Here is a 288358-nt window from a genome sequence, read left to right as displayed (position 1 = left end):
CACTGTCGTCCCCCAAGGAGGTTGCCATTCCGGCTCGTCTCCGGTTGGTACAGCTCAAGATTCTCCACCGGGTGTATGTGACGGGTCCGCGCTTGGTCTCGATGGGATTTTCCGACGACGGGCTCTGTAAGCGAGGCTGTGGGCTCAGCGCCACCTTTCTTCATATCCTTTGGGAGTGCCGCGAGGTGGCGGATTACTGGCGCCGGGTCCACACGGTTATGGGACAGGTCACTGGGGTTGTGCTGCTGCCGGAGGTGCGTCGCTGTGTCCTGAACGTGTGGGAGCCCAATGACTACAGCGCGGCTCAGACTCGGTGGGCGGCCCTAGGGAACATGATTGCCAAGAGGGATATAGCGCAACTTTGGGGCGCTCAACGGCCGCCCACCGTGTCAGTATGGAAGGAGAATATGGACTGGTGTATGTTTAGGGAGAAGACAGTGTATGTGGCCCGTGGCAAGCCGGGGGCATGGGGTAGAATTTGGGGGCAATGGAACGCATATCGCGGAGGCATCTGTACGCCCCCCCTGGTAGACACTGATATCGCCATGTCCCCCTGACCCTTGATGGCTCCTGGCGCTTTTTGTAACAACTACATTTGGACGTTCATCTCCCTTGACCCCCTGCCCCCCCCCCTCCGTCCCCGGCCTCCCGGTACTCCTCTCTTTAGCGGATTGCTCAATTGTCCTGACTGGAGTCTCCCGGGGGGAGCCTGACCCGCACTGGTTTCCCTCATAACTCGCCTTTTGTTTTTATTGTCTTTCCCTTTGTTTTTGTTATTGTTGGACTGACGCTTGCTGTTCTTCGAGAACTATCTTGAGCCACTGCGGGGCAGTGCCCTGGGAACTGATTGTAGCCTTGATATGTGTGTATTTCCTTATGTACCTAGCGGCCGGCCCGGGTGGTTGTAGGCCCATACTTGTAACCGAATTATTGTTCAATAAAAACTTTTTCAAAAAAAAAAAAAAAAAAAAAAACAAGTCAACATAATACGTATTGAAACATTTTAGTTCAGTCAACAAACGCAACAAAACGCGACTGAATGCGTGATGCTGTGCAGTGGGAGCGTATAGATAAGGAAGGGGGGGGGTTTCTTTTCGCCAAAGTCCGTCTCTGCAGTTTGTACTCAAGTGAGACGTAAAGAACCGGTGACTTATCATCGCTCAATTTGCAACCAATCCTATCCGCTGCTGTGCCGGTCAGTCACCCCACGTCATTCTGTTGAGTTAGTTGTGCATTATTACTGAAGGTTATAAGTGCTGTGCTGAATTTATTTTTGTTACATTTTTTAGTTCATTGATTCATTGTGATCATCCTCTTCTCTATGATATTGAGTTTGGTAAGTAACGTAAACGTTATGATGCATGCTATTTGTTTGTATTTGTACGTTAAGCCGGGGGTGACAAGAAATTTTCCGCACCGGGTACCACCTGACCTTGCTACGCCACTGGTACCTTGCAGCACATTATTAAATCAGCAATATGTGGGAAACATAACCAAACGTAGGACACATGTTGTTGTTATTATAATGCATGGGATATTTTGTAATTCTACCAATGACAGTGGTTTGCTAAAACAAGCACATCTTATAAGTAGAGTCATTTAAATTATGCAGCAAAGGAGAACCAAATTATGTGGCAACATTTACTAAATTATGTGCCCAGAGAGTAAAATGATATAGTATATTCTCTGACAGTATACGTTCCTGATTTTGACATTGTAACAAACCCTAACACAAATAGGAACCCAATCCCATGTAAAATAGAAACGTTTCTCATCTAAGAAACTCATAGAAGCAGATTCTACTAAAATGTTAGTTACAAACTGATAAAAATATTGATTATGTTGATGGGAATAACAATAGCACCATTTTATCAACACTGCCCCTTCAAACTTCCAGAGTATAACAGATTACATTGTACATACAATACTTCACTGACCAGAAAACAAGCCTACATGTACACACTCCTTCTGTTATCAAGTGCACCACCTTTTTGTGTTTTCATGTTATAATTTAGAATGTATATTGAATTTCCACACTATAGGCCTCTGTAAGAACCTATTTCCTTTAAGAAACAGCCTGCAAAACCGTATTGTACATTAGATGTGAATGATGTGAGTGTTTAGCATGGAAACATTGTAAGATTCTTTTTTTTTTAAATTGTTATAATTGGTTTTCCACAAGTTCTGCATAGTAAAATTTTTGCCAGCTTTAGTATACAAAACAAGGCAGTGACTTTTACGAACTCGACACTTGGTGGGGTACCAAGCAGCATTGGGTACAGGTGACAGGAAACATGACCCCCATTTTGTATATGTCATTATATGCTAGCAAGATTGTAATCAACAAATAGAGCTATGGTCTTTCCTTGCCTCTGTATTTTCCACCAAACAGACAAAGGGTAACTGCTTATGTGTGCACGCTTAAGGACGGTGAGAAGGGCAGGGGGATTGTTGCGCGTACCACTCCACCGCACACACGCGAAAGCCTGAGCTTTTGGCCAGTTGGGCATACCTGAGAAGGAGGCTAACATGCTCGCGCCTATATGGCAGCTTATTTTTATCTTTTTTTTTTTTTTTTTAATATATTTATATTGTTTCCAAACAATCGTATCCAAACTTATTCAGGATACAAAGGCTGACAGGAGCCCATTAGTCAATAACAGTCTCTGATCGCAACCAAATGCTAGTTACATATTCGCAGTTAAGAGATTTGTGTGCCAATCCCAAGCTAATAGCTCCAGGTGGCAACCACATAAATGAGGAAAGATCATCACGGCAACAATCAAGGAGCAATGAGCGACATAAGAGCAATGCGTAGCAACAGGGCTAAAAAAAACAGAAAACAAAACAGTCCTAAACCCCCCACCCTCATATCCCTCCCCCCTCCCCGGCATGCCACATTAAGCAAACAGTGCAAAAGCTTCAAGATAGGGCACAATGTTCGCAAATCAGGTAACATGGGAAACATAGTAAGGAACACTGCAACTACAAAGGTAAGTACAAGTGGAGATATGAGAGGTACAGACAGCCAAGCATGGATTTCACATTGGTCAGAACGAAAGAGCCGGGTCACCAGCCGCAGAATCCACATCTAGATCAGCATCCAGGGCTTTTAGTAAGATCACCAGTGCTTCCCAGGCCCTTGCGGCTTCCAAAGCTTTGTCGCTTTTCGCTCAACTAGCTAGTTGCAATCTAACTGTGCCCTCGCACTCCGCGCATTTAAGGTCAGCCTTCCATCTCCGGACGCTGGGGCCCTGCTTAGACTTCCAGTGTGCTGTGATATCTTTTTTGGCCAGGAGAAGACCCAGATCCAAAAATTCATACTAGTGATCTTGGTCTTGGATGTGTGGGGAAACTAGTGCAGGAAGCAAGGGCCTATAGCGGGTTCTATCTCTCGTTCAGTTATAGCACACAATAGCAAAACCACTTCCTCCCAACCTTGCGAAGGATATCAGCGGTAGCCTCAGAATTTTCGTGTGTGTTTTCTTGAAGATGACAGGGAAATTGCTTTCAGGCAGTGCTCGGTACAAAGCCCCACCCGCCTCATAGCCCCGCGTCCTGAGAGGCATCATTTATAGAAGGCCACACTGTAACACGATCAAGGGACCTTCTCCCTCTTCCTCTCACACTGTCAGAATCCTGAGAGGCATCATTTATCAGTGGTCACACTGGAACATGCTCAAAGCCCTGACCCTTACTGGGCCCTGCCCCCTTAAGGTCCCTTTTCCACCTCCTCTCCCATAGTAAGATAGTTTTCAAAGCTGGCAGTAAATCCCTAAAACATTAACCAATGAAATATATGCATCACAGATGCAACAGAACATATTAGACATAATATTTGCATTGGCGGATTTTGTTTAAGGGTGTTGGGGCTGATGAAGCAGATAAACTGCTGATTCCTTTAGCTGACACATATAATGATGTGTGTGAAGTATTTAATGAATCTTAACATGTTTTAGAGATTTACGTGTAATGTTGAAAGGGTTCATGTGCAAACTCCATATTTGCCTATGTTAAAATGTACACCATGTGAGAATAGAGAAAAGAGTGCTGCATGTTTATAAGACTAAATGCTTTGAAACTTTTAGGGTATGATTCTCATATTGGTTATAATGAGAATTACTAGAAACAATATTAATTTTTTATGTTTTGAAATTATTTTACACGTGGGGCACGTTGTAAAATGCAGTAAAATATCGCACTTACACATGCTAATTACAATGAAACTAAAATGCTTTCTAAGTGCAAATAAGTTTAAGAGAAAGATATAAGGTATAAGAAGATTCTAAGTGAAATGCATATTTCCAATATTTTATGTTCTATGTTTTATGACCCAATTCAATTTAGGCCTGCCTTTTACTTTACTTTGCTTGAATCTGTTCTCATGGAAAGGCTTCACAAACTTACAATGTGAAATGAAACTATGTCTCATAGGGAGAGTTCCCATGCACATACTAGGACTGTTGCAAGATTCGCATTACTTTGAGAACAAATGCCATGAGAAACTGTCTTTTTGAACTCACTCATGTGCCTTTGTTAAAATACTATTGTTTAGAAGTTATACATACTGGATGGTTCGAGAGCTTACATGATGATCATCACCTTTTTGCTATAATATGTGTTTTCTTGATACGGCATGACAATCACCCTATACGAACTGACCAATGGACTGAGTTGTGTGACCAGATGAGGTGGCCCAGGAGGTGTCACCCCGGAACTTGAGAAATTGCATGACACGTTGAAGTGACGAAAATGACACGAAGAGAGCCATAGGAGATCATGGTCTTTTGCAGACTGAGACACATCATTTGCTTCTTTGCGGACTCTATTGGCTTTCCTTGGCTGGCGCATACACTGTGTGTGCTAATCCAGGACTGCTTTCCCTCTTAGGAGAGAACCTTTGAGCTGATATGGTTCATGCCGTTCCTGAACTCTTCTAGAGATTTGGTAATTGATGGCTCGCAAGAGATTAACTTGATAATTCTGCACTACTAAATGTAATGCCTGATATTAATTTACTTACACAAATCTAACTTTAAATAAACCCCGTTTCCATCTCTCCTTGCCTTGTCTCCAATAATTGATTGTGCATTCCAATTGAGTATTAATGAGGGATGGGAATTCTAATTCAGAGATCTCTGGTCAGCTGATACTAATGTTACTATTCTGCACTGCTCTAACTGAAGTTTTGATTTGCATGATTCTAGTCCGACTGAATTTCTTCAGGAGATTTGATCTAGCAGTGATAATCCTGTACTTGTATATTTTAGTCTTGAGCGATGCCTCAAGGCTAGGGCGGTCAATCTCTAATTTGGGGAACTGTGTTCGAGTCTTGGAAATGAAGCTCAACATCCTGTGATTCTGGGCAAATCACTTAATCTGCCTGTGCCTACAAAAAACAAGCATTGGCCGTGCGCGTGGCCGCGAGACGCAATATGTGGTGGGGGAGGGGGAGAAACGGGAGTTGTGTGTGCGCGCGGCCAATGCTACGAAAGTCATCGCGATCACGATCGCTGTGAAAGCGAAAGTCATCACGATGACGTGCTAAAGGCGTTACTGAGTGCTGCTGGCTGGCCTGGAGCATGACGGCTGCGCGCGTGCACGCTCACGTGCACGCAAGCACTAGGCCAGCCAGCAGAACTTTTATAACTCACATACAAAATGTCTCTCCGAGCCAGCATGCGCTGGGCTCAGCGAGACCTAAAAATGAATGTGCCCTTGTGTAAGGCAACTGGTGCTCATGTAAAGCACTTTGATACCTTCGGGTCAAGTTTGCGCTATTTAAAACTACGAAAACAAAATATGAATGAATTACAAGTTTGTAGGTCAGTTACCCAATTCCTGGTCCTCATTGGATAACTGGATTGGATCCCTGTATCCGACCCCTCTCGGCACGATTCAAGATCCATCGTAGGACCAAGTAAATGAACCTGAGGTATAGTGTCAGGAAATAAAGTGAGACAAAGTGAATGGGCCCAGTAGCCCCACGTCCCTAGCTCTTTGTGGCCTTATTCACTTAATTAAAGTCAGATTAGAAGAAGCGCACGTTGCCTGACCTTCGCTCTGATACTTTCTCATACCGCGCCTGTCTAAGAGAGACGCTTGAGCATTGATAGCACTTGGATTTCTAATGAATGTAGTGACGTCCCTTGCCAATCTCCTCCTACTTCCTGGTGCTCTGATAATGAACAGCATCAGGCATTTTATTTTTGAGTCTGTGTTAGAAAAATCTGCATGTCACTCAGCCTACATGTGGCACTCTTTTTAACAACACCCTTTCCCATCTTTCACAGGATGGGGTAGGATCGCAATATTATTTAAAGCATCCCACTCTCTAATAAAATGAAAAAATGAAAAATCTGGTGTTAAGGTCACGTTTATAGTTTCTTTAGTGCGTGCAACATATGAGGAGGAACCCATTCACAGTTTTAGTTGGGGAGAGGATGTGGTCCGTCGGTTTAAACTGCCGACTTTGGTGCAGGAAACCAGGGTTCGAGCCTCAAGGTCGCGTCCACATCCTGTGATTCTGGGCAAATCACTTAATCTCCCCGTGCCTGAATGTGTAATGTAAATACGGTGCTCATGTAAAGCGCTCCAATACCTTCGGGTCGAGTTCGCGCTATATAAATATGCAAAAAAAAAATATTAATAATAGTACACCGTGCAGTGCATGGTCTGAAAATCCCATGTAAGTTGGAACCTTTCACTGGTTATGTGTAGAGAAAAAAAGGTATAAATCTGTTCTCTGTTCTCTCCCATTTCCCCATCTAATTGCTGTTTTCTCTCCAACCTCAATAGGGTTGGTATTAATTGTACAATAGTTATGACTGCTGATGCTTGTTTTTTTCCTGTTTATATTTTAGCTGACTAATGCGAAGGTGGAACATCTGCATATTTCACTGTGACATTAAACAAATGTACTCTGGACGGGAAATAAAACCAGCATTAAAAAAGCCACTAGGAGTAGTTTTAGTTTCGATGAGGAAATGGTGTGATTGTGTACATGGGCGAGTCACTTATTGCCAATTTTGGACTAGCCTGTCAAGTAAGCTGCCAATGCCAGATGGGCAGGTTTGAAAGGGCCACTATATGGTCCTTTCAAGTGTGCTCATATTTTAGTATCAGAGTGCCTGACAGCCCTGTCCAATAGTGCTGTTTGGAGACGGTTCCTAAGTGGGTGGATAACTATGGGTAACTGGGTATTTGAGATGGGTGAGATGCAGTGGGAAGTGTATTGTGGGTGTGTGAACGTGAGTCGATATGTAAAGGAAGAAATATGCGGCACGGTGAGAGAATTGTTGAATGTGGGTAAGTGAGTGTGCATCAATAATGTGTATAGGTTAAAGAAATTGTGTTAGTGGGCCAAAGCTTGTTAATATTGGTCAATGTTTGAAGAATCTAGCCAGATCTGAAAGATAGACTGATGCAGTAGTTCTAATTTTAAGCTCCAAAGAATAAAAGGCAAAAGTGCACTGTAGGAAACGGGACTTCTCTTTGGCGATGTCCCCCCACTTTTTCCCTCTTTTTCAACAACTAGAAGCTGGTTTTCGACTCTGCCAGGGAATGAAACCTGCTAATCAAGCACCAGTGCCAGTGTTCCTTGGCTAAAAATATACACATTTTAATTGTAACCCAATTGGCGAGGACTTTAGCATCCCTGGAAGTCCCTGCTAAATGGTACCCATGGTACCCCTGGTATCTAGGGCATGGGCACAGGTACTAAAGAGGGTCTCTAATGGCTGCAGCAGGTATTATGCCACCCTAAGGGACCCACACACAAACTGCATGCAGACTGCCATTGCAGGATATGTTAAATGGTGCAAGCCATTCCAAAAACATGACATCGCCCAACCCCTGTGTGCAACGCCCAAGTACACTGCATGTACTATATGTAATTTACCCCTACAGCAGGCCTCTGAGCCCTAGGGCAGGGTGCATTATAATACATGTGATGGTGCATCTGCACAAGTACATATGCCCCTGTGATGTCTGGTTCAATTGCTACACATTGCAAGTCATCAGGAAGCCATGTTTAAGGTATGTACTGGTCACTGGTCATACGAGATACCCAGCTACATAATGCTTCACTGACACAGATGATGTTTGGTATCAAACATATTGTCTTAATAAATCTGTACTGATGCCAGTGCCGAAATAATAAAGACATTCACCCACAGGGCACATTAGAGGTGACCCCTGTACCTCTACTAGTCTCTAAGTATGCTGGTTGACTGACATTGACCAACCTGCCACCAGAGATGAGTTTCTGACCCCTTGCAGGTGAGAGCCTGCACTCTCAGAGGCAAGGAACAATGCCTGTCTGAAGGAAGGTGGTCACAAATCCTCCAGCAGGATGGCTAGTGAATTTAGCATATCAAGGTGAGAAGGTTCAAAGCCTCTGCCACCTTTCATATGCACCCTGGTTTCCCCCAGTCCTGGGGAATGCCACCCCATGCCCTGAGGCCCATTTGGCCCCAGAGCAGGTGGGAGATTAGATAATCAGAAGGCGTGTCACACTTACAGGTTAGGCATACCCCTAAGGTGGACCACCTGAAGTGGACAGTGGAAGAAGGGTTTCACCAACTGTGTTTTGGGTGAAACTACGAACTCTGGGTCAGGATTATTCCTGCTCCTCACAGGAAGTGGTAATATAGGAGGTGTAGACACCCCGGGGGTAGGTAGCCCATTGGCTACTGCCCTAGCCTCCCCTAAATGCTCCTAACTTCAGTATTTAGGTGTCCTCTGACACCAAAGTGACAAATTCGTCTAACTGGGAATAGAAAAAGTAAAAGACATGACACTGCAAGAACAGAGGACCTTCCTCGAAATCGACGCCAATCACTGCCTGGCTGCTGGTAACCTCGACAATTTCAAGATAGACTCATCCAGAAGCTGCACATCATCCTCAAACTGTTGGAGGACTGTCCAGTGCTTCAACAACCTCACAGCATCTCCTTTGGGGTGGAGAAGCCATCCCCCTTCATCTGCAGACACTGTCTGCACTTGTCCGATACTCTTTTTGCTGCCCATCGGGCCTGCAAAGGGAGCATCTTGTCTGGAGGCCACCATGGTTTCAGGAGGCCAGCTGCAACTCTCCACTGAGTTTCGAGATGCCAGACCCTCCAGAAGTTCCCCAGCACCAATACCCAATGTACCGGAGCATTTATCGCAACCAAGGCTTGTTAAGTGTCCACAACCGCAAAAATTGACCTGCTGATGAAGGGCTTCAGGACCGATGAGGCCCACAGCAAGACTGACCCTGCTGACCTGTTTTATTCCCCTTTCCAGGTCACCCAGAAACGATGAGAGCCTCTAACTCAAGCAACCCGCTGGACAAAACGCCTCTGCACCCGAGCCCCCCAGCCAGGATCCACAGAAACCGATGTGTCCCCTTGCCCTAGAGACCCTCAGGAGCCGAATCCCCTTTGGGTTCTGTCGGACTTGTCACCAAAGCCTCACTTCGAGACTTTTTGTTACAGGTATCCTTCCATTGACTTTAACGTGTCGCACCGAGGCTACCAACGCAACCAGCACCCCTGCACCCAGACACTCCAGAGCAGGTAAAACTGAACTACTGGTGAACTACCTTGGCCCCTAAGTACTTTAAATCCTGGAAGACACCCTCAACAACCATTCGCAAGTATATGAATGTAGTGTATGTTTCTCCAATCGGATAACATTACCGCGTTCAAGGCTCATACCTCCAAATCTGTTATTGGAGCATTTAACGGTTTTACTGTAAAATCCATATCTCTGAAAGTACTTGCCTGATTCTGATGATCTTGGTGTCTAAAATTATATAAAAATCTGTACAATCGTTCTAAATTGGTCATGAATTGCTTCTTGACTGTATGCCTCATTTATTGACTTTGTGTGTGCAAAAAACACACCTTTCTGATAAGCCTAAGCTGCTCGACCACACTACCACAAATAAAGCACTTGTGATTATTAAATTAAGCCCATTAAACCATTATGGATCGTATGGAATTTTCACATGGTGTGCCCCCACATTGAACCACTACATAAAAACCCAACTTCCTACATGCACCTGCTGTGATTTAAATATGTGACTAAGGGGACAAAAACAGCCACCTCTGAAAAGATTGGTCCCACTTACTAAACTTGCTAGAAGAGTGCAATCTTGTGTATGAACTTATGCCCCACCAGTTTTTGCAGTCACAAAGCACCACTGTATACAGCCAGCACTAACATAACTCAGACATGCCACAGGCAGCACGACCACTCACAACCTGACATTAACTTCCAGGCTTCTCGTTGACCTAAGAGATTCGTAATCAAAGGGTGGAATCTCACTGGTCACGCCTCTTCCACTGTAAAACCAAACACAAACACTCACTTCAATTAATACAATCATGGTGCCCTCACCACCATTTCTCTGTAGGTGTCCATCTTTCTTGGTCGTTTCTACAGCACATCTTTGCTGGTTGAAAGAAATTGTGTTTTTTAAACTGTTTATTCCGTAGGTTTTTAATTTCGCACTATTTAAAAAGGCATGATTTTTCTGATCGCCCCTCTGCACAAGAAGAGCCATCAATGGATTTCCGATCATCCATTGGCACAGGAAGTGACATCTCGAGTTACCGTCCAAAACCCTCTTTAAAGAAGAAGCCAAGCAAGAAGACTTTATTTTCCATTACCCATCTGCATAGGAAGTGACACCTGAACAGCAAGTGATATCACTGGTTTCCCGCCACGGCACCCTGCACTCCTCCCCTCTCCCAAGACAAAATTATTGGTGCCAGCAGCATGGATGCACTATGGATGCACACAGCAAGCACACTCAAGGCAAGGAACCCTAGTTTTCCCCCTTCCCACCGCTCCCCTGCCATGCTCCTCTGTGCTCTTAACCCCAGCCACTTCTCACTGCACTGCTGCCACACTGCACCACACAACACAGAAGGAGCATTCACATATGTCTTCTGTAAGTTCTCATGCACTCTCCCAAACCCTACACCCACCACAGACACCCCAATAGCACCCAACACCACACTTGCTAACACAAACCATCCACCCGCTCACACTCAGCACAAGCCCGGAGGTGAAGTCACCAACATATTCAAAGATACCATCAGCTGCATCAGCTACAAGGACACCGCCACCAGCCACATGGAATATCTCACGTTCACAGATAAGAATCACAGTCAACTTTTCCTTGGGTAGAACCCTCATATACAGACCACCAGTTTTGTCAGGGACATCATGGACTTTGTCTCACCCTCATCAGCAACGCCAGCACCTTCATCCTCCTCGGAGACCTTAAGTTTCACCTAGAAGACTGCACCGACTCAAACTCTACGGCCCTCTATAAAACCTCCAAAACCTTGGCCTTTCCCAGCACGTTATCAAACCTGCCTACACCACCTATTGGACCAGATTATCTGATAAATCAGCAACATGACAGTCGACAAGTCAGAAACTATAACGTAGCCTTGAGTTCATTTTTAACCCCTTCAGTGCCCATGACGAGCTGGACTCGTCATGGGCCGCGGTGGCGCTGTGCCCATGACGAGTCCAGCTCGTCATAGACCCCGCCCGCTAATGCAACGGCCGGCACTGGGCGGGGAAAGGGGCGGGCACTGAAGGGGTTAACTAAGAACTGTAGTAAAAAAGTGTTGCATTTTCCTTTTAAAGTTAAGGAAAGGCTTTGTTTAGTTTACATTATTACCAGAATGCAAGTTGCAGAGCCTGATAATGTGCAGTGCTCCACTCAGATTTATGAACCATATGGGTCACAGAAGTTCCGAATGGAAGCACTGAGGAATATAACTCAAATAAATGTCGATCTCAACTCAATATTGGAGCATGAAGACAAAATTATATTTCTGAATGCTTCTAACTGAGACAAAATTAAAATTAAGTGTTAACTTAATGATTAAGTAAACTCTTCATTTTAATTTTCTCCCTTTTGTAAATTGTCACATTTACAAAAAGCAGGCATATTGCTCCCAGTGGCTGGTAGACACAGTGACATATTTATTACTGAAAAATACAGTAATTTTCTTTTAAATGGGAGAAATTTGAAGTGGAGAAAAATAATTCTATAACACATTGTCTTAATGTTTTTCTCTACTTTAGATTAAGCCAATTAAGTCATATCTTTCATGAAGTATGTTTCTTCAGTTTGATTTCCTCACATTTAGACAAATGACTGTATTTTCCTGTAATAAATATGGCACCACGTCTACAGGCCACTGGGAGTCAGAGGCCTTCTGTGTGTAAAGACACATTGTCATGGGAAAAATTAAAATTATGAGTTTTATTTAATGCATATAATATAAACATAAAGTGAACTCTTCAGTTGAACTTCCTCTCTTTTCAAAGTGTCACATTTACACTCAGCTGGCATCTTTCTCCCAGTGGCTGGTAGGCACAGTACCACAGTTATAACGGATAAAAACATCAATTTTTTCAAATGGGAGACTTTTAAAGTACTGAAAATGTTCCATTAAGTGCAGACAAATGTTCCTTATTCTTGAACAGTTTTGCAGAGCATTTTTGTGCAATTTAAATTTCTACCATTTAAAAAAAATAATTATATGTTTGTATTGTACATGTAACGGTGCCCCATATGGTGAACAGTATGTCCTGTGCCACAAGTACACATGACACAGGCTCTCAGTTATCCATACACATATACCCCATTCATTCACACACATGTTCATACACTCCTACAGACCATGCACTCACTAACGCACCTGGCAGCCTTATCATAGTACCCCTAGTCACAGTATTTTATTCAAACCACAGTATTGGGCTCCATGGACATTAGGTTTGAAGTCAATGAAGCTGGGCGAGGGGGTGTCTGGTAACAATGCGCGAGTTACTTGGCCTTCTGTAGCTCACAACGCTTTTCACTGATGAGAAGTAGTTCTCATTGCAAAAAAGGTTAGTGACCCCTGACCAAGACAGACCACACCCTTATCAGTTTTAGCATATACATCCTGCATCACCACAAACCTACCACCACCGGAACTGTGCTGCGCATCTGGAAAAGCATTAAGAAGAGTAGTGGGGCTCTGTCCTTTCTCTTCACCAGCCCGAGCACACCAGCAACTTGCGAAAGCCATCAAGAACCTCAGCACCTCGATTACCACATGTGCCAACACCCTGACTCCATTCAAGTGCAACCTAATGTCAAGAGTCCAACCACAGGCCAGCTGGTACACAGAGTAACTAATGATAACGAAAGCCACTACAAGAAACTGGAGCATAAATGGAGAACAAGTCAAAACACTACAGAAAAAGGAATCTGAAATCAGCCCTAAGACGCTATCACCAATAAATACGGAACACCAATTGCACAGATCTTGCAGATCGCATCGACTTTAGCACCAACAGCAGCAAGTAAATCTTCGCCATCATCAACGATTTCCCCATGCCTCCTTCCACCTTCAGCAACATCAGACAAGTCACAAGACCTTGGCAACAAGCTCTCTGAATTGTTCTATAACAAAATCACCTCCCATACAGCAACTTCGACACTCAAGCAGACCTCGTTATCGTCACAACTCCACTTCCCATCAGGGTTGAAGAATCTACCCTGACCTCGTGGCACACTGTCACCACCGTCAAAATCACTACTATGAAGACCTTCAACTCGGGGCTCCATGTGACCCTTGTCCCCATCATTCTTTCTCCAAAGGACTCCCACTGATCAGCAGAGCACTAATACCCATTGTCAATACCTTCATTGACTCAGCCACATTCCAGCACATCTGGAAATATGCCACCATCATGCCCCTACTCAAGAAACCATCCGCTGATGCAGTCAGGCTTTCCATCTCCCTCTGCCCATACCTGGCCAAAATCTCAACTGATGCCTCACCAACAAAGTCAACAACCACCAGCTCCTCGAAGTAACACAGTCTGGATTCAGGCCCAACCACAGTACAGAAATAGCACTCATCGCAGCCACACAGGACATCTGCATGATCCTTGACCAAGGGGACACAACAGCCCTCATTCTCATGGACCTCTGCAGCATTTGATACTGTCTCACACCCCATCCTCATCAGGCTCCTCCAAGAGATTGAAATGCATCCAAGAACCCGTTCTTAGGTGGATCTACTCCTTCTTAATGGATAGAACACAAGCTGTCAGCCTGGCACCTTACTCTTTGAAAGTCCGAAAACTCACGGGCAGAATGCCCCAAGGTTCATCACTCAGCTCTACCCTCGTCAACATATACATGATCCCTCCGGCTAAGGTCACCCCCCAGACGTCAAGAACATCCTCTCCGGGGGCATGGCCAACCGCCAGGAGAAATGGCCGCTTCTTGAGGCGGCTCTGTCTGAGCGCGCCCATTTGTGTAATTATCCGTTTTAAATACATCCGGCAGCTGGTGCATTTCTCCACCGGAATGCAGCAGAAAGTACGGGGGATTGAATGAGACTACCCCCACAAAATTCAGCTCGGCAATACCGGAGAACCTGCCGCTGACGCATTTGGCCTGGAGAAGAGCAGCCTCCCCTGCAGTACAACCTCCGCTGCACCGCGGCCTGCAGCTTCAATTAGGCGGACCTGTGGTGCTCCGACATCCGCATGGCAATCCAGGGGGCCGGATTAAACAGCCGCAGCGACCACTGTGGAGTCGGCGCCCGCAGAAGAGGCGACGTATTGCAAGGCACTGTGACGGGGAGATCCTGGCGTTATCCCGACTGCCTGTTTGCCGCCGGCTATATGGAGACTTGACTGCCCTAACCATCGGTGCCTGTGATTGACGTCCGCAATATCCCTCGACCTGCCCGGGGTGGTAACCGGATGCCGCCCACTGTATTTGGAAGTGGTGCGGCTTCAACCAGGCCTGGGCGCAGCTCGCCACCACCGGAGGGACTTGGCCGGAATAACATGGTTCCACCTCTGGGCCCCCCGCCTCCCTGAACCCCACAATATATCCCTCGAACTGGCTCCAGCCATCATCAGCGCCGGCACATAGGCTTCGCGCAGCCCACAGACACGCGTGGGGAGCTGGGACTGATCTGACTCTCCTCGTGGAGGCCGTAGGGGAGGCTAAACACGCGGCAGCCATCTTGGGCCGGTGGACGCTACCGGGGGTGCTGGGCCCTATTGTCATCGGGGGCCTCGTGTGACTGCCTGGCCCGGCGGATACTGGGCCCGGATTGCTGTGTGGCCTTGCGATGGACGCTGATCCTGATACCCTGCTGAGGGTTGTTTGTTTTGCTGGCTGAGCCTGGATATCTGTACCCCTTACCTCGTGCTATTACATCAGGCCTGGCCTGCCGCAGTCGAGAGACGATTCAGGCAGCCCACCAAATTGCGCGAGACAGTCTTGTACGTCTATATTTAGGAATCCACGCCGGCGGAGCCAGTTGTGCCATGGCAGGGGGTCGTAGCACTAAAGCAGCGGTGCAAGCTAAATTTACTAAATATGCGTGGGATAGTGGCCCCGGCATTAGCCCGAAGGAGGGACCCACCGCACAAGAGAAGCCGGAATCAGGTGGAAAAAAGAAAGAACCGACGATACAGGATGATATGGAAGCCATCACAACCGTGCGTATGTTGCTGGAATCACGCATCAACGCTGTGTCCTCGGAGGTGTCCCATATTCAGGCAGACATGCGCTCGATGAACTCACGTCTGAAAGACGTTGAGATCAAAACAAGTTCCCTGGTCGAGGACGCCTCTGACATGCAGTGCAAGATGGAGGCCATGCAGACCCACGCCCTGCAAAATTGGAGGCGCAGCTGGACGACTACGAAGGGCGCTCCCGGCGCAACAACGTCTGTATATTGGGAGTGCCGGAGCGGGCACAGGGACCATCTGCAGACCTCTTTGTGGAGGAATTGATCACCACCTACCTGAAGCCGACTACGGTCTCTAAAACTTATTTTCTGTCGAAAAGGCGCATCGAGTGCCGGGCGGCCGGCCGAATCCCGGGGCCCCCCCCCCGCGGCCCTTGCTGGCTAGGATCTTCAATTTCCGGGACAGGGATGTCATCCTGCAGTATGCCCAGTCTGCGGCACCGGTGGCATTCCAGAACAGTCGCATCACCTTCTTCCCGGACTTCACCCTCAAGGTGCAACGTCAGCGACGCAGATTCCTGGATGTGAAAAAGGCGCTTCGGGAGCAGGAACTGAAATATGCCATGCTCTTCCTTGCCAAGCTGAGGGTGGAATCGGAGGGGAAGGCCTGGTTTTTCACCATCTCTGAGGAGGCCTGGGACTGGCTCGGCGATGGCCAGAGAGTGCGACTGGAAGAGGGCATTGGCTTTTCCGGCAGGAACATCCCGCCTGAAGAGCATAAGGCAGCGGCTGGAGGGCCAGAATGACTGGTCTGTATGTTAGTTCCTTAAGTGTGGTGGGCTTCTTCTTCACCTGGAGGCAGATCGGAGCATTGCCCCCCCCCGGTACTGTTGACCATGTAACCGAACTGAGATGAGGTTTCACTGGGGACTCTTCCACAACAAACTTACTGTGACTTTCCATTGGTCCAGGGCCCTTCTGTAGTGTCCCAAAACGTTTTTGGGGGGTTGGATGGCTGCTTTCAGTCTATCTCAGCTTGTGAAATGTGGTTACCAGGTGCTCATTTTCATGACGGGTGCTCGGTTGGTTACACGCACCCACAAGTTTGGTAAGGGTGGGCGATAGGCACTCTGCTAGTTTGGGTGGGTGGGAGGTTCCGACACCGCCAAGCAGGGAGGCAGGGATGGAGGATTTGGGGGTTGTTCCTTGGGTTGGGGGGCGTTATGTTTATGTATGTTGTATTTCTTTTGTTGCATAGGCGTGACACATCTGGCAGGTCTCGCATATGGGCATATGCAGGTTCTTCTTTTTTGGGGTGTGTTTTTTTGTTGTTTAATCATGGCATATTTGATTGGTCTCGGGCAAAGGCAGATGCTGGTTCAGTATTTTTGATGTACTCATTGATGCAAACATTATGGGGTACGCAAACGGGTAGTCTTCCCTGAACCTACATATATCTTTACAATCGTGTAATGGGCACGACGACTAGACAGGAGCTTAAGTTTTTGTCCTGGAATGTTCATGGGTTGGGTGATTAGATTAAGAGAGGTGTAGTTCTCCAATTCCTAAAGCGACATTCACCTGATATTGTTTTCCTAGAAGAGACCCACCTGCTTGGGAATGCATGTAAGGCCCTGTCACGGTGGGGCTTCCAACTAGTGGCCCACTCAGCTTTCGGCTCTGGTTCCCGGGGGATGGACATATTAATCCTGAAATCATTCCCCCTAACTGTTGATTTGGTCCGCACTGACCCCCTGGGTAGATTTGTTGCCATCTCTGGGATCTGAGAGGAGAGCACTCTCAATCTCGTTTCGGTGTATATACCACCAGGCTTACATACCCAGGCCTTCATTGATCTCGTTGATCTCCTTCTCGGCTTACCGGACGGAAGGTTGTTGATTGGGGGCAATTTTAATTCCATTGTTTCTGACTCCCTGGACCGCTGGCCCCAGAGGGAATTGCCACCCTCTCGCAAGCGGATCCACAGTTTCCTGGGCACGATGGGCCTCGTGGACGTTTGGAGGCACCTGCATCCCGGTGAGCTCCAATACACTTATTTTTCTGGATCTCACCATAGTATGTTTTGAGGCTTATGCACCAACTTCACACCGTCAAGGTCATACAACATTTGGCTAGGGGGATCTCTGACCATTCACCCGTTCATTGTAGTTTAGAAGTGGGCGAGCCCACGATCGGCCGGGTGGCGCTGAATAATTCCTGGTATCTCATGACTCTCACTATCAGAGATAAGGTCTTGAGCGAGTCGGATCTTTATTTTCAGGAAAACTCGGGATCGGTCAGTTCGTCAAATGTACTCTGGGAGGCTTATAAGGCTGTTATTCGGGGGGTTGTGTTGGGCCAAATTGCAGGACAGCGTAGAGAGAGGGAAGCAGATATGGTGCGCTTAGAGGGAGAAATTCTGGATTTAGAAAACGCAGTTCGCATACAAGAATCGGAGGAGATGCGCCAGAAGCTCCGTATTAAAACTAAGGAGTTCTCCGACTTAGCTACGGAAGCGGCCAAGGCACATTACAGGGCCACGCTCAGCAGAATCTACGATGTGGGCGATAAGGCAGGCAAGTTACTGGCCTGGTTGGATCGCAGGGACAGGGCACAGCGTGTCGTGGTAGAGATTGCAACTGACTTACAACCTCGCATTACCACACCACAGGACATCGCAGAGGCATTTGGCCGCTACTACCAATCGCTCTATATGTCCCACATGACACACGGAGGAGGAGGCTTCCTCTCTCCTACGCGATATCAAGTTGCCATTCCTCACTAAGGAAGAGTGCTCCAACCTTGATCTCGATATCACAGTGGCGGAAGTTGAAAAATCCATATACGATTTGCGCGGGGTGAAGGCGACGGGCCCCAATGGGATCCCTATAGAATTATTCAAGCTTACGGCAAACACGACTGCACCCTTTCTCACTGAAATGTACAGAGAAAGTAAAAAAGTAGGCATCCTTCCTGAGGATCAAAGACTGGCCAACATTGTTGTCATTCATAAAGCGGGCAAGCCAGCTAACCAGTGTTCGTCCTATAGGCCCATTTCCCTGCTCAATTGTGAAGCCAAAATCCTTGCGAAGGTCCTTGCCACTCGTTTGCTCCAGGTTCTCACCCGCCTGGTTCACCAGGACCAGTCAGGGTTTATGCCTGCGAGAAATACCTCCCTCAACCTGTGCAGGCTCCACAGAGTGCTGTGTCGGGTGGATGCAATCAGAGAGGACGCTGTGGTGGTGTCCCTGGATGCTGCATCAGCATTCAACACCATCGAGTGGCCCTATATGTTCGCTGTGCTCTGCAAATTGGGTTTTGGACCCGAGTTTATCAACTGGGTGCGACTTTTGTACCACCACCACTTGCACAAGTAATTATCAATAATAGGAAATCCCCCGTCTTTCTTCTCGGTAGGGGTACCAGACAGGGTTGCCCTTTGTCGCCGCTTCTCTTCGCCTTGGCTCTGGAGCCTTTGGCGATGTGGATCCGACACGACCCCGCAATCAGGGGCCTTAGATGGACATCAGGCTGGGAGGACCGCATGTCATTATATGCGGACGACATTTTGCTTTACTTGGCCTCCGCAGCAGCATCCCTCAAGGTGGTCCTGGACATATTCCGAGTATTTGGTAGGTTTGCAGGATACACAATCAATTGGTCTAAATCAGTGCTCTATGTCCTCTACGGACAGCGGCCTTTGCTCCCTTGGGGCTGCCAATTAGCGGAGACTGCTGTAGGCTTCAAATACCTGGGGATCTGGATTTCTAAAGATCTATCTAGATTTCATGATAATAATCTCCTGCCGCCGCTATTGCGTTTTAAATCTGATGTCCAACACTGAAAGTCACTCCCGTTGACTCTATTGGGACGCGCGACCCTATTTACGATGATGTCCCTTCCCAGACTTTTATATGCACTGCAAAACACCCCTCTCCCAGTCGCCACTTCGTACTTCAAAGAACTTGATGGCATTGTTCAAGACCTGCTGTGGGAGGGAAAGCCACCCCGTATTGCTACACACAAACTTACGTTAGGATGGTTTGACGGGGACATCGGGCTCCCGGATATTAAAAGGTATTATTGGGCCTCGCACCTCGCAGCAATTAACCAATGCGTTTACAGCCTGCAAGATGACCGGGCCTTTCGGATCGACAGGTGGCTCCTCCCGGGGGGGCGGTTTCGAGGGCGCGCTCTACACACGATCTTTGAAGCCTGCCTTAACCGGCCCGACAGGTCATGCCGTGCAAGTGTGGAAAGAGGCGAATTGGAGCCTGGGATGGGAGGGTAGGCTCACACAAGCCATGCCACTCTGGCACTGTGAACAGTTGGGTAGGCTGATTCGCTCGAAGGGCTTCCATAAATGGGACCTCATAGGTATCTCGAAGGTGGGGGACCTATGGAAATCGGGTGAGGTAGTTCCCTTTTCCCGACTGCAGCAGGAATATGATCTAGCCAAGTCCGAATATTTCCGATATCTTTAAATTAGACATGCCCTGCTCGCAGTTCTCGCCACGGGCAGCACCCTCCCTCAATCCTCCCCACTCGAAGATACGATCCTAGACGGCGACCTACTCGAAAAAGCCATATCCTTTATCTACAAAAAGCGTATCAACAATATGGCAGATCCCTTGACCCGTTTGAAAAGCAAATGGGATCCCGGTGTCGTGAGTTTAGATGACGAGGAGTGGCAGGCGGTGGTGGCATCCCCTCGTGAAGTGGCAATTTCTCTCGACTCCGATTGGTCCAGCTAAAGCTTCTCCATAGATCGTACTTGTCAGGGTCCTTGATGGTCCGTATGGGTTATACTCATGATAGTGGCTGTGTGAGACAATGTGGGCAAGAGGGCACCTTTATTCACATTCTCTGGGAGTGCGCAGCGATCCAGGGATATTGGGAAAGGGTGGTGCGCAAGATGGAAGAGACACTGGGGCAACAGATCCAATGTAACATTAAACTGGCATTGTTGAACATTTGGGACCCTACAGACTTGAACTCCTGGGAGAGACTACGGGCCACACTGGATCTTATGGTTGCTAAAAGGAATATTGCAAGGTTGTGGAGAGCTCAGAGCCCACCGAAGATTGCTGATTGGGCCAATGATATGAACTGGTGTATGGTGACGGAAAAATCCATTTTTGAATCCAGGGGGTGGCAGAAAAAATGGATGCAAATATGGGGGTAGTGGAACGTTTACAGGGGGAGATTTGTGAACCACCAAGAGTCGGAGACGATATCACTGCTGGGATTTGAAAGTGCGTATTGGATGTTATCAACCTTATGTTATGCAATGTACTCTCTGAGGAACCGTTAATTGAATGACCAAAAATGGCACTCTGCTTGCTACTGCCTTATATATGTAACATGTCTTATTTATTAATAAAAATAGTTTAAAAAAATAAAACAAAAGATAAAAAACAACATCCTCTCCTGTGCCTACAACATACAAATCATACTCTCGCTCTTCGACAAGACCCCCAGCAAAAGAAACAACTTCACCGCTGGCATGACTGAAGTCGCTAACTGAATGAAAGCCAACTGTCTCATGCTCAACACTGACAAGACAGAAGTAGTGATCTTCAGCAAGATCACCTCACCATGGGCCTCCAACTGGTGGCTGGGAGAACTCGTACCCACACCCAGCACCCTTGCCAGAAACCTCAGTATAATCATTAACTGCAAACTGGACATGACTGCACAAGTCAACGCCATCACTGCATCCTGCTTCCCCATCCTGAAGGTGTTGAGGAGAAGCTTCCAATAGCTCCCAAGCAGCACTTGAAAAACCTCCACTCACACTCTAGTCACCAACAAGTTGGTCCTTGGGAATACCCTCTACACTGGCATCACCAAGCAAAACAACAGCATACTACAAACGTTCCAAAATTCGACTGAGAGACTCACTAATAACCTCTCACAGATAACTCACATCACACTACACCTCAGGCAGCGCCACTGGCTCCCAATACACAAATGCACTCATTTCAAACCCCTCACACACGCTTTCAAGGCTACACAACTTAGCTCACACCTACCTGGGCAGTCGTATCTCCTTCCATCAACCACGCAGACACCTCCACTCTGCAGGACTCGTACTCATACACATCGCACGCAGACACTGAACCAGATAAGGAGGACAGCCATATGCTTACATCACTCCTAAAGCATGGAACGGCCTCCCACTCCACAACAGGGGCCCCTTCTCTCTTCTTGAATTCCGCAATAATCTGAAGATCTAGTTTTTCAATTAACCAACCAACCATAGGTGGGGCTAGGAATACACACCTGCTCAGCACGAGGATACCCTCTGGACTGGTAATGTGTTGTACAAATACACATAACATAACAACATGCACTGAAAGCATTAATAAAGAATCAAACCAAATTTGATAACACTCCAAGTTGCCCTGCTCATGGTACCTGCATTGGGAAAAGATCATATCTCCCTACATTGCATCTTTCCTCTAATGGCCTTTAGGCAATAGGCATACTAGCTACAACATGAGCCGTAGATCTGGTCTTCAGTTTCATCTTCAGTACACACTGGGCACTGAGAATGGCTTTAGCCCGTTGCAGGCAGTACCTGTACTCTCAGTACCCAAATGGCATGGTTCACGGACACTGATGGCATACCCTGTGCACAGCATGTATCTTTTTTGGGGCTTTTTTAAAGGTCCACTAAGCAAATCTCTTTTTGTAACTCCCAAATATTTTATTTTACTGCAAACTTTACAAAATGATCCTATAAAAACTGCCCTGGATCAAAGACATTCCAGGCTCATATGTAGGCACGTGCATACGTTTATTTGCAGTTTGATGCAAATTAATCTAGCTAGCAAAAAGTTAATAGTGATAAATCAAAGTTCTTCAGCTGGAAAGTGCAACCTAACCAACATTAGAGTTGTCTTCACTGTAATGTAATGTGTAGTACCTAGGCCCTGGGTACCAAAGAAGTGTGATAGCATATTTTAGTACAGTGTTCTGTACCTCAATCATATTAATTGTATCACGTTTAAAAGGATGCAAACCTGAGTTCGGTTATCCATAATTTCAACCTGTATCAGTCGTTAATTTGTGCTGGTGTTTACCAGAGTTGAGCAAGGGCATTTATTTCTAAAAACCCCCACTTACTTATCACAGTCTACCACAAGGTGGTGCTGCCTGTCTATTTTTTAACAGAACAAAGCAGCAGAGCATTCAACACGTTAAACGTTCTTTAAAAAACAGAAAGTCAGTTCCATTATTACAACGTAAGGTAATCTTAAATTGTACACAATGCCCCACCTGTAGGGTAGGACGTGTAGAGCTGGCACTGGCATTCAGGCAGCTCTGGCTTGGTCAATCGGTGGTGCCAGCCGCTGTGGTTCATGAAGCCTTTTCTTGGACTCTGGCACTGCAGGTTACTTACAGATCTTTGCAGTGCGTGCATTGAAGCCAGTCATCCGTGTTGCCAGTTTTGACGTGAGGTGTCCGACGCTAAACAAACAGCGTTTCCATTCATTTTTGCGTGACAGCACTTAAGTCTGTTGGCTCTGGGAAGTTTCCGAGAGAATTGAGGGAGGAGCGCGTGCCTCGGGCAGGCAATGACACACGGAAATTGGGATTTGACAAGGGGCACAGGAGAGTGATGGACGAGCTTTGGAGAAAATTGTGCTTTTCTTGCAGTAATGGCACTGAAGCAGTGCTGAAAACCACACGGGTGACAGTGAATGGATCATTGCGCCATGCTGAATCATTACTCATCCATGTAATGTCCGTTTCCATCGGTGACAGGCGTTAGTATAGGCATGTCTGCTTTTGAACGACAAAAGCAAAAATCGCCCGCGGTAACGCGTGATATTTTGGGCTGTAAATGTAATGCGCGTGAAAGATTCGTGGGTGCGCGCGCGCGTAGCAGAGAGAGCTTCTCACACTGGCCGCAGGCACAAATTTAACTTCAACAGAGTCATTCATAGTCGTTCACTCTCCTTGGACTGATGATGCTGAGGGTGGATTTTTATTAAATCGACCCATGGCAAACTGACTCGACACTTCAACTGCGAACCCTTTAACTATCGAGCTAACTCCCATATACGTGGTTGATTTTATTTAATTTTTGCAGCTTTCTATAGGACAAACTTGGCCCAACTGCACTGGAGCGTTTTACACCAGAACAAATTACTTATACATTTCTAAGCACGGGAATGTGAAGTGCGTTGCCCGCAACCGTAAGGTGCTGAGCCGCGGCCAGGTTCGAGCCTCATTCCTCAGTTCCAAAGTCGGCAGCTCTGGTCATCAGCCACATTTCCTCCAAAGCTGCAATTTTCACATACGCTATCCAAAACAGCGTTAGTCCAGCATCTCTTATCACAGTGTCAGTGACTGTCGCACAAAGTACCCAACCACCAACTTTGAAGTGGTCTAGTAAATAAACAGCCATAAATACACGTTTGACAATAGGCATCGAACAAACTCTTTAGACCAGATCCTCCTCTCGTCTATAGAATAACTACCTGTCCTATATTTTCTATGTGGGCAAAGCACTAGACGCATTTCTTTTATGTAAGGTGTAGAGCAACCCACCCATACCAACAACTTCGTTAATGCTAATGTTAATGAATTTTTGTATAGTGCCCACATCTCATGCATAGGTTCTCACAGCGCTAGACCTAAGAAGCAGTTACTTAATCAACAAGTTTTGGGAACAGTAAGCTTTTGAGGGCCGTTCTAAAGGAGAGGAAGTAAAGGGTAGCACGAAGTCGGGCGACAAGAAATTGCCGCATTTAGGATGCAAATTCTGAAAAAGAGGGTCAGCCCATTCTTACTTTCCTACATCAAGGACGGGCTATCAGGTTACTTAAGACTGAATGAAGGACTCTCCTGGAGGGGTGCTGCAATAGCCGAAGTTGAAGAAAGAAGGGGGCCTTGCACCGAAGTGCTTCATGCACTATGCAAAGGACTTTGAATCTGATTTGTTCAGGAGCAAGTGTAGCTTATACAACAGAGGTTCTGGGTGGATCTAGGTGGCAAGAAGCTGGCCTGGCAGCTTTGGTTTGGACCACTTGCAGCTTCGCCAGGAGAAGGACAGGAATTGCAGTAATCTGATCTGGAACCTACCAAGGCCAGAATAGCCATGTGCACACTTCAGGGGAAAATGAAGGAAAGAAGCATGGCATGTTGTCTAAGTTGAAGGTACAAGCTGAGATTACTGCATCTACTTGGGGGACCAGCTTGAGCTGGTCATCCGTTTTAACACCCATGCTTTTTACTGATGGAACTAGGACAGGACACTGGCTTATTTCACTTGCAAGTAAAGTATAAATCCCTAGGCAATATAATTGAAAAGTATTTAATCTGTCGATATATTTGCGTCCCTCTGGTGCACTTTTATTTCCAAAATTCAGAGTGTAACAAAACCTAAACAACACTTACTAAATTTAAAAACAATAATTTAATGACATGTTAAAAAACATTCCAAAATACACTTTTAAAAAAATTTGTCAATGTTAAAACAAATTTTTAACTCTTTTTCGTCCATAAACACAATTACATAAGTAACAATTCTTGGTGGCAGACAAGTTGAATCTTTTCACTTGACCAGAAAGCACTGGTTTACAGCTCAACGCAAACAATTAGAACCTCAATATTTTCTGAATTGAACTGCAGCCAATTGGTGTGCGTCCAGCCTCTAGCTTCAATGAGACACGATTGGAGGGAAAATGCAGAAGGACCACTTTAACAAATTTTCAAGAGGATCTGGGTATCATCAACATAAGTTGAATGCCGCGAGATTTGATCAAAGCTGCCCAGATTAGCATCAGAGACATTGAAAAGGCTTGGAGATGAGGCTGAATCTTAAGAACTCCAAAGCCACACACTTTTGCCTTCCACATGAAAGGAAGGATGAAAAGTTTTTGCCAGCAGCCTGATAGGAAGAAATGAATCAAATTCTAAGCTACGCCTTGAAGACCAATATGAGGTAGCCATTCAAAAAAGATAGCATGGTCAGCAGTGTCACACACCGCTGATAGACCAGAGAGAATCAGGGCACTGACATTATTGACACTGACCACAAGGCACAGGTCATTCAATAAAAATACAAAGATCATTTTAGTAATTCTATTGTGCCCAGAGCCTGCCTAAACCTCCTCCAGAATAGAATTGTCTTCATAAATAACATCCGAAGAAGGCCCTGGCTAAGTGTTGCTCCTGGATTGACACAAACTGGAGCTTGTGGGGAGAAGTTGTGCATGTGGGAGAAGCACTGAAGAAGTGAAAGAGATGGATTCTATTTTAATTAGAATGGCATTTTGAACAGAAATGGGTCAAACTAAAAAATGATTAAAAACGTACTTGTACAGATCACAGCAAATTTGTTTAAAAAGCAATCGTGCTAAGTGAGTCTACAGATATGAAATGGTGTGTGTAAATGCATACTGCACATTCTTAAAAATGCACAAAAAGTATAAATCCTTAACATTCTTCTACAAATACCACTCTGATTATTCTATAATCACACAAAAAAGCAAATAATATATTAGTCAGGGAATTATAGCACAGTCATCATCACTTTCAGTTTTTTTCTAGTACTCTCGTCTATCAATTTCAGTTGGTTGTAAACACGATCTTTAACATTGTCCATCTCAAATTCTTGTTCATGTTTCCCTTTTCATTTTATCAATCATCTTCTTCCCTGACTCCAGACATTTTTAAACAGACACCCGGAAAACTTTAATAAAAGGAGCACAACAGTTGCACAAATCATTATGATAATCAAAGAAGTTAAGATTAATCTTAAAGTTTCCCCTCCATATTATCAATCCTTTCACAGACCTTGCTAAAACCCTTGCCTATCTCACTAACTCGAGAATCTGCAATCTCCCACAGGCCATGCTCTTCTAAAGCTTGAGGTTCACAAGAGACTTTAATTATATAGTTTATATGAGCATTAACAACCCTGCTATTATCAGGCGTGAAGGTGCAACATCTTTTAATCTTCAGTACCTTGCAAACACCGCCTTCCTTGGCAAAAAGGATATAAGACATTGGTTTACTGTTTGAGAGTGGTGAAAACGTACTCGAGCATTAACCACAAACCTTGTCAGGGTGAAGTCACAAGCAAACCCCATATTAACCTGTTCTCAACCCTCTGGTAGCTTTGCACAGAGCAGTCATGCTTCACTTAGAGGCAATCCATAAAGTATTTATGCAGCACTTCAAACAGTAATAAAGTGAATACACAACACAAGAAAAATCCCATACCAATTTAGAAAAATAGAGTAGAATTTATTAAATAAAACTAGACCAAAATAACAAAATTCACTCAGTAGAACCAGAGAAATGCAGTTTTAAAGATTTAGGTGAAAATAGCTCCTAGAAGCACAGAGCACCACTTGTGGCTATCTGGTCATGCAAGACCGAGAGAAAGTCACAAGTTCAAGCTGACTGGGATAGAGCATAGGTCGGATACAGGGACCAGGTTAGTATTGCTGAAAAAGGTACCTTCTCAGTTCCCTTCATGGTGGATGGGGCCTTGAGGAGCAGGGAGAGTGTCAGGGGTATCTGTCCGCGTAGCGCATAGCTCTGGCTGGGCATCACAGACGGTCATTGCTGTAGCATGAAGATCCTGTTGGCATCGCTAATGGTTGTGGCTGGAGCATCACATTGGCTGTCACTGCGGCAGTCAATGCTGTGGCGTGAAGAGTTGGTTCACAGGAACTTTGCGTTACTGATAACCGATGTCAGCGCAGTTTTGGGACAAATGGTCCCATTCGCAAAGAGTCCAACAACTTCAGGGGAGCTTAACTGAGCCACACCAAGGATCCAGGATAGAGGGGCACCATTTGGGGGCAGGAACTCATTCCAGCAGAGGCCAGCAGGGCTCAGACAAGTCCAGTAGCAGGCCCAGGCAGCAAGTTAGCTGAGCAGTTGCAGGGAGCCTCTGGAGCTTGATATGTCCATGTAGTTCAGATCAGGAGGCCAGCTGGCTGACCCTTGGAGTCACTCCTTCCTGGGAAGGAGGATGTAGGTCCATTCTTCTTTCTCGGCAAGTAGGGAAGCAGGCAGCAGAGCAGCAGTGCAGCAGAGTGGTAGTCCTTCTAACAGCAAAGCAGCACAGCAGTCCTTCTTCTGTAGTATACACAAGTCCAGGAGTGTACTGAAGAGTTGGTGTTTGAGTACCAATATTTATACCTTTTGCCTCCTTTGAAGTGTGAAGCTTCTAGAGATTTCTCTTTTGAGTGCATAGGTTTCATGCCCCCCCCTGCCCTGGCTCCAGACTAACTACAGGGGGTATGCAAGACTTTGTGTTAAGGCAGGACACAGCTTATTCAGGTGTAAGTGAGGCTGTGCCTAGCTCAGCCCTCCTATCCAGCCAGTGATGGCGCATCCAGGCACACTTAAGTTCTCTATTGTGTGAGACTGTCTTGGAGGAATACACAAAGTCCAGCTGCCAACTACCCCCTGTCTTGTAACTCAGAAACAGGCTGCAGGCACTAAATTGCTAAGGCAGGACAATACCAACTTTCTAACAGTGCCATTTTCATAATTGGAATAAAAAATCTGACTTCACCATGAAGGAGGGATTTCATTACAATTCCAAAGACACCAAAAATGGTAACAGGTAAACATGAGCTGTTTACCTGTTACCATTTGGAAACTACAGCTTATTACATGTAATAAGGTAACTCCAATGTTACCCTATGGGAGAGGTAGGCCATGCAATAGTGAAAAACAAGTGTAAGAGTTTTTCACTATCAGGACATGTAAAAGTTATAAGTACATATCCTACTTTCTATATGCACTGCACCCTGCCTCTGGGCTGTCCAATGTCTACCCTAGGGTGACTTGTATGTATAAAAAAGGAAGGGTTGGGCCTGCAAAAGGTTTATTTTGCGAGGTTGAAAATGCAGTTTAAAACTGCACACACAGGCTGCAATGGCAGGCCTGAGACAGGTTTGCAAGGGTACTTACGTAGGTGGCACAACAAGTGCTGCAGGCCCACTAGTAGCATTTAATGTACAGGGCCTTGGTACATGTAGTACGACTTTACTACGGACCTATAAGTACATTAATTATTCTAATTGGGGACAAGCCCATGTTACCATGTTTTAAGGAGTGAGCACATGCTCTTTAGCACTGGCTAGCAGTGATAAAATGCATGTAGTCCAAAGGCCAGCAAAAACAAGATCGGCAAGAATAGAGGAGGAAGGCAAAATGTTTGGGGGAAAACCATCCTAAGATTGACAGGTCTAAAAACAGGATATCTAGGGCTAGGCGATTTTCATCAGCATTGCACGTATAACAACTACTACAGAATTAATTTAGGTTAGAACACCAGCTGTACTTAAAGCACGCCTTCCACCAGTTTAGACAAACAATTAATTTTCACACCAGTCAGAGCCACACCTATAGGGGGAATATTAGCACCTAATATATCTAATAATAACTGTCAAAATGTACTCTCTTCAAAGCAACCACATCATCTATTTCACTCATATGATAGACTTTAGGAAACACCAAAGCAAGATAACATGATCCCACTCATTTAGGCAGCAAATAAAAATACATAGTCTTACTACACACATAATAAATTCCTCTCAGAATCAGCTGTTCAGAAAATTGCCAAAACACAATTTCTTTCACACTCACTTTCTCCCACATATTCAATATTCCCAGTTTTCACAATAACTACAATAACTAAGACTATTATTATTAAAAAACCTAAGACTAAGCCTTTTATTATACTTTTTAAATCAATCAACCTAATCATTTTACAGCATATGCTGTATTTCATTTTCAATAGAGACTAAAAACAAACAATCATTGTGGAGCTACACAAAGTTAAGAAAAATGTTTTAAAAACAATAATAGTTATTTCTTTAAAAACAAACATCAAAACTTTAAAAAATGTTTAAATGTTAATTTCAATTCATGTTCTCAAATGATTCTTTTCTATTTTAGGTTTGGAATTTGTTTCTCACTTAGTTTTGTCTTTAACAGTCACTTTCAAAAAACATTTTTAGGTGGTTTTTCTCCCTCTTCTCATTCACTTTCTAGTTCACTTTCGAAGGTGTATTGACAACGGATAATCGGACTGTAGATCTTTCCTCCTGACTTTTCCTCTTCTTCATATACTGTTGCTAGATATACCCATTCAGTTGGTGCATACTTTCTATTTGGAGTTCTCTTACTTGTTGGTCTTTTATCAAGTAGGGATTCACTTTAACTTAACTGTTTTCTGAATCTAATTTAATTACTTAAGACTCTTCATTGATTAACTTAAATTTTTCTTGTTGACAGTGCTTTCTTTTGCCTATCCTTTTCAGTGACATGTTTTCTTCAGCTCTTTTCACCTGAAATTACTGTTGAAGTGTCTCCATTCATTGATGAACTTGAACTCTGAATAATTTTAATTGCACTATTCACTGGGACTGTTTTCTTGCTCATGGGGTTTTAATGACTCAGATTTTCATCCAGAGTCTTTCGTTATTTGGATCACGGACTAATTCTCTTGCTGGCATTCATGCCTTTGACTTTGGCTCCATTGCAACAGCACTTCACTCTGATCCGGACCTTGCAACTGGACAGCACTACCTTTACCTTCACCAGGATTTTCACTTTCACCAACCTGGACTTCTACGACCTTCTTGTTGTCCTCACTAATTTCATCAACTTCATTCTCAGACTTTTCACCAACATTTTCATTAGCCCCCTCTGAATTTAAACTGCCAACATGAGCTAGACTTTGTGAATCAGTGGCTGTTTTCACCTCTTCCTCATCCACCACCTTTACTCTCTTTGTCTGAGCAGCGTGGATCCACTGTGGCATTCGGGCACACTTAGCAGCAGTGTTCATCATCAAGATCACTTGGTATGGGCCCTTCCAGTGCCCCACCAGACAACTCTTCCTCATATGTCTTCTGACAACTATCCAGTCACCAGGGCTCAGATCATGGCACTGTATTTCTTTCATTGCTACGGTTGCCAAGTTTACTTGGTGAGAAATAGTTGTCACTATATCAGCCAGACCTTTGCAGTAATCTACAATTATGTCATCAGTAATTGAGACTCTTAAGTTACTGTTTCATCTTCAAGTGCATGGTATCTAGCCACCTCATCAGCATACTTGTTTCCAAGTATGACCATATCCTTTCCAGCCTCATAAACAGTGCACGTGACTACAGCAGTTTCCTTTGGCTGCTGTCTTGCTTTCAAAATATCATGTATGTAGAGGCTATTTTTGATGGGAGCCCCAGAAGATGTAATAAAATCTCTCTTTACCACAGTTGACCGAAATCATGTCCCACTCCAAAACCATACTGGCTGTATGTATAAATCATCACTTTTCCATTTTCAATGCAACCAACTCTGCCACTTGTGCTGAAGTTACATTCAGCAGATATGATGCTTCAAGATTCTCAGAAATGGAACATTCAACATATGCAGCCTTCAGTGCCATCAACACACAAAGTCAGATCAGCTATTTCAAGAGGAATCTATTTGATATCTCCAGCTCTTGTTCTGTAACTTAAATCAGGGATCTCACTTTTTTTGTTGGATGCTACACTATGCTATGTTTGACACCGAAGGCGGGGCTGGAATCTGCTATTCTGATTGCCATGTGGAGCGGCTGTATTCATCCCTTACCCATGGCCGCACCTGCATACCTCGTCTGCCCCATCTGAGCCACAGCCGCTCAGCGGTTTTGTCGGTCTGGTGGGTTTAGTGAGGCAGATCGTGTTAACAGGTGGCATCTGGTGGTTGGCTGAGGCAGAGGCCTCAAAGGCACACTGCTTTGTAAGGCTAGCTGGTCTATATGGGTTGACACTGCAGTCTCAGTGCCCCTCCCCCACTTCTCACTTTTCACACAGACTACGGTGGGGGAAAATGCTGTGTTACTTGCCACTTGCTGCGTTCTTTGATCCCCAGTAACAACCTGGTGACCTCTCTACCTTGCGCAAGGATTCAGCCAGTATTCATCTTTACAATCAGCCAGCCGTGAGCCTTATGTCACTCTGCCCCCTGATTGCTAGATCTAAGGCTAGGGAGCAGCACAACTCAGCCAAAACTAGCGTACTCATATTCCCCCCTCTAGCACTCTGCGGTCAGTGTTCCTCATGGGGGTGCAGTGCCTAATTCTTTTTATTGGGTTTTTATAGATCAAAACAAAAATGGCACTGGTCGGTACCCCAATCAAATGAAGAAGCATAGTGGAAGGACAATATTACATCAGATATTTCACTAGAGTAAATGTGGACAATGGGAAAAAAGCATCAATACATTTGCAAATTGACGGGTATGACAGGTCAAAGTATTCTCCTCAATGATTTTGCAAAGTAAGCACAACAGCAATGTATTCGCTCCCATCTAATTTATAATATGTAATCAAACTACCCCACACTTTGCGAAACTTATGCGGACACCCCTACTCTTATATGACACTCTATACGCTGCCATATAGAGGTTCATTCCCTTTCTCCATTCAGCCATGATAGGTGTATCATTGGCTCCCCAATGCCTGGCCAGATCTCGTTTAGCTACCACTAAACCCAAGTTGCACAATATTAGTTTCATCCGTGGGAGGTCTATCTCATTGGGTACTCCTAAAAGCACATATTTAAGGTCCTCAGGCAATGTCGTCCCTAGTATTGTGCTGAGTTCTATAAGCACTTTCCGCCAGAATGAATGTATGACTGGGCATTTCCATAGTGTGTGTAGGAAGTCCCCTCGACTACCCCCACTGCACAGGCATTCTGGAAAGACTGCTCTACCCATTCTATGAAGGCAGACCCCATCATAGTAAGTCCTGTGCAGGATCTTGAACTGAATGAGTTGCAGTCTAGTGCTAATCGCAACCTCTCGTGGGAAAATTAAAGCTGCCTCTCAATCCAGGTCCTCCAATTCGCCAACATCAGTTTCCCATGTGGACCGTAGTATCAGTAGGGTGTGGGGCATATTATTATTATTAATAATAGTTTTGTAAATGTAAGAGACTGCTTTCCCCTGTACTTCACTCATTAAGAGCCTACCCTCTAGGGGTGCATATTCCAGGAGATATGAGGGGATATCTTCTGCTTTCCAGGCATGGGCGAGCTGTATGTATTTATAGTGCTGTTTGTCAGGGAGTTGGAATTCCCTCTGGAGGGAGAAGAAGGGCATCAAGTCACCCCCTTAGATCAGACCACCGATACCAATATGATCCCAAGCTGCAAATTATTTAACTTTCCTATATCCTTCAAGCATCCTGCCACCTACAATGGGGTCTCCTGGGTATACATTGCTTAGATCCCAGGCAGTTGCTAGCCCTGCTCCACGTTTCAAGAGTCACTTAGGTAGCTGGTAATAGGCCTTGTGCTCCTTTTCCCCCACACAGATAATGATGGTATGGGCGCTCTTGAAATTGTTTCCTTTCTAAAGAATAGGTAGGGTGGTTATTGCTACTAAATGGAATGCCCAGTAGTAAGCCTGGATGTCTGGAAGAGCTAACCACTGTTGTATGAATTATGTTGGAGCTTTCAGAGGGCTCTTTCTAGGATGTCTGTAGTTCCACAACAGTTTTCTAAGTTCGCAATCAATTTTGGTGAAGATATAATCTGGGAGTCTGTAATATGTGTTTTGTAGGGCTTATAAGAACTTTGGGAGAGTGATCATTTTGAACATCGCTTCTCTTCCTAATATTGTTAGCGGGAGTTTCTTCCATCGGCCCGCGTCCACATGAAAGTCAGTTAGTACCGTCTTAACATTTTGCCCCATGCACTGCTCTTGGTCCGTTGTGGCATAGATCTTTAAGTATCGGAATCTCTCCCTGGCCACTCTAAGCCTCCCAGGATGGTCTGTCAGGTCTGAATGTTCTCCGACTTGGAAAATAAATATTTGTCCCAATTGAGCGTATACCCATACTGCTCATAGCTGTGGAGGACTGCGGTGATTGAGTACGTTGGCCGGGATATATATAACAGGATGTGGTCTGCGTATAAAGAGATCTTTTCTTCTGGGATTGGGGAACCAGTCACATGCAAACCCCTGACTTGTGGGTGTGCACGGATCAAACACATGCCAGTGCTCCAGGGTGAAGGCAAAAAGGAGGGGTGGACAGGGGGCAGCTATGACGAGTCCCTCTCCTTATAGCAAACCTGATGACAACACTTAGTTAACTTTTATGGCAGCTATGGGCTCCATAGGCCACCCCATTCCATGAACTGTGGTCCCAAACCCCATTTATTTTCCTCAGAGTTAGTATAATGAAAGGCCAGTGTACCACATCCAATGCCATTTTGGTGTCCAATGAGACAAACATATGTGGGCCCTGTCTCGCCCGGACTTCCATCATCCAGTTATGGAGTTCACGGAGATTACCTCTGGTGATTTCTTTTGGCAAAAAGCCATATTGGTCACTGTGGATCAATGGAGTGATTACCCTCAGAAGCCTAGAAGCCAGGACGTTGGCTAGGACCTTTTTTTCTATGTTGATCAATGAAATCAGCCCCTAAGAACTGCAGGCGGTTGGGGGTTTCCCGGCCTTATGTATGACCATGATCGTGGCTCCACACAACTCGGGTGGGAGGATGCCATCTCTCCGCACCGTTAGATATAGCTGGAGCAAATGGGGAGCAGGTAGGTCGACCTGATTCTTGAAAAACTCAACAAGGAGGCCATTAGGTCCTCGAGGTTTGCCTGAGTTTACTTGTCATATGGCAGTCTGAACTTCAGTAAGGGTGATGTCTGCTTTCAGGGCCTTGCTGTTCCTCACTGGGAACAGTTGGTAAGTTAATATCAGTAAGGTAGTCATCTATCTGGGTGGTGTCTGCCAGGGCATGTCTTTATAAAGGATGTATGATATTACGACGCGGGTTTTTACCACGCGTGCAGTTACATCGCATGCGTTACAAAGCATGCGATGTTACAACGCTATGCCATTAGAACGCAAGTCTTTACATCGACTTGCGCTAGATGGCGTGCTGACATTAAAAAAGTGTAATTTACTATTCCAACTCCAGTCCACTTAACAGTAGGGAAGGTGTTGGGATAGTAAACTACACTATTTGTAATGTTAGCACGCCATCTAGCGCAAGTCGATGTACAGACTTGCGTTCTAATGGCATAGCGTTGTAACATCGCATGCGTTGTAACGCATGCGATGTAACTGCACAGTGTGGTAATAACCGCGTTGTAATGGCTGTTCCCCCTTTATAAAGGGTTTCATAAGACTCCTCAAATTCTTTTGTTATTTCCCTATCCGTGTTGCGGAGGTTATCCTCTGCCCCTATCTGGTGAACCCATCGAATCTCCATTTCCCTGTGGCTCAACCAGGTCAACAATTTCCCAGCTTTATCATCAACATCCTATAGACAATGTTGCGTGGCCAGCATTTGGCTATGCACCTCATCAGTAGCCAGAGATACAGTTTCAGTTTGCAGGGCATCGATTCCTCTTACCAGCAGGGGACTCGGTGGGAGGACATTGCTTGCCTTAGACTTTAGGAGACGCTTTTACAGATCCTCAACCTCCCTAACAGCCTTCTTTTTCTTGAAAGCAATAATATTCTGTATCCTATCCTGCATCACTGCTTTGTAAGCCTCCCAGAGTGTAACGTAGACTCAACAGAGTCCTTATTTTCCAGGAAATAGAGTTCCAATTCTGTATGGATCTCATGTAGGGTAGTGTCATCCCTCAGCGCCCACGCATTTAGTTTCCAGACTCTATTGGTGTCGCAGAGTCTCTGCCCTACCATTATCCAGAGTGGAGAATGAACAGATAAGCCCCTAACTAGGTAGTCAGCTCAGTGTAATGGAAAGATTAACTGACTCTCTTAATGGAGAGGGATGGAGAAGAACACATTGCATACGTCAATGACTGCTCACCATCCTGTATCTGATGGCATTTGCAACATAATTACTGCTGGAATCGGTATTCCTAAACAGGAAATTATTTTTTTGTTAATTTTTCCAAGATCCTACAATATTCTCCATTTGCCACTCATTTTCTTTATCCCCATCACAGGAGAATTACAAGGGCTACAAAGTGCTTCCTGAAAAATTCCATGCTCAATCACTTTTTGAATATCAGGCTTCATTCCTTCTTACACCTCTTTCGAAAGTTTATATTGTTTAATTCTGGTGGAAACAGCATTGGGTTTCACTCTAATTTTAACTGGTTATGCACTTTTTATTAGTCCTATATCTTACAATAGAAATCCTACACCTCTCCGTTGACAGCATGTCTTAAATCTAGCTGTAGGTCATCTTTAGTCAGAACTGGGAACAATTGAACTCTTGAATCTTGGGATTTAACCTTAAAGACTGAGTTCTTATCTTGTGTTTTAATTGCTAGACCCTTCGATATGCAATAATAGCACAATTCATCTTGCATAACAAGTCTCTGCCCAATAAATTCACAGGACTTTAATTGCATGAAATTAACTTATATTTATTTTCCATTGGCCCTATTTCCATTGGCCATCTGCTGTGTCCTGATTAACAATGTGTTTATTATTAATCCCTACAACTTAGACTTCTCTTCCCAAGAGGGGTACGTTTGGGATTTTCACAGAACGTACTGTAGAACAGGTAGCTCCCGTACTTAAAAAAAGGAAATGGAGTGGCCATTGACTTTATCGTCAATGCATGGGCAACTTTGGTCTACATCCAGGACTGCTCCAAGCAGGAAATCCTCCCCTCTCAGGCAGGGTAATTGTGAACTATTTCCTGAAGAAAACTGAGGAAAATGATTACTCAGACTCAATGAGTTCCATTGGTACCCCGGACTATATAGTATTTTGTTCTTACATTTTTGTTGCAACACTGGGGCTGTAGACATTGTCATGCAAAATTGTTTCTGGTCATTCACACTCAGCATGTAAGCTGGTTGTTGGGGGACTATTGACAATGCGTCTCTTTGCATCTGAGGGAAAAAACTGTCTGTATTTTTCTGGATTCAGTCAACATTCCTGTTTGCAGAGTTGGGTTCTGCCACAGAAATGACTAGAAGTATTCTTCTTCAACATCTCATTTTTTTTAATTCATTCCAATATTATTCACCATCCCTCTTCCACAGCTTTGTTTCTTCATCACTCCATTTCTCATTCTCACACCTTGCCTTAAGATTGAACATATCCCAAGTCTGAACCCATCAACTGATTTCAGGCGGTCCTCTCAAATTACTTAGACTGGGCAACTTGATTTTCTTTTGCTTTGCGTCTAGTCATTCACTACTATATTTTGCCATCTTCAAAATCTCATCTATACTCTTTATCTGCCAAGACATTTCACTTTTCTGTATGTGATTATTATGCCCTGACATAGACCCATAACAAAAATAGAAATGAAAATAGAGATGAAACCACTTACACCATCTTTCTCGAGAGCTTCGATAATACTATGGTTCTTAAATATCTGCATAAGCCTCTCAAAATCTATGCCCTATTAATATCCTTTTCAGGCACCTTCTTTTTCAAATGAATGTTCAATTACCTGTCTATATTTATTATCTACCTCATCAGAAGGAGGGAGCATTATTAGGTGCAGCTCTAGCTGGTTTTTCAGTTGGTCAAGCAACATCAACTTTACATTCAGACCACAAATCATTAGAAACCCAAATTTCAAATAACAAATTCAAATCAGTCCACAGTATTTGCGAAAATGTAGTCAATCTATGAACTTTCTTGGACCATCCTTCAGGTTCTCCTCTCAATTTTCTCCAAGGCACATGCACTTAATTCCCTCCATGTACTTCTTTTAATGGAAACTCTAAAATTGTCCCTCCTTTTAATCCACAGACTGACACAGACACATTCCTTCCTGCCTCATTTGCCTTCTTTTTACTTTTTGTTCCTTTCCTTCATCTTTCTCTATACTTCTTCAAGTCACTCCACTTGCTCGCTTTCTCAATTAAATCATCAATGATAGCTTTTAAAGTCATTAATCAAATTCCTAAATTTCATCATTAGTCAAATCTATTCTGCAATTCTTTTTCACATTTTTGCTTTCTGAGTAAGCCAACCTTGCATTCATTAGGCATTTCTTCCAACCTACTGTGTCCTTCATTTACACATCTGGCTGCTTTTTTTATCAAGTACCTCATTTCTTCAACACTGTATGTCAGTAATATGTTTACATCAATCATCCCACTTACAATTTCTCCTAATTCAATTTTGAAAAGACCAACATCAATGGCTCTCTTTGAAGGAATCTCTTCAACCACAACTGTAGTAACAGATGAATCAGTCTGAATTTGAGGAACAGCTGAGGCATATATGCACATACTCGACAATGTTATAATTGCAGGCTAAGGTGGGGCACTCGTTATTGAACTCACAACAACAGATTTGACTGGTATCTGAGTTGACATACTCTTACTGTCTCTTGCTGCACCCATGTCTGGTTCTTCACTAGGATCAGGACTCGTTCCCTGACCCTGTATCCCATCAGTATACGGAGGAGGTCTGGAATTTAAAAGTTCATCATTTAGAAAAGGATCCTCCTCATCTGAATCATGATTCTGTTTTTCTCCCTCATCAGGTTTCTTTTTGTCGTTTGTCTCTTTGACTATTGCACGAAAAACTCTCACTTCATCCATCGCATCCTCCCTCCAGCACCTTTCCTCTCCATCCATTTGTTTTCTAACCATCATCTAAATGAGTCTTTCAGTTGCTTTGTCATGTCTTACTTTCCTTCTCAGTGGCCATTTAATCTCATTTTTTCAATGCCTTGAACTGTGTGGGTCTAGGTAACAGCTTTCTGTCATTCATAGTTTGCTTCAGGATATCTAGCTTTCTAATGTTTAAGGTACAATCTAAAAGAAACTGTAAGTCTTTATCAGAAGCGATATTTGTGCCATTCAGAAATCCAGGTATATGTATAAAACACAATGTTTGTCATTATTTAGTATACAAGTGTTCCCTCAGCACGTAATTAATGACCCTCAATAGAAGGTACAACAGAGACTTTAGATTTTTCCACACAACAGGCATTATTTTCACCCAAAACGATCTAAAAATCATGAAAAATAAACGAGTGAAAAACAATTAATCACAGCAAGGCTCTTCCATAGGTGATATTATCACAGTGCGGATCTGTTGGCAACCAACCAATGACAGTGCAGCTTTGTGGTGACATCTTACCAATCCCAGAGCGGCTCTCAGCCTGACTAACTGATCACAGCACGACTTCTCCATGAATGAGGAAAACACATGCAAAGCCTGTTTCTCAATGAACTTGCACGAAATAAACAAATTGATCCTTATCTGCTCAACTTAAAATAGGACAAAATAAGCAAATTAAAATACAATAAATTTCACAAGCAGGAGAAAATGAGAGCAGCACCCTTCGGGTATTATTTCAACTCAATTCACTCTAGGCAGACTGCCGTCCAGTGGCAGTCTAGCCTGGCTAATGCATTTACTCCTGTGCACCTAGGAGCAAAAGACCTCAACCTAGATTAGACAAATAATCTCCTGAAAAGGAAAACTGGGCAATTCAGGAATTCTACCATATACAGACAAATAAACCACAATATCTTGAGATCTTGGATTTAGACGAATTTGATAATCAAACCAATCAATAATAAAACAAATCTGCACAAGAGAAACTCCAATACTTTTATAGTCCTGGGTAAAAGAGGAAAAGAGGGATTTCCTATAGCAAAATATGCAACCATCATCTGCTGCCAAAGCTTTGTGGTAGCAAAACACTGTACTTTAAAATCAAGACACCCCAAAATTTACATAAATCAGATCTTTCACATTAAACTGGTTCAGAGATGGTATTAATCCTCAATTTCATAAGGCAATCTTCCCCAGCATCAAAGCACCTTCCAGACCTTCAAAATTAATGAAATATAGTTTAATTTAATAATTCCCTCTTCAGAAAATGTGGACCCACTCAATAACTGAGTTCTAGGTCAATGGAAAGTTAAAGTGTTTTATTTCAAAAATTCAAAACAAGCACTACAAAGCCAATAGGATGAAGACTCTTAAATGGAGAGTCATACAGAGTATGTAAAATCAGAAAACATTCTAAGTCCCCATGGAGTGCAAAATCAGACAGGAAACCGGCCACATCCCCAATAGAACAGGAAAGTCTTTTGGCTCACCCCCTATACCAAAGGGGTCTCATACACACTTCTTGCATAGAAAAAAATAACTTTTGCAGTATCATCGTGGGGTGAACAAATGTATAGTTTCTTCAGCAAATCGGAGCAAAAAGAAAATAAACGTTATTACTTTAGCAACTAAGCACTAATCAATTTTCTTAAATAACAAATCAGCACCATCTATGCTAATTTCATCGGGAGATATTCGAATTCATTTACAATGGCACACTATTTGGATGAATAGATTTCATTGAAGCTGCTGGAAATGTGGTTGCATGTTGCCAATTACACCTGAGCTAGAGAAGTTCTCCATGAGCAGAACAATAACAACAATGAAAAGTATTCTAGTGCATTGTAGCTTGACAGTGTTCTGCAGAGCTTGTCGAGAGAGGATGTGCGCCAGGGGGAAGCACTGAATGAGTGACAGAAATGGCTTCTTAATTACAATTCCGTTATGTACAGATACGTGGTCTAACTAAAACACATTGGGGCAGATTTATGAGCCCCTTGCGCCAATTTTGCGTCACTTTTCCCATGTTAAAAGTGACGCAAAAGTGGCGCAAGGGGCTCATAAATCCGCCCCATAGAAAATATAGAGAAATGTGGCCTAACTAAAACAGATAGAAAATATACGTCTACGCATCATTGGAAATTCGCTCCAAAAGCAACTGTATTAAATCAGTCTACAGATGTGAAATTGTGTGTGTAAATGCATACTGCACATTATTAAAAATGCACAAAAATATAAATCCATAAAATTCCCTTACATCTTAATGGCTACAGGACATATCTTTAGAACATCTTTGGGAAGACGGTAAACCAATAGGCAAACATCCGTTAGTTTCCAAACTCCTCAAAAGAGTCAGATTCAGCAATCCTCCAAAGGCTAAGTATTCTTTCTTGGGACACATTTCTATTGCCATAGAGTTTTTTATTTCCATGCTTGCTAGCTCACTTCTTTTCTTTTCTTAAAAATGATACCTGAAAACTTACCAAAATTCCATGCTTAATATTGTTAATGAGGGTTCTAATGTTAATGAACTTTACTTTAATGCCTGACAATTATTACTTTGTGGTGAGTATTTTTAGGTGAGTAGGCATACTAAAGTTGATAACTTAAGTATGTTTTATCCTTTCTTCCCTAACCAATCACTACGTTGTGTTGCTTTAAGTTTAAAGGAATATGAAACTAGAATTGCTGTTCTCAAATCTCCTTTATCATCACAAGTCCTCATTTGATCCCACAAAACCTACACATCCATTCTCTCCCCGCGCTGGCCAGATGGGTGAGGTGGACCATGGACCTAGCTAGGACTGACATTTCCTCGTTTGGGGCTCATTCTACTGCAGGATCCATGACATCTCATGCTTTTTTCTCCAGTACCAAGTTAGATTAAATTCTTAAAGCAGGTGATTGGTCCATAGATTCAAATTGGTGTGCCTTTTATTGCAAGCCAGTGGCTCATCCTTCCATGATTATGATGGACATGCATTAAAAAACCATAATAGGAACCTCCGGTTTTGCCATGACATGAAATTGGATTAACATCAGTGTCAGGAAAGACCTGTTTCTATTAAAGACCCAGAGACAAGTGTTGTCCCTCGACGTTTCCTCTTGAAGAAGTTCTCCTCCCTCAAATACAATGTTTTCTTTTCCAGAGCCTATACTTCCACTCTGATCCCTCGTAGGAGAAAAAAGTCACCTGTCTTCTTTTATGTTATTTCTTCTTTTTGTTCTGCCAGTTCTGCAATCTTAGCTATCTTGTTTCAAGAAAAGAAGACTTACTGCTCATTGCTTGAGTGTATGTGGGACATGTTAAATTTATTTGCATTGTTTAATATAGTATTGTAACTGATTGGCTCACTAAGGCCTAAGCTTTTGTGTTTCTTCTATGTTTATATATATATGTTGTTGGCTGCTATTTTAGTCAAGGCAAGACTAGAGGACTACATTTTGCTGTTGAGTCTTTAACATTAGGAAAATCAACATTTCCTACTGCTGGTATCCTGACATCACGAGCAGTAGAGGTGGCCAGGCCACTAAAGGCTGAAGCCAGATGGCTGGCTGTGGCTCACTGCAATGTCAACTTGGACCATCAAGGCTAAAACAAGCCTAGCCTTCTTGTGGCTTCTGCCTGCCACCCACGCTCTAACCTCAAGTACCAAGAATGCGAGATAGAGCATTAACATTTGATGTTAATGAGATAGACAGACACCCATCTAGTAGCTGAATTGCACAATGCTCACCTTATGTTCCAGAATACTTACTACTCACATCCAAACTCGTCAATGCTTCATCAAGGGTAGTAGGCGCTGTACTAATTAAAGTACAATACCATATGAAACCAGAAAAACTGGGATCAATCCCAGCTACCCCACTTCATCAAACTGTGTGATCCTAGCCAATTAAAGTATTACACCGTGCCTTGTTTTTCTTCATTATAATATAACAGAGTACCGTAAAATACATGAGTACAGGACATGCGCTGGAGAACAATCTCTCTTGTCTTTGGCAAAATTGACCTTAATGTTACTGCATGCATAATAACTACTTAGGTCTCATATAGGGTGCACATGGCAACTCACGAGACTTTTGGTTCACTAATGGCATTGTCGTCAAAATGTGGGCGGGTTTCAATGTATCTGCTTCCCTGCTTAAGTAATGATGTAGTAAGCAGGGTGAAAACCTTTCACATGTTAACGAAATTGACTTTTTTTTAATATTGAATGACTTAAAACTCAGAGACGTTTTAAGGCATGGGCAAAGTGGGCTCTGGCCCAGGGCCCCATCTTTTCAGGGGACCTCTAATAGAGCCAGCTCTGTTTTGCAGAGAATCCTGCCTGGATGATCTTGAATCATACTTGAACATATTGTTTTAAATACCATTTTCCTTTAATGTGGTTGATGGGTGAGAGATTATTACATACATTTTGTGGAGACATGGTTTGTTTATGATGATTCATACAACATCGGTTTTAATAAAGTTCTTTTAAATCAAAATAGGACCTCACATACTAGGTGTCATAGAGATTATTTGCAGGAATATTAGTGCACTCCTACCGTGCTACAATATTGAAAACGTAAGTCAATTCCCCTGAATATTAGACGTAAACACATTTAGAATTTGGACAAGTGTGCCAGTGCACTGTCAGCGGCCTGGCCAAAGACAGCATGAAAGAGCTGAAACTGGCTCATAAATTCAAAGCTGTTCCGAACAAGGGCCCCTAAAATATGTTTGGCCCAGAGCCCCCCAAATCCTTAAAATGTCCCTGTTAAATCTGTAGTAACAGGTGAATCCGTTTGAATTTGCTGCACGATCTATATGCCAGACATGTTGGAGGCTGGGCTCTTCCACGAGGTACGAGAGAAGCCGAGCCGTGAACATTTTTGTTCTCGCCCACCTCTAATTAGCAGTGTCTCACCGTGAGACTCTTCATAACCTGTCCTTCCTCAGACTAATGTGCTCAGCAGGAGTGCAGCAGGCATGTTAACACTTCAGAGAATAGGTTTGTATTACTAGAGATGTAACCGAAGAGTCACTCACCTGAACTCGTTGTTCATGATCTGTTACCAGCGTGTGAAAAGAGCACCACCATGTGGTCAGAGTGAGATTGTGTTAATGCTATTCTGTTGAGCGCCCTCAACACACACGTTTTGAGTATATTTTCTTTTCTTCCAAAAGGCCCAGCACGCGACAGTCAGTGGTCGAAGTGCATTAAAGATAAGTATGGGAACTGTGATGCTGTGCGCAATGGGGGCAGGTGAGTGTGGGGGCGGGGGTCACTTTTTCAGTTTTTCATCTTGTAGGTAACTACATATAAAATAAGGCATTTTTTGAAATAAAAAATAAATGCAGCTTATGTTAATCAGTGGGAAATGCACAATCGTACATTATCAAACCTCTGTCAGTTAATACACTGCAGCGGTATGTGACCGTAACCACAGAGCCACTGAATTGAATCTGGGTTGGTGCAATGGAAAATAGGGACCTATTTATGTTTAGTGCTACGAGATTCCAGTCTGTGAAATGAAATGAAATGAGGTAATTATAAAGCGCTGACTGCCACTCTGAGGAGCATCCTGGCGCTGGATTGGAGGTGAGAGAGAGCTCGGGCGATCATAGATGAGAGAGAGAGAGTGGGAGTTCATCTGTGGCTAAGAAAATCCAAGTTTTCAATGCTTTCTTATATTGGGTTTCAGTTTTTAACTCTCTCAGATGCATTGGCAATAGGTTCCAGGCTTTGGTACCCAGGACGCCCAATGCTTTCCCTCCCTTTGTTTTGCATCTGAAACTGGGGGGTTTGAGGAGGTTGGCTGATGAGGACCTGAGGGTTCTGGTTGTAATGTAGGGGGTGAACTTTTTTGAGAGGTACTTTGGTCCTTGTTTAAGTGAGGCTCTAAAGGTGATTAACAGAATTTTAACGAGTATTCTTTTATGAAGTGGGAGCCAGTGAAGGGTTTTTAAGGCTGCAGATGCTGAGGCTCTTCATGGTAGTTTTAGGACCAGACGGGCAGCCGCATGTTGGACCACTTGGAGTCTTTTTCATGTTTGTTTATTGGCTCCTGCCAAGAGGCTCTTGCAGTAGTCCAAACGCGAGAGGATCAAGGCGACTGCTACTGATTTCCTTGCGGTGAGTAGAATTAAACACACATTTTTTTTCAAGGATCTTATGATGCTGAAGCAGGTCCCTGCTACAGTCATTGCGTGTGGCTGGAAGGTGAGCGCAGAATCAAACTATACTCCTAGGTTTCTGGCTACCTTCACCGTATTGGGCGGAGGTGTTGTGCCTTCCAGCCACCATTCACCAGGCACAAACGAGACCTCTTTCCCTATTGGTAGGATCTCGGTTTTGTCAGTGTTGCACCTGAGGTGGTTGTCCTTCATCCACTGGATGACCTCGGTTAGGCATTTCTTGAAGTTAAATTCAGCGTCCGTGGAGTCGTTGTCTAACGATGGGATCATTTGGGTATCGTCTGTGTAGGATGTAACTTTGATCCCAAATGATGCTATCAGGGAGAAGAGTGGGGTCATGTAAATATTAAACAACAGCGGGCTTAACAATGATCCTTGTGGCACTCCTGCATTCGACCGAGAGGAAAGTTCCAAGGGACACAGCTTGTCTGCGATTAGAGAGAAAGGATTTTAGCCAATCCAATGCGGTATTGGATATACCGATGGCTTTCCAGGAGGATACTATGTGAAATAGTATCAAATGCGGCCGACAGTTCGAGTAGAATCAGCACAGCCTTCCTGCCTCTGTCAGCTATCATTTTTAGAGAGTCCGTGATTTCCAGGAGTGTGGACTCTGTAGAGTGCTTGGGTCGGAAACCTGATTGCTGAGGGTGGAGGATATTGGCGTCCTCGAGGAATTTGTTTAACTCTTTGTGAACAAATGTTTCTGTAATTTTTCCCAGTAAAGGAAGTATTGATATTGAACGGAGGTTGGAAAGGACAGAAGGGTCGATATTTTGCTTCTTTTTCAGTGGTTTAACTATTGCTAGCTTCCATTCATCTGGCACTGTGCCTGAACCTAGTGAGGAATTGACAATTTGATTTATTGTAGGGTTCACATTGTCTAAGATCTGGTGGAGAATCGTGGGTGGACAGGCATCTAAAGGGGAACCTGATTTGCATGCTACCATTGCATCACGAGTTTGCTCCAGCAACACTGGTTCAAATGATCTGATGGAATGAGTAATAGTAGCAGGATCGTGCTTCGGGGCAGCGTTCTGGTAAGGGATAGAATCCGCTATAAAATCCTTTTGGATATTTTGGATTTTTTCTTCAAAGTAGGTAGAAATTTGATCACTGGGAAGGAGGTTGTTCTTTCTGTAATGCTTTGGGGTTGGTAAAGGACCTTACAACTGAAAAAATAACTTTTTTTTGGTCTAGGTTTGCCTAGTTTTGCCTCCTGTATTTTGTTAGAGTAATACTCTTTTTTGGCTAGTTTGATCTGTGTGTGGTAAAGCTTCCTACTTATTTTGAATGCTTTATTCTCTTCTGCATCATAACATCTTTTCCACTTACGCTCTTGTTGCTTGCATTGGCGATGTATTTGTGCAAGAGTGGGTGTAAACCAAGGGGCTTTGTGGGTTTTTTGTTTCACATTCTTATGTGGCTTCTCTGGTGGGCTGAGATTGTTGCTAATAGCAGTTAACCAGGAGTGGAAAAGACGTAAGTCTATTGCGGTAGTCCCTGTTAAGGCAGGGACCAAGGCCTGGGCAGTGGTGTCCAATTTGGGATTACGGGCGAGTTGTGTCCGTTTACGCCTGGAGTAGAGGACGGTAGATTGCTTGTCTGGACGATTCATCAATAGAGTCTTAAGTGCGAGGGGAATAAAATTGTGATCTGACCATATCTTGGGATAGGGGAATCTGTAGAGAGCAAGGTAAAATTAGAGCAGACCCTGTCCAGTGTGTGGTCAGCTCAGTGTGTGGGGGCATCAGCCACCTGGCCCAGACCGAGTATTTCTGTTATTTGAAGGAAGCTGTCCACACCTGTCTCTTTCCTGTCTTCCAGGTGCAGATTAAAATCACCTAATAAGGTGAAGTTGGCATATCTCAGTAGGAAATGGCTCAGAGTGTCTCCCAGTGAGTCGGTGAAAGTGGTGCTGTGACCCGGTGAGCATGTAGATCAGGGCTCCTGAAAAGGATAGAAGCACTGTGAATATGTGAGCCATTATTTTAAACTTGCATTGCACACAGTATAAGATAGGCTGCTACAAAATGCTCAAAATGTTTAAGATGAAAAACGTGTCTCCAAAAATAGGTTTTTAGTAATATCCAGAATGTATATAGGGAAATTATTTTTATAACAGCATACATGGCAATAAACCAGATTCAGATGGGAGACTCCTTATTTTTTAAGCAAACAATTGTGTAATTTTTCTGTCTCCAACCTGAAAGTGCCTCTGCTTCAATAGAAATCAATAGGGGAAATACATTCTACAGATATTTTTTTTTTAATCTCCCACTTTCCTCTTCTAAAGCATTGGCATGTACATACATGCTTACCATCAATAGCACCATAAAAGTGGTAGATTTTTTGTTTTGATTATTTGATTCGTTGAAATCCAAGGTCTCAAGATATTGTGGTTTGCTTGAAGAACTTATAGTTCCCTGAGCACACTCAATACATATTAACTTCAGTTTATAGTTCATGAAAGTTAATTTTTAAGTCACAAGTTTGTGTGTTTACAGATGAGAACCATATCCGATCTTCATCTTCCGTTGTAGATTCTGGTTATAACTTTGATATTGTCCTGCGGAGACTTGTTTAAATAAAAGACGCCGTGTTACCCGGACATAGAGTAGTCCAAATCCATTCCAAACTTTGTTCGAAATAAAAAGGTTTATTTCATTCCGGCATAGAGAGAACAGCCAACACGTGTTTCGTCTATGGTTAATAATCCAAAAGACTTCCTCAGGGCTGTAATAAATAGATATACAGCAAAATTACAAATTCTATCTCTCCTAAATTAGACGAGTTACAGACCTCCACCTAGGAGAGAGAACCTGTGTTTGTGAAAAAGAGTCAAGAAAACCAAGAAAGTAAAAAAGTGAAAAACCAAGGTGTGGCAACAAATGAATTCAAGTCATCCAAGTGACACTCAATTAACACAGAAAAAAGAACAGAAAGGAAAACACCAGAAATAGTCACTGTGAGCTGACAAAATATAAATCCAGAACCATAGAGCCGCCAAATAGTCAAACTAAAAAAACGCCATGTGTCAAGAGCAGCCAAACGATGATTCCAAATAAACCGTGACTCAGGCAACGGTGACACCATACATAAATTGAATGGATTTGGACTACTCTATGTCCGGGTAACACGGCGTCTTTTATTTAAACAAGTCTCTGCAGGACAATATCAAAGTTATAACCAGAATCTACAACGGAAGATGAAGATAGGATATGGTTCTCATCTGTAAACACACAAACTTGTGACTTAAAAATGAACTTTCATGAACTATAAACTGAAGTTAATATGTATTGAGTGTGCTCAGGGAACTATAATTTCTTCAAACTTTTACAATTATTCTTAATTGTAGTAAACAGTGTTGGTTGGTGGCTGTCTTGTTCCCTTGGATGCAACTCTGTGATATTCTTGTTTCCTCTTATTGTTTCAACCATTATATGTGTGCGCGGGATATACCTCACCGCCTATCGTTAAGTTGTATTGTGGTTTGCTTGTCTGTATAAGGTAGAATTCCTTCGGTCCTTTAGAAAGCACGTGCTTCACAGCTTAGATGGTAACTCCCCTGCCTCACCATTCAAAAAGAAGCTTCAAGTGATTCCACCAATTAAAGCCAATACTGGCTTCCAAGCACCCTTTACATTTGCGGATTGACCTGTTGCGCACTTTTACATTTCTTTCAGGCTAGCAGGCACCCTGACAAGAAGGCTTTTTTAGCTGCCTGCTTTTTCAGCTGCCTGCGGCTGCCTTACCACAAAAAGTAGGGGAACTGTTTTTTTTAATTAAAAAAAGTATGGATACGTCGTGTCCCTCACATCCTGCCCACTTTGACCACTGATGACACTCTTTGTTCCACCTATTTGCTGACCCAGAAGGACTGGAATCTTGCACTGGCCACATGTTTTAGGTTGAAATGTAAATAAAGCAAACATATTTTTGGGAGGTAGACGAGCCAAACGCCTGGCTCTGACTAAGCTCGATGTCCTCTTGGACGTTCGAGTCGAAAAACAAACCAAACTTTTATGTGGCTTCTGCCTGCCTGCTCCACTCTAAACTCATGTACTAAGAATTAAAGACAAACATTTGATGTGAAACAGGATTGAAAAAGAGATACTCATTTAGTGGCTGCATTGCGGTATTTGGAAGCAGAAAACACGGAAACGATCCTCTCTTCCATGCTTGATCAAATTTTGTGATCCTAGTCAAATACCTCTTTTTTCTTCATTATTGCATATAAGAGCATCTTGAAATACGTGAGTTCAGGATGTGCACTGCACAAAAACATATGTTGTGTTTGATTTAATAGGCTACAATGCAGCTGCATGTATAATAAGAATGCAGGGTGCACATGACAACTGACTTACGTCGTAGTAAACTAATGACATTGTCATCAGGGAGTGAGGCAGGAATGTTTCTAAATTCACTTTTAAAAGCTATTTCTTTTAATGAAGGCAGCTTAATGCCATAATATAACTCGATTTACTAAGGTGAAATGCTCCCACATGTTAAACGAAATAGACTTTAAAAAAAAAATTCTGAGTCATATTTATACTTGTAGGCTTTTCGCATGATTTACATGCCAAACCTTTTCATGTCTCGACTCATGCATAGGCGCTTACCCTTGTCTCGGCCCTCGCTTAGCTATTCCTGGTAATTTGTTGGCTCACCATCCTCTAAGCTTTTTGTTTCATTGTGTGTGCAGGCTCTGAGATTGCGGAATTTCATAGCAACATCTCTCCGCTTGCATTCCTCAGCTTACCATGCAAAACATGACAAGTAAATAGACACCAGTAACACTTCCATTGTACCTCATTATTTACATTTTTATTGTAATTTTTACATTTATACCACACCTTTCATCAGTAACTAGGTGTTTGGCAATACAAAAAACTGATACAAATCTTGAGAAGCGCATTAACATGGACAAAAGATAGATCATTTTCAAGTTATTTTTCAGAGTTACTTAAAAAGCCACATACCCAAATCCTAGAGGAGCGCGGGTGTCGGTCAACAAGACTTGTGAAATGGGAGGAGCTAGTGTGAGCTGGTGCAAGGCGCGAAGGTGGAATTGTTCTGTGCTCCAGGATCCATGACAGAAAATGTTCAAGTTCATATTGTGGGGATGGCTTTTTGTAGAGGTGTATCATGGTTTTTTACCTTATAAAAGTTTTGTGAAATCCCAAATTTTACCTTTCATGAAGCCTGTAAACTTTCCTAGTTTACCTCTATCTATGCATGTGCAAAGTTTTTCTGCATATTTGGAGATACATTTTGCTCAAAATTAAATCCAAGCAATCTAGAAAATGTATGCAGAGTTTTGTTCAGTAAATTTACCTTTTACAGATCTTTTCCAAGCATAATGACTTTGTACAGCAGAAGAACAGTGTTTTCAGTTAAACACGACTCAATTTAGCCCTTATGCCCTTATATTTGTAATAAGGGCATACGTGTGCCCACTGTTTGAGTAATTTCTTATTTAATAAGTGGCATTCACCGTAATACTGAAATAAGTACAATTCAGTCTGGTTTTTAGATACGCCACCAAATATGCCAAAGCTTTCCACAGAAATTCCTTATCATTCATTCGTATTAATTACACATATCAAGAAAACCATGGTGGATTTACTATTCGATGTTTTAATGAGCCCAGTCCTGCAATTCCCAAGCTTTATCTCAGAGGTGGTTCACCACAAGATTTGAGATCACATCCAGTTGAACTACCTAAAACAAAAACACACAGCAAATCAAATGAGAATGTGGTACCCCACCTCTAATGGCATTAGAATCAGGAAAGAAAAAAAAACCTAAACTGTGCACTTGAACCACCAGCAATCACTGAATGTCCTCCGGTATCTTCCTGGTCTAGACTGGCTCACACCTTCATTACTACTTGTGCAGCGTACTAACCCGGGCGTAGTTCGTGAAGTAGCGCTACGCGTAGCTACGCAAAGTGCACTTCGCACTACGCGAGCTACTCGTAGCACTTCGCGAACTGCGTAGTACCCTGTTCGCGTTGTGCAAGATGCCGTTTTCAATGATTGCACAGTGCGGACAAGCATCCGGCACTATGTACTCATTGAAAACGGCATCTTGCACAGTGCAAGCTGTAGTTTTCTGCCGCTCGAGTAGATTTTTACTCGAGCGGCAGTTTTCTCAACGCGGACTGGTGGTTTCTCATCGCGAGCGGTCGCGAGCATACGCGACCACTCGCAATGAGAAACCTGACCTCCCCGCGTTGAGAATCTCGCCGGGTGGTTTACTTTCCACGCTTGCGATCAGCAACTTGATGTTGCTGATCGCGAACGAGGAAAAAGTCTCGCCGGGATATCATTTTGCTTGCTCGCGGTCGCCAACTTGACATTGAGGACCGCGAGCAAGCAAAAAATGACCGCTGCACTACGCTACATGTGTTTGCACTGTGCTACATGCAATTCGAAGTAGCGCAAACTACGCGAGCGTAGCGTGGTGCTTTGCCCAGGGTTAGTACTAATTTTAAATGCTTGCTATGGAATCGACACCCCGCACGATTACAAGTTTTACCACATGCAGATTCACTCCAGATACCTTCACCTGATTTTCCCTCTAAATTTTCCACTTGCTAAAAAAAGGTGGAAAATGTGAGTGGAAAGAGGGACTGGAATTTGGGAAAAACTGGCTGTGAGCATCTTAGTAATTTTGGGATCCCCAAGATATTTCCATTCCGGACCTCAAACGTGTAATGACTGATACATGGAGTGGTAATACCAGTGAAAATCAGTAGCCCCCCGGACCAGCATTACCATCCCGTTTTCTGGTTCAACTCGTAATAAGGGCCACAGTAGTTAAATAATACATAAGAATTGGATTTTAGAAAATGTAATCCAGTTCTTCTCATTAACAAACATTACAGTAGAAGTGTGAGTAAGGACTGAACTTCTGTCCCAGGCAGAAGATGGCAACTGTTAGTGCAACCAATTCAAACTTCAAAGCCAGAGCAGCTATGCCGCTCAATGTTAAGTGTGAGATGTTGCACCAACCTTAGAGCACACTTTTGCTCTTAGTTGATAATTTGTTATTACAAATGCAGTAGAAAATATGTCAGAATGCAACCCAAAGTGTGGCAAAAAGCAATGACTACCTGTGCATCTCACACCTTAAACAGTACAATTTCAGATATTTGTAAAATGCAATAGAAAAGAGGTATTCTGCTAGAAGAGGAGTATTAAAAAAATGCAGTGACATAAGGACGCGAAAAAAAAATGGCTGACTGTCACAACATCGAGTGTTTGTGGCTGTTACTACGCAGAGAAACCCACAGGCACAACCGTCATGCCTGCACCATGTCGAATCACTCCCATTGCACAGAACTTTTAGGTGACTAAAATGGGTTCTTCTTGTTTTAGTGCTTGATTCCAGATCCCAGAGCCTCCCCAACCTCGTCCCCGCTGGTCATCAAAGACCTGTAACAGAACGTCCTACAAAATTAAAGTTCAGCCTTCTCCGTCTATTGGTGCACGTCAGCGCCAAGGTGATCAGAGGGAAAGCGAAAAGTGATTCAAGAAGTCAGCGTGAATCTTGGAATAATCAGATAAAAGGCTCCTGGGCCAGCCAGCAGCCTGGAGTGCTTGTGGTTCTTCACTTGCAGTATTCTTTCCGGAATTCTAGGCACAAACAAAAACAGGTTAAAGTTGTGGTTGCTGCACAAGAACTGAGGTAGCAGGTAAATTGACAGAGATTGAAGGTGGTCACAGAGAGCTCCAGCCATCATTTAGTCTCTGAGAGATCGTCACGGAGACCCCGTTTTGTAGCCAAGTTGGCTTTGCATTCTGGTACTTGTAATTTTACTTTTCCCTTTAGAAATGTGGGTGCTCAAGTCTGGCAATTACAACTACAGTAACCTAAAAAGCCAGGAAAGACTGTGCATAGCCCACCTGTTGAGGGACATTATCACAGCTAATTTTCTGTATTTTCTGCCTTATGCCGACAACTATGACATTCTTGTAGTGGTCATCTTACATAGAAATACTACTTGACAGGACCACCCAAGCCAATTTGCCTGCTTAAATTCTGCCAGCATAGGGTGGATAAATGTTGAAAAACAAAAAATAGGATGTAACATCATACAACCTCTTTCATTGCTCCATGGAGCTGATATTTATAGTTACATTGAGATTACAGTGAGAGGCTTATAGGAATAATCTGAAAGGCTTTGAAAATATAGGAAAGTCTCAAATACATTGGCAGGATCCAGCATTATTGGTGGGGACTACTTTCCCATCAGCACAAGCTAATCACTCACAATCGGATGTGCTCAAATACATTGGCTGGCTCCGACCACTTTGGTAGGAACTATGGGGCTCATTTATGAGCCCCTGCGTCACTTTTGCGCCACCGGTGCGTCACTTTTTGTGACGCACCAGTGGCGTAAAACATGCGCCATGTTGCGCCATATTTACAAAGTGACGCATCTACCTAGATGCGTCACTTTGTAAACCCCTGCGCTACATTATACCTGCGTCAGGTATAATGTATGCAGGGTGGGCGTTCCCACGTAAGTATGCATCGTAGAAGTGACGCAGTGAAATCTACAAGATTTCACTGCGCCACTTCTAGGGTGCAAATGCGTCAATATCTTGCGCCTGCCTCACAGCAGGCGTAAGACTGACGCAGGCCCTTTCACATGGGGCTTGCCCCATGTGAAAGGACACATTGCTGGAGTTGCGTCACTTTTGTGACACACTCCAGCAATGCGTCACTTTTGCGCCTACAGATACGTCAGAAATACTGACGTATCTGTGACTCCTTGCGACATGATGCGTCATACTGTAAAAATGACGCATCATTGGAGTCGCAGGGAGGGCGCAGGGAAAAGTGACGCATCACTGTTTTCACGCAGTGATGCGTCACTTTTCATAAATGAGGCCCTATGTCTCCCATCAACATAACGTAACCAGACACGTCATCACAATTTGCTGCGATAAACAAAGTCTCTCCTGCTGCACTGCACTCTGTCTCCTTTTGCAGATTAGACGCACAGACAAGACATAAGGGGGCATATGTACAAGCCCCTATCGCCACGGTAAAGTAATCTTTTGTGACATTTCTGTGGTGATAGGGGCTTTGCCCTATTTACAAGGCAGCATAAAGCCACTTAATGTGGCTTAACGCTGCCTTGTAAATAAGGCCCTCTTTCACGCTATGCTTAGCGTGAAAGGGGTGGGCAGTGGGTGTGGTGGAGGACGTTCCACCGCAACACCCATTGATTTTGATGCTGCCCCCTATGAACAAGGGCAGCGTAAATAGGATGCAGCGCCAAAATGAAGACCAGGGAAAACCTGGTTTTAACTTGGCGAACGAGGAGAAATGCTTTATTTCTCCTAGTTTTTTCTTTTTCCACGAGTGCTGCCTTGTGCAGGACACAAGAAAAAAGAAAAATGCCTTGGAGTGTTTATGTGTAGGAAGGTGACCCTTCCTGCACATATATAAGCCTTAAAAAAAATCAAATTTTTTAACTTCCATGTGTGCTGCATTAAGCAGTACACATAGAAGTGACAAAATGGCATTTCAGGATTATGTATGTGCAGGAAGGGACACCTTCCTGCACATAAACAATCCTTCCTGAACACAGACACCCTTGCACTACTGTGCAAGGGTGCCAGCGTTGGCGCTGCACTGCTAAGTGTTGCACCAGCACAAGGGGAAACACAAGGCTGCATCATATCCTTGTAAATATGGTTCAGCCTTGCGTTTCTGAAGTGGCGGAGTGAGGCGTTAAACCATGACGGCTAACGCCTCACTCATCCACTTCCTCGTACATATGCATCAAGGTATTTAACCACCCTATCTGTTTCACAAAGTCACTTTTTAACCATTGAGGCATACTATGGTAAAATATTATGTACTGGAGTACCAGCGGCACGTTTTTTATATTTTCAAAGAGTATGCGTCAGGCATGCACAATGATTAATGTTCATTGGTTAATGCACAAGATGTACATTTTAGGCCTCTATATATGGGATCCTTTTGAATACATTTACCTTTTGGAGAGATCTGCCCTTTTGTAGGTTCTTTCCCCCTTATCTGACATGCAAGAGTTGAGGCATTGATAACCCCACCATGGGGTAAGGAATGTAATAGAAGCCTAGGGCCGACACTCACTGGCGAGGGCTGTGTACAGTGTGCGTTTACAATACACCAAGTTCACGAGTGTGTGTTCAGAGACACTGCATTCAGGTCACAATATAATCAACAAATGTTATGTTATGTTGTGCATCATTTACTCTTGTTGCCTCATCATCTTATCTTTCTCTATTATGTCCTTAAAGGATGGAGCAATTTACCCCACTCTAAGATTGTTCAGTTTTGTATAAATGTCTAATTACACTTATCTGATATTTAGTATCAAATATTTGAGCAAATATTTCAGAGATGGTGTGGTCATGAAGAAAGCCCAATGCACCTATTTAGGGGGATTACTTGGGCAGAAAAGCATGAGTATGGACATCATCTACTATTTTTAAGAAGACTTTCTATTACACATTTTGAGCTTCTTTTCTCTGTAGCCTGCATTCCTCTCATATTCATGTATTGTTTGGGAGGGTGTGCACGTGGCTTCGTTAATCCTCCATCCTCCACCTAGTTTATCGATGACCTTTTCAGAAAACAATACCATCTGATAAATATACTGTGGATATACGATTTCAACTAGAGCTATGCACACGGATCACAATTGATGAATGCTTCAAAAATCCCTAATTCTCTGGTGTATAACATGACATAACACCATCTCGAGGGTTTGGGTATTTAAAAGTCCATCTGCAGCTTCCCTTGTAATACCCACATATTATGAAGTAAAACTGGCATGAGTGGCTTCAGTTGACTCGAAATGGTACACTTTTTGTTTGGCGTGGCCGCAGTAGAATTAAAGCACCACTAAGAGATTATTATTATGTTATTGCATTAGTAGGATAAAAATGTACAATATGTTTTACAGCCTGATTTCCTGTTACTTCATCCATGCAATACTCAGTGGATATATTTGGGAACACGAATCGACACACAGGTGCTACCTGTTGAAGATTTTGTTTGCTCCCTCTGTGATTGGATGATTTTAGGGGGATGGTGAGAGCATTAATTGTATCACACACTCCCTTCTTCCCGAATCATGACTTTACTAGCCAAATGGATGACAAAATGTTCAGCACAGGGTCTTGCCTTTTTATGGTCTCTTCACTGGATGCTGCACATTTTGTATTGATTTTGCTGCTGTGTTTTAAGGTATATTATTATTTCTGTCCTTTAAACATCCATCCTAAAATAGGGCAGTACTGCGTCTAGTATGTAATAAGAATGTCGCCCTGAATGGTTATTAACTGCTACCCCGCCATACCTTATAAGGATGAACATGAGAGGTCAAGCTAGCTATGTCTTGAGGAAGAGTTAAGGTTGACTGAGGTCGGAGTAGCCAGGAGCTAAGGGTAATGTCTCACCATAGGTCCCTCCCACCATCACTCGAGGAAGGTGGAGATGAGATGTGAATAAGAGAGTAAGGGAGAAGGAGGAACACCTTAAACTGGCCGAACGTGGCCAACCTGCAGTTCTATTACCAAAATGTGCTCCCCGTAAAGCAATACCTTGCGATTAGCAGGTATTCTCAATGTACTTTTAGTTCCAAGCGGAATTTCAGTACATACATGTAGTACACTTGCACGCCTGTGTTTAGTAAAAACACATTATTTCATTTATTAAAAACTTTTCACGAATTTTATTTTGTTCTACCATGAATCTCAATATTTATCAAAGTTTTAGCATGGGATTTCTAACAACAGTTCAGGTGTTAAGGTACACCCCTCTCCCCCCCTCCCAATGTTGTTAAATTAACCCTGTCCTCTTCGGCTGTTTGAAAGGTTACTCTCCAAATTTGTTCACAACCTGCTGTTTTACCACCCTCTGTTTAGAGTTGGGGAAACCTCTGAGTACCATCGTTGTGGCCTTTGGTGGCTCTGCTGGCAGTAAGTACTAGCCCGGAGGCCTGTCTGCCACAGGATTGCTGGGTCACAATGATAGTAGTCCTGCCCTATTAAGTTCAAGAGTACTATGACTCATTTTCCCTGCCAGTGGTCACCATCCAGGGAAAGGGAAAATATTAAATAGTCCCGCAAGCAGGGAAAAAGCTACCTGCTGGTTGGGCCATATTCTTTTTGGTTTTCTTCTCTTCTCACTGCATGTTCACTCATTAAAACTTTGGCTGAATACCGCTGCAAAGGTTTTTGGTTCCTGTGGAAAGCAACCACGGCATAAATCTATTTTAAAAGGAAACTGTGTCATAAAAAGTTTTTGCTGAAAATGACTTCGGCAAAAACAATCTTTTGCAGGAATTATTAACCATAATTGAAGATTTGTTTCATGAAATTACCATGTTTGTCTCCTTTGCAATGCTTTATTGGGGAAATTATAATTTTGTCAGGACATGTGCACATTAATACAGAAGCACAGAGTTCAAATCAAGGAGCATATATATAGCTCCCAGAAATATCCCCAAAGCAACTGTTATAAAACCCTTGAATGTAAAAGGTTCCCCTGGATCTTTTCTTCTGACTTTTTGAGGAGGGGGAGAGACAATAATCTCACAAGTTGTTGGCAAACACAGACGTGCTGCTAGCTGTAAGCCACAGGCTATCCATGTCTACTGGACAAGGCCACTTGGACCTAATTCCCTCACACTAAAGGTATGCTATAGAGGTGGTGGTTAGGGGGCACAAAGAAACGGGGCAAAAAGGTGTTGTAGACATTGCCATAAACTATACTGAGTGTTTTTAACTTCTTGGTATTAAGGGAGGTACTCAGCTCTAACTTTTGATTTCGTTTAAAATTAAATACTCTAGTTGATTAGTTCCCAACAAACCTTACATTTATTACTCCAGTAAGATTGCATTTAATAAAAACTTTTTGTCTCAATTGACATACTTTCGTAAATACAAAAACACTTCTTTCAATTAAGATTACTAAATGAAGGTGGTTTTGGTGGTCTGTGCACATACCTAAATATGTGTAGAACTATAGGCAGACCAGTTATGGCACCATACATGCCAATACTGCCAAACTTGCAAGTGGGAGAGTTTGAAAAAAAATCAGGAGAATGTATTCGCCCCATTGGCTTACATAGAGGAAGAGGCAATTTTAGGTGGAGACAGCTAAAATAAAGTAATTTAGCTTAAAAAATCAGGAGTCTCCAGCCTGAACCACATATATTAGTATGTATATGGCACAAACACCAAACAATTCAGAATTTCAAAGCTTTGGTGCCCTGTAGTAGTGAACTGGTGCTTGCAGAGAAATTGTCTATAGTTTGTCTCTTTATAGTTTGTTTGATATCATAATTTACATTAATGAGGATGTTACAACCTACTCAAAGGAAATACTGTTTCTTTCTGTGGAAGTATAGCGATTAAGAACTATAAGATTTTCCCTATTAAACATGTATTTATTTAATAGAGGGGTCAATGTTTGTGATGTAGAATATATGTAAATTTGGTGTTTGCTTGGATTTAACAGGAGTCTTTACTTCACGGTTTAGCCCATGCAGTGCTAGTGCATTCTTGCCAGTACCAGCATGTGGAATAGGCTTTGTGAAGCAACATTTTGTAGAGTAACTTACTAAGGATCATTCATCCATCAGTGCTGCAATCTGATCTCAACCATATCTCACATTTAGAGGAAAGATAATTTTCTTGGAAGCGGTTGCCTCTAGTTGCCTCTTTTACCTGCTCACATGCATTGCCAGAGATGGGTGAACCACTGAAGTCTCAAGCCCGGCTCGGACTCAGCTCAAGGTACTCTTGGACTCTGAAGCCCAAACGAGCTGAGTTTTCATTTGGCTTCTGCCTAGCACCCACGTTCTCACCTCATGCAACAAGAAGTTAATAAACAGCATTAACATTTGAATGAAAACAAAAGAGCAAAAGAGATACTCGCCCGGTGACAAAATTGCATAATAGGATAGCAGAAAACGTGATCAAAACCAGGTTCATCACTTGAACAAATTGTTTGATCCTAGTCTTATAATTTATGTCACTGTACCTCCTTTTCTTTCAAATTTCACATGGAGGAGCACCAAAAAATATGTGAATGAGGACATGTGCTGTACAAAAAACTCTCTTGTCTATAATTTAGTAGACTTTGTGTGTGATTTAGGGTTTGACAGGCAGAGGTAAGTCTGGTGGCTTAGCAGAGTACTTTACTACCACTATAGCAAGGGTCCTCCACCCTACACATTTAGAGTTGTCCCCCAGCCCTGTGGACAAGTCTAAACATTGGCAGGAACCACTGTGTTTGCCATGCAAAGCGGTTACTATAAAGTTTGATGGATGGTACTGTCACATGATGGTACCATCCATTAAACTTTTAACATATTTTTGATTTTTCAAAAATAAAAATCCCAACGGGTAGTTTTTTTTTTTTGAAAAAATCTCAAAGCAGGGTTTTGTTTTGGAAAAACAAAAACAAATGACCCCCACACGTGGGAGTTTTCTGCCCTGGTGTGAGGGTCATTCAAACGTGTTCACTGTTTCCTATCACTACGTTTTTCATGGCGGTAAGGGAGAGTGAAAACTGGTCATACGATCACACCCTCTAATCAGACGGCAACCGAATGGCCAAGCCTCTGTCCGCCCTTACTCCGTGAGGCCATCCAGGAGTATGTCAGTAATGGAGACAGAGTAGTTCTCCGTCACTGCCATACTTAAGGTCCACCCATCTGTAAATCAGGAGACCGACCTTCAGTTTGGTGGAGATGGTACTCCGTTTCGATGGGAGTGCTTTCTCCACTGAACTCAAAATCAGCTCCGTAATCTTGTTTCATGCATAATAAGAATGCAGGCCAAATACAGGGTGTAAATGACAGCTTACTTGCCTCTTAGTTCACATATAAAATTAGTGAGGTTTGGAGGCCTGAATGTTTCTAAGTTAATGTTTAAAAATCTTTCACTTTAAAAAAAAATGCCTCAACGCAGTGATATCTGACGCATTAGGGTGAAATGCTTCCAATTGCTTTTTGGAGTTTTGAAGAGACGTTCATTGTTTAACACAATGTTGCATGATTTACATCAGTGCTTAATTTGGCCATGTTTTGCCAGTACTTGGCACTGTCACGTATTTTTTAACACTTTCACATAATTATCACAATTCACCACATGGAGGTGCTGTCTGCCTTCTTTCAACAAAGCACATCAGCAGGGTGTTTAACGTGTTTAACAATGTAAGTATACTTTAAAAATAATAATACCAGACCACCCAGGCCCTTGTGACATCCATAGGAGTATGATGGTTTATGGGTAGCATTGGTACAGGCATTTGGCACTGCTGGCAGGAGCAGCGAGTGATGAAGCTGCGGTGGCCTGTTGAGAATTATGTTGGGCCCTGGCACTTATGTTTACACAAGTTAAACACTGATTTACATGGCAAGCATTTTCATGAATAAGCTAGTGCAAGTCTCTAATAGCCAGGACAGACCCTGTGCTCGGCTCTGCCTCAGCTCACCCTATTTTATTTGTTGGCTCTCACACATCCAACCCAACCCTTGTCAACTCTTCATGTCCAAGCTATTCACTTCCTTTCAGTAACAGTATTCATTAAAGGGCAAGGAAAGAACTGGACACCAGTTTACGGAGCATCATCAAAGAATCTTTATAAGAGGAAACGACACACATGCTGCACCTTCTCGAATAAAAGTCTGCCCTAGGTTCGGTAGGGTCGTATCCTCTGCTGAACTCTAGGATGTGGCTTCCATCCCTTTTTATGCCGCTCAAGCCTCCTAAGTGGAATGGTTTGTTTGAGCTGCGCCAAATCACATTGCAGTAATATTTTGTCACAATTTGGAAATGTTTAAATTTTATATATATATATATATATATATATATATATATATATATATATATATATATATATATATATATATATATATATATATATATATATATAATCTACTGGCGGTCGCCAGTAGATAGTTATAGTTATAGTTATAGTTAGGACCGAGTTCCCATAGGAAATCTGAAAATTCTATTTTGAATAACTTTGGCGCCGGTTGACTTATCTTCGTGAAATTTTCAAAACTAATGGGGCGCTCCGCTCAGCTCCTACCCTGAAAGTCTCGGGGTGATTCGTCAAGCGGGGGCTGAGAAAAAAGGGGGGTCCCAAAACGCGTTTTCCTCATGCATTTTCCCATAGGACCTTTAGTCGAAGGTACAGCCCGAACGGCTGAACAGAATTACTTGAAATTTGGCAAAAGAGGTAGTCCTGAGGTCAGGCATGTGCCTTTTGCATATATCGTGTCAATCTGTTCAGTAGTTCCTGAGAAAATTGCAGTTAAAAGTACATAAATATCTATATGGGTAGTTATAGTTAGGACCTAGTTTCCATAGGAAAAGCGTTTTTTGTTTTCCCAATTACTTTGGCGCCGGATGACGAACCATCTCGAAATTTTCAAAACTAGTTGGGCGCTCCGTTCAGCTCCTGTCTTGAAAGTTTTGGGATGATTCGGCAAGCGGGGGCCGAGAAAAAAGGGGGGTCCCAAAACATGTTTGTTCAGTAAGCGCCCTTTGTTAGGTCTCGCCAGTCCCAGCGCATGCGCTGGTCTGGCAAGACTTTTTGTGAGGGCTCAAAAAATGCTACCATGGCCAGCCTATAGCTACAGTGCATAGGAGCAGAGGCTGGCAAACCTCGTCATGCTCATTAAGCACCTGCGATCACTTTCACTTTCGCCTGCGATCACTTTCGCAGCACCCTTTTGATGTTCTCGTTCAAAGAACATCAAACATCAAAGAACATGTTGTGTTAATGCTTTGCTGCACCCGTTTGACTTACAATGTGCTTTCTCTTTCCACAAACTCGATGTTTGTGTTCCTTTATTTTGAGATGCTTTTAGTATTACTGTTTTGTGACTTAAAGAACATTAAGGAAATGTTACTGTGAAACTGGACAACGTTCACAGTGTTTATTTCTGATCGCAGCGGCTGCTTCATGTCTGTTGCACCATTCAGGGAGTCCTTTCATTGGCACTTTCATGAGGACATGATGAGGAAGCTGGAATCTGTTGTCACATTCTCATTAAAAGCACAGCATGTTGGCGACTGGTTAATCGATTAGACTTATGTAGCGCTTTAGATCTCAAAGCGCTATGGTGGGTGCAGCAGTTGCAACTGATGAAATATGGGGTGCAACTCACAAGATGGTGGAGGGTTTGAGTCCACATTGGCTGCAATCGAACTCTTAAGATGATGGGCTGTGTGTATCCATTATCAGCACTCAGTCTTCGCTAAGTGATCTTGTTTGTTTTGTTGTTGTGTTGAGGCTTTGCTGCGCCCGTTTGCCTTACAACGTGCTTTCTCTTTCCACAAACTCGATGTTTGTGATCCTTTATTTTGAGATGCTTTTAGTATTACTTTCACACACAACCCCAACCACACACACAACCACAACCACACTCACAACCACACACACAAAAACATAACCACACACACACAACCACAACCACACACACACAACCACACACACAACCACACATACAACCACACACACACACAACCACACACACACAACCACACACATACAAACAACCCCCCCCACACACACAACCACACCCACAACCACACACACACAACAACCACACACACAACCACACACACAACCACACACAACCCCACACACAACCACACACAACCACACACACACACAACCACAACCACACACACAACCACACAACCACACACACAACCACAACCACACACACAACCACATGTACAACCACACAACCACAACCACACACACAACCACACACACATAACCACACACACACAACCACACACAACCACACACACAGCCACACACACACACACACACACACACACACACACACACACAACCACACACACAACCACACACACACAACCACACACAACCACAAACACAAACACAAACACACACACAATCACACACACACAACCACACACACAACCACACACACAACCACACACACACACAACCACACACACAACCACACACACACACAACCACAACCACACACACAACCACACATATGACCACACATACAACAACACACACTCAACCACACATACAACCACACACACAACCACACACACAACCACACACACACACCCACACAACCACACAACCAACCACACAACCACACACACACAACCACACACACACAACCACACACAACCACACACACAACCACACACACACAACCACACACACACAACCACACACCCAACCACACCCAACCACACACCCAACCACACACCCACAACCACACCCACACCCGCACCCACACCCGCACCCACACCCACAACCACACACACAACCACACACACACACAACCACACACAACCACACACAGACACACAACCACACACACAAACACACACACACACAACCACACACACACAACCGCACACACACAACCACACACACACACACAACCACACACAACCAAACACACAACCACACCAAGCATTGGCATAGCCAATAGATCTCACCTATGGGACCTTATAAGTGTTTAGCCATGCAACAGTTGATGTGGTTGCACCAAGGATATTGTGCTGCATAACTAAATACTTAGAAGGTCCCAAAAGCGAGACCTATTGGCTATGCCAATGCTTGTTTTAAATGGTGTAAATCCGTTCAGTAGTTGCTGAGAAAATCAAAAAATAAAAGTTTCGATATATAGAGGCGCGGCACAAGAAGCCAGGGAATCAAACGCGTAAAACAAGAAAAGGGGGCAGGGTAGAAATACCCTGACCCCCCTAGGCCTGCTCCAGTGGCAAGAAACGGATTAAAAAAAAAAAAATTGCCGAGAAGCAGACGATCCGTGGATCCGGCGACGAAAATAAAAAAAACATAGCGCGGATTTCCGTGCTTCGTTATTAATTAACCCCGGGTGGGCCAAGTCCCGGGGGCATGTAAAAAAATGTGTGGGGGGCCTAATCCCCCCACACTGCCCCGGGGACCTCCACCCCTGGGGCTTTGCACAAATGTTTGCGGGGGGCCCACGGCCCCCCCGCAGCCCTGGGGACCGCCACCCCCCAGGGTTTTGTTTTTTTATGTGTGGGGGGCCTCCAAGTCCCAGGGACCGCCACCCCCTGGAGCTTTCATTAATAAATTTGTGGGGGGATACACATCCCCCCGCTGCCCCGGGGACTGCCACCCCCCGGGGCTCTTACTTTTTTAATAATACCTATGATGAAGTCCCCGGGGCTAGAAGTGGCCCAGGAGGGGGGCCACACGGTCCCCCTCCCCCCAAAAGAAGAAAACGAGACAGAGCCCTGGGGGATGGGGTCCCCGGGGCTAAAAGGAGCCTCAGGATGGGGGCCACGCAGCCCCCCTCCTTGTTAAATATAATTTAAAAAATGTAAAGTGGGTATGTCCCGGGGGACGGGGTCCCCAGGGCCAAAAATGGCCTTGGGAGGGGCGCCCACGCGGCCCCCTTCCCGATTTAAAAATCAAAAAAACAAAATTAGGGGTCAGGCCCTGGGGGATGGAGTCCCCTGGGCCCAAAAAACCAGGAAAGGAAGGGAGGCCATACAGCCCCCCTTCTATAAAAGAAAAAGAAAAATAAGGAGGCCCCCCCTCCCACCAACACTATGCAAACGCACCCTGTGGTGCGTTTTAAGCTGAGGAATTAATTCCCCTACAATCCTGAGGGTGCCTGGGGGCTAACTAGCCAACCAGGTATCTCCAGTTAGCGCCACAGGGCTGCAGTGCAGACAGGTGGTCTGAGGACACGCCCCTTTTTACACCTCTCTGCAACGCAGCTCTGTGGCGCATAATGGAGGTACCTGGTGGGCTAGTGGGTCCCCAGGGACCCTTAGTATTCAAGGGGAATTAATCCCCCAACTTAAAACGCGCCATGGGGTGAGTTTGCACAGTGGTGAAGGGAGGGGGCAGAGCCTGAGGTGACATGTGTGCAAACACGCCCTGTGGCACGTTTTAAGTTGGGGAATTAATTCCTCTTCAATCCTGAGGGTCCCTGGGGGCCAACTAGCTCACCAGGTACCTCCAGTAAGCGCCACAGAGCTGCGTTGCAGAGAGGAGGCCCAGGCCATGCCCCTTTTTACACCTCTCTGCAATGGAGCTCTGTGACGCTTATTGGACGTACCTGGTTGGCTAGTTGGACCCCAGGGACCCTGAAGATTCACGGGGTCTTAATCCCCCAACTTAAAACGCGCCACGGGGCGCGTTTGCACAGTGGTGAAGGAAGGGGCAAGGCCTGAAGTGACATGTGTGCAAACACGCCCTGTGGCGTGTTTTAAGTTGGGGAATTAATTCCCCTTCAATCCTGAAGGCCCCTGGGAGGCAACTAGCCCACCAGGTACCTCCAGTAAGCGCCAGAGGCCTGCGTTGCAGAGAGGTGGTCCAGGCCACGTCCCTTTTTGCACCTCTCTGCAACGCAGCTTTGTGGCGCTTACTGGAGGTACCTGGTGGGCTAGTTGGACCCCAGGGACCCTCAAGATTCAAGGGGACTTAAACCCTCAACTTAAAACGTGCTATGGGGCTTGTTTCCACAGTGGTGAAGGGAGAGGGGGACCTGAGGTGATGTGTGCAAACAAGCCCTGTGGCATGTTTTAAGTTGGGGAATTCATTCCCCTTCAATCCTGAGGGCCCCTGGGGGCCAACTAGCCCACCAGGTACCTCCAGTAAGTGCCAGAGGCCTGCATTGCAGAGAGGTGGTCCAGACCACGCCCCTTTTTACACCTCTCTGCAATGCAGCTCTGTGGCGCTTATGGAGGTACCTGGTTGGCTAGTTGGACCCCAGGGACTGTCAGGATTCAAGGGGACTTAATCTCCCAACTTAAAACGGCCACAGGGCGTGTTTGAACACGTCACCTCAGTCCCCCCTCCCTTCACCACTGTGCAAACGCGCCCCGTAGCGCGTTTTAAGAGGTAGTTTTAATCCCCCTGCCCTATTATGTACTAGGGCCTTACAGAGGAGGTCATGCTAATCACAGGGGCATCCCAAAGCATAGTGTTCCCTAGTGTATGTAGGTGTTTTCACTGTATTCTAAGTGTCTTTTAGCATACCAATGGCTCTAGGCCTGGTTAGTCAGAGTCAGTTACTACCAGTACACATCTGAAAAAGTTGTGGGCACAGGATGATTTTGTAACAAGGCCTCTTTCTGCTCTGCTGTTGGTTCTTTCTGCACATGTCTTGCTTCTTACTGCACTTTTCTTCGTCTTTGTGGACGTCTGTTGCTTCTTTCTGCATTTCTTTTGCTTTTTTTCTGTGCGTTTTTTTCTTCTTTCTTCACATGTCCTACTTCTGTAGGCATAGTTAAAAACTAGCATTTGAAAAACCTTTGAAATTCACTGAAAAAAACATAGGTTTCAGGCACATTATAGTTAGAAATTAGCATTTAAATCACCTTAGAAATTCACTGAAAAAAACATAGGTTTTAGGGAAAGTTATAGTTAGTTGGACATTGCACTCGTACAACACCTGTGAAATTCCCCCGTTATACTTAGTTCAGCTAACTATAACTCGCACCCCCGCAATGACATCATCCATGTGATAATTTCATGCATCTTCTCACACCTTAATATATCTTTAGATACACCCACTCTAAATTACAGACTGCCATTCTCAAAACCTTAGACACTCCAACACCAATAAGAGCCACTCACTGATTCTTAGGTCTACACATACATCCACTCACTCACCTGTTTAGTCACTCATACTTATGGTCACTCAGTACAGGACAATCATATGCACTCATACACCTATATAGACATTCACACACCACCACTCATCCATAGAGGTACTCACACACCTAGCCAGTCATGCAAATAATTAATCACACTCCCATTTCCTCACCTATACAGCTATACACACACCAGCTCACTTACTCATACAAATACTAGCACATTCTTACGTTCTTATACAATCACTGATACAAGCAAACACTCGTCCATGCAGCCACTCTCACAATAACACACGCTCACTTATAGCCATTTATATACTCTAACACACATATATACTGCCTTTCATATATGTAGTTACTCACACATGTACCAATGAGATATACATTCACTCACTAACACACCCACACACACTCACCCACCCATACAGTCCATCACAGATGCACACTTCCAACTATGCACCCAGTGAATCACCCACTCACACATCTATGCAGAGTCACACACACCCCACCCACACAAACACTGAGGCACCTATACAGATACTCAGACAAGCAATCAATAACTCATATAGACCCTTATGTAGTTATTCACAAACCCATGCAGTCGCTTACACACCAACAGACAGACGGATACAGAGATTCACACAGTTTAGTCACTAACCCATGCATTCCGTAAGATATGTATAAGCACTCACTTATAGAGTCAGTCACGCACCTAGTAAAACATCCATTCAGACACTTATACACCCACTCATTCTTCAATATGCCTTTCCCTATATATTATAACAAATTTAAACTTTACAGAAACACACAGTCACTGGATGATGTCATCAGTGATGTCATTTGAGATGTCATCAGTGATGTCACTGACCATGTCATTAGTGATGTAATATGTGACGTCATCAGCAGTGCATTGCGGGGGCGCGAGTTATAGTTAGCTGAACTAACTATAATGGGGGAATATCACGGGTTTTGTACAAGTGCAATGTCCAACTAACTATAACTTTCCCTAAAACCTATGGTTTTTTCAGTGAATTTCTATGGTTTTTTAAATGCTAATTTCTAACTATAACGTGCCTGAAACCTATGGTTTTTTCAGTGAATGTATATATATTCTAATTTCAATTAATCTGAGATATTACATTGAAGGAGCTTTGGATGGCAGACTTTGCCCAGATTTTGAAGACCACTGCCCTAGGCCACTGCCTACAACTGCCTATGGGGACAAGTTGGCTTTAAGACCATTTCTCTCAACTCTGTGCCTCACAAGAGGAGAATCACACTTTTATCCCGCTACCCCCACTCACATAGCTCTAGAAGAGGGAGAGATGCCATATACATATAAGAAGAACTTTCCTAAGAGAACATACTTTCCATCTGCTGCCCACCCACCTCCATTTTCTAATACTCACTAGAAGTCAAGGTGGTGAGAATAAATTCAGAACAATTCAGTGCTGGAGTCAGATATCCGTGGCTGGCTTTAAAGCACTACCTCTCCCCCCTCGACCACAAACCAAGCATCACATGTTCCCATCCTCTGGGGTGAATTATGCTGACATGCCAGTGTGCCCCTAAAAATAGCAGAGCTGGCGAGAGCTGCCACTTAGTGGGGAGAGAAAGTGCTGCGTCAGCAGTTCCCTTACCTTTGTTTAAGTCGACGCTCTTTGCTGGCGGCAGCTTATCCAGCTCGGCCTTCTCCTTCAGAATGTTGTTCTTGTAATCTGTACAAGGAAAGCGAGTTTATATGGTCAGCTTTGTCGTCACATCGAAAAGAAACATAGAAGGAGGACTGCAAACCGAAAGGTGACGCCATCATTACTGTCACTGACATGGGCAGTATAATCACAGCACAGACATTGACTAAACATTTAGGCAGTAAATCAATTAATATTATTTTTAAGGAGTTAGCCACTGAAAAAAGGCTGCCAGTCTCAATGTGACACACAGCGGTCATGTTACGAAGGATTATGCTATTAACTAATCGGGAAGAAACATGAACCACGTTACGATCTGTGCTAATGGTTTGGGCAGGACCCTTAGCCTTAATCTGATGCCCTCAGGCCCTCCCCATAACCATTTATACAAATGATTCGAACCATTTGTCAACAAATTGGGACAAACATGGAAATAATACTCCTAGCCATACCAGACCTCCTATAAAGTTAATACTAATGCCTTGATCAATAACATATTGTATCGAGAGGAAATGTGGAAACAGGACTCGTCGGTGAATTGTGCCTTCATTACTATTAATAACCCATACACCAGTCCCCCAACTTTACTATTAATACTACATTTGGCCAGTTGGAAGTATCCAAAAAGGTACCCTGGCCATAATGTTACTACCAGTACAATATTTTGGGTTAATAATAATGGTTTGGGCAATAGATCGTCATATCAGGAATAAAGGTGCAGGTAGGACTCGTATCTGTAATCTTATCCCAAACATTATAATTAATAATGGTATGGACAGCAAATGATCAAATTAGGAGTAAAAGGGAAAGCTGGACTCGGGTGTAATTATGAGGTACAATCCCCCCCCCCCCCTAACCCCTCCCGCCCTCCCCCTCGGATAACAAGAATTGCATAGTTACAACAGATCTGGTGTGTTTCACACAGGGACACCAGGCAGAAAAATGTCTGGGACTAAACTCTGTGGGGAATGAAGACCATAGTTGTAATATGACTTAGACATTTTTTATTTATTTATTTATAATTTGGTTCTATGTACAATTACATTTGGAACAGTCCTGGTACCTTGGCAGGAGCCGAGAGTGTCTACAACGGAAGCTGAGAAATGGGAAAACTCGAGTGCACCAAAGGATTAGAAGGGTGCATCACATCAGAGCTGGTCCAATTTATTTGAACAATAAATGTTAAGTTTTATGTTTCAAGTCGTTCTCTTCGTTCTCAGGAATATTTCCTCCTTTGTACTCCCAGAGTTAAACGAGTTTGCTCGGATGGGAGGGGCTTTTCTCTAGCTGCCGCTAAATTGTGGACCTCTGTGCCTCGCTCTCTGCCTAGGACGTCAGTCCTGATCAAGTTTAGAAAAGCCTTAAAGACCTGGTCTACGCCCACTGACTGGGCTTTACTTGTTTTTCTTTTTGATTGCTCCTTCTGCTTGGGAGTAGGATCTTTGTACTCTGTTCTCTAGCGGCAGGACACCTTTCCGCTATTTGCGCACTCCAGAACACCACATAACATCAGTGTTTACCCACGTAATCAGACCAGTATACCCTCTTAGACTCATTTCATAGCAGCCTACACACAAAATCAGAGAGGGGGAATTTACAGTGGTTTTCATATTGTTGCCTGACAGGTGTCCAGCATGTTTCAGAGGCGAGGCCTCAGAAAAACAATTACATTTGTCGCATGCAAAACATGAACATCTTGTTCATCCTTTGAAAACATCATTAACACCTTAGGCATCCAACAGACAAACAAACATGGCAACTTTAAGTTAAGCCACATCAATGTTTGGAGCATCATTAAATGCTATGATCTCCTACCTGGAGATGTAATGGGAAAAGCTGTCTTTAGCATAGAACTCATTTTGACCATGATGCTGCTATAGTATAACATTTAACTATACCTAGGAGATAGGTACTGTGGTCTTGTAAACCAATGAGTGGATTGCAATCACCAGAAATCTTTGTATTTTTTGGAGTCTAGAACCTGCCCTACAGGAAGTGTGTGCTCTATCTGGACACAGCCCTTACAATCGGATCTTTAATTGTTGCAGTCTCTTCAACCTATTTCACCAGTTTGAGCTTTTGCAGAAAATGTTAATTTGCCTCACTCATACTTTTCAATGACCACTAAATAGATAGGTCCATGCTTATACTACAAGATGTTCCTCTATTTGACCATATCTAAGCATCTCTTGTCACATCTGCAAATTGTCTCCACTAATTAGTAATTCAGGTCACTTTAGTGAGAATTTTGCCCCCTTCTCTTCAGTCCTAGAAAGAAGGCTACACTAATTGTAATTGTACTTTACTAGTGTGAACTACTCATCTGGCGAGGGATGCAGTGCCAAGTTTACATAAACAACTGCGGGTTTTCCAGGCCTTATCCTACTTAGCTACAGATATGAAGCACTTATTGAGTCGAACACTGGAGAAGATTGACATACCAAGCCGGATCTCCTCACTTTTGCATGGGGTCAGCTCCGATTCATCAGCAGCAGACATGTTAAGATGGAATTCTCTTCTGAAAGGACAGAAAAACAGATTTAGGGCAGCAAATGAAATCAATTTTCAATTCCTTTTGGCACCCTTTCCCTGCCCTCCCAAGAAAGCATGCTGTTTCATTCTGTACAGTGAAGATCTTTCCTATCAAAGTAATCCTACTGCTGGCCAAGGGTGATGCAGTATCTTCCTACGGATAAACAACACGTTTATCTCCTTATTGAAGCTAGAGTGATTATGTGTACTGTAAATATTGGTTTATTTCAGTTTTTCTGCCATGTGATATAGAATCTAAGGGGCAGATGAGTATACTCTGGGTATGGTAACATTAGGGCTTAGAATCAGAACATGAGAGCCCCTTGGTGTGGAAATCTTCAAGCTTGGAATTAAAAAATGGAAGGGCCTATGTCAGCATATGAGAGCCCCTTGGTATGAGGATATTCAAGCCTGGGATCAGAAAAATGCAAGGGCCTAAGTGTGGAAACACTGACACTTGGAAGCAAGAGTTCTTAGGTATGCAAAGACTAAGGACTGGGGCCAAAAACTCTGGGCTGCACGGTTTTGCAAAACTGAGGCTCGGGATCAAACATTTGGTATTTTTAGGCATTGACAATGCCTTCCTTTTCTGGAGCTATGGTCTTTAGAATGTCCCTTTGACAGCCTGCCTACTGCTATATTAGACCATCTTGCAGAACTAGAAGCTCTAGGAAAGCTATTAACACATTCGAGTGCACATATTAATCCCCTAGTACAACCTCCTGTAGTGTCAATAGAATGTCAGTCTTGGCCAGTACTCTTGGCTACTAAATCACCCTTACTACACAGCCTCCCTCCTAAATCATTGGTCAGACAGTTTTGATATTCACTCCACAGCAATGAGTTTTCATTTGTAACATGGTTTATGATGGAATGTAGACTGGATTCCCTGTGGGTTATTTTAGAAGAAAGATTCCAGATTGGGGGTCAGTTTTCTTATGGCATGCTTGGACTTTCTAGGCCTCTGCTATACCATTTTTGCCATGCATCTTTAATTTTATTTACCTGTCCTTGTTTTGTGCTCATTGTTGAGAAGGGGTGTATATTGTGCTAACTGTGATCATTTGCAGGGGATATGTAGTTTCAGGTGAATGATTGGTGTGATAGATAGTCTGGTGGAGATTAGGTAATGTTAGGTTACAGGGCTTTAAAGAGGAGAAGTTGTGATCCATGAAATGAAGTATCAGCCACTTGCAGAATTACAATAAGAGAGATTAAGGCAGACAGGCGTGAGACTGGGAGGAGGCTATGGTCAGAAATAGAAGGTATGCACAGGATGGAAAGTAAGAAGAGGGTCACTCTGGAAAGAGAAAGGATGGGAATCAAGACCTAAGTAGGGTAAGGCTAATTTTTTCATGCAGGATTTTTATGGAGGATATTTGGAGAAGGCTTTCTGAGATAGCAAGCAATCAGGTATGTAAGTTGTAGAAAGAAACAACATTATACATAGTGCACCATATCCAAATCAGTTAGTTTAAACATTAATAGCTCAGGTCTGCTGTTTGCCTAGCCTAGGGCAGCCCTTTTAAACTATATCACATACCTTACTTATGTTACCTATGTAATTTCAGACAGATCACTCTTTTGGAATACTCTAAAATTGTACTGATGCACAACTATTCCTAAATAGGGTGAATTGCCTGGTTACTTTCCAAATGAACAATATTTCCGTGATCACCAGTTATAAGACACTGCTTCCCAGTTCTTAAAGATACAAGTGACGTTCAACCTCGCAAGATCGAGCAGTGAAAGTCAGGGAAGATGTGCGCTCTTGAGACAGCAGCTGTGCTACATGGATACGAGTGCACCTGCTCTTTGCAGGTAGGTGTGGGTAGTCCACCGACCTCATATGTGATGCAGAGTGCTTTACTGAATGTGAATACTAGCAAGCATTACCCAGACTGCATTTCAATTAATGGTAGTGAACACTGGAACAGGTGCCGACAGAAGACTGAGATCACTTTCAGTGAACATATTAGGTTTACAAACAGGGGCTGATGATGAATATATTTTTGTATACACAGTGAATGCCCCCCTAGATATCAGACTGAAGACTTATGCGACTGAAACAGGAAATTCATACTGAATCAGGTTTTATCCAAGGAAGTGGAAATACAATAGACTTATTAAAACCTTTATACTTATCAGTGGTCCCAAAACCAACGAACAGAAAACTATCTATATTAAGAAGGAAACCTTGGAGAAGGTACCTATATTTACATATCCTGATTTACCGTTCAATAATACCAATAGATTGTAATCCCGGAAATCCACATATATCACATCTTTGGGGCTGCTTTCAGCTTTGCCTCTCCTTGGTCAATAAGCCAATTAAACAGATGATTATGGTTTACTATAGTAAATATATACAGGGCCGGACTGGCCGTAGTGGGCACGGGCGTTTTCCCGCTGGGCTGCCAGGGTGGGGGCCGTTTTTGTTACCAGGGGCCAGCAATATTGCCCCCCTGTAACAAAATCGCCCGAAATCCGCCCTAGCAAACAGCTCTGCCGCACCCCCCTCTTACCACTCCCCAGGGGCCAGCCGAGCAGTTTGCCAGGGCCGGTTTAAGTTCCCAGTCTGGCCCTGAATATATACATGGGTTAACCTATAGTGCAAGAGTTTAGGGTTTTTCGTCATACGACTCTAGTTTACAAATTGAAGGAAATAGATTCTGAAGGCATTTGTTGGATTTGTCTCACAGTACACCCCACCGAATCTGCCATGAAGAACTGGATCACGAGTAGCTAGAAAATTTGATGAAATTGGCACCAATGTTGTTATGGATTTATTTGATCCAATCCCATGGCTTGTTTGAATAGGGAAATCAACCTGGAGTCTTTAAAACTGGATGCCCTACATAGGATTTTAACACTAGGCTGCTGTGTGTTGTACCGTAAACTATGGAACATTCAGAAAATACATGTTTCGCTTAAAGGTTTATGGAGAGAAAAGGTCTGTGTTGGGAGACTGAAGAGGTCATTAAACTTTTGGTGAGATATACATTTTATATAAAGGCACCGGTTCACTGAAATTCCTTGTTTCAACTTTATATTGAAATATATTTTGAATGCATATCCCAAATTTCATCGGTGTATCAAAAGGAATCTCGAAGTTATAAAAGCTGAACAGCCAATACATGTTTCGTGACTATAAGTTGCTTCCTCAGGGCAAGAGTGTTATGTTATGTTATATGACTTTTGTATAGCGCAAATCACCTACAGGTCTCTAAGCGCTTCTAGAGAAAAGTGAGCCAGTCACTGGTGCAGAAGTAGAATAGCAGCGGCGGAGGCAGATGATTAAGTGGTGGTTGACGCCTCTTTAAATAGGAAAGTTTTTAAGTGCTTCCTAAAGGTGAGTAGAGCCGGTTCCCTGCGAAGATGTTCCAGCAGATCATTCCAGATCTGCGGGAGAAGAACAGAGAATGCTCTACCCCTCTTGGATTTAGAGATGTACCTGAGGGGAACTAACCTGCATGCCTCAGAAGATCGTAGAGTCCAGCCGGGTACGTATTTCTTCAAGCGATCTTTTATATACTTGGGTGCCTGGCCGTAGATTGCTTTGTGGGCAATGCATAGACCCATGAACTGCACTCTCTGTTTGATAGGGAGCCAATGTAGTTTATGTAGCAGAGGAGTAGCATGTGTCTTTCTAGGAAGTCCAAAAATAAGCCTGGCCGCATTGTTCTGTACCACCTGCAGTCTCCCAATGAGCATCTGAGGGAAGCCAATGTAAAGGGCATTCCCGTAATCCAACCTGGAGATGACAGTGGCGGAGACAATTGATTGTAGTGACGATGTTGACAGGAGAGGAGCAAGTTTCCACAGTTGCCTGAGTAGGCCAGTGCAGGTTCCCACAACCGTGGTGACCTGGCAAGACATGGATAGTTCAGAGTCAATTTTCAGGCCGAGGCTCTTTACGACCGGGACTGGTACCCGGCTACACCTAGTTCCGGAGGCCAGAAAAGATCACACCAGGGGCTGTTCCTTGTTGGAATGATAAGCACTTCGGTCTTATCCAGATTTAATTTTAAAGAATTGGCCGTCATCCAGTTTAGAGTAAACCTGAGCAACTTTTTGGCCGACTCCTGAGCCTGGCGGGAATTGTTAAGCCGGATAAGAAGTTGAGTGTCATCGGCGTAATTAAAAACCTGACAGTCCATATGAGTCAGGGTCTCCACCAGGGGTTGCAGATAGATATTAAAAAGAAGTGGAGATAATGCAGAGCCCTGGGGTACCCCACAGGTCAGAGAGCCCAGTGCAGATAACTGTTCACCCAGCTGGACTCTCTGGGTGCGGTCAGCAAGAAATGACTTTAGCCATTGATATGCTTGCCCGCTGATACCCAGATTGGTGAGACGGTTCAGCAGTATGTTATGGCTGACCGTATCGAATGCCGCTGACAGATTTAATAAAATCAGGGCACTCGGTTGTTTATCATCTGCCAAAACTCTGAGCTTGTCCAGAACAGCCATCATCACTAGCTCTGTGCTATGATGGGCTCTGAAACCCGCCTGTCTAGCTTGGAGTAGCTGGTGGTCCTCCAAATACTTAGAAAGTATCTTTAGAACATGCTGTTCCACCATCTTGGCTAGAAAGGGGAGCTGGGAGATGGGTCTGTAATTTTTAGGGTCAGGGTATCTGCACCAGGTTTTTTCAGCAGGGGCATGACCCTGGGTACTTTAAAAGTTTGTCGGTAGATGACCCATAACTAAAGTGTTGTTAAGTAAATCCAGGATCTGTTTCTATAGCCCTGGCAGGGCCATTTGAAAGATCCTTGGAGGACACGGGTCGACCCGGGAGCCTGATTTGGTGCAGTTTGCTAATGATGCTAAGGTGATTGAGTCAATCTTGGGGAGATTAGAAAGCTGACTGATGGAGCAAGGAGAGGGGTAGATCTTCTGGAGGGAGCTAGGATCGGTTGGTGTTCTAGCAATTTCCGAGATGATGTCTTTGACTTTCTGAAGGAAGAAATCCTTAAAGGCATTGCAGTCCAAAGATGTGATTGCGGATTTCTTCTCTGTTTTCTGACTGGGTTCTTTAAGAATAGTGAAAGTCTCTTTCTGTTTGTTTTCTGCCAGAGCAATCCTTCCCTCGTAATACTCCGCTTTCCTTGCCAAGATGTCTGATTTGTAGACGGAAAGAAGGATTTTATAGGCATTTAGCTCTGCAGGCGCATAGCTTTTTCGCCACCGTCTTTCAGCTTGGCAGAGATGCTGTTTTTCTCCCTTATTGGTTAATTGAACCATGGGGCCCCCTTTCCTTTATCTCTGACTTTTTCTTTCCGTATTGGTGCCACTATATCTATAGTTTGCTGTAGATGGGTCAGTAAGGCTTCACTTTCCTGGTCCAGATTGTTTATTTCTGTTCTAGGGGGCGGAATGGAGTGTAGGGTAGCTGTTAAGTGACCTGCCTCAATATTTTTCCAGATTCTGACCCTTCTCCATAGAGGTGGGGGCTGTGATAATTGGCTATCGCTTGGGACCCAGCATCTGAGCAGCGAGTGGTCAGACTAGGCGCAGGGGCTGATATCTGTAATCACTGCCCAAGGCTGCGAGGTCCAGATAAGATCAAGCGTGCGGCCTGGACATGGGTGGGACTGTTGACCAATTGCTGAAGGTCCATTGAGAGCATGGCGGTCTCAAATCGACCCGCTGCTGACTCTCTCTGTGTCTTATCCCAATGGTAGTTGAAATCCCCCACTACTAGAAGACGCTTGTATCTGGAACATAAATCAGTGATAAGTTCCAGAAAAAGCTCATTAAAGCTAGGGGTGGTCCTCGGGGGCCGAAAGACTACCATAAGTACAATGCAGGAAGATTTGAAGGAGATTTTTACCCCCAAGATGTCTGCATTATCGCAATGTTCTGCTGTTATTTTAGTGACCATTAGGCTCTTTTTAAAAAGAAACACCACCCCCCCTCCTCTAGTGTCCCCAGGTCTGTTTTGCCAGAAGGCATCAAACTCTATTGGGAGTGCTGCGATGAGGTCTGGGGCTGACCTGTCCCCTAACCACGTTTCTGTAAGTGCTAATATCACCATCTTGTAACAGAGAGAAGACCTCAATATGGTGCTTTTGTAGAGAGCGTGTGTTTAAAACCGCTACATTTAGACCCCCTGCTCTAGGGACACTGACATTACCCTGTGACATTGAATGAAATGGCATGGGCATGACATCAGTCCTCAATAAATGTTTGGCCCGCAGCATCGTGTGAGCATTTCCCTCTAAGGCGAGCTTGCTCGTGGCAAGGGTCCGAAGCATCTCTGCACTATAGACCAGCGGGGGGACAGGGGTACTGGCCCCTGGTCCCGGCCAGGCTCGGTCGGGCGCAGACGGGCTTGCCTTTGGCGCACCACCGCCGCGCCACTGGCGCGTCATCTGCGCGTCGGCCCCATCAGCTGGTTTTGAAGCTGCGGTGGGCGAATCAGTGAGGACGACTAGAGCGCGTCTAAAAATGGCGGCGTAAAATGTGCAGCCGGAAGTGAGTAAAACTCGAGAAAGCCGTAGCCATCAACCCGTGCTCCCTCCACTCAATCAGCACACTATAGCTGCGGTGGACCGGGGAGAGGTGATCGGCATGCGGCAAGTAGGTACAACAATTTAATTATGCCCCCAGACGTTTAAAACATGTTAACACAACAATGCAAATAGAATCAAGAAATGCTTTTTTAAAAATGGGCAAGTTAGTTCAAGTTAGTTCAAACGAGGATACCAAGAATCCCCCAAGCGCAGGGCCGTCAGCGCAACCTGCTTCCCGGCACTACCTGTGCTTCTCTAGCCTAAATGTAGGGCTCCCTCATCTTTACTGAGATGCTCTGACATACTTGAGTTTGCCATACTTGAATGGGGTGCGCTTTCCCTACAGGCCGCTCTGTTTATCCAGTGTGTTTAACTGTAATTTTACAACTGATCAGCTAGAGACTGTGAACAGTGTTTTGGGTGCTACTATTTTGTGGCAAGGACTGCGGCCCTCTGTATTCTAAGTTTAGTAGTGAACAGCAGCACATTCGCGGTCAGCTAGAGCGGCTCCCACTATGTGTGTAACATGGGTGCTCAATGTTGCAGATGCCTTTTTTGTGCAATGCTTTGTTTCTTTATTGATGATGATTAACATTGTTACATCTTTGAACATGTGCATGCATTTCAATATCATGCACCGCGCTCATTCGGAAGCCCCTGCACAGTTCAGCAGAAACCCTCAAACTCTTTCTTCTGTCAGTTTTCCCTCTCAACATATGTTGTCAACGTCGGTCTGTCCTCACGTTATTTTTGGTACCCTTTTTTACTCTCATTTTCCAGCAATTAGGCAAATGAGCCTTGTAAACTGAACAAAATAAAACTGAAAAACAAACAATAGTTTTTAAAAACTGTCTTCATAACCTGACTGTGTGACTGCTAATGTTAGAAACCACAGTCTTCTGCTCTGAAGCAACCACAAGCTGACGTTCAGCTTTACAAACAACTTAATAAATACTGAATAAATGATTATTAGAGTGCAACATCTTAATGTCTTTCCAATAATTGTTTTCATTGACTCTTTCTTATGTGGACATTCTATGGAATTTACTATTGTCATTGTACTGTATCATTTTGAATGCATTTATAAAATAAAAATTACTTGAAATCAAAACGAAATAATGAACAAACGAAAGGCAATAACTTTTACTTACTCATCTGCTTTCTTCACACTATAGCCAACACCTATATGAGGAAATAAAAGGATTATAATTAGTCAAAGCGATTCCCCTCTACGAAAGGTTTTCTTCGTCCTTTGTTGTCCCTTCCTCCTGTGTGTTCAGCTGTGGGGATCGAACTCAGGGGAGTGTTCTGGGTGCAGTAGGCTGGCAAGACAGAACCGCGTCTCCGGGACCCCACGGGTTCCCCCCATGAGCAGCTCAATCGGACAACCCAGTTGGATTGGCTCCATCATAAACCAAGACTGCCATTTCCAGATTGCAGTAGTTTGCTTAATAAACATGGTGTCCTGGTGACAGGAAGGCATGTGGCCACCCCACTGTATCCGGGACATGCCTCGTTGGTATATCCCCTAAGCTTTTTTTGACTTGTCCATATTGCACTGGCTCTGATACCCTGAACCTCAGCCACTTCCAGGCTCAAGATATCTCCTTTCGAAATCTGCCCGAGCATCAGGGGTCCTTATTCAGTGCCCTTTGGACCCAAAGCTGGGCTACCCAATGGCCATGTGGAGACCTCTATGTGGTAACCTATGGAAGCATGAGCATTACAGTCACCTTGTGCCCAGGCAGTAGTGTAGTAAAGGTGCAGCAGGCCCTCATGCGAACAAGTACATGCTCCCTCACAGCCCGATTACCATAGTAAAAAACAGTCATGGTTGGGGTACAGTACTGCCTTCAAATCCCTGACCCCTGGTGCCACTGCACTTGCTCCACTATTGGTAACTATGTCCCTTGTCAGAGACTACTAGCTTTTTTCCATATGGATTACTACTTAATCAGCCCATTAACCTTCACTGCTTCCAAGTTGTGTTATCCCATGTCCCACTGCTGCTGCTCCTCCAAATAGCCGGTACCCCGAAACTGCCCTTCTTTGTTGTCCTCTAGCTCGATCAAATAATTAGTACAGAGCCTAAGTATGTGAGTAGAGCTAATGTAGTGATAATCAGAAGAGAGATGGAAGACAAGGCACAACAAGTAAGATAAATGGGAGGCAGAATGTGTGAGAGTAACCTATCTGGAGGAGAAAAAGCTACACAGTGATTGAGATGGTAAACGGTCATAGACACACAGGCATGCTAACGACTGAAGGTCCGACAGGTGTTCGTATCACGAGACAGTCCAGCGGCACGTTCTGCAGAACGAGGAAGTCAAGAATGAGAGAATGAACGCAACATGAAGACATATGAAAAGTGACAGAGGTGGTTCTTGGACACAGATAGTTGACTGATAGGAAGTGCCAGGCTAGGAAAGCCCCAGCGGAGAGTGACACATTACAGGCGCCACAGATGAGAGGGTCACACCACAGAAGTCTCAGCAGAGAGCGCAACACTACAGAAGTCCCAGGGAGAGTGTCACACTACACAGGTCCTAGCTGGGGGTGCCACTGTGTAGAAATCCCTGAAGAGGAGAGACAGCCACATTACAGGAGACCATCAAATGAGTGGCACATTACATAGGTGCTAGCTGGGAGTGCCACTCTGTAGAAAGCCCTGAAGAGAAGAGACAACCACAGTACAGGCGACCTTGAAGTGAGTGCCACACTACATAGGTGCTAGCTAGGAGTGCCACTCTGTAGAAAACCCTGAAGAGAAGAGACAGCCACAGTACAGGTGACCTTGAAGGGAGTGCCACACTACATAGGTGCCAGCTGGAGTGCCACTCTACAGGTAGCCAAGTTGAGTCTGCCCTCGCCACAACTGCCACAGCCTGGAGGGCCACAACACAGAAGCCCCAGCCGTCTGTGACCACTATAGGATGCCCAGCAGGGTGTGCCACTCTATAGAAACCTCAGCAGAGAGTGCCCCTCTACAGAAGCTCCAGGGTAGACCGTGGTACTATTGCCCTCACACTGCCCCAAGCCAGAGCGAGCTGTTGAAAGTCGATTTTGGTGATGGCCAGCATCAGTGCCAGCCGATGATGACAGGCCTTTCCAGGTGAGGCCAGCATGCGCATGTTTTCTCACCTCTCTTCTGCCGCTTCCGGGTGACGAGGACCACGATGGTGAGGAGGAGGATGAAGAGGAGAAGCGTTGCCAGGATGTAGCCCAGCTGTTGGAAAAAGTGGCTGCGGTGCTCCGGAATGATGACGTTGATCACTTTATGCTCGTTTCCCACACTCGAATCTGGAGAAAGACAAGTAAGAGAGAACTCAGGTGTGTTCATTGTAGAGCAGTGTGACTTTACGCATAAGGTGTTCAAGCTATACATTGTACGGCACTGAGAAGAAACAGGATCGAGAAAGAGGGAAAAAGAGACACATGGAATGGATGGGATATAAGGAAGGGAGGATCGGGCGGGATGGGAAAGTGCATGCAGAGGGACAGAAATAGCGAACGAAATGTTATGATGTTGGCCTCCATAGCACTTATGATGTCTCAAAGCTGTTTTCTAAGCGCTGCAGGAAACAGAAGGGGGAAGGATGGAATAGGAGAAAGAGACAGAGGAAACATTGTGTTCTGTCATGTTATCTGCTCTAAAAACACCACGACGAACAAGAATATGAGTGGGAGAATAAAGTGGAAGAGGGAAAGAAAACGTGTGGGAGAGGGAGGAAGGAAACAGTAGATAATAAATCGTGTTGCTGCTTGTTAAGAGCTTTGCACAACTAAGAATTATAGATTGTAGTTTGTCTCTACTTCTCTGGCCATTGATTTAGCTTCAGATTGCGCAATGCGAAACTTCCTTATTTTTAATGTACAGACTAGTATAGCAGAAAGCTTTATATATTTTTTTCGGAATTTTATATAGCACGAACTTGACCGGATTAAGTGATTTGCCCACAATCACAGGATGTTGAGCGTCCCTGCCGCAACTCGAGTCGAAGCCGGTTCCCCCGCTTGGAGGGCGACTGCTCTAGCCGTCAGGCTAGATCCTCTCCCCCAGTATACATGTTTCCCAGATCCATGTACGATGAGCTGCCCCAGTCTACGTTTTTTTCTAGGAATTCTGGGATGCGTAGGCTTTGTTTTATAATGGAATAAACAAGACTGCATGTCTCAGAATTCAAAGGATAAAAAACCCGGACTAGAGTAGTTAGTCACACATGGACCTGAAAACCTTTGCAGGGCTGCTGTCTCCTTAAGCGTTACTGCACAAGTAGTGTACTTAAATTGCATCACAAGCGTGCTATTGCCACAAGAAAGGATAATTGTATATGCGTTGGACCAGATGTACAAAGTAATTTAGTGGGTACAAACCCTGAGATTCAGTAAATCACAGGGTTTGCAACCCCTACATGTCTTTTAGCATGTTCTAAACCCATTTTGTGATACGGTAAATGCTAACTGAATCCCAATATGGGTATAGAAATAGATCGCAATTTGTAAAGAGCATGTTTAGGGCATCAAGTGTGATTCAGAATGCTGCGTATCAATGATTTGTGATCAGAATTTGTTTCAAACCATTGATAGGTTACTGACTCTTCAAAGGAGGTGGTAACCAGTTAAATACAAGGAAGGAACCACCGTGGAACTCGTTTGCTTTTGCGAATGTAAAAACCACTTTAAATCTTAAGCTTAAAAAAATTAAAAAATTGAATACAGTATTTTCTATTAAGTAAAACCTGTTGCATGTAAAAAACAGCATTTGCAATGCAATAGGTCTCGCATTCAGGAGAGTTTGAGCCATTAGCATTGTAAATGACAATGCTAATTATTTATGGTTTGTTTTGAAAACAGATACATAAAAGGCATTGTCATTTATAATTCCAATATATTAAACACTCGCAAAAACGAGACCTATTGCATTGCCCGTGCTATAAAGATTTTTTTTTAAAGCGTTAGGAGAGAGCGTGTTCTGCCTGCAACAGCAGGCAGGACAAAGGTATTTGAGAAAATAGAGCTCGGAGGCTGTAACTAAAGGCTACGGTTTAACAACACACGTAACACGGGTGTCCTCATGGGAGGTTACAAAATTAGACAAAACGGTACTAAGGAAGGACTACTAAGCCTATTAACCAATGAAAAGCCACCGTTTACAGTGGACAATGACACAAGCCAAGGAAAAATATGGGCAGAGAGTGGGCGGAGCTTCAAGTCCATACCTGAATACAGCATGCCTCGCAAAGCAGCGCATGCGCTGCCTAGGCTGTGCCTAAAAAAGGCTTAATTTAAATATAATCACAGCCATGGTAGTCTGCTGACCATTCATGTGATGGCATCCAAACCAAGAGGGTCACTTTTTGTGACCTACCTCATGAATAGTAATTAGGCAGGTCCAATTATGCTCCACTTTGAATGGTGATTTTGCAAACTGACTTAATAGCACATAGATCAGGTCACAATATCAAAATCAATTTCCAAATTCTCAAAACATTGGTGTACAATTTGCAACTACTATTTGCTAATCAACTCTTTTTACATCTGGCATATAATTCCTTTTTTTTCCAGAGGAAAGCTAAATTAGAGGGAAATGTACCCATTACCACTGGATTTATTATTGTAGCCTACATGAGGACCTTAGTCTGAAGTGAAATAAAAACTTTAAAAAACATGGGCGTATTTTATTATCTCAAACTTCTGTTGAATGTCTGATAAAGAAGATAGAATGTAATGACAAATTGAGGAAGAAATCTTTTTTTGTTCAGAGCTTGATTCCTGCAGCTCCAGTGAACTTGTAATCTATATTTTTTTCTAACCCCATGACCACAAAAAGCAAAGTAAATGTGTCATTGCACTCTTTGCTGGAAGCTAACATCCTAGAAGAGGATACTTCCGGTTTTGGGCGGCAGGTTTTCCTGTTGTGACATTGCAATGCAATATCATAGGGAAGCAAACCACTCCCAGTAATGGTCGCAAGTAGACTCTCGGGAAACATGCAGTAAGACATTAAAACACATAATAACTGCTAGGAGCCTTCCAGTGAGGTAACAAAAACAAAGGGAGACCTCTTGCACAGCACTGAGGAGGCCACAAACGAACAATTACTCTGCCACTCGCTGCTTTCAACCACCTCATCTTTGCAACCTACTCCCAAAATATCAGCAGGTTTTCCAGTGATACAATTAGGTTAAAATAAATCAACAGATTCTGCACTTAGAGAGAGATCAGGGCACTTCAAACATAGTTTTGCTGTTATTTACAAGATGGAGGGTGAGGCTAGTGGCTCAAAAAGTACAAATTCTCTGTGACGTGGACAACCCTAGGGCACAGACATAGTGATAGGAGCCTATTAAAAATGACAGTGATCAAAACTGCTAACTTTGCCTATAACAAAATCAATTTGAAATGCAACAATTGACCTAAGCTCTCATTCCTCCATTATGTTTACCCTTTACCAATGTATCAAACCCCTTTCTCACCTGCACCTCTGTCATTCTCACTTCTATATTTCCCAGTTTTACTTCCTCCCCATCCTAATCTCATCCCTCTCCCAGTTTCCTTCTTAACTCCATGTCTATACTCCTATTACATACATTTCTTCCTGCTTTCCCTTCACATCCAAATCAATGTCTCTTATTATCATGCCTCTACCATGTTCCCTCACACCTCCACTTCCTGTTCTCTATCTATGAAAGACAGCTTTGCCCACTCCTCTATTTCTCTCAATTACTTTGTACCTCCATCTCTCAATAGTTCACTCTGTCTGTGCCAATTTGCTGCTTACCTCCAACTCTATAGCTTTAATTCTCCAAAGTTTATTGCTGCCTATCCCACACTCACCTCAATCTCTCCCAGGTTCACTTGACCCCAACTCTTGTTCTCCACTCCATCCTTCCATTTGCCTTCCCCCTTTACACTATATGATCTCTAATTTCTATACCATTCATTCTCCCTTTCACATTCAATCCTATCTTTGACCATTAAATACCTCTATCCGTTCAGTTCATCTCTTACTTCCAGCCCCATTCCTCTCATTCCCTCACTATCATCACTCAGTGGTACTTCACCACCACCTCTACCTCGGAAATGTTCTCTCTTCTGTAATCCCAGTTTTCCAACTACTCCTCCCTTAACTTTTACTTCTTTTATTTCCTCACATGCATTTTCTAGCTTCCTGATTTCCTCTTACTTTTATCCTCTCTTCTTGAATTCCACAATAAGCTAAAGACCAGACTTTTGGAGTAGTCCAACTTGGTACTTGGCATAACTAGACTCACACCTACTCAGCACCAGGATACAATTCCCAATTTTTCTTTCAGCTCAAGCTACTATTTCTTCTCTCACTTCTCTCTATTGTAAGTTCTATGTTTTTCACCTTTCCCTTTCCATTGCACCACTGATCGAGTTACATCGATGACCATCCAGTTTGAACTCGTTATCCACTTTGCAATGGAAATCTCTCTCTCTCTTTTTTGCCACCCACTCTAGCACTGTCTCTCGGCCATGGTTTCCTACTCTTGCTCCATTTGCCATTCCTCATCCTTATAGCTTACTCTTTCTATCCTTCTATCTCTCACTTCCTTCTTTCAACTCATGTGTTCTCTTCCTGTGACTTTATTTCTGTGTATGCGTTTTCCTGACTGATTCATTTCTTGTTATTTCTTCCCAGTCTTGAATTCTTGGTTATTTTTTTCTACTTTTTCATTCTATCACCCTCTTTCATTCTCATTCTAGTTTTTTCCGCCATTTACATTTTCTCATTGTTCGATATATTCCATTCCCTTTTTTTCCTTCACCTCTCTCTTTTTTTCCTTTTTCTTATACCCTACCTTTCCATGCCCTCCATTGTTCCTTGTCCTTCACTGTTCCTTTGCTTTACTGTCCTTTCTTTTTCACTCATATTTTTTTAGGCTGTCTTTTTCACCATGCCCAGTCCTACCTCCACTTCAGCCCCACTCCCTTGGTTCTGTCAGGTCTGCCTCTTCAGTACGACACTTAAGACTGTTTGCCTAAGTGCTGAGATCACAGGTAGGGAGAATAGGGTTCACTACAGTTCTTGCACTGGAATGCAATAGCAACGGGAGCAACAGAGCAAGAGTCTTTCTCAAAAAACGCATACAGCACAGGCAGGAGAAGTTAAAGAATACTCACACTTACAGGAAGTAACTCATAAATAGAGGCAGTGCAACCTTTATTCACTCACCCACAACAGGTACCAGTGAGGCATCAGCACTGTAATGACACAACTATGAGTACCACAATGCACATTGATGTTGGCTAAACATTTATGGCTAGCTGGAGGTTTCCCATTTGACACGGTGCTGTGTGGATGTGTATACATTGTTATGTACATGTGTATTTGTACTTGTGGTATACTGTTCTATTAAACATGCCAGGAACTATTCCTATAATGTGACAGCCATAGCAAGCAGTAAATCTCCGAGTGTCATCAGATGCTGTTCACTTATGCATTTTAGGTTGCTTCTGTTCAATCAGGCACCATGCTCTGGAAGCTGCAATATACAGATTTCTGTGATACCTACAGTGTCAGATATGCTTTTCCAAGTTCATATATTTTGTTTTACTGATGGGTGTAATTCACGTTATGGTGAGTGCCAGGGCTCCCTTTAAATAAGATGTTATAAGTACTCGTCTATTGTCTGTCATTCAGGGGGCTCCCTCAGCACAGTACCCTGGCGTGACAGCGCCTGACTGAGTCCGAAGGGGGGCCTTGATATAGTTTGCAGAGGGGAGCCCTCAAGTTTTGTTACGCTAGTGTCCAGTGGTTAGGTCAGAGGCTCAGCACATGGGCACTGGAGTAGCAGCGTCAAGAAAATGGAACTAGCTTCTAGTATGCACAGCACACTCTTGCTGGAGATGGGCTATTAGTTGAATTGGTAGAGCCCATCTCTCCTCATTATATTACGGTGCATCAGTCGGTAGTTTGTAGAGGCTGGTAGTTTATTATGTGGGCAATTTTTATCTTATATGTATAAGGCAATTTTATTGTTTGTTTGCATTTTTGTGGTATACAAACCAGGGCTTAATTTGTAAAAAAATTAAGTGCCAGGGCTCTGACCGGGAGTCCACTGCAGCTTGCACTACCCATCGTCACCAAAACCACTACTAACCATCTCTCTCGAATGTAAATGCGACAGTTCAGATTATTCCAGGTCCCCAAAGCTAAAGGAATGGCTGGGGAGGCAGGTATGAGTAATTTTTTCATGTCTATTGTTTTCCTAAACAACTGTTATACTGCTCATCTCTAAATTAGATGAGCAGCGGCACCTTGTGGCAGACTGCCCTAAGTGTGGTGTTGAAAATTAGGTGCCGGTGCCGAGCACGGGAAACCAATTAAGTGCCGGTGCTCAGCACCGGAAATCTCCGGCTCAAATTAAGCACTGATACAAACTATTCTTCTCTATATATATATTTTCCAACCCCTTACACTTTATATGTTGCTCTGCATAACATGCTGCTGTTTGTTGGGATCCTATTAAATGAACGCCTTTTGAACCTTGGATATTGTTTATGACTGTCTGCTCTCATGATGGGGTAGAACATTGTATTATGTGTAATCAATTGCAAATTAGAACAGCATCTTATTCTCATGCATGTCATTTTATGATTTTATGGGGACCTCTATGGAGTTCCATAATCATAAATAAAAATAAACTTGAAACTTTAAACTCCTTAGAGACCCCAGCTCCTTCCCCTGATTGGGAAACAGGGAAGGGGTCAATCCAGTTCAGCCTCTTTCAACCTCCTCAGCTGAACAGCTCGAGTCTTCATATGTTTTGTGCATTTTTATTTTTGTTCAAATATCTTTGTGCATTTTAAGTTTAGTCTGCTAGATTAGCATAAAGGGCCCATGGAAGCACCTCCATGATGCATTGCTGCTGGTATTCTTTTCCATCCATACAGCAAATAGGTCTCTCTCTCTCTCTCTCTCTCTCTCTCTCTCTCTCTCTCTCTCTCTCTCTCTCTCTCTCTCTCTCTCTCTCTCTCTCTCTCTCTCTCTCTCTCTCTCTCTCTCTCTCTCTCTCTCTCTCTCTCTCTCTCTCTCTCTCTCTCTCTCTCTCTCTCTCTCTCTCTCTCTCTCTCTCTCTCTCTCTCTCTCTCTCTCTCTCTCTCTCTCTCTCTCTCTCTCTCTCTCTCTCTCTCTCTCTCTCTCTCTCTCCCAACCCCTCTCTCTCTCTCTCTCTCTCTCTCTGTCCATGCAAGCTTGAAGTTGCTTTTTAAATATTCCTTTGCAGCATGCCTGCAGCCCTCCTCTGACATGTTAGGCGTGCGTCCCCCCACAATGCAGGCCTTCCGTTGCTCCCCTGGAACTCCCTCTACAAAACCTGAAGTCCGCCTTATAACGTGGTAGCATCCAGCAAAGACTGCAGAACTTGATGAACAAACCAGCTGGGTCTCGGGAAGTCAGGACATGCAGGGTGCAAGAAATGAAAATAACTTATTGACTTGAGTCTGCCTCCAGCAGGAAACAGTATTTTGAGATCATAAATAATATACCAATTTAACCCTCTCAGGAGTACACAAAATGGGCTCGTTGATACAACTACAACCATGAAAAATTTCGGACGGATATCACCAAAAACCTTTTAAAACCCCTCCGAAAAAATCCACAAGCCTGCCCAAACAAACAAGTACCTAACATGGTTAACCAGCAACACGTCTATCTCTTATTCGTTTTCTAAAATTGTACTTAGTCATTCTTTAGATGTTTGCCAATCGTGTTTTCTTTCGAAAGGCATGTATATTTGGAAATAGGATATACTATCCCAGTCTTTTCATATCCCCTGGCCGCCCTCGAAAAACATTCCCAAAACTCAGAGGGGTTAATTTTTTCTTTGGACTCGCACAACTGTATGGCTGTTACAAATATAAGAACCTTCAAGTCCACTCAGGCCTCTTTAATGAAGATGGAGGACAGCCCCTCCCCCCTCCGAGGGCCCTGAATCCAGCACAGGCCTTTTAAAATGTGCATATTCTTTGCCTTACTCCAATAAAAGGTATTACACCTCCATAAAATCTATTTCATCCAAAATTCCAACAAAGAATTGCAGTCATTTGCTGCAGATGTTAATTGTATGTTTTACTTTAACTGTTTCAGGCTGATGAAAAGGTGGCTGAAATTGAAAACAAATGGACACAGATTATGTTTTTTTTAAAATCAGGCCACCAGATGTCTAACCTGTGTTACAGAGTTTTACGAAAAAATTGTGAGTAAATCAGATTGACTCTGCGAGAAACAGTCAGTCCTGCTCCAGTTCCTGGGCCATAATACAGTTTAGGATTTGTTTTTTGAGTCCCTTTTTTGTTTTTCGCTTTAGACTAGTGAAACTGGAATTTTCCACAGTAGACGCATGTTAAAAACTGTTTCCTTCTTTTAATTGCTCGTTTCGTACATGTTGTTGGTTTAGGCAGACGTCTGGCAGGATTGTGGGTTCCCGACTCGTTTGGGGGCCAAGGCCGGAGTCCTGACGGGCGCGCCACCTCAGTGGGGCAGGTGCCGTGTCTGGGCGCTATCTAGCCTCAGCTGCTCGGCTTTTTCCACTGCTTCGTGGCCGGCTCTGCAAACCTCTGCTCAGCAGCGCACCAGGCATCTCTCGCTGCACACATGGGAGGCCGGCTCTTGGCTAATGGAGGATAACATAAAGTGTGTATTTGTAAAGCGCACGGTCACCTTGCAGGCATCTTGGCGCTGAATAACAGATGTTTGTTGTACTCATTGTTACTCATTTTATTGACCCCAGATGGATGATAGGCTGAGTGGACCCGCTGGGATTTGAACCTGTGACCATGAGGCAGGGCGGCTCTTCCGCAATGGCAGAGGAGTGTCACCACATTGACGCAGAGCCAGCAGCAAAAAACAAAAAACAATATTTCATGTTCGTTTTATTTTTAAGACGTTGGCTCAGCCAGCGTGTACACGGAGGGGCGGGGCCGAGGCATGGGAGGGGGAGGAGGAGTGCTATGTGCACTCCCTTAGTGCTCATGTGTGTGTGGCCGGCAGTCTCAGGCTGACCAAAACACACATGTATTGAATAGCCGGGTTAGAGAAACCCCACAGACTCCCTGACCTGAGCGGAGCGTCTTTCCAGCCCGCTCAGTCCAAACCCCGCTCTGATTGGATAGGGAGTCTGTGACATAGTCACAGTGTTTGCTGGGACAAGAAAGTCCCAGCACCGAGACACGACGAGGGAGGTTGCCGGCAGCAGGCAAGTTTAACTTTTTTATTTAGTTGTATTATTATTACAGATAGTCCCTCGTTCCCCTCCCCCGTGCTCCCCCACATGTCCCCTCCCCCTGCCTAACACTTTTTGTATGTGGCAGCCGCCACTGCCATGAGGTCAAACACAGGCCCCGAAAGTGGGCGCATTTTAGTCCACTCTTAAGCCATCAGACCGGGTTGAGATGTATATAATAAATTGGAATGAAGAGAGATACTGTGCCTTCAAAGACACTTAAAGTCAATCTCTCTCTCTCTCCACCCGACAAAGGGTCCCTCTCTCCTTTCTTTTTCTCTCTGCCTCCATCAGAAATTCTCAGTCTCTCTTCAGCCACTGCAATATGTGCAAAACGCAGCCTTAATTTGTTAAGAAAACAACGTAAGTACCAGAGCCCTAAGTATATTCATGGGAGGAGAGTGCAGCTTGCTCACACTGTATGGTTGCCAAACGCAGTGTCACCATTAACTACTAACCAATACACTAAAGCAAATGTGGCAATCTGAATTTCTCCATATTGCAGTGTCATGCTGGACACGTTCTAGTGTATCAGCAGGAACTTAGTTTGCCAGCCACGCACTCGAGGGCTGCACACACTAGCACCCCACACCCATCTACCACAGGCGTCACAAGTGATGTGAGCCTGCTAATAAAAGGGCCCGGATGCCCGTGCTCTTGGCCAGTTAACCAGTATACCCACGGTGTTGGTGTCTATCATTTAGTAGCATGTGGGCCTAGGGCCCACAACACTGCATTGGCGACGATGGGTTCTGACCCCATGCCGTGCAGCCCAAGAGGTCACCCTGTGATTGAGGATATCGGGATCCGTACTGCTTCCTGCTTGTGGAAGTGGGCCCAAGTAGCGCTATGAGCGCAACGCCGATGTCGGAGGCATCCGGACCCTCAAGGTGAGGCTTGCAGCGCTGCCCATCTACCAGTGCAATCTTCAAGAAGAGACGTGGGACGGAAAGAAAAGGCCCTGCGGAGCTCTCTGCAGCACCCGCCAGCCGTCCCTCTGCTCCGGGTGCCAAGGCCATCATCTGCACGAGCCTTGCTGCTGTACAAGCCTAAAGTGGTCACTGCCACAAATAAGGAGTGCCACCACTACCCTTGCACAGAGCGGCAAAAGAGTCAGTGGCCCTGCTCCCAGGGTCGAGAGGAGCCTGCAGTGCCCCTGCGACCTCGCCCAAGCAGCGGCACCAAGGAAAAGAGAAAAGAGCCCGCTGCGCTTTTATGCTTGCATGCGTACACCTCGCCGTTGTCAGCCGCTGTGAAAGTGTGGCACCTCACTTGCGTGCTGTCCACTGCACGGTGCATGAAGGAGGTACAGCAGTCCAGCATGAAGTGCTCCTGCCGGTATCCGTCTGCTGCACCTCACCAGCAGTAGAAAGGAGCACAGCGTGGCCCCAGCATCAGGGAGGCTGCCGTGGTGGAAGTACCCAGGCTTTGATGGGAGTACCCGTCTGCAGGGGTGAGGAGCGTAGATTGGCCTGCATCCGATTCTACACCCAGGAGCGTCACCTCACACACACTGAGTGTCCCTCCCCCACACGGGCACCTCCAGCAATCAGGAAAAGCTGCCATGGCTTCCCTGTAATCGCCTGCAGCGCCACCTAGTTGCTATTGGGAGGTACTGTACAGAAATAAAAAGACAGTAATTTTGCAAGGAAACAGCCAGCATCACTGTTAAGGCTGCAATGGCCTAAAGTGAAAGTAAAGACAGCACTGCGAGGGCACTCCAACTAAGCCCCGCGGCAACACCAAACATGAGAAAAGAAACAGGCAGGCCGTGCACAAAGTGCAGCACGCACTAGAGACAAATCACCAAGGAAAGTAGAGATTGCCCTGCCCCTGTGGGCTGCTTATCATTTTGAAGGGGGAGACTGTGAACACCAGCCTGGCGAGAGCCCCAGGAAGCGCAAAGCTACCCCAGCTACGAGAAGCGTCAAGTGGCCAAGCAAGGTCCAGCAAACGTAATGGGACCGAAGTATCCAACAATGCCCCCACAAAAGGCTGCACCATTCTCCCCCACCAGACCCAGATACCTGCTGCACTGAAAGAAGTTTCCCAGCAGTGTACGGAAAGTTCATGAAGGGTGAGAAGAGTGTCATGCACACCCCGAAGCAGCTCTCTGCTGCCTCTGGCAGGAAAGCAGAACAATCATACAGAGAGCCTGGTTGCCTTCTAGGCACCCAACATTCCCCCAGAGAAGAGAGAGGAGGAAATGTCTAGCGTGGCTCGAATGTAGGAGGGAGAGCCTCCATCTCCATACCACTAGCACAAGCCCGCAGTTGGCCAAAAACTGCCAAGAGTGCCCCACCACTGCCGTAAGACTGCATCGTACATCGGCCCATTACCAGCAGGAGGAAAGCTCCACATCCCCAAGTGGCAAGCTGCCCCCACTGCAAAAGGAAGAGAACATGGCACAACGCCACATCATGAAGGAAGAGAAGAGTAATAATCCTGTCACCCTTCAGAACCAGACGAACACAAGTGTGCTGGAGGGCTCACCAAGGGGAGAAGAATGAGGACTCGTACCACTACTAGACAAGAGTGCAAAGGCAGACACAAGACAGCCACCGACGTGGAGCGACATCCCTGGAGACAGTTCAATGGGAGAACCAAAAGTAAGCCACAGGAAGCGCGAACCACGTCTCTCCCCAACACGTTCTAGTGTGACCGTCAATTCCCGAGCATCGGACAGCATCCCTGATTGTGACCGCAGAAGCCATGGGAGAAGAACAGCCAGCAAAGATACTGAGCTAAGTGGCTGCGAAGTCCCTCCAGTCCAGTCATCCTCACTCCAGGCGATTCATCACCATCTGTCGTCCAGGTCTAATGGCAACCCCAACATCATTACCATGTGCATCACCCAATCCAGGGGAGGAGCAGTTCATCACCAAGAGGGAGCCTTGCACCTGCAAAGCACCAAGAAACTTAGGCACTCCTATCGAAGTGAGAGACCAAGTGTCCAGGGGCTATCTGACATCCCATCTGCCCCTGTGTTCTGTTGGAAAGTACACAACCATTAAATCACCTACCCTGGCAGTTGCACGAACAACATCATTGGATCCCGTCAGTGATCCTGCAGAGGCCCCTAGGTGGCCCACAAGCAGAACTGCACAGTCCATGGGGTATCATGGCAGCCACGCATAAGGGCCTCAAGGACATTCCTGCACCCAGGGATCCTGGTGCGAGACAGGTTCTGGAAGCAGCTCCACCGACAAGGTACTGGGGCTTCAAAGGATAATGTCCTAAGCATCATTCACGCCATCACAGTCCTGGCAGATTGGTCATCCTAGTGCCATCAAGAGAAGACTCTGTAGCAGAACTCCACCAACACTCCTAATGCACCATGTTTGAGTTGTCTGACACTAACAGCGTCACCACAAGAGCACACAGGTCCATCCAATAGTATTTTTTTATTATTTTTATTTATAGAGTTTTATATAGCGTGGACTAGACCCGATAAGGTCATCAGAGCGCTTTACAAAAGTTACATCATAAGAAAAGTTGCACGCTAGTCACATATAAATGAGTATCTAAGAAGAGATCGTATATGTTTGATAGTTCTTGTTGAAGGTCATGATTGTGTTAGTCATTCTCTATTAGAGATCAGCACGGCTCTTGGTTGATGAGTAGCTTCTGGTTGGTATCAACCATCAGGGCTGGGATCAGGAGAGTTTTATTCATCAGAAGTAGTTTGACTTCATTTTTGAATGAGGCTGTGGAGGTGTTCATTCTGATTGCTTGGGGCAGGGCGTTCCATATCCTCATAGCGGCCAAGGTTTCAGATTGCTATGTGTGACAATTTCATAATTTCAGTGTAATTAAGAGTGACATTTCATTGGCTATGAGTGACACTTTCTCAGTTGCAAAATCAAGCAATGAAGACAAGGGAAACATATAAATACCGGAAATTACACCCATTTGAGCAACGAGAAATTATAAGAAAATCTTAAAACTGCAGCAAAGCACCAGAAATGCAAGGGGACTGTGGGACCTGACTGTACCAAACAGGATGTAAGAGGCCATACTGCCAGTAAATGAGCCTCAACTTCTATAATGCTACCCCCCCACACACACAAAAGCAGAATAGATCTCCCATGGGTGGACTTAAGCAGAACCACATGCCTCATCCTCCCTCTTTATGAACTGATCAAACTGTGCTGGGAAGCCCCAGCACGAACCAACACAAACAGTGTATCCACCTCCTGTACCAAGTGACACTCAAAGAAAGCCATCTTCTGACACAAATGTCACCTCATTAGGAGGGTTTGTGTACTGTGTATTTGTTATGACAGAAGAGACAGCCTTACCTTTCCTGTACCTCTGCAGAGCTACCCCTACAGTGGAAGCAGAGTGCAGTTGTAGGGAGCCAAAGTAAAAAACAACTATTACAAATTATATATCAAAAGCGTTAAGACTGAAAGATATTACCTTGAAATAAATGCTTTTAAATATTTATTTTTTCCGAAAATAATGCATTTTTTAAACAAATAGTTAAAAACAACGATAATTCTAAATATGTTTTGCCGTATTGTCAGTTGAATTTACCTTGCTTTTCATCCTGGAAACATGTCACTTTCTTTGTATTTTGTTTCAATTATAAAAATTAATCGTTTTTTATGTTTACAGACAAGTTGAGAACAGAGAAAGTGAAATGATGAGTTTCCTTTTTTAATTGGATATTCATGAATGCATGTATGGGAACACATTCCAAAAGACGATAAATGGAAGGTCACATAATCCTCTCTACTGGAGCCTCATTTTCTGACTGTTTTACGTGAAGACAGTGTACTGTCAAGTCAATGTATGCGCACGCGCTGCATTCAAATGCCCTAGCATCTACGACATGGGCACATTAGCAAGCAAGTTCACGTGCTACTTGCTTCTTACAAATAATCTTTACAGTCTTTGCGAACACGTACAACCATAGCCGTCTCTGCCCTAGCCGTTTTTTAAGCATAAATGTAAAAAAGTGCACATGCAAATGTCAGTACACATTGTGTACTCATTTCTATAAGCAAAGGCACGTGCTGTATGTCAAAGCCCTTGCACATACTACTCACATGCCTGCACATAGATGGAAATGCTACGGCGGAATGCTCTCGCTCATTGTAAGCACATACACATGTAAATAGGTGCACATCCTGTAACAACTTAATTCTAAACGTCCTGTGTGTACTCTGGTTCAGAAGACTGCCCTTGCACATTCCAGACAGATACTGTGTAAGAAACATCACATGGTGTATACAAACATTCTTGTAAGTGCATGCATGTGCTGCATCATCCCAACTCCCATCACACGTGGATATTGTGTACATGATGGTGTAGCGTGAACTGTGAGACTCAGTGCAATCGAGTGTTCCACAAATTAGCTTTTTAGTGTATTGCTGAAGCGGCTCAACAGAGTAGGTGACGCGGGCCTTGGGAGTGCAGCCTGTGAACTGAAATAGGTGAGGCCGCCTCCGGAGGCGGGTGCATGGGAGGTCCTGTGCACCAGTAGCCCCCTGGGCCCAGATCACAAGAGGGCTGATGAGGGGGGCTCAGCTGGTTGCCACACCAAGGCAGGACTAGAGAGAGACCTGGGGACTAGGATTTCACGCCCTCGCCGCAACTGATTGGGCTTCCTGTGCCCCCGCACTGACACTATGGGCCAATATGCCGATGACCCTGAGGGGGTCATCTGACCTACATACAGCAAATTAGCTTTTTAGTGGCAGCGCGATCAGCTAGCAGGTCGGTGTCTGGACTGGAGTCTCATGTTCTGTTTTACATGAACCATGTACAAAAGAAATTACACTCCATTCCAGACACCGACGACCTGCAGGCAGCTGATGGCGCTAAAAAGCGAATTTGTGGACTGGATTAGCACTCGGCTGCACTGTCTCACAGTGACACTGTCACTTACTTGTGAGGTGACGAGACAGAACAGCCCTGCAGCCTGCAGATTACTGTGAATTCAAATGAAATCTGTTGTGCTCTGTACATGAAGACACTGGTAGCCATGTTGTAAGTTTCTAAGTCTTCTTTATTGGTTCCAGTTCCAGGAAATATCAGTCTTAGTTCAGCCATGTACCAGCTCCTACACCAGCCCCACCAGGAGCAGCCTGCCTAGCTGCTCAGCCCATCTCCAACTGTCACCACTCATCCACACAGGCACCCAGGCATTCCATTCATCACAGTCACACCAACATTCCGTTACCATCTCTCACTCTGGCTGAGCAGCTAGGAAGACCTAGGCTGATTACAATTAAATGTAATACTCAGGATATAACATTATCTCTTTCCTTTTAAAATGAAAACAAAGATTACAATACTAAAGCAGAGAACTATACACAAAAGAAGAAGTAATGTTCATAACTCAAGGATGCAACTAAAAGTAAAGCATCGCAAAAGAGAGAACAATGCAAATAAAGGAAAAGATGGGCAAAATACGACATATAGAAACATGCATAAAAATCCCCCATCCTCCCTCATGAAGATTAAGTCATATCAAAGCGTGAAATAAGTTATCAAATCAGAAACGATGTTAAAATGCAGAGAAGCAGATTAACACTGCGTACTTTTGGGAAGAAATAAAAATTGTCAAGCAATTAAATTACAAACTAGCCATAACCCCATCCTTCCCCATGAACATTTCAAAATAATGTAGTGAAGGGTGCACTCACCCCACGACAAACACCCGAGGCCAGAAACAGACAACAAGGGTGAACCATCACTACAGATACACGTGTACCACAATATGGACCACATAGGGGGTACACACAGTGAGGCGCAGGGTGACTTACACACGACCACATCTGAAGCGCGGGGCGACTTACACAGGACAACACGTGATGCGCTGGGTGACTTACACACAACAACATCTGAAGCGCAGGGCGACTTACACAGGACAACATGTGAGGCGCAGGGCGACTTATACACATACAAACAGACAAGACGTGCAGCGCAAGACGACTTACCAACACAACACAAAGAATTGGGAAACCACCCACCAAGACCAGAACCACCCTCATGTAAGGGATAACCTGTGATGTCCACCCACCATGAGACTAGGACGTCCCAACCATAAACAGCGTAAAAACTGTGGCATCACGAAATACTAATGAAACTGTACCATAGATAATAGATATACAAAATGATTAAGTGTAGAACACTGGTGAACTGTGCCCCACGCCGGTGAGCGACAACTCTCCCGAATATTCACACTAAACTGCCATACATTGTGGTATCTTTGCTGTATTGTAATGTGTGCACATCCAGTAAAAACATTTGCATTAGGTGCAAATAAGATACAGCGATAGTGTCACCTTGAAGAACTCTGTGGCTGCTCCACTACTGTGCACTGAGTACCTTCATGGGTGAAAAGCACAACTCCACATAAAGTTCGATGTAGAAGAGATTCCATTTGTATGGCACCAAATATCTCCAAGATGAATGAGATGACTGCCTCACGACTGTGAAGAAGTTAACCCTGAGCTGGAAGAAGCAGGAGGAAAAGCAAAATCGTCGATTCCAGCTCTTATTGAGGTCGCATAAACACTGCATTATCGCCGGAGATCATGTTAAAACTTTCTTTAAGGATGAAAAGAAACAGCACGGTTGGCAGCAAATAGTGCGGTTGGCAATAACGAAGGCAAACACGATAGATCGCCTCCAAACGCAAAATGGCGGCACGTTTTGTTACGTGTGCCGGGTGGCTCACGGCGCGTGCATGCGCCAAAAACAATCATATAGCAAAAGTGACGTCAGAAGAGTTGGAACGACATCCAAAGACCCATCGGAGATTCTCGTGAAGGTAAGAGCGCACTAAACACGACACGTGCCTCACTTTTTCAAACCGCGAAGAGTGCGGTTAAACTGCCCAATGTAAAAGACTGCCAAGAACAATTTAAAAAAATGAGAATTGGCACTACAAACAATTCCTCAATAGCCGTTTCCCAGAGCGTATTCCATGCGTGTGCACAGCAGGAGCACATCTGACAGCACAAACATCGCATGCCACAAAGCAAAGAAAACACAACCTTCAAGCTGCAAACCCAATGTTGTCGTGCAGAGGAATAGGAGTATCAGGACACAATACGAAGTCCCTACGTGTATTGATTTCAGCTCCCACTGAATTAAATTTCCAAAAACGTGTAAATGTTCTTTCCGTGTGTCCACAGCAAAAATATTGGCGAAATAACACTGCCCCTGTGTGGCGCTAGTGAAAACCGAAGAGTGTACAAAAGTGGGTGGAAACACAGGCAGTGAAAACGCACATACTCTGTACAGCATGAATGTAGTGAAAACCTGTTCCAACGCCGGCAGTAATAATGGACACAGCGGGCAGCGTCATAGTGGTGAATGGGAATTCAAACGCAGGCATTAATCAGGCATCTTCCATGTGCATCATCAATGTAGAGAGGAAATAAGCATACTGTACATGAAGCCTCAGTCTGTGCCACATCACTGTATTTCACTATAGTAGAAAGCTCTTGAGACCATGTACAGCACGTTTGTGAGGCGGCTTCCAGTCATACACATTGTAAAATGTCCTTACTTGTGCTCTACTTGAGATCAGAGCACAAGACTTAGCAACACCACACCACTCCTGTGTTGCACTTGTGAATAAAGTTCACAGAGTTAGGTTGTACCTCTAATTTTGTACAGCCACAGTTCCTTTATGTAGTGGATACATCCATACGGCAGATTCAAAAGGAAGTGGTAGGGTGAAAGTCAGTCCATTCATACCCTAACATACAGACCATACCTGTGGTCAAGTTCATGGAGCAAGATCAGGCAGGACACAGGTTGGGGCCGTCCGATGACAGGACACTGGTGGGGCTGGCTTGCCTTTTACTCCATTCTGCTTCATGTATTTTTCTTTCTTTTTTCTTTGTAGTTGTGCTGGTTACAATGGTTTCTTTGTAGTCTCTGGGTTTCTGATAATCCATAAGTACGCTTGGGTCCAGGTCGGCTCGTCGCCAAAATTATGTTATGCTCTGTACATGAAGACACTGGTAGCCATGTTGTAAGTTTCTAAGTCTTCTTTATTGGTTCCAGTTCCAGGTAATATCAGTCTTAGTTCAGCCATGTACTAGCTCCTACACCAGCCTCACCAGGAGTAGCCTGCCTAGCTGCTCAGCCCATCTCCAACTGTCACCACTCATCCACACAGGCACCCAGGCATTCCATTCATCACAGTCACACCAACATTCCGTTACCATCTCTCACTCTGGCTGAGCAGCTAGGAAGACCTTGGCTGATTACAATTAAATGTAATACACCTGCAGATTACTGTGAATTCAAATGAAATCAGATCTTGCAGATGAACGGGGCTCAGAAGGATAACGAGACAGAGCAGCCCTCTGTGCACATTTTAACTATGTGTGTTGAAATAACCTGTGCGTGCGCTCGCAGCCCTGTATGACAACAAACAACTACCGCATTTACACTAAGTCAGTGGCAGCAGGCTGCCTGGCCTCAGCGTGGCCGGCCAAAGTAAAGTACTTACTTGAACTTCACAGTACTTCAGACTGTTGTGTCTCTGTCTGCGTCCCGGTCGCCCAGCGCCCGCGGCGGTGAGCCGCACGGAGACCCGCGGCTGCACAGCACACACTGACACACTGCATGCAGTGTCTGTCTCGGACCCAGGCCAGACTGACAGATGATCACTCGACTCCCCGGGGCCCAGCCACAGCGCTGCCCGCGCCCGCTATCATGCTACCGCGGCCATCAAGTGAGTGAGTCTGTCACTGCCTGGTCCATCGATGATGGTGGCCAGCTAGGCCTCCAGCTGGGTATTTTTGCAGGCAGACAGCATCGCACCAGGACTCGACTCTCTCAGATTGAGTCCCCCGCCACTTCTGTCCAACCGTCACTTCCTCTTGCGGACGTGACGACTCGGCAGGGGTCACAATATCTGGATAAACCCCCCTCCCCATCACGGTGCCACAGCCAGCAGTAGCCACCACTGCTGTGGTCAGGCCCTGCCTGCGGGTCTGGATCGGCAGTATCAGTCAGTAACTGACAGCCGCGACTTGGGCAGGATCAATATGCAGCGACAGCAGGGCGGCAGATTTATAACATTGTAGCAGTCTCAGCCAGAGCTGAGCATACGAACATCTTTAACAGTTAACTGTTTGTTAACTGAGCCAGAGCTGCTGGCAAGTTAGCAGGGAGCAGGAGAGCCGGCGCACAGGTGCACAGAGGCCCCGGCAGCGCGCGCTTCATAGGGGCATTAAAATGCGTGACAATGCATTTCAGTGCGGTGATGCGGAACACCACACTGAAATGCGTTAGAGTCACACCTGATGCGTGATACTTGGCAGGTATGTATCCTGAGTGCTAGGCCAGAGAAGGTGCGTGTGTAGGTTTTCTTTTTCTGAAAGTTTTGTGGTTTCAATAGCAGGGAGTTGGGGCTTCTCAGAGTTCTGCTATTGCCTGCTAATTCGGGTTTATTGGCTAGATACTTTGGTGTATTGAGGTGCAGGGCTTTGTGCATCATGCATGCAATCTTTAGCTGTCTCTTGCCTCATAAGGAAGCCAATTCAGCTCCTTTAGATCCAGGGTGATGTGGTTGTTCTTTCTGGAGCCAGTGACGAGTCTTGCAACCGCGTTTAGTGAGGCTCTTAAGGAGCCAGACTGGATCTCGGCAAGCCACATAAGGTTGTATTCCCATAGTCTATTCTGGGTAGAACTAGAGATTGAACGGCTGTTTTTAGGTTGTTGTCGTTGAGGATGGGTTTTAGTTTTCTGAGAATGCTCATATGAAAGTTGGCTCATCTGGTGGCTGTGCTGATATGTTCCCTCATGTTGAGATTCTTGTCTAGTATTATTCCCAGTGATCTTGTGGAATTGATAATGTGAGGTTTGCAATTGAGGATTGTTAGGTGTTTCATCCACTTTACTATGTCACCTTGTCCTTGTGGTGGGGAGATTAGGAGAAAGTCAGTTTTGAGCGCATTAAGTTTGAGGTGGTTTTTTGTTAGCCAGATGTGGGTTTTTTGTAAAGTTGTGTTGAGTAGTTGGATGTTATCCGGCGATTATATTTTTAGGTACAGTTGTGTATCATCCGCGTACATATGGTAATGGGTATTGGAGAGTTTCAGAATTTCGGTTAAGGGTTCCATGGATAGATTAAAGAGGGTAGGAGATAAGCTGGAACCTTGAGGGACTCCCAGGGTGACCGGTGTGGTCGAGGATAGCGATTGGTTAATCTTGATTCTTTGAGTTCGGTTGTCTAAGAAGAAGGTGAACCACTTTAGGACAGCTCCAGATAAGCTCATTCTGTGTTCAAGTAGGTCGAGGAGACTGATATGTTTGACCGTATCGAAGGCTGATGAAAGGTCTAGGAGGATTAGGAGGCAGGATTCGTTTTGATCTAGTATTCTGAGTGCGTCATCGTCGATGTGGGTCATGGCCGTTTCCGTGCTGTGATTCTGCCTGAAGCCTGATTGGAACTGGTCAATGAGTTGGAATTGGGCTATATGGTTGCATAGTTGGGAGAGGACGCACTTCTCCATTAGATTTGCTAGAGTAGGAATAGTGGATATTGGGTGGTAGTTATCCGGATTTGTGTGGTTGGCCGTATTTGTTTTTAGTATGAAAGTGGAGATTGATACAAGGGATAGGCTGCGAAAGAATCCAGACTCCTTCGATGCATCGTTTGTGCCCATAGTATCTGGTTAAATTATGAACTTGTGCCGAGATGCTTGAGTGCTCCCAGCTGCACCTTTCCAATGTTGTCCCGCGGACTTCCTCTCAAGACAGAGAGACTGAGTGGTGTGCCATGCTCATAGTTTATGTCCATAGTTGTACGTTGTTTTGATTTAAGAATGTTTCGAAGGAATGTAGAGTTGTGTTGGACACGTTCTAGTGTCTCAGCAGGCACTTATTTTGCCAGCCACTCCCTCTAGGGCTGGACACACTTGCACCGCACACCCATCCACCACAGTCATCATGAGTGACGTGAGCCTGCAAATAAAAGAGCCCAGGTGCACGTACTCTTGTCCAGTTAACCAGTATACCCACTGTGTTTGTGTCTATCATTTAATAGCATGTGGGCCGAGGGCCCACACTACACAAATCACCAAAGCTGTAAGAATGGTTTGGAAGAGGTTTTGTTATTTTTGTGGATGTTGAATTTTGAAATGTTCTGCTGATGTGCTTTTCCCAAAACGATAGGCTGCGCCACCATGTTGCTAACTGTCAAAAATAAGTGCTCATGTTGATAAATAAGCACTGGTTCAGAGCACTGGCAAACACAGGCACAAATTAAGCACTGGTAAAGCTTCACCTCAAGTTGGAACCACAAATTGTCCTCTAACCCACAGACGCCCTTCTCCTACCATTCATCAATGAGCCTCTATTTCCTCTTTTATTAAAGGTCCTGTCCCACTCTTCTTTTGTTACTGGTCATATCCCTCTTCACCCATTCATGAAAAAATAAAAAAAATCTAGGCCTTAAACGTTTGGTGGCTACCGCTTATTTCCTTTTAAATGGCTCTCTCATTCCTTTCCATTCTCTGCATGCCTATTCTCTCTGAAAACAACCTCCTCTAAGTCAAATAATTGTTTGCATTAATATAAACTAATGTATATCTGCTATTTACCCCCAACTCATTTCAAATATCACAACCTCTCTATTGTTGGAAGGTGATACCCCTGAAACCTATCACTACCTAATCTTCTCTAGTTCATATGTTAACCCCACCAAACATCTGCATGAATTCCCATATTACCCTTTTCCTACTAAAGATCACATGTAACTCCTATTGCTTCATTCTACCGCAAATAAATTGGAGTGAATGCATGTAATGGTTTGCTTGATCGCACTAGATTAATCCCATACTCATTTTCCAAACATTCCTAACATAAAACATTAAATTAGTCTCCAACTTTAACCTAGCTGACGACAAACATGCATTATCTTTTCTGGACCTTAGGCTTTAAAAAGAAATCCTAGCAGGGTATCCAGTACAAAATTGTTTCTTTTCCACGCAATGTTCACAATCTCCGGCCAGGACCATGCTCTCTTCCTTTGTCTTTCATTTTCCTTGAATCCGCTATCAACAAAATGGTGCCCATTTTATATTACTCCCAGTGGGTGAATTTAAACGTTTCTAGTCATTGGCATTAAGAATGCTCCGTATTGTAGCTTTGGCTACATCAGAACGGTGAAAAGGAACTTCTTGAACAGCTCAGTAGCCCCAAATATGTCAAGGTCTTGAAAGGGGGAGTAACGCGTAGGGACTGTTGCTCTATTTCATTCTATTCTGTTATTTATAAAAACGCAATAGTGTCAAACTGAGATAGAGCTTGACAGCGCCTCTAGATAGCAGAACAGGACCATAACATTTCTACACATTAATTTGATGTTAAAACTGTACAAATATAAAAAAAAACACAATACCCAGAAGCTTCCTAGGAGAAACGCTGTATTTCACTCTATAAAACTAAAAACTAATCAGAGTGTTTAACAAAATATCAGTAGGGAATAAAATTAATAGAGTTAAAGTGCAGCATGATAGAATTTTTTTTAAATCAGAAGTCTTGCTATAACCCATTGGAAAACGCACTCTTCAAACCTTTTTCTGGTAATCGGAAAAGTAGCAATGTATAAATCCCAGCAAATAATTTCAAATCAAAACAGATAATTTTAATTTAAACCTGCCAAATAATTTTAAACCAGCCTAAATTCACTTTTTATGCAGTGCTTAACTTGTTGAGAAAGTGCAGGAGCTTTAAGTTTTTCTGAAGAGTCTGCATCGGGGAGGCCAAATGCCAGGGTTGCTAAATACAAGGCTATCTGGTCTTGATTCCACTTCATGCATCTTTCATCCACTCCTTACTCACTCATCTCTATTTCGTACGTTATTTTTCAATCCAACTTTCTCCGTTTGTCACAGTTTTCCTATTGTTCTCACCCACTTTCTTCGTACCTTTTCTGACTTTCTCACTCTTGCTGTGAGTGAAAGTCTGATTATGAAAAATTAGTCCCAGCCCCCATAAATAAATGCCAGCCTCCAACTTCTACAACCACCAGCATAAATTAAATGCCGTTCTTACCTCTGTAGCATATATGAATGGTTATAAGACAGCTGTGCTCCTAATGGCCTAATTCTATCCTGATTGTTTCTTACCAACCAATTTTTGGGAATCCCCATAAATATGGTCGTACAATATTGAAACTGGGATAAATATACCTCTTGCACAAATGGACAACAGTTGCTGAGCTAATCAGGAGGGTGACCTTTGAGAGTATGTATAGATGTAAATTAAGTCAATTTGGTCACTGCTATGCCCTGAGAGTGGAAGGGCAGGCCAGAGTTGAATATCAGCCCCAGCATCTCACCCAGTGTTACTGGAGCCGGGATAAGGATAAAGGGCAAGAGCCATTGCAGTGGTAGAGCCTCTGATTCTCAGCAGCCAAGGAGAAGGATATTGTTTTTAATTTCTGAGCTGATTCATATGTTCCACAGCTGCACTGAAGCCAGGTAGTCACCACCTCTGGCCACTCCCTTGAATTCCTGCAGAGATCAGTGATGATTTGGATGTCATAAGTCAATCAGTAGATTTCAATCAGTAGATGTGTAGAGAACTTCTTTTCACCAGTGAGAGTTTCCAGGCACTGGCAGGGTCCAGTTGATTAGCTGAATAGCCAGGTCTTCAAGGGACTTTCAGAACTCTGAAAGAGATGAGGAGGTTTGTAGATGAAAGGGTAGCTCGTTCCATGTCTTCGCTGCTAGGTAGGAGAAGGAGTGACCTCCGCATCTGCGATGTCGGATGCGGTGGTGAGGGTTAGAGTAAGGGACGTGAAGCAGAGGTGTCGTGTGGGCTGATGGAAGTTTAAGGGGTGGTTCAATTAGGAGGGTCCCCAGTTCTGTAGGGTCTTGTAGGCATGGGTCAGGAGCTTGATCTGGCAATTTTTCTGTTCAGGGAGTCAGTGAAATTCCTGTGGATTTGCCCAGGGACATCCAGGTTGAGTCTGGCTGCGGCATTCTGTATGGTCTATAGTTGTTGGAGGAGGTGAGCTGCGAACCTTGCATAGAAAGCATTGGTGTAGTCCAGTTGGCTGCAGATAAGGGCCTGGGTGATGGTGCATCTTGAGGTTTGGGGTAGCCATTTGAATATCTTACAAAGCATGTGGAGGATGAAGAAGCAGGAGGAGGAGACGGATTTGATCTTAGTCATCATGGTTAGCTTGTTGTCCAAAAAGATGTCTACATTTCTTGTGTGGTCAGTAAGGGTAGGACTAGGTCCGAGTTCTGAGGGCCACGAGGATGCATCCCATGGGGAGCATTTTTTTAACGAAAATCAATACCTCTGTCTTGTCTGAGTTGAGCTTCAGGCAGTTGTCCTTCATCCAGTTGGTGACGCATGTCATGCAGTTATGGAAGCTGGTCTTGGAGGTGTCTTTGGGGAGGGAGCGGCTGAGTTGTGTGCCGTCAGGGTAGGATATGATGTTTAGTCCATGGGTTTGGGTAATGCTTGCCAGAGGTGTCGTATAAGTGTTGTAGAGGGTGGGGATGAGCGAGGATTTTTGGGGTACTCCACAGATGATTTCCTTGAGTTCAGAGGTGAAGGGGAAAAGCCAGACTTTTTGTGTTCCCCCGGTAACGAAAGAGGCGATCCATCTGAGAGCCCCTGCTTGGATGCCTATAGTCTGCAGCCTTGTGATGAGTGTGTGGTGGGAGACTGTATCAAAGGCTGCTGAGAGGTCTAGGACAATCGGAGCGGCATTCTCACCTCGGTCATGTAGGGCTTGGATGTCATCGGTAGCCACAATGAGGGCTGTCTCCCTGCTGTGGTTGATGCAGAATCTGCATTGGGCAGAGTGGAGTATGAGGATCCATTCCAGATGTGAGGAGAGTTGTTGGTTGATTGCTTTTTCTAATACCTTGGCTGGGAACCGGAGCAGGGAGATCGGTTGGTAGATGTTGAGTTCGCTGGGGTCTGCCAATGGTTTATTTAGTAGGACATTGACTTCTGCATGTTTCTAGTCCTCAGGGAAGGTGGTCGGAGCAATTGAGGTGTTAAAGAAGTTAGTGAGTGCGTGGCTGATTCTTGGGTTCACTTAGGTGGAAGGTGTGGTGAGGGCATGGTTCAGTTGGGGCCCCTGAGTGAACTGAGTTCATGATGGAGGTGGTGTCCTATGGCGCGAGCTGGATCCATTCAGTTTGTTGGATGCCAGTGGTGGTAGCGAGGCTGTTGTGTTGCTGGAAGGAGCTGATGGCCTTGGGCTGGGGTTTGAAGTTTCTGTAGATGTTGGCAATCTTGTTGTGGAAGAGGTTTGCAAGGTTGTCACAGAGTTCCTGTGAGGGGCTAATGTTGGTTGTTGCAGCTGAGGGCTTGGAGTATTCTTTGATGATGTTGAAGAGTAGTTCTTTGCTGTTATTGGAGCTTGATTTAATGCATGAGGCTAAGACCTGCTTTCTTTAATTCTCTCAACTGTCGGTGGTAGAGGTTGAGGGCTGTCTTGAAAGTGGTCTTGTCGGTCGTGTCCTTGCTGGTGCACCATCTCCTTTCCAGTTGTTTCCAGTGTCATTTAGTGGTTCTGAGGTCTCCAGTGTACCAGCTAACCTTCTTTTAGAGACTTCTGTGGGTGTTGCTGCCTACAGGAGTGACGCTGTTGGTGCAGCTGGTGATCCAGTATTTGAAGTTTCTGACGTTCTGGTCAAGGTTGTTGGAGGAAATGGGGTGGGTGGTGTTGAGGGCGTTGATCCATGTTCCCTTTGAGGCTTTACTCCAGCTGCGAAGGAGGACATTAGGCAGACTGGGGACGGGGATCCGTGAGCTGGTGATGTTGAAGTGAATAATGGAGTGGTTGGTCCAGGTGAGTTCCATGGTGTGGCTGTACCTTATGAGGTCACTGGAGGTGAAGATGGGGTCTAACGTGTGGCCTGCGGTGTGTGTGGGGTTGTGGACGAGTTGGGTGAGTCCAATGTTGTTCATGCCGTCGAGGAGGTTAGTAGTATTGATGTCATTGTGGTTGTCAAGAGGGAAGTTGAGGTCGCAGAGGAAAATGTAGTTAATGTCTATGGCGAGAAGGGGGAGAAGTTGCAGAAGGCTGGGTGTGGTCCTGAAGAATGGTAGGATTGGGTGCCCCTGGTGGTGGTTTTGCTGTCTGTTTGGAGTTGGAAGTTGAGGTGTTTCATGACTGGGGTGATGTTGTCATTTGTGGTGGTGTGATTGGATGGATTCATGCAGTTGGAGTACATCTAAAATGGCAGGCATTGTCTATTATCATCCGGGCTACGGGGAGCACTTAGACGTTGAAAAATTGGGGTGAATTTGTAGAACCCTGGGAAATTCCACGGAGAAGAAGCAGCAAAACATGAAGTGCATTTGTTTCTCATGGACCTATTTGCTTGGGTCTCACTCTAGGCAACCCATGCTGAGAAGGATGTGTAATACGCTTTTAAAAACACAGTTATATAATAAAGATACTTAAGGGTTCAAGTAACGATCGGCAGATAAAGAGACTTAATCAGTTTCACACAAAGATGGGCAGAAATTGTGGTTGGAAATTTTTTATTTTTGTCAAATGCAGAATCCGAAATCAGGGGCAAATACCGTGCTCATTTCGAATAAAATACTGCTTTCTGAATAAGGCTATAATAGGCCAATGACAACGCTTAGCCTTCTACCCTGAACCTCTCACTGCATTGTTCTCACTTAATTAATAAGACAGTGCATTTGACTGGGGTAGAATGTCTGCATTGTCAGCATTCCGTCCATCATTTGTTTGTTGTAACGCTTTTTCGCCCTAAGTGGGATGGGTATTCCCAGACGTGGGACCCGTGCTCACTACGCCACTGGAGTCAAGCTATCCTGGCTGATGACGGCTGATAGCCAGAAACCGGTCCTAGGATGCTTGATTCTGGTCCAGGGAAGACATGGCTTGGCAGTTCGGGCTGGACTGTTCCCATGAGGCACATGGTCAAGACTGATTTGCATATGGCCATGTCTGAAATGGGGTGGCGTAGTGGGCAAAAGAACGATGGATTTAACCCAAATCTCTTGACTGGGGTAGAATGTCTGCATTGTCAGCATTCCGTCCATCATTTGTTTGTTGTAACGCTTTTTCGCCCTAAGTGGGATGGGTATTCCCAGACGTGGGACCCGTGCTCACTACGCCACTGGAGTCAAGCTATCCTGGCTGATGACGGCTGATAGCCAGAAACCGGTTCTAGGATGCTTGATTCTGGTCCAGGGAAGACATGGCTTGGCAGTTCGGGCTGGACTGTTCCCATGAGGCACAGGGTCAAGACTGATTTGCATATGGCCATGTCTGAACTGGGGTGGCGTAGTGGGCAAAAGAACGATGGATTTAACCCAAATCTCTTGACTGGGGTAGAATGTCTGCATTGTCAGCATTCCGTCCATCATTTGTTTGTTGTAACGCTTTTTCGCCCTAAGTGGGATGGGTATTCCCAGTCGTGGGACCCGTGCTCACTACGCCACTGGAGTCAAGCTATCCTGGCTGATGACGGCTGATAGCCAGAAACCGGTCCTAGGATGCTTGATTCTGGTCCAGGGAAGACATGGCATGGCAGTTCGGGCTGGACTGTTCCCATGAGGCACAGGGTCAAGACTGATTTGCATATCGCCATGTCTGAACTGGGGTGGCGTAGTGGGCAAAAGAACGATGGATTTAACCCAAATCTCTTGACTGGGGTAGAATGTCTGCATTGTCAGCATTCCGTCCATCATTTGTTTGTTGTAACGCTTTTTCGCCCTAAGTGGGATGGGTATTCCCAGACGTGGGACCCGTGCTCACTACGCCACTGGAGTCAAGCTATCCTGGCTGATGACGGCTGATAGCCAGAAACCGGTCCTAGGATGCTTGATTCTGGTCCAGGGAAGACATGGCTTGGCAGTTCGGGCTGGACTGTTCCCATGAGGCACAGGGTCAAGACTGATTTGCATATGGCCATGTCTGAACTGGGGTGGCGTAGTGGGCAAAAGAACGATGGATTTAACCCAAATCTCTTGACTGGGGTAGAATGTCTGCATTGTCAGCATTCCGTCCATCATTTGTTTGTTGTAGTGCATTGGGTAGAGTCATCTACACAAATAATATCTCTGTAACTTGTAGATCACAGGTGTAATATCAGATAGGGCCGTGCCATATGTTTATCATTCTAGTGTCAATAAATGAATATTCTTTTAACCGGTTAATAAATACCAGCAACTGCCATGGCACAATGCAGATTGTATGTCATGATACATGATACATTCCTTTACCACAATATTGAGGAGGGAGCTTCCAGGGGCTGAGAGCTGAGAGTTTCTTAAGAGGTACCTGGGGGTCAAAGGTTATTCAGGGGTCTTTGAAGCTCGCCATCAAGAAGAAGTGGAGGACGGAGAGATCCTTCTGAAGAGAATAATTCAGACACTATTTTGTGAGAAGTCTTTTAGTTTTCTACCTCAAAGATATATTTTAGCCTTGGGATGGGATTCTTTAAGTATCGTCCTACGAGGGACCAAAATAAATGATGGGTGGAAGATGTGAATGAATCCCAGCCACCGGCAATTGCTAGGGCAGCTTTCCATCTATCTCCTTTTGGCTCAGTGCACTACTCCAGACACGAATTAGCCTAGATCCTAATCCAATAGCATCATCCCAGCCTGAAGTGCCATGTGGCATGCTGTTTATAGAACAACCGAAGGAATCCCAGACCTGTTTTATTCTGTTTTGGGTCTCTTCAGTGAGATGCGGCTTGAGTCCATGGCTCAGTAACCATGCGGTCCATTTCTGGGCACCTCAAGCATTGTCTCCGAGGGACCTCTGAGTCTCTGAACTCACTATTAAATTTGATCCCTGAGATGGGCAGATTTTGGATAATATTTTGAGACACCTTTCAGTCTCTCGGTTCAGTTCACCAGAGGACCAGCTAGTCTTCAAGGAGTTCCTTGACTGGGTGGCATACACTCTGAATATACCATGGTTCATTACATGGGTACAGGCACTGGCAGCATTTTGTGAGAAGTCTTCACCACTCCAGACCTGCTCGTCCTGTGTTGGGTCTCATCAGTGAGCTACAGTTTTAGTCCCTCGTTTGGTGAGCGACAGGGGTGTAACAAAGGCCCCCGCAGCCCCCGTGTTGTGGAGGGCCACCAGGCTTACCCATATTGTAGAGGGTCCCATCAGCCCATACTGATGTGAGTGTGAGGGGGCCCTTCAGCATATTTTGCAGGGGGAGCAGCTCATGATTTGTTACACCACTGGTGAACACGGGGCACATTTCTGGGCACCTCTTGCATTGTCTCTGAGGAACCTTTGAGTATCTAAACTCACTGTTAATTTGATCCCTCACAAAGGGATATTTTGGACACCATCTTTGAAACACCTTTCAGTCTCTCATCTCAGTGTCCCAGAGGACCAGTTAGCCTTGCAGAAGTTCCTGGGTTGGTTGGCATACACTTTGGATGTGCCATGGTCCATTGCATGGGTACTGGCACAGGCAGCATTTTGTGACAATTCTCCTCCAGAGCTGTTGAATGAGGAACAGAAGCGGAACTATAATGATCCAAAAGGACGCATTCAGTTTATTCTCTTCCAACCCTGACCCCATGTGGCACTGCTGGCAGAGATCCTGCACAGTTCTTTTTTTATAACAAATTGGAACCAACCCCAATTTTTCTGACACACACCCCACTCTTTCCAGCACTCTGTAGGTTGGGTCCACATCACGAAACACATGACTCAGTTGTTCCAAAACGACTTCAACAAAGCACTTATCAGAATCGAGAATAAGTATTGTTTGCTAGTTCTGTTTCTCGTCTTAACTTGTCTGTAATCTGTTAAATAGTAGGTAGATTTAGGTCCGCCTGGAAAAACCCATCAATTTTACTGATTGCACATTCGTTTTGTGGTAGGCAATGCTTTCTCTAATCACAGTCTGCATTTTATTTTTCTAACTTCAAGAATTGCTCTGTCTGACCACACCTCTCAACATGAAAGAGACATAATCTGTAAATGTCATGATCGAGCAAAAATAGCAAGCTCTAAATTACCAATTAAAGACACCAATGAGAATGAATTAGGAACAGGGGGAAAGGAAAAAACATCTTATTAACTCAATTATAATTCGAGGTCTCTTCTTCAGGACCATTCTTAGATTTAATGATGAAGAAAGATGAGTTGGGCTCTGATTGGCTAGCCGGCGCAGTGTTCTGAGAGGGCTGTGAAATTATGTATGCACTTCTTTTGTTGGTCTCAGAACCTAAAGTCTAAGGCCAGACAGACTTGGCTATGTGCAAGTGGACCTTCTATAGAGACAATTTATATTCTCTCACCTATGGCATGTTTCAATTTTGGAGGGTGATGAGAGGGTGTACGTTGCGGCGCGGATGATCACATCTTTTTTTTCCAATGTCACATTATATTGATCTTTACGTCACATATTTCAAACCAATATTATAAATATTATGTGATCACTCAATAAAACCTTGGCATTTGTGGTTGGTGTTAGACAAATATTAATAGTATGAATTAACATGTGTGGAGCTTTGCTGCAGCAGCGTGTGAGTGTGTGTGAGTGAGTGTGTGAGTGAGTGAGTGTGTGCGTGTGTCTGTGTGCTTTCAATGTACCAGGATCCTACTTCAGAGAAAACCCCAATAATGGTGAACATTTGTACCTCTAGAGGGGATGATGGGCTGGGACGTCTTGTTCAGAGATTCCTTCTCCTTTACTGGTTCCACCACGGACAGCCTGAAGATCCTCCTCTCATCTAGCCCGCAGTAGTGGTGATGAAGGTGGCAGGAATATGTCCCTTCATCTCCACGCCCCAGCTCTGATATGGTCAGAGAGAAGTCTCCTTCTGTGAAGGCCAGGTCGCTGATGTCCATTTTCCTCCTAATGAAAAGGGGGCCATAGGACCGGCGCTCACCAGAGGCGTAGAGGTCAATAAGGCGGTCTGCACGGTCGTGGGGGACACCAGGAGGCTGTCGGTCCCAGTGCACCACTTGCTGGTCCTCCTCCCGGTGCCTCTCCGTCCAGAGGTGGTCTGGGTTTTCACAGGGCAGTGTCACGGTGGTACCAATGAGGCCAATTATTACAACTTTCACTCCATCCCAGTATATCTTCGCTTTTCTCTCTGTAAAGTAAAGCCAAAACACAAAACGAAAATGATTTGTTTGTACATACTTTGTAGGGTGATTATAAATGATCAACACTGGCAGAAAACTGTTGCTTAAGCTGAATTAGACCAGCCATATAGTTATATCCTGCCTGCTAGTACCTAAAAGATGGATGCTTAGAAACTCTATCAAACTAGACCCTAACAAGATGTAAGTTCATTGTTGTGGGCATATCCAGTAGTTTAAGCCTCAACATTGTTAAAGAGGTTTTTATTAAAAAAAGTCCTCCTTCAGTAAGATCTGAGTCACCCCGATACCATGCAAATAATACGAGCCATACTGATAAGATGACACAAAGGGCCTTATTTATAAAGGCCTTGCGACACTTTTGCACCACCATGGCGTCACTTTTCAGGATGCAGCGGTAGCGTGAACAATGCTCCACGTTGCACCATATTTACAAGGTGACTCATCTAGGCAGATACATCACCTTGTAAAGCCCTGCGCCACATTATACCTGCGTCGGGTATAATGAATGCAGGGTGGACGTTCCCACGCAACAAAGCCTCGTAGGAGTGGTGCAGTGAAATCTATCAGATTTTACTGCGCCACTCCTTGGACACCACTGCGTCAAAACCTTACGCCTGCCTCATAGCAGGCATAAGGTGACGCAGTGCTATGTTTATAGGCCTTCCTCATGCATTGCTGGAGTTGCGTAATGCTTGGGACTCAACTCCAGCAATGCGTAACGTTTGCGCTGATGTATCTGTGATTCCTTGCGATATGGAGCGCTGTACATTAAACATGGCGCATCCATCGCGTCGCAAAGAGGGAGCAGAGAAAACAGTTGCATTACTGTTTTGTCGCAGCGATGCAACAGGTTTCATGAATGAGGCCCTGAATTGTTTGTTTCATCTCAGAAGGCAAAAAGAGAAATGTATGTCCCTTGAAAATGCCGGCAAGCAATGCTAAGAGGTGGTAAAAGGAAAGCTCAATGTGTTTAAAATGCTGCAGCATGCATTCTGGGGGTTTTCACTTAGGAACAGAACAGCAGACCACGACGAGGACTCTATGTTGTCTGCCCTCTGTTAGAAGTATCAAGTTAAAAGCAGTATTGAGGTACGTTGAGGTGCATTCTGCCATCCAAAGATTTGGTGGTACCATCTGGGTCAACAACCGATCCATACTGTGAGTTTACACAGACCCCTATTACTGTGAAAATAGGTGAGTTTCTCATTTTCAATATGACACAATGATGTACAGTTACTTCATATACATAGATTGGTAGTAGAGCAGCTCATATGTGGTACCTTCCCCTCTTCTATTGCCGAGTCTTGTCCTCTGACGGATGATTAGCTCAGGGGCACACGTTTTCCCAAATATTCTGAAAGTTGGGCCATTTTTCATAGTTTCCTACCACATAAAGTGTGCTGTCCTCTCATATTTAAGCTGTCAACGGTCAACAAGTTTTGACCACAGAAATGGAAACAACAGTTTAATAAGACCTTCTTCGTGATATCGATCCCTCTGATTGGGTCATTTTGCACCGATCTTCTCTCATTGTCGAATTAATTAAGGACAGATCCGACTCAGGTGTGCAGGAGTTTCAGAGGGTGTTCAAGGGTATTTTCTCGAGTATCCAATTATTCTAAATTAAATTCACTTTTGCAAGATCCCTTGATGTGATGATTTTGTAAGTATTTTTACTGCAGTAACTTGCCTTGGTGATTGTTCTTCTGGTTATTAACCAGCAGGCATGAGTCTGTGTGCCATACTTCATCAAAATGACTATTTGGGAACACGAATCCAGTGCGGCTCAGTTGAGAGCGGTGATTTCTAAAGCTGACTGAGCCCGCCTCTCTTTCTTCTTGCTGTCTCTGCCATGGTCGGTTTGCAGGATATGCTTGCCTAACCCATGGACAGGATAATTACAGGCCAAGAAAAAGAAGTGTAGAGTTTCATCTGGTGTGGTTAGAAGGATGGAAGCAATATGCCATAGAAGGAAGGAGCAAGGGTACAGTAGAGAGGTTTCACCCCTCAACTAAAGGGATCATCAAACATTCAACTCCTCCAACCAGCAGGGACAGCAGAGGGATCAAAGGATGCCAGTACCCGTGCTACCATATACGACAATCTTCAATACCGCCCCTCACAACCTAAGTCATTCAAAATAAGAGACTGGGGTACGAGAAGAGCTGTATATGTCTTATTGTGATATATTTTAGTAAGAGTCTTGTATTGTCCAGTAGAGATCCTAAGCACTGGTGTAAAACATTCAGGGGCATATGTGTAAGGAAATGGCGCAGCGCTGCACCATTTCCAAAATGTATGGATGTGCCGTATTTACAAGAATACGGTGCACCCCTGTGTTTGCCCTAGCGCTGACGCTAAAAAAAAGCTGCCCTCGCGCCAACACAGATACTCTTGCGCCAGGGTGTCTGTGTTGCTGCGATGATTGTTTATGTACAGGAAGGTGTCTATTCCTGCACATCAACAACCAATAATAGAAGTAGAAAATCCCCATTATTTAATGATAGTTTTTGAGCATGAAGGGACACCTTCATGCATAAAAACAATCATTAATGGTGTGTTGCTCTCTCTGTGTGTTCTGCAGAGTGCAGCACACATAGAAAAGGCGAAACCAAGGAGAAATAAAAGCAGTTCTCCTCGTTGCGCCAATCTATCTCCTGCTTTTGCATGGCATTCGTTTTGGGCGCAGCTGCAGAGTTGCAGATATTTGTAAATAAACAACCACTTTGTAAATATGGTGCAGGGCATTGCGCCACCAGAACGTCAAAAAAAGTGATGCTCTGGTGCCACAATCCCCTTGTACATATGCCCCTTAATTGGCAAGATAACGTCCTACTCTCTGGCAGGGGCGGCTGGTCCATAGGGGGCAGCGGGGCAGCGCCCCACTAGGCAGAATCACCAAGAAAAACACAAAAACTGCTCACGGGCAGCAAGAAATGTAAGCAGACGCAATTCGTCTGTTTACATTTCCGGCCTGTGCTTCACAGCCTCAAGTGCGCATGAGACTCATGCGCACTTGAGGCTGTGAAGCCATAGTCAACAAACGAACAGCGCAGGCACGCAGGTGAGAGCAGCAGGAGTCCAGCAGACTCCGACTGCGCATCCGCGAACAGAGCAGTTTTTATTTCAGCATGGCCACTCCATTGACATTACATTAGGTATGCTGCGCATGCCTAGTGTAATGCAGGAGTCTAAAGATAGAATCCTGTCGGGCGGTGACGTACAGTCGCCCGATGCCCTGTCAAGTGGCAGGAAACAGTCGAGTCGTCGCCCCCAGTCGCATCCAGTCTTATGATTTGCCAACGTCTGTGAAAGAACTTGGAGACGTGATGCTACGCGGGACCGGCGGAGGAGATGCCTCATACTGGTAAGTTTATTTGTTTTAATTTATATAATTAAACGCCTCAATTTAATTAGAAGATTTTGCCCACAGATCCAGGATTTGACTTTCCCTGACAGCGTTTCCATTAGCGTACTGTGGGGGAATTCTGTGTGCCTGGGGCCTATCTCGCATTTACTGCAGGATGCTGAAAAACCTGCCTGTATGGCTCGATGTTGCTGCCTGCTCCCAATTTCACAGAAGTCATTTCAGCACCAAGTGGTAATTAGCACAAGGCTGGGCCTCCTCTGACATAAGTGCGATTTATTGTTCTTCGCAAGGCACTAAGCTGCGCAAACAAAGGGCTCAGTCTTGGTGTCTGGCATTATATGATCTTATTGTGCGCGGAGCTTACTGACAGGAGAGGTTCAAACGGCGACTTTGCTGTAATGTGAAAAATATTAATTTCAGTTTAATTAGGCAAGTTTTGTGGTAACTTACACAAGAAAGGCTCGCTGGGAATTATCTGCTAGATAAACTTTGTCTCAGCGCTTGTCTTTAATTTTGGCAAATCGCGCGGTATTGCTAATTAATCGCTCATTATTGTGTGGATGAATAGCTGATGAATCATTAATACAGAGCTGGCTGGCTAATATGAGGGTATGGTAATTGGAGATACCGCTGATTGCAGATGTCAGTGCCACAACAATCCGGGAAAAAGGCGCGGTACGACATAAAATACAAAATATGTTTTCTTTTCCTCAATCCTTAGAGAATTTAGTAGCAAAGGCAAATGTACTATTCAGTATGTTGAAGAAGGAAAGGGTGTGGATGATTAGATAACATGCAATACCCTTCCCTCTGACTCTTCCCCCCACTGGGTTGTCACATCTCGGCAGCCCTGTAATGCAAGCACTGTGAGTCATGACACCGAAATGGAAAGTGTTTAAAAAGGTGTGCAGTTTAAGAACAAATACTGGAGTCAAAGTGCGGTGTTTTTATATGTATTGGTTATAATTTGCACATCAATGCATACAGGCCTCTGGCGGTGCTAAGGCTGCACCACAATACAGTAGCTGCCTCTCCTTCCCTCTCAAACCAATGAATACACTGGTTCAGTACTCACAATTGAGGTCAGGAAAACGACCTTGCAATGACTTCTGTGTGCTTTATTCCATTCAGGTTGTCCCTTGCCTGAGCGGGACCCCTAGTGAGTGCTGCGAGCAGGTCAATTCTGGGGCTGCTGGGTAGAGGCTACAAATGTTCTCCCCTTGCGTTTCCTTTGCCAGCGTGGTGCAGGTGCACTAGAGTCTTTCATTTATTTTTTTCTGTGCCTCACGTTTTGAGGTGGGGCTGCTAACCCATTGTCACTTGCATTGTCATGCAGAAAAAGAACCGCACCCTCTAACGGTTGACTATGAGCATCGCACTGGCTCTGTGAATGAGAGCGGTCGGCTCGGAGAAGTCCTGTAAGGTAGCCCCCTTAGGTTGTTCGGGCTCGCTCGCTACGGTGCAGTATGACTAAAATGTTACGTCTCACCCCTTGCAAATGTCACCAGCCGCCACTGCTCTCTGGTGCTAAACAGCTTACATTAAGGAGCAAGCAACTCCTATACTGCATGTACTTGTGTATTTATGAGTGTTTTATTTGTTGGGCTTGTAGGTCATTCTGCTGACTGATCAGCAACCTTGCTTGGAGATGTGTGACCTTCAGCAGCCCTTCAACTTCCCCATGGTGAAGGTAACCGTAATAATGTCTCTGATGGGCTGCGGTCTTTTCTGTGTTATTATGACTCGGATTCTTCAGGAAAACTATCCACGTCAGCTACAACATTCGCAGAATTCATCAAACATACATTTGTTTCTAATTTAAGCAGATATAAGGTTACTCGAGCGTTGCATGCGAGTGTCACTGTGTTGATGCCCATTCAAGGGTACATCCTTGTGTCTAAAGCAGCCTGCTTCAATCACCTACCGGTCATTGCATCACTCCGAGTCCTCTTCCCTCGGTTTGTCTGGTGATGCGGGAATGCCTCAATGAAGGGAGGCGAGGGAGGGGGCGGTGAGGTGATATCTTTTACCAGGGCGCTGGGAGCCTAGACACTGTGCATCTTTAAGGTCTGGAATCTTTAAGCGTCCGAGGTGACAGGACTATATAGTAAGTGTATAATTCACAAATGTTCTATGCAGGGCTTTTTCCCGCTTATTAGGGGTGCTTCCGGGAGCCCCCACTCTGTACTCATAGGAATAAAGTCCAGTCACAGGTGGACTGTGCAGAATAAAAGATGTGCACTTTTTAGTTTATAAGTGTTTACATCTATGTCAGAGCCCTGTTGGGGGAAATATTTCCAATGTTTTATACAAACAATTTTACTATGGGAGGTAAAAGACTATATTAAAATAGTACATGAAAGACAAAAGCATTAATTTCTGGAAAATGCGATTTTAAATAGCATCTTCGGAAAGGGTTTAGGTTTTTTTCTTAGACAAGCATGGGCAAAGACAAGAGGTCTGGTGATGATGAATTGCATTGGTAAAAGCGCAATGCTTTTTGGCAGTGCAATTTATCATCAGGGGAAAAAAGGCGCAATGATGCAGCCACTGTTGGCATTCACACCGTTCCATAGACACACGCATGTGACATCATGCGTACAAAAATACGTGAGCATCATTTTCTTTTATGTTTAGTTGCCTTGCCTAAGATTACGTGCACCATTTCGATTGCTCAATAAAAAAATAAATGTTAAATTTGTGAAAATGCTTTTCAGCAACTTACCCTCTTCCCCTAGAATTTTTTGTTTTTTTTAAAGATGAGGAGGGTCAGCGGAGGTGGGGATTGGTGGAGAAGATGGGGCGGAAGCAACGGGGAGTATGCAGGGAGAGTTTTAAATAAAAAATAAAGCTAGGGAGGTGAGGGACAAGCAGTACACGATGGAGATAGCAACACGGGGTATAGGAAGAAGCACACAGACAAGCCAAATGGAGCCCGCGGGGGGGGGGGAGGAGAGGGGGGAGTGACAGCAAGATGAAAGCGCATGAGGATACAGGATAAGAGTATACAGGGGTGTTGGGACAGAATTTAGAGAGGGGAACAGGGCACAAGGGAGAAACATTTAGAAAACATATGTACTCTCATGGAGTGCTCAACCAAAAAGAAAAGCTAGTTCCCTAAAAGTGAAAATTGAAAAAGTACAAGTTAGCCAAGCAAAACAAATGATAAAGAGACTATGCTCCAAGGGAGAAACAAACACAAGATAGACAAGGAAAGTCATCGAATAAGAAGCAAGCAATTAAGAGTGACGATAAAGCCAACCAATGAGAAGTAATAGTCTTCAGTTTCCCAGCTGCCTAATTCACTCAGTCTTGTCTCACGATTGTCCTGCTTTGCCACATGATGACTCATCGTGACAAACACTAAGGGGCAGATTGACAAGCCCCTTGCGCCACTTTTGCGTCATTTTTAACATGGCAAAGGTGATGCAAAAGTGGTGCAAGGGGCTTGTAAATATGCCCCTTAGTGAGGATCACATCTAAGGGGCAGATTTATGAGCCCCTTGCGCCAATTTTGCGCCACTTTGCGCCACTTTTGCGTCACAAAAGTGGCGCAAGGGGCTCATAAATCTGCCCCTAAGTTCTTCTTCTTTTGTGGAAAAACACTTTGGTTGGTCTTATTTCAGTAATTCATGGCAAACGTCCCATGGAAGTTTTCACCAGTTGCACAGATTACATATTAACAGGAGTTGCCCTGAATTATGATATCTGGAAATTTTCTTTCTCTTGAACCAAAACCGTTATTGTTTAGGATAGCCTTTGAAAGATGGGCCAGATGGTCTCACACCTAAACGGCAGAATAACATATATGTTGTGTTTTTTGTTTTTAAACACCTTTACGCCATCCTGCGCACACTTCCAGGCTCTGTAAGGGACAAAAGTGGTGTAGAGGAAGACCAAAAGGGAGAAAGTGTTGAAGTAGCAGGAAGTAAGAGGTGACAAAAAGGAAAGAGGGCAAGAAAGCACAGAGGAAACAAAAGAGAATGTGATGCTACATCGGTTGCATGCATGGTACCTACACCATCCACCCGGGGACTGCTTCAAGGCACTATACGAACGGAGAAAAGGAAGAGGGGGTGGACAGGAGGTAACAAGGGAGGTGAGGAAAGAAGGGATGAGGGAAAAGAAAAGACGCATAAATGACAATGAGGAGGACATGTGATGCTACATCATGACGATTTTTAGCACGACACTTACACTGCCACATAGCAGCTTATGCGCAGTACAGTGAAAGGGAACACAGGGAAGGAAGGGAGGGAGTAAATGAGTGAAGGGAAAAATCTCAAAAAGGCATAAGTGAAAAGTAGAAGGATATCTGATCACTATTGTTACTTGGGTGATACTTATGCCACTCTGTGGCCTCTTCAAAGCACTGAAGGTGGATCCAAGGAGACGGACAAGCAGTAAAGATTGCCTTCTGTGCAATTTAGATGACAATAATCTATCGATAATGTATGGATGATCCAATCGACCTGAGTGGGTTTAGAATAATAAGCAAGTTGCGTTTCTTTGGAAGCACTTGGATGGGCCTCAGAAGATCGTTTTCCCCAGTAGCTTGAGGGTGCGTACTCATAAGGTGTTTTTAGAGTTTCCATTTTTTCAGTTTTGAAATCATATTTTTGGCCATGGTAAAAAGCCGGAAGACAAGGTAGCCTTATCGCGCCGACATCACCTGAGTTAAGATGGCTGTCATTCTTTGGATACCAGAAGCACAACAGACACCTGCCCTTTCATGTCTCAACTACATAAAACTTTATAAATAAATAAACTGTGGATTTCCTGCAACACTCAAGGTAAGCCTTGCCCACCACACCAACTCTGACCGTGAATACATCTCCCCTCCCCACTGAGTCATGGACCCTTGAGTGCTCACTTACCAGACTTAGTGACGTTGAGCTGAACAATCACTGTTTCATACACGTGGCAGTAGTGGTGGTGTAGGCTGCAGTGGTAGTACCCTTGATCACTCTGGGCAACATCTTAAAAAAAAGCAAAATAAGGCGTTGGGTGTGTACTGAATTTAGACCTTATGGGTGGAAAACAAGATTTCTTAGCCAATTATGTTAATTATTTGGGTCCAAACTCACAGCCATCAAAAGCCTATAAGTAGTTTGACAGCTTTAAGAATTGAACTTTAAAGAAACAGCCACACCTCTTTCCACATCATGGCCAAACTGCACCTATTTTCATAAGACTGCCATACCACACATCTGTACACAAGAATGTCACACCACACCTCTTTTCACATGACCACCACCACACCTCTGTACACAAGACTGCCACACCACACAGCTCTTTCCACAAGAATGTCACACCACACCTCTTTCAACATGACCACCACCACACCTCTGTACACAAGACTGCCACAGCAAACCCCTTTCCACAAGACTGCCACACCACACACCTCTTCCCACAAGAATGTCACACCACACCTATTTCCATAAGACTGTCACAACACACCGCTTTCCACAGACAGCCACAGCACACATCTTTACTCAAATATGCCACACCACTCATCTTTTCACAAGAATGCCACAACACACATCTTTCCACAAACCTGACATACCATTCCTCTTTCCACAAGAATGCCACGCCAGCATAGTCTTCAACAACTCGTTCCAGTGAACTCCGACAAACCCTCCTTCCACAAAACTGCCACAACGCACCTCTTTACAAGACTGTCGAACAGTACGCCTTTTTTCCATGAATGTCACACAGGACCTCTTTCCACCAGACTGCATCACCACACCTGCATAGATGGTTGCAAGACTCTGTTCCACAAAACTACCACAAAACCTCATTCCACACCACATCTTATTCCGTAAGCATGCTAGATACACCACCGTTCTTTCTACAGGGATTATACAGCATACCTATTTCCACAAGGCCCCATTTATTCTCATTATAATTCACCTTTTTCACAACATATCACCTTTCCACTCAGTCCCATAATTATTGCTTGACAGCATCCCTTCTAGCTCTACCCCTTCACATAGTAACCCATGGCTCTTTCTGCAAAAGTTCAGCAGTACCAGAGACAAGTCATTGCTAGACCACAACCTCCTTCGCTCCAACACATTTCTTCATGTGAAAACGTACCTTCTGCTTAGTTTACAACATCACTTCCTATTAATCCACTGACAATTCCTCACCAAAGATGACTCCCATGTGATTGTATGTCCTTCCTGAAATCTGAAATCGTATCATTAGACTGTATTTCCTCTTACTCGTCATTGTCTGTTTTCCCGAACCACCACCTTTTCAGTCAGCCTCCTCATTCTTAGCCATTCAGAAGGTTACATCCCTCTCTAAACCACATGTTCTTTGGCTTGAGCACACCTCCATATAGGGTCCACGCAGGTGAGTTAGCATGTGCTATACTTCTGCCTCTTGGGTCATTGGTGGGTTGTCAAGACATCGCTTGGTGACTGCAGCGCCGAGCACATGTTAACAATTCAAGGAAAAGAGGAAAGAAAGCAAACTTGTTTCTCTGCCTCTTTAGCACTACAGCTTCCGCCTTGACCAGTGGTTAATTTGTACAGGTGGTTTCCGATGCTCAGCACCGGCATTTAATTGTCAACACCGGCACTTGTGACTGTCTGCCACAAGGTGGCGGTGTCTGGCTGATTTAGAGGCGATCACAACAACAATTAATTATTAATTCAATATACATTTGAAATGACTATTGCCTGCTGTCCAAGCAATTCTTAAAGCTTTGTGGACCAGAAATAGTCTGAATTGTTACACTTGTAGGAGTGGCATGGTTAATAGTTGTTTTTGTTACTCTCCTTGGCAGCATCGCTGGGGCATTATGTGATGCAAGCTGCAGTGGCCTCCTGACGAGAGTTCTGGCACTTATTCTTTGACAAATTAAGCACTGCCCTTGACTCGAGTCATGGTGTGCAGTCAGCTGCAGGGAGCAGCATCCCCTTCTGTTGTACGTTTGTTATCAGAAACCTACAAAATCCTGTGTGTTGCCAGATCCAGGGTGCAGGCTATATTGTGGCTTGGCTGTAGAGCGGTAAAATTATGTTTTTTCAAAACTTGGGAACATGTTAATTTATCATACATTCCCATTACCTGTATGAATTGGATTTGTGACAGCTTGTGCCTCTCGGAAGCTGATAGTTTGACACTGAGTACATCACAATAAATTTGTTTAGGCACAATAGGTGGAGAACATGGACAGGAGACGTATAACAATGACGTATCTCTAGGACAACAATGTACAAAGGGCAAATCGTTTTTTTATTTTTTGCTCTGAAAAATGACCTTTAGAGAAAGTTATCAGGATTTAGTAGTTTGCAACACTGCAGACCGGAGGACATGATGGTCCTTGGTTTCTTGTAAGGTCTGTGTTAATGTCTGCTACCCTTCTCACTCAGACATGTGCTCTAGCTTCCAGCGCCTCTCTACCTGTGTCAAGATGCTGCTATTATGCGCTGCATGCTTCCAACCAGCATTGTGCGCTCAGCGTTTGCTGGAACCCAAAGCCCAGTGGGTTATCAAAGAGGCCAATGTTATTTACACCAGGAACCTTGGAACAGGCTTTGTAATGGTTAGAGCACACACTGAGAACAGGTAGGTTAAAAAGACAAGCCTTAGAGAGAGCAGAACCAAATACTCTGGGTAACAAGTTCCAAAGCTCTAGCTATTTGCAAGCAGTCTGGTACAAGAATGAGGAATCCCTGTGCATTTGCACATTAGGGAATGTACTAGTAGATCACAAATATACATGAATCCCCGGCACCCTCTTCCTTTGTGAGCAGGTCTGATGTTTGGTATCGGGAAGAAAGCATCATGTATGCATGTAAGGTGTATTGGAAAATGTAGGGCAGACAGCCAGTGTGGTTTGGAGAAGGTTATCGCATGAATCCATGTCGCTGGAACACCAGACCCAGTGCAGAGTTTCCATCTACAACTTACTGAAATGTAGAACTTTAAGTCTGTCCCATTCAGGTGAACCATGCAGACCACTTTCATAATCTATAGGCTGTAGAAGCCCAATGCATGGTGTTCCTGAAGCATACAGTCATCTATCAACCTTAGTTCCACAGCGACCTTCTTGGGCCCTGTTTCAGCATCTCAAGCGCCTAGATACTCATATTTGGGCATGCTAGTTTACTCTGACTCAGAGTTAAGGTTCATTCCTCCTATCACATGCTTAAGAAATCATAATCCACGTGGAGCCTCTAACCTCAGGATACAAAATAATAATAGGGCAAGTGCCAGTCTCAGGGAACATGGCGTTCAGAGAAGGGCTTTCCTGCTATGTAAAAAAACAAGAAATACTACAACATGATGGACGCTTGGTGGAGGCGCCCGCCTTTAGGGCAGCGGTGTTACTTCAGATATTCCCACTCAGCCTACCTCTTATTATTAGAGAGAAGTTTCCGTCTGAGAAAGCCGCTTCAGACATGAAGATCCTCTCTTGGTTGTAGGGACTGTAGATCCTCTGCTCTCCAGCTGAGTACATGTCCACCAGCCGCTCAGCCTTGTAGATCCCGCCCATGCTGTAGAGGTCCCAGTGCACCACCCGCTGGCGGTCCTTCAGGCTGTCCTGTGTCCACACCATCCGGTGGCTCTGGCACTGCAGCCGAGTCTTGGAGCCCACGGGCGCGGTGATGTCAGACACCTCTACCACTGGGTTCACCTCATCTGCAACAACTGTGGAGAATGGGAGAAAATGGAGATATTAACGGTTATGTGAATAAGTGAGGTTATGCATTCACTTTTCATGTCATCCCAAATAGTTTTAAGTAAACAGAAATGCTCCATTGAAGAACACTGCACTGGGACAGAGTTAGGACAGTTCAAAGGGGCTGGAACCCTGCACCAATACAAAGCTAGATGGAATACACACAGATCCACTCAATGCCACAGCATGTATTGGTATAAATGCAGTAAGTTAATTTTGTCTGACACTGTCTGGTTCAATCTTTTGATGATAAAAATGAAAGGAACAACCTGTCACAGTAACTAAAGCTGGGACTGAGGCTTTCAAATTTTAATCCCGATTTACAAGCAGGGATATTAAAAAAAGTGAAATTTCCTACCGAAGATTTGCTTTTACATTTAGAGTAGATTGAGCTTTTGAAGATTCAACAAAAAAAAAATCCCCCAAAATATCCTAGAAATGTATGGAAACACTTACTCATTCAGCGTTTTCACTAGGTGGAAAATCTACCGGAGTAAATCTTGCAGAAATGTGTATTCACACCTTTAATGTTTTTATTGTTTTTCTCTACAGGGAAAACGTTTGCCATTTGCAGCATCCCATTCTCCTGCTGGACGAAGGACTATAGGGATCCTGTCTTCTCTTTCCATACTGGAAAGAAACCTCCTCCTGGCATTAGCACGATTCCCTGCTTTAAGTGCATTTCGGAATTTATCTCCAAATTGACAAATTATGAGTTTTCACGGCATTTTCCATCTGGACCACCTGTAATGCCCCCTGCCCCAAAGCTAAATTTAAGATGAAATAAACATTCCCGTGGTGGCATATTTTTCACCAGAGCAAAAGCATTTTTACTTTTTTTTTTAAATCCTCTATTCCAGATTCCGTGAATCCGGATGTGTACTTTCAATGGGGAAATGTATTTTTCGTACACTTAAGTTAGATGCGTAAAAACATTTCAGATCGGATCCTCAAACTCTTAATTGCTGAAATTTCAAAGCAGAGAAGAGGAGGCAAGGCTGCAGGGCTTGGGAAAAATCCGAATGTTTTCTGGAGTCTGTTTCCAAATCAGTGAGCCCAGATCACCCATGTTTATGAAAGAGACCACAGGCCAGACGTCGCAAACCTTTTCTGTAATAAGAGCTACTTATGTTCAATAAAAAAACATCCTCAACTCCTAATGTTCTTACTGTTGTTTTTTTAAAAAAAAAATATTATTATTTTTATATACAGTATACAATCACAAGTACAGTTGCATGGTTAGCCACGAATGGCAGAAATCGTTCGGTACAATGACCCCTTACTGCTTATAGTTTGACAGTGAAAGAGATGTAAGGAGGAAAGGACAGAAAAATTAGAGGTGAAACAAAAGGGAGGATAGGACAGGCAAGTAGAGAGATACAGTCGCTTGGCATTACATTGGTGACATCTTTACAAACTGCATTACGTCTTTCAGACATTCAGGGTTCATGAGTCCGCCTACGATATCACCCGGGCTCTGTTGTGCTCTGCACTTTTGGTTCGAGGGTTGGTACACTAAATGTGGAGACCAAACCCACGGTCGACACCAGAAAAGGTTTTCTTACCCGTCACAGACTTAGGAGTAAAAATATTAAATTCTCGTTTGTGGCCCCCACAAAATTCAAGATAATAGATAAAGGCAAACAACACTTTTTCACCGACCCAAGAGACCTGGCTAACTTCCTAGACGCACCAGCAGCTCTGAACATGGACACCTCACAACCCGGATCTGCAAAGAATGTTCTGACTGTTGTAATGGTGATGGCATTAGGGTAAGATTATATTCGTGGCCACCATATATATGCAAGATTACGAGCAGTGATCCCTTCAGTTCATCAGGCAGGGTTGCCAGAAATAATGTAAAAAAAGCTTTGCCAATGTGGAATGGGAAATACATAACAGCTCACAGGTAGTTGGCGAGCTACCAGCAGCTCATGAGCTACTCGGAGAAGCCTTCCATAGGCAAATCCTGGAGTCCCTGGGAGGAAAAGTCCCAGGCGTGTAAGTATTTTTTAAAGAGCATACCTAAGTGCAAGACAAAGTGTATCAGTGACTGGAACCCCTGTTCCGAAGGAATTCTCTGCAACTCTAAGGATGCTCTCATGTTAGATTAGAAGGGCAGTAGATTGTCTCCTTCCAAGCTCCGGGAAACATGGCGGAGACTTACTGCTAGCCTGTGAACTGACCTTGTGATTCTCACATTGTGTGTCCTGTGCTGGTGGACTGTAGTTATGGCTAGGTCTGAGTTTGAGGCACTGTCCTTAGTCTGTAATGCCTTCACAATCTTACAGGATATCGTGGCAACCATATATTGCCAATATATTTATTTATTTATGAGTTTTATATAGTGCTGGCTAGACCCTAAGGTATCATATATAATAACTGCACGAGTACCACATGAACAACACATACAGGTCAACATGCCCTCAAACATGCATGTTCTATGATACACACTTATACTAACACTGACTCTAAAATCTTTTATGTTCTTTGAATCTTTTGTATAAGATAGTCAGGTCTGAAACACAAGCCCTTCAGGAGGATGGCGGGTTTCCATCACTACCCGCGTTCGCTTTTAGGACCCGTTTCCACTTAGCGGAAAATACGAGAAGCTCATACATTTTCCATCCAAGTAAGTAAGCTCTTCAAAAAGGATGGATGCTTCACTAGTGCCCAGTGATGTGGGCACTGAGTCAGAAACTATTTAGTATATTGTTGGTGATTTATATAGCATATTGTTAGCGTGTGATGTCAGCAAGCACATACAGGGGCATACATAAACAAAAATAAGGGTGTTGATTTGCCGATTGAGTGCAATGTAGATGTGGATCAAGGATGTGCTGTGGTGGTGGCGCAGTGGTCCAGAAGCAGCATAAGGTGGCAGGAATGGTTGAGAAGAGGCGTTGAAAGGAACAGTAATGATCTGTAAGAAGTGCACGATGAAGGCTAGTATCTCTTAAGTGCAAAAAGGCCAAGCACGTGTGAGTGTGTGAGTAGGTTTGTATGTAAGGGCAAGAGATGGGCTCTCAATTGTTGTACAGTGTGAAAGACACAGCGTTATGGTGGGAAAGGAGTGATATGTGCCAGTACTGGAGTATAAATAAAAGTATCACGTATTGTCCATTACAGTGGATGTATATGTAAAGCACAATGTAATAGTAATTTAACAGACAACGGCTCATTTTGATTCGACTTTGGACTTCTGTGCTAGTTTTTAGAAAGGAAGGTTAATCTGGAAGAGTGTGCCAAGCCATGGTAAGTGACACAGCTCAGGGCACTGTTGGCAGAGCTCTATGGCTATGTGGGTTGCAGACTGGCAGAGGGTTCAGCTTTTTTGTGCTTCTTGGCGTATGGAGGTGCATCAGAAATTGGATCAGATGCAAGGGTGCAGCTGGCAGTGCTTCTGAGACCAGTGAGATGTCCGTCCATAGCGGAATCTTTAACCAGTGACTGAGGATTGATGTTGTGTCATGTTGTAGTCTTTCTTTGAGAGGTGACAATTTTAAAATTAGGTATAGGGGAACAGCCAGGTCTTGATTGCCAACAGCAAGGTAGACTAACTCTGAATATTGCTAAGAGGCAGAAGAGAGTGCCGAGTTTGGCTGGTTATGTGGAAAAAGTGAAGCCGCCAAGTCATGATTTGATGAGATTTCAATTCGGAGTAATGGCTACGCCTGGTTAGCCGAGCCAATAATCTTTTTTGTTGGAATGTAGGTTCAAAACCGTGTAGGGCCCAAAGGACAATACAGAATGCCTTAAAGCAAACTCTCCTGTTGAAAGAAAGCGAGAGGAGTGCATGCAGGGGTGTGGTACAATGATTCCAGGACCACAGATGGAGTATGAGTCTTGCCCTAAAGTTCTGTCCCATTTGAGACTTCATAGCAGGTACTCTGGAGTACACAAAGAGTTTTTGATGGGTGTGATAGGGGCATGAGAGCACAAGGGCAACAGTGACTTGAACCAAGTGAGAAAAACCAAGAAAGGGATAAATACAACTGAGCAGTCTTACATGAAGTGAGCAAGTCTTGATAATTTAGCTGACTTGACATCATGTCAAAGAGTAAAAGCATCATCAAAGATGACTCCAAAGGGGACATTTATCAAAATATCATGCAGTGCAGCTAGCCACCTTGCTACATTGCATGATAGGGAAAGGGTGGAAATGTGCCGTGTTTAACATTATACAGGGATTCCTTTCTTTTTCTTGTGCTAGAGAACTCGTGGCTGCCAAAAGCCAACACAGGCATCCTTGCACTTTGGTGCAAGGGTGCCTGTGTTATATGCAGGAATATTTTTGTACAGGAAGGGGCTCCTTCCTGCAAAAAACCAATCCTCTGATGCATTTTGCTGTTTCTATGTGTGCTGCATTTTGCAGCAAACATAGAAAGAAGAAAAAAGGAAAAACTAGGAAAAATAAAGATATTTCTTCTTGTTACGCCTCATCAGGAGAGGTGTAGCATTTTGACGCATTCCCAGCTCTACCAGTGTTGGTAAATCTTGGAATGCACCAAAATCCATGGGTGGATGCATGGGAACTGCCACACTCCACCTATGGCAAGCCTTCCTGGGGCAGAGTAACACAATGCGGTGATCTGTGCTGTGTTGTGTTACTCTAGATTTATTAAGCCAAGCAGGAGCATGTTAGGAGGCCTTGCGTGGCTTGATAAATCTAACTTAGTAGTTCCATCGCCCTTGCGCCCCATTGTGTGGTGCAAGGTCAACACAAGTCTTTGATAAATATGCCCTCAAGTCTTTTTAATGAGACACAGGGAGTTGGCTGGGTTTCAAGTGCAGGTGGACACCAAGAGGAAGGCAGCAATTCTGAGGAAGATTTATTAGTCAACATTTCCATCTTGTGGACATCCAGCTTGAGTTGGCTTCGGGCCAGCTAATCATTGATCATAACGAGATATGATCTCGGGGAAGAAGAGCCATGTTGTACAAGTTTCAGCATAACCTGGGTGTCATCTGTATAGCTGTAACAATTCAAATAATTTAGTAAGGAAGTGACCAGAGCTAGAGATTGAATGAGAAAAAAGCACGCATACAGACGTGTGGTGCACTCAGAGTCAAAGGGCACCGCAAAAGACATGAAGGTGAAGTGAAGATGATCTGGGGTCAGGTTCAAAAGATCTGATTTTCTTGAATGCCAATGTTGCAAAAGCCAAAGAAGAGGGTGGGGTGTTGAAAGTGTCAGCACTGATGACAGATTGAGTAGAATGAGGGCAGCAGTCAAATTTCTGTTGAATTGTATATTTGTATATCAATCAGTCAATCAATTTAATCTTCATTTAGGTTCAAAAGTATCCATAAACGCCTATTAAAACACTATATAAATCACATGTAATTACAATAAAACATATAAATAATTAAAGCATTCAATTTATAAAAAATACATATTTGAGAACAGGCCATGACAGCCATAGCATGATAGTCATACATGGGACAGAGCTGATTAGGTATAAATACAGATCTGAACGGTGTTCATCGAGAGGCGAGCTCGGACAGCAGTTTTTAAGAAGGCACCTATATGGAAAATAGAGTCATCATCATCATTACGTTGGAGCAGTGTATTGTATGCTACCCTAAAGTCAGTGATATGCTTCTTGATAAAGAGGAGCAACATATGCTTTGTATAGGAAGGATAAAAAACACAGAAAAATAAAAATTGCAGCATAGATTGACCAGAACTCCCATTGCACAGGCAAGGTGAGGAATCAAGAATTATCTGGAAGCCTAGAGAGAAGCATAACAGATATTTAACTATGCCAGCCCTATAGCGAAACGGTAGGCTGCACTCCCAGTGGCCCAATGGTTAAGTCAAGTAACCTTGCAATCAATCTATCCGGTCCAATATTCCTAAAAGCCTCCACACTCAGCTTCTTAATCTCAAGAGTCAATCTTTCGTCCGGAGAAAGTTTAAGTAATGCAAGCTAAAACAGTGTTTTACTGGTTATTTGGGTGCTCCCCGGGTTCTCAAACAAATGCTGGTTGCCAACCTTATGCAAGCGCGATTCCACCGCTGCCAACCAAGAAATCCTCTTGCTTTTATCGTAGATAAGGTAATTTGTAATAATATCTCTTGTAAGCTTTGCTTCCTTGTTTGTCCAAACTGCTAACCATAATAAGGAAGGGCGGACACTGATGTAATCTTCAATACAAGGTATATTCAATTCACTGTGACAAATAAAGTTAGAGGTTGAACTAGGAGCCCCCAGGACTCTTTGGCAAAATCTGTTTTCTTCACCTGAAGAATGCCCTAGGCCTCAGCCCCATATCTAGCCATCAGGAGACATTGCATTTTGAAAATCTGCAGAAGTGGCAAGAGAGCACCACCCCTTCTGGGGTGTGGTAAACTAAACAACCTGTCATTGTCAGGAGATGATTTCTTGAGTAGTTTGATAGAAGACGTTTCAAGTCACTGGGGGCGGCATCATGCTGAAATAAGGAATTTAAACTAGTAAACACCCCCAGGGAAGTAGGCGCGGCGGAGGAGAGACGTTCCTTTAGGACCACAGCAGCGCAGGGGTTAGCTATGATAGCTGAGAGAAGCAGTGAAATGAAGCTCAAGGAGCTGAACGTGGCAGAGAGGAAAAGTGATGCTTTGTCTTGTCAAAGTAAGCAATTAGAAGGCCAATGATGCCGCTGATCTATGAGAAGGCGTAGAAATGCTCTTAGCGAGTGATGGGGAAAATGAATTTGCAGCTATGCTCATTATATGAATTCACGTGGGGGGGGGAGTTGATTCGATGAGGGGTAGTTTTATGTACAAATAGCATCCTTATGTTGCAAGTGTAATTATTGCCATCAATATATAAAGTAATGGGGTGCCTATGTATGTGGATAGCAAGGAACATAGAGAGAGAGTGAGTGTGAGTGAGTGTGAGTGAGTGAGTGAGTGACTGAGTGAGTGAGTGAGTGAGTGAGTGAGTGTGTGTGTGTGTGTGTGTGTGTGTGTGTGTGTGTGTATGTGTGTGAAAAGGCCTTTTTGTGGAAACCACACAGTGCTCTGTGAAAGTCTCATGAGGAAGAGCCAAGTCCACGACAGTACAATTATAGAGTCTCTCGTCCCTCCTCTACCACCTTACATGAGACCTGGCTGTATGCCAGCTCAACAAAGGCCCTTCTTACAATTCTGCCCCTCCTCGCAGTTGAGTCAGACTTGGGCACGCTAATGATCCTTGTAGCGGCACAACATGAACCCCACCCACGTGTACTGTTCTTTCCAAATACACACAGCAGCTTCGATTCATCTATACATTCAGAGGCGAGAGCACCACAAAGGGTACCAGTGGCAAAGCAATGGCCATCGCGCCCTATAGTCTGCCCAAACCGCCCACTCCTGAACTCAGAATGGACCTCCATTCATGTAACTGACCAGAGTAGTTTCACTCATTCTGCCAAGAGTGATATATAAACCAATTGAAAAAAGTGCTAAACTTAGTAATTTCCTGTTGATAAAGAAATGCAGGAAATTGATAGCTGCCAGCATTATAAACAGCCGCCTGCTGCTCGCACCATCTAATATCATCTCTCGTAAAGTCCTTTGTGTGTTTGCACAGACTGCAAATCCTGGGTGTGTCCACTTTGGAATGTTAAATCAAGCAACCTCAGCAGCTCACAGGTCTCTCCAACATCTTCAAGGCAGGGACATCTGTAGTGCTTAATTTGTAAAAAATAAATGCCAGGGCCATTGTCACGAGGCCACTGCCGCTTGCACCACACATTGCCCATGCCAGTGTTGCCAATGAAAAAACTAACACAGATACTAACCATCACACTCCTGTAAGTGTGACAGCACAGATCATTCCAGGCCCCTAAATCTATATGAATGGCTTGGGCAGCAGCTATTAGTCATTTTACTGTATATTTAACTAATAATCAACTGTTGTTATGCTAATTCCTAAATTAGATAAATAGCGCCACCAGGTAGCAAACTGTAATAAGTGCCAGTGTTAACAATCACATACCGGTGCCGAGCACCGGAAACCACCGGCTCAAATTAAGCACTGGACATGTGGGACTTCTGCAGCCCTACAGTGCAAATGGCGACCGCTAGGAAAGTGACCCTTGAATCCGTAAGGAGGAGATGCAGAGACAGTGCTCACGGATAACACTACTGGCCCCAACAAAGGTCTTAGTGTTGAACCAGCCCCAGCTAGTGGATGGGGTCTCCTGAAGGCAGCCAATCATATACCATCAGCCCCTCAGAATATACCTTTCACAAAGGGAATGCTTGCCGTCTACATCAGGATTTCTGTCATAGAGCACACCACGTGTACCACTTCAAGAGACCCCTACCTGACAATGCACACAATAAATTCGGGTTGAATGGGATTTAGTCCTTCCAAGTGGAAAAGTATCACATGCTAGTAAACTGCTACTAAAGGAACGCAAATGGTGGCAGTGCCTTCAGGGGCCAGTTGGCCAATGAAAAGCCAAACCCCTTTTTTGTTCCTGTGTGATGGGATGGACCTGGGCAGTTTAAGGCATATTGAGTATGTCTGTTCTAGAGTTAAGTCTCAGTAAAATCATCATGGCAATATTTTTTTGATCGAACACATCATCTGACTGGGTGAACAGACAATAAGCTGATTGGGTCCTGGACGAATGTATGATGTTACAATGCAAACATTTACAACTCATGCCTTTACAACGCAGTTTTTACATCGCAACATCCATTACAACGCATGATTTAACATCGCATACCATCACAACGCATTTTTAGAAACTACATTTACAACACATTCCAATACATCCCATTATACCATTACAACGCATACCATTACAACACATACCATTACATTGCATTTAAGGTGTTGGATAGTGTAGGGGTCAAAATTACTATTCCCACTCCAGTGAGTGCAACAGTAGGGTAAGTGTTGTATAGTGTAAGGGTAAAAACTATGTGTTGTTTTAGTATGCGTTGTAATGGTATGCGTTGTAATGACATGTGTTGTAGTGACTTGCGATGTAATGCCTGCGTTGTAATGGCATGCGATGTAAAGGATGTTGCGTTGTAATGACTGCGTTGCAATTAAGGTAATGCGATGTAATGACTGCGTTGTAAAGTTGTTTCCCCTCCTGGACTGTGTTGCAGGACATGTGAAGGGTGCTAGCCCCAGCAACACAAAAGGCTTTACAATAAGTCACTCTCTTGCTCTCTCCCAGACAGCCAGTAGCTGCTGACACTCTCGTGCTGAGGAGCACAACCCAGAGACCAAAGAGAACAGCCCCAGCCGGCTTGGCCTTGTCTCCCATTTGCGCTGCAGGTTGGTCTTGGGCAGAGGGGATGCTTGATTGAGTTCAGTATTCAGGTTCCTTAGGGCTCACTCCAGACCTCAATGTCTGTCATCACACGTGCTTGTGAAAACTGGAAGCCCCTCGGCCCAGCTTGTAAACATTGAGAGCATCCGTCACCGGACAGTGGAGCTGAACAGTGTTTGTTACTGGCCCCAGCCAAGGCCGGTGATGCTCAGAATACCAGCTACTGGGCATGTGCTCATTGGGAATGGCTGTTACCTGGCCTGTAGAAACTTTGAAGGCCTCTTTCTGGGCATGGTGAAACTTTAAATATCCGTCCCTGTGTACATGGAAGCAGACAGTATATTGTTCTGGCACTGTCAAGAGTGCAATGCATGGTTTACTGGGGAAATGGAAATGTGCAATATCTACTTCCCTGGGGTATTATGGAGAAGCTGCAGTCATGCATGCAACGTTTTTTAAAATCCTTTCCCTTTTTTCACTAATGTTCCTGCCCTTGTGTACTATGTAATAAAATATTTGCGAAGAAAATCCTTTGTAGAACCTCAATTTCTATTTGGAACAATTTTCTTTTCAATCTATCAGTTTAGCTTGCCAAATGGGTTATAATATTTGTCATTTGCAGGAGAAATGACACTTCCTCTCATCAGGTAAAGTAATTGTTGCATCCTGCCAGATGTTGCCTAATGTTTTTTTTCTAAACACCAGTTGGGGGATGCTAGCGTGTGTACCCTAGGATCAGGAAAGTTTCCTCGTGAAGTTGCAGGTTCTCTTTAGCAAGCCCTGTCCTATGAAGTGGACCTTTTCTGCTCACCAGCCTCTGTCACAAATATATTAACTTTAAACAGCCGATAGATTTGGATTCTGTAGAGTGAAACGGATTTCTGAAGCTTCACTAACACACCCAGAAGAATTACCGCACGGGTGGCATTGAAAGTGCCCTGCATTCAGGGAGGGCCGAGACACTGCCACCAGTGTAATCTCAAGGATGTTGGGGGCCCTGGGCAAAAAATATTTTGGCGGCCCCTGTACAGAACAACTTTGAATTTTATTATCCATTTCCTGCTAATTCAAGCCCACATGGTGCCAAAGAATACCAAATTATGATCATCTTTAACAGGGTCACACATAAATAGGTGAAATATGTTTTGCCCGTGACACTAAAAATCCTTAAGTTGACGCTGCCTAGACAGACAGAGTCAGAGATAGCAGAACGCGAGAGAGGTTTAGATAGAAAAAAACAGAATAGACATAGGTCAAATAGAGAGAAGGTTCATGCCTGTCAACTAAGAGCAGGCAGTTCCAGGGTAGCTTGGGTGTTAGCCGGGTCATCACAAGGGGGAGGTAGCCAAGGATTTTTTAGCCTCCCTAATTCTGTCTCAACATGTCTTTGCGTAATAAAAAGGCAGGCCTGACATATTACTTGGTGTTGCAACTAACATGAAAACTCCACTAGGGGGAGCCAAACACTATGTTTACCCTTTGCCAAAGCTACGTTTTCTTAATTATACAGATGCTCCTTGTAAACAAAAGAAGGGCCATGCAGAGGTTTTTGCCGGCACCACAAAAGTGTATGACATGCCCGGTGGTGAGTTCAATAATTCCAGTGTTCAGCAAAGCAGACCTTAGCCTGTCTGTCTGGATGGCAGAAGAAGTGCCTGGCTGGCAGACACTAACCTGACCCACTGTTCTGCATGCCCAGGCCCGTGAAATAAGCACACTAGGCTGCAGTACACACCCTCTGTTGACCTGGCAGACAGCAGAGACTTCTGCCTGCTCTGAAGTTCATTTTTGTGGCATGTGCCCATGCGAGAAGGAGACAGAATGCATTTGAAGCTCTCCCCGAAACCTACTGCTCCCAGCCTTCCCCTGAAGCCCTCGTCCTAAGCCCCTGTCCATTTCACCCAATAACAAGGGCTTAATTTCTCACTCCCACAAAAAAGAATCCGTGTGTCATACTATTCACTGTAGCAGGTACCACTTTAGAATGTGTAAAGAGGTTGTCATACATATTGCCCCAAACCAACCTGTAATGCCAAATATATAGTGTGCCCTATTGGCTCAGTTTAGTAACACACTCATCCCATTAAATATAAATGCGATGTTTTGTTTGCATTGAAAGCAGTCTAGCAGTCAGTGCCTGGAGGATTCTTCATTTGCAAAGGACATAAAGGTTTTCAAATAAAAATAATAACAGATATTAAACTCCGGGTTTATACATCAAAGCAAAGTATCCTATTGATAACATTCTGAATGTTGAATCTGGCTGGTGGCTGATTGTGGAAGAGCTTGTAAGTTGCGACTATGGTCTCCTGAGGAGACACTCACATTTTACAGACTTCTGTAAATGAAAGTTCCCACTGTCAGCTTCTGCATGAGAAGAATTTGACATTTTACACACTTAGGGCCGGATTATGAGTTTGGCAGACGGGTTACTCCATCACAAACGTGATGGATATCCCATCTGCCGTATTATGAGTTCCATTGAATCCAATGGAACATAATGGAACTCATTAAATCCAATAGGCCGCACCCTGCTCGTCACACCAGCAAGTTGCCCCAAGGAACTGTGGTCAATGTAGTGGCGACGGCGAGTACGCCTGTGCCACAGTGTTTACAAAAAAGTATGTGTCGCATTAGCCATCCCTGGACACGTGTTTCGAGGTAGTTGCCTCTCGTCAGCAGGGAGCAGGTAAGTGTATAGGGGTGCCGCGTGGAATGGAACTCATAATACGGCAGGCGGAAGATCTGTCACATTTGTCGTAATCAGGCCCTTGATGTGTGAAGGTGTCGGCAGGTGGTGGGCACTTGACACTGGTGTTTGGAGTCCGGGACTTATTCTTCAACGTTAGACTTTAACCCAGAGCAAGAGAGAAAATGGCAGAAAACAGAAAAATAGGAAATGTGTAACCAAAGAAGCAAGCAAGGATACAAAGGATGCAAAAAGAATCTGCAAGAGTGAGCTAAAGAGACATGAAGGGCCCAATTACAAGCTTCGGCGGTGCGAGGGCGGATGGTACTCCACCGTCGCGCCCTCACTCCGCCGAGAGTCGCTGCAGCCCGCCCGCCAGATTACATTGTAGTCTGACTGGCGGCGTGGCATTCACAGGGAGATGCCTCTTTAAAAGACCACGGTGCCTTTGATAAAGGCACCGCAATGGGAATGCACTTAAAAGTCCATGCTGTGCAGGAACTCTTGTGCATGCACACATGGGGGGGCACATGTTATGCTTCCCTAGTGCATGCACAAGTGGAGGAGGCATAAGAGGCCTTGACATGGAGAAGGAACCAATATGTAACCGCCAGCGGAGAGAAAACTATTAATATGCTTGGCGGGACAGCCGCGGTCCCACCAAGCATATTGCGGTCTCTGACCCCTGCGCCATCGCCAGGGAACAGCGGTTCCCTGGCGGCGACAGCAGTCCCAGGGCAGTCCAACTGCCCAACTCGGTATGGTGCGGTCGGACCGCTGGTGCGGCGATGGCTGGACTGCCACTGCTACACAACTACGAGTCTGGTGGTTCTCGGACCACCAGACTCTTAATCAGGTCCGAAGTGTAGAATAGTGGAAGAAAGAGGCAAGTGGTGGAATCCAGACTATGCATTCCTGGCATGTGGCAAGCCCTGGCTTTGTGCACCACCAGCGATGAGCTCTTAAGACAAACGCTGGGTCTCTGTATTTATTTATTTTTACAAATTAAGTATTTCTCATACTTTCGACTCAACCTTGCCATAATAATCTCGTTGGGCTGAGATAGAGGCACAAACCCTCTGCAAACTCCCACCTGAGCAGCCAGGGATCTTAAGGCACCCAACAAAGACTGCACCAGTGATTTCGAATGTTCATCCGGGCACCAGCTTTCATGCTTTAATGTCCAATAGTTTGACATTTGGTCACTTGGATAGCAGCCTCTTTTCCTATTTGTGGGAACCAAAAGCTGTGCTGGCAGAAAATGCTCAAATCAGCCCTGCTCCCTTCACTCCCTCAGGCTCTCCCTCTCTTCGATCTGTTTTTTCTCTACCTTTCCTCTCTCTCTCTGTCTTGCTCTCCTTCTTGGTTTCTCTCTGCCTTCCTCCCCCTATCCCTCACTCTCTTGAAGTCTCCCCATTGAGGCACCAGGAGGGCCCTGGGGTCTCATAACCGGCCTCGGGGGGGGGGGGGGGGGGGTGCCACCGGGAAAGGCCCGGTGGGATAAAAGGCCTGTCCGACGACGCAGCCCACCTCAGAGTTTTGAACTTTTCACCAGTGTGTTTACACATGATTTCACAATTAAGCCTCAAAAACAGACCAGCGCTGAAAAGTCTAGAGGAGTAATTCATGCATGACTCATGCTGGCCCTGTGTGTCTGGGCTGCTGTTATGAAGCCCAGTGCAGACCTGCATAATCCCCTCCAAGACAAAAACAACTTTCCCTTTTTTAGCCAGGTGCGATTAGAATTCCCCTCCAAAAAGCTGCCTTTGAGTGAGTCACAGACAGAAGTTGAGTTTACGTCCCATCTGCTCTATATTTACACGCTGGCTGCTGGCACGCGGCCTTCACATGTAGCCGACAGCAACAAGCAGGCCCTCGCACGCTCTGGTGATGTGGCACCGGAAGCACTTCTAGGAGAGGAAATTGAACCACTCCAAAGCAACATTCATCAGTTACAATGACAGTTCTGCTATTTTTAACATTTCCCCATTCTAACTCTGTTGGCAATTGTATCAAACACGTTTCCTCCCACAAGTACACAATCTTTACAAAAATCAAAGACCATCAACAAACTTTCCGGACATCAGACTCAGAATTGATCCAAAAAATAAGACCACCACGTACTGGTACATCACACGGGGCACTCTCCAAATATTCCATTTGGTTGATATCACCATATACATCAGCTCTCTTCAATCAGTTCCTCCAAGGTTCGTACCCTTACATTAGCCATAGTAAAATCCCTTTACCCAGTGACTCTCACTCCACTCCTCGACGTCATCCATAAGTCCCTCTCACACACCAAGAAGTAGTCAAGACCCCACTCTTCTCCTCTTAAAGGTCGCTAACCAAGGCCTTGAAGAATTAAGCAATGAATGGTCCACGGCATACCTCCCATTCAGTGTCAAAATATTATAACCAGTTCTTGCAAATAAAACCCTGCGTCACACAGGTAAATATTACCTCCACCATATGGTTTCAGAATTCACTGCAGCACTGAAACAGTTTCATCAAGTGGACGGCTACAACGCCCTGCTATACGAGGAATGACTTGGCGTAGGCATGGTGGGGGAAGACTGAATGCAGACTGCCTTTTTCCTCTGCATTTGCCATCTAATTGTAATCAACAAAATTCCTTCTCCTACATGTTAATTAGTGGTTATTGTATTCTTCTATGCTATGATCCCCTGGTCATCCCTTTTGCTAGTCAGTGAGATCTAGCTACATGCTGATGTCACCTAACTCTAGCTCAAGGTGCTCTCAATATCTGAACTACTTAAACATTGAGACTTACACGTCACCAGACTCTCTAAAACGAAACCCAACGTTGAAAGAGAAATCATACTCCTCACAAGTAGCGAAAAAACCAACCTTGATCTCTGTCTTGACAACATAGCACTAGATGACGTCTTGCTAACCATAACTACTATGTAAAGTCTATTGGCTACCACAACAGCACACAGCTATCATTCAAATCACACAATGCCAACAAAAAAGCTCAGACCGCTCAGAACCAATTATGCCTCATCTTCAAAATCAAAACCTATGTACAACTGGCCACTCACCAAGCCACAGGACAATAATGTGTCCTCTCCGATATAAAAGAAAGGAAACTTCTCTCACTGGCCAATGTTGAGCAATCACCATAACTGATAAGCGAAAGTTGAAACGCATCACCCAATCATCATCTCCCTAAAATGGATGCGAGTTCAAGCCTTCATTAACACCAACACATCCTGCCTTGTCTAAACTACTCTGGTCTTAAGACAAAATAGCATTTCTGGCAGAGAAGCATTATCTTGAGAGCTGCAGAAGATCGAAGCCAGGACCTCTCCCACTCGAGGCTAGTAGGTATAGAATCAGAAAGAAGTGTTCCCTGCCCGTTTCAGGACATCTGAATTCTCACCACTCCCTGGCTGCTTAGCGCCTATGCTGCTGGTCTTCATGGGACACCAAAATGCTTCCCACTTCCGACAGCGTCTTTTAATTTAACCCTTTCCGCGCTCATGACGGAACCACTAAGTCATGAGCCACGGGTGCGCTGTGCTCATGACGGAGTGGTTCCGTCATGCTGCGGCCGTTGGCGGCCGCTCCGCCCACGCGGCGCTAATTCCCCGCCTGTGCGGGCGATTAGCGCAGTGGGCGGAGATGTGACGGAACCACTCCGTCATGAGCACAGCTCACCCGTGGCTCGTGACGGAGTGGTTCCGTCACGAGCACAGCGGACCCGCAACTGCCCCCAAACCCCCCCAGCACCGCGGCGGAATTCCTGCCGCGGCGAAGGGGTTAATCAAACTGGAGTAAATTTACCGACACAAATGCTTGTAACCTATGCATGCAGTCAATCAATCAATCAATCAATCAATCAATCAATCACCCAACTCTATCGAAACACTTAGAAAAAATAATATTATAATATCCCAACCACCTCTAGGTCATGTTCCGCTATTCGGTCGTCTGTGAAGCACCCAGAGGTTTTGCAAAGCAAGGTCAGGGCTCAACAATGGCGAGAAATAAAAGAGGTATTAAGCGGACTGATCATTCTGTCTGTAGAGAGTGGGCTAGTGCTGCACATTAGCAGTGATCCATGTGAGAGTACATCTTTGCTCCAAACATAGGCTGATATTCTCTCACTTTTCTACATGTGCTGATCTTGTCACCTGGTTACTTGCTTGTGGTAAGCACAGTGCCATCTTTGAGGCTTTTGTTGCCATAGGGCACCGTTGTGTGGCCGCTTGTGGCATAAGACAACTGCTTACAGTTGCCCTCAGGTAGCACCCACCAGCAAAGAAGTAGCATGGTACAGTCCAAGCTGTAAAGCCAGTCTTTCATTGCATGTGAGACATGTGCAGGTGGTCCGTCAGTAACAGTACATGACCATGGACCTTGCACACAGAGTATATACTACAATCCGTAGTGTGAGCACTGGAAGCACTCGCAGCATGGTGCCTCCTTCATGCATTGTCCAGGACAGACCACAGCACCTTGAACTCCAGTCTCCCTGATCCTGCTATCAACCCCAGAACACAAAGCTCCTCATAGTTGCTTGAAATTGACAGAAATGCAGAGAAAAGAGAGCATGCACTTCCACGATGTTGCTTCTGGAAATATCAACGCCACGTCTGTTAAGTAAGCCCTAACTCCCAGGTTCACCTGCTTCTAAACACTTGTACTTTTGTCAGACTAGGGAACAGCACAGAGATGACTAGATGTGGTCAAGAGTACACCAGTCAATAATTTGTGAAGCCAGGATTAGAACGCAGGGCTAATTAGCTAAGTGATATAACCACATCCCCTCCACTGTCCCTGATTGTGGTGGTCAAATTATCCCACTTAGGGTTTTTTAATAATTTTGTATTTTCCTCACACTGTTTGTCCACTGGCCTGATAGCTTCTCACAATATTGGTCCATATACCCCAAATATGCCACACTGTCTGCTCAAGAGCCACAAAGCTTCTTACAATATTTGTCTGGGTGCCATAGATATACCCCACAGCCGGTCCATGTTCCCCAAAGCTTTCCACAGCGTGTATCCTTTTCTCCCATATATAACACACTGTCTGCTGATGGGCAACAAATCTCTTCCCAATGCCTGTACAGGGTATTATGTTGGCCTTCTGTGAATATAACCATAGTAGGCCAGAAAACTGAAGAAAACTATGAATTCTTGAGGTAACAAGGGTAATAGTGTTAGACTGGAAAATGAATGTGGATGACACATGGCAAAGGAGATGGAGGAAATAGGGAAGTGCCTCTTTGGAAAATAAATAAATGAACAAGCGGCATCTGCCCTTCACAAAAAGACAACAAAAAGCAACATTTTGTTTGTTTAAAATGTTGTTTTTGCGTTTGTACCTTTTCACATATACCCCTGAACATGAACCATTGAGCGTTCATATGATTCACGCTTCTTGATGGTTCTTACAGTGTAGATCCGTGTGCCCCACGCTCCTCACACAGAAGGTCCATTATCACAGGCTGATCAGTTTCTGCCCATGTGCCTGAAGCTCCCTACAATGCCCTTATGCCAAAGTCTCCTCACACTCCAATCACGAGTCCCAAACTTAAGAACGTATCTGAGGACTCCCACTCTTGCTCACTCACACATTCAACCTTCTGCCCGCAGTCACTGGACGCACAGTATAAAGTGCCTGTGCTCCGACTGGCAGCGTTCGCGCCTCATCTTAGGACACACCTACTCTCTGCGGGGGAGCATCTTTTTGTGAGTTCACTTCAAAGCTTTGCTCCTCATGAACAGTAATTTACTTCCACCGCAGTTATTATGTCAAAGGCCTGCCAACTCGCCCGGTGCCACCGTGTGTCACACAATATCAGTTCTCTTCACATGGTCACCTGGTGAGGAGTCAATGTCACAAGGCAGCAAGGAAGGGCAGCTGGAAACTCCTGCCCTCAGCGGGTTTCCATTTCCAGCTCATCTTTGGACTGATGTCCATCAAGGGATGTGAAAACCACCACAGAGTTCGACTGCAGACCCAACAGCTTTTTAGGGGTTTTTTTTGGAGGGGGAAAGTCGTCGATGGGGGACAGAGGACGGGGCAGAACAGCCTCTTAGGCAGTTCTCGGCATCAAACCCTGCCCCCTTTAAGGCCACTCTCCCTTCTCACAAGACAAATTTCATTCTGAAGTTGGCAGGTCTGATGTCACTACTTTAGATAAATGGTGATCAGCATTCTCTACTCAGCGGTCCACTCTCTCCACATCATATTGCCTTCATGACTTGCCATTTCGCTGCGTCCTCCAGTATGAACCTGGCTGCATCCACTGTACTGACACCTTCTTTGGTCATCTTCACTGTGGGTGCTATGCTCAAAGATCTTTCCTAATTTAGAAATAACCCCTCCTTGTGCACCTTTCGTTGCTCCGTCCCTGCACTGAACAAGTGAAGTTTTCTGTCTGTATAAGCTCCTAAACCTACAGAAAAAATCTTCATTTACACCACCCTTGTTCTCACAAGGCCTGGGCAGTAAACTCAGCTCAGTTCGCTGAGTTTTCAGAGTTTTCCCACTCCACACAGAACGCGGAGTTCCGAAAAACTCGATGGAGTGGTGAAGAGGGGAGTTTTTCATCTCTCACGGCTCGCCAATAGTAAGTTGGGGAGCGAGGAAAATCCAAAGCTAGACCATCTACCGGCGAGATTTCTCAACACCCAGGCCTGATTCTCAGTTTCTATTGGCACTTCAAGCTCCACCGCCTTTGGAAAACAATCTCATTGCTCCCCGTGTTATCACTATTCTGGATTTGTTCTGTGGAATTCTATGCTAGTGTTTCCACTCAACCTTGAATTTTTTAGATATGGAAAACCGCAACCAACCCCCAATATTTTTTGAAAACTCAAACTACGGGGCATATCTGCAACAACTGGCAATAATTATCGCTAAGCGCAGTTAGCGCTAGGATAATTATCGCCGGCTATCGATGAATTTTATCGCCGAGATAGCATGCTATTAGCAACGCTTATCTCAAAAGCGATAAAATTCCAGGCACAAGCTGCCAATTGTGCGATTATCGCTGGAAATACAGCGATAATCGCACAACGTTTGGCGATAGCTTGCTGATAGGGCAGGGCAGACTCAGCCATGATATCCACCTTCCATTGGATATCATGGCTAAGTCAAACTAAAAGCAGGCGTAAGGAAAGTAGTGATAACCAAGGTTAGCGCTACTTTTCTTATCGCTATGCTTGTTAGCGTGCCCATTGATAATTGGAGAAATGTGGGTTAGCCACATTTCCCCAGTTATTTTGAGCTAGAACGTCCACTTTGCATCTCATTAGAGATGCAAAGGTGGGCGTTACGGGAAAGGGCGCTAAGGCAAGGATTCACGCGATAGCGTGACCTTGCTGATATAGCGATAAAATTATCGCCGCTTTTTGGATGAAAATGGCCGTAAAAGCGGCGATAATTTTTTATCGCCGCCTTGTTGATATGCCCCAAAGTTACTACCAAGTGGGAAGTTTGGTACAATTTATTTTTAAACTATTGAATGGCTGTTGACGAGTTCTATCAGTTTTGACAGAAAAAAATGCTTTATTACGAACTTTACTTGCCAAGCTCAGCATCTTTACAAGCGGCTACCTAGATGCTCTCCACCTCCTGGCGCAGCTGCAGGAGACTATGCAAAGTTTTTTGAAGCTTCTGACCATTTAAAGCTTCATTTTAAAACTGACCCTCACCTGGTGATGGAGACACATATTCGGTTTTAGATATCAACAGCCTAATGAACCAATTGAATCCCATTTAGAAGCTTCAAGAATATTAGTCTCTCAATGTGATGTTGATGGCACTATTGACTCATACTTAAGAAATCAAATAGTGGTTTGCTGCTATAAAAAGAAAATTCAAGAACAACTGCTGCAACAAAGGTATCCAAAGCTAAATACACCATTGACATTGACAAGAGTGTCAAAGTCACCATAGGTGTTAAAGAAATTGCTGACTATAGACAAAGTTATGGAGGTGTTTGTTTTATTTGAAGAAGAGTATCTTCTGAAATGGAAGAAGACAAAACTAAAGATAAAGACAAAACTAATACCATTTTTTGCATAAAAGGTCTAGCTAGTTATTCCTGCTGCTTGGTGCTGCTTGTGCCACATCTGTGTTTTCAAAGGCTAAAGGATACTGTGTTTGGGAACATGTGGGAGTGGCAGCATTTCAAAATGACCTACTTATTTCAACTGCTACCACAAAAGAGTAAACATCTTGGTGGGGTACAGTTCTCTGGAAATTAGAGGATAGTGGAATTACCCTTCAGATGGATATGTGCAAGTTCCTCTGCAGGTAGTTGAATACTTGAGACACTGCATGTAAGACTGAGTTATTGAACATATGTATCGCTACCGAAAGCCATCAAATATGTCCCTGAACCCAAAGAAAGAGACCAGTGGCCTTGTTCTTGGGTTTGTATGAATAATGTTAGTTTCGTGGAGTCACTTTCCACTTTGACATAGACTCTAAGATAGCTGCTGTAAAAAAAACATTTAGTTTGTGTGGTTCAAGCAAATATCTGATTTTATAATGCTGAAAACAAGGTCATTGAAGCCACGACGCCTTGTTTAGTGAGACTGTAGAGTACCCCATAACTGTAGATGCCAGTATTATGGGTATTGGTGCTGTATTTACTCAGTTAATAAACAATAAAGTTTGTACCACTGCTTTCGCCTCCAGAACGCTGCATTCTGCAGAAGGAAGGTGCTCGACCACAGGGAGTGAGCGGGTGAAGATTTCAAGACCTTTCTAAGGGGCAGACATTTCACTATTATGACTGATCACAAAACAGTGATTTTTCTATTGACAGGGAATACCGAAAGAAGGCCAGGTCTAGATTAGACAACATTTTGGCCAAGTTCTTTGAATTCAACATTAGTTTTAAAGGCATTGCTTGGAGGTTCAATTATATGGCAGATTTGTTCGTCCAAGATACTAATTCCCTTAGAGTGGGAGATTTAAATTCTTGCTAATGTAGATGGTGTGGTCGCTTCTGTGTTTGATGCCATTGGTTCCATGTCTGAATGCATCACAGAGGGGGATTGGGTGAGCTCCAGACGTAGCGACAAAATTATAAAGGATGTCAAAAAGTATGCTTTGAAGTGGCCAAATGAAGGATCATTATCCAATATATTGCACAATTTTTACAATGGTGAAGATGAATTGCCTTATGTGGTGCTATCATAATCATATTGAGAGGAGATATAATTGCCTGTCCAGATACCTCGGGGTTGAGCATTGCCAAAATAGCACCAAAATAGTATCTGGGAGAAACAGGAGTTATTTTCCTCTGTGTGCAACAACAGCATGTTTGCGTGCCCACTTCCCTCCACTGTGTGCACATTCAAGGTTAGCGAAGATCCACTATTTGAGGGATCAGGTTGAGCATGCAATTATGTATGCTGAAAGCTGGAGTACTGAAAGTTCACAGAAAAGGCAGCACAACACTATGCAAATGGTAATTAACAATAACAAGAGTTACCTGCAATTATTGAAGAGGCTGCTGCACACGTACACTATGATGCTTAAGATATTTCAAGATGGTTCAACGACTGAAATGGTTTCCGCTGACATATGCTGTCCATGCGAGGGCAAAAAATCGACTATCCTAAATCTGGGTATTAGTAACACCTGCTATTTACAGCACTTACAAATGGCTGTAGTGTGGCACACAGCGCTATAGCACAACAAGTTATTATCTTTGTGTCACTAAACCCAAATTAAACAGAGTTACATGTGAAAAGGTAAGGTTTGTAAGAGAATTCAAGATTTACTCCCGTGTAATACTGATCCAATTAATGAGGCTATTATATTTATAAAGTTTTATATAGCGCAAACATGACCCGTGAGGATATCAGAGCGCTTTACGGGTGATATGAAGTATGAATCTAGAGAACAGCCACCAGCCGCGGCCCATGCAGCGGTGGGGCGGGGGGGGGATTTTGACGGACGATGACGAGGGGAAATTAAATAAATAATTAATATTCCCTCGTCCTTGTCCCTCTAAATCCCCCCCACCTAGCCCCACTGCCCCACCACTCTTACTTGTATGGGCCGCGGCTGACAGCCACATATAGAGTGAGGAAAACTAATAATGATTGAAAGATTGTTATGTGTTTACATACACTCAATTACAAGATCTCTTAACTAGAGCCGTTCTTTCTACCTCTCTCGCTCCATCGGTGACAATCTTATTTAACCTATCCCTATCTTCAGCCACAGTGCCTAAGGAATGGAAAGCTGCCTTTGTCACACCTATTCGAAAAAGATTGCATGCCAATCCCATGGACGTGGCAAACTGCTGTCCTATTTCTCTCCTGCCCTCGATCAGCAAGTTGTTGGAATCTCATGCGAATAGACAACTTTCTTCTTACTTAGAGACACGTCTCCTGTTAGGCTCTTCGCGATCAGGCTTTCGTCCCGCTCACAGTACAGAAACCCCCCTCGTAGCGGTAGTTGAGTCTCTCAGCCTTTCCCCGGGCTTAGGTACGCCAGCGATACTAGTTCTTCTCGATCTGTCAGCGGCATTCAATACCGTGTCTCATCGCATCCTGAATAAACACCTTCATGAGATGGGAATTCATGGCACTGCTCTGAATTGGCTAAAAGACCATCTCAAAGACAGGACTCAAAAAATCACTCTTGGTCCTTTTCAATCTAAGATTCTGTGCCTGGGGAGGGGAGTTCCTCAAGACCACACTATGTAATATCAACATCTCTCTCCTTGCTCAGCTGGTTAAGTCCTGTGGCTTTAAAATAGTTTCATATGCTGACGACACGCAACTAGTCATCTCTTTTGGCCAAGACATAGAAAATGGTAAACAATGTTTTACTGCATGCATGAGAAGAAGTGCTATGTGGATGTCCCTGAATTGCCTTCAGTTAAACGGAGATAAAACTGAATTTGCATTGTTTAGAAAGGCGCAGACCCTTTGGACAACTGATTGGTGGCCCCCCAAGCCTGGCCTGACTCCCTCTCCTAAAAGCACAGTAAGAAATGTAGGTATTCTGTTAGACAACAAACTATCAATGAAAGATAAGGTGATAGCTACCTGCGGTACATGCTTCGGGGTAATGCACCTCCTTAAGAAGGTATTCCAGTGGCTCCCGCTGACCTCTCGGAAGACCCTTATCCAGGCACTGATAATCAGTCGCCTGGACTATGGAAATGCTCTACTTGCAGCATCTAACAAATCCCTCCAATCAAAATTGCAAGTGGTACAATATACTGCTGCTCAACTGGTTAACATACAGCCATCGGGCCCACCTTCAGCCCCCCTGCTCAAGGCCCTTCACAGGCTACCCGTAAAGAAAAGAGCGATTTTTAAACTTCTCTGTCTGACCTATAAAGCTCAGTCAGGCAAAGGATCTAAATATCTGCAGGATAAACTGGTTCCCTATCTCCCCCAAAGAAATCCCATATCAAGGAGCCAGCTTCTTCTCTAGCCCCATCGTATTTGAACATTAAAATACTGTGGTCTGTCCTTTTCTTATCTTGCTCCCCTCACTGGAATAAGCTCTCACTTTACACCAGGGCACGCACCGAGTTTTGAGGCTTTAAAAGACATCTCAAGACTTGGCTGTTCTAATGGATGCTCCTTGACTGTTCTGCTTCCCAAGCGCCGAGATGCCCCTCCGGGGGCGAGTCCCTTCGCTGCATCAAGTTCCTATAACATAACATAACACTAGAGAAGAGCTCCTGGCTGACTCTGGGGCCACCTAGTGGACCACGTGAAATATGGTAGAGGACGCTATGTAGCTTGAATTATCAGCCCAGAGCTAAGGGCAATTTTGAAGCAGATTTCGACCTAGCAAATGTGAATTGTTAGGAGGTACGAATTTTGACATGAGTATTGCAAATGAGGTATGAGCAAGGTGTCAGATTTGCAGCATTTTCTTTTGCATGTCAGTTGTCATGGGAATAAAAAGTTATACATATTAGGTAACACTGCTCTCCATCGTCTATGAAGATTCATGCAGGGCAACTAGGCACGAGCTTTGGCTATTTATATGTAAGCATCAGCGGTGGGCAAGACAGCAAATTCATAGATATCTGAGACAGTGGTCTGACTTGGCCTTAAGAGCCAAAGCATGTGGCAAGTCATCAGTATATCTGGCATGCAAGGCATCCAACAAAGATCTCAAAATCTGAGAGAGATTATTTAAATTTGAAAACAAGCATTTATTTCTTAAATTTTGGCTTAAATGTAATATATTAAATTTTGCCACTGCGTAGGTGAGGATTATGGAATGTACGTTTCTAAACATGAACTTAGAAACAAAAAAAGAATTTCTGAGCCCTGCGGATGTTGTCATAACGTAAACAGGAAAGATATCAGGGAGTCATGTGACATGTATATAAGGCCAATGTTATTAAATGTGAAGCAAGATTATTCCATATTAAACCATACAGGAGTGACATTTTGGTATAGCATCCAGCCTGAACTAAACTCCTTCATTGTGGTCTCAAGTTGGTCTCAGAAGTAAAATAAGGCACTGTTACATTTCTTGACTTGCCTGGGATCACACAATTTAGTCAAGTAAGGAAGCTGGGATTTGGGCCAGGTTGCTGGTAACCCTGTGTGAAATTTGGCCTGATGTTTGATGTGTCCTTCTATCTCGAACTTTACAACAAAGGGCAACACTTTGTATTCAGTTCTTTCATGATCTAAATTAGTACACTACATTCAATTGATAAGCATCAATCTAAATCAGTCTGACACTATATGCAACAAGCATTGGCAAAGCTAATTGGTCTGACATATTCGTAAAGCAGTGATTTGGTATTTAGGAATATTTTTTTTGCTTAGGGCTCATACATGCTATGGAGAGATATTATTGTTATCTAAAGTCAGTGAATTTTTACTACCGAGGCATGGAAAAGATGCCCACCTTCTTGTCATTCTAGTACGTACCCATTGAAAAGTGCGAATTGGGTTGGAAGCAAATACAGAGATCTCAACATGTCGTATTCCTGGCGCGAGTGCCTGACTCGTCTTCTTGTTCTTAGCAAACTGTTACCTGTAGTTTTGATGAATGAAACGAGGACACAAGTGGAGTGGACAAAGTCACCTCTCTATATGTAGAGGGGCTGCTGCGCTCGAGGGTGCAAAGAAATGACAGCGTCCCCCCTTAATGCAAAGCAAGCAGCGGCATCACTTTTTGAGTCCCACGGCTGGCAGCATGTGTACCCACTGCAGCTATCTCTACGCATTCAATACCGGGCCACATGGAGCACTGTAATCTTTCTGGCTTCATGCGGAGGACTGCAGTCTCTCTGGCTTCATGCATAGTACTATCATTTCTCTGGTTTCCAGTGCACTGTAAGATCTCTGGCGTCATGCGGAGCACTGTTATCTCTCCGGTTTTACAGGGAGTGCTCTAATCTCCCTGGCCTCATGTGGAGCACTCTAATCTCCCTGGCCTCGTGCAGTGCACTCTAATCTCCCTGGCCTCATGCAGTGCACTGTAATCTCTCTGGTGTCATGCGGAGCACTGTAATCTCTCTGGCTTCATGCGGAGCACTCTAATCTCCCTCGCCTCATGCAAGTCATTCTAATCTCCCTGGCCTCATGCAGTGCACTGTAATCTCTCTGGTCTCATTCAGTGCACTGTAATCTCTCTGGCTTCATGCGGAGCACTCTAATCTCCCTGGCCTCATGCAAATCACTCTAATCTCCCTGGCCTCATGCAGTTTACTGTAATCTCTCTGGTCTCATTCAGTGCACTGTAATCTCTCTGGCTTCATGCGGAGCACTCTAATCTCCCTGGCCTCATACAAGTCATTCTAATCTCCCTGGCCTCATGCAGTTTACCGTAATCTCCCTGGCCTCATGCAGTGCACTGTAATCTCTCTGGCTTCATGCAGAGCACTCTAATCTCCCTGGCCTCATGCAGTGCACTGTAATCTCTCTGGTCTCATGTAGTGCGCTCTAATCTCCCTGGCCTCATGCAAACCATTCTAATCTCCCTGACCTCATGCAGTTTACTGTTATATCTCTGGTCTCATGCAGTGCACTGTAATTTCTCTGGCGTTTTGTGGAGCACTTTAATCTCCCTGGCCTCATGCAGTTTACTGTAATCTCCCTGGCCTCATGCAGTGCACTGTAATCTCTCTGGTCTAATGCAGTGCACTGTAATCTCTCTGGCTTCATGCGGAGCACTCTAATCTCCCTGGCCTCATGCAGTTTACTGTAATCTCTCTGGTCTCATGCATTGCACTCTAATCTCCCAGGCTTCATGCAAATCTCTCTAATCTCCCTGGCCTCATGCAAGTCACTCTAATCTCCCTGGCTTTATGCAGTTTACTGTAATCTCTCTGGTCTCACGCAGTGCAGTGTAATCTCTCTGGCGTCATGTGGAGCAGTGCAGTGTCTCTGGCTACAAATGGAGCACTGTAATTTCTCTGGCTTCATGCAGGGCACTGTCACCCTGTGGCTTCATGCGGAGCGCTGTAACCCTGTGGCTTCATGCGGGGCGCTGTAAACTTTGGTCATCTCACCCCACCTCTACTTTGTTAGTTGGGAAATTTGAGATTTACACACCCCGAATTTCACTGACTAAGCGACGCCCCTCACTGCACTTTAAAATTCATGTTTCATTTTGAACTGTTGCACACATTTTTATTTCCTAACAAAAGCAAGTAAACATAATGATTCAAACAGGTATGCATTGCTTGACATTTAGAATCCAAACACTCTTTCCTTCATACTATTATGGATTTCAATAAAGGGAACTTCAATGAATGGAACTCGGCGCGTTGCTAATGGAAACCATGCGCACAGCCACCCGAGACATAGAAAGAGGACTTGTAGTGAAGGTGGGGGTGACTTCGGCACAGCAGCTGTACCAGAATGGAAATCACATGAAGTTGATGCAAAGGATGGGTAGTGGGTTTGTAGAAGTAAGAGGTGCCGCAGCTGGTGCTCTGAGTCTACTCATATGGCAGCACTGAGATTTAGAACAGTTTGGCCCAGATTTGCGTACCACTCACACAAGCCACATATCCGCCCACCTGAGAAACCTGCACTGGCTCCCCGTCAGCAAGAGGATCACGTTCAGGCTCCTCACCCACGCACACAAAGCACTCCATGACACGGGCCCGAATTCCTCAACAACCGCCTCTCGTTCTACACTCCCACCCGCCAGCTCCGCTCCGCCAGCCTCGCCCTCGCCACCGTCCCACGGATTCGCAGAACCACCACGGGAGGAAGATCATTCTCCTACCTGGCCGCCAAGACATGGAACTCCCTCCCCGCACACCTACGACTGACCCAGGACCATCTCACCTTCAGGAAACACCTCAAGACCTGGCTATTCGAGCAGTAGCGGCCCCCCCTCCCTCCAGCGCCTTGAGACCCTCGCGGGTGAGTAGCGCGCTTTACAAATGTATTGATTGATTGATTGATTGATTGAACACAGCGCCACACCCAAAGGTGCTGCGCTGCATGACAGGAAGAGAGCAGGAAAGCACCATATCTGTAGATATCGCCTCCTCTCTCCCTAGAGCCGGTGCTCGCAAACTGCAGAGGCCACGCACACACTTTTGCACCTTGGTGCAATGATGTTTGTGTGAGTCTAGCATAGGTTGTGTACTGGAAGGGTACCCTTCCAGTACATAATACTATGCTTAGATTGACTTTAACACTTTTCCTACTTTGCAGTGAAATAAAAACATTTCTCCTTTTTAATGCCTGCTTTCAAGTGGCATTAATTTGTGGAGCCAAATCCTGTCTGCTGTTGTTAATAGATAGGGCTTGTCACCCAAAACCATGGGTGGTTAAGCAGGAACATCCATGTACCATCCATGAAACACTCCCTTGATGCAGATTCAGTGCTTTATGTTTGTTTGCGTTACTTTTTTTACAAACCATTACAAATACCAATTTGCAATTTCAAAACAATCGTTTTATCCTGTATTGGATGGCACTGTGACAGTGGGTGCATTTACAGTGTGCACACATAGCTGGTGGGTGATTTCCACCATATGTATAGTACTCAGGGGTAGCGGGTCAGGTGCTGGTCGATTGCAGGGTTCACTGTCAACATCTGTTTTACTTACAAATACCAATTTGCGTTGGTTTGTAAATCTTGAAAAGGATTTTGCGTCAGGTCTCATTATAAAAGTAACACATACCCCAAAAAAACTTTGTAAATTTGGCCCGTCAAGCCACATCAGTGTGCGCCTCCACTCTAAAACCAAGTACAAACCAAGCATTGGCAAAGCCAGTAGGTCTCACGCTAAAGACCTATTGGCATTGTCAATTTTTTTAAATGCAATGATGCAGCCACTATGTCAATTTGTAGATGAACACATGTGATCACCGACACTTTTTTTTATTTACAGATTCGAGACAGTAGGTTGATTAAACAAAATTGTAGCGCTTCTTCTAAAACATTAAATGAATGAGCGTGTTGGGAAGTGTATAGAGGTGTGATGTAACACGGCATGGGGAGAACATTGGGAGGAATGACATGGATCATGGTGGGGAGAAGACAGCAACATAAGTGTGGATGGGGAGAGCAGCACATAAGCAACAGAGTGCAGCAGGAAGGGAGCAGAGCACATGAGGGAGACAGCTTGAAAACATATCACTCTCACTGAGTGCTTAAACAAAAAGAAAGAAGTAAGTCCTTAGAAGTGAGCAGAGTCAAAGAGGCAGTAAAGAGGCTTTGATCCACGGGATAGCCAAACACAAGATGGACAGGCTGAAACAATGAAAGCCATCCAATAGAAAGGAAGCAAATAAGATTGATAGTAAAGCCATCCAATGGTAAGCAATGGACGGGCTACAAACCCCTGTATCTTCTTAGTAAACCCACACTATGTATTTTGCAACCAGACAGCTTGTTCTGTCTGGTAGGCTTGACATAAAAATTACTTTTTAGGAAAAAGTACATTCTTAGTGAAAAGAAAGCCAGGACTCAATTTTAATGTTCATAGTGCTAACTTTTCATAAAAAACAAATCTCTGCAAGTTGATTACTGGCAGAGAATGGTGTGAGCTCAAGTGCATTTCACACTCTTCGTGAAAAGTTCAACTGTTACCATGCATGATAATTCTTGCTCAACTTTGACACGATGATTTTAAAATGGGTGTCTTTTGAGCATGCTGCATTTGTTCACAGGGGAGGCTTAGTGCAGGGCTTGGAGTACAAAGGTGCTACGAAAAGCAGCGCTCTACTGATCAGGAGACATGTGCGATAGACCTAAACCAGCAGGGAGTTTTCTCTAGAGCATTTAGTGCAGAGGTCCTGATGGCCTTTTATGAAGGGAATAGCCAATCAATCAATGGAGTTAAGGTGATTGTTGCTCTTTGTTTCCTGTTTTTTGGTTCATGCTTTAAAACACTATGTGCATTGCAGAAAAGCAGCATCCGGTAGGTGTCCAAACATGGATTTTACAGGGAACACAGGCAAGGACTCATTATTGGTAGCAGTGCATGTATGATATGATTGGTAACGTGTGAAGGTGAGTATGTACACATTCTGACAAGACTTTAAAAAATGCATTTCAGAACACTTTCAGAGGGCCAAGGGGCAAGCAGAGGCTACTGGACCCAACCGTGGGCACTGAGACCTTCTGCTCCTGATGTTCTGTGGCCCTGCTTACTATGGGTCCTGATAAACTGGACCAAGTACCCCTTCAGATCTTGAGCCTTAGTAGTAGTGTAAGTTGACAGTCCAAGGCTTCTGGGAGGAGGCAGCTGCAGGGGAGGTGAACACAGGCCGATAACGCAAAATACGTTCAATAGCAGCAATAAATGATTGCTCCGTCAAATACTTGCTTTTACGAAAAAAAGAAGTATTTATACAAAGTAAAGTAAAAAATACAAAAACACTGCCCACAGATAACTGAAGTCATGGCTCTAGTGTTCGATAGGCAGGTCCCTGAGTGGCACTTCTCTCTCACTATTGGTAGGGGTTATTCCCCATTCCCTATAGATGATATTCATCTTAAACCACACTAGTAGTCCACGTCTCAGGAGTCCCACTCTGACTCTTCCAAAGTCTCAAGTATTCCAATGCCTGAAGCACTATGTGGCAGAACAAGTTACCCTGGGGCCTTCAGGACCTGTGAGCAGTCTTACCCACTTCTGCAGGCATTGCCCTATTGATGTCCCCGGGAGCATTTAACTCTGGGATGTTGCAGAGGGCTGCAGCAGCTTCTGCCAGTGAGTAGCACTCGTGGCTCCAGGGGCAGTGGCTGGGCCTCCACTGCGCTTTCTCTGATTAGATGGTAGGTTCCTCTGTTCCTTTTCACAGGTGGGGTGGACAAATGCTCTGGTTCCCATCCTCAATGAGGCTGGGGCATGCACAGGTTACCACAGCATCCTCTCCTCTCGACGACAGCAGAACAGGGCAATGTTCCATGTTCTTCATGGTGGCCCAGTCTGGCATATGGGGTCACAAACCTTGCTCCGCACCCGGGCGAAAGCCCGATCAGCATTCCAGTAGCTTCCTTGTTACGGTGGCCCTCTCTGGCATACCGGGTTGCCGACTTCACTCCGCTCACGGTCTACAGTCCTATTGGCGCAGCAATCTTGTAATCTTCACAGTGGCCGCCATACGGGGTCACCAACTTTTCCCTGCATATGGGCGATGGCCCGATCGGTGCAACCATGGCTAACTTCAGCACTGCTCCCTCAGGCATATGAGGTGCACCCTCCAAGCACGCTACTCTTTCTCACAGGTCACACTGGTCTTGGCAAAGAGGCAGACAATGTTGCTCTTGGCTTCAGGGGCAGGTGGTCTTCGATTTCCCTGAGTGATGCTCCCTAGCCCAGCTAGGAGACTGGCAGACCATATCCCTCATTCCTGGTCAAAGGGTCAAGTCTTGCAGAGCTTTTCCCCATTGACATACAGCCCTACTGGCTACTTGGCAGGTGAAAAATTCTGTGGGCCTTGAGTGCTCCTTCTTATAGCCCATTTCCAGACACCAACGTGATTTAGGGCCTGGGCCTTTGAAGTTTGTGTTGGGGGTCTGCTTCCTTTTGCAGTGCTCACTCCTCTGTCCTGCGCTTCCTTCAGAAAGCAGGAGCGACTCCAAATCAAATAGCCCCACGACACAAGCCAGGGAATGACTAGAGGTTCACACCTGAATGTTGACAACAGTGATATGTACATTAAAAGGATACCCCAGGGCCCCAGGGCCCCAGTCCCCTTTATGATTCTCTTATCAGCTCATCTCCCTCTTGAGGTGTGCGCATGCCCCTTTCCAGTGACCTCTCACTGAATCAAATAACACCCTTAGAAATGTACAGAACAGCCATGTTCTCCTTCCTCCAGTGTGTGCCACACCCAGCTCTCAGGAATGCAGCAATCCAAATACCTGTCTGGGGGATTCATCTACCTCCTCATGCTCCTCCAGTCATCCCTGGGTCTCCCAAAATGAAACTCAGAGTCTTTCATTTATTGTACCATTCACAGGCACACATACATATAACACACACATGCATCCACACACGCACTTCACAGTGTTACATACTAACTTGATGTAGGCCAAAGGTAAGTTCAGGACACAGCAGCAGAACTTTACATGGGTGAGCCTGTAGGCCTCACTCCAGTGGCACAGGTAAAAAGTCATGTTCACTTCTACTGATCACTAGACCGTATGCTGCCACCACCGTGCTCGTGCTACTTAACTTCTGCCAAAGGCATTAGTCTTACACCACCATGATGGTAGCATTTTAGACGCCTCTCCTGGGGTTGTCTGATAAAATATCGATGTTAAACATATTGTGTGGACAGAATATTGTGTCAAAAATATAAAGGGCCAAAATATCCAGAAGGTAAGTGCAAATACGTAAGCATAGATTTAGTATTTTTAAATTCATAGCTATGTATCTTGAAGATATATATATATAGGAACAGAGGGTACCCGACCAAAATGTTACGGAGAGGTATCACCAAAGCTGACACTATCAGTCGCAATGATGCTTTATTCCAACCACCTAAGGCTCACGACAAACTAGAAGAAGCAGGAACACCAGTCAGATTCAGAACCACATATAACACACAGGCAGGTGAGTTAACGAATATACTGATGAAAAGATGGCATATCCTGACACAAGACCCGTTAATTGAGGCAAAGCTAGGTCACTCACCATCTGTAACTTTCAGGAAAAGTTTGTCCCTTAAGGACAATCTATTCAACAGCCACCTACAAAGCAGCAAAAAGACCTGGCTTGAACAAAGGGGAGGCTTCTACAAATGCAGTAAATGCATAGCCTGCAGCAACAGCGAAAATGTGAAGGAAGTAACACTACAGAGATCTAAGAGGAAATGGAAAATTACTAGGCCCATTACATGTGGGACAGATTTCGTGGTCTATGCCATTAAGTGTCCGTGTGGGAAATGGTATGTCAGATCGACAACATTCCCAGTCAAGAAAAGAATCTTGGAGCATTGGAGAGCGGTGACAAACCGCGACTTCAGTTACAGTACATCCAGACATTTTATGAGGCACATGAGGGACATTGGACAAAAGGCAAATACTTTGGTCTTGCCACGGTCCCCAAGCATCCAAGAGGAGGGAACCGAGTGTTAGCGCTACGCAGACTTGAGTCAAGACTGATTCTGTTGTCAGGTAGCATGTTCCCTACAGGGATGAACAACGATGAGGAATTATACGTTCACCTGTAACTAAGTGACGCTTCCCGTCACCCAACCCAATCAGTTCCTAGTCAGTGAGACTACTCAGTCTCTATTTACATTGCACTTATAATTTTGTTAGTACTATTGAGTTCATAATTATCACTTGTCTGCTCTGTTGATAACTGCATTTCCATGGAGTCCACAATACAATAATTTATGTGTTATAAAACTGTCGGTGCAAATGTCACATCCTGAGGTTATGGTGTCAAATGAAATGTTAAGTATCATACTATGATGAACTTATGGGGTAGCTGGAATATTGATACTAACATTCTCTGTCTTTCACATTTTTAACAGATTGGTCGAACATCACAAAAGGAGGATAGCCACCGAGATATTGCTAAGAGCACAGGAGAACGAAGATTGTTCCCAAGAACTGTTATCTCGCCATAGCTTTTGGTCACGTTAGAAGTACCGACATATATAGCACCTCAAATGGAGTGTGGCACAATTCAGTATTCTCTACCATACAGGCAAGGCCAAAGTATCAATTCACAATGTAGTTAGGGATTTAGTTAAAGCACTGGGTGCACAATCCATGTGAGTCATCACCGACGAAGAGAGCCTCCCTCACTACTAGCTCTAACACAGACCCTCCCTGAATCTTTCTTACCGTGTAACTCGAGGTATGACACGCAACTTGCCATTGGGCTTTTTGCAAACTCACTGATGTGAACAATTCAATGAATGATAGGGCAATTCACCCGAGATAATTGACGTTTCCCTCTCAGAACTAAAGGGTACTATACTCACGATCCAGCAGTCATGAGAGAACACGCCAATCATGGAGACAGTCTTCAAAAGTTTAACTATTATGTTTTTATACCACGGTATACTTTTGAAATGCTAATCTTACGCATCTGTGACATTAACAGTGATAGTTTCTTACTTTATATATATATAAATATATATTACCTACTGGCGGTCGTTACACATTATAGTTAGGAATTAGCATTTAAAAAACCTTGCAAATTCACTGAAAAAACCATAGGTTTCACACATGTTATAGTTAGCGGAAATTTTACTGATAAAAAACCAATGAAATTCCCCCGTTATAGTTAGTGCAGGCAACTATAACTCACGCGACCGCAATCTTCTGCTGATGACATATGTGTCTTTATGAAAAAAAAATATTTGTAATATGTGTATAGCTAAAAATGTATGGAAGAAGACATGGGCAAATAAGTGTCTAAATACAGTATTAGCATCAGCAGAGGATTGCGGTCGCATGAGTTATAGTTGCCTGCACTAACTATAACGGGGGAATTTCATTGGTTTTTTATCAGTAAAATTTCCGCTAACTATAACATGTGTGAAACCTATGGTTTTTTCAGTGAATATAGATATAGATATAGATATATAGAGATATAGATATATATATATATATACATACATATATATTTGTGTATATATCCATACACATCCCACCATCTAGATCAAGAAAATGTTCCATTTCATACATCCCAACAGACCAGATTCAGGAGGGAGTTTATTTTATTTTCCCAGTTACTGGCCTAAACTTGCCTTTGCTTCAATGTATGTCATTGGGGAAAATAAAATTCCCTGATTGTCTTTTCAAAATTTCCCTCTTTCTAGTTTCAGAATGTTGGCATGTATTCTATTTTAATATTCATCCTCTGACCCTTCTGACAGCGTATTCATTATTTATTTAATTTACTCTTGTCATCGTCCATCGAAATCTCCCCTCACCGGGCCCCCCGCGGCTGATCTTAAATGTTATTTACTCTTAAATATCCAGGCCTGATTCACAAAGCATTTTCTGTGAGTATTTTCAAAGAGTAAGATAAACTTACTAAAAGTGATTCCCCAGCCCATAAGTGGATCCAGTTCCATTACCCCTTTGTGACACCGAGAATGGTTTCCATGTATTTAATCGAGCAAAACTTTAACGAAACTTCACATAATGGCTCCTACAGGGACTCCATGATTCCTCCTTGGAGGAATGCTACTGACAGAAAAAATCCCTGAACGTAGTTAACACAGTACTTTGATGCTTAGCAGTAAAGGTTTAAAGGTGACCTTGGCGACTTTTCTTGCTGTGAACAAAGGCTGCCCCTGGATTTGTAATTCTTTTGCACAATCTGACACCCTTCTGCCAGCAGAGATGTAGCACCCTTGTGCTAGGCAGTGAGTAAGTGTAAAGTGGAGCTGGAAGAGGGGTCTGGTCTCAGAGCTTCACTCCCCCCACTTACACAGGCCCTGCTGGGAAATGTGCTGTGTTTGCACAAAGATTGCTTGCTGTTCTCAATGATATGTTTTTCTTCAAGATACTTATTCCAGGCCGCCATACCAGGAATTGTGGCAACTCTGAGACAGAATATGTGCTCAGAAGCCAAGCCATCTTCGGCGTGGAGCCCACATCTATTTATTTATTTAACATATGCCCTAAAGTGCTGAACATGAGTAACCTCCAAATGGCTGAATGCCATGGGTGACCATTTAAGCCAGTGTGGCTTTTTAACTAACAGTCAGGGCCGGCTTTAGCACTGTTGGTGCCTGGTCTTTTTTGGCGCCCCCGTGACCTGCTCCTCGGATTCCCTCACTAGTACCTGGAAAAGGTTCCCCTCGTCACTCCATAACACGTCTCTCACATACATTTCATTTGTTTTAAAGCACTGGTGAAGGCTGGCTTTACTAATCTACTCAGCTATCCACATAAAACATACAGATATTTTCTTTGTAGCAGGCATATTAACCCTCTGCGCTACATTATGAAAAGTCTAATATTGCCACTAGACAAAACTCCTTCTCACAATCTAGCAGGAACATTCATTACAAGAGTTATCTTGACACTTTATTGCTGCCTGAAAGCTAGATGCACAAGGAACTCTGCAGCAGGTGCTTTTAAATCATAAGTTATTGCTAAACATAGGCATCCCCCCTGAGGTCAGTGCCCCCCTCCTGGTCAGCATCAAGTGAGGCTGCATGGGTCGCAACGCCCTAAAGCCGGGGGAAACAACCATTATAATGCAGTCATTACAATGCACTACTTTTACAACGCAACTGCCTTTACATCGCATGCCATTACAACGCATTTCACTACAACGCATGCCATTACAATGCCTACCATTACAATGCATGCCAATTCAACACATACCTTTACAACGCATGCCATTACAACGCATTATAAGGTAAGTAATGGGTGGGTATGGGTTTTGGAGTACATGGGGATAGTATTTTTTTACCCCTACACTATCCACCGCTTTACCCCACTGTTGCCCCAAAAGTAGTATGTGTTGTAATGGTATGCGTTGTAATGGTAGTTTCTAAAAATGTGTTGTAATGGCATGCTTTGTAAAATCATGCAATGTAATGTTAGTTGCGTTGTAAAAACCACGTTGTAAAGGCATGCGTTGTAATTGTTTGCGTTGTAACGTCATATATTCAAAGCCGGCCCTGCTAACAGTCCTTTCTGTTGCATGACATGCATGATTAGAGCCCAGATTACCTAACTCTTTGCCACCTTGCGCTGTCACACAATGACGCAGTCACGCAAAGCTACCCAAAGCAACACATTGTTATTTACTTTTGCGCTGGAAAGGTGTACTTTTTTATGGCAGAAAGTGCATTGCACTGCTTTGCTTCTCTTGGTGTCAAAGGGGCATTACTGAAGTGTTATCCCACATACACCAATCATATATGACACAAAGCCTGATCCTACGAAGATTCCAAGATGGGGCTTTACGGGAAAAACCATCACCTCCTCGAAGCAGGCAGTCATTTCTCCAAGAATGCGAATTTGTAAAGGAAGGTTATACTTCCAGTACTAATCCTCTGCTAGGCAGGGCACACGAGCCTCTGCGAGGCAGGCTTTCAGAGCATCAGCACAGTGGAGGGCAGGAGGCCACAGTGGAGGGCAGGAGCACAAGGCCAATCTCTGTATGTTGGATTTTATTACAATTGTATTTATATAGCGCTTACTACCCCCGATGAGGCGTCAGAATGCTTTTTCAGCGAGTAGCACGCTGCTCTGGAACCAATAAAGGGTTAGTGGTGAATTAATATAGTTAAATATGAAAGTAATTTGAGTGATGGATATGTTAATCAATTATTTGATTAAGAAGGATAGTGGAGGGATATAATAATAATAATAATAATCCACATTTGTAAAGCGCGAACAATCACCGTAAGGGTCACTAGGCGCTGGGGGCCGTCTGGAAGATTAAGTAAACTATTGCCCAGAGTCACATGGTGCTGGGCTAATCTGCCGCCGGCGCCGGGGATCAAACCCTGATCCCCAGATTCCGGAGTCAGTCGCCCTGGCCGCAGCGCCACACCTCTTCCTTAGATAGAAGAGGAAAAAAGGTCTGAATTTATATAGCGCTTACGAAGTGCTTTTTTGGCGAGTAGCACGCTACTCAGGAACCCTCTGTTCGTTTCCCCCCTTAACGTAATGCAGCACACCAAACTTGGTAGGTGTGCTGCACTATGTTACATATTAGTAAATCTGCCCCTTGGTGTTACCATTATTTTGCCATGCTGGTTTTCCTGAGCATGTACACCCGTTTCCCTGCCCCGTGTCATGATGCTGACATCCAACCAGTGATCTCTCTACATCCAACGGAAATGTGCACTTTCAGTTTTCCATGGGACTGGTTCACAGCAATGGTCTCACAGACAATGTGCCATTGTACACCTGCTTTGCATTGACTCTGTGACCAATACCGCCATCAATGGTAGATTGGAAGTGAGTGAATTAGCAGAACGATTGTTTCTTTGCAACTGCCTCAACCAAACACCTTGGATATTTACCATCTAGCTCCTTTCACAGTCAGTCTGGCTAAGAATAAAAGTCACAAAGCCATTTTCATGTGAAGGGAACATTCCTAAAGTTGGGGAGGGTGTAGCAGAAGTGGCTTCTCAGTGGGGAAACATATATTACCTATGGAAAAAATAATGGCAATTGCACAAATGCCATGGTATTTACTATGCACATTAATATACTATGTATGGGTGTGCACAAGGAAAGCCCTTTGCATAGTGGTAATTTGAAATTAACCAAACATTTCAAAGTACATTCCTATAACCATGTGGGAGGAGCAGACTTCAGGGCCTCAACCGGGGAGGTGTTGTAGGGCTCTGATGCCCCGAGTTCTATCCTACTACGCTCTGCACACCCCTTCAGCACTTGACTCTCAGCGGTAGTGATGGCAAGCCGGCTTCATAGGGAGGTAGTGTGGGATGCATCAAGCTCAGCCTTCAACAAACAAACATCTGTATAATAACTGTTTGGCTAGCCCAGTGCTTGGCTTTCAATGTAATACTGCACATAAAGATGTGCACACACTGCAGTCTAGTGTCCTATCCCTCAGGACATCTTTGCCTCCTCAGAGGTCATGTCAGGCAATGTAGCTGTAGTTGAGGATCCCTGCATAGGAGAGAACTGGATGCTCTTCACGGCTGGTCTGGCAGATGTTCATGCAGGCTTGCGTTTCCAGACTTCATCAGAGGTGGAGGCCTCAAACACGCTTCTCAAGTTGAATGTTGGCCCATGGCTTCAGGCATCCAGTGGCCTTGGTTGCATAGCAGATCTGGGTCACGCAGTGATGAGGGCAGGTGCAGTGGACACGCTCCAGATTTACAATGTGGACGCAGTGTGGCCTGTGACATGCAGAAATCTTCAACAGTTCAGGCACATGGCTCAGATCACGCCTCACCTCTGAGATTGAGCACAGCGGCTACGTTCACGCTGCACGTCTCAGTTCCGGCACAGCTGCTCAGGCTACTCCACAATCTTCATAATTCCTCCAAGGAATCGCACAGGAGTATCTGGGGACCTGCGACACCAGGGCACCCAAAACACTTTCTGCAGTCCTCCTCTTCCACAAGCCCACCGCACTGGCGCACCTCACTCTTCTTGGACAGTCACTCCTTCTGCTTGGATGGAGGGATCCGTCCCTCTCTCTGCAGACAGGCTGGCTTCTAGGCACTTCAGGACAAGTAATCAGCTCTTGCAGTGAGTAGAGAACTCAGGTAATGACCTCAAGTTGTCAATTCTTCAAAAAATATAGTAAGACCTATATAGAGCAGCAGCGGACTTTGGGTTAACAATCTTCAGATATTGGTTGTCATGTGGTTTTCATGCTTGCTATTGCTTGTATGGGTTGCATATTAACACCAAGGCATTTTGTAAATGGTTACTTTGACCCATTTGAATTCCCATTAAGGTATGGTGGATGAGCATCATGTAGTCCTTCTGTTATGATTCAAATATAACATGATGTGCCATTTATAATGGGCAGCCACTGTTTTTAGGTCTCACCTGACCCAGCGAATGCGCTGGTCTGGCGAGACATTTAGTAGGTGGGTTTTGAAAGTGCTACCCACATTTTTGTGCTGGCTACAAGCTTGAGTGCACGATGGCTTGCACGCACACAGCTGCTCCCCGCATTCCCCCCTCCCTTCTCGCCCAGCCATCTGCCTTTCCTGCGCCAGCCTTCAGCACCATCTCTGCCCCTCCCCCCGCTGCTGCGCGCACATCCCTAGGGTGCTTTAGCGCGTCATTGCGATCGCGATCACTTTCGCTTTCAGAGTGATCGCGATGACTTTCGCTTTTACGGCCGATGCTTGTATCTTCTGCTGAATGTCTCTCGCTTTCTTTCTTTGACTGCCTGTCTTTCTCTTCCGTTGACTTTCTGTCTGCCTGTCTTTTCTACTTGGCCTCGCTCCTCTCTCTCTCTCTCTCTCTCTCTTTATGCTTCTATCTCACTCAACTGCCTGTCTCTGCCTCTCTCACTAACCACTGTCTGGCTTGCCTCTCTGTGAATGCCTCTCTCCCTCTCTTTGACTGCCTGTCTCAGCTTCTCTCTCTCTTTGACTGTCTCTCTCTCACTCCTCTACCCCTCCCGTGCGCTCTCTCTCCTCTGAGTCTGCTGCCAGTCTCTCTCTCTTTGACTGTCTGCACCCCCCCTCACGCACTCTCTCCCCTCTACAAGCCCGCCTCTGCCTCGCGCTCCATGCCGCATGTCTCTCCCTTTATCTTTCATTTATGGCCGAGGCGCCGCCAGCCAGAACCAAATTGTATGGCTTTAGGTGCCTCACATATCATTATGTATAAATTACCCGACTGCTCCATGTCTGTCATATTCTGATTGACTTTTCCTCCCTTTGTGCATTCCAGCATGGATGAATAACACGCAAATGACTACACCTGTCATATTTCACCCTGACATTACAACTATTATCGTCCTACCATAAGTTTGTAATTCTGTTACAATGGCATAGGCGGTTGGATGTTTGTTAAAACACTCAACAAGACCGCCCATGATATCCGCATTTATTTAATTGGGCAATACCATTGCCTTATAGTTACTACAAAGCCTTCTGGGTCCTTTTGGGTTATGTTTCAACATATGAACACAGATGTGTACAGTTAAATATATTTTCAGCGTTGGTCCCCTCTCGTCTAAGGCGAGTGGAGGCAGTGCTATAACTTATGTTTCAGAGTTATTACCATCTAGGTACTCTTAGCATTTCTGTTTTTCAGTGGGCTATCTTTTGCGTGTTGCATGCTTGGGGAAACGCTATGCGCAAGTGCAGTGGCATTTATTTGAAGCTGTCTCAAATAATAATGAACATTGTCTATTTTACTGTCTCTAAACCCTATGTACATTGTCTTCAAAAGGTCCATGCAAGATGGAAAACAATGTTCCAATGATGGATATTTACACTTTGTTTCGGCGCCTTTTTTAATTAATTATTTATTCCTCTAAATTGAGTGGTGTATTCAGAGGTGATCGATCTTGAAGGAACCGCGGGCACCTATTTAGAGCATTCGAATGAGCAGAAATATGATAATCTCACCATGAGGGTAGAATAATTCCCATTCGTTTTAACTCTAGCTACTGAAGATCCCAATAAAATGTTAGTCTACGACTAGGTAGTTTTAACAGTTTTCCCCTCTGCATCTCACATTAGATTTATTCCCACACCAGAAGATTCAGGCCCCACAGTTACATGGTGGCTGATATTTCCACCTCAGAAGCCCCCCTGTCTCTCCGGGTTATAGCCCACATTAACAGAGCATTTATACCAATGTGGGTAAGGGCCCATGATGAAGCATACCACCCCTGGGTGGTTGGGAGCATTAGTCCCTAAAAAACAAGATTTATTTTCCCCTACATACCATCTCCTGAGACTCTTATCACTGTTCCTTGAGCACCTAGCATTTACTTTGGGCCCCGCCAATGCATAGCCGATAGGTCTCGCCTTTAGGAAATTATAAGTGTTTAGTTATCCAGCACAATATCCTTGATTAAACAACATCATGTGTTGCGTGGCTAAACACTTATAAGGACCTAAAAGCGAGACCTTCAACACATGACCACGTCCTTGTGTAATGTTACTCGTGCGCATGTCTGCCATATAAAAAACTGACAAACGAGTCACTGCAAAGTTGCATCAAAAGCAGTGCTGGGTGCTATATTGACGAGTTAGGTTTTTTCCCCCCCACCCCAAGGGTAACAAGCATTGGCATAGCCAATGGGTCTTGCTTTGGGACCTTAAGTGTTTAGCCATGCAACAGTTGATGTTGTAGCACCAAGGATATTGTGCTGCATAACTAAATACTTATAAGGTCCCAAAAGCGAGACCTATTGGCTGTGCCAGTGTTTTTTTATGGATTTACTTTACTGAGACATGTACAAAACAATACAACACCGTAACACAGCATAACATAGCAGAACACGAATGTAGGAAGCTGGCTGTTTATGTGATATATCAATAAGTGTGGACAGGAGCTTGCTATGCAATCCCATAGAGCTCAATTAAGGGGGTAGTGTGGTCGAGCAGCCTTAGACATTTGCCAATACACACAATGGTTAATACATGACAACACGACTCAAGAAGGAGAGCCACGTCAATTTATAAAAGTAGCAAGCATCTTTATATATGATGGGCGCATGACACGACTCCTTATCTTGTATTTTGTCTTGCAAGCTATGACTTACAGATTTTCCAGAGAAGGCTGGCCATGACTCTTCCATATATTTGTCTTGGGTTTGATTTGAATAAAATGATTTTTTTGGATGATTTTTTTGGAAATTCAAAGATTAATGAATAGTTCTACTCTTTCTGACCACAAATGAATGTTGATTGTTGTGATAGTGCGACATGCGAATTGTTTTGTTCATGATTTTGTTACGTTTATATGAAATAGCTTTGTCGGAGGGGGAGGGGTGCCCGGTGTAGGGCCCCGGGTGGGGGGGGATCTGGGGGTGGTGGCGGTGGTTGTTGTGGCCCTCTTGGGTGTCCGAGCTGCATGATCAGTAGCTCCATGGCATCTGTTGTTCTTCAGGTGTGGCTCTGGGCTGCACTCCCTTTCATGGTGCAGGTTATTGTCCGACTTTACACCAGGTAAGAGCAGGTGTTAAATCCCTGATGCTAACGCGCCTTATCGCCTGTTTTGTGATCTTATCGCAGATCTGGCTGGTCGTTGAGAATGTCGCGAAGTGGTGTTGTCGCAGCTTTTTACACGGGAACGCCTACTCTGCATCTCATTAATGTTAGTTGCCGGTGTCATCTGTGGTGATGGGTTTTTACAGCTGATATCGCAGATAAACTGGCGATATCGACTGTTAGCACCAGCTTGTGAATGGTGCGATGAATTTATCGTCACTTTGGCTGCGATAAAGTGCAGATAACTCGGCGATAAGTCCTTGAGAATATGCCCCGTGGTGTGCCTACACGAGGGAGGTGCTTGACGCAAGACACTGCATAATGATGCACAGCAGGGGAGCACTTAAGGAGACAAAATTCTAGTTAACTTGCGGTGTTGAAAATCAGAGCGATATTTATTTCCAAATGACTGTCTGTGCTTTAGTTCCAGTTCCAGCATATTGTGTATACAATTAAAATTCCCAAACAGTAAGTATTCTTACGTCCAAAGACTTTAGCTACAATTCAAGAAAAAAATGAAAACAGCTGCCCTCTGAGATACCCCTTCAAAGTGATGCTGAAGGGGAGACCACAAAGTGGGCAGCCACAGTGGGCATACCTGTATACGGTTACCAGGTTACTCCAGTATATCAACTGCACCATTTTCCAGTCCTGATCATTCCTTTAACAACCTACTGCATTCTGGGAGTTGTAGATTCAGTTCATTTCAACTGAAGGGAATGGACTTAGAAACCTAAAAATCACGATTTGTAAAAGGAAGTTGAACGAGGTGTCTCTGATGACGTGAGGCCTGATTCACAAAAGTAAACTTGCACTTTTGTGTAAGTTTACTTTTGTTTGGTATTCACAAACTACGAGTTTAATTTTACTAATAGTAAGTTTACGACTGCGGAGACTTTTTATGTGCAGAGTGTCCGCCACAGTGCTGGGTCTCGACTGTCGTAAAATGAATGTTAGTATAATTAAACTTGTACTTTGTGAATACCAAAAAAAGGTTGTATGACAGAGGCACACTTGGCTAAACTACGCATGCCTCTACTCTGCTGCCTAAACCACGAATGTGTCTGAACAATGCATTCCCCTACCACACATGCCTTTACCACGCAATTTCGTGGTAAAGGCATGACTGGTGAAGAGACGTGTGGTAAAGATCACACCCTATGTCACCTGCCCTTAGCACTAACAACTACCCCTCCCCCGCAGGCCTAAAATTTACCCCAACCCCACCATGAGTCCTTAAAACTTCTACAGCCCCCGAGCCCTAAAAACATCTCCGATCCCTCCAAGCCCTAAAACTGCCCCAAACCCCCCTAAGCCCTAAAAACACCCCGAGCCCTAAAAAGTACCCCTATCGCAAACTGAGCCCTAAAAACTTCCCAGAGCCTCCCTGGGCCCTAAAATCTACCCTGACCCACCAAAGCCCAAAAAACTACCTCGACCCGCTGAGCCCATAAACTACCCCTACCCACCCCTCGAGCCCTAAAAACTACCCCAATCCCCCTGAGCCCTAAAAACTACCCTGACCTCCCCTAAGCCATAAAAACTACCCCAACCCTAAAAAACTGCCCCCACTCCCCAAAACTGGGCCTCAGCCCCACTTACCTCACTGCGTCCTCTCCCGATCCTTCCTGTTTAGGGTCCGCCCATCTCAGCATCTAGACCGCGCATTGCCTTAACCACGCATATGCATGGTTAAGGCATATGCGTGGTTAAGGCAAGTGTGGCTCTGTCCGCGTTATTCAGGACGTTTCCCCAAAATAATAAAATAGAAAGCTTACACAAAAGTGTAAATTTACCTTTGTGAATCAGGTCCATGGAGTAATATCATAAATGTATGCTCAATTCAAGCTCTCTATATATTAACACAATGGGGTGACCCTGTGTCCCTAGGAACCTGGGTATTTAACGTATAAAGAACAATGGTTCCCTTGGGTAGAAACAATGCGTATTGTAGTTAGCCATAGTTACTTCAGCATAACATATAATACATTTCTGAAAGCAAAAACATTGGGAGAAAAAACAAACCACATCCTCCCACCCTCACCTCACTGCACTATGTATTTATATCACCACTGAGCACCACTATCTCACTATTTTGTATCACTGTATGAATTTGGAAGTATAAAATTCTGCAATGTGTTTCTGTTTATCGAATGTTATCAATTCTGATACATAAATCAATGAAAATCCTTTCTCTGTGTTCTTGTTCCTCTTTCCCCTTTTGTTCAAGAAATGTTTTTGCTTTCAGAAATGTATTATATGTTATGCTGAAGTAACTACGGCTAACTACAATACGCATTGTTTCTACCCAATTCAAGCTCTCTGCATACAGAATGGGCACAAGGCAGAGCACCCTGGTCAATGTGGTACAACATCTTAATGGTCATTTGTGCAAAGATTGAGAGCCCAGGCTCACACATGCACTGGAAATACCACCTGAAAGGAAGATGGTATGTCACCCTACTTGTGCAGGTATCCCCAGCTGAAAAACCAAGACAATGTAGTCAGTCAGTCCTGCTGATGGTTGCACACTTTTTAGAAACTCTTGTTTTTGAAATTGAATTAAGAGTGGTGATCTCACTCCTTTCCATTACAAAAAGCTGGTTCGCCAAGTTTTAGGTCTGCCTGATGCAGAAGCTATTACAGAATGGTGCCAAACTCATGATTATGTAACGAAGTAAACTTAGTAGATGATATCAACCTTTGGATTGTAGTTCAGTCATTCTGTTCTTCCCTAACAGGGGCGGCTCCTCCGCTAAGGCGGAGGAGCATCGCTCGACTAAGCGGAAAAAGAAAAAGAAAATGAAAATAACGCACCAATAACAACGTTACGTTATTATAATTTTCTCCTTCTGTAAGGAGCCAGCCAGGTTGGAGCAAGGCGGGACTCGGCTTGTGTCACCCTGGGAGAGGGAGAAGGAGTGGTTGCTGCTGCACCTTAAGTGCGCATGGCAGCTTGGCCGGCCATCTTGGGCCGGCCAAACCATCATGAGCTCTTTGCATGTTCTCCACCGTCTGTATTGTACAGCCTGTGTGGAGAACATGCCCAGGCTCCTAATCCCCATCAGAGTGCCGAGCCACGGCGCTCAGACCAATCATGAATCTGCCGTAGGCAGCATCGTGATTGGGTATGGGAGCTTGGGAACCTGGGTGCCTCCTGTTAATGTTTCTGCGTTGTAGGAGAGGCAGCGGCTGGCGACCAGCCACCACAACGTAAGTTTTTTGTTTTTTCTAAAAAAAAACTCCACGCCCGACCCCCGCCACCGTTCCCAACCAGCTGTCACTGTTCCCTAATGAAACAAATTGTGCCTACTGGAGAAAATGAGAGTCCCAAAAAACTCACCATATATGTTGTATGGAGCCACGTCCGGTGTCTCTCTCCTCCACGGTGACTCCAGCAGGCAGCAGGAAAGGGAAGGTCTTCCTCCCTTGCACAACATGATTCCAACCGCTCTGCAGCTCCAGGATTGGTTGGAGTAGACTAACGCAGTGCTCATTCTTCGGCTGGGGGCCTGTAGCTGCAAACCCTTGGCTGTTACTCTGCCCTAGAATTGTGCAGGCTTAGGTGTGCATGTTTGATTGGCCGGCTGTAGGCAACCGGCCAATCTGACATGCGCACTGGCAGGGGCTGCAGTAGTAGTGCAATTGCACGAAACAGCCCTGCCCCCTACCCTCACACTGTAACAGAGCAAGCTTGCGACCAAAATAAAATTGCATTTATTACCATTTTATTAATGTGTGTGCCTGATGCGCTCACAGCAGGCGGGGCGACACTCCTGTGCCATAACGGGGAGCCGCCGCTGCTAATATCATGGACAGAATATCGAGGGCCAAACTATCGAAAGTTAAGCACATATAGAGGAAGTGTAGATTTACTGCTCTAAACTCTACATCTATGCACCTTGAAGAGGGGGGGAGTGTGTGTGTGTGTGTGTGTGTGTGTGTGTGTGTGTGTGTGTGTGTGTGTGTGTGTGTGTGTGTGTGTGTGTGTGTGTGTGTGTGTGTGTGTGTGTGTGTGTGTGTGCATGTGTGTGTATGTTTTTTTTTTTTTAAGGTATAGGGAATCTATACTTACTTTCGATATTTTGTCCTTCAATATTCTCACAGTAATATTTGTGCCATCAAGATTCCTACCTTGAAATTCCAGGGGCACACCTTTCAGGCCTTCCCAACTTGAGGAATGGTCTTTCTGTGGCCTTACACTCAGAACCTGATAATCATCTTTAATGTAGGAAAGGCCTAAGGAACATTTAATTCTTTATTCGAGTTGGCCTTTTAAAAGTCTTTCAATTGCCCCATGTTGCCTATAAAGACCAAAGCGAATGAGTGTTCTATGGAGACTTCAATGAAGTGTTGGAACTCACTGAGGTGAGTAGTGAATCGGATATTTCAAGGGTGAAACATTCCCCCAATTAGCAGGTTCACTCCTACTGAAAGTGATACAGTGCCACAAATGGCTCCTGGTCTGTGCCTGTCTTTACTGGAGGGCCTGCAGTTTCAAATAGCAGCGAAAGCAGGTAGAATGAAATGCCTGGTCCACCCACCATCACGAACCTCTGACTGTAACACCATGTCTGCATGAAATGAGGTCCAGACCCCTCCTCCTCCCCATAAGGCTGTGATTACAACCACAAGTCTGCAGGGGAGAAAATCTTAGAAAAGTGTTTCCGCAGAGCGCCATCAAGACTGTGCCCCCCCTGCGACCAAAAGACTGTATGGATGAGGCTGGATAATTGCTTCCTACCCCCTCAGCACCACCCCCTGATTGAAGCCACAAGTCTGCATATGATAATACTTGCATTATTGACTCCTCACATCATCACAAACGTACGTCCCCACTCCGACAGTCTCCTTCCTGTGTGTGGGCCTTGAACAGCACTGTCCTACGGCCTCATCAAGGACATGCCCCCCGATTGGGACTGGATGTCAGCTTACAATAACTCCCGGTGGAATACATCGCCATGAGATTCTGTTCTCCTGGTCCTGAAAGCACCGACCTCCTGCAGAGTAAAACTCCCAGATTTGTACTTCCCTATGACATCATCAGGCAGATGCCTTCATTGGAACCACAAGTAGGTCCTGGTGAAAAGTACTTTACACCAGAGTAATCTTGTGTAATGTTCCAGGTTGTGCCTCATGCTTGTCACACAAAATTCCCAAAATAACGTCGTTGCACATGTGGGGTGATTTTTAGCACAGTAACATTGGCTCAAGGCAAACTATCAGCATGCCAGAAGTCGATTTTCACAGGACGTGTGCTTTTTGCACTATTCTATCTTGTATGAAATGAATCCGCACATCCAAAATAGAGGGTTAAATGCTGGTGTTGCATTTTGCGAAATTTTCAGAACTTTAGTGGAATTTTACGTAATTATGAAAAAGCTAATTACGTGGGTTGGGCACACTATAACCACGAGCTGGCAGATTGTAGCACCGGGGTCGTCTTCTTGAGAAGTACCTCGGCCACCCAGCACCGCCTCCTGCTCTGTAACGTTATTTGGAAACTAGATTTGACCTGTTACCTTTAAACTTAGAGACACAACTCGTTTAGTCTCTATATCTGATCCTAGAATATATATGTCTATGTTAAACGTAACCTCGTGAAATGCCACTGAAAATCAACATAGTTAAAAAATGGTGAAAGTTTTAGTAAACTCATCTAAAGAATATTTGGTGAGGTAAACACATAATCCTGTCTTGTTTAAAAATAAATTCTATTACTGTGACCTTCACGCTCTCCGTACTTCCTCTAGAGTAAATTCACGTATGATTGATTGGACCTTTGGATAATTCTGTCCTTAAAGTACTAACCCCTTAACCTTTTGCAGTCCCACCCTCCCTATGGCAATTGTAAAGGTAGAAATTGCAGCAGTGTTGTTGTTACGCCCTCGGCCATTAGTTCAACTAATTCAAATTACTGGGAGGTGCTCGGATGCCCCTTGATGTGTCCTGACTGGAACCACAGCTCTGCATAACACCTACATGGAGGCTTTCTCGTCTCACCGTCCGGTGTGGGCCACCACTGAAACCACATGTCTGCTTAATTTGAAGGCAGGAGTCGTGCCTTCCCACCGCATCGTCCGGCATATACATGAATGGAACCACAAGCCTGCATCAGCTAAGGCAAGGGTCACTGCTTGTCTTATCCCCAACCACTAAGCTCACCATTGTTTAGGAAGTTGTTTAAGTAATTATGTTTGACTATTCCCATTCCCAAGAAAATACTACCCTTTCCCCTGGTTTGGTTGCAAAGAACAGATATTGACTGAGGTGACCGGGGTCACTCAAGTCCATGGGCCCCGGTGCCAATGCACCTGCTGTACTACTGATAGCTACGCCCATGCTACTTATGAACTGGTACAACAGCTGCTCACAGAAAATGTATGTACTTAATAAAAAGCATGCACATAAATGTTATATTTACAATGAAAGTTAATATATATTAGCATAATATCAATAAATCTTGCATTTAAAGCGTCGGAATTTGTAACTTTCCTTCTACCACATCAGTTCCCCTACAGATTCCACTCCTGCACACATCTTCTAATTGGCCCACTTCCCCTACTCCTCTCCCCACTTTATATCAGGTCTACTCATCGTGATAGGTGTTCCCAATACTCTTGCACAAGCATTTGGTGTAAATGTCAGTCAAGTCTACATCTTTATGGCTTTCTCATACGTTACTACTGAAAGGCTCCATGGCATTCCTTTCTTCACGGTTTCCCTAATTCCACCTCTGGAACACCCCGTACGATGGTGGCGGAGCACCATTGGTCGCTCCATGTGGAGGAGGTAGGGACTTTCCTGGTTGCTTTCTTTCCCGCCCCTCATTTTCCTCTGGGCAGGCTTTTTGGGGGGAAAGTGGAGATGGAGTGAGGAAGAAGGGTCTTAGGGGCGATCACATTAACCTTGACCACAGATGTATTCATCATTATGTTTTAGGGCGAGCAGTGGGTTTATAAACCCTCGACTACTGAGAGCCTCCTTGCTTGTAGCTCCTTTCGGCCTCCTTCATGTCTCGTCTGTTGACTGTGCTGTACCAGATTCCAACAACCACTTCCCCGAACCCCTTTATATACTTAATGCTAGTGACATCCAGTGGGAATATTCAGAGCATTACCTCTATCAACCTAGATACTTCTTCATTTTGTACAGCTGTTATGTGCATGCGAGTAGGGACATGGTCTTAAGACTCACCAGATGGGGAAGGACTGACCTGCTGGTGGTCGTGATCCTCTAGCTAAGGCTGGAGATAGGTCTGCGGAAGGACTGAACCTGCTGATAGTCTAGGTCTTCTCGCTGAGGCTGAGCATGAGTCTGGGGTAGGACGGACCTGCTGATGGTTCAGATACTCTCGCTGAGGCTCAGCATGAGTCTGGGGAAAGACCGACCTGCTGGGGGTAACATACACACTCGCCTAGGCTGAGCACGGGTCTGGGGAAGGACTGACCTGTGGTGGTCGTGATCCTCTAGCTAAGGCTGGAGATAGGTCTGCGGAAGGACTGAACCTGCTGATAGTCTAGGTCTTCTAGCTGAGGCTGAGCATGTGTCTGGGGTAGGACTGACCTGCTGGGGGTAACATACACACTCACCTAGGCTGAGTATGAGTCTAGAGAAGAACAGATCTACTGGTGGTCGTGATCCTCTGGATGATGCTGATCACGGGTCAGGGGTAGGACTGACCTGTGGTGGTCCAGATACTCTCAGTAAAGCGGAGCACATGTCTTGGGAAAGGCTGACCTGCTGGTGGTCCAGATACTCTCGCGGAGACTGAGCTCGGGTCTGGGGAAGGACTGACCCGCTGCGTGTCCAGATCGCCTAGCTGAGGCAGGCTGAGCACGGGTCTGAGGAAAGACTGACCTGCTGGTGGTCCAGATACTCTCAGTAAAGCGGAGCACATGTCTGGGGAAAGGCTGACCTGCTGGTGGTCCAGATACTCTTGTGGAGACTGAGCTCGGGTCTGGGGAAGGACTGACCCGCTGCGTGTCCAGATCGCCTAGCTGAGGCAGGCTGAGCATGGGTCTGAGGAAAGACTGACCTGCTGGTGGTCCAGATAGCCGGGCTGTGGCTGAGCACAGGTCTGGTTAGAGGGGGCTGATCTAATTGTGGTCCAGACCCTCCACTCAACCTTGAGTTATACTCAAAATTTTGTTCTTCATGGTGTGTGGCCATTATGGGCAAAAGGGAGCTCTGTAGTGGTTTCCAGTTTCTTGGTAAGATGGTTCTCCGTCTGCACTTTATATCATGATGATGTGCTGTGGAAAATGTCAACATTTACATTTTCAAGATGAGCCGTGGCTACGTACCTGCTTGGGAGGGCAATGGGCATGTAAATATGCAAAATTATGCATCTTTTTATGCTATTTTGCTGTATATGAATACATGTATGTTTTATTTTGACCGGTGCTGTTGCCTTGTTCCTTAAGTATATCAGTTACCTCCGGTAAGAATACTAAATAGCTTTTCAGTGTATTTTCTGATTGGCTCCCGTCCTTGTCCTGGGTAAATAATTAACCATTCTGTTGCAGCAGGGGGTGTAGGGACGATTTGCATGAGTAAGGGTCTATACCGCTTCATGTGATGTCCTGCATTCCCTTGCTTCATTTTTTTAATGTGAAGAGTTGTGTATCACGTGTAAATTGCACATGCCTAAATTAAGAATATTTGAGGAGTGAGGCAGGCTTTCACTGCGGAAGGCTTGCTAAATATGCCTACATGGTTCTAGTTTGATTGACAGGTGATCATAGGGTTTCTGTTTGGGTCGTTCGTTCTTAGAACCGCCTCATTCTAGCTCTTTCTGTGACTTCTAACCTATAGGAAGTTGCTGAAACCGCATTCGTAATCAAAGTCTACACAGTTCTTCAGCTGCAATAAAATCTGCTTTTCTTATCACCTTCTATTTAAACCACACAAGCATTGTTGCGATCGCGGAGGGCCTGACCAAATCATGATGATTGGCTAAAAGTTGTTAAATAACAACATTATAATTAAATCCACCGGATTTATACAATTCTGCTGGCGTGGTGTTTCCTGCATAATTATGGATTAACTGTACTTGCCACAGAAGCCATCTTTTGCATCGCTGGCAGATTTCAACAAAAAAAAAGTTTCTAGCTCAAACAAGTTACTCGAAACATGCACTTGTGGAGCTGCACTTCGGCAGACCGCTTGAAAGGTTCTAGGTCACTGGTCACCTTAAATTGCAGAATGCTGTAGTCAGGTGTTAAATGTAGACTAATGTGGCAAATCTTTAGCCTAAACAATATTAAAGTGGATTAAAATGGCAAAATAGTGAAATAATACTGCCACAAATGTATTGCATTTTTTCTGCATAATCTTCCTTTTTTCAGCATCATTTATTTCTGCATAATTTGATCTTCTGTTGCTGCATAATTCTAGTGGCCCAGCTTATAATACATGTATCCAGATTCCTAAGGACATTTGTGTGGACATGTACATTTTTGAACGGCATTTACTACACTCAGCAAGTTAACAAAAGTAGACGCATTCGGCAACTAAGGAGTTTCAGCATCAACTGAGGAACTATGGGGCATATTATCAAGACAGGCGATACAATTATCTCCGCTTTAGCGGCAGAAAACTGCCGCTAAAACGGCGATAATGGGCTTGATAATATGCTCTATGGAATTCCAATTGAAGCCCATGTTAGATAACCTGGGCTTCAATTGGAATTCCAGAGAGCATAATTTCAAGCCCATTATCGCCGTTTTAGCGGCAGTTTTCTGCCGCTATAGCGGCGATAATTTGATCGCCTGTCTTGATAATATGCCCCTTAGTTGGTTCAGCCCTCCGGTCTCACCCACCAAAAACCTGCAACGCATTAAATCTAATGTACCGACCCCGTTCACCACCACACAACTGAGTCCAACTCTAGTCTGTGATTGAAGCATCTGGACTGCCAAACAGCGGCTTCCAAAATGCGCTGGGATGCCATATTGATGGCGGATTGTGAGCTATTGAAGTGGTAATTGTGAATACAGACCTTTTCTGCACCATACTCTTGTTTGGTTTACTTGTCGACAGCATTCATGGGTGCCCAGATGCAATCATTTTTGTAGCACCAAGAGGCCATGGTATTGTCAATGATGCACTACACAAAAAGTGTAAAATGGAATGGCAGCGTGCAGATTAAAAGAAACAATTCCATGCATTACAGTGCAAGGCTGAATTAAAGATAGCACGATAGGCTCCTCAAACATCCAGAATCCTCATTCTCCTGAGCTCTCCAGGTGCTTACGAGGTGGTTTCTTTCAGGTGTCCCTGCGTTTTTCTCTAAATAGATGTTTACACTTTTTGAATAAATTACTGTCGACCGATACAGGTCAATCGAGATTGGAGGCTTTTATGATGTTTCAGTGAGCTCTACCTTTCGGGATTTTTCTAAGATATTCGCAAGGATATTGCCTCAGTCTGCCCCTCGGGTGAAGAAGGGAAAATAAACAAAGTTCCACACCAGTCACTCACACGCGGCATCAAACACACCCCCCAGACAGACTCACTCAGAGCAAGCACAGCTGTCCAACCAGACTCTCCTCCGAGGCGTGGTGCTACCTGTGCAGTACTGGCTTCGAGGCACCGCAGTGGTGTATGAGATAAAGGGGTGTAACGCAGACCCAGGCAGCCACTGCGGTGCAGCCCCCCCCCCCCCCCAACATCCAGGGCGGCCCAATCCGGGGGGGGGGGGGATTGCGCCCAAGGCCAACATATCTGAGCTATGGGAGACTCCAAGCCCCCTCATCGCACGCTGCAAGGGTGGTGGAGGCATCATTCTACGTCACGCCGCTGAAGTGCCCCATAGATGCACCTACAATACAATACTGCGCCGTGAATGTTCCGATGAGCATCTAACAGACTCGAACCTGCTTCCAAGTTGTGACATGAACACACGGCCGACAGCCGAGCTGCATCCCTCACCTTGCAACAGCAACAGCGGCCACAGGAGCACTCTCGCCGCTCTCTCCATGACTTCGGTCTGTCCCTTTCTCACTTCTTTGGAAAACAAGTTGATGTGGCTGATTTCAGGCCAGCGAGGCCCGGCCGGGTGTAGATGTAAGAGAAAGCCCCCAGCCGTGTGTGCGCGGAATCCGCCTCCTGTCCGTCGTACTCCTGCTCTCCTGGCCGGCCCGTCCCCTGGACCTGCTCTGGTGCCGAGCTCTCTCTGCCTCCCCTGAGCCTGGCTGTCAAGCCCTCCGCAGCACCGAGCTCCGAAAAACACTCCCCTCCCCGGCTGCACCCTCCCTCTCCCCCCTCTCTCTTTACAGGCAACCAGCACGTTTCTACTTAATCCAGCTGTTGCTGGCCCCGCTGTCACTCATCCAACTGTGCATTCTTTCCCTCTGGCCTTTTATCTTTTTTTTATCATTTCCTCCTCAAATGGTTCTGTTTAGAGGACTCTGAAGATGTGGGGCTGTGTGTCCCCGCAGTGTATTTGTCCCTAGCTGTAAAGTCGTCGTCATCTGGTGGGACATGTACCAAAACACACACACTGGTCGCGGGGAGGGGTTTACAGTCTGTTTTCTGGTCCTGCTGGGGTTTGTTTTGCAACTCACGAGAGGGCGGAGGGGCTGCTTTGGGCTGTTTTCTGCGGGGTTTACTTAGCTGGCCAAACATCCATCCCTCTTCTGGGAAGACACAGTGAAGAACTGAAACAAGGGCACCACACACCACTACACAGCTTCAAATGGCCTGGTAGGGACACAGCAGGGACCACTGCGTCTCCTGGCTTGTACCAGGGAGGATGCATGCGTGTTACTGTCAGATCCTGGGTGTGCTACATCCGTGCAGAAAGAGGGAAGTGGCATTATCTGTGTGTGATAATGCCACATAGTGCCTTTAATCGTGCACATGGCCGGGCTGGCCAGCCGGGCAAGCAAGCAATCCCCCCGGGAGGCTGGAGACCCAGGAGGCCGGTTTCGACCTCCAGGAGTGGTGGTGCAAGTTACGCAATCCCAGCAGCAACCTAAAAGAGTTGCTCTGGTTCTAGCACGCATTAGCACGTCTGCACATGGGGGCTGAATTTATCATTTTTGCCAGGGCTTTTTAAGTTTCCAGTCTGGCCCTGATCTTGCAGTGGTGATGGCATACTCTTACAAGCTGCAGCTCCACCACAAACGCAACAGACTCCACTTCTTGGGTGAGGACGTAGCAAAATTAATTAGCATCAAAGAAGATACTATAGCAAACTTTGCGGCACATTGCACCAGTACAAATTAGCAATATACGCAGCAAACATGAGCACGGTGAATGACTGCATCTCCAGGTGTGTGCCGCGGCGGATATGTCTATGTTACTGTCACAATCCGGGTGTGCTATATCAGTGCAAGAAGACTGAAGTCTGCAGGCATCATCTGTAAGTGATGCTGACATATAACATGCATGGTAGAGCCTGCTGACAATTTCCTGCACCCTCCCATGCTATTGAAGGATAGAGATCAGCATTTTTCAGTGAAATGTCACTGATCAAAACAGTCCATCGACCCCAGTGTAAGTCTGTACACTACTACCCCACAAGAAGGCCAGTGTCAAGGTGTACTTCAACATGGACAGCTAATCCCACCCACCACCGTGGTCTGGCCATTCCACCTTACCATTTAACATCACTCTTCCGACTGTTAGTTCCACAAACAAACCTACCGTCCACCCACCACCGTGGTCTGGCCATTCCACCTTACCATTTAACATCACTCTTCCAACTGTTAGTCCCACAAACAAACCTACCGTCCACCCACCACCGTGGTCTGGCCATTCCACCTTACCATTTAACATCACTCTTCCAACTGTTAGTCCCACAAACAAACCTACCGTCCACCCACCACCGTGGTCTGGCCATTCCACCTTACCATTTAACATCACTCTTCCCACTGTTAGTCCCAAAAGCAAACCTACCGCCCACCAATCACCGTGGTCTGGTCATTCCACCTTCCCATTTAACATCACTCTTCCCACTGTTAGTCCCACAAACAAACCTACCGCCCACCAATCACCGTGGTCTGGCCATTCTACCTTGCCATTTAACATCACTCTTCCCACTGTTAGTCCCAAAAGCAAAGCTACCGCCCACCAATCACCGTGGTCTGGCCATTCCACCTTCCCATTTAACATCACTCTTCCCACTGTTAGTCCTACAAACAAACCTACCGCCCACCAATCACCGTGGTCTGGCCATTCCACCTTGCCATTTAGCATCACTCTTCCCCCTTTTAGTCCCACAAACAAACCTACCGCCCACCAATCACCGTGGTCTGGCCATTCTACCTTGCCATTTAACATCACTCTTCCCACTGTTAGTCCCACAAACAAACCTACAGCCCTCCAATCCCTTTTCTGCTTCAAACATCTTCTCTCCAATGGCTGAAGACCCAAAATAGAGGTAAAACCTACACACGATCACTCATTCATACTTCACAATAGCCTTCTAGTAGATCAAGCGGTGGAAAAATGCGCACCTTTGTTCGAATGAAAAAATAAGTTCATTTCTAAAACATGGTTCATTGATCACGTACAAAAATCTTCAATATAAAGCTGCCGAAACTTAGCATTGCATGACGCAAACAAAAACAAGCATTTGCAATGCAATAGGTCTCGCATTAGGAAAGTTTGAGCTTTTTGTACTGTAAATTGACTAATTTTTTATTTATGTGTTGGTATTGAAAATATTGAAATTACTAGCTTTCTCATGTACAATGTCAATAGTTTTAACTGTTGCACATGTGACACCTATAGCATTTGTAATGCAATATGTGTTGTATTTACGTGACTTAGATGTATTGATATTACAAATAACAATGGCTTTTAATTTTTGCAAATAATTAATACTTAAATAAAAGTTAATGTAAATTATAATGGCAATCGTTTAAACTTTTGTTAATAACTCTTGTGAAGATTATGTTTAGTGTATTTAATTGCACCTAAAATCCAAGAACAGAAGTTAAATATTATCATTTTTTTGTGCCATTTGTATTAAAGCCTAAATATGGAGAGAACATATTAGAGGCAGTTGTTGTTGAATGGTTGTACAGATTGATACTGTGGTGGCGGTGAGTGATGTTGTGGTGGTGTCGAGTGATGCTGTGGCGTTAATTGATGCTGTGGTAGCCCATAGTGATGTAGTGGTGCCCTTGAGTGATGCTGTGGTGGTGCTAAGTGATGCTGTGGTGATGCGATAGATAGATAGAGTGCAATAGTCCGATAGATAGATAAGATAGATAGATAAGATAGATTGATAGATAGATAGATAGATAGATAGATAGATAGATAGATAGATAGATAGATAGATAGATAGATAGATAGATAGATAGATAGATAGATAGATAGTGAGGCCGATAGATAGATAGAGTGTAATTATGTAGAATATAATTATGTGGCACTGAGTGGTCTTGTATGAAGTGTGTTGATTTTAGTGGCGTGTAATTATGTGGCATTGAGTGTTATTTTGAGTGCATGTGGCATTGAGTGTAGTGTAATTATGTGGTCTGTAATTATGAGGCGCTGAGTGGTATTTGAAGTGTATGTGGCATTGAGCGCTGTGTAAATATGTGGTGTGTAACTATCTGGCACTGATTGGTTTTTGGAGTGTCTGTTGTATTGAGTGCATTGTAGTTATGTGGCATGTAATTATGTGGCTCTGAGTGGCATTCGGAGTGTATGTTGCCTTGCCTTGTATTTCTAGGGTTCCTTAAACTCTTAGAGGCAATAATTTTATTTTAACTAAAAGGATGGTAGTTAAATGGTGTTTACGGCAGGATGGTCGTTAAATGGTGGCTACGGAGAAGCTGTGTGCTGAAAGGCAAAGAGAACACGGGCATGAAAGTGAAAGCGAGGATGAAAATGGAATGAGTGTGGCAGGATGGTCGTTAAATGGTGGCTACGGAGAAGCTGTGTGCTGAAAGGTAAAGAGAACACTGGCATGAAAGTGAAAGCGAGGATGAAAATGGAATGAGTGTGGCAGAGATGTTAGTTAAATGGTGGTTACGGGGAAGCTGAGTGCTGAAAGGCAAAGAGAACACGGGCCAAAGCTGGAAGAAAACACGAGATGCGAGAGGCATGTGTGTGTGGCAAACACTGGTGGGGCTCAGAGCATTCTGTTGCTGCCTTGATGCCTGTGTGTGTGAGCAGTGGGGCTGTGTGTGTGAAGTGCCTAAAGTTGCAAGAAAACATATGGTTATTTAAATACTTAGATGCAGAATTAATGGAGCTAATGTTATCGACCTTAGAAGGATGAAAAGGGAATGAGCGCGGCTTTGTAAGCGCAGAAAGCATGCAGGGCAAACTTATTATTTTGGTTGTTTGAGACTCAGATCTGGGCAAAGCTGCAAGAAAACACGGAGGGGGGAGGGCGGGGGAGAGGTAGGCGAGAGGCGTGTGTGTGTGGCAAACACTGGTGGGGCTCAGAGCGTTCTGTTGCTGCCTTGCCTTGTATTTCTATGGTTCCTTAAACCCTTAGAGGCAATTATTTTATTTTAAGTAAAAGGATGGTAGTTAAATGGTGTTTACGGCAGGTGGTCGTTAAATGGTGGCTACGGAGAAGCTGTGTGCTGAAATGCAAAGAGAACACGTGCATGAAAGTGAAAGCGAGGAAGAAAATGGAATGAGTGTGGCAGGATGGTCGTTAAATGGTGGCTACGGAGAAGCTGTGTGCTGAAAGGCAAAGAGAACACGGGCATGAAAGTGAAAGCGAGGATGAAAATGGAATGAGTGTGGCAGGATGTTAGTTAAATGGTGGTTATGGGGAAGCTGAGTGCTGAAAGGCAAGGAGAACACGGGCCAAAGCTGGAAAAAAACACAAGATGAGAGAGGCATGTGTGTGTGGCAAACACTGGTGGGGCTCAAAGCATTCTGTTGCTGTCTTGATGCCCGTGTGTGTGAGCAGTGGGGCTGTGTGTGTGAAGTGCCTAAAGTTGCAAGAAAACATAGCTATTTAAATCCTCAGACGCAGAATTAATAGAGCTAATGTTATCGACCTTAGAAGGATGAAAAGGGAATGAGTGCGGCATATGTTAACCTTGTAAGCGCAGAAAGCGTGCAGGGCAAACTTATTATTTTGGTTGTTTGAGACTCAGATCTGGGCAAAGCTGCAAGAAAACACGGAGGGGGGAGGGCGGGCTGTGTGCTGAAAGGCAAAGAGAACACATGCATGAAAGTGAAATCGATGGATGGCAATGCGTCTGTGAGACTAGCCCTGTGGTGGGGGAGGGACAGTTGTGAGAGGCGCCATGAGGAAACAATCTCTCGGCATGCTGTGGCGGGGGAGCGCATTCCAGGCGGGGGAGCAGACCCTTTGAAGTATGATGCCGAGGCTGTGGCTACACGTGCACGCGCCAGTGGGCTGAAGCGCTTCCCCAAACGGATTGCATGGCGGCACGATGCACGTGATTGTGCGGGTGCTCGCCATGCAATCCACTTTTGGGAGCACTTTGAAATGCCCCTCTTACTAAAGTCTCGCATAGCAATTGCGTAAACGCAATAGCTAGGCGAGACCTAAAAAAGGAGGGGCGACCTTAAATGTTTATTTCACACAGACTTCAAATCTCAGCACCAAAATCTGAAAGGATTCTCAAAACAAAAATGCATAGACTATGAAAACAATCTATTGAGGGGAATACCAAGACATTCTGGAAATGTAAGGCCCTAGCCAAACGGAAAAAAAATAATCAAAAAAAAAAAATACTGACACTGAAGAATCGTGAACAATAAACAACTTCTGGAAGTGCAATAACTTCAACTGTGAAACCCAAAAAGTAAATACGCTGTTAGTCAAATGTAAAAACCATGGCAGACATGAAGATGACTATCAAGAGATCCTAGCAAAGGGGAAAAAAATAAGATTTTGACCAGTTACATAAAATACAACAGTCCGTTTAAAACCAACAGGCACCACTGGACACACAAACACTTAATGAAACAAAGGGTCTCAGCAGCAGGCTGACAACTGTAAGTTTCAGAGGTCAATATGATGCATGAGATGTTAAAAATCAGAACAGCAATGCTACAAGAAGCGCTAGTAAAACACCTTAACATATGTAGAAGGCCCTATGACCACCACAACAGCAAGCACTGTCAAAGCCAATAGATCTGACATTGTCTGTCAGCCTTCTGACTTTGTCAACGCCTGTTTTGTTATGATTTTTGCAGACCTTATTGTTGGGATAGCCATCAGGCCATTATAAGTCTTAAAAATAACACACCAATGGATGAAGAACGCTGGCTGAAACCCCTATATGTTAGTATATTATATGTATAATTTTACTAAAATGAAAAAGACTTGGCCAACGGGAAACTCTCCCCATCCAAACAACTACAGTGATATCAGCGTATGAACCACAACACGAAAAGTGTGTAACACTGTACATTGCAGCAATCCAAGAAAACCTACACCCAGTTCAATCAGGAGTTTACCCAGCTAAAAGTCATTGGTGGGGTCTATTGATGAAGGGTGTATGATTTTAGAGAAAGGTAATATGATTTTAGAGAAAATGGCCATGGAGACGTTTGTTTTGTTGTGGTGTTGCAGTCTTTTACACTGAGCGCTGAAGCTGGTGAGGGGACCTCTAGGAGCAGCGTGTAGTGTTGTGGTCTTTTACGCTAAGCGCTGAAGCTGGTGAGGGGACCTCTAGGGGCAGCGTGTGGTGTTGCGGTCTTTTACGCTAAGCCATGAAGCTGGTGAGGAACTTCTAGGGGCACCGTGTGGTGTTGCAGTCTTATACACTGAGCGCTGAAGCTGGTGAGGGACCTCTAGGGGCAGCGTGTGGTGTTGCAGTCTTTTACACTGAGCGCTGAAGCTGGTGAGGGGACCTCTAGGGGCAGCGTGTAGTGTTGTGGTCTTTTACGCTAAGCGCTGAAGCTGGTGAGGGGACCTCTAGGGGCAGCGTGTGGTGTTGCTGTCTTTTACGCTAAGGCAAAGCCATGAAGCTGGTGAGGAACCTCTAGGGGCAGCGTGTGGCGTTGCAGTCTTTTACGCTAAGCCATGAAGCTGGTGAGCAACCTCTAGGGGCAGCGTGTGGCGTTGCAGTCTTTTACGCTAAGCGCTGAAGCTGGTGAGGGACCTCTAGGGGCAGCGTGTGGTGTTGCAGTTGTGTACGCTCAGTGCCGAAGCCGGTGACGGGGACCTCTTGGAGCAGCGCGTGGAGTTGCAGTATTTTACACTAAGCGCTGAAGCTGGTGAGGGACCTCTAGGGGCAGCGTGTGGTGTTGCAGTATTTTACGCTAAGCGCTGAAGCTGGTGAGGAACTTCCAGGGGCGGCGTGTGGTGTTACAATTTTGCACTCTGCGCTGAAGCCGGGCGATCGGACATATAAAGCATCTTGTTGCACTGTTACCTCTCTCACCCTTTTCCGGTACTGGTCAGTGCACGTCTATTAACGACTTAAGGGACTGCACCAAAGCACCGGTTGAGATCCCGGTAACAGCGGCAAGGGAAAGTGTAGATTGAGAACACCGGGTAGCGCGAAAGGGAGATCCAGCACGGGATGGAGACGGGTGATCCAGCGCAGGATTGAGGAGACTTGCAACGAGGTAAAGTTACGGGGGTCTAGCATAGAACTAAGCAGGGGGATCTTGCACAGTAGTGGTAAGAAAAACAGTATCGCAGGCGGAGAGAGCAGGGAGGCTCCGGCACTTGCACGTGCCAGTGGGATGAAGCGCTTCCCCAAACGGATTGCATGGCGGCACGATGCACGTGATTGTGCGCGTGCTCGCCATGCAATCCACTTGGGCTGAAGCGCTTCCCCAAACGGATTGCATGGCGGCACGATGCACGTGATTGTGCGCGTGCCCCCCATTCAATCCACTTGGGCTGAAGCGCTTCCCCAAACGGATTGCATGGCGGCACGATGCACGTGATTGTGCGCGTGCTCGCCATGCAATCCACTTTTAGGAGCACTTTGAAATGCCCCTTTCACCAGAGTCTCGCATAGCGATTGCGTAAACGCAATAGCTAGGCGAGACCTAAAAACCTAAGACTCGCTAGTGCATCTCAAGATGGCATGCACCAAATAACACTAAATCATTTTTAAAGAAAAGAAAATCCACTTCTCCAACAAAATAATTAAGTCAGTGAACTGGCTACCGGAATTTGTCAAGTTAGTGAAAACATCAAGAACTGCTGCGAAGCACAGGCTCATTTAAAGGTCAAACTCAGACACTGTGCTGCTCACTGACCATATTCCTGATCATTCAAGTTACACAAAATCCAGATAGAAATCAACAACAAAGTGCAGACATCCGCCTCCCTCACCCTCTCTCTAGAGGGCAGAATAACAAGTTTAATTTCAAACAAATGACACTAGAAGAAGCGCTCACCCTTCTGAAAGACCTCAGACCCGGCACAAAGCCCAGGCACACCCTGTCCTCTGTTATGGAGCCACCCGTGCAGAAGCAGTAGCCAACCAAAGGACCAGATCTGTGACCATCAACCTCTTACACCTAAGGTTCCTCACACTTGTAGGCACTCCTTCAACACCCTCGCACAGAGGACCTGGCCGCTCTATTGTGATTACAATCTTCAGAATCTGTTCTGTGGCCTAGAAGGGCTCACCAGTGTGTTAATGTCTTGGGTAAGGGTTGTTGACATGAAGCAGTAGTGGCTTCAGGCTGATTTTGGTAGATTATTAATACCAAACAGACCTTTCTCCTAGTTCAACACACATGTATAGTTCTGATTAGATGTGACACCCTGTCTTTTCAGCTGGCATCCTGTGTGCGTGTCAAGAGTGTATATGTAAGGCACAGATGGCAGCGATACTCATTCAGTCAGCCACCTTGATTCGGTTCACAGAGGAACCAAACAAAACTGAATACAAACACAATAGATACATTTGGTAAAAACAATCAATCACAATATTCATAATACACAGAAATACATGGGAAAAACATCAAATCAGTGGATACATCCTTCTCACCAATAAAACGCAACGGCAATTATAGATAAACACATAACTTACAAATAGATCTATCCCGCATTGAAGGGCCTTCTAAACTTCCTCGCCTGACAGAGAACGTTAGCCACAGATAAACCAATAAAGGGAGTGTGTCGTTGTTGTAGACAAATAAAAGCAGGTCTGCATGGGTTAAAATTGAAATTCTTTCGCAGTGGGATAGTATCGCGTTTCTCTGCAACAATATAAAATCCTCAAAATAATTGGAAATGTAAGGTGCTTTGTGTGGAAAAACCATCAAAATGGCACAGGGGGAGATTTTCTTTTATCCCATGTTTTTTTTTTTAGGGAAAACAACCAATAAATGTGCCGTACTAAAGCAAAATCTTTAAGAACAAATCTATGTTGTGCCTTTGCAACCACTGTGATGTATGGTTGGATGATACCATGTGTTAAATAAAAAAGTGAGTGTGACATGACTGTGACTTTTTACCCATCCTTTCTCAGACTATTTTTTCTGGCAAAAAGCATTTTAAGATCCCTTTTGCTCACTCATCATAGATTCTGGGGGCCTTATTTACTAGGAATTAACGCAGCGCGGTGCAGAAAGCCCTTTGGCTGTGCCGCACTGCGTTAATTCTGAAGCACAGGGATGAGTCCCATCTACAGCGATATGAGGGATCCCTATGTTATCCCTTGCACTGGTGCACAATTTGCTGCCAAGCGCCGAAACATGCACGCTTGCATCATAGTGCAAGGGTGCCTGCATTGAGGGGAATGATTGTCCTGCACATAAACAATCACAAGAGTTGATTTGCTCGTTCTATGTGTGCTGCAGAATGCGGCATGCATAGAAAGAGGACAAAAATGAGGAGAAATAAAAACATATCTCCTCATTGCGCCTCCTTATGCCTTTCCTGGGGAAAGCATTTCCAGATTTACGATTTCTCGTAAATATGGAATTGCGGCAGAAGCCATGGGTGTTCTTGGGAACACCCACAGCAACACCCATGGCATGCCCCTTTCACACAAAAATGTTGCATGTAAAGGGGCCATATTTACAAGGACACGAAAAGCCACGCAGGGTGGCTTTACGTGTCCTTGTAAATATGGGGCAGCAGGCTGCGCCGTCGGTGCGTCACAAAAATTGACCCACTGGCAGCGCGAGGGGCTTGTAAATAAGTCTTCAAAATGTGCTGGAAACCTAAATTGTGGCACATGTTCTTAATATTTTCTATTTATGGTATGATATTTACATCATCCAGCTTAAGACAATCACAGACAACTCTGGAGAGTTAGGACACAGAAAGTAAGTCACACAGCCCTAAAGACATTAATCTGTTGCTGGAAGCCGGAGTCCCAGTCACGCCCCACTGTCCCCAGGTGCGCGATCCAGGACTCCCAACGCAACGTTAGGCCAAGTAAGGACACCGTTTGAGATAGCCCTGCTCACCCCCTTAGTAGCATTGCGCGAGCAGCCAGGTCTATCTCCAAGGCACGAGTGTACAGTATGTGCAACCACGCCAACAGCAACTCCCTGATGGCACCAAAAATGGACTCCACACGAGTTTGATAAAACGAGAATAAACTTTATATAAAAAGATATACGATCAGACCACACAATACAAAAGCCAACATATAATAAAGGGTAATATTTGTTCCAGTTTGTTGGTAGGTTCAAATTCCAACCACCGCTTTCACAATGCTATTCTGGTCATAATGCTAGAATCACACACGTTACAATGAACAAACAATAGTGCGCTGCGTAACGATACACTTATGTGCTGGGCAAAGGAGAAATAATACCATGCGTAACGATACACCCCAGTACCTTGCAAGGGGAGAAAATAATGCAATGCGTACCGCTACAATCATATACTGCGCAATTAATGAATAATGCAATGCGTTACACCCCAATCATGTACTTTGCAATGAAGAAATAATGCAATGCGCACCGCTACAGTCATGTACTTTGCAATGAAGGAATAATGCAATGTGTAGCTACTATCATGTACTTTGCAATGAAGAAATAATGCAATGCGGGCCGCTACAATCCTGTACTTTGCAAGGGAGAATTAATGCAATGCGTAGCGCTACAATTGTGTACTCCTTTATGCAGAAATAATGTCAGGCGTCATAAGACAGTTCGGCAGTTCTTTTGCAGCAATATTGCAATGTGTATTACGACAGTCAGCCTCTTCGATAACAGTTGCCCCCCACAGGGATCAACGATGACATACAGCACCACTTCTCACTCTGGCCCCAGTACTGCCACTCCTTTGGTCAGTACGGGCCCCAATCTGAGCTGAAGCAAAGGCTCACATCGTCAGAAGGACTGAGAGGCCAAACAAGACTGAATACAAACACAATAGATACATTTGGTAAAAACAATCTATCACAATATTCATAATACAAAGTAATATATGGGAAAAACATCAAATCAGTGGATACATCCTTCTCACCAATAAAACGCAACGGCAATTATGGATAAACACATAACTTACAAATAGATCTATACCGCTTTTAAGGGCCTTCTAAACCTGAAAGATAACGTTAGCCACAGATAAACCAATAAAGGGAGTGTGTCGTTGTTGTAGACAAATAAAAGCAGGTCTGCATTGGTTAAAATTTAAATTCTTTCGCAGTGGGATAGTATCGCGTTTCTCTGCAACAATATAAAATCCTCAAAAAAATTGGAAAAGTAAGGTGCTTTGTGTGGAAAAACCATCAAAATGGCACGGGGGGAGAGTGTCCCTCCGAGCCCGCACCCTGCCCAGGCAATGCTCCATGTTACCTGGGGGCGCGACCCCACTCTCCTTTCTTCCCTCCGCAAACTGGGCCTTCCGTGTAGAACTTTCTCAATGGGCCTCAGTGGCTCGGCCTGGCAGCTCAGCTCCTTCGTGGGTGCTGGTCCGGGCAGCGACTGTTGGGAAGATCGCAGGCGGCCGCGGGGCACACGTACCCTACGCCTCTGAGATTGCTTTTCCTCTGGGTGCACGTTCACCACAGCACCCACCGGGTCTCCTCTGGCACGAAGCCACACACACAACGCTGATGAGTCTTCCTGTCGACTCCGAGTGCACGCACACCAGGCACTACTTCTTGCGTTCTCATTGGCACCAAGACATGCACACCGAGCTGCAGAGACTCCCTTTCTTCCGGTGCACACGATGATCAGCCGATCACCTCCACAGTCCCAGGTTGCACCAAAGCACGCACGCTGCTTCACTGAGACTTACTCCAATTCCTGATGCCCGGATATCCAGGCGCTCCTCACCAACGCCTTTGGCCGCACCTCGACACGCTCGCCATGTCCGAGCCTCACTTCTCCTCCGGTACTCTTCACCAACGCCTCCTGTGCACCCCGACACGCACCCTGCGCGTCCGAGATTCATTCCACTTCCGATGCGCATGTCATCCAGGCGCTCCTCACCAACGCCTCCTGTGCACCACGACAGGCATCCTGCGCGTCTGAGTCTCACATCACCTCCAATGCACATGCTGACCAGGCGCTCCTCACCAACACCTGCGGTGCACCACAACACGCACCCTGCGCGTCCGAGACTCACTCCACCTTTGATGCACACGTTGACCAGGTGCTCTTTTCTCTAACGCCTCCTGTGCACCACGACACGCACCCAGCGTGTCCGAGTCTCACTTCTCCTTCATGTGTCCAAGATCACAGGGCACACCTTCTGAGGGTCTCAAGCTGCCACCAGACGTGCTTACCGCGTCGCTTGAAACGTCTCCAGAATCCTTTATGTTGCTGTGTTTCCAAACAGTGAGCCAGATCACGTTGGGCCCTTGGTGTTACAACACACAGCACAAAGCACAGTCTTCTTCAAGCAGGGGGACCCAGGCGCATGAAGCACAGTCCTCTTCCTTGGTTAAAACAGCAAACTGCAGACCAACCCCAGATAACGAAGCAAGAGTTGGTCCTTCCCAGCAGTCTCTTCAGTTGTTCCTTCCTTAGCAGAGGTTCCTCTTGACCACGAAATGGGTCCAAGCCTTTTCAGTCTCAATCCATTTCTATTCCAATGTTCAGGGGCCTCAGCTCTCATAGTTATACCCCTAAATGTCTTTAAAGTTCATTTGTGCTCAGGGGTCCAAGACCCCTGCCTAAATCAGTTCTGGGTGTCTCCCTCCCAGTGTCACCTTTCTCCCTTTGATACTAGGGTCTGGATCCTTAATCACTCAGCTGGAGATGGGTCAATTGTTTTATAGCTGCAACCCAGGCCTCTTCACCACCTGGGGTTTCTCCTACGCCCCCTCTCCAGATGCAGGTCAGCCTGGTGCCATCTCACCTCTCCCCTCTTAGATCCAGATAGTCAATCCACATACAGCAGAGACACACAGAAGTGCCTAAAGCACACAACTCAGCCACTTCTAAAAGAGTGGTTTCTGAACACACAGTGACAAAACCACTTTCATAGAAAGATGTGTTATGACACTGTGAGTTCATACATACTAAACTTCACCTCTCCATTTTAATCTGATGGGAAACTAGGCTAACAAACACAATTCCCAGCCTACCCCATTCTGTCCTATGGGCAGAATGGCCTTTCATCAGTGAAAAACGAAATGGAGTGTTTTCCACTGTCAGGACATAACACACACCTCAGTATATGTCCTATCTTTTACTTACACTGCACCCTGCCCAGGGGTTAGCCGGGACCTACCACAGGGGTGCCCACTGTGTACGCAAAAGAGAAAGTAAGGTCTGACAAGTGGTTGCACTTGTCAGGACACATGCTAACTTAGCAAACTGCGCGCAGGCCCAACACTGCAGGCCTTAGTTCCCTTCTCCGTGCACCCTTGCATTACTAGCCCTGACACACACAGTGAACATCACTAGGGACTTTTCTAGTAAGGCAACATACTAATCATGGCCAACCAATTACCATTACACTTTACACAGGGAACTCTGTGTACTTTGACACTGCTCAGCAGTGGCAAAGTACCCAAAACATCTAAAAGCTAAAGGAGGTAGAGGCAAAAAGTCAGGGGGAATCACGCCAAGATATGCCAGGTCTAACATGCATCCCCTCCAGCCGAAAAGTGGGGGGAACTACCCACCTTTATGGGAGTTCTCATCCCTAAGGCGGAAAAATCTGGACAGACAGCATTGGTGTGTTCTGTCCCCGGACGGTGTTCCACCGTGAAGTCCATCCTATGTAGGGAGATGGACCACCTCAACAGCTTTGGGGACTCACCCCTCATCTGCATCAACCATTTGAGGGGCCTGTAGTCGGTCTGAACCAAGAAGTGGGTCCCGAACAAGTAGGGCCTCAGCTTCTTCAGCACCCAGACCACAGCACCAGCTTCCCTTTCAATTGCACTTCACCTCTGTTCCTTGGGAAGCAGCCTTATGCTAATGAAAGCTACAGGTTGGTCCAAGCCCTCGTTGTTCAATTGTGAGAGTACTGCTCCCACCCCATGCTCTGAAGCATCTGTCTGCACTATAAACTCTCTGGAGAAGTCCGGTGCCCATAGCTCGGGTGCGGTGCAAAGGGCAGTTTTCAGGGCATCAAAGGCGGTCTGGCAGGCATCAGACCAGACCAACTTCTTGGGCTGTATCTTGGACGTCAGTCCTGTCAGGGGGCCAACGAGGGTGCTATACCCCCTCATGAACCGTCTGTAATACCCAGTGAGTCCTAGAAAGTCCCTCACTCCTGTCTGGGTCTTGGGGGGTTCCCAAGCCAGGATGGTATAAATCTTTCCCTGTAGGGGAGGCACCTGGCCGCTCCCCACAAGGTGTCCCATGTACAACACGGAACCCTGCCCTATCTGGGAGTTACTTGCCTTGATAGTTAGGCCCGCCCTCTGCAAGGCCTTCAATACTTCACAGAGATGTTGCAAATGTTCCTCCCAACTGGAGCTGAACACTACAATGTCGTCCAGGTAAGCGGCACTGAATTCCTTCAGCCCACTCAGCACCTGGTTAACCAGTCTCTGGAAGGTGGCAGGGGCGTTCTTCAACCCAAAGGGCATGACCTTGAAATGGTAGTGCCCCTCTGGCATTGAGAACGCTGACCGCTCCTTGGCCCCCTCGATCAAGGCAATCTGCCAGTATCCAGATGTCAAATCGAAGGTACTGAGGTATCGGGCAGCTCCCAGCCGATCCACGAGCTCATCTGGGGATGGGGTGCGCGTCAGTCTTAGTGACCGCATTGAGGCCACAGTAATCCACACAGAACCGAAGTTTGGGAGTGGCACCCGGCGCAGCAGCTTTTGGCACAAGGATCACTGGGATGGCACAGGGGCTGCTGGATGGCTCAATCACCCATAGCGCCAGCATCTTGGAAACCTCCTCCTTGATGCTGGCCCTGACCTTATCAGCTACCCTGTAATTTATTTGTTTTACAGGCGGACTGTCTCCAGTGTCCACATCATGGAAGAACCAATGGGTGACTCCTGGGGTCAGGGAGAAGAGGGAGGCAAACTCACCCAACACCTGGCGACAGTCCCTCTGCTGCTCCGGGGTCAGGGTAGGCGAGATGTGTACCCCATCCACTGACCCATCCTTTTCCTTGGCTGACAGGAGGTCAGGAAGAGGTTCACTCTCCTCTTCCGCCCCGTCATCTGTAGCCAAGAGCATAGTCAGTTCAGACCTCTCAAAGTGTGGTTTGAGGCGGTTCACATAGAGGACCCTCAGAGGGTTCCTAGGAGACCATAAGTGCACCAAGTAAGTCACTTTGCTCCAGAGCTCCACCACCTCATAAGGCCCAGTCCACTTGTCCTGGAGCGCACAAGGCTCCACTGGTACCATCACCCACACTTTCTGCCCATGTTGAAACTCGACCACGGTGGCATTCTGGTCGTAACACTGTTTCATATCCTCATGGCTGGCTTCCAGGTTCGCCTGAGCGAGCTTCCTGAAATGCCTAGTTTGGTTCCTGAATGCTAGCATGTAGCTGCATACATCCGGGGGGTGTTTATTAGGAGCCTTCTCCCAGCCCTCTGTCACCAAACTCAAGGGTCCTCTGACCGGGTGCCCATACAGGAGCTCAAAGGGACTAAACCCCAATGACTTCTGTGGCACCTCTCTATATTCAAACAGCAGGCATGGCAAGAGGACGTCCCACTTACGCCTCATGGGTTCCTCCAGACCCATAACCATGCCCTTCAAGGTCCGGCTAAACCTCTCAACCAGACCATTCCCCTGGTGGTGGTAAGGTGTGGTGAACTTAAGTTACACTGCACTCCTTCTGCAGAGATTTCATATACCTCGATATGAAATTAGTACCCCTGTCAGACACCACCTCTCTGGGGAACCCCACACGGGAGAAAATCCCCATCAGTGCACGGACCACCATGGGGACTGTCACCGTATGGAGAGGGATGGCTTCCGGGTACCGGGTGACATGGTCCACCAAGACCAGATGAACCTCTTGCCCATGGCCATCTTGGGATCCAGAGGCCCCACGATGTCAAGGCCCACCCTCTCAAAGGGTGTGCTGACTACAGGGAAAGGTTGGAGGGGAGCCTTTCACTTCCTTCCACTCTTACCACTCCCCTGACAAGTCTGACAGGTCCTGCAATGAGTATCAGAACTCTTGCGCATCGGGGGCCAGTAGAAGTGGGTGAAAAGCCGCTCAAAGGTCTTGTCTTGCCCAAATGTCCTGCCAAAGGTACATCATGAGCCAACCCCAATAAGAAGGCTCTGAAGCGCTGGGGTACCACCAGCGCCCGGGCTGACCCAGGCTCAGCCACACTTGGCTCACTATACAGGAGATCGTTTTCCCAGCAAATCAAGTGTGATCCCGACTGATCACCTGCTGCCTGGTTTACTGCCTGCTGCCGCAAATCTACAAGAGAAGGGCACTTCTTCTGCTCCTCACAGAATTCCTCCCTGGAGGGCCCCCTTCTTGCTGCCATTTGGTCAGCCCGGGTAAGACCCCCAGTTCAGCCACATGTTCCCCCGTAGGCTCAAGGGCATCCCCCCTCAAAGGGTGCCTCCTCCTGGACCGTGGGAACTGTGGGGGCCGGTTTCCCATGCCCCCTGCCTCTTCTCTTACTGTCAGGCACCTGGGCCACTGTTTCAGGCTCCAGGTTCTCTTGAATACCTTTACTGGCTACCATAGACCGAGTGGTCACACACGCCCACTCAGATAGACCCAACATCTCCAAATGCGCCTGGCGCTCCAGCTCCTTCCAGGGGTAACTCTCCAGGTCATTCCCTAGCAGACAGTCTACAGGCATGGACAGACGTACAACAGCCTTCAAGAAACCTGAGACCCCGCCCCATTCAAAGGGAACCAGCGCCACCTTGCAGAGGTGCACTGAATTGTCTGCTGACATTACAGGGTGAAGCACATCGGGAATTACTTGCTCTTCAGACACCCACTGACACCTGACAGATGTCAAACTGGCTCCGGTGTCCCTCAGAGGCTCCACCCTCCGTCCATTGATGGTCACCCACTGCCTGTATTTTTTAGTGTTCTCAGGCAGAGGGATTTCCTGGACCATCTCTTGATCTCCTAAGGAGACCAGGGTCATAATTGCTTGCTCCTCCCCATTCCAAGGACTCAATTCCTCCCCCAATGCTACATTCACTAAGCCAGGTGTTGGAGCACCAGTGGGTGCAGATGACTTTTTGGGGCATTTAGGGCAAATATGACCCACTTCTTTACAGAAGTAACACGTAGGAAGACCTCGGTGCTCCTTCTTGCCGTTGAAGGCCCAGGCCCTCTTGGCCTTGGGAGACTGGGACCCTTTCTTGGGGGAACTACCTTGGAGCCTTTAGGGGACTCCTTGTGGTTACCCTTGTCCTCCCCCACCTTCGACGGGAGACCCTGCAGACTTGTGGCAGTGGTACTCCCAATCCCCTTGTGGATCCGGGTACTAGTCCAGCAGTCCGCCTTCTCAGCAAGCTTACTGGGATCAGTCAGCTTATTATCCAATAGATGCTGGCACACCTCTGGGACGCACAGACTACTCAAGTGCTCTCAACTGATTAAATCGCATAAGCCCTTAAATCATAGACCTTGCTGCCCACCATCCAACCATCCAGTGCCCGTGTGTACTCATTCACACATTCTACCCAAGTTCGGGATTCCTATTTCTTGAAGTTCCTGAACTTCTGTCTGTATTGTTCAGGAGTGAGCTCATACCTGAGGTATAAAGCCTCCTTCATGTTGGCGTCGGACGGGGTTCCCGGTTTCTCTAAATGGGATAGAACGTCCCTCCCTGAAGCCTCAAAGTGTTTCCATAGGCCCGCCCCCCAATGCTTTTCAGGCACCTCATTCATCCTTAGTGCGATTTCATATGCCGTGAACCACGCATAAATGTCACCACCCCTCTGGTAATCTCGCACTAAATCCTTGGGAATGTACACCTTCCCTACTGGCACTGGTGGTGCGCTGCCACCATTCGAACTGGACCCTGCTTGTTTACCCTTAATGTCCAGTTCCCTCATGCTAAACTCATGAGCGAAGAGAATCCTTCTCTCCTCTGCTTGAGTTTTAAGTTTTAACACCTCCAACACATGCAGCCTGACCCTTTGCTTTTCCTTCAACTCCTCTGGTGAAAACCTCCTCCCTGAATGACTACTACCAGCTCCTGAAGCTGGTCCCTCCACTGGCAAATCCTGTGGACCAAATCCATTCCCTGGGTCATCCTCATCCACCTCAACATCACCCATCTCCTGAGCCTCTTTGGCTTCCCACCAGGCCCTCAAGGTCACTTGCAGCTCCTCCTTCTTGGCGCTACCCTTCATGGGACATCCCAAAGCTCTGCCGAATGTCCTCAACTGATCAACCTTGTATGTATACAATGCCTCAATGTTAAACTCTAATTCTGCAGCCACAGCTTCACCGGCTATCTGGCTCCCCTCCTGAGACATGATGTGTGGTTTAAAGGTTACTTAACAATAGAACCAACAATTCAAAACAATATGCTGTTGCATCGTGGTCTGCGATCAATTTATGATGTACACCAATTACTGTGAGTGGTTTTGCACATACGCGTTTCAATCACGCTAGGATCGTATCCCACTGCTCTACTGCCAAATGTTGGAAGCCGGAGTCCTAGTCACGCCTCACTGTCCCCAGGTGCGCGATCCGGGACTCCCAACTCAACGTTAGGCCAAGTAAGGACATTGTTTGAGATAGCCCTGCTCACCCCCTTAGTAGCTTGGCACGAGCAGCCAGGCCTATCTCCAAGGCACGAGTGTACAGTATGTGCAACCACGCCAACAGCAACCTACTGATGACACCACAAATGGACTCCACACGAGTTTGATAAAACAAGTATAAACTTTATATAAAAAGATATATGATCAGACCACACGATACAAAAGCCAACATATAAAAAAGGGTAATATTTGTTCCGGCTTGTTGATAGGTTCAAATTCCAACCACCGCTTTCACAATGCAATGCTGGTCGTAATGCTAGAATCGCACACGTTGCAATGAACAAACAATAGTGCACTGCCTAACCATACACTCCTGTGCTGGGCAAAGGAGAAATAATATCATGCGCAACTATACACCCCGGGACCTTGCAAGGGGAGAAAATAATGCAATGCATAGCGCTCAATCATATACTGCGCAATTAAGGTATAATGCAATGCGTTACGCCCCAATCAGGTACTTTGCAATGAAGAAATAATGCAATGCGCACCGCTACAGTCATGTACTTTGAAATGAAGGAATAATGCAATGCGTAGCTACAATCATGTACTTTGCAATGAAGAAATAATGCAATGCGGGCCGCTACAATCCTGTACTTTGCAAGGGAGAAATAATGCAATGCGTAGTGCTACAATCATGTACTTTGTTATGCAGAAATAATGTGAGGCGTCATAAGACAGTTCGGTAGTTCTTTTGCAGCAATATTGGCAATGTGTATTATGACAGTTAACCTCTTCGATAAAAGATGCCCCCCACACGGATTAACGATGACAAACAGCACCGCTTCTCACTCGGGTCCCGAGACTGCCACTCCTTTGGTCAGAAGGACTGAGAGGCCGAGAAGGTGTCCCTTCGAGCCCTCTCCCCGCCCAGGCAATGCGCCACGTTACCTGGGGGCGTGACCCCACTCTCCTCTCTTCCCTCCGCAAACTGGGCCTTCCGTGTAGAACTTTCTCAATGGGTCTCAGTGGCTCGGTCTGGCAACTCAGCTCCTCCGGGGTAGCCGGTCTGGGCCACAACTGTTAGGAAGGTTTCAGGCGGCCGCGGGACACACGTAACCTACGCCTCTGAGATTGCTTTTACTCTGAGTGCACGTTCACCACAGCACCCTCCGGGTCTCCTCTGGCACAAAGCCACACACACAACGCTGATGCACACAATGATCAGCCAATCACTTCCACAGTCCCAGGTTGCACCAAAGCACGCAAGCTGCTTCACTGAGACTTACTCCAACTCCTGGTGCCCAGATATCCAGGCGCTCCTCACCAACGCCTACGGCCGTATCTCGACACGCTTGCCGTGTCCGAGCCTCACTTCTCCTCCAGTGCACTCAATAACCAGGCACTCTTCACCAATGCCTCCTGTGCACTACGACATGCACCTTGCGCGTCCGAGACTCCCGTCACCTCCAATGCACACGCTGACCAGGCGCTCTTCACCAACGCCTTTGGTGTACCACGACACACACCCTGCACGTCCGAGTCTCACGACACCTCCGATGCACACGCTGACCAGGCGCTCCTCACCAACACTTGCGGTGCACCACGACACGCACCCTGCGCGTCTGAGACTCACTCCACCTTTGATGCACAGGTTGACCAGGCGCTCCTCACCAACGCCTCCTGTGCACCACGACACGCACCCAGCCTGTCCGAGTCTCACATCTCCTTCGTGTGTCAAAGATCACAGGGCACACCTTCTGAGGGTCTCACGCTACCACCAACGCATTCATCGCGTCACTTGAAATGTCTCCGGAAACTTTTATGTTCCTGTGTTTCCAAACAGGGAGCCAGCTCACCTCGGGCCCTTGGGGTTACAAGACACAGCACGAAGCACAGTCTTCTTCAAGCAGGGGGAACCAGGCACACAAAGCACAGTCCCAACAGCCTCTTCCTTGGTTAAAAGAGCAAACTGCAGACAAGCCCCAGATCACGAAGCAAGAGTTGGTCCTTCCCAGCAGTCTCTTCAGTTGTTCCTTCCTTAGCAGAGGTTCCTATTGACCACAAATGGGTCCAAGCCTTTTCAGTCTCAATCCATTTCTATTCCAACGTTCAGGGGCCTCAGCTCTCATAGTCATACCCCTAAATGTCTTTGAAGTTCATTTGTGCTCAGGGGTCCAAGACCCCTGCCTAAATCAGTTCTGGGTGTCTCCCTCCCAGTGTCACCTTTCTCCCTTTGATACTGGGGTCTGGATCATTAATCACTCAGCTGGAGATGGGTCAATTGTTTTATAGCTGCAACCCAGGCCTCTTCACCACCTAGGGTTTCTCCTACGCCCCCTCTCCAGATGCAGGTCAGCCTGGTGTCATCTCACCTCTCCCCTCTTAGATCCAGATAGTCAATCCACATACAGCAGAGACACACAGAAGTGCCTAAAGCACACAACTCAGCCACTTCTAAAAGAGTGGTTTCTGAACACACAGTGACAAAACCACTTTCATAGAAAGATGTGTTATGACACTGTGAGTTCATACATACTAAACCTCACCTCTCCATTTTAATCTGATGGGACACTAGGCTAACAAACACAATACCCAGCCTCCCCCATTCTGTCCTATGGGCAGAATGGCCTTTCACCAGTGAAAAACTAAATGGAGTGTTTTTCACTTTCAGGACATAACACACACCTCAGTATATGTCCTGCCTTTTACTTACACTGCACCCTGCCTAGGGGTTAGCCGGGACCTACCACAGTGGTGCCCACTGTGTACGCAAAAGGGAAAGTAAGGCCTGACTTGTCAGGACACATGCTAACTTAGCAAACTGCGCGCAGGCCCTACACTGCAAGTCTGAGTTCCCTTCTCCGCACACCCTTGCATTACTAACCCTGGCACAAACAGTGCACATGACTAGGGACTTTACTAGTAAGGCAACATACTAATCATGGCCAACCAATTACCATTACACTTTACACAGCGAACCCTATGTACTTTGACACTGCTCAGCAGTGGCAAAGTACCCAAAGCATCTAAAAGCAAAAGGAGGTAGAGGCAAAAAGTCAGGGAGAATCACGCCAAGATATGCCAGGTCTAACATCTGTCATTTGCCATTCAAAGCTGCAACTACAAATCATTATTGTTTCCAGTTGCAGTGCCAGACTTAAGCGCACTTGAAAACAGATTTAATTTTGATGATGGAAGGCCTCCTTTCCAAACTTCAGCTCCTCCGGTCACAGTGAGTTTCAGATGTATTTCTTGGCAGTCACAGACTGAATTTAAAGGCCCTGCTCATAATTATCCAAGCAAAATAACTGAATAATACTTGTTTTTAATTGATTCAGATGCCAAAAAGATAATTTTTTGCCTTTAAAACACTTTGTTTCTTTTTCTTTTGACAGTACAATACAATAGTGCTCTTTTCTGCAGAGGAACTTGTTGACTTGAGCAACCTCCCAGAGGTCCATTTCACACTGACCCAGTGATGTGCACATGATTTCACAGTGCCTATATACCTTCTATTCAAAATAGGTGATCTTTTAATCTGCCTTCTATTTTATGAATCTTACTTGCCTGCTAACATATGCTATTCTACATGTGGATGTTTTTCATCAACAGGGCATGTTAGGCGCAGCATAGAAGAAGCCTTACTTTGAAAGCAATTCGAAGACCTGGGTTTAGTGTTTAGTACAGAATGCTGTTCTATTCATGGAAGTTTTCATTAGCAAGGCATGTTAGGCTGACTATATTATCTCAATGTTACCTATGCTATATTAACATAGATTAATACTTGTTTTGGAAGCAATTTGAAAACTAGTGTTGAGTGTTTAATAAGAAATGCTACTCTACTCAAGGGAGTTTTAGTTCGTTAGGCTGACCACATCATCCTAATGGTTACCTATGCTATCTTATTGCAGCATTCATGAATACCTATTTTGAAAACTGTTTGAAGACTGATGTTTACAGATTCCATTGATTGGTGGCCTAGTTGCTTTTTCAGTCACTACAATGTTATGATGAATGCTCGCCCAAAATGAGTGTCTAATGTAATTTGTTTGCTTACTTATAGGTGTCTCCTATATCTCTCTGCATCCTTATGGTGACCCCGTTTTAAATAATGTAAGTCCAGGGGTCAAAACCTCGCCAAAAACATTGTATTTGGACTGTTTTTTAAGAAACTGATTGTGGCTATCAAGACTCGCTTAGCGGGGGTTGATCTCTAACACTCTTTTATCCCTATTAGCCACATATATATATTTCTGTACATAGAACGTATACACTTTCTGCCCTTATAGTCACTTTCACTACGCCGTCACCCCCCTTTTTTTGGAGCACCTTGTGTAGGATTGAGCAAATATATTTAACTTCTCTCTGCCGAAAATCAAAGAAAAAAGTTGCTAAAATAAAATAAAAAGATAAATATGTAATGCGAAGTTATTTGTGTTCAAGGTTTTCGTATCCCCTTATTGACAGTTTATCGTGGAAGTCAAGGGCTACACTTCCCCCATAGGGACCACCTTTTTGTTAAAAATAAAAACATTATTCAATCCAGACACTGCTCTCATGCTGCAAGAGAAAAGTGTCTGGATTGGCTAGACCAGGCTGCTTCAGAGCTTCGAAGAGCACTGAAGGCCTGTGCTAGCTCTCCAACCCGGCTGACATTGACAACCGTGTTGGAGAGGTTGAATTGTGCATGTCTGTTTGGCCATAATAATGTAGCTGGCCAAACCGACATGTCCAATTCACACTGGAAGAGGGCCTCATCATTGCTGCCAATCAGCAGCAATAATGCACTGGCCCTGCCTTGTCCTCTCAGTTCGGCAGAAAGCCGAAAAAATAAAATGGTTATAAAATCCTTGTATTACCACTTTATTTTCCAGCTTTCTGCAGCTGTGTGGTGCAGGGACGGCACTCCTCTGCTCCCATGGAGGAAACTCCGCTGTTACTCATGTTTATAACTGTCATCTCTTTCAGTGGTTCAGGCCAAGCCTAATTGCAAATCTAAAAACTGCAGCAATATATTTCCCAAAAAGTAACTTCCTATTTGTAGGAAGCTGGCTCTGTATATACTATACCAAAGTGACGTATAGTGTGCACAGAGTCCAGTGGAAGCCCAAAGGTAGGCAGAGGCATAGTTAGATAGAACCTTACTCTCTATTTGTGGTAGTATGGTCGAGCAGTAAGGCAGTATCAGATGACAGTGGTAAGCATTTGTTGTACACACCCAGTCAGCAAATGAATTCACACACTCAAAGACTAAACTTCAGACCAATTGTTTTTGTATAAAAATATTCTTTTAGTTATTTTATTTTCTAGAACCAAGCAAGCCTGGCACAGGTAAATTGATAAATACTTTGCAGTAAATATACAGTTTGAAATGCAATTGTAAATGTACTTTGAAATGGTCACAGTTTGAATCACTGGTAATGCACTACTGTGAAATGCTGTACATATACTTTGTATCGACTTTCCAATGAAAATTACAGGTAAGTTACTTTTACGTTACTTTTGAGATAACTTTTTAGATAACTTTTTCTACTCAGTGTGATATGCCTAGAGATCACACTGGGACATTTCCTAGAATAAGTAAAATCAGTTTTGCACAATTGTTATTTTTCTGGTTTCCATACAAATCAACTCCACGCTTAAAACATTTTTCAGAGAAAAACAGTCAATGGTCAGTCATTTTGCTCCAGAGTTTTACATTAATTAGGATATAACCGATGTGTGAGGGGCAGCTGACTCTATTAAAAGTGTTTGACCCCTGAATGTCCGAAGGAGTTCTGCCATTGGCAGCCCTTAGGCGAACTCCATGGTGAGCGCATTAAGTTGAATTACTAAGTGGGTCCATCTTTTGACTGGGGATATGTTAAGTGGAGGGACAGCCCATTTTCTATCATCTCCCTCAGGCCCCAGCGTGTCCTCTGAGCTCAAAGGCTCAAAGGTGCAATTAAAGTCACCTGCGACCAAAATTCTTGTGTGGAGCGAGCAGCTAGATATAGCTTGCTCTAATAAGGTGACAGTAGGCGATGGGTTGCCCCCCTTAGTCCCTCTAATGTAGACATTAAACAAGTGTAAGATGTCCCCTCCTTCCCAGGGCCCTGGATGGTGAGTCTCAGGATATCGGGACTCTGGGTTGGCTGCATGATGATTCGGCAGCACATAGCAATGTTCCCCCAAATAATCAGCCCCCCTGAAGGACGCCCTCTCCTCATGGAGGTAGCAGGGGAGCAGAAGCAGACATAACCTGTTTTATATAATGGGACCAAGCTCCAGGTCTCCTGGAAAATATAGACATCAAACCCTCTATCAGTTCGTTCCAATGGGGTAGTGTTAATTTATGTTTTAATCCTGCTACGTTCCAAGATATAATCTTTAACTGGCTGGGGTTTGGAGCCAGGACAAGATTAAGATTGCTCCTTGGTGATTGTTGATTTGGCAGCACTGGGGGATAGGACATCACAGTGTGATCTAGAGGTATGCAGAATCCTGGCTCATGAGTTCTCTGAGCAGTATCGGAGCGGTTGCTTGGGCCCTTCGTCCATGGGTTATCTATCAGTAGTTCGTATTCGTCACGGTGAGATGAGGGGTTGTGAGTGCTACCTTAGGGGAGTGGTGCTTTGATCCTTGTGTGAATAAGGGTCGTGCTGTAGTCAATCGACTGCTTCTAAGGATGTCCCTCCCTCTGTGGTAGCAGGTGACCCACCCCCTGTGATTGTTTGTGCTCGTCTGAACTGTATGGATGAAGTGGGAGGGGGGAAGGTTCGGTATTCCAATGCAAGACGATTCTCTGCCAGATCGGCGATGGAAAAAGTGAGTTCGATGCAGTCATAAGATTCCACAGGGGACGAGCATCTTCGGGCCCTAACGATGTCCTCACGTATCACTGAGCGGCATCCCCTGATGTAGCGAATCCAGTGTATGACTTTAGTTGTTAAGGAGTCATCACTTTCGGGGACATTCTATGGGCCGAGCTTAGTGACGTTCACCATAAAGATTTTTCGGCCATGTGGCAGAGGGGAGGTGCGTAGGTAATGGTCTGCTGGGAATGTTTCACTGGAGGGTGTGTGCTCGATCATGTGCTGGTGGAGCGAGTGTAGTCTGAAAGGGCACGAGGAGCAGATTGATAACAGCGATCTTTGGGTGGATAGACCTTTGAATTTCGAGGCTCTTTAGATGTGTTGGCCTTTGACTTATGATGGTGGTCGGCTTTAAGAGCTTGGGAGGTGGGGTCTGTGGGGGGTATTAAAGGTGGTGAGACTGCACTACTTGATGAGGCCCTTTCGGTGGGAGGCATCTTGGTTGCCAAATAGGATTGTTGGCCATGGTTGAATGGATGATTCGCAGGCTGATGTCCGAATGGAGCCATGGCAAGTGGGTTTTGACCAGTGCAGTGGGATCTTTGATTATGTGTCACATGGTTGCTATCTCAGACCTAAGATGTTAATAAGGTGAGAGGTATCATGTGATGCAGAGGTTTGTTCTTTATTACCTTCTGTATGTAATGTGTTTAGTGGCTGGGGTGCTTCATCTATGGCGACGTCATGTGTAACCGCCAGTGGTGCAAATCTATTGGAACAGGGAACAGGGGGACTAGGTATACACTCATCAATACAAAGGGAGAAATCTTGGGGGTTGGTGTCCACCGCTAGTGCTTTTGCATCTGCTGCTAGTGTGGTATTACTATTATCTGGATTACCCTTTCGAGGATGCTTTTGAAACATTATAGGGATGGTTGGTGGACGGGTAGGACTAGTATGATTGAGAGGAGGTTGGGCATCAATACAGGGCACTGTTGGTTCTGCGACTAAGATGCCCTCTCACTCGCTAATGAGGGTGCCTATTCTGTCGAGGACACAGTTGCTAGCTGCATGTTTTGGGGATTTCCTTGCCTTTTTCCGCTTGCCAGCCCCGTTGTTATTACTGCTTCCTGCCACTGTGCCCTCCATGACTTTCCGGTTGCCCATAATTTAACCAAGGTAAGAAGGATAGAGAAGTTCGCTTATAGAAGACCAAGCGACAGTTAGTTATAAGGATCACAATTACTGATTAGCGTGGTGGGCTAGTGAGTCTAAGAACCAGAACAGAATGTTTAGAATGTTCAGGTGAATTGGTTCTTTAGCAGTTTCTATCGCTCTACACAGATCATCCACAGGCGTAGCAGAGATTAGCACAGTACCTTTATCAAGTCAGGTTGCTGGGAGGCTGCAGCAAGCAGAGGCACAAACCAGGGATGAGATGAAAGGGGGGTGGCCCTGCCCTGCCTCTTCCTGGCAATGACGGGCAAGGACGGGCCCGCCCTTGGCCCGGGCTTCGCCAGGGCGCAGCCCGCGAGCATCCCACGCCGCCGGGGGAGAGGCAGCGCTTTATGTGCGTTGGAAATTGAAGCGCCTCCCCCTCAGTTGCGGCACCTGTGTGGGAAGCGTTGCACCCTGGGAGATGTCCCCTACCAGGGTGATGGCGGCAATGGAAGTGCGGCACACAGGGTCCCTGGGACTCCTGTCCCACCAGGGATGGGAACAGCGGGGCACCGGGCAGCAGAAAAACCAACAGGAAAGTGCTCAACAGGCACAGCAGGCAACAGATTCCTATGGGGAGAAATTAAGTTAACGGTTACCAGGTAAGTAATCGGTCTTTGGAGTTGAGCTTCTGGGGTTAGAACAAGGGTTCCCCCAGGGTCAAGGATGCACTCTCGTTACACCCTAAGCGGCACTAGGGTGGCCGGGTGTAGAGTGCTAAGGCCCAATGTTATCCAATGGGGGATAGGGGGCCTCAGGTTGGTGGCTGCTGGCAAGCAGGCCACTGGGTTGTGGGAGGAAAGCTCCTGGACTTTAGCTCAGGGCAAATGGGAAAACAAATTAGCACCAAAGGTGCACCCTCAGCAGCACTAGGACGGCCGGGGGCAGGGTGCTGTTTCGACGTCGGGCGCCCTGTTGGTTTCAATGGGGAACCTCCAGTTTGCAAACGCACTGCAGGCTCGGGCACGAAGGTCTACCGGGAGCGACCACCACTTCGAGAGGTAAGTTGGGAAGTTAGGGATTGGCTAGGCACCGTCGGTTTGGGCACACAAGGCCGTGGGGCGTTGGGTGCAGGGGTGCCTTTTGGAGTCAGATCTTCTTACCAGCTCCTGGTTGCGGTTACGGGGCCTTCTGGATTTAGGCTGCAGGCGTCGGCTGGAGGCTTGAGGCAGGTCAGGGGTCGCCAGATCTCGGGTCAGAATTAAGCCTGGGCAAAGCACTACGCTAGGCTCGCGTAGTTTGCGAAGTTTGTGCTACTTCGCACTACGCAAATTGCACGTAGCACAGTACAAACACGCGTAGCGTAGCGTAGTGCAGCGGTCATTTTTTGCTTGCTCGCAGTTCTCAACATCAAGATGGCGACCGCGAGCAAGCAAAATTACAAACCGGCGAGACTTTTTCCTCGTTCGCGATTAGCAACATCAAGTTGCCGATCGCGAGCTTCTCAACGCGGGGAGGTCAGGTTTCTCATTGCGAGTGGTCGTGTATGCTCGCGACCGCTCACAATGAGAAACTACCAGTCCGCGTTGAGAAAGCTGCCGCTTGAGTAGAAATCTACTTGAGCGGCAGAAAACGACCGCATGCACTGTGCAAGATGCAGTTTGCACTGATTGCACAGTGCGGACAAGCATCCGGCACTGTGCAATCAGTGCGAACAGCATCTTGCACAGTGCACTACACAGTTTGTAAGCTACGCGTAGCTCGCGTAGTGCGAAGTGCACTTCGCGTAGCTACGAGTAGCGCTACTTCGCATACTACGCCCGGGGTTAACTCGCCAGGGTGACCTCCTCGTGGTGTTTGCCCACTCAAGCTCGGGCCGTGGACAGCGGGTGCAGACTTGGGCAGATTAGGGGTGTACGACCGGACCCAGAGGTTGCAGATGAACAAATCCAGTGTTCATGGGAGACAAAGTCTTTGTGCTTGAAGGCAGGCAGGTCCTCCGGGGATTTCGAGGTTGCTGGCTGCAGAACACACTGGGATTTCGCAGGAGCAGGTTCGAGGTGGAGACAGGCCGGTAGGGCTGGGGCCAAGTCAGTGGGTGTCTTCCTCTTGTTAGCTTCGGCATGGCTGTTCGGTCCTTCTTCTTCTTTTCTTGTTGCAGGTTCTTGACTGAGGGAGCAAGGTTCTTGGGTGCCCTTAAATACTAGATTTAGGGGCGTTACAGGTAGCTAAAAGGCAGAGACCAATGGGTCCCTTCCCTGGGGTGGGTACACCCCCTATTATGCCACCCTCCAGTGGGAGGGGGCATGAGCCTGTCCCTGGTTGGCTGAGTCCCCCATCTTCAAGATGGCGTGGACTGAGAGTTGTGCTTTACCTTGCCTCCCGCACCTGAGGGGTGGAGTTGGCAGAGGTGGGCACATCTCTGTTCCTCACTTGTTTTTCCCGCCGGTTCTCCCGCCCAAAGTGGGGGTCAGAACCAGTGGGGACCAGATGCTGAAAGCAGCAAGTGGCCTGAGGAAGCTCACAAAGACAGCAAACCTTTGAAACTTCCCCTTCGTGAACTCTACCCATCCTGGGGGAGGAGGCTTGGCACCTCATCCCAGGATGTGCATTGTTTCAGGCCCTAGAGGGCAGCAGGCTCTCGACCCAGGGGTCCAGAAACATGTCTGGTGGTGGCAGCTGAAAGCAGCCACTCAGCCAGGACATTAGTGCTAGGTCGTTTTTCAGGAGGCATCTCTAAAATGCCCTCTGTGTGCATTTTTCAGTAAATCCCACACTGGCATCAGTGTTGGATTAATGAGCTGAGAAGTTTGATACCAAATGTATCACTTTTCAGTGTAGCCATTATGGTGCTGAGGAGTTCGTAATGACAAACTCCCAGCACCATATACTCTTAATGGCAGCACTGCACTTACAATGTCTAAGAATGGACTTAGACACTGGAGGGGTGCAGGGCTCATGCACCTGTACGCTCACCACTGGTATAGTGCACTCAGCTAGAGGGATGACTGATCTATGCCAGGGCAGTGGGTTCTAGGCATGGCACACAGGGATGTGTGCCATGTTGACTCTTCACTTTGTTCTGCACCAAAACACGCAGCCTGCAAAGACAGTGTGTGTGTGTAAAGGTACAGGGCCTATAAAGGTGGCACAAAGGTGGCACAATAAGTGCTGCAGCCCTTAGAGGTCTTCTCTAGTCACAATGCCCTGTGTACCTGTGGTACCATTTACCAGGGGCTGTCCTGTGGCCAGAGATGCCAATTGGGTTAGTTTTGGGGAAAAAACACAGGCCCTGGGAACCTGATTGGCAGGAACCCAGGGCACATCAAGTCAAAATGCATCAGTAGTCTGGGAAAAAGAGGGGGGGTTACTGTAACAGAAACCCACTTTCCTACACAAGAACCCCCCAGCCCAAAGGCCAGGAGACTCAGCCAAAGCTGGGAGAGTCTTCCTAGTCTTTCAGGCGAGGAAGAGTAGAGGAAGTGGTTTGAGAGTTGCAGGGCCTTCTCTGCCTTACATCCTTCTGTCCAGGTTAGACCTTTTGGGGAGCTGGCCTACCTCAAGAGTTTTAGGACCTAATTCCAAATGCTCTTTTCCTAGCTCTTTAGCCCATCCTTTTAGTTTGGGTTCAGAGGTATCTACCTCTGCAAATTTTAACTTAGCTAGGGCAAAGACCAGCTTACCCACAGATATTACCCACAGCTTGAGCAACCCCACCATGACCAATAAGGTCAGGGGGCCTAACTTGCTATTTGGCAGGGGGCTAGGCCACCATGCCAAGGACAGTGCTACCATGAAGGCTAACACACAGCAGAGGCTACTGACAGCTGTCAATGCCTAGAACCACACCTTTAGCTCCTCACTGGTAAGTAAAGGGGCTACCTTACAGGCTTCTTAGGGTTCTGGTTGCCTGTCTGCTGTTTTAGGGTAGGGGGTCACTACACGTGGTAGTGAACACCCTTCTTCCACCCTCTGTTCTGCCAGCTGATGAGCCACCAACTCAGGCTGGACAGTTGTCTGGTTAGTCAGGGATTTGTTTGGCTGGGGGGTCTTCACTAGTGCCAATTCTGGGGCTCTCCCTTACTGGGATAGAATCTCCCTGGCCCACTGGAACTGTGGCTAACCGATGCCCACCTTTCCTACATTGTTTCTTCTTTTTCTTTTGGGGCTTAGCTGCACTAACTGCAGGTTGAGCCCCCCCAGGTTTCTCGGGTGAGGTCTGCCATTGGACCAGTACCTCTCTTTGGCTCAGACCAACCTCTGGGTGGTCATTCCCAAGGAGACAATCAAGGGGGAGGTCTTTACTGACTACCACCTTTCTCCATCTAAGGGACCAAGCTATTTCTATGAGCACTACAGCCACAGGCCTAACAGTAACACCCCCTGGGACAGTCCTTACTCTGTTTGTTTTCCCTGGGACATACTGGTTTGAGAGAACCAACCTGTCATGCACCACAGTGTGACTGGCACAGGTATTCTCAGGGCAAGGGCTGGGATTCCATTCACCAGTAGGTGGTGGAAGTGTCTACTCCCTTCTGAAATCTCCAACTCACCTTTTTGGCCCACTTTCCAGTTGAATTCTATGAGGGCATCCTAATCTGAGGAATCACCCTCTAAAGCTACACTGGCAACCCCTGGAGCTACACTAGGGGCTGTAATGTGTTTAGGACAGCTAGGTTCCTTGATGTGGTGTCCTGCCTGTTGGCAGTTGTGACACCATACCCTGTTGGGATCCCAATTCTTACCTTGGTACCCAGTTTTAGTTTGTGAGGTGTCTTTGGGCCCTCCCTCCTGGTCAGGGTTTTAGGGGGCTACCTGGGACTCCTTACTTGTATCTTTAAGAGACTCACTGTCTTTCCTCTGGGGAGGTTTTGTAACCCATTTCTTTTGTTCACCCCCAGTGGACGTCCTAGTTATCCTTGTCTTGACCCAATGGTCCGCCTTCTTTCCCAATGCTTGGGGAGAAATTGGACCCTAGGTCTACCAGATACTGATGCAACTTTTCAACAGTGCAATTATTTAATATGTGTTCTTTCATAAACAAATTATAAAGACCATCAAAATTGTGCACTTTGCTTCCAGTCAACCAGCCATCTAGGGCTTAACTGAGTTGTCTACAAATACCACCCAGGGCTGACTCTGGGTTATCTGAGCCCCCCTGAATCTAATTCTATACTCCTCAGTTGTGAGTCCAAATCCCTCAATCAGAGTTCTCTTTATGAGGTCATAAGGGTCAGAAGTCTGTCTCTGCACTCACCAGAGAACAGTTCCCAAAGGAGTGCCCCCCAATGAGTTCTCTTCACTCTTCTGGTTTCACAAGCCCTCTCAAAGGCTGTGAACCTTTTTGTGATATCATCACTCTCTTCATATTTAGGGACAATCCCTTTAGGGATTTTAGGATCATAAGATTGCTCTTTATCCTTATTTAGTAAATTTCTGCCACCATTGATGGGTCCTAGGCCCATCTCTGCTCTTTCCTTTTATAGAGCCAGGAGTCTGGTCTCTAGGTCTAATCTTTTGGTCAGCCTGGCTAGCAGGATGTCCTCTTCATTGAGACTGTCCTCAAAGTCCTCTGATCCACCTGTGTGAGATATAGGTACTGAGAGGTTGATTATTGGAGTCAGGGCCACTGGGGCCCTTTTCTCCCTAAGCAGTGGAGGGGGTTGATCTACCTGGTCATCCTCTTCCACTCCTTCCCCATCTGACTCGTCATCACCATTCTCAGATGGGTGGTCCTTAGCATACCCAGCCAACAGCTCCTGGAGCTTTTGTTTGGTGGGATGGTGACCCATGGCTATATTTGTAAGTTTACATAGGGACCTTACCTCCTTGAAAGACAAGTGAAGGTAAGGGGTGAGGCCGAGCTCCTCAACCAAGTCCTCTATGGCATTGTGGTTATTTTCACTAACAGCTGGGTTCTTGTTTTGAGCAATAGTTAAAAAAAAATGTTTAACTCCTCTAACCCTAGCTAAAGTGACTTTTAGTTTTTTTAAATTCTAAAGGGACTTAACCAAGGCCCTAGCAAGACTTTTAGTAATTTTGCAAAAATGCAAATTTGAAAAAAATCTGAATTCTAAAGACAATTTATGAGTTTTGTTGTGTGATCAGGTGGTAACCAAGTAGTCCAACAAATGCAAATTTGTATATCCCACCGCTGATCCACCAAATGTAGGAAGCTGGCTCTGTATCTACAATACCAAAGTGACGTATAGTGTGCACAGAGTCCAGTGGAACCCCAAAGGTAGGCAGAGGCAAAGTTAGATAGAACCTTACTCTCTATTTGTGGTAGTGTGGTCGAGCAGTAAGGCAGTATCAGAGGACAGTGTTAAGCATTTGTTGTACACACTCAGTCAGCAAATGAATTCACACACTCAAAGACTGAACTTCAGACCAATTGTTTTTGTATAAAAATATTCTTTTAGTTATTTTATTTTATAGAACCAAGCAAGCCTGGCACAGGTAAGTTGGTAAATACTTTGCAGTAAATATACAGTGAAATGCAATTGTAAGTGTACTTTGAAATGGTCACAGTTTGAATTACTGATAATGCAATATTGTGAAAAGCTGTACATATAATTTGTATCGATTTTGCAATGAAAATTACAGATAAGTTACTTTTACGTTACTTTTGAGATTACTTTTTAGATAACTTTTTCTACTCAGTGTGATATGCCTAGATATCAAACTTGGACATTCCCTAGAAAAAGTAAAATCAGTTTTGCACAATTGTTATTTTTCTGGTTTACATACAAATCAACTCCACACTTGAAACATTTTTAAGAGAAAAACAGTCAATAAATTCCTATGGAGAGATATGAAGTTAACGGTTACCAGGTAAGTAATCGGTCTTTGGAGTTGAGCTTCTGGGGTTAGAACAAGGGTTCCCCCAGGGTCAAGGATGCACTCTCGTGACACCCTCAGCAGCATTAGCGCGGCAGGGTGCAGAGTGCTGAGGCCCAATGTTATCCATTGGGGAATAGGGGGCCTCCGGTTGGTGGCTGCTGGCAAGCAGGCCACTGGGTTGTGGGAGCAAAGCTCCTGGACTTTAGCTCAGGGCAAATGGGGAAACAAATTAGCACCAAAGGTGCACCCTCAGCGGCACTAGGTCGGGCGCCCTGTTGGTTTCAATGGGGAACCTCCGGTTTGCAAAGGCACTGCAGGCTCGGGGACGAAGGTCTTCTGGGAGTAACCACCACTTCGAGAGGTAAGTTGGGAAGTTAGGGGTTGGTTAGACACATCGGTTTGGGCACACAAGGCCGTGGGGCGTTGGGTACAGGGGTCCATTTTGGGGTCAGATCTTCTTACCAGCTCCTGGTCGTGGTTAAGGGGGCCTTCTGGATTTTGGCTGCAAGCCTCAGCTGGAGGCTTGAAGCAGGTCAGGGGTCACCGGATCTTGGGTCAGAATCGGTCGGGGTGACCTCCTCATGGTGTTTGCCCACTCGAGCTCGGGCCGTGGACGGCGGCTGCAGAGTGGGGCAGATTCGCGGTGTCCGGCCGGAGCCAGAGGTTGCAGATGAACAAATCCTGTGTTCACGGGAGACAAAGTTTTTGTGCTTGAAGGCAGGCAGGTCCTCGGGGTTTTCAAGGTTTCTGGCTGCAGGACACACTGGGCTTTCGCAGGAGCAGGTTCGCGGTGGAGACAGGCCGGTAGGGCTGAGGCCAAGTCAGTGGGTGTCTTCTTCTTGTTAGCTTTGGCACGGTTGTTCTGTCCTTCTTCTACTTTTCTCATTGCAGGTTCTTGTTTGAGGAAGCAAGGTTCAGGGGTGCCCTTAAATACTAGATTTAGGGGCATTTCAGGTAGGTAAAAGGCAGGGACCAATGGGTCCCTTCCCTGGGGTGGGTAGACCCCCTATTATGCCACCCTCCAGTGGGAGGGGACATGAGCCTGTCTCTGGTTGGCTGAGTCCCCCATCTTGAAGATGGCGTGGACTGAGAGTTGTGCTTCACCTCGCCTCCCTCACCTGAGGGGTGGAGTTGGCAGAGGTGAGCACACCTCTCTTCCTCGCTTGTTTTGCCGCCGGTTCTCCTGCCCAAAGTGGGGGTCAGAACCAGTGGGGACCAGTTGCTGAAAGCAGCAAGGGGCCTGGGGAAGCTCACAAAGGCGGCAAGCCTTTGAAGCTTCCCCTACGCGACCCTTGCCCATCCTGGGGGAGGTGGCTTGGCACCTCATCCCAGGATATGCATTGTTTCAGGCCCCAGAGAGCAGCAGGCTCTCAACCCAGAGGTCCAGATACATGTCTAGTGGTGGTAGCTGAAAGCAGCCACTCAGCCATGACACTAGTCGTAGGTCGTTTTTTAGGGTGCATCTCTAAGATGCCCTCTGTGTGCATTTTTCATTAAATCCCACACTGGCATCAGTGTGGGTTTAATGTGCTGAGAAGTTTGATACCAAACTTCTCAGTTTTTTAGTGTAGCCATTATGGTGCTGTGGAGTTTGTGATGATAAACTCCCAGCACCATATACTCTTAATGGCAGCACTGCACTTACAATGTCTAAGAATGGACTTAGACACTGTAGGGGTACAGGGCTTATGCACCTGTACCCTCACCACTGGTATAGTGCACCCAGCTAGAGGGGTGACTGATCTATGCCAGGGCAGTGGGTTGTAAGCATGGCACACGGGATGTGTGCCATGTCGACTCTTCACTTTGTTCTGCACCAAAACACGCAGCCTGCAAAGGCAGTGTGTGTGTGTGTGTGTAAAGGTACAGGGTCTCTAAAGATGGCACAGTAAGTGCTGCAGCCCTTAAAGGTCTTCCCTGGTCACTGAGCCCTGGGTACCTGTGGTACCTTTACCAGGGGCTGACCTGTGGCCAGAGATGCCAATTGGGTTAGTTTTCGGGAAAGAACACATGCCCTGGGAACCTGAGTGGCAGGAACCCAGGGCACATCAAGTCAAATACGTCAGTAGTCTGGTAAAAAGTGGGGGGGATACTGCAACAGAAACCCACTTTCCTACACTATTTCCTTCAGATGACGTCAACTACACAAAGAGTCAATATACAGACCTAAATAGGAGAAGGTGTTACTATAAGTTATGCTTGTGCTGTTTATAAAATGGGTAAAAGGTCTCTTACCCTTAAAACTTGGAATGTATTTTTTTTTTAAATTGCCGACTAATCTCTATAAGCACAAGCAGAACAGCATCATCTGCGCATAGCAGAACAGATACAATGTGTGTACCTATTAGCGCCCTGTCCCTGCCTTGCCTCTAAAACTGCTCAATGTTATTAATGTGTAATGTAAAAGGGAAAGGAGCCAATACACAACAGCCTTACTCCCCTACAATTTTTAAGCTTTTCACAACAGTCCCCATTTCAGCCATAACGGATACTGGCGGTTTTATCATGTACAGCTGTCTATGGAACTGGACAATAGAATTATTGACCCCCATCCGGCCCATGAGAGTCCACAACCTAGAAGGACTAACACAGTTGAAGGCACTCAAGAGGTCCAGGAAGGTCAAAGAAATTGGGCCTTTTTGCCATTGTGTATTTACTGATTACAAGGTTTAAATTCAGACATTGTTCGATGGTGCAAAACCCTTTAAGAAAGCTAAATTGCACATCGGTTAAAATAGAATTCTTGCCCGTCAACATTTTCAATCTAGATTAAAGTATTCCCCCTACACTTCAACCATTGAATTTAGAAGGGATCCTGGGCCTGTATCATCCTGGGCCTGATCTATCCCCTTTTTTAAAAATCAAAACAATCACTGAATGAGTCGGCTTAGAAAGCAGACCACTTCTAGAGACTGCTCTCAGCACATTTGTCACTATCGGGGCTCAGATATCTATATTTCGGTAAACATGTTCAATGGAATCCATCGGAGCCCGGAGCTTTCCATTTCCTAGTGTTAGCAGTAATCACCTTCGATATGTCAAACCCAAGAAGTGTTGGAGATACAGTTGCCTCACCCTGCCTCATTTCCATTAGGGTACAGAAAAACTCAAGTTCATAAATATGGGTAAAGTGGTCAACCCAAGCAAGTGGAGGAATTGAAGCTTCAGCAGTAGAGCATGTTGCCTCCCTAATGTAGGAGGCATTTACAGCTTTCCAAAAGGCGGTATTGACTGTCTGCTTTCTAGCTTTGATTAATGCTTCACATCATTCTTCTTTGATAATCTTTTCCTGCCTGGATAATGTGTTTTTATAAAGAAGCCTACATCTTTTCATCTGTTCAAGGTCTCTTGGAAAAATATTAAGGGTCCGAGGCGCTGAGCTAGTGCTAGTGTTTTTAAATTAATTCAAGGAATAAACAATTTCGGGCCTGATTACAATGTCGGGCGGAAGACACAGTTGCGGTTTGGAACCGCTCGACCTTAGGTAGGCTGTTCCGACAGCATGATTATGATGACACCGCCCATAGGGCTGTCGCAAACATTCATTTTCCAATGGAGGCTTGTGCGGCAGGAGGAAAAGGTCCGCAGCACAAGCTTCCATTGAAAAATGGATGTTCGTGAACATCCCTGTACTGTGTGGCAGGCACAATGTTTAGGGGGGCACAATAGTTGCCCCCCAGGCCACATTGCGGAGGGCCAGGGGGCCTGCCACAGGCCTCAGATGTCACTTTCCGACAGCCTTTCCATGTAAGAAAGGCCAACATGGAATAGCTGTCGGAAACCAACTTCATAATCCCGACAGCGGAACACATCATTGAGGGATTATGCTGTCTTTCTGACACACCGACGTGCTCATTGAACCCATCGGAACCACGTCAGAATACCCTAGCAGGTATACCTCCAACCGCCATCATCCTAATATGACGGTCTGATTATAAACCTACCATGTCAGGCGGAAAGCCTCCGACTGCTGGTCTGAGGCTTGCCGCTCGACAAGCGGCCCTTAATCTCAATTGTTAGGAGATTATGGTCGCTCATGCATGTTGGGTGCATCAAAAAGTTGTCTACTACTGTATTAAATTCTCTAATCACGAGAATATAACAAATTGTACCACAGTGGACACTTCAGAAAAGGCCAGGAGCTGAGCTGCTTGGGTGTGACTGGACAGACATTGGTGGCAAAAAAAAAAACACATTTCAACAAGAGATTTTTTAAGGCTCTCCATATGGATCGTGCATAAAGTGAGACAAAACCTTGTTCTTTCAGTTCACCATACCACACAATCCTTAGCTGGTAACATGCATGTATGTGAGTTAAAGTCACATAGCCAGATAGTATATACATTTTTCCCAGGTTTTTGGGCAAAATAAATCACATCTCTATCCCTAGCTAGGATAACATTCGCACTGAAGTAATCAAATAAATTAGTATAACAATTTATTAAGGGAACATCCCAGCCACCCCTAACTCTAAGATCAAAAACCATTAATATGGGCAGTTGAAATGTTTTTAAACAACTTGAAAGGTTGTTGAAATCAAAGTCGCTAGTCCCACCTTCGCTCTACCAAATCTAGAAGGAATTGCAGGCAAGCAATAAGATGAATAACCATCCAGATGAAAGGAACTTGTGACTAGTGGTGGGAGTAACTTGCGTAATTTGCGGCAGCGTAATTTCTCAAAATTACAGTAAAATTAATCAAGATTATGCAGAATTATGTGAGGAGCGCAATTCAGCATATACTGCTATTTTATTAATGAAAAAAACGCCCTCTTGTCCAAAATGACCGAAAGATGCATTTTGCACCAAGAAAATAGTGCAAAATTCAACAAACCATGAACAGCAGCAGCCAGCAGCCAGCAGTCAGCAGTCAATCACACTCACTAAGTTTCATTGTTCTGTGCTTCTGTGGTACGATGCTCGTACCAAATTACTCATAGTTACATGAATGGTCATAATTGCATAATTTCGTGTCAAATGAGTAATGTGTAATTACCAAAACTACTCTGATGTAATTACACTCGGTGTAATTCAAATTTCACAAAGCCTACTGGTGACCCACATTTATTGAAAATATAAAATATAATGCTTGTATTTGAGACGCAACCAGTCTGGGTGCACAGTTTAGACCTGTACAGCTAAGTTCCAAAACAAAGCCGTCAGAGTCTTCAGAATGAGGGACAAAACAGGTATTATATTACAGACATGTAATTTTACCGCTCAGTCATTGTGGTAGGCGCGACGGTGGGGAAGGAGAATAATTGATGCTTGTTGACTACCCAGCACTGCCCTCCTCCAGAGGTTGTACCTGTCCAGAAGTAATGGCCAACTCTTGTCAGCCCTGTAAATTTAGTGAACCTAACGGTGAAATGTGATTATAAGTCTGAACATTAAAATCTGTGGTGGGGGAACATGCCTGGTAATATGATTGCAGGTGTGACCCAGATTACCATGATTACCAAATAGGACAGCTGTCATTTGGGTTATAAACATGACCCAAGGGGACTGCAAAAAAACTAAAAACTATGGATTTAGGCCCAGATCTCTGTACTGGGTTTAATGTTTGACATTGTTCAACATTCTGTCCATCTATTGTTCTTTTTGCATTTGTCACCCCGAGGGGGACGGGTATGCCCAGACGTGGGTCCCGTGCTCTCCATGCCACTGGATTCAAGTTAGCCTGGCTAATGAAAGGTGAAACCCTGAAAACGGTCCCAGGATGCTTGTTTCCAGTTCAGGGAGGACCAGACCTGGCAGTACAGGTTGGACTGTTCCCATTGGGAGCAGGGTCAAGACTGATTTGCATATCGCTGGGTTCAAAATGAAATGGCAAGGGGAAAAAAGAAATGATGGATTTACGCCCAGATCTCTGTACTGGGTTGAATGTTTAACATTGTTCAACATTCTGTCCATCAATTGTTCTTTTTGCATTTTTCACTCCGAGTGGGACTGGCATGCCCAGACGTGAGCCCCGTGCTATCTATGCCACTGAAGTCAAGCTAGCCTGAACGATGAGGGGTGAAACCCCAAAACCGGTCTTAGAATGTTTGTTTCCAGTCCAGGGAGGACCTGGCCTGGCAGTACGGGCTGGACTGTTCCAATTGGGAGCAGGGTAAAGACTGATTTGCATATGGCTGGGTTCCAAATGGATTGGCACGGGGAGCAAAAAAACTGCGGATTTAGGCCCAGATCTCTGTATGGGGTTGAATGTTTGACATTGTTCAACGTTCTGTCCATCAATTATTCTTTTTTGCATCTGTCACCCAGAGTGGGACAGATATGCCCAGATGTGAGTTCCGTTCTATCTATGCCACTGATGAAGGGTGATACCCCGAAATCGGTCCTAGGATGCTTGTTTCCAGTCCAGGGTGGACCTGGCCTGGCAGTATGGGCTGGACTGTTCCTATTGGTAGCAGGGTCAAGACCAATTTGAATATTGCTGGGTTCAAAATGGAATGGCATGGTGAGCAAAAAAACAATGGATTTAGGCCCAGATCTCTGTACTGGGTTGAATGTTTGACATTGTTCAACATTCTGTCCATCAATTGTTCTTTTTGCATTTGTCACCCCGAGTGGGACGGGTATGCCCAGACGTGGGTCCCGTGCTTTCCATGCCACTGGAGTCATGCTAGCCTGGCTGATGAGAGGTGAATCCCGGAAACCAGCCCTAGGATGCTTGTTTCCAGTCCAGGGAGGAGCTGGCCTGGCAATACAGGCTGGACTGTTCTCATTGGGAGCAGGGTCAAGACTGATTTGCATATGGCTGGGTTTAAAATGGAATGACATGGAGAGCAAAAAAAACGATGTATTTAGGCCTAGATCTCTGTACTGGGGTGAATGTTTGGCATTGTTCAACATTCTGTCAATCAACTGTTCTTTTTGCTGTTGACCACTGAGCACAGCGATCCTCCAGAGGTTGTACCGAACCAGAAGCAATAGCCAACTCTTGTCAATCATTTAGTGAACCTAATGGTGAAATGTGATTATAGGTGTGAACATTAAAAATCTGAGGTGGAGGAACTTGCCTGGTAATATGATTACGGGTGTGACCCAGTGTACCATAATTACCAAATGGGTCAGCTGTCCTATAGTCATTTGGGTTATAAAAGTGACCCAAGGAGACCACAGTTATTTTGCTCTAAGACAAGAGTCAATTATTCAGAAGAAACCAAACTCTCTCTGCAGCTGTCCTGATCTAATGTTTACAATCGTGTCCTGCTCTCCCTAGTTAATAGCCAATATGTAACCTTGTTTCTAAACTCTCTACATCCCTCCTTCTGGTTATTAATTAGGGAAGGGACGTCCATTAGCACAATAACAAGAGGAGTGGATTTGCAACGTAATTGAATATAGTTGATAAAAGTTCCATGCTCAGATCACCAGGGCAAGGGGGTAGCAGGACCATGGATGAAAGTACATGGGCCAATCCCCTAGTATGTTAGGTATATTAGGAACTGGACATTCGCATCATGAGCTATAAGAAGACTAGAGGTGCTTACCCAAAATGGACCCGTGATTGTTAGGCAGCACATTTATACTATCTCGTGTTGATCCAATCTGTGTGGGTTTCACTAGCTTTACGTAGTTGGTAACTGTGGCCTCTAATGAATCCAGCCTATTCTTGACCACATTAAACATCTTCTTAATGAGATGCTCCAAGGACCAGTAATTGTAGCCCAGTCTCACATGTAGTGATCTCATTGAAATTGATGTCTCCGGAGGCAAGATGGCAGCCACACGTTGGCCGATGGACTAAGCGCTCCCAGGATCTCTCTCCCCCTCATGGCAATCTGTACATGCCGTAACGCCCTCCCCACCGCCTGTGCACATGAAGGGACTTACTGGAGGCCCCTGTCGGCATGCTTTTGTTAGGGGCGGTCACTCGGGCCACAGCGCAGTGATTCTTCTGCTTGAGCTGGATGCTCACTTTCCCTCGGCTTGCAACGCGAGGCAGCTACAGTATTGGGGACGGAGCTAACAGTTCAAGACACTCCGTTATGATGCCTCCGAAGGCAGCCCGAGGCAGGGCACGTACCCCGACGGATTCAGCATCTACGGGGAAAGCTGGCAAACCACAGTGGGGTGCAAAGAATTGCGTTTCTGAGAAAAGTGGACAGATGGGGGAAAAAGGATGTGAAAAGAGGCATAAATCAAATAATGTGGATGTCGCTAAGCGCAGCATACCTGCTCTGTTCTTATATAATAGATGGAAAAAACAACACATTTCCAACAGTTTGGAGGGGTTAACAGGGGAGATATGTAAAGGGATAAGCTCCACTCCAGATGCTTTGCAGGACGAAACTTGTAAAGATGATCCCCATGATGATCAATGTAAGGATCAGTTAAGTAAGGCTGGAGATGCCACCTTAAACATTTTAACCGCCGGGGTAACAAGGGAGTCGTTCGTTGCCGAGGCCTTTGCGCTGCATATAAAGGAACACGTAATACCCAGCACAATTAAAAGGAACTCTGTGGGCAAAGAGATACAGAAGGACAACATGCCGAATATGGTTTAATTAAGTGAAGAGGCGGAGGGGGGCGATAACAACACTATGCAAATTATGACTAAAGAGATTTACTCTGGCGATGACTTTTTTTCCCTGTCTGACCCCTCAGATTCATCAGGAGATGAAAGTGACTTAAATCTCAAGATAAGATCCATGCGGTTATCCCCGAGTAGTGGGCACAGCGAATCAAGCAATATACAAATTACCCCTCGGACAGTTCGAAAGAACCTGGGCCACAGTGAAAGTGCTATCTCAGATGGCGGGAATGAGGCTTTGATCCAGGACTATTCTTTCTCAGCCGGGACAGGGGTCGATGAAGGGGCGGTGGCTAAGGAGCTGACATAAACGGCAACAGGAAGACCTGAAGAGAAATCACTGACTACGATCTATGAGATTATTATGGCTCATAGAAAAGAAACCTGCAGAAGAAAGCCAACGGACCCAGGGGGCATGCCGTAAAATGCAAAATTCAATAAGGCGCTTTGCAAAATCCTGCTCTAAGTTTGCGGAAAGAATTACGGAGGCAGAGACATGGATATCTAAATTGGAAGATGAACTGGCAGCTCAAAAAACACGAATGGAATCAATACAGGCATTAAAGGAGGACACATTATGGAAGCTCTTGGATCTTGAAAATCGCCTCCGGCGCAACAATTTAAGAATTTTGGGGGTCGCAGAAGGCACGGAAGGCCAAGGCACAAGAACATTTGTCATAGATCTGTTCTCAGAAGCATTCCCTGAACCACTTATTTATTTATTTTGAAGGTTTATATAGCGCAAATTATATTGCGGGTTTCAGAGTGCTTTACAGGAGTGGAAATAAGGTACAAACAAATATTGAACAGACACCAAACATTGAGTCTTGATATACAAATTGCCGTAGTTTTAATTAGATGAAATGTTCATGTGAATTTCCTTAGGAGTAGCGACTTTACTTCTTTCTTAAAGGAGGTAGCAGAGGGATTCCCTCTGGTTTCAGGAGGCAGTTCGTTCCAAATCCTGGGAGCGATTCCAGAGAAGGCATGGTTGTATGCAGCGTTGTGGTTTCAGAAGAAGATTGTTGGAACTTCTAGAGGATCCATTGCCACATGAGAGCACAAGTTTCTGGGCCAGGTAGCTCGGGGTATTGTGATGTAGGGCATTGGGAGTCATACAAAAGATTTGTAGTTGGATTCTAGCTTCGAATGGGAGCCAATTAAGAGCTCTAAAGTCGGGGTGATGTGACATTGACAACGATGTGGCACAATCCGCAACATGTCCACAACAGAACAGGGGACACAACTGGTGCCGCTTGTGTGCAGAAACTGGCCAATCATATATGGCATAGCAGGGAAATGTGAGATGATGATGTACAAGTACACAATGAAAGGTCATAGTGACAGTGATGGTTGATAGTGAACTGGATATCCACAGATCTCTCATTGAACATGCGCGCGGTCTTACTTTACTTTATTTTACACACAACTATCGCATGTGCTGTCATATATTTTTTGCCTTTACATCAGCTTTTAAATGCCTTTTAAGCGCAACACATCTCTCGATGTCCATCGTAATGTTAACTCCCACCCATGGCATTAATACCACACAGTAGATGTTTCATTGTCACACTGCGCTGCCAAACCATCTATTTAGCTTTCTCATCAAGCTCGTTAATGCGTTTTAAGGGCTAGACATATCATGAAGGTCCCCTCTAGGGTTATTTTCAATTGACCTTGTATTCACTATCCACACGGTGGGTGTTCCAATTCTATACTACGTGCTTTCACTGTAACTCATTTTAATGTGGCAATTTCTTGATCCCTTTGGTGTGTTTTCTACTCTGTTAACAGCCTTGGTTACGTTTGAACCCTGGTCCTCCACTCTGAATGATCAGACGCCCTTAGCGAATCGTCTTCTAAGGTGCTTGACCCAACCCTTAATTGGTGAGTACACATTCACCCTGGGTTTTTAGTTTATGCTACCTTCTGTTTCCAGAATTGGAATCTATTTGTTCCTTTTTGTTTTTTCCATCTCTCCCTCCCTAGGAGCCATGGTGGCCCATTTTCTCATTTCCCAGCTCGAAGTCTTCCTGCTGATGCTGGTAATTGAAACACTATTTCCATGCTTAAGTACAATATCTCCCATTTTAGACACACCTTATTAATCCTCATTATTGTCCTCAGGTGCGCTAATAAACCCCCCCACTTCATCCCTTGGTTCGCCTCTAAGACATTCACTTTGTTGTTCCGAACAGGGGTCGAAACGTCGACTTTCTCTCTTTTCCTCTATCAACAAACGAGATTGACAGTGACTCTATAACTGCTTTCTCTGTTTATGTTGTTACATTTATTGTTTATGCCACTAAACCGTCAGGATAGGTCCCTGAATGTATTGTGGATGTATCTATATGCACTACTTTCCCCTTGCACATCACTTGCACTGATCCCAACTCTTGCACTTGTCACCTTACCTGCACCTGTTTTAACTAAAATGATGATGTTGACATATATTGTGTTCGTTGAACTGTTGATCTTTTCACCAAAACTTGTGTAACTTATTAAATCACAGTCATTCAACGCATCTTTTGGGTGTTGTCCTAAATTATATACATTGCTGACATATGTGTTCTCTTTCATTTTTGCAAATCAATTCCACTGTGACCTTTCATTGTGTACCACTATATTTACCCGAGTCCAGTGGTCTTTCGGGTTACCCCATTGACACATAACTCTGATGTACAAGTACAAACACACATCCGTGATGTTGTCGAAATGTCCACTGTCCCGCATCATATAGGTAGCTCCCCACAAACAGTCACAATGTACACTGTCATTCAGTCTGCATGTAAACATGTACAATGCGTCAACATACATGTGAACAAACCGTTAAACTGCATCTCCCCTTCACATTGCAGAGGGAAATTCAACACCTCCTGCAGAGCAGTACCAATCTCTCTTCTCGATGATGAAGAGGACCACCGCACCTTCGACTCCGACGCCCTCCAACAGCTCGTGGAGAGCCTCCGCACCCAACCTCCAGGAGCAGGGCAGCCCAACTGCTACGAGCAGCACCCACCACCTGCACAGTACACACAGCAGGCAGCACCCACCACCATGGCTGCCTCCCAGGAACCCCACGACGAACACATGGCCTTCCAACTCCGTGTGTTAGGGTGCCAGGAGAAACTGGCTGAACAGGTGCAGGTGGAGTTTGACCACATGGCAGACAAACTCGACGCCATACGTGGGTGTCTGCGTCCCATCAGGGACCATTCACAGTCCCTAACTGACACCCACAGTCCGCTCCATGCCCTCCAACGAACCATGGCTGACATCGCCAGAGTCCTGACTCAGAGACAAGAACGACTGTCCAGTCAGAGTGGCTCCAGCGAGCTCGCCCGGGAGTTGGGACTCATGCGGAGGCTCATGGAGGACAGGGAGCGGACGCAGACGGAAAGAACGACTGCACACCAGCGAGAGGTACCTGAGTCCCTCAATGCCCTAAAGACCATCCTCATGGCATTGCTGCCACAAGGCCTGGTGATGCATGCTGCTGCTACAACTCCATCCCCTGATGTGTCAGTGCCACACAGTGTGGCGGACATTCCTCCTCCAGCCCCTGAGGTGTCACTGCCACACAGTGCTGGAGACAGAACACCACCAACCACATGTGAGGCACATTCAACAGCAGAGGACGAAGAGGCGGATGAATCTGCCTCCGTGGTCAGAAGGACGCAGTAGCATGCATCTCCGCCATATGGCCTGTTTCTGCTTGGTTCTGCCCTCTACATCATCACCTTCCACTGTCCCCCGATGCACTCTGTGGCACTCACCTCGTACCTCGACATCATGGACTACCATATTCTGTTTGGTCACCAATGACACAGCTATCTGACTGCGGACTGAACTCCTCCTCTTCTGATGTACCTGTCATTCCCTGAAAGACTCTGGCTGGCTCTCCACGGGCCAACGCTGTAAGGTAGGGTTTGCATGGCCCTGTACTGCTCCAGCGACAACACTCCATTGAATGTGCATTAAACATTCATTGTCACACCGATTATCATGTCTATGATCTTGCAAGTGTGGAGGTATGGATGAATGTAGGGTAATTGATTCCCCCTTACATCCATGTTGCTCATGTTGTGGGATTTGGGTCACAGGGTTACACAGTGACGATTGCGTTCCCGGTGGCGCCGACACTAGAACGGAGACACACGCATTAGTTACTTCCTTGTCCAGCCCAGAATGGAAGCACGCCCAGAGCCCCGGGGTCATTGTTCACACCCTTACGCTGGCCTGGCATTCGCCAGGCCAGCCCACTACGCTTGCTCTCACAAGGGGGGGTAGACAACGCTACATGTCCCAGGTCTTCTCTGTAGAGATCTGCTGCTCACAGGTCTAGTTGTAAGCATGCCACAGCCACTCCCTCACAGCTGGTTCACACCCACACCACACCCATTCGACACCGGCGTCACAGGACATGTGACCCAGCCAATAAAAAGGGCCTGACACACGTGCTGGATGCCATTTCCACTCTCCAACTGGGTGTCTCCATGTGGGTATCATTTATGCATGAGGGCCTAGGGCCCTGCCACCTCACATTGCCCAGTGCCGGGGGTGATATGATGGCGTCCGCACCACGGGACTCAATCATAAAGGGTCCATGGCTAGCGGTGCACAGACTTGGTGGCACCGGATACACTGCGGCAGGCACAGGCACACCGCCACGGGACAGTGTCTTTCGGTGCACTGAGGTAGGGGCACCTTCAGTGCTGAGCGGGTGTGCAGCCTGCAATGATGCACCGTCCAGGCGGTCCGAAATGGTGGCATTAGTGGGAGCCCTGCTGGACCGCAGTGTAGGCCTGAGCCAGCGGGCATTGCGGGCCCACCGACACTTGGCATCACCTCACGGTTCACAGAGTTAGTGGCACCTCTAGGGCTGAGTGGGTGTGCAGCCTGAGATGAGGCCGCGTGCACTGATATGTTCTCTGCCATAGCGAAATCAAGACCCAGAAACAAGTGTGTGACCTGGTGGTCCGGGGTGCGGGGCTGCATGTTGTGGAGGGTGCCATGGTCGCGGGCCACGGGCTTAAAGGTCCCACTGGCACGTGGTGGGCCCTCTTGGAGACACGCCGGTGGTGGAAGGTGAGCAGTGAGGCCTGGTTGCGCACGGGCGGGCAGTCTCCGCTGGGCGGCGGGACGGGCTGGGGTGCAGCAGCCTGTGTGAGCAGGGGCGGGCAAGCGATGATGGCGTGTGCTACTGTATGGACTCTGCCATTCATGTCTCTGGCAACTGTTTCAGATGAGTGACCTGGGGGATGGCAGTGTGTACAGGCACGTGGTTGGAGACACACCGGTGGCTGCAGGTGAGCAGTGGGGCCTGGGTCCGCAGAGTCGGCACTCTCTCTCCCTCTCTTTCTCTCTCCCTCTCTTTCTCTACCTCTCTCTTTCTCTCTCCCTCTCTTTCTCTATCCCTCTCTTTCTCTCCTCCTCGCCCCCTTTCTCTCTCTCTCTCTCTCTCTCTCTCTCTCTCTCTGTCGCTCTCTCTCTCTGTCCTTTGATGGGCGCATGACACACCTTCTTATCCGTATTTCTGTCTTGCAGGCTGTGACTTACGGAATGCCCAGAGAAGACCCGCCGTGCCTCTTCATGATTGTTGTTTTTTTGTTTAATTTGTAAAAAAGGTTTTATTTTGATTATATGATATGAATGTGTGTTTCCATTTTTCTGGCCACACCTGTATGTTAGGTGTTGTGATTGTGCGACTTCAGGCGATTTGTTTAGTTCATGGTTTCGTGGAGCTGATGTGCATTCTCTTTGTCCAAAGGTAGGTGGGGGTCCGGGGGGGGTGGCGGTGTGTGTTGGGGCTCCGGGCTGCATGTTCAGTTGCTCGGGGGCATCTGTTGTTCTTCATGTTTGGCTATGGGCTGTACTCCCTTGGCTGCTGCCGGTTGTCGTCCGACTTTACACCAGGTCAGAGAAGGTATTAGTTTCCTGCTGCTAATACGCCTTATCGCCTGATTTGGGATGTTATTGCCAATGTGGCTGGTCGTTGAGAATGTTGTGGTGTAGTGTTGTCGTGGCTTTTTGCTCGGGAACACCTACTCTGCATCTCATCAGCGATAGTTGCTGGGGTCATCCGTGGCGATTTTGTTTGAGGATGCTATTGCTGGAAAACTGGTGATATCAGCAGTTTGCACCGGCTTGTGAATGGGGCGATAGCTTTATCGCAAATTTGGCTGCGCTAAAGTGCCGGTAACTCAGCGATAGCTCCTTGAGAATATGCCCCTTTATGTCTTCCAGAGAGGTGATTTTTAGGTAGAGTTGTGTATCGTCTGCATACATGTGGTATTGGACGTTTGAGGAGCTGAGAATTTCGGTGAGTGGTTCCCTGATTAGGTTGAAGAGTGTGGGTGAGAGGGATGAACCCTGAGGTACGCCTAATATGACTGGGATGTCCATAGATAGAGATTGATTGACCTTGAATCTTTGGGATCTATTTTGGAGGAAAGAGATGAACCAATTTAGAACTGATCCTGACAGGCCCATTCTATGTTTTAAGAGGTCCAGAAGATTGTCATGTTTGACGGTGTTGAATGCCGAAGATAAATCAAGCAGGATAACAGACAGGCTTCATTTTGATCTAGGATTTTTAGTGAGTCATCAACTATGTGGGTCATGGCCGACTCAGTACTGTGTCCTGCGCGAAAGCCGGATTGGTATTGGTTGAGCAGGTTGAATTGGTCAATGTGGTTTCCTAGTTGTGTCTGTACGCATTTTTCGAGTAGTTTAGCCACAATTGAGATGTTAGAGATTGGTCTGTAGTCGTTTAGGTCCATGTGGTCTGCTGTTGGCATTTTTAGGATGGGGCACACCTGCCCACTTTTGAGGTTTTCTGGGATGAGTCCTTGAAGCAGGGAGGTATTGATAATCTTGGTCCACAGTGGTAAAAGTAGTGGTGTGAACTCTTTTAGATAGTTTGCAGGAAGTGAATCAGTGAAGTGGTTTGAGGGGTTCAATGATGTGAGAAGTTTTAGAACTGCATCTTCTGTGTATGTATTGAAGGAGGACCATTCTGCATTATTTTTGAGGGCGAGCTTTGGTGTGCATAATCTAGGGGACGCTAGTAAGGAAGGTGAGGTGCTCTTGTGGGTGTCAGAGTGAGTTACTAAGGCCTTAAGTAGGTCCGTCTTTATGTTTTGTCTTCTTGGTCAAGAAGGATGCAAATGGTTCGCAGCTGGGTAATGCGCTTGGACCACCATGTGGGGGCTAGGGTAATCCCTTAGATTGTGCTTAGCCCCAAAAAACTATTCAAATAGTTTTTGGGTCAATTTTTGGCTTGGTTTAATTGGTTCCTGAAGAAGATTGCTTTGGATCTTCTGATCTTTCTATAGTAGGAGTTTATGGTAGCTCTTAATAGTTTAAGGTGGTCAAGGGATGGTGATGATCTCCATCTTAGGGAGCGTCTGTCGTCATTGAGGCTGCCGTTATACCATGGTTTGGAGTCTTTTACGGAGAGCCTCTTCAGTTGTAGGGGAGCAGTTGTGTCTATGATCATGGTTATAGAGGTAAAGTAGTGGTTTGTTAGATCTTGAATATCAGATAAGCCTTCGGGGGAAAGCAAGAGGTTGGCACTAGAGGACGTAAGTAAGTCCGTGCTGGCATTTTTTAAACTTCTTTTCCAAATTTTGGGTTTTGTGGGTTGGCCTGAATATGATTTTACTGTTTCATTAATGAGGAATGTGATGGTATGGTGGTCCGACCATTCACATAGGAGGATTGTAATCAGTTGAATGGAATAAGCTTTGGAGATGACCAAGTCTAGGATGGAGCCCTTGTCGTGTGTGGGGCTGTCACAGATTTGGGTGAGGTCAAGGTCCGTAATGAGGAATGTTTTGAGGCTATTCACTGCAGAATCGTTAAGAGTATTCCAATGAAGGTTGAAATCTCCGAGGAATATATGAGTGCCTTGTTGTCCAGTGTTTGTAGTCACGATGTCCATGAATTGTTCGATGAAGGTGAGGCAGGTAGAATGTGTGTATTGAACAGATTGGCTTGTTGTTGCTTGTGACATCAATGCATAGGTATTCACATGAGGATAGAGTTGGTGAAAGTGGTCGGGTCACTGAGGAATTGTTTCGATGGATGCAGGCAATACTGCCCCCTGGTCTGTCAATTCTGTCTAATCTGGTGAAGTCATGGTTGGGGGGATCAGAATATTTAAGATAGGTGTAGACGATTCATTTAACCAGGTTTCGGTCAGGATTAGGAGGTCAGGTTCCTGAGTGAGTATGAGGTCTGCAATTACAGATGCATGTCTAGAGGCTGGTCTACAATTCAATAGAATACATTTGAGATGTGGCTTGATGCGAGCTATAGGTTCTTGTGTGAGGGGGACTTGCATGAGATTGTCTTTGTATATTCCTTTAGGGTTGTGTTTTGGGGCTCTGTGTGGATTAGAGGGGATGGTTTGGATTAGGGAATGTAAATGTATGTTATTCGGGCAATCAGTGTTGTGGGTAGAATGGGGGAGATCATAGGAGCGGAGTAGGGAGTGTATATCATTGGATGATAAAGGGTCCTTCGTTCGTTCAGGGCGGGTTGTGGCATTAGGGTAAGGTACTGTACTCCATCTTGGTGGCGTGTGCCTCGTGGATAGAACTCAATTTGGTGTGGGTGTGTGAGGCAGTTTCTGTGGTCATTTGTGTAAGAATCATGATCATGCCTTCTACTCTTAGGCAGGTGGAGGATCAAGTCACGTAGGAATTGAAGAGGGCAGGATGTCACTAGACCTAGAGCGATTTTGATTTTGGTCAACAATTTTCTAGCCCGTCAAGCAGTCTATGAGCTAGCACATCCCGATAAAAGGAGAAAGGGGAAGGGAAATTAATTTTTCGTAAGGCCTGATCTTTGCCACCAGATGGTGGAAAAACGGTGGCAGCTCAGACAGCTCATCATTCCATTTCAGAGCAAAGGTGGTCAAGTGTTTTTACCTAATCCGGCCACATTGAAGGTCATATATAAAGAACAGACTCGGTTCTTCACCTCAGAAGTCAAAGCCAATGAATACTTGCAATCCATTACATGAGATTTAAGAAGAGACACATGTATTTTTTGGGATTATTGCTAGGCCTCTTACTTAGATATGGTATCTCGCTTCAGTGGGCTCTTTATCTCTCTTCATTTGTGTTCTCTTTCTTTTTTTTTTTTTCTTGTTGTTTGGGGGAACATAATTGTATGGTTCTTACAAAGCAATAGGAGATACAAAGTTTATGTCTCAGTCTGGCTGTATACGTTTAGGGTTATTTTAAGTTATTATGAATTATTGGTATTTGTGTATTCTAAATAAGATAGATATAAGAGGAGGAGCCTCTGAGAGAGGTTAGCTATCCATCACCGGGACCATTGGTCCTAAAGCCTCATTACAGGATGGGAAAGGGGTGGGTTGGAGTCATGGCGCTGACTTCGATATGGGTAGAGGAGGGGGTGCGTTGGGTGGACCAGGGGTGGCTGAGAGAGAGGGAAGGGTGTAAAAGAAAATGCAATCCATAGCAAATTGAAGATGAGTATATGGAGGTATATGAATTCAGGAGATAAGGTTATAAACTGGAGAGATACAATAGTCTATGATGGGGATAAAAGGGTGTAAGTTAGTCTTGCGCTTATGTTCATTTTATGTATGTGGGTTAAATAATAATGCGAAACGGCAGCGGGCTGCAGCTGAAGTGCGGGTGATACAACCTGATCTGGTATGCCTTCAAGAAACTCACATACCATGGAACAAGCAGAGGGTTTTTAATGTGATTGGATATACATTACTGGCCTACACACAACAGTCCACCACAAATCGAGGGGTAGCCATCTTAGCTAAGAATGGGATACAAGGTACTGGCAGGACATTGGTGGACAATCAGGGTCGCTGGGTGGTTTTTGAATGTGCCAGGGGCATTTATGTTCACACTGTGTTCTGTCTATGGGTCCAATTTTGACAAAGCTGCAGTGTTGGAGAGCCTTAACTTAGAACTGGCATCATGGCCTACCCCGTTGATTCTCTGTGGGGATCTCAATATTCATTTAGGCGGTCAAGTTCTTCAGTAGGGGTGGAAGTGTTATAAAGGCAGGGAACCTAAGGTTTTTAAGGCATTACAGTATTTGGTGGAGAATCATGGTCTGAGGGATGCATGGTTTCCATTACAGAGTTCATACTCGGATTCATGTTTTTCTCCTATCCTTATAACAAACTGGTCCGGTTGGACTACTTTTTTGTGCCATCAGGATTGTTACCGGGCACTAGAATACAAGTCTATCCTAGAATTACTTCAGACCATGGCCCATTAGTGATAGACATCCAGGTCAGCAGTACTAATAACTCTCCTTTTCGGAGGTCCGTTTCGTTCGACCGGAAACTCTTAAAAGACTTTAACTTTATAAACCATATGAATGGTTGGACCCGGCAGATTCTTGAAGTTAACCACAAATTGACCTCAGAGGGCCTATATCTGGGACGCCCTAAAGGCAGGATTTAGGGGAGAGGTTCTGAGCTATGGGCTTCACAAACAGAAACAATTGAGAGTTGAAATTCAAGAGCTATATGGGAAACTTAGGCTTGCGGAAGAAGAATTGATGCGAGAGATACTGAAGAGAGGGGATGTTATCCCTTTACAATCAGAGGTGGCCCGCTGCAAAGCCAAGATCAATCTATACTGGAGCAAAGAGATTGCTATTAAGTATAACTTGTCTAAAGAAGAAAGATATGAGTTTGGCGAAGTCACCGGGCGATGCTTGGCACAAAGACTCCGCTCCAAAGAAGCTGCACAGAGAATCCAAAACATGAAGGATATGCAGGGTAAACTGGTGGAAACCCTGCAGGAGATACTGGAAGTATTTCATACTTTTTTATAAAACTCTATGTACAGAAGACAGACATGAGGAGGAGGGGGTCGAGACGTTTCTCAAGGGCATAGATTGTGAAAAGCTGAGTCAGGCAGAAGCAGCTACCTTTGATAATCCTATTACCATGGAAGAATTAGAAGAGGCATTTAACAACTTGAGTAATGGTAAAGGGGCGGGCCCAGACAAATTGCCTCTGGAGATTTATAGAATCTTCTTCCAGGAATTAAAATCGGAGTTATTGACCATCCTACAACAAGCACAGGGTGGCGTAGTTCCCCTATCATGAGAAGAAGCAAAAACATTGTTGTTTAAAAAAAAAAATGATAAAACAGCTGAACTCCCAGGGTCCTATCGACCTATCTCCTTGGTAAATGCCGACGGGAAGAGTTACACTAAAATCCTAGTTTCCTGACTAGCGAAAGTCATCACCCCACTAGTATCATTGAGACAGCATGGGTTTATACCCAACAGGGGCACTGCGAACCACATTAATAGGGTAGTAGCGTTGTTGGATATAGCTAATGTACAGGGCAGCACCCTAGGCCTGATTTTGTTAGATGCCGAGAAGGCATTTGACCGTGTTTCATGGAACTTTCTTTGGGGGATACTACGCTCCATGGGGTTTGGTCCAGGGTTTATTCAAGCAATTCAAGCTGTGTATAAGACCCCCAAAGCTCTAATCTGTATTAATTGCTTAGAATAGGAACCGGTATATATATCAAGAGGTAGGAGGCAGGTTTGCCCGTGCTCCCCACTCCTATTTGCATTATATAGAAAACCGTTTTTAACTATGTTAGAAAGGAACCCAAGAATTTAAATCTGTAGGCTGTGGGCAGGAACAGCTCCGAGTGCTAGCGTATGCAGAAGACGACATTGCGGTCGAAACAGCCGAACCGGCAGTAGCAATACCCGAGATAGAACGAATGGCACATACTTTTGGATCTGTATCCGGGTATAAACTCAACGCATCCAAGACCCAAATACTATGCACTAATCAGACCTGTATCCGAGACCCTAGGTTGACTAATGAAGTAACTTATCTGGGGATCAGGGCATGCTTAAACAAATTAGTAGAAGTTAACTGGAATGTGATTCTCACAAGTGTAAAGATACAACTAGATAGAATGGAATGCCTCCACCTCCTAATGGTGGGGAGCTGTAACATATTAAAAATGGTAATTTTACCTAAACTCTTATATTTTTTCAGATCTGTGCCACTGGAACTAACTAGGGGACAGTTACAGCAATTACAATCATGTTGTACTAGATTTTTAAGGTCTCAAGTGAAACCGCTGAGAGCAATGCATTTTATGTCACTACCCCGAGAGAAGGGCGGGTGGGCTGTACCAGATTTCATATTTTATTATTGTGCATGTATCCTACAAAACATCCGGATAATGCTCACTGGGGAGGATATATTTAACCCTGCAAAGTATACATCCATATATCAGATGTTACTTGGGGTGGAAGTTAGGAATTGCCTATTTAGAATACTGGAGTTCAATTATTATAAAAGAACTCGTTTTAAGGTGGTAATAGCTGCATATAAGGTATGGAGAAAAGTACGGAAAAAGTTACAAATCGAGGGGGTCTTTTATTATACACCTATAAATGCACCCAGTTTACTACCCGCTATCTTCTCCGATAGGGTGGCTCATAAGTGGAAAGGTAAAGGAATTACATGCATAGGCAACCTATATAAGGACAGAGATTTGCTTTCCTTCCTGATAGTAGCCGATAATTACAAACTCCCTAAAACAGAATGTTTTTAATTCCTGCAGATGAGGGACTTCTTGAAGAAAAAACAAAGGAGAATTGAGTCATATGTGTTAGTCGAGGCCATCAGACGTAAATAACGGATTGGAGGGATACAGTCGTTTGTTAGATACACAGAGAGATGATCTAGAGGTCCAAAATACAAGCTGGAGGAACCGTTTGAAAAGTCAAGATATACACATAGAACAATCAATAGATATGGCAGGGAGAATTTTAATATTACCTAACCTGAGAATACAGCACTTTAAAACTATATTTAATTAATAAACTATCCCTGCAAAAATGTTGAAATGGGGGAGACTTAATGATGGGAAATGTTTTTGGTGTGGTGCAGACTCGGCTGATATTGTACCCATTTTTTTATGTGCAGGAGATTAGCTCAGTTTTTTGGGCCATATAGAAAAGTTCCTCTTGGAAATTACTGGAGTTAAATAAATATCACACCGCCCACAATGTTGATGGCTATAGGGGAGGACGTGTCCAAGGGGCATCCAGCTTTTGAATTCCGATATTTGATTTTCATAGCAGTTGCGGTGGCTCGTCTCTGCATAGCCGCCATGTGGTTGCAAAAGGAAACCCCTACATTTGAAATCTGGAGAGCCAGATTCTATGTCATCTTTAATCTGGAATATAGTTTATATGCTCTCAAGGGGATACGAAAACGGAAACTAGCTTTATTAATCTGGGGGCGTGTTATTAATAACATGAAGGATTAATTCGAATTTAGTTATATATTGGGGGCATTGTATTTTGCTCATAAGGGTTTTTTCCGGTTATTATGTCTAATGAATTTGTATTAACCTCTAAGGAAGTAATACAGAGTTTTATATGATGTTTGCATCATCTTTGACATTAAGTTGTATGTCTTTAAGTATTGGATTGCAAATAACAAGAAAAAAGAAAAATAAAAAAAGAAATTGATATCTCCTCTTTTTCTACAATGATGTTTATGGCCATACAGATACATTTAGGTTTCTCAGCAACATGTACTTGTTGTGCTTTACATTTTTGTCATGTAGCTCACTGCACTGATTTCTGCTACTTTGCGGGGGGGGGGGGGGAACACCGTGTGGTCGGCTGGTGAGATAAGTTCAATTTTCTGGGGTATTATTTAAAACACATGAATTAGTTACTCCTGAGGAACTGTTGCTTGATGGTGTTGAATTTACAGAGGCAGCCCAGTGAGTGGTTACTAGCTTCTCCTCCACATTGCTTATGTCCTTATTGATAGGCCCAATAGCATTAGTTAGGAAAGATGCAATAGTGGAAGAAGCAATTGAGTCCTCTCCGATGGTGCAATGTCTGCTTTTCTTTTTCCCGTCTCGTAATCGATTTCCGAACAAGATAACAAATAAAAGAGGGCTGGCCCAGCCCGGCCTCTCTTGGGCCCGCATTGGCCCAGTCTTTGCCCAAGGTGTTTACTAGAGGGTTAGAGGCCACCTTTAGTAGTAAGCCTCTCTCCAAAAAGGTGCAGTCTATGGTGACACGTCCTACAGTGAGCCCCTGTGCAGCCTGAAAGCATCCCGAGACTCCATTTTGTGGTGAGAGTATGATTGAGCTGACCTGCAGCATCCATTTTGGATTTCCCCAGGTTTAATATGGAAAAAGAAGGAGTATGAAATACAAATTCTCCAGACAGTGGATGTGTGTTGCATGCATTCCTGTAGCTGAAGTGAGGAGCACTCGATCCTGAAGTGTCTGAGAATAGAGACAGGGCTACCCTTTTCAATTCTATGAGCATTTTTTAAAAGGGGATTGGTGATTAGTCCTTTCTGGGTGCTAATACTTGATTGATGACAGCAAATGAGTTGGCAGATACTGTTATTAAGGGTGAAGAGATTTGTAGTCACTCTTCTCTGCTCTTTGCCTGATCGCTTCTTCAGAAAGGCTGATGATGGATCAGAGGTTGCAGACTTAGTTGTGCTCATATTATGGATACTCATGCTTAGAGGAAGCATCATCGCTCAGTGCTGCGAGAGCTATCAGCTTGCCCAAGCCCTGTATCAGCACTATAGCCAGAAAATCTCATTTGAAAGAGAATCACCATAAACCAGTTGCTGGACTGTAGACAGTGGGTCAGCATTCCCTGTCTAGAAAAAGAGTAAAGGTGGAACTCAGACCATCCCACTTTGTTCCAGGTCCCAGTTCTTCTTGTCAAAACAAAGGATTGCTCGGCAGAGCACTCGGAGAGCTACAATGATCCATAGATTGAGTGCGCAAGACACCCAGGGGCATATTTACAAGCCTCTATTGCCACCACAATGTCCCTTTTAGTGATGTTGTGGTGGCAATAGGGGCTTTGCCTTATTTACAAAGCAGCGTTAAGCCACTTAATGTGGCTTAATGCTGCATTGTAAATAATGCAAAAACAACAGTTGATGGACAGAATGCAGAACAATGTCGTATATTCACCCCAGTACAGAGATCTGGACCTAAAACCATCGTTTTTTTTGCTCACTATGCCATTCCAGTTTGAACCCAGCCGTATGCAAATCAGTCTTGATCCTGTGCCTCATGGGAACAGTCCAGACCGAACTGCCAAGCCAGGTCCTCTCTGGACTGGAAACAAGCATCCTAGGACCGGTTTCAGGGTTTCACCCCTTTTCAGCCAGGATAGCTTGATTCCAGTGTCATAGAGAGCACGGGACTCACGTCTGAGCATACCCGTCCCAGTCGGGGTGACAAATGCAAAAACAACAGTTGATGGACAGAATGGAGAACAATGTCATACATTCACCCCAGTACAGAGATCTGGGCCTAAATCCATCGTTTTTTTGCTCACCATGCCATTCCAGTTTGAACCCAGCCATATGCAAATCAGTCTTGACCCTGTGCCTCATGGGAACAGTCCAGACCGAACTGCCAAGCCAGGTCCTCTCTGGACTGGAAACAAGCATCCTAGGACCGGTTTCAGGGTTTCACCCCTTTTCAGCCAGGATAGCTTGATTCCAGTGGCATAGAGAGCACGGGACTCACGTCTGAGCATACCCGTCCCACTCGGGGTGCCAAATGCAAAAACAACAGTTGATGGACAGAATGGAGAACAATGTCATACATTCACCCCAGTACAGAGATCTGGGCCTAAATCCATCGTTTTTTTGCTCACCATGCCATTCCAGTTTGAACCCAGCCATATGCAAATCAGTCTTGACCCTGTGCCTCATGGGAACAGTCCAGCCAGAAGAATGATGGATTTAATCCAGATCTCTTGACTGTCGGTGAATATTTTGATTTATTCTGCATTCCGTCCATCAATAGTGCGTCTTTTGCTTTCTCGCCCTAAGTGCGCCAGGTATGCCCAGACGTGGGTCCTGGGCTCACTGTGCCACTGGAATCAAGCTATCCTGGCTGAAGAGGGGTGAAACCCCGAAACCGGTCCTAGGATGCTTGGATCCGGTCCAGGGAGAACCTGGCTTTGCAGTTCGGGCTGGACTGTTCCCATGAGGCACAGGGTCAAGACTGATTTGCATATGGCCAGGTCTAAACTGGGGTGGCTTGGCGAGCAAAAGAATGATGGATTTAACCCAGATCTCTTGATGGGGGTTGATGTTTTGATTTATTCTGCATTCCATCCATCAATTGTGTGTCTTTTGCTTTCTCGCTCTAAGTGCACGAGGTATGCCCAGACGTGGGGCTTGGGCTCACTGTGCCACTGGAATCAAGCTATGCTGGCTGAAGAGGGGTGAACCCCAAAAACGGTCCTAGGATGTTTGGATCTGGTCCAGGGAGGAACTGGCTTAGCAGTTCAGGCTGGACTGTTCCCATGAGGCACAGGGTCAAGACTGATTTGCATATGGCCAGGTCTAAACTGGAGTGACATGGTGAGCAAAAGAATGATGCATTTAACCCCGATCTCTTGACTGGAGGTGAATGTTTTGATTTATTCTGCATTCCGTCCATCAATTGTGTATCTTTTGCTTTCTCGCCCTGAGTGCGCCAGGTATGCTCAGACGTGGGTCCCGGGCTCACTGTGCCACTGGAATCAAGCTATCCTGGCTGAAGAGGGGTGAAACCCCGAAACTGGTCCTAGGATGCTTGAATCTGGTCCAGGGAGGACCCGGCTTGGCAGTTCGGGCTGGACTGTCCCCATGAGGCACAGGGTCAAGACTGATTTGCATATGGCTAGGTCTAAACTGGGGTGGCATGGTGAGCAAAAGAATGATGGATTTAACCCAGATCTCTTGACTGGGGGTGAATGTTTTGATTTATTCTGCATTCTGTCCATCAATTGTGTGTCTTTTGCTTTCTCGCCCTGAGTGCGCCAGGTATGCCCAGACGTGGGTCCTGGGCTCACTGTGCCACTGGAATCAAGCTATCCTGGCTGAAGAGGGGTGAAACCCCGAAACCGGTCCTAGGATGCTTGGATCCGGTCCAGGGAGGACCTGGATTGGCAGTTCGGGCTGGACTGTTCCCATGAGGCACAGGGTCAAGACTGATTTGCATATGGCCAGGTCTAAACTGGGGTAGCATGGTGAGCAAAAGAATGATAGATTTAACCCAGATCTCTTGACTGGGGGTGAATGTTTTGATTTATTCTGCATTCCGTCCATCAATTGTGTGTCTTTTGCTTTCTCGCCCTAAGTGCACCAGGTGTGCCCAGATGTGGTTCCTGGGCTCACTGTGCCACTGGAATCAAGCTATCCTGGTGGAAGAGGGGTGAACCCCCGAAACCGGTCCTAGGATGCTTGGATCCGGTCCAAGGAGGACCTGGCTTGGCAGTTCGGGCTGGACTGTTCCCATGAGGCACAGGGTCAAGACTGATTTGCATATGGCCAGGTCTAAACTGGGGTGGCATGGTGAGCAAAAGAATGATGGTTTTAACCCAGATCTCTTGACTGGGTGTGAATGTTTTGATTTATTCTGCATTCCGTTCATCAATTGTGTGCCTTTTGCATTGTAAATAAGGCACCCTTTCATGCTGTACTTAGCGTGAAAGGGTAGGGCAATGGGTATTGCAGTGCGCATTCAAATGCAACAGAAACTAACACTATGTAGGTGGGTGATCAAAAAAGAGGAGAAAAGGGAGCACTATTGTGTTAAGACGAGAACCCTCCCTCACCCAGAGGTGACATGCTTCATCCTTGGGTCCCCTCTTCACACTGGGACCGCATGGTACCCAGTGTCGGCTACTACTCTCCCATAGAACAGGAGCGGGGATTGTCACACGCACTACAAGTGCTATTTCTTGTTTGGGGAGGGAGGGGCAGAGTGCAAAAATGATATTTGAATTAAACTATCACCTGGTGGGTATAACAATTTTTATTCTGGTACCCCAATGGATAGGTTTAAAAATTTCAATGCAACACCCATTGATTTTGACGCTGCCCCTTATTTACAAGGGTGGTGTAAATAGGATGCAGCGCCAAAATTAAGACCAGGGAAATCCTGGTCTTAAAAAGGCAAAATGAGGAGAAATGCATTATTTCTCCTCGTTGTTGCTGTTTCCATGTGTGCTGCGTTGTGCAGCACACAAAGAAACAGCTAATTGCTATTGAATGTTCATGTGCAGGAAGGTAAAATTTCCTGCACATAACAATCAAAACAAACAAGCATTGGCATAGCCAATAGGTCTCGCCTTTGGGACATTATAAGTGTTTAGCCATGCAACAGTTGATATTGCACCAAGGATATTGTGCTGCAGAATGAAATACTTATAAGGTCCCAAAGGCGAGACCTATTGGCCATACCAATGCTTGTTTAGTTTGTGTTTAACAATGTGATTGGTCATTTGGAGCAAAACAACTCAGTTCTTTTGTTTGGTTTAAAGTAGGACTGAGCAGAATTTAGATTACACTGGAATCATTTTGATAATTCCAAATTACTCTGATGCAGAATTACATTTTTAATTATGCAATTACTCTTTGTGTAATTAAGAGTAATTTGGGAATCGGGGTGAATTATACGATGAGTGCACATTTATTGAACGCCAGCGGCTACTCATGCTCGCTATTCGTGTTCTGTTGCATTTTGCGCTGTCTTAGCACAAAAAGCATCCGATACTGCCTTTGCCATTCCAGAGCCTCTGCTCGCTCAGATCTTGATGCCATATTGCTCTTCTCTCTCCTTTCAGTCAATTTCTAATGCAAACACTGTGGTAGGTACAGCCAATAATCAACACGCAGTTCTCTCAAATAGATTGTTGTTGGTTATAATACATTGGAACAACTCTGTGGGTGCATTTATGTAGTGGAGTCATCTAGTGTAGATTCCGTCAATGTTGACGGGTCTGCTGACAATTGGTTGCTCTCTATGAGAGCTTCGTTCATCTCCGACGCACAGCATCCATTTTGTCCATCTTTAATGCCAGCCATTGGCTTTCAAGTGTTATTCATGCTTTGCCATTGCTTGTATGAGCTCTCCATTAAGGCTATAACTTTTTTTTAAATGGTTACTTTACCCCAAAATTGTCTGAAATGCAGATGTTACATTTGTACCTTGTAATTGATTAGCAATGTATGGGGTTTATTTACTTCTATGTGCCTGCTGTAAGGCACTGTGAAAGTTCACCATTCACAACTCCAACTTCATTTTCTGACTCATTTACATAACACTCCTTGGAGTAAAGCTTAACACTTTCAATCCAGTCTGACTGCCAAAGAAGAAGCAAGGTCCATTGGCTTTGTTGGTGCTTGTTCGTTTAGGTGCATGAAGTTGGCGTTTCAAAACTATAAAGAAACGGCAACCCAGTAACCCCTGGTGAGCTTGGGTAACAGAAACAACTGAAGTAAATGGCCTACAAGGGGAGAATTTATAATATCATCAAGTTTAATTATCAATATTTTAGCATCTGTTGAATGGGATGCAACAAACCAAACTACTACCTTACAGGTCAGCCAACATTGGAGCATATCCTACATCCCAAGGATATGCTCTCAGGAATGTTCCTTACTTGTAAGTGGAGTTTACACACGTCTCACAAGTGGACTGTGAAGTTTTCTGTAAAACTGACACACTAAATAGATGCATGTTTATTGCTTTTCCTGTACCCCTTAAAAGAAGAATTGGAGTACTTTCATTTGATTTTGTTTGATTTCCATTGTTGATATATTCTGATTTGGATTGTTTCTCATAGTTTGCTTTGATGCGTTACTCTCAACAGAATCTAAAATATTGATTAAGTCTGAATGATATTGTAAATAATCCCCTTGTAGGCCATCTTTTTTTCATTTGACGTTAGGTTTTCATCACTGAATCTAGTGTTGGGCTTACACGGCACAGTTGGTCCGTAGGGTTCTCTCACACTTGGTTTAAGATGTAAATCGTCATGCATCACATCTTGCCCCTTTACTGCTTCTGCTTATCTCCACATTGTTCCTTGTATAATCTACAGAAGGTTCAGTTAAACTGCTTTGTTTGATAACTGACACACATTCAGGGTAAGTATCTAAGCGAAAAGAAACCTTTTCTGTCCTGTACCGGTTTCTGTTTGTATGGATGCAAGAGTGCTTCCTCCTTTCTAGTTAAAATCAGACACTTGTTGGCTGTTTTTATTTGGAGGAAAAAGAGTAGCATCTGTAATACTCACTACAAATAGGCGAGGGTGATTTAAAAGGGCACTTACCGCAAACAATCAACAAGCAAAAGGAAAGTGATCGCGATCGCGCCAAAAACATGAAAGCAGGGGTGCGCTCCGGCAAACACGGGAGTGGGACGGCAAAAGTGAAAGCAGGGGTGCGTGCGGGACGGCGGAAAAAGTGAAAGGTAGACCTTCCTGCACATAAAACATCTTCCCCTCAACGCAGACACCCTTGCACTATGGTGCAAGGGTGCCTGTGTTAAAACTAGGCTGCTAAGTTTAGCGCCAGCGCAGGGAGAAATGCAGGGCTGCATCATATTGTGGTAAATATGGTGCAGCCCTGCGTTTCTGAAGTGACGGAGTGGTGCATTAAGCCAAGGAGTCTAACACTGCACTCCGCCACTCAGTTGTAAATATGCCCCTCAGAGCTTAATTTCAGCTGGTTGTTTCCAGGTGCTATGCATCAGCACCACTTAATTGTCTACTGGCACTTATGGCAATCTGCCACATGGTGGCCCTGTTTGTCTAATTTAGAGATGAGCACAGCAACAGTTGCTTATTAATTCAATAGACCTTAAAAATGACTAATACCTGCCGCCCAAGCAATTCTTATAGCTTTGGGGGTCTGGAATAGTGGGAATTGTCACACTAGAAGGAGTGTGATGGTTAGTAGTTGTGTTGGTACTGGATTGGCAACACTGAAAGGGGCAGTGGATTGTGCAAGCTGCAGTGGACTCTTGATGAAGGCCCTGGCATTTATTGTGTGTTACCATCCAAGCACTGATGGCAGCCAATCTTCCAGGAGTGAGGGCGCATCACTTGAAGTCAGCTTAACTTGCTGGAGAAGCTGTTGGTCTGCCTTGTGTCTCAAAACACTATAGCCCTATTTTAACTAGACCTCTCTTGCGGGCATATCATCAAGGACCGGCGATAATTATCGCTAAGCGCACTTAGCGCTAGGATAATTATCGCCGGGTAACGTGGAATTTTATCGCTGAGACAGCGTGCTATCAGCAACGCTTATCTCAAAAGCGATAAAATTCCAAGCGCTAACTGCCAAATGTGAGATTATCGCTGGAAATCCAGCGATAATCTCACAAAGTTTGGCAATAGCTTGTTGATAGGGCAGGGCAGACTTAGCCATGATATCCACCTTACATTGGATATAATGGCTAAGTCAAACTAAAAGCAGGCATAAGGAAAGTAGCGATAACCAAGGTTAGCGCTACTTTTCTTATCGCTATGCCTGTTAGCGTGCCCATTGATAATTGGAGAAATGTCGGTTAGCGTCATTTCTCCAGTTATTTTGGGACGGAACGCCCACTTTGCATCTCACTAGTTCTTACGTGTTAGTAATGTTACCTACGGCTTAGAAAAAAGAAGTACTATTTAACAGAAACCCACACCTATACATTCCTTGGAAATTACGGGGCATATCAACAAGCGGCAGCGATAATTATCGCTGGCCGCCCTTAGCATGAGGAATTTTATCGCCGGCTATCGCAGATAATTATCGCCATGCTAGCGCTGTATCCAACGCATAGCGCAATGGCGATCATTATTCCTGTGATAGCGATGTTTTCCATGGAACATCGCTGGTTTTCCAGCGATGTTCCATGGAAAACGGCGATATCCTTGTTGATAGGGCTGGGTGGTCTCAGCCCTATAATCCACCACTCATTGTCTAACATTGTTTAGTCAAAGGAAAAGCAGGCGTAAGGAAAGTAGCGATAACCAAGGTTAGTGCTACTTTTCTTATCGCTATGCTTGTTAGCGTGCCCATTGATAATTGGAGAAATGTCGGTTAGCGACATTTCTCCAGTTATTTTGGGACGGAACGGCCACTTGGCATCTCATTAGAAATCCAAAGGTGGGCGTTACGGGAAAGGGCGCTAAGGCAAGCATTCACGCAATAGCGTGGCCTTGCTGATACAGCGATAAAATTATCGCCGCTTTTCGTCCGAAAACGGACGCAAAAGCGGCAATAATTTATTTTCGCCACCTTGTTGATATGCCCCTACATGTGTCTACAAATGTATCTCTAACAGATAGAGACTTCTTTCTAAGTTCCTCCTCAGGTCAGAAACCAGTTCAATCTGAATGGCCTTTCATACCTTTCCTGTTCTGGTGGCTTATGGCTACATCTCACAACTTAATGCCATAAACAACTGGAGTTCATCCAGAATCGAGCCAAGCTCTTTGTACTAAAGCTCCTCGTTCAGTGCCTGTTTTTGAAAGTGTATCTTCAAAAACATTGACTGTAGTCTCAGACTTTCACAGCTTCAGTGACCTTGGATGACAGCCAAAGTTTCTGAACTTAAAAAACATGTCAGATGAATTACTTTCTGTTCTTACACTGAAACCAAATGTTCCAATCTTGCATTAGCGTATCAGCATGTTTGGTTAATGCACTCACTTGATTAATGTATGACGCACAAGGCAATATAAAGAATTCATTCTGTATGCATAACATCAAATGTTAAATCTGTAACAGCTTCATCGTGCTATCAAGAATATTATGAAGAATTCACATAATATGTTCCCAGTGTGTGGAGCAACAAAAAGAATCAACTTGTACAGGGAATGTAACTGATGTTGACTTGAGCTCTGAGGGCTCAGTTTGCCTCAATGCAGTGGCGTAGTGTGGGCGGGGCCACAGGGGTGGTTGCCCCGGGCGTAACATTCCTGAGGGGAAACAATTTTAAAAGAAGAAACATTTGTGGTGGAAGGGACTCAGGAAGTGCTAGCGGTCCACGGGTTAAGGAGCGTAATACTTGCCTCGCCCTGGGCGCTGGCAACCCACGCTACGCCATTGCCTCCATGTACAGTTTGTGTGGCATACTAAGTGAAGTATCAATAAATAACAGTATTCCATTCAGCATCCTTCCAGCATGACCAGAGGTACCTGCCTGCTGCTGCCTCAACATGATGCATGACCTGCAAGGATCAGCACCATCACTGCCACTCTGGATGTCTGACCTTCCCAATGGCCTGGAGGCTGCCACTGCGGACGACGAGCTCCCGCTGCTATGGCCTGCCTTACTGTTCATTCCCAGTGGCAAGCTCTGAGAGGCAGGTCCAATGCCTGAGAACCTACACTCACTGACGAAAACATTCACAGTACGACCACAATGAGCTTATCGTCAATATTCAATCCGAGCGGCATCCCAGCCTTTATGTAACACAGGGCCTGAAAAACAAGTTCAGATATGTCTGGCTTTTAGGAGACTTACGGTTGCCAGCATGAACTCTTCTGCTCAAGGTCTGAACGAACTGATCTATGGACTACATAGGATGGCAACTGCTTGCACTGTCTGATAGCGAGATCGCACCTGTGCCTGGTTCTTGCCTATGACTTTTATCACTGCTAAAGTACTGTAGATGTTGTTGCCACCATTGGAGCTGAGTTAGCCCAGTGCAGCTGGTATAAGGAGTGTTTTACATGGCTAGAACCCTTTAGATGTTTGACTTCTGAGTCTCTGAACCCTACACTACATCCCAGGAAGCCTTTAACTCCTTGTTCTCCCTACTTTGAGAGCAAGTGCAACGGTGACTTGGCCAGTGGAGTGGAGTCCAGAAAACCAGAGTCAAAAGTCGTGACTCAGTAGGCCCGGTCTGCACTGTGCCCACCTGAATGGGGTCTGTAAATGATTTTCTAAAAGTTTTTCTCATATTTCTTATTTATGTATTGTTCACTGAATGGCTTAATGAGATCTGGGCCTGCGAAAGGACATATGGGTTGGGCCCTTTCTCTTCCCTTGCGGAAGAGGCAAGTCTATGTTGGCGTTACCTCATCATTATCCTTGACTGATTGTGCCCTTGAGCTAATGCCAGGGAAACAGTTTTGCTTGGCAAAGATTAATTGGAAGTGAACATGAAGCCCTAAAGATTGAAACTGAGAAGGTTTGAAGAAAGAGTGAACATAACTTCCATTTTCTTTAAGCTAGCTGCCTCACTTACCTTCACCAAGTAAAAGATCAGTCATTTGCACCCCTGTAGATAAAAAAGGAGAATTAAATGGCATTTCCGTGAACGAACACTACACATTACTTTGGAATTGTTGGACAAATGAAAGGAGCTGGAGACTTTCCAAATTAGATATAGGTGGAGAATATAATTGGCTATGTATTAAAAAGATGAGCAAGTTGCCATATGGCCTATTTTATGCTCCAAGACATTTCAGTCCGTTGCACATTATTTTCAGAGGTTACTAGCTTGATGTCATTGCGTTGTTTGTTGGCTGTTATCAGGTGGCTTAAAGAACATACACAGCATGATAAAATGGTGCTACAGCAGTAAAAAATAGATACATGTCCATGCTAAAATTAACAATAGTGAATGTAATACTCAGCGGGGTGACTCATTTAAATAACTGCAGACTACTTGAAATCCCAAACTGGGGTCCCAACCTCGCGTCGAGTATATTCAGACCATGCCAGGGTTTGTCTGTGTTTATCAGTGATGTGTCTCAGGCTGCTGATTGTTGGGGGCCCCATTCATGGGAGTAATTGAAAGAATGTGCTGTTTGACTGGAACGAAAATAAAGAAATGGAAGTTAAGCAACTGAGCAATGTTTTCTTTTCGGTTGTTGCAACAACCAGGCTGGTCTAAAAACTTCAGTTTGGAAACTGAGGCACCCATAAGGGCGTAAAACCTCTAAAATGTACTTTCCTTTTATGGGAAAATATGATAGCTTTCTGAGTGATCAATATTAAATATCAGCAGATCATGGTCTTATAGGTAACATTCAAATCCTATATTTGTACTTGACTCTCGTGCTCGACCACCCATCGTAATGTTTCTCAATATGATGATTTACCTTAATTTGAGGCCAGGGCTTAATTTGTAAAAGAATGAGTGCCGGTGCCCAAAGATCTACTCAGAATTCAGGGCCCGGCACTATTAATTGATAGCGCACCAAATAGAAAAAGGCTGTGTAGTCCTGATTCCACATCATGCCTTTTTAATCCACTGGCAGACACTGCCCTTTTATCTCACTGTTGCTTGTTGCTGCTTTCCTCCTTTTTGACGATTTAACCGTCTTTTTCTCCCTCCATCTTACTGCTTTGTGTGTTTTCCCTCTCTTGCTCTAGATAAACGTCTGATGAGCAAAATAAGTACCGGTCCCCAAAAATGAGTGCGGGTGCCACCGGCTCAAATTAAGCACAGTTTGAGACCAATCATTAGAGGATCTGGCAAAAAATGTCAATGATGTCGTCCTGTAAATATGGCATTTGTGCACCACGTACAAACAATTAAAAAAACAACAACTCATAAATATTTCTCTAATCACCATCCACAGCAAACTTACTGAAACACCCACCAACTCATGTTCATTAATGCCCACTTTTAAACCCCATCGGCACAGGGAACCAAAAATTAAAACGGAAGAAATTTGTGTTCAGTATTCAGTATCCCTAGGTTGAAAAATCAAATACAGTTTCTCTGAATGAGGAAGCCTCACCCATGTAATGTGGCACTCTTCATCATAGGTGTCCTCACCCCACCCTGGTAAGAAGGTACTACCAGGGCAGACTCTACCTCATAAGCATGAGGGAGCCCTTGATGAGTTGTAATTCCTGGATAATAGCAGGGATCCTGATAAAAATCTGGGGTAAACCTACAGGATTTTACCTTTATGGATAGGTACCCTAGGTATGATTAAGAGGGAAAAAGGGTGTGCTTCTTGGGACAACGACCCTCACATCTATTTTCCTGGGAGGGTATCACACTGATGGCATGGTGACAGCCTCCTCGCCCGTGCACTGTGGTAAGTACTGCGTTTATTAAGTGCTGTAATAATAAGGATTCAGCATTCCATCCATCATTTGTTCCTTTTGCATTTGTCGCCCTAAGTGGCAAGGGTATGCCTAGACGTGGGTCCCCTGCTCACTGCACCACTGGATTCATGCTAGCCTGGCTGATGAGGGGTGATGCCCCGAAACTGGTCCCAGGATGCTTGTTTCCGGTCCAGGGAGGACCCGGCTTGGCAGTTCGGGCTGGACTGTTCCCATAAAGAACAGGGTCAAGACTGATTTGCATATGGCTGGGTCCAATCTGGGGTGGCATGGTGAGCAAAAGAACGATGGATTAAACCCAGATTTTTGTGACTGGGGGTGAATGTTTGCATTGCTCAGCATTCCATCCATCAGACAAATGGGATTGCTCTTGTTTCATTCAGTGCCTGAAAATGTTTAAAGGTAAACGAGTACGCTAGGCATTTCCACCCAGTTGTTGCCATAACAGCTCAGACTTTATCCAGCAGCTGTCCACACCCACAGTATCTCTCACTCCCCAGCTGAGTTTAATATCTTCAGCCATGGCCACCCCTTCCCTGTCTCGCTATCCCTGGTCTTCTCAAGCCCTGCCTGGTACCAGCCCTGCCAGCTCCATTTATACCCAGTTCTACCCCAGACCAACTTCATTGCTGCTTAGTTCATAGTACTGGATCTATGTTTCCTTCATCGCTGCATTGAGTACTATCTCCTCAGCACACCCCTCAGCTGTACCATTTCCCCGGTCCAGCTCTGTCCATTTCTGTCCCAGTCATACTTCATTAATGGCCGCTCGAGACTCAACTAGCTCTGCTGGGCCCAGCTACAGCTCTGCCAGTGCAAGTCCTGTCTAGCCCGTCCCTGTTCAGTGTTTGTTTTGCCTTGATAACACTTCGTACCAGGGGCGGCTCCTCCATTAGGGCAGAGGAGCATCGTCCCACTAGTTAAAATGCCCCCAGATGAAAAATAAAATGGTAATAGACAATATTATCATTTTATTTTTCATTAACTTTGCAAACCCCCGTCCTGAGCAAAATCTCAGGACGGACGTGGGGCTCCTGCTGACAGGCAGCAGCAGAGTGAAGTAATGAGCTGGGCACTTTAAACTGTGCTGGTCTCTTTGGCCGACAGTCTTGCGATGGCCAGCAGACCTGCGCACTTTAAACCTCTCAACCCAGCTGTCTTGGACAGCTGGGTAGAGACCGAGCAAAGGCCTCCAGTGCTTTTTGGAGCGCTGAGAGCCTGCTCCATCCAATCCTGGCACTGCTCTCATGCTGGTTAACAGCATGAGAGCAGCATCAGGATTGGTTAGGGGAGTAGGTGGCCCGAGGAGAGAAGAACACAGGAACATAGCGAGGACGTGCAGGAAGGTAAGTGTGTTTTATTTAATTTTTTTATGTACTTTATGTTTATTGTGCCCTAAATCGCCAACATTCATTAAAGTTAAACATTTGAACTTTAAAATGATAATGTAATGCATGTCCGCATGAATTAAGTTGATATCTTTTTTTCCCCCTCTGCCCTCCTCCCCCACCCTCCATAGCTGGCAGCCGCCATTGCTTCATATAGCCCAAGGTGCCCTGCTCAACCCCAGCTACAGCCTTCCCCAATACCTGTCTTGCCTAGCTTCACAATTGCCTAACCCAACCCTTGCCCAGTTTCACTCCAGTTTTGCAAAGATCCAGAGTTACTTGATCCCCATCCCTTGCCTGCTCTAGCCCTACCCTTTCTAGTGTGCCCTAACTCCAGCAGTCCCCAGTTTTAGTCCTGCCCAGCACCAGCATTGCCAAATTCCAGCCTTGCCTAGCTCTCACCAAATTCATCTTCGGCATGCAAACTTGTCTGGCACCAACAGTACCCAGCTTCAACACCTCCATGTTTCAGGCATGTCCACCTACATCCTTGCCCAGCTGAAGGACTGTCTAACAACAGCCTTGCCGAGATTCAGCGAATCCCGGTCTAATGCCAGATCTAAATGATAGAGATAGCCAGAGGGATTTGTTTTAGGTTTGATCAATGATCAAAACCATGATATCAAAGGTTACTCATCAAATATTTTGAGAACCTTAATAATCATTGTCTGCCATCCTAATCCAAGTGCCTATTGAGGCTTGACATGAAAAGTTAAAACCACACATATTTGCAAAATATAAAATGAAAAGCCAAATAATACATATCACACACTTATAGGGAAATGTAGGATATTTGTGTGTAACTGTAATTGTATTTATATAGCGCTTACTACCTCTGATGTGAGCGCAGCAGAGAGGGGGGGCTGCCTCAATCTCTGCAGCACTATAGGTGGAGGGATGCTGGACCCCTGGCATGGTGTTTTTACTGTAAACTGTGCACAAATGTTCCTTGCGAAGTTATTTTTCTGCAGGGAGGTGAGAATGCTGATGAGTGGCTGGGAGCGGGCATTTTGCTCTCATTTGCCTATTGGAGTGCATGTCCCTTGGTTCTCATGCTCTGCAGTGTTGGGTTGAGTGGGCCTGGCATTCTCTGCTTTGCTTTTTAGTCTTGTTGTTGTGATTTGTTTTCTTCCCTACGATGAAAAGAAATCTGTTTTCCCAACCAGGAAAGAACTGCAGACAGGAGAACTGGTTTGGGGTGGCTTGATTTTCAAGTACCTCTCTGCAGTTCTGCAGACACCACCTCTGTGTGGGGTGCTGCTCCTCACAGCAGGGTCACCTGCCAGCCTGGAGCACCTGCAACAGAGGCACAAAGAGGTGTCAACTATCTACTTCTGGCTATCAACAGCCGCAAAGTCAAGGATCAGGAAAGCGATTAAAGGGGGTTTTTATCTAAAAGACCATTCTTACTCTAAACATAGACTGCAGCCCTATTTATCCCCATCATCTACCAAGTGACAGTGGCACAGGAATTACCTAATCGAATTTCTATAGGAACATTGTCTCCTTTACCCTCAATTCATTGTCTAGGTCCCCTCCCTCATGCATCCTGATACACCATAACTATTTGGGAAAACAACTCCCCTAAATTGCAGGAACAGGTCCGGGACATCCAAAATGGAACCCACAGACCTTCATCACTCTGCTTCACCTATAGATACACACATATACTACAATAGCCACATACACAAACGCACAATGTACACTTGGATGGGATTAGGTTACAAAACAGGGTATAAATCTGACCATGCATTCGTGAGACACTCTCAACCAGAGCCAAATAAATCATTTTAAGTGAGTGAGGGGAAAAGCCTTTAATTTTCAGAATAGTAAGGGAAGATCTTTAAAGGAGTCCTTTGTTTTTTTCTGCAGCACCTCCCTTATAAGCTTTGACCAAAACAGGCTAGGGCTCTTAATGTTTAAATGATGTGTACACTCTGAATCACAAGCTGTCTGCCCCGGACATGCTGCACTATGTTTAATATTGTTTCTCTCTCCAGCTTACATGCTCTAATTGCTTGCTATCTCAGAAAGCCTTCTCCCACTTTACTCTTAAAACCAAGCATGAAAAATTGACCTTGACGTACTTTCTTTCTTTAGAGTGACCCTCTTCTTACCTTCCATCCTCTTCTTACCTGCCTTTTATTTCTGGGTATAGCCTCCGCTCAGAATCATGCAAGCCTGCCTCAATACTTCTTATTGTAATTCTCCAATGGGCTGATGCGTAATTCATGAGATCATCTTTAAAACCCTCTTGCTGTAATCTATAATTGCCTAATCTCTGCCAGCCTGTCTCACCAACCATTCTCCTGAAACCACACAGCCCCCCACTAATGATCCCAAGTAACAAGCATTAATATATCACAAAGTAACTGGAGTAAATGTATGCAATTTTTCTTGAGAGCACATGACTAATCACAATAACTACTAGATGAACCACTAACCTTGAGTTCGGGAGTAGCATGCTACTCACTGTAAACCGCTTCAATGCCTCTTCAGGGGCACTAGTCACTATATAAATGCAATTACAACTACAATTATCAAACTGGTTTTTAGCTCAAATTTGACACAATGGGTACCATTCTGCCATAATCTGACGATTCATACTCACCTCTTGTGAAACGGATAGAATTGAGTTTGGGATGAAGATACTTCCAAATTTCCTCTTAGAAGTCAATGAACGTAGGGACATCCCCCCATATTTAGTTAGTCCATTTGGTAACATATGAGATAGTTCTTGAGACTTTGTTTTCCATTTATTAGTTGAGCAGTGGCGGCTGGTGATATTTGAAAGTGGTCAGGCATAAAAGTTCGAGATGAGTGTCCTGTGGCGTGCAAGTGTAGCGAGAAAGCCGACTGGCATAAGGTGGGATCGTGGTGTTCTCCTCCAGAGATTTTTTTTTTAAAAGAGTGGGAACATGGCGCAGTTGCAAGAACATTTGAGAAAGAAGGTGAATAAAGCAATTGTGAAAGTTTAGTTATGACTTCAATAAAGAGATTTGCATGCTGCTCTTTGATGGCAGTTCATTGCTCACTGTGCTAGATTATGATTGTACTTATGAACTGCACAGTAACAAAATAATATCTGTGACAAAAGCAGTATCCCACAGAGCTATGCACATAAAATACTGTTCTGTCATCTGCATAGTACCTGTTCTTTGTAGCATAGTAGATCCCTAACACACCTGCTGCACTAATTATAGGTAGGCCTGGGCGAAAATTTCGTTCCGTTCGCGGAAATTGCGATAATTTGACATTTTTGCGTTCCGCGGAAAGCGCGAAAATGTCAAAATTTCCGCATTCCGCAGCTTAGCGATAATTTGGTTCTTGCTCGCGCTGTAAAATAATACATTCTCGCGCGCGCGCGATCGCCTTACATGAATCCCTGCGTTCGCCGACAAGTCGCGTTCTCCATGAGATGTATTGTTTTTAGCCATTTGCGCTGTCTCGCGACAGTTCGCGCCCGCAGTGACGTCATGCGTCGCGCGATCACGTCTTTCTTCTCGCGATCATGCACCGCGAGACAACTGAAAACAAGATGGCCGCGCCCGCGAGCAACCACATGGGTAAGTTGGCGAGCCGCAACCATGCAGAAAATCTCGCGAACATGCGGGAAAAAAACTTCCGCATCTTCGCGATATTTCCGCGTGTTTGCGATAATTTTTAACATTTTCGCGATAATTTGCGAAAGTGGATTTCGCAAATTCCGCCCACCCCTAATTATAGGTCCACCCTAATAAAGTATGCAAGCTTCACGTCAGAATTTGAGGAGCTGCACACCTGCATTTGCAAGAATATCGCCATGTTTAAAATGGTACATTTAACATTTATGCCCCCTTCTCCCTCGTGGATTTGTGTTTCTAGTGATCGTTTGCATCTGACTCCTTGCTAGACAGGCACACGCAGCAGAGACAAACTCTCCACCACCAGACGGACTGGACAAACCTATTTTAGAACAACTCCTTGGATAAAAAAAAATGCTGCTCTTTGCTGGAGCCGAGCCAGCTCCTCGCCACCTGGTGGAACGTTGCTTCGAGCTATGAAAGGAAGCCTCTCTCTTTGCCGTGGCCTAAATAGCTTATCGAACAGTATTCAACATGACAGCAACGATGTACCTTAAACTTTTATTGCGCCATTTGTCACTCTTGACTTTATGCCCTGTCACAGCATCACTTAAATATGGTTAGTCAGAAGTTCCTTTCTTGGTCTCAGGCGTGCTGTCACGCAAGGAGTTCCGTGAACATGCGCTGCTCATGCACAGATGCACCTTCTGTTTTATGAGCATTGGGTAGCAGGAATATTAAATGAGCCTCTGTTCTACCTTGGACATAGATAGTATAGAATGATACTGTTGAATGCAGCCGCCGGCTGCCAGCCTGCTACACTGGCCCCCTCCCACAGTGCAATGATTTGAATCCACGGAACGACAAACTCACCAATCAAACTTATTTTTACTTACCACAATGCTGTAGAACTTAAGGCAGGGGCCGCTCAGATCAGTCTTATCCATGCTGGTCTGTAGGCTCGTAGCAACCAACTATGATTATCTCTCGAATCCTCGGGCCGTCACACCAAAATGAGGGAGAGAGAGAGCCTCTCCTGATAGCCTCATTCAGCCTCGGCGCATTTCCTTGCAGCGCTTTGTCATTGTGTAGATCCTGCTTATTTTAAAACTCCCGTTTTGTCGTCTAGGTTATTTTTGGTTAGCACTATTTTTCCCCTGTTTTTAACATTGCCGGCCACGCTTACCTGCATGCTGTCATCCTTACTTGCACGGTAATTTGGAAAAGCACCGCATTTCGCGGGTCCCTCGCCATTGTCTCGTTGGCGGCCATATTAGGTGAAGGGTGAGCCACATCGCAGTCTAGTCCTCATTTAGGAGGCTCGACCAGCATAAATAGCAGCCATGCCTACGCGCAGCGTCATCGCGCAGCGGGATCGCCGGACTTCCGCCGGAGTTACGCCTGAGTTCAGCCCGTCTGCGCCCGTCCGCGCTGAGGACGTGCTGCAGGGCGGGCTGGACTCGGCTGGCACCCCCCCTCCACTCTATGAGGTGCCTAGGCAATACTCTATGTCGGAACTCATGGCTTTTAGACCATCAGTGCAGCGATGCTCTCACCGCTTTTCTCCTGAAGACATCTTACATTCCCAGCGATGCATGACATGTAAGGTTTCCTTTCGCTGCCCCGCTCCCAGTACTATTAGATCCCATTCGCGCTCGGGATGCCTTTCTGTTTCGCTGCCTAAAACCAGTTTCCTAATTAATGCGCGATCGCTGATCAAGCACAATGTTGCCTTCCACGAATTTGTGGAAGAAAGACAGCCAGACTGGGTCTTTATCACGGAGACCTGGGCTTCGGATTCCTCCGGTCACGATCTACTCTTGGCCATTCCTGATGGCTATTCTCTCCATAGGCAGGATAGACCACTGCGTAGAGGTGGAGGAATTGCCGTTCTTTTTAAATCTTCTTTTTCTCGCACTGTTAAATCTCTATCAATGCCTGGAGATCGCTTTGAGGCACTCTATTTTTGCATTTTGTGTGCTCCATCTGTCTCTTTCACTGGGATACTCATATACAGGCCACCCGGCCGTAGGGCTAGTTTTTCTTCAGATCTCCACAGAATCCTAGAACCTTATTTTGGAAAATCCTATCTTTCCATCTTGGGTGATTTCAATTTCCATCTTGATGAAATCAACTCAAAGGATACCCTGACATTAATTGAGTCACTCGGAGCTTGTGACCTCGTTCAGTTGGTGAGCAGCCCAACACACAAGGCTGGCCATATTCTTGATGGGGTATTTTCTAGTGATTCTAGGCTATCTACTGGCCCGCCTCTGCCGTTGGTCTGGACAGATCATTTTGCAGTACCGCTTGAACTTGCTCTTCCTGCCCTGCCCTTAGCTAATCATGTCACTACTTCATTTACTCTTAGGAGAAACTTTAGAAATATTACCGATGACACTATTGCTTCTCACATTCGGATCTCGGAATCTTTCTCCTCGAAGGATGCGGATGAGGCAGCTCAAGAACTTATGGACTCTATTACCAATGCAGTGGAAAAGCTTTCCCCCGCCTCCCTTCGATATGTAGCTCGGCAGAAACCCACTGCACCCTGGTTCTCTGAACATCTGAGACTCCTAAGGCAGGGGTGTAGGAGCAGCGAGAGAAGCTGGAGGAAATCCTGGGATCCGAAAGATCGAGAGGTTCATAAGTCCGCTTTACGGGACTACAAACAGAGAGTTGTAGTGGAAAAGCAGGAGTACTTTTCCAATCTTACAGGTTCCCTAACCTCATCCAGGGAACTTTTTAAAATTGCTGATTCACTATGCTCTCTCCAACTCCCTGATCCTGTAGTTAGCTCTCAGGATCTTTGTAATAACATCTCTGACTTCTTTCACAGCAAAATCTCGGACATTCACATCGCCTTAGAAGCCCATTGCCACTCCTTGGATAAGGATATTCCTTCTGCTATAGCCAGTCTGGACACTTTGGGTAAAGGCCCTTCCAAATTATTCAGGCAATTTCCCTTATTGTCTTTGGAAGGACTGAACCTCCTACTCGATAGGACTAAATCTTCCTCCCCAATGGATCCTTTACCGCTAAAAATACTGAAGGAGTGCAGAAACAGCATTCTTCCGCCCATGTTGGAAGTCATGAATAGGGCTATTGTCCAGGGTTTCTTTCCACCAGTGTGGAAGAAGGCTATTGTAAAGCCTCTCCTTAAGAAACCGTCTTTGGATCCTGGCCTTCTTAAAAACTTCAGGCCAATCTCTCTGCTCCCTGCCCCTGCAAAAATATTGGAGGCACACCTCAACTCCCACCTCTCCACTTTTCTTGAGAGCAGTGAGTATCTTGATAACACACAGCACGGATTCAGAAAGTACCACAGTACCGAATCCGCACTCACTGTTGTAGTAGACAACATCCGACGTAAAGTGGATAGTGGCCAAACTACAATACTGGTCCTATTAGATCTCACAGCCGCGTTCGATACTCTGTCTCCCGCCATTTTAACATCTCGGCTTAGGGAGGCAGGGGTTACTGGGCCGGCCTTGAATCTTCTTAACTCCTTTCTCCTTGGTAGAGAACAGAGAGTAAAGCTTGGAAATTTCCTCTCCCCTGCCAAGTCATTGCAATTTGGGGTGCCACAGGGGTCGGCCCTTAGTCCGACCCTGTTTAACATCTATGTGGCCACCCTTGCTAGACTAGTAAGATCGCAGGAGATGGAGGTGGTGTCCTACGCCGACGACACCCAGATCATGGTGTCACTGGCTCATTCCTCTGTCCATACATCCGCCATTAGCTTTAGGTCATGCATGCAGCATGTGGCAGATTGGATGATCATCAATTCCCTAAAGCTAAACGGCGACAAGACAGAGGTCTTGGTCTTTGGGAAAGACCAAGATGTTTGGTCGAGCGAGTGGTGGCCTTCATCTCTTGGCACCTGCCCCACTCCCTCCCAATCAGCCAGAAATCTCGGCGTGGTCTTTGACACCTCACTCTCTATGATGCTCCAAGTAAATAGGACCGTGGCCACATGCTGGGGTGTTATCAGGATTCTAAATAGGATCCGTAACTATCTTTCTCTCCAAGCTCGTAAGCAGATTGCAGTCGCTCTTGTGGGCTCCAGGCTCGATTATTGCAACTCCCTGTATGTGGAGTCCAACAAGGGCCTTATCCATCGACTGCAAATCGTGCAGAATGCTGCAGCACGTTTTGTTCTGGCCCTTCCCTTGGCATCTTCAGCCACGACTGCTAGGAGAGATCTTCATTGGCTCCCTGTTCAGCATAGAGTCTTTTTTAAGATTCTATGTCTTACATACAGAGCTCTTGCGGCTGGCACGGACGATGCACTTGGGTCTCTGCTTACCCGCTATATCCCAACCAGATCTCTTCGATCTGCTGGGTTATTTCAACTGGTAGTGCCCCGCACAAGGCTAGCCAGATGGGGAGCGAGAGCTTTTTCTGTTGCCGCTCCTAAGCTCTGGAACTCTCTTCCAATTGAGGTCAAAACCCTTCCCTCAATTGATCTGTTCAAAAAGGCCCTTAAGACGTGGTACTTTATCAAAGCCTACCAATGAGAGAATGCTGGTTTGATTTGCGAACTGTATTATTTGAATTAGGCGCCTTGACGCCCATTGGGCAAAGTTTGCGCATGACAAAACTCATTTCATTCATTCATTCATATCCCGCACCGCCTCATGTGACGCTGATGAGCGCACACTGCCAGGAGGCCCCGAATCAAACCACGGAGTCTCTCTCTGAGCCAATCCTGGCGCTGCTCCTGCTGTTACAGCAGCGCCAGGATTGGCCCGGTCAGGAGACCTCACCGCTCTTTACAGAGCCTGGAGATGCAGCTTTCTGTCACTCCCGGCTCAATAATGTGGAGGAGCAGACGCCGCTGGTGAGCATGTTGAGCTGGCCGGCTAACGGCAACCGTCCAACCCGATATGTGCACTTGGGGCCAGGTACGCGCAGCACCCGGCTCCTGCACTTGACTAACACTGTCTGTCAATATAAACCCCACCCCCTTAGGTCCGGCCGCACGTGCTTCTGCAGGACCTGCCTTTCGGTAGCTGAAAGACTATGTATTTTCTCTATAATTGAAATAGTACTCACCTTTAATTGCAGGCCCGGGGGCCAGAATATGAGTAGGGCGATGCCCCAGCGCCCTAAAGGACGCGCCGCCGCTGGTTGATCGGTTTGGCAATGAGTGCATCACATGACCACAGATGGAGACTGTGTAAAATAGCTAAGGAACGTTACTTCACGTTATTTGCATTTGTTTAAACGTCCTAACAGTGGAAACAGTGGTGTAACAATTGTTCATTGAATAGGGTTAGAACATTTAAAGAAGCCATACTATGTGCTCCGAGTGGTAAAAAAGTACGGATGGTGTGCAGAATGACAACATATATGGATTTTGTTTTGAAAGCGTTTAAATAATTGAATGGTTAATAACTACATTGTTTTATTTTTAAATTGCATTTACCAGTTTGTAATATAAGGATGATTTTTTATCATGTTTGTCAAAAATCCAACTGACTATAAATTAAACTTGACTATTACATCACAGTTCAGGAGTACAAGCTGAGGCTTAGCGTGACATGTTCATCACATTAAAGGAATAAAGGCTGTAACTATAGCCCCTAGAAAGGATATTATATCACACTTCAGGATTACAGACTGTCATTTAGTACATGTAGCATGAATATTCTCTTACACTTTAGAAATATAGGGGCACATGCATCAACCATTTTTGCCAGCACAAATGGTGTGATTCACAAAAATCGGCCGTTTGCGCCCGCAAAAAGGGCATTTGCGATGCATGAAGGGTCAAGGCACTCGCAATTTGAGAATTCGCAATTAATTGCGAGTTCTCAAATTGCGATTGCATTTAAGGATTCGCAAATTGAGATTCCTTAAATGCAATGCATTAAAGTAAAATAATTAGCGATTTCGCTGATAGGGGGCGCAAATTACCATGAAGTTGAACTTCATGGTAATTTGCAAAAATTTTGAAAAATACACGAAAGTGCATTTTTCAAAGTGGTTGGTTACACACACACATGTCCTTTGGACATGTGTGTGCGCAACATTTGTGCACAGATCGATTTCAGGGGTGCAACAGGGTGTCGTTTTGACACCCTTGCACCCTTGAAATTGCATTCTCAATTTGCGATCCTCTAATTGAGAATCGCAAATTGAGAACGTCCTCCCATTCATTCCTATGGGCCTCTAGGCCCATAGGAATGAATGGGGAGGTATTCCTTAATTGCGACTCGCAATTTGCGACTCGCAATTAAGAAATATTTAGAAATCGCTATTTTGTAAGCGATTTCTACATGCATAGGCTTTTGCGATTCCTTATTAGCGAATCGTTATTTTTCGTTAATAAGGAATCGCAAATGGCATTTTTGATGCATGTGCTAGATAGTCTCTAACTTACTGTCTCCATAATGGGTGACATAGCACTTCAGGTATATAGGTTGTGATATAATGCCCTAGCATGAATATTAAATCACCACTTCAAGTTTTTATGCTGTGGCTTATTGCCACCAGCATTGTTATTACATCACATTTCAAGATTACAGGTGGCGGCTCATTTGACTCTTTCTTGAATATTAGATCATGCTAGATTGTGGCCTACTGCAACAGTATGATTGTTAAAACAAATTTAGGGATTACAGGCAGTGACCTACTGCCCCTAGCATGAATATTACATCACACTTCAGAATTACAGACTGGCCTGCTGTCCTTAATAGGAATTTACATCACACACAGAAATAAATGCTCTGGCTTATTGTCACCATCATAGGTGTCACATTACACTTCATGACTGTAGCTGTGGCACACTGTCACTCGCATGGATGTGATATCACGTGAAGTTGGATATATCTCACTTCCATGCATTGGTTGTCCTAATGTTAGGGCCCAAGCTAGACACTGTGGTATGTGGAAACAGCAGTGATTAGGAAAGGGTGCTCACATGTTGCATGATCATCATACAAGTAGTTAGGGTGTCATCCTATCATCCCAATGCAGAACCTGCCTTAAGTGCTTACAATCACAGTGCAGGAGGAGAGGGAACTCCGGCCTGGTGTCACCAAGAAGGGAACTGTAGCCCTATCAATCAATCAATCAATCAATCAATCAATCAATCGCATAATTTGTAAAGCGCACTACATACCCGTGAGGGTTTCAAGGCGCTGGGGGGTGGGGGGGGGGGGGGGTGCTGCTGCTATTGGTCGAAGAGCCAGGTCTTGAGCTGTCTCCTGAAGGTCAGCAGGTCTTCGGTTTGTCGTAGGTTGAGGGGGAGGGTGTTCCAGGTCCTGACGGCGCGGTGGGAAAAGGACCTGCCTCCGGAGGTTGTTCTACGGATGCGCGGGACCATGGCCAGGGCGTGGTCAGCAGAGCGGAGTTTCCTGTTGGGTACGTAGAAGGAGAGTCGATTGTTAAGATAGGCTGGTCCGGTCTTGTGGAGTGCCTTGTGTGCATGGATCAGGAGCTTGAAGGAGATTCTCCTGTCGACGGGGAGCCAGTGCAGGTTCCTCAGGTGGGGGGTGATGTGGTCACCGCGTGGGACGTCGTGGATCAGGCGTGCAGAGGCGTTCTGGATTCTCTGTAGTCTGTTGATGAGCTTGACCGAAGCTCCGGCGTAGAGGGCATTTCCGTAGTCGAGTCTGCTGCTGACTAGGGCCTGGGTGACTGTTTTCCTCGTGTTTGTCGGGATCCATCTGTACATCTTGCGGAGCATGCGGAGGGTGTTGAAACAGGTGGAGGAGACTGCGTTGACTTGTTTGGTCATGGAGAGTTTCGAGTCGAGGATGACTCCCAGGTTGCGTGCGTGGTCGGTGGGGCCCGGGGGGACCCCAGTGACATGGGCCACCAAGAGTTGTTCCATGCAGAGGGGTTGGACCCGAGGATGAGGATTTCCGTCTTGTCTGTGTTCAGTTTGAGGCGGCTGTCCTCCATCCAGTCTGCGACAGCCTTCATTCCCTGGTGGAGGTTGGATTTGGCGGTCAGGTGGTCCTTGGTGAGGGAGAGGATCAGCTGAGTGTCGTCGGCGTAGGAGATTATGTTGAGGTCGTGCTGTCGGGCGATGCGTGCTAGTGGTGCCATGTAGACGTTGAACAGTGTCGGGCTGAGGGAGGATCCCCCACAGACATCACTATAGATTTGTGGCCACTATTGCCTGAAAGGAGCCTGTGGACAAGTGCCCCAGGAAGAGAACTGTGCCCTACTACCAAAATGAAATGAACAGTGGTCTACCATACATGCCAACCCTCCCAATTCAGGTGGGAGACTACCAATTTCAAGGCTAGTCTCCAACCTCCCGATTCCTGCATGTAAAATCCTGATCCCTCTGCGGTCTTCAGCCGACAGGGACTGGTCTTGTGTGATTCAGAGGATGCAGTGCCAGGAACCTACTCCTGCAGGCCTGTGCACAACATGGTTGTCGCACTCTCTCTCTGCGTGCCATAGCGCTTTCTCTGTGTTCCTGATGGGTAGGGTAAAAAAACATAGGTTTGCATTTCAGTTAGCCGATCCTGCAGCAGCACCCTTGCAAGCCCCATACATGAGATGGACACGATTCAGGCTTCAATAGAAGTCAATGAGAAAAATACATTCTTCCGACTATTTTTTTCAAAGCTGCCAGTTATCTTTTCAAAGATGTTGGCATGTGTGGGTCTCCGGTCACCACGAAGGCAACTGTAGTGTACTGTCAGAAGGACAGAAACTGTAGCCTACTCCCAGAAGCATAGGAACTGTGGTGTAGTGTCACCGGGAAAGGCGCTGAGGCACATGGTTGGTAGGATGGGAACAGTAGCCTACACACACTTGTATGGGAAATTCGGCTTACTGTCGTCTGAAAAGGAACTGTGGACTACTGTCACCAGGAAGCGGACTGTGGCCTACAGCTAGAAGGAAAGCAAATGTGGCCTAATGTCACCAGCAAGGGAACTGTGGCCCACGGTTGGAAGAAAGGCAACTGTGGTCTACCATCACCGTGAAGGGTGCTGTGGCCTGGTGACCTGGAGGAAGGGACTGTGGCAAGTCAGGAAGGGAGCTTGGCCTAGAGTAACCAGCATGGGTGGGAATCCCATCACAACGGAGGGAGAGGAGTGGGCTGCAGTTTTATGCTACCAGCCTGGGTATACACGTCAATCACAGTGTAGAAAGCGGACTGTGCCTACTGACTCATGCCTGAGTGCCGCATGACCACGGAACAGGCTGGGAAAGGGACATGCCCAATGCCACCTGCCTCGGTGTAAACGCGTTCACAGCTTGCCAGGTTCCTGTGCCAAGCGCTGCCACCAGACTGAGTATGTAACCACAGTGCGTAGAATGCACGCCGCTGCCTGCTGGCATCCTAGCAGCCGAGACAAGAGCACGGAAGTGTTATTTAAACAGACATGACAATTAAGCTTGAATTACCTCGCCGCCTTCTTGCACTCCAGCGTGTATAATTTCATGTGTGAAGAGAGCGGCGCGTCAGCGCTGTCAGCGGTGGAACGCCGTAAAAGGCGCCCTTTTATGTGCTGCCAACTGCGCTCGCGCATCCCCCGAGGCGACAAGTTGTCACTCCACAATTATGAATTATGCCCGAGGCAAAGCAAGGAGAAGATGGATTATGGTATGAGACAGGCTGTTGGGGAGCTTTCTGAAAATATCCTTCATTTTCGCCGTCACAGCAGGTTCTTTCAAACGTTCTCCGGAACTGCGGAGAGAGGGGCGGGTGGCGGAAGTGACAGGCTGTAGCTTTTATCATTAAATGAAGGTCGTGAAAGGAGATGGTTTGTAGTCGCACTGGCTCACACTCAGACTCTCCCTCAGTGCATGGTGGTCAACGGGAAATCGGGTGAAATCACGTGCGAAAGGTGGTATGACGCCCCAAGATGATGACACAGGGACTTGAAAGCCTTCTGGTGATAAACGTGGACTGCCGAGGTCATGAGTTCGAATCCTTACAAGGCAGACTTAGCTACTCTTCCCTCAAGTCGGTCGATTGAGTAGCACCATAAATACCCGCTTAAAAGAAGTTGTTACCTAAAGTATGGAGGCCCTCCCAAAAAGGGTGCTGCATATGTAATCAATGGTGTGGCTTTTTAAACAGGTAAACATTTCTGAGATTCCCAAAGTGTACCACCCAAACGGTATTTTGGTGCCTCTCTGAGCTTTTGTTATTGCATCCAGAAATGTAACGCAACTACTGACATACATCTCAAACTAGCCAGGACTACTGGCTTTGTCAGTGATTGTCAACTTTTTAAGATACAGGAGTTCAATGATTTTTTGTGAACAATATTAACATGTTTCGTTTCCGAAATATGAGACTGTGAATTAAACATTACTGAGGCCTGTGGAAGGGATAGTGGCAGTTGCGGTCCGCATGACTCGCGGGTGGGGGTGGGGTGGGGGGGGGGGTCGGTCGGGGTTTCGCAGGGGGGGTTTAAAAATAAACAGAAACTTACCTTACCGGGTCCCGCGCCGCTTCCGCTCCTGGCTGGGTCCCGCGTTTTCCATCTGCTTTCCTGCTCTCCTACCACTGGCAGGAACAGGAAGAAGGCAGCCTCCCTCCCCTCCCCTAAGCCAATCACAATAATGCAATGGCAGTGTTGTGATTGGTGAGGACGGCGCCCAGCCGGGCACCTATGGGGAGGCCATTTTCTCTATGTAGGCTGAATGCAGCCTACATAGAGAAAATCCAAAGTGCGCATGACTGGTTTGGTCGGCCAAACAGTCAGGGCCCACAGCATTGGGCAAGCCACTCCTCCCCGACCCGCCCACCCCCAACCAGGCATACCCTTCTGCTTTCTTGCAGTGCGAGAAGCAGAAACATAAAATGCTATTTAAAATACCATTTTATGTTTCTACTTCTCGCACTGCGAGAAAGCAGTGGGGCGACGCTCCTCCGTGCCAATGGAGGGGCTGCCCCTGGATAATGGTCTCTATCGCTCCTGTTATGTTCTCTCAGTTAGACACTAACACCCTTTTTCTCTCCACATCTCGTCCATCTGCATATCCTAAACCTCATCTCTTTCCTCTTCAGCACCCTCTTTTCACTCCCTCCTCAATGCACTTCCTAGTATTACCTTCACTTCACCCCCGAACAAATACAACGCACACTCTCACCTGTAAGCCCTACATTTTCTTTTACTTTCACCTTGTCAATATTTTAACATCCGTGTGTCCCCTTCTGTATCGTTTGCAGGGGACCACACTACAACTGGAATACGTTACCATTGCTTGGTGCGCTCTGCCGACAGGTCAAGGACTGGAAGACCATGTATGCTGAACACCTGTTTTTGACCCACCCTACAGGCATCTGCTGCAGGTAAAAGTGGTAGGGCGGTGGGGCGATTTCGAAAGACGACCACAAGGGAAAATTAATGGTTTATTTAATTTTCCCTTGTGGTCGTCTCTCAAAATCCCACCTCACCTGGCCCCACTGCCAACACCGCTCTGCCGCGGCTGCCTACAGGTACTCTGAGAAAGAAACTCACTCCACAGCAGTCATGGTCATTATGAATACTTGGAGGCGAACTAGTTCAAAGTATGCACTATGCATGCTTCACTAACAATACAGAAACACAACATCCTGGTAATAGCTTACTTGATCTTACCTTCTCTAATAGTGTTAAACATGTTAAATATATCCAGAAGCTAACTTGCTGACATGGATTACTTTATCGTTTTTTTACGTTAATTGTTCAGCTATTTATCAGTGGTATTGGCAGTAAGGTTAAGGACATGAATATTGGGCCTGACAGGGACCAGTTTCAATGCCCATTTTCAATTACTACTGGTCTCACACCCGGAGGGACCTAGTCTACGGAAAGCCTAGGTAACTTGTAGAGTTATGTAAAATGATGCAAGTTGTTATTATTTAGTGGCAGTTAGGAATCAAGTCTCTAGTTGGCAGAGGTATGCACAATGTCCAAGTAGGGACCACAACCCTAATCAGGGTAAATCACAACACAATCCCAAACTATCCTGTGCTCACCCCCTGGTAGCTTGGCACTGAGCAGGCAGGCTTCACTTAGAAGGAAATGTGTAAAGTATTTGTGCAATAACTCATGCAACAACACAGTAAATACACTGCAAAAAGACTCCACAAAAGATTAGAAAAATAGGGAATATTTATTTGAGTAAAACAAGACCAAAACAATAAAAATCCGTCATGTAGTAGGCGAGATATTGAATGTTAAATAATAACATGCAATAAACCACTTGGAAGCAGGTAGCACTAAAAAGATTGCTCCCAGTCACGAGGGACCAGCAAAAATCCAGAGTTCAGGCCGATAGTGATGGACCGCAGGCCGGCCACAGGGACCCACTATGGGCCTGCTGAACACAATATCTCGGATCCTAGGGCGCAGTCTGCACGGTGAGGCTTTGCGTCATCGATTCTGAGAGCTGCCAGCTTTGTGGTGAGGCTTTGAAAAGCTTTGCATTGCTTCATGTCAGATGTGGCAGAAACTTAGCTGCAGAACCCATGTCTGAGGCCCAGAACTTGGAGGGGGCACCTCAGGCAAGGATAGGTCTTATGGAAGGCAGAGTCCAGCAGCACCAGCGGAACGGCACAAATTCTTTTGTGTCCCTGAGACTGCAGAAACAGGAGGCAAGCTAACAAGCCCTTGAAGATCAGTTTGGAGGGAAGGCAGAGTCAGAGAGCAGAGGAAACAGTCCAGTTGAGTCCTTTGAGCAGCACACCAGTTCTTCTGCCAGAGATTCGGTGTAGGTTCACAATTGTCTGATTTGTGAGGGTCACAGACCCAGTTCTTATACATAAATGTGCCTTTGATGTAGGAGAAACTTCAAAGAGTGGTTTTGAAGTGCACAAGCCTTTCAAGCCAGTCCTATCTGGCAGGTTAACTATGGGGATCACCAGCCATTCGGTGGGGTCAGGTCATTAAACCTTGTTGACCTGGTGGGAGCCCCATTTCCTCCCATCTGCTCAGGCCGGCCATCAGAATACAGATTTATGCAGAGGAGGGCCGAACTGGGATCGCAAACCGGCCCTGGCAATTAGGTCCAACTGGCCCCGTGTGGGAGGTATTTGGGGACGGGTCAGGAACACTGCTGCTGTGTGCGCTTTTGTTACAAGGAGCCAGTCCAGCCCTGATGCAGGGGCATGTTCAGCCACCCCTGGCCTTCCTGGGTTTATGGCTGTTGGGGAAGAATGCACGAATAAGAACCGTCACCCCGCTCAGATGTGTATTGGAGACAGGCTGGAGGCCACATAGAGCAGAGTTAAAAGCAGAAAAATGTCCACTGTGTGAAAGTGGCATTTCTGCACTAGTAGTGTTAAATACCATCCTTACCAGCAAAGCGCGTTTATCACTACTATTCTACCCATACCAAACATGATAAAGCCCCTGGGATCAGGAATTGCCACTTAGAAGCACATACGGGAATTTGCAAGGGTAGTCGATGAGGGGAGTAGGCCTCACCGTAGTGAAAAACGAAATGGGCTGTTTTTCACTACCAGGACATGTAAAGCAGACAATCACATGTCCTTTCCTTTGCTTACATAGCACCCTGCCCTCTGTGTTGGCAAGGGCCATTCTTAGGGGTGTTGCGGGCTCACTTGTAGCATTAAATTTACAGGCCCTGGGCACCTGCAGTGTACATTACTAGGGCATTATAACCAAATTAAATAAGCCAATTGGGGACAATCCAATGTTACCCTGTTTTAGGGGAGAAAGCACAAGCACTTAAGCACTTATTTGAAGCGCTAAAGTGTGCAGAGTACTAGTGCCAGCAAAAATTGGTGCAGAAAAATGGAGGAAGGCAGGCGAAAAGCTGGGGGAAGACCACCCTAAGGCTGTGAGGTCTAACAGAGGTGTAGTAAGTGAATCATGGGAAATACCACAATGAAGGGAGCGGCGTATTGAGTGATCAGTATTTGCAAATGCAAATTTGTTCCCAATTGATTCAATCAAAAAGACAGATTTCCTTGAATCCACAGATCCACAATTTATTGCACGTCACTTTAGGATAGTGTTTCCACAACGATTATGACAGTTCATCAATATTGATTGATAAGCTTGTAGCAGTTCATCAACAGAAGTTCCTAATAAATTCAGCCAACGCGTTTCGTCCAACGTAGGTCGTCATCAGGGCTGAAAAGAAAAACAAAACACCGTTCATATTTCCCGTACTACATAATTAAAAGTCTCCCTATATAACAATCTCAACAAAAGTCGATCATATAAAGCAAATTGGAGTCAATTCTTAGAAACAAGTGAATCATGGGGCTTAATGCTGTTAGGAAAATCAACTTTTTACCCACCGTTGGTTAGTACTTATTACCAGCGTAATTGGGGTGAAGAGGTCTCCATTGCTTCTGGGTCCCGGTGTCACTGCCTGTGTCTGCCATGCTATTGATAGCTACATCCCAGGAAGAGTTCTTGTGTATGTGGTAATGGCCAGTTGCGTAACAAAACCTTAGAGAACCCCCTGTCTAAAAACGTGAGGAGCAGCCCTGCCGTACCCACACCACATGCACTGCAGATGTCCTTTACCTTTTGTATCAGTGATAAATGTTAACTTCAGATGAATTAATAAGTGGATGAATTGCTGGCTGGATGGATGGATGGGTTGATGGGTGCTCAGATAGATGGACAGATGTATCTGGGATAGACAGACAACAAACAACAGCAAGCTGTGATAAAGGAAGAATTAAAGAGGAAAGAATACATGGAGAAAAGAGTAGGAGAGTACTGCTGAAAAGGTAGAAGGTTTGAGAGAGAACTGTAAGAGTGAAAAAGAGACAGAGAAGGCAAAGAGAAAAAAAATGGAGAGGTGGCGAGATATCCAGATAGAGGGAAATCGATAGAGAGTGGAGCAGGAGGAAAGGAAATGAGAGCCCGGGGGAGATACAGAGAAAGAGCCGGAAAGTTTGTGACGTGGAAGAGAGCGAGGATAGAGGAAGTTCCATAATGTGAAGCACAAAATACTAGGAACTCGCTTTATTTTAATCACAATTGCAGCATATTTCTGTGAAAAAAAATTAATGAGGTGTCCCACCTAGTCTGCCAAGGAGCTTACTCCCACAAACAGACCTAGGATTTCAGAAAATGAAAGTAACAAAATGATGTTTTATTACTTTCCATATTTGAGTCGGAGTCCAGCGCTGCAGAGAGATTTATTTTCGGCATCTTCTGTTAATTATATTTCTGCCATGACATATTCTATTAAAACAGCAGACCAGGCTTAGGGTCCTTGATAGGATGGTGAAATCTGAGGGCCCCTCGCACTGTGGGGGCTGTGGGGCTTTTGTTATGCCACTTGTGATGCCCCAAGCAATATTAACCTGCCTTAAGTAATACCCCATGTGGTAGACACTTGCCACCACCTGTTAAGTCAACGAGAATAGCCAAATCACTCAAAATAATATTCTGCTGACATTCAACATAACTTAGGGCCTCATTTATGAGGCACCTTGCGCCGCCAGAACCTCACTTTTTGTGAGGTTCCGTGGCACAAGAGCCTGCTCCATATTTACGAGGCTGCACTAAGCCACTTCTTTTGGCTTAATGCTGTCTCGTAAACATCGTTCCCTTTAACGCAGTTGTCTGAGTTAAAGGGGCGTGCAGTGGGTGTTGCTGCGGGTTTTCCCAACAAAATCCATGGCTTTTAGACACTGCCCCATATTTACGAGAAATTAGGACTCTGAGGCAGCACCAAAAACGTACCCCTTTCCCTGGAGGGTGGGGGGGGGGGTTGGGAGGGGGAGCAAGGGAGGCAAATTGAGGAGAAGTATCTTTATTTATCTGCTCCTTTTTGCTTTTTCTATGTTTGCTGCAGAATGCAGCACACATTGAAAGAGGACAAAGCCTATTGTTTTTGTGCAGGGAAGTTTCCCTTCCTGCACAAAAATAATCATCCCTGCAATGCAGGCACCCTTGCACCATGGTGCAAAGATGCCTGCATTGGCGCACAACAGCCCATAGTGCACCGGCTCAGGGGAAAAGGACAATAATGCATCGGATCTGATAGATACGGCACATTCCTGCCCTTTTATTTTGCCATAGGGCAGCGCAGCAGGAAGGCCTATGGCGCTGCCCTACGGCACAACTTCATAAATGAGGCCCTTAATCTTTTGCTGTTCTTGTTTACGCATCTATTAGTGACATTTCCTTTTATTGCATATGACCATACTCTACAGTGTTTTTGGTTAGTCTTGTAACCTAGTGTCCCCAAAGGAGGCCTCAACAAAGCCTCACACTAAGCTTGTAGGTATCTGGGCACTGCAGTCATTGGCATGGTGGTTTGCCATTGTTATCATTGGATAACAGCATAGTTCATCATTGAAACAGCAAAGACATGTTTTTTAAAATATGCGTTGATAGTGCTGGAGCAGAGTTTTCTTTTAGAAAATTCATGGGCTTTTGAAGCTCTGGCATGTCTATGCGTTTTATTAATTTATTAATAAATAACAATTAATTATTTGTCTTGTGCAAGTGTGATTTTATTAATCAATTTGTTTGTCTTAACATAAGAGAAAGTTACACAAGGGTTAGCTTATTTGTGCTGTTTCTGTTTAATAATAACGTGCAAGTTTTCATGTTTAAACGTTGCTGTGTGCTATTTATTTTGAGCACAAAACGCTGTCTGAATTAATGTTTTTTTATGTCGCAAAGCTAGATAAATACATACACATAAGGGTATTAGTGGGGTTAACACTGTTTAATTATTATGCTGTAGTAATGTTTATTTTGTCTCTTTAATTAAGATGGTCTATTGTGGCCTATGAAGGCCTTAACCGAGCTGACAGTATTTCGAAGCCTGGCTGTGGCATATTCTGTGATGTGGCAAGGGAGACCCCTGCTGGAAAAAGGTCGAAGACAACTGACCATGGTCCTTGTTGTAAATTTCCATGAGGACATCAGCAGTTTGGAGGATCTCCAAAGAAATGGAACGTCCTTGGCAAACAAAGGAGCTTCAGAAACGGACAAAGAACTGTAGCTCGGCTGCCGAGGGAAGTTGAACAAGTTGGATACTTTAATAGTTTCTTGGTTCCTGTTCCGTAGTTCACGTCTTGTGACTTTTCCTGAAGCGAAGATTTTCAGATGTAGCAATGTTACATCCCTTCCTTCTCGCTCTGCTCAGTGATACAGTTTATTCTGCCAACTTTATGTGTGTTTCCATTGTAATTTTTACTATAAGAATTGTTAGCTTAGGGAGGGCTTTGCCACTTGCCATTTTACCTTTGCTGCGTGAACTTGCGTTGCTGGGGATCGATGCTGAAGGACTTCGTCTTGAGAGACTTTACCGAGAGACTTGTCCTGACCCGTTCTGACACTTAGTTAGAATAGGTAACTATGAGAAATGATTTATTCTGATTTTACTTTGACTAATTTTAGATAAAGCAATATAACTTTTAAACATGGTGTTGAATTTCCTTTCTTGTCAATTATTGTGTACATTTTGATCATTATTGTATAGATTGTATAGAGTATGTTTAAGGACAACCACTATAATCAGGTCCTATCGTCCTAGATATAGATGCAAGGTGGTTTGGAGTTTTCTTCCCACAGGTCTATTGCTGGTAGAGTATTTGAGTGTATGTTAGTGAAATGGGCCCTAGCGTATGATGAATGTATGTGTGTGTAACTGTGAGATTACTCTATCCGTGGAAGTGGGTTTATTTTAGATACCCTGATCTCTATCAATTTCTCTGGTAGCAGAGGATGGTTATAGATGGTTGTCTTGATCTGATAAGATAAGATTGCTTGTATATTAGCTTATTGATTATTGATTTATTTTGGTTGATGTTGGTATATGTACTAATACTATATGTTGGAGTCGTCATGTTGAGTTATATGTAGTGCTTCTGGAATTTGGAAGCTGGTAGCAGTTCCGTAGTAGGGCAGAGGAAGGTGTATATGCTGCTCTCGGGAAAGACGGGATTGTAAGGAATAACGTGTGACAATTGAAGTTGCGCGTTCACATTGTCTGGGTTCGGAATCAGTGACATTATTGTATGTTACTATTAGAAAACATTTCTGGTATATAAGGAGTGTGTATCGTAGTGAAGGTTATCTGTGAAACTCTGGTCTTAAGTCCCAGGGATCCGTAAGGATTGCCGTTAAAGCTTATTGCGGGAGGAGTAATAGGTATTCTCTGAGCTTGTTTGAGGGGCAGAGGTAAGCTGCTTAGTTGTTGTATGTTATAATTCTGTAATAGGACAGATTGTGCACTGTTCTCGGGAAGCAGGATTCTGTGTGCATGTACTATATTTTTCTTGTATGAATGTGCGTGAATGTATATACATTAATTGATTGTAAGACTCTTTGGATAAGTCCTAGAGGAAACAGTTATGAGATGTATGAAAGTTTGTTGACTCTTGAGAAATAGTCTCTTTTTTACTATCCTGTGGTTAGCGAAGCAGACAATGGAGATGTTTTTATGTTGTAACTAATAGATTTGTAGAAATTTTGACACGAAGTCTACTGAGAGTTTTTGTAAAGGAGGGGTAGACGAGTGACAGAGACAGGAGACAGAGACTGCAGCGACTGTTGACGTCAGAAGGTCCGCGCTCTGATTGGATAGTGGATCAGAATAGGGTTCGCGCTAGGATTGGTGCGTTAGTGTGAGTCGCGCAGGGATTGGAAGAGCTGTTTAGTGACGTAGACGCTCCAGGATTGGTGCGTTAGTGTGAGTCGCGCTGCTATTCGTTGAAAAACTTGTATTGTATAATTGTAATACGGAAAGAGTAGAGAGTTTTAGTAAGCGCTAAAATGTATTATCAAGAGGAGAAAAAGAAAAAAACGTTCTTTGGGAAAGTTAAAAGGTGGTTTACCAAAGATAAAGAGGTTAAAACGAGAGAGGGTGAATTGCTACCTCCAGCGAAAACACCTGCATCCTTCATGGTTGCGAAATATGGATTACATACTTGTATATGGTTGCAGAATTGGGTTAGGTATACTAAAGAAGATGGTGTTCTAGCATTTCCAGAACATGGTTCATTTAATTTGGCCGTGTTGAGAAATTTACGGGAAAAGATGGTACGTCTGGACCCGAAGCCGAGACCTACACAGTTCGAGGCTTTAGTGGAATGGGAAGAGGAAGTTCATGAGCGAGAAAAGCAAAGATCTGGAGGGTATTACAGGAATATGTTTGGGAGGAGACATGATCGTGAAACACATCATGATCGGATGAAAAGATGGCGAGATGTTAATATGTCAGAGGGATTATATCCTATGAGAACAATTGAAGAGGGAGCAGTTGGAGTTAATGAGTATGATGATGAGGTCTTAAATGACATGATTTACAAGAGACCACCTCCATATAGACCAGAACCAGATGAGAGTACACCAGTTGTTTCTCCGATAAGAGATACAGTCTGTATTATTGAAAAAGAAAAAATGACACCTGAATCAAGAAGTAGTAGTTCTTTCAGGGAGAATCGAAGTAGTGAGGAAAATGCCAGAAAATTAGCAAAAACAACAACAGAACTGACTGAGAAAATTAGGGAGTTAACGAAGAATCTGGAAGCTGTTACGGTGCCTGTAACAATAGGTCCGGTTATGCCTGTGTTTGACAAACAGAGAGCAGGTGAGAATGGACTAGTGATTCCATATGTTGGGAATAATCTGACAAATTCAGTTGGTCCTTCAGGGGATTCAGATAAAAGAACAGAAAGAAGTGACCTGAGACAAACAAGACATGACACATGTAGTGAACTATTGGATGTTAGTGAACCCAGTTGTTCAGGGATGCCAATTTTAGAACCGCAGAAAAAAGTGGTTCCAGTGAGAAAAACTGCTGAAATAACAGTTGATGATTTGAATGATTGGATGAAGGTTCTTCAGAAAAAGGATAAGGATTCACAAGTTATTGACGTGGTTAAGTTACGTATAGAATTAGAGGAGCTTGTGACAGGAACAGTTCCAACAGAAATTCTGAAGAGTCATCATGATGGTGAATTAATGTTTATGTGTAAAAGCATAACATGGAGAGCAAGAAATACTCATGATAGACTAAGAGCGATAGCAAATGAGCAAGGAGTTGACATTGATAAAGTAAAGGTTTTGCAGAAAACTTACAGGATGGATTTCACAGAGAAAGACATAGAAAATTTGAATACTTCTGGTAGAACAGGACAGATTAAAGAAATGGTGGCATTATTGCGAAGATGGGGTGATGTAGAAAAGTGGAAGGATAGGTGGTATAAGAAAAGAGAAGAATCTGAAGATAGAACAACTTATTCAGCATTTCCAGTGAGAGAAAAGGAGAAACCAGTGGAGCATTATCCCATGAGAGAAATACCTGGAGGAGGATATGTACATGTTCCATGGACCAGACAGGATATTTGATCATTTACGAATGATTTCCCTCGATTGAGAGAAAAGCCCGTCGAGTGGTATAGGCAGGTAGATAGGTTTGTGAAATTGTCAAAAGTGCTGTGGGTTGACCTGAATAGTCTGTTTGATATAATTGTTCCAGCAGACTTGTGGACTGAGTGTAAAATAGTTGTGAGTTGGCCTACTGAGGAATATCCAAGAGATTCAAGAACAGGGGCACCAGATCCAGAAGTAATGAGGAAGTATGATCAGGTGATGGTATACCTGAAGAGTAAAGTTCCTCCCAAAGAGACAGACTGGGTTAAGATAGATCGAACACAACAGGAAGCAAAAGAATCAGTTCATGCTTTTTACGAAAGGCTGATACTGGCTTTTAAACAATTCAGTGGAGATGAACACCTGGGTGACAAGGATTTGAGTCATTTTGTATACAGATTTGTATATGGTTTAAGACCTGAAATTGGTGGGAGAATTCGTGAGCACACGGTGGATTGGCAGAGTAAGAAAGTAGATGAGATTCTGAGACATGCAAAATACTTCAGTGATGAAATTGAAGCAAAACAAAGAAAGCTGAAAGAGAAAGCAATGTGGGCACAAGTGAAAGTTGCAGAAAGACAGGAAGCACAGTTGGTGGAACAGGCAAATAATCCAGGAAATAATGCAGGGAATAGACCGAGATATGCAGGAAAAGGAAAGGGAAGTCTGGAGGAAGCGAAAAAAAAGTTCCCGTGTCACAACTGTGGCCAACTGGGACATTGGAGATCGGAATGTCCTAATCCACCATTAGTGAATAATGAGGGTAAATCCTTAAATCAACAGGTGCAGAATGAAGGGAATAACCAGCAGCAACAGCAACAGAAAGTTGTGAGACAGCAGAGTCAGGAGCCAAAACCGCCCTTGCCGCAGAATAGAGGGGTACAAAAGTACAATCAGGACTCGGGATTCTTCAATGATGAGCAGGTAAACAAACCAAGACGTTCTAACAAAGTACAACAGTACTTGTTAAAGAGTGAAGGGAGTGAGTCTGAGGGTGATTATTGATGGTGCCGAAGAGAGGAGGAAGAGTGCATACTTGGTGCAACTCTAGAAATAGACCAGGCAGGACCATTTGTGGATGGGAAAATAAATGAGGAGAGTGTTACTTTTTTGGTAGACACAGGTGCGACAAGATCAACTGTCAGGTCAACAGATGTTAGAAATCTTCCTCTCTCGGATGAAGCAATCCAAGTAGTTGGTGTAGCCAATACACAAATCAGAACACGTCTTACTGAACCAGTAAGAGTACAGATAGGGAAATTTTCAGACATGCACAGATTTATTGTCTGTGACACGAGTCCAGTGAACCTGTTAGGTAGGGACCTATTGTGTAAAATGAATTGCACAATTTTTTGTACACCAGATGGAATAGCTTTTGAGACACCAGATGATGATGTTTTCTACCGAATGACTCTAGAAAATAGAGAAAGTGAGTTAATTGGTGCATTTGCTGTGTTCAATCCAGAGGATTTGCCTCAAGAGCTGAGAGACACAGTGAAAAGAGCAGTTTGGGATTTTACAGGAGAGGATGTGGGATTGATGAATAATGTAGATCCAGTGAAAATTGCAGTGAAAGAGAGAATTACATATCCTAACATTCCTCAGTACAAAATGACACCAGAAATAATTGAAGGGATAACTCCTATAATTGAGAAAATGATTCAGCAAGGAGTTCTGAGAGAACTACTGAGTAGTCCGTGTAATTCACCGATAATGGGACTGAAAAAGCCCAATGGCAAATTTAGGATCGTGCAAGATCTGAGAAAAGTTAATCAAATTGTGGTGGCATGTTGTCCTATTGTGCCAAATCCATCAGTGATTCTGTATCAAATTCCACATGATGCTGAGTGGTATACAGTGATTGATTTGTGTCATGCGTTCTTTTCAATTCCATTGCATCATGACAGCCAGCCGATTTTTGCATTTAGGTTTGGCCAGCGTATCTTAGCATGGTGTCGAATCCCACAGGGGTATACGGAGAGTACTTCGATATTCAATCAGTTATTGAAAAGATCGTTGGAAAGTTTGATCATGCCTGAAAATTCAGTGTTAGTGCAGTATATTGATGACCTACTTGTGGCATCAAAGACACGTGAGGCTTGTGAAGTAGATACCATAGCTTTACTGAATCATCTGGCAGATGGAGGGTTAAAGGTATCTCCAGCCAAATTGCAGTTTTGCAAGAAAGAGGTTCATTATCTTGGACACAATATTGAAAAAGGTCTGAGAAAAGTGACTACTGACAGGATCAGAATAATCAGAGAAATGAAAGCTCCAAAAACCCAGAGAGAAGTGAGAATGTTCCTGGGTATGGTGGGTTATTGTCGTCAGTGGATAATTAATTTTTCCCTGATAACAAAGCCACTGATTAAACTGACAAAAAGTGAAATGACAGATCCATTGGATCTGGATGCAGAACAATTGGCAGCATTTGAAGAGCTCAAAAGTAAAATGTGTGAGGCTCCAGCTTTGGGTATGCCTGACTATGAGAAAGAATTTGAGCTGTACTGCAGTGAGAGAAATGGATGTGCACTTTCAGTGTTAATCCAGAAACATGGGCAATTGAGAAGGCCTATTGCGTACTTCTCATCGACACTTGACCCTGTAGCTGTGGGTTTACCAGGTTGTCTAAAATCTGTGGCTGCAACATGCAAAAGCCTGGAACAGAGTGAGGGGATCATAATGGGATATCCTGTAAGGGTATTCGTACCTCACAATGTGGCAATTCTTTTGACAAGAAGCAGAACTCAGTATATGTCACATAGTCGGCTGACTAAGTATGAAAAAGTGATTCTGGGAGCATCAAATGTGACTCTTGAGAGATGTGTGAATGTGAATCCAGCAACACTTTTGCCGGATATTGAAAATGTGGGTATAAAGATGGAAGATGATCATGATTGTTTGGATGTGCTTGAGTATTGTACAAAACCGAGACCAGACATAAGGGATATTCCCTTACCTGAAAATGACCATGTGTTGTTTGTGGATGGATCATGCTTGAGGAATGATGATGGTGTGCTATGTGCAGCATATGCGGTGTGCAAAGTTTCAGAGGTCATGGAAGCATCACCATTGAAAGGAGTGAAATCTGCGCAAGTTGCTGAATTAGTGGCATTGACAAAAGCTTGTGAGATTGGGAAAGATTTGAGAACAACCGTGTTGACTGATAGTCAGTATGGATTTGGAGTGGTGCATGACTTTGGCCAGCTGTGGCTGCAAAGAGGTTTCTTGACATCGAGTGGAACTCCAATAAAGAATGCCGAAATGATTGGTAAATTGCTTGAGGCGATACAGCTGCCTAAGGAGTTAGCAGTTGTAAAATGTGCTGCCCATGGTCCAGGGGATGATTTTATAACGGTTGGTAACCGTTACGCCAATGATGTGGCGCAATATTGCGCCAAGACAAATCAATCGATTAATAAGGAAAGAGAAGGAGAAATGTCTTTCCTTTCTGTGATGTTTACTAATGTCCTAGAAACATGGGATGAAGTAAAGCAATTACAAGATGAAGCAGGAGAAGAAGAGAAACAAGATTGGGTTAAGGCAGGATGTGCTCCAAGAGAAACAGACCATGTTTGGGTCTATAGAGATGGCAGACCAGTAATGCCAAACTCAATCTTGTCGTCAATGGCAAGGATGTATCATGGCCAGGGACATCTGGGAAGGGATGCGATGGTAAGGTCGTTCAAGCAGACCTGGTACAATGCAAAGTTCAGGACAATTGCAGAGAGCATCTGTCAAAGGTGTTTAATTTGTCAGCAATTTAACACTGGGAAAAAGACAGTGGTGAGTCTAGGGACAATTGGCAGAGAAGGAGGTCCTTTTACAAGAATGCAAATTGATTTCATTGAAATGCCCCAAGTAAACAGACTGAGGTATGTTTTGGTGGTAGTCTGTTTGTTTTCAAGGTGGGTGGAAGCTTACCCGACTAGAAGAAATGATGGATTAACAGTGGCAAAATTACTGTTGAGAGAGTTGATTCCTAGGTACGGGTTTCCAGTTACAGTTGAATCTGATAGAGGTAGACACTTTCAAAATGAACTCATAGGTTTAATTTGTGAAGCATTGAAAATACAGCAGAAGCTACATTGTGCATACCGACCAGAGGCTTCTGGTGTGGTTGAGCAGATCAATGGCACAATTAAGAATAGAATTGGAAAGATGTGTTTAGCCACTGGCATGAAATGGCCAGATGTGTTACCTCTAGTTCTGATGACTATGAGATCTACTCCAGATAGAACTACTGGTTTGAGCCCGCATGAAATAATCATGGGACGTGCTATGCGCCATGCATTCGTGCCTGTCAATAAGTTGGTGACAATAACTGATGACATGATTTTGGATTACTGTAAAGGCCTGGCTGACGCAGTTCATTCTGTGTTTCACCAGGTTGGAGAAGAAGCTACCACACTTGAGAAGAAGCAAGCCCATGATCTAAGTCCAGGAGACTGGGTGAGGATTAAGGTGCACAGAAGAAGAAATTGCTTGATTCCAAGGTGGGGAAGGCCGAGACAAGTTATTCTGACTACAACGACTGCAGTAAAGTGTGCTGGAGTGAAGCACTGGGTACATGCAAGTCATACTCTGAGAGTTCCAAACCCAAAAGAAGGAACTGGTAAAGAGTATTTTGAAGAGTCAGATTCCAGTGATGGTGAAGATCCTGAAGATACGGAATCAGTGAGAAAAGAAGCAGAGAGAGCTTCAAGAGAATCACTGCGAGTATCAGAGAGGAGATCAGATACTGTTAAAGAGCCTGAAGTTTCGAGTAGCAGTGGAGGGAAAAGAAAAGAAAAAAGAAATCACACAGAGACTACTCCTGAATCAGAAGAGGAGGAGATTGAAGAACCACTTGAGATTATTGTTGAAGAAACAGGGTCAGAAGAAGATAGAGAGGGACAGATTGCGGAAGACCCCCGAGGAGGTGTAGGGAACATTGATGAGGAGCTAGGTGAAGGGACAAGTAGACAGCAAGAAGATTGCGTGTCGGAGACCCGAGGAGGGACAGAAGTAGGGAAGTCTCAAATAGTGGTGAAAGAATCTGTGGAAGAAAAGAAAACTGCTAAGAAACGAAAGCAAAAGGCAATTGAAACAGAATCGGATGATGAAAATGAACAAACAGAGGGTCGAGTTCTGAGAAAGAGAACTTCGATTGGAGAAAAGAGTGTTAAAGAATTAAAGCCGAAAAAGGTTGTGAAAGGAGATCGTTGGCCTAACAACCGAGTTAAAAGGGTGAGATACAGAGTAATAAGAGCAAATTCATCGAAAGCTGAACAAGTGAATGAAGTTTCAAGTCAAAGTTCAAAAGCTGAAGGAGAAAAATCAAAGGAGTCAAAAGAACCAGTAGAAATAAAAAGAGTTAAAAGACTCAACCAAAAGTACAGATCACCGGAATGGTCTTATGTGACACTGTCTGAAGAAGGAAAAGAAGAAACAGTGACTCGAGATAATCCGGAAGTGGTCTTGAGAGAAGTGGTTGAGGAAGATACTGGTGAAATTCTGAAAGTACTCTTGACTGACATTGGAGAAGAGTCGAGTACTGAGGATTCTGACGTTGGAGATCTGATACAATTTGATGTTGAAGAAATTGAAGTGAAGAATGACAAATATCCAAACTGAGTGAAAGAAGGATTCACTTGGATCAAGTGAACGAAGAGATCATTTGGATAAACTGAAAGCTGAAGAATTGCTGAAGAATTGAAGAAGTTCAAACAGTAGTGGAGTAGTAGAGGCTAAACTAAAATGGCTAACATAGAAGATAATAGAAATAGATGTGCCTTCTTTAAGAGGTGGTGTAGAATGTGCTGCTGTTGTACTGGATTATTAATGCTTCTATGGGGTGTTTTAGTTTTATTAGTTACTTTTAGAGTAGAGTTTGGAATGAATATAGAAAATGTGACAGATATAGAGAAGAATTCACAAAAAGTAGTTCCAATTAGAAGTAGTAGTTACATACACAAAGATAGGTCGATTAATAATTTTTCTAGTAATGTTTTTTCTAAACTGTTATATGAATATGTGAAGACAATGGAAGTAAGGGATTGCTATGTCTGCATGCAGTTACCTGCATCCGTTTCAGAGGGTGTTACTTATCACCATTTACCAGCTACATATGGTATTTCTTGTAGTATTTTAAGTAGTGTTTTTTATTTGTTAGGGAAAATAGATTATAAGATGTCTAACAGAGATAGTATTTTTGGGCACTTGCCAATGAACAAAGAGCAGAATCCAGCTAAAGAAGCTAACACTTTTGGTGAGATTTTTATTGAAGAAAAAGGATTAACATTAGATTACATTTTTAAGAATAATTTAACTTGCAGTTTGAAAGAAGAGGAGAGAGCTTTCCTGGATATGGTAGAAGAAAGGAGAATGAACATGCATGAGAAAGGGGGAAAATATGAAGTGAGCGAAACCATTTGGGACATTGAGATGGGAAAAGAGTTGAAGAATGGGGCTAGTCCAACTTTAGCTCTAGATGCGCCACAGAAGGGTAAACTTTGCATTACCAGAAGGAAATCCCAATATGATACATATTTTGTGGGAACTAGTGAGTGCCATGATACATACTTCATTGCGACAGGTTGGGGTTTCAGAGGTGGAGAAGATACAATTTTTCCAGGAGTGTACTATGTTTGTGGGAACAAGGCTTATTACAAGTTGCCTGACCATTGGTATGGCACGTGTTATGTGGGCCTGGTTTTTCCTAAGATTTTTCATACAGATAAAATAAGAGATGTAGAAGATATTAACTTATTAACACGTTTTAAGAGAGAAACTTGGTCTGAAATTGTGGGTGATATTTTTGGGGTTTTGATTCCAGCAGTGGGAATTTCTTTAAATGCTTATGGAATTCGGAAACTGTCCACAGTGGTTGATCGCTTATCGACAAATACCGCAGGAGGGTTTCTTTTGGTGAATACGGAATGAAGTGCCGTACGTGCCATGTCTATGCAAAATCGACTTGCCCTTGATATTCTATTGGCCAAGGAGGGTGGAGTTTGTGGAATATTGAAAGTTCAACATTGTTGTACTTACATTCCTGACGAAAGTAAAGACCTGAAGGTCTATATCAGAAATATTACTGATTTGCATGAAGAATTAGTACCACTTGAAGCTGGGAGTTTGTGGACTAAAATAGCTAATAAAATGATAGCTGTTAAAGATTTTATTGCAAAGATAGGTAGTACTATTATAGGTAGAATATTGTTTCCTTTGTCTTGTATAATTGTTGCTTTACTGATAATAAGATTGGTGTGTGTGTGTTGTAAAAACAGGGGAGGGAGAAAGAAATTGAAAAATGAAAAGAAAAATAAGAATTTGAAGAAGTTGAAGAGAGAACCTCAAGAAATTGAACTAGAAGAATTGAGGGAGAGTGTTTATTTAGAGACAAAGAGAGATGATGAAAGAGTGACTGGTGTTTAATGTTGTGTAAGGGGAAAAGACATTTCTGATTTCTCCTAAAATGGGACTAAATTTTCACTAATTTTTTTTTGGGGTTTATTTGGTGATAAAATCACCAAAGGGGGGATTGCTGGAGCAGAGTTTTCTTTTAGAAAATTCATGGGCTTTTGAAGCTCTGGCATGTCTATGCGTTTTATTAATTTATTAATAAATAACAATTAATTATTTGTCTTGTGCAAGTGTGATTTTATTAATCAATTTGTTTGTCTTAACATAAGAGAAAGTTACACAAGGGTTAGCTTATTTGTGCTGTTTCTGTTTAATAATAACGTGCAAGTTTTCATGTTTAAACGTTGCTGTGTGCTATTTATTTTGAGCACAAAACGCTGTCTGAATTAATGTTTTTTTATGTCGCAAAGCTAGATAAATACATACACATAAGGGTATTAGTGGGGTTAACACTGTTTAATTATTATGCTGTAGTAACGTTTATTTTGTCTCTTTAATTAAGATGGTCTATTGTGGCCTATGAAGGCCTTAACCGAGCTGACAGTATTTCGAAGCCTGGCTGTGGCATATTCTGTGATGTGGCAAGGGAGACCCTTGCTGGAAAAACGTCGAAGACAACTGACCATGGTCCTTGTTGTAAATATCCATGAGGACATCAGCAGTTTGGAGGATCTCCAAAGAAATGGAACGTCCTTGGCAAACAAAGGAGCTTCAGAAACGGACAAAGAACTGTAGCTCGGCTGCCGAGGGAAGTTGAACAAGTTGGATACTTTAATAGTTTCTTGGTTCCTGTTCCGTAGTTCACGTCTTGTGACTTTTCCTGAAGCGAAGATTTTCAGATGTAGCAATGTTACATCCCTTCCTTCTCGCTCTGCTCAGTGATACAGTTTATTCTGCCAACTTTATGTGTGTTTCCATTGTAATTTTTACTATAAGAATTGTTAGCTTAGGGAGGGCTTTGCCACTTGCCATTTTACCTTTGCTGCGTGAACTTGCGTTGCTGGGGATCGATGCTGAAGGACTTCGTCTTGAGAGACTTTACCGAGAGACTTGTCCTGACCCGTTCTGACACTTAGTTAGAATAGGTAACTATGAGAAATGATTTATTCTGATTTTACTTTGACTAATTTTAGATAAAGCAATATAACTTTTAAACATGGTGTTGAATTTCCTTTCTTGTCAATTATTGTGTACATTTTGATCATTATTGTATAGATTGTATAGAGTATGTTTAAGGACAACCACTATAATCAGGTCCTATCGTCCTAGATATAGATGCAAGGTGGTTTGGAGTTTTCTTCCCACAGGTCTATTGCTGGTAGAGTATTTGAGTGTATGTTAGTGAAATGGGCCCTAGCGTATGATGAATGTATGTGTGTGTAACTGTGAGATTACTCTATCCGTGGAAGTGGGTTTATTTTAGATACCCTGATCTCTATCAATAGCACTGCAGCAGTACTGCATGTTTACTGCACTTTCAGTTTCTTGGTGTAAAGATTACTTTCAAAAGTATTATTGCACCCCTTGCCCAGGTGTGGTAAGGTATGTGGGTCTTCCTCACAAGTTAGCACCAGGCACTAAATATGGTGGTCTCAGGACACTAGCAGGTCTTCACAGCACTGCAGTGGTTAAACAAATGAGCACTCCTGCGAAAGGATTCATAACTAGAACCTGCTAGGGAATCTGGGGTCTACAATGTGCAGTAAGGCTAGGTATGTCACATCATATCTCCCTCAATGCTGATAACATCCTCTAATTGCTGACCTTGTTCAATACCATCTGGCACAATTTTCTGTGTATTTCGACAGATTATGGCCACAAGTTCACAAAGTGCAGCTTCACAAAACCCTAGCTATACTCTGCGTTACCATATTTAGAACACATATCTAGATCCACCTCACCTGCTTAAACATTATCGACTGCCTTCCCCAGCCACAGAAACTGGTGGAGATAAAGGCTCTTCTCTGGTATCTTGGTATCTAGAAAATCTCATATGTCTACATTAGATTGACCATCGACCATGGATCCCCCACTGAATGATCTCAAAAGATTCACAACCTTTTAGTTACTTTTGATGCACACCTGCCGTTCCAACACCCATGTCATAGGAGTAGCTGTATAGAAATGATAACTGGCATCGGCGTGGAACTCCCACTAAGAAACTGACTGTGCTATAGAGAGCCCAGAATTAGACCAGCTGCATAATCTTGGTCTTCAGGAAATGCAGCAATGACTCCTCCACTTTGAATACTTTGAACTAGTTCCAAGTTAAGAAAGCAGCGGAATAAACCCTTCCCCTACCAAAGTGGTGTGATGCAAATTTGTGCCATTCCCCACACAATGTAATGTGTGCTCCCACACTCTGCCCTTTTGTGCAGGCGCAAGGCCCCGAGATGGCCTGTGAGTTAACCGCATCGAGCAAACCTAAGAAGGACATACATGAGTGGTCCCATGCCCATGAGGCCACACCTCATTTCTCAGTGTAGGTCAGAGAGCCTCCTGTCCCCCTTCAGCACCAAGGTTAGCTCCACCTGTGTTTATATGCTGATCCAAGGATGTTAGGACCCTCATGATGCAATAAATCTACATTTTAAAGAACCAACCAATCCTAGCCTTCAAATAGAGAAGGTAAGCAGGTTTTTCTGGTGTTCTTATTCTGAACAGTGAACTCAGAGATGCTTGATTTCCATTCTGCTGAGCTACTGTTTCCCTGTTTTGCAGACTGTTGCTGGGTATTTTTGGAGTTCGCAGTAAGTAGGATCATAGACAATAACGATTTGGCAACCCTAATGAAAACTAACCAAGTTTTGGCTGGAAAAGAGCAATCCTCCATTTTACAACATAGTGTGCACGATTGGGTAGAGATTGCAACCGGCAGATGTTTGCAAACTGTGCACATTGTGTGGAACCATCCAATTGTTTCAACATATTTACAACCTTTGCTTCATTGTCTATATGATTCACGAATAGCACTATACTACATTCACTGTTCATTTAGGGCCTCATTACGATGTCGAACAAAGCAAACACAAGGAGATGATGGACGGAGTGCTGAAAGTTTTCAAACACTCACCCCCAGTCACAGAGCTGGGTTGAATCGATCTTCATTTTTTAGCTTTTGCCACGCCAGTTCAGCAACAGCTATATGTAAATCAGTCTTGACCATGTGCCTCATGGGAACAGCCCAGCCCGAACTGCCAAGCCATGTCTTGCCTGGACCGGAAACAAGCATCCTGGGGCTGGTTTCATGCTAACAGCCCTTTTCAGCCAGGCTAGCTTGAATTCAGTGAGCAAGAGACCCATGTCTGGGCATACCCTGCCAACTTAGGGCGAACAAAGCAAACACAAGGAGATGATGGACGGAGTGCTGAAACTTTTCAAACACTCACCCCCAGTCACAGAGCTGGGTTGAATCCATCATCATTCTTTAGCTCACTTTGCCTCCCCAGTTCAGCCACAGCTATATGCAAATCAGTCTTGACCCTGTGCCTCATGGGGACAGTCCAGCCCGAACTGCCAAGCCATATCTTCCGTGGACCAGAAGCAAGCATCCTGGCACCTTACGATGGCGGGTGGAATCACTTCCGTTTGACACTGCATCAGTCATGGGACCGACCGATACCCGGTTGGCGGTCCCGACCGCCACATTAAGATGCAACTGAACACTGTTCGGTTGCATTCCTACATTTTACTATGGAAGCATGTATTCTAACCATAAACCGGCAGCAATGCATGTTCCCATAGTAAAATGGGAGGTGCGGTTCATCCCTGCACCCCGTGGCAGGCACCTCAAGGTGCCTGCCACAAGGTGCAGTGATCAACAGGGGGTCACCTATGATACCCCCTCGGCCTCCAACCGGAGGCTGTGCACCCAAGGGGGCAATGCTGGGGGCCCCCAAAGACGCTTTGCAACATGGTTTCCATGTCGGACATGTCGGCATGGAAACCAGGTCGAAAAGCAGCATCGTAATCTCAAGGGCGGAAAGGCCCGCCCTTGAGATTACTTGCAGCGTTCTGACTGGCAGATGGGCTTTCCGAGCCCGTCAGAAGCCAGCCGGATTGACCGGTTGGATTCCTTTCCGACTGCCTCCATTGTAATGAAAAAAGAACTATTGATGGACAGAATGCAGAACAATGTCATACATTCACCCCAGTACAGAGGTCTGGGCCTAAATCCATCGTTTTTTTGCTCACCATGCCATTCCAGTTTGGACCCAGCCATATGCAAATCAGTCTTGACCCTGTGCCCAATGGGAACAGTCCAGCCCGAACTGCCAGGCCAGGTCCTCCCTGGACAGGAAACAAGCATCCTAGGACCAGTTTCGGGGTTTCACCCCTCTTCAGCCAGACTGAGTAATCCATATCCTGCTTAGGATGGAACACCGGTACTCTCACAGTTGATACACTATGTCAGTCCCTACAAAGAATTGGGAAAAGTCTGACAATAAAAATATTATTAGTTATATGCTTAAGATGGGTTCAGTAATGACAATGCTGATGATTCTAATTATTAATATCTGACCAGCTGACCACCGCACGTTAAAAATAATTTTTCTCCTTGAATTTGTTAAAACTGAACCATTCCTCATCACCTTAAAAAAGAAACTGCTGGTGCACGAGAGATATGGCTGCAGAATTTACCTTAGGTGCCTGAAAAGATGCAACAGGAAGAAACCAGGTTTTGGTGCAAGCTAGGCAAAGTAAGAGAAACATACAGTTTAGGTTTTAATCAATGTTTTAGTGAAACAGCTAACTCTATCGAAAACAGTTGTTTAAAAAGTGAAACGTGATGCTGACACATTGGAGTAATCGTAAGGCAAGAGTCCATGTCAGCCCTCCAGTAGAAAGTATGCAGTGGACATCGATAGTATTCCTGAGCGAAGTCCGTGGAGTAAAACCTCCTCGGCGCTCCGTGGAGTTCTGTAAGTGGCGGAGTGAGGTAAGTCGCGCTGCTCGCACTTATTTTTAGCCTTGGGCGTATGCCCCACACTGTAAAATCAGCGCATATGGCATCACCCGCAGCGCAAGAGGGCGCAGCTACTTTCTGCAGCTCAAGTAAATTTTCTACTCGAGCGGCAGCTTCCTCAACACGAGCTGCAGGTTTCTCAGAGTGATCGGTAGTGCCCTGCCACAACCACCCGCATTGAGAAATCTCGCCGTGAGGTGGTCAAGCGTTGGATTTTTTTCACTCGCCAACTTAAAGTTGGCGAGCAGCAATAGAGGAAAAACTCTGCTCATCGCGACTCCGCAGAGTTTTTCAGAACTCCGAGCCCTACGCGGAGTGTAAAAAACTCCACAAACTCCACGAGCAGAGCCCAGGCATAAATAGACGAGGATTACCATCAAAATTCAAGATGGTGGAAAGAGCCACACTGAGCTGTGCCGAAATAAAGCACATCACCTTCATTACCTTCATCTCATCTATTCACTACCAAAGTCCTTTGCCCTTCTTTTTCGTGCCACCTGTTGTAGCTTTTACAAAGGATTGCAGCTCAAGAATCATGTTTTCAAACACTTTTAAGTCCAGAGTCATCTGCTTGTGCAGAGCACTGCGGCACATTACAAGACTAGTCGGAATCATTAGAGACTATGCCTAAGAAGATGGCTGTCAGGGTAATTTTGCCCCAGGACAAAAATGTTTCCAAACAATGTGACGAATCAGGTTGAGAGCCAGTGGAGAGAGGAAGAACCAGCAAAAGAGAGGAAGTTGTGTTACCACTATTTAAGGCACTAGTGAGCCCACATCAGAAGTGTTGGATTCAGTTTTAAAGGGCTACCTGAAATGTTGGATTCATTTCCAGCGAGCTTACTTGGAACAATATAGCTGGTTTTGTAGTGCTCACTTCGAAAATGGTGTTTAGTTTTTGAGGACTAATCTTGTATATTTTTGACAGAAATGGAGGAATCACCATGAATGTTGTGGGCAACGCCTGCGATTGTGTACCCATTCCTGGATGTCTTGCATTGAATGTTGGAGTCAGTTCTGAAGGGTCACCTTAGGTATTATGTCCAGTGCTGGTGGACGCACCCTGAATATTGTGCACACGTTAGATGTTGTGGTGTGTTCTTGAGGACTCCCCACAACACACAATGAGAAATTTGAGAGATGAATAATGGAAATAGGTTCAGGCAAGATGTGATTGACAAAGTCTCCAGCTAATGGCTGAAAATGGCTGGGCGAAGAAAATGAATGGCTGAAAGGGGCGGACACAAAGTCAACTATATTTATATTGTGAGCAATAGGTGCGTTGTCAAAACTCACACCTAAATAGGCTCTTGATTGAAATAGTGGGGGCCTGAGGACAGAGACCCTTATTTAGAGGCCCTTGGTAAGTCTAAGTTTAAAAACATGATGCGGTGATTACTTTACTGCATGGATTCCATATCTAAATGCAAGTAGTTGCCACCTGCCTTTGCCGCTGGAAACCTGGAACAATATTCCTCTGATTTGATGTCACATGACTTCATTTTAGCTGTGCAGCAATATTACATTCATTGAAATCGAGTGAAGGGTACAAATGGGTAGTACTCCACAAATTAAAAAAAAGCCATTCACGAGATGTTTCAGGCGTACCGATTCAGTGCATGAGTAACTCACCGAGTTCTCTTTTTTTTAAAAAGTCTTATGGGGTAGTTCTGATTATCCAACTATAAATTCCAAACTACGAGTACCAGAATGCAATGAAAAAAACGAACTGAACGATCAATCTGTACATAGACTCTCAACAGCTCTTTCGTACACCTCTGGCAGGTAGATTTTAAAATAAAGATATATATCAATCAATCAGGGTTTTGTAGAGTGCGTTACTCACCCGTTAGGGTCTCAAGGCGCTGGGTGTGGGTGGGGAGTGTTAGCAGCTCCGTTGGGTCACACGAAGAGCCAGGTCCTGAATTGGTGCCGTGTCTGGCTTTGCCGGAGGTGTAGGGGGAGGTCGTTCCAGGACTTGGCTGCGAGGTAAGAGAAAGACCTTCCACCTGCTCTGGTCCTGTAGAAGCGTGGGATGGTGGCTAGGGAGAGGTCAGCTGAGTGGAGGTATGAAAATAATGCACCCTGGTCAGTGTTTAATTTGTGCTGGTGGTGGGCAACAGCACTCATTTTGGGGACCCAGGAATTATTTTCTTCATCAGACTTTTGTACAGAGAAAGAGACAGAAAGGGACAAAGGAGAAAAAAAAGGGGAAGAGATAGATAGGAAAGCAGTCATAATGGGAGATATCAGGGATAAAAAAAGAAGCTGAAAAATTGAGCTAAAGAGATAGAAAGTTCAGGGTGATGGAAGAAAGAGGCAAGTGGTTTAATCAAAACTCGACTGGCTTGTCAAACCTGAGGAAAAAAAGAAGAACTTTGGACCCTGCATATCTGTTGCAGGGGGCAAAATTCCGAATTCTGAAGGGCCATGTGGGATTATAATACGTAGCACAGGGAGCATTATGCCACAATAATGCCCCCGGGTCCTCTGTAGCTGTTCGGAAGGCAGCTCTGGGATTCTATTTAAAAGTGTTTTTCTTCTCCGGAGCAGTCATTCTTGGCAGCGACACCCGCTGGCCGTGTGCTCCTTGTGAGCGGTCGGTGCTGTAATGGAGCAGCTATTTCCTGACTGGGAGACTTCAAAAACAAGACCTTGGCGTACAAGAGGAAAAGTGGAGAATGGAGATAGAAAGAGAGAGAGGGAGGCGGCCAGAGCGTTGAAAGGAGGACTGGGACTGTGAGAGAGGGCACGAGAGACAGAAAAGCAGATTGAGTTCAAATGGGGAGGGAGAAAGTGGGAGGGAAATAGAGGGTGGGAAACGGGAAAAGACTGCCAGAGAGGAGAAGGGAGAGCAGTAGAAAGAGAAATACAGGAAGGAAGGAAAATGGAGAAAGATGGCTTGAAAAGGGGATTGTTTGGGGGCAGCAAAGAGGATAAGGCAGAGGGGGGAGAAATGGGGAGGTAGAGATAGGTAAAGAGTGAGAAGGAGAACTTGTGAAGAAGGGAGGGCGAGGGGAGACTAAGTAGGAGGAAGAGAACGAGAGTGGGCGGAGGCAAGAGGTGGGACCGAGATGGAGAAAGGTTGAGAGAGAAAGTTAGAGAGAGAATTAAGGGGTGAGGGTGAACGGAATGGAAGATAGAGAGTGTGAGAGAAAGGGAAAGGAATAGAGTGAGAGAAAGAGGGCACAAGAGGTGGACTGGCGAAAAAGAAAGAATGTTGCAGAGCAAGAGAGAGACACACAAAAAAGAGAAGGGAGAAATGGAGAGGAAAAAGGAGGAAGACATAAAGAGAGGGTTGAGGGAAGAGATAGAGATAGATGAGATAAAAGATAAAAAGAACGATGGTTGATAAAGAGAAAGGGGGATTGATTGAGCAATAAACGAGAGAATGTGGGGCGAGTAAGCAAGAAAAGAGTTCCAGAAAATGTGAAGCAGCAAGAGGGTGAAAAAGAGAAGAAACGAATGGCCCAAAAAATATTGTAAGTCAGGAAGGAGTAATAAGAAACAAGGTGAAAGGAAGAGTATGGGATAAACGGAGTAGTGTAACTATGAAGGAGAGTAAAAGAACCCTAGCAACAAGGAATGGGTGGTAAAGGGGAAGAGAAGGAAGCCGAATTGACTGAAAAGACAAAAGAGACAAATTGTGAAGGGATGTTCTCCTTTTTTCTGGTTCTTTAGAGACCAGAACAGTCACTTTAGTTAACAAGCAAAAACCTACGCAAAATTCTGCAATTCGGTTTCATTCTCTACTTTTTCTTCAACAGCAGTGCACTGCACTCCACGTCTATCTTGCATCATGATGATGATGATGATGACTGGTCTGGGACGGCGTTACTTGGAGTCAGGACTGGAGGAGGTTCATGGAAGAACTCTGGGCAGGAGCTGCAGGACTACCTCAGCAATAGCTAGAAGCAAGAAGTTACCGTGTATACTATTGACTTGAGTTCAAAGGTACACCAAGAGTCTCAGGCCTAGTACTCAGCTGTGTGGAATAGAGAGAGGTGCATTTGTGAAATGATGCTCTGTGTGTGTGCTTGTGCCAAAAGTGATACTCTGAGTCCCCCTTTTGTGTTTTTTGCCGCTGCCTCTGAGTCTTCTTGAAACGCTGCTCATGAAGCTTACCTTCCTTCTGTCCTTCTCCTTGCCTCTAAATACAGTTTCTCTTTGACAATCTGCAGGCCTTCTTCTAGTCTCCTTCATGAATGAAATGCGGAAAAGCTAGCTGAGCTCAACAACACTCCTGCTTACCTACCGGACCAGTGCAGACAGGCCCCAAAGAGTGGACATACCAGAGGAGAATGCAGATGCACCACCCAACTTTGCAATATAGTACATTTTTCTTTTAACAATCGTATTAACTAAGAGAAGTTGGTGCGTGGGTTCACCTAGAAGATAGAACATTTAGATATTTGGTAAATTTGGTCTCGGGCAGAAGGACTGTTTGCAATGCATGTGTCTGTACTCTGTCATACTCATTCCTTTGTTTCTTTCTAACAACAGATTGATGGCGAATGATGTGCTGCTGCTTATTGCACAGATGAATGTTGGCCTTGTGTTGTAGTGTTTGTTTTTGTCAAACCTTTCCCAAAATCCCATCACCCATCCATTCATCAAACCCCTACACTCTTCCCCCGAGCTGTGTGATTGTTGAGGAGTGGCTTAAATTACACCATCAATGGATCTTACACTTGGTGGGGCAGATGTGGTGAAAGCAACACCAACTTACTGTAGAATCTTCAAAGCAGTAGCCCACACCAGCCCATTACCAACCTGTGCAATAAAATGTATCCATATTTTTTAGATATAGGATGAAAAAGATCAGTCATCAGCATCATCATCATTCAGGCCTTGGGTTGCCGAACTGTAAACGCCTAACCTAAGCTTGTCGACTCCAGACTTTGAGTCCATTTTTTATAACTTGAGGGTTTCACAAATAATACTGCTAGCTCCACATTAGCCAAAACTTAATAGCATTGCTATTTTTTCTATTTTTGCACAATCAGGCATTCTCATTGTGTCATCACGTAGTACTCCTGTGGTGTCAATTCCTTGTAAATCTTTTACTTACTAAGTCTTTCTACTTCCATTTAGTTGCCGACGATGGATAATCAATCAATCATTCAGATCAGTCCTTCAGTTGGAGCTCACCTGGGTGGAACTGGAAGTGGGACCTCGCTTGTGAAGTTGTGATGCCTCCCCTGCTATTGCTGCATGTATATTCATGTAAGACAACTAGTATGGAGGCAATTTAACTTAGAAAGAAATAAATTAACTGCTGCTGTTTTTTATCTAGATAGGTCAGAACTTCGACACAATATAGGTCATCATGGCAGCATTCCCCTAACGGTCAAGATAGTTAGATAAGTATAGGCCTAGACTCTATAACTAAGTGCTATGCTCACTCTTAAGTTACAAGCACATCAACAGGCTGTGTAAAACAACTTGAAGGCAGCAGTGCAAAGTAAAAGTAAAATGAATTGGGAGTAAATGCATGAATGGTAAATAATCTCCACAAAATGTTTATGGAAAGCAAACTAAAACAGATCACCTATAGTACAACAAGTTTCCATTTGAGTCTAACGACTGTCGTTAAAATCCATATTCCAAATATCCTTAACAAAAACGGCATTTGGAACTAATGTATTGCAGTGAATGATCTTTGATTCTATCTATTCCCATTTCTCAACACTCTTGATGAGCCAACTCAGTCTCTTTTTTTTGCAATGCATAGATGTATACTTCACATCATCACTGGGAATTCAATTAATAACCTGGAACTGTATAAGCTACGTAAACAAAGACACAGAGAGAACGTGCTACTTTACTAAACATAACTTATCTCTGAGTGTGAGCAGCATGCTATTCGGAATTGTTTTTTAGCATTGTAGATCACAAACACAACAAATAATTAATACTCATCGAGCCCCGGAATCTCGACGCCTACCATGTTGAGCAGGTCCTGTTCGTGGTCAAGAATATCTGCCCAATGGTGCTTCAGCTGCTGGGCAGTGTGCCGAACATGGCTTGTGCGCCGCACACATCGGTGCACCATTCCCCAGCACCGCCAACACTCGCGAAGGGTATACCCGCTACCGGACCTGCATAGAGGGGAGGTGGCATTGCACAAAGCAAATTAGTGCTGCCACCTCCTCCTCTCCAAAGATCGCCCAGGGCTGCTGTTAGACCTGGCTTCCATTGCCTCCTGTGTTTTTGCTATGTTTTTGCTGGTCTAGATGCTTTGGGCACTTTGCCACTGCTATTCAGTGCCAAAGTGCAAGTGCTCCCTATTGTAAATTGTTGTAATGGATTAGTGACTCCATGATTGGCTTATTTGATTTACTTGTCGGATCCCAGTACAGTGCACC

At 45.0% G+C, this 288358-nt stretch overlaps 1 protein-coding gene across 1 annotated transcript; it reads right to left on the bottom strand.

Moving 5' to 3' along the window:
* Positions 1-49071: 49071 nt before the first annotated feature.
* Positions 49072-176362, bottom strand: MXRA8 (matrix remodeling associated 8). The gene is made up of 9 exons (XM_085609589.1): positions 176079-176362; positions 122783-123079; positions 119290-119391; positions 110571-111029; positions 79843-80001; positions 77853-77883; positions 70094-70170; positions 67602-67679; positions 49072-51909 (listed from the first exon to the last, which is right to left on the bottom strand). Exons 1-9 carry the CDS (start codon positions 176125-176127, stop codon positions 51884-51886), a joined length of 1278 nt encoding a protein of 425 aa, XP_085465715.1. The 5' UTR covers positions 176128-176362; the 3' UTR covers positions 49072-51883.
* Positions 176363-288358: the final 111996 nt, after the last annotated feature.

The sequence above is a fragment of the Triturus cristatus genome, chromosome 1_2, assembly GCF_964204655.1.
Source record: "Triturus cristatus chromosome 1_2, aTriCri1.1, whole genome shotgun sequence".
NCBI lineage: Eukaryota > Metazoa > Chordata > Amphibia > Caudata > Salamandridae > Triturus > Triturus cristatus.
This window is presented reverse-complemented; position numbering and strand designations above follow the sequence as displayed.

Coding starts and splice junctions, on each gene's coding strand:
- MXRA8 (XM_085609589.1), bottom strand. CDS start 176,127: ATGGAGAGAGCGGCGAGAGTGCTCCTGTGGCCGCTGTTGCTGTTGCAA. Junction 119,392..122,782: donor CTTCTCTCTAATAATAAGAG/GTAGGCTGAGTG, acceptor CTTTTTTTTAAG/ATGTTGCCCAGAGTGATCAA. Junction 111,030..119,289: donor GCTCAACGTCACTAAGTCTG/GTAAGTGAGCAC, acceptor TTTACTTTACAG/AGAGAAAAGCGAAGATATAC.